Raw genomic sequence first — 243,793 nt, forward strand, 5'->3', positions numbered from 1 at the left:
TGTCTCAGAAGACAGGCCTGCTTCTGTGCTTCTGAAAGGTCAGAGCAGTAATCCGTTACATGATGAAAATGGTGTGGTACATTTGGAAATTGGCTCAAGCACGTCTGAAAAGTCACAAGTTACCCAAAAGGCAGCCCAGATCCCCATGTTACTTTCTACTCTTGTACAAATACCTCTCCCTCGGCTCATATCTATGGCTTCTGGGGGTTCCCTACAACCAGCTGATGGAGAAGGAAAAAAAAAACCAAGCCTGTTACACAGAATGGTTAGCTCATTATGTTAATTTGGTCTGAAAATAGACTGTTGCTGCACAAGATCTTCAACAGTAACCCCAAATGACAGTGGATTTTCCCTTGAAAATCCTCACAGTGAGCAGAGCTTTGAGCAGAACAGCTGATCAATGTGGTGTGGAGGGAAAAATGACCTGAGGTAAGGATACACACACATTCCTGGGCAGTGGTGAATGCTTAGCTGGTTGGTCAGGAACCAAAGGCACATGATTGAAAGGTGGGAGACAAGGTATGGGGAAGAGACATGTGGATGGACCTATGGAGTGTCTCACATCAATGCCCACCAGAAAGTATCCACCACAGAGGAGACACTGAACTGCTAGGTGGACAGACAACTCATTTAGTGGACACCAACCTCTGTTCTCAGCCATCTTAGTGCTTGTACAATGGGCCCACAAATGGAGTAGTCATGATGCCAGGGATAGAGGCTGTGTATGGCCAGTAGTGTGGGCTCATTCTCACTAAAACTGATCTAGTACTGCTGCTGCTGAATGACTATTTAGAATCTGCAGTAGACTGATGCTAAACCCTCAATATAGTACCAAACCTTGAGATTAATCACCCTGGCACCCCGGAAGGAACAATTTGTCCTTACTGGGATAGATATGTATTTGAGGTATAGTTTTTCCTTGGAGAGCACCACTCTCCAAAGGCTCAGTTTCTGATTTATTGGCATGGGATCATACATATCCCCCAGGACCAAGGGGCCCACTGACAGCAAAGGAGGAAAAACAGTGAGCACATGACCATAAGATTCAGTAGTCTTATCCTACTAGGTATACCACCTAGAGGAGCTGACCTAGGAGAATGTTGGATGACCTCTTACTGGTGCAGTTAAGGTACCAGCAACCTTCAGAGTTAATACCCTTCAGAGCTGGGGTGCTGTCTTTCATATGTGGTATATATTCTGAACTAATGCCATGATACCATGTTGTATCCCCAGGTCTCGAAACTGAAGAAGTATGATTGGCCCTTCTCACCATCATTTCCAATGATTCAGTTGGGAAAATTGTTTATCCTTGCAACTTTAGGATCTGTTTTTTTTTAGGACTAGTCCTGGTTTCTGGGGAAGATGAAGAATGTTACTGGAATTCTGCTAAAGCTGCTACCTAGTCATTTTCAGCTTCTCGCGTGAGCAGACCAGGAGGTGAGGAAAGGAGTAGATACACAAGTAGAAATAACTGAGCCTGATGATAATGAGAGCCATGGTTCCTGCTGCCACATAATGGGAGGAAGGGAGGAATTAGTTTGGAATTCAGGGTATTTATTGATGGGCATTTGAGTGCTTCCTCTCCCCAAGACAAGGGACCAGGCAACTGCAGCAACCATGACTAACAAAGGCACAGTAACCAGAGGCTCACTTCTTCAGGGATGAAGGTCTGAGTTACCTTCTCGGAGAAGCAACCTAGACCAGCAGAAGTGTTGGCTGAGAGTAATGGGGGAGATGATGATTATGAACCATGGTGTTGGGTCAACTGCAGCAGCAGGGATTGAGGTTTGTCCCACTCTCCCTCTAGTCCTTTTTTTTTTTTAAATAGTGATTAGCCATTATTTTGAATAACCAGTGACAGGACAGACTGACCTTAATGCTGGGCACAAGTGGATCCGAGTGTTGGAAGGGATCCAGTTGCCACTGAGGTGATTCTGACTCATGGTGACCGCATGTATGTCAGAGTAGAACTGTGCTCCACAGGGTTTTCAATGGCTGATTTTTCAGTAGATCATCAAGCCTTTCCTTCCGAGGTGCCTCTGGGTGATCTTGAACTGCCCATTTCTCAGTTAGTAGCCGAGTGCATTAACCATTTGCACCAGCCAGGGACCCCACTGAAAGGGACAGACTACAGCAAATGTTGTTAATGCCCTGTCCATATTCCCTCAGCAATCACTGTTCCTGTGCACACCAGCAGGGCAGGGAGTTGACAACCCTGGGGACAGCTCTTAACCAATGACGAGTGGACGATAAATACTCTAGCTTCTATCTCCTTGGTGTCACAGATGTCACGGCACAACTGAGCCTGTTACCTAATGGGAATCTGCTCACTGACCTTGAACTGGCTTTCTCACATTCCCAGTTTCACTTTTCCATGCCCCAGTTGGTACTTTGTGGTGGTGGTGTTAGTTGCTGACAAGTCTATTCCGACTCAACCACTTACACTCAAATACAAATCTGGATTCTGCTTTCGGGGGGACCCGGTCTAAGACAGTAATATGCTCATTTTCCTGTTCCTGGATTTTCAGGTTTTCAGTTTTGCGCTATTACAAATGAGCTGCAACATTCTTCTACAAATCTCCCAGTACACATGTAGTTTTTCTCTTAGTATTTGTCCAGGAGTGGAACAACTAGGTTGAAGGGTATGTGCATCTTCAATCTTATTAAGTATTGCCAAAAATTTAAAAGTTTGGTAATGTCAAGTATTGGTGTGATATGGTACATCACTGGGGTTTTAATTTATGTATCCCTAACCACTACTAGGAATATATATTTCTTCATATATTTATTGGCTAGTTGAGTGTGAAAGTTCTATAAATTCTGGATAATAATATTTCTAGTTATATTCGTGGCAGATAGCACCACTGTTTTCTTGTGGTTTGTAAATCCTATGCAATCCATTGATTCCTATTTTCTTGTGTGACTTGCTTTTTTCCCCACCTCTATAGGAGATTTTAGGAAAGTACTCTTCACTCCTGATGTTCTGCATCCTAATTTTATGGCTGACATAAGGGCCCAGTTTATTATCTTAAATAATTTTTTTCCATAAAAATAAATATATAGCTTCATAAATGCTAATCATAATAAAAACACCCAGTGAGGAAAATAACATCTCCAACACCAATACTGTCAACCACTACTGCACATTTTTTCTACACATATTAATATTTATTAAAAATTCTGGGCACTGTACACAATTTGCTTCTTTCACTTAGCAGTCTTTGGCATTTTTCTGTCAGTATCTCATTCTTTTTAACTGCTGCAGAATATTAAATTTTAAAGATACAATGATTGATCATTTCTTTACTGATTAACATGTTGGGCTATTTCCAAGTTTTAAAAAATGCTTCAGTAAATATTCTTGAGCCCATCTCTTTGTTCAAAATTGATTTTTAGAAGTGGAATTTCTGGGTTCAAAACCAGAACATTTGAATTTTGATATTGTTAATTTATACTTTAAAATGGTTGTAACAATTTACAATACAGAAAAAAGCTATTTCTTTGGATATCATAATAATTAACCTTTGCCAACACAATGGGTGAAAAATAATTTTCATTTCGTGAAGTTTACTTTCTAACTTACTAATTCTGGTTTCAAGCAATATCTATTCTTAACTCATTACTCATTATGCTTGCTATTAGATTCCTTTTTTTTTTTTTTTGGAAAAGAGCAGACTATTCTTGTTCTATCATTGCAACATCCCATGGAATTTCACCAAAGATCAAAAACAGAATTTTTAAAGGTCTCAGACCTTTTTTCTCTTTTTATCATCAAAAAGTTAGCCTCCTACCTGCTGTTTTACTGTCCCTACTGAATATACTGGAGTTCTCAACTCACTGATACCCTGTCTAAGTGAACAGAACTTTAATCAGAAGTATGATTTACTCAGAATAATTCACAGTCCCTATTTTAATACAACTTTTGTTTAAAATCTGAGTTGCGGCTCTTCTATTTGTAATGGATTTCCACCATTTAATCTGTCTAGCTCCGATCTCTATGGGCCCTGATTTCAATTCATGCTACCAGGGGACTCTCTCACTTTTGGCTGTCTCGGGTATAGACCCAATTCTGGCCCTTGAGGGATTTAACTACATTTAGTAGTTATAACAAGACATATGTCATAAATGGTATCTGATATGGCCTGTTTAGGAGCAATGGAGGAAAAAACAAACAATGAACAAAAAAATGCTGCTTAGAAACAATCATCCATAGATCTAAAGTCAATGAAGTCTTTTTTCTCTAATGTTACAATACATATTTTTTGGAGAGGAAGAGAGCAACTTGAAATAAATCAACAAATGCCTTCATATTAATCTTTTTTTTCATATACTTCAAATTTGTACTTAATGCCTTTCTCTTCCTGGACATCAGAAAGAACACCTGGGTATCTGTAAAAGAAAATTGTACATCATTAATTCCATCATTGAAAAATACAGCTTTCCTGACTCTCAGCCAAAAGGCATCAAGTGTACAAAGTAAAAAAAAGTTTTCCTTTCCTCTTTTTTCTTCACCACGGTAAGCCACTGTTAAGTTGGGTGAATATTGTGCAAATGTACTACATATAAAAATTGTAAGAAAAATTTCAAACTTTATAGAAGATTAGAAAATAAAAAGTGTAATTTCTCCTTTTCCTCTAACTCCTAATTCTTTCCCCTCAAACAAACAAACCACTGTTAGCAGCTTCTCTTGTGTCTTCCACTCTATCATCCAGCTAATGTGAAATTCCTTAAGAACTTTTCTAAGTTCTTGGTATGAAATTTCTCATGTGGGAAAAGAAAAATAAAATACAATCCTTGCCTGTTTATGTGGCTTATTGAATTCTTTTGTTAAAATCTCAGAAATTTTCTACTCCCTAACTTAGGTCTGTGTTCCCTCCAGCTTCTGAATCAAAACTCAGGTCCTCCACTGGAGGCTGTTTTGACAACTCTACTCTACAAACCTTCCCACCTGGCTTCTCCTCTTGGTGTTCTTACTCTGTATGGTTCAGTCTGCATTTCAGTACATTTGGGTGGTGGTTAGGGACACCTGTTTCAGTCAGACTAGTGTTTGGTTCTGCTGTGTGATTGGCTCTGCTGTGTGACACTGTCTCTCAGCCTGCTTATCAATAAACAGTCTTCATCCTTGCAAAGCATTTAGCATTGTGCCTGATACATGAAGTGCTCCACAACTGTTACCCACTGGTGTCATTAGTTTGTTTTGTCCCCCTGTTTTCTAAACTCTTTGTAGGCCACGGGTCATACAGGAAAAAAATTTAAATCACAGGATCTCCAACATAATCCTGAGTTGACTATTTGGAGATTATGCCATTTTGATTAAGAAAAAAACAAAATTAGAGACATGAAGTAATAATAGCACAGAAATGTGTAAGGAAAAGATGTTTTCTCTGGAAAGACTTGTATTTCAGAGGAAGAAGCTATGTTTCTATACACCAAACATTTTCTAAGCTGTTTGTGGTCCACTGTTTCATTAGTAGTATATCCTCCTTCCCCAGACGCCCACCTTTTTAAAGAAATGATTTTACTAGGCTAAGTTCACATCATAATTTTAATTTCTTTGGAATGAGTCACAAAAAGCGACATTTACATTTTCCCTCCAAATTCTCAGAAGTGTCAAGACCGTCAGTTAATAAGACAAAAGCAAAATATCAAAAGGTTATTTCTGAAACCATGAATAATAACAACTTAGAGATGACTGTGCTATTGGCATGGTATTTGTTTAAGTTGTCAAGGATCCTAAAGGGTGACAGCTGTGGAAACCAATTAAGAGCAAATAGGATTTGGAAGGGTATTTAATATGAAGCTGGTTCACACAATAATCTACTCTTCTTGTTAGAAGCAAAGAGAAAGATAAATATGGGACAATCTACTCTTCTTGTTAGGAGCAAAGAGAAAGATAAATATGGGACAATGGAGATCAATATTCACACAATGTGAGAATCATCACTCTAAGCAGTAGGAGAGAAAATATATAAAAGTGTGACAAAGTAACACAACTGATTTCTACATAAATGTAGGCAATTATATCAACATAAGTATGATTTTTGCAAGTAGTCACTTTTGGAGACTAAAAACAAAAACCTGCATTTTAGCAGTTTAGAATCTTCTAAGGGTTCTTATACTTTCCAATTTTCTTTAGGATTAGTTAAGAGCTAAAGAAAATCAGTCACATATTTCATTTGATTAAAGTCTATTACTTTAACGCCTGGCCATGCGTTTATTCAGACTTGGTTCTGACTGTTCCTTCAGAGTGGCTTCCAGGCTCTGGGAACGTGCCAAGCTTGTTCCCGTACTTAGGCCTCTGCACTAGCTATTTCCTGAGCCTAGAATGCTCTTCCCTGCTCTTTGCATGACTGGCTTCTTGCTATTCAGATCTCAATGTAGACTTCAGTCTGTCTTCAGAGGACTTCTCAAACTGCGCAGTATCTACCACATTGCAATATTCCAATTCTCGGCACAGTACCTTTTTTGATATTTCTCTGTTGTTCGTTACCTTCCCCTTCTACTAGAATGAATGTAAGCTCCTGGGAAGCAGGGACATCACCTATCTTGGTAATCACTGCTTCCCCAGTGCCTAGAACAGTGTCAGATGCTGAAAACAAATCTTGTAGAATGAATTAATGACTATTCTAGATTTCAGTAAAATCATTAAAATCTGAACATTCCCAAATCTATTACAGCGGTTTTCCAAAAATTCCTATACTAGTTGTCTATAAGATATATTGCTACTCTGAGCTCAATCTCAAAAACCACGATCCTTTCCATGCACCTACTCCTCACTTATTGACTGTCTCATTATCCAACATTTTGCATTTATGACAATAGCAAAAAAATCTACTATCTGACCACTCTGTACATTAATGATGTACGTGTGGCCATAATGAACACCGAGGTGTAAGACAGGAGGAACTGGCTGTGATGGTTACGGTAAAGTGTCACTTTGGCTGGGTCGTGATTCTCAGTGACTTGGCAATTATGTAATGATACGTAATGGTGTTGTGTAATGATGTTGCATCCTCCACTTGTGATTTTATGCGGGTGGTCATTTTTGCATAATGCCGATTTCTGCGTAATGACCTGGTCTTTGGAACCTAGCCATGTCGGAATACAAAGAAGTGCTTCAGATTCATTAATAACATCTACTTACTCTGAAAGACGTTTATATTTCTCCAAATCAATTTCTGGAAAAAACGTGTCACTTTCAAATTCCTGCATGATCCTTGTCACGAACAGTCTCAGGTGGCCTGGCTGGTTCATGGCTTCCTTTGAAATAAGACAAAAGGTATCAGTTTCCTTATTTAATCTGTGTCAAAAGACATAGGAACTGTATTTGTTTTTTAAATTAGATATTTAAGTTTGTACTAGGTATTAAAAGACATGCTACCTAACTTGTTATCTTCAAAGCATGCTGTATATAGATCCCGTTGTTTAGTTTGGGGTCCCGAAAAGTGTGTCTTAATTATGTTGAAAATAGCACTAATCACTATGAATAATTATGAGACTGAATTTAAATATATACTGGCCTCTAGTTTGCTTATAAGAACTCCTTTTTAACTTAAGCATTCATTTCCCCCTCCCCCTCTTTGGTTGTTGTTTTAAGAATTAAGAACCTGAAATTATCTAGTTACTCTCCATAGAAAAATTTACATATGTGTATATGGATAAGGAGCCCTGGTGGCACTGTGGTTAAGAGCTTGGCTGCTAACCAAAAGGTTGGCAGTTTGAATCCACCAGGAACTCCTTGGAAACCCTATGGGGCAGTTCTACTCTGTCCTACAGGGTTGCTATGAGTTGGAGTCAACTCGACGGCAATTTTTTTTTTTAATATGGATAAGATAGTACGATTTCATGAGATTTTGACCATGGGCATACTTAGTACATTTACATAAAATTTAGTAATGCTTCCATTTTCAGGAAAGAGTTACAATGTTAGTGGGTAAGTTATTCTGCCTCTTGTTGCTAATGATTGTACTTGACCTTGTTAATGACTGTTGTAACTACAGCCTAAAGTACTGCTGATAGTTTCTACACAAAAAAAAACTGCCTTGGGACAAATATCTTAAAATTCTAATAAAAAGTCATGAGTCCTAACTGTAGGTCTAAGAAAGCAATAACTCTTGATCTTTAAACAGCTTAGAGGGGAAAAAAATATTTTCAGGTGTTCATTATCCATAAAATCCAAATAAGGACCTAGAGCAAGTTTTATTTTTAATAGTACAGCTTAAATTATTCTCTTGCCCCAATCAAATAAATATTCTACAATTTCTTACAGCAACAAAAATTACAAAAACTGAATAGGACTAAACATAGCAGTATTCAAAGTTCTGTATCAAAGTTGATAATATAAGGCAAAGGAAGGTAAACTTGTTATGTAAATGTCCAGGTGGTAAATATTTTAGGCTTTGTGGGCCATACAGTTTCTTATCTTTGTAGGCAGGAGCAACCATAACTGAAAAACCAAACCTATTGCCATCCAATTGATTCTGACTCACAGGGACCCTATGAGACAGAACTACCCCATAGGGTTTTCAAGGCTGTAAATCTTTATGGAAGCAGACCACCACATCTTTCTCCCACAGAGCGGCTGGTGGGTTCGAACTGCCAACCTTTCAGTTGGCAGCTGAGTGCTTAACCACTGCACCACCAGGGCTCAAAAGCACCACCCATAAAACCCGTTGCCATCGAGTCAATTCTGACTTATGGTGACCCCATAGGACAGAGCGGAACTGCACCATAGAGTTTCCAAGGAGTGTCTCGTGGATTTGAACTGCCGACCGTTTGGTTAGCAGCCATAGCTCTTAACCACTACACCACCAGGGTTTTCCAAAAGCATCACAGACAATACAAAATGAATGGTTCTGGCCATATTCCAATGAAATATTGTTTACAAAGTCAGGCTGGTGTGCCCGATTTCAACCGGTAACATCAGAATGATCTACAAACTGTTGTAATGTGAGGTAGGTACGAAACTCTCATCTTCATTCTTCTTTATTATTTCTGTATATAGATACATCAAATTATATGAATGCATTTAAGTACTTAAATTGTTTAAAGAATACATTTCCAAATGAATATGATATCGAGTCATTCATTATGTGATAAATATTGAACAAAATAAAGAACTTGTTTTCTTAAGAATTCATACTTGGTTGAAAAAAATCAAAGAAAAATGTCCATTTGCCCCCATTACAAATGAGGAAAATGAAGGGTTATAGAAACAGGAAGCTAAGAAACAGAGTTGTTATAATCCCGTCTAGGGTCTTCCATCCGAAACAATTTCAGTGTGTATGCTACCACAACCCCCTAAAGGGTAGAGGCTGATTTTTATTTCTCCCCATAAATGCTAATTCTTTATTGGTGTTTTAAAAGTCAAAGGATAATATTTATAATCCTCAAAAGTATTTAAAGCTGGAAGTCATTTAATATCAAGAAAAAGGAGTATTTTCTCTCTTATATATCAATTTCTCTTATGATGGGAAATCATATGACCCTTCTGCTACAACCTCACATTATATGAAAATAGCTGAGAAAAAGTTTTCTGCTTTAACAAATTCATATACATCTTGTCAGTCCCATCCTTTTCTCAGTGAGAAGCATAATTATTCTTAAAGAAAAAGAACTCAGTGCATCTAGGGGACATTTAGGGAGTAAAAAAACAGTCTAGTGGAAGTACTATTCTCAGGGAAGGATTTAGAATGGTTTTCAAATTGGAAACATCAACTATTTTGAATTGAAAATAGACTCTTGTTGTGTGTCATCAAGTTGATTCTGACTCACAGCAACCCTATATGACAGAGTAACCTGCCCCATATAGTTTCCAAAGCTGTAAGCTTTATGGGAGCAGATCTCCAGGTCTTTTCTCCCTCAGAGCCACTGGTAGGTTCAAACCACGAGCTTTTGATTAGCAGCTGAGTGCTTAACAACTGCGTCACCAAGATTCCTTGCAAACAGATTAGTAGGGACTAATTTTTTTTTTTAAAATACTCACATTTTTATTTAGTTTGGATAAACAACAAATAATTCAAATTGATAATATGTCTAACTTACAGTAGGGATAATGTGCTTCCTTTGCTCATGGCTGAATTTTTTAAGGTTCAGACAACAGTGTATGCCCTCCCCCTTCAATGGCAGGGAAGCTGAAAGTAAAAAATATCTTTATATTTACAGAGAACTTTACTTACCTTGTAAACAGAACTGCCTCCTACTATCCAAACCATGTCTACTTTATTTCTCAGCTCTGGTTGTTCAATAAGTTTTAAGGCATCATCCAGACTTTTGGCAAGAAAATGAGCTCCTTGTGGGGGTTCTCTGAGGTTTAAAAAAAAAAAAAAAGATACACATAATTTTTGTAAAATCCATTTATTCTAGACAAGCATTCTGAATAGAAAGCAGTGATTATAAAACTAACATGACCATAAATAAGAATCTTTGCCAAAAAAAAAAAAAAAAAAAAAAGGCACTTAACACTAGTATGGCCAATAATTTAACCCCAATTTGTGTATCTATGGTTCACAATGAATGAAAAAACAGAAACACATGTAATATCTATGGTGGAAAAAAATCAGAACAGTAGCTGTCTCTGGAGGAGTGGGCTAAAGACTGACTGGGGAGGTGTGTAAGGGTGCTGTCTGAAGGTGATGGTACAGGTAATATTCTATAGCTTAGGTAGGGTTTGGGTTATGGTACCCAAAACTCAGCAAACGGACACTTCAGACTTGAGCATATCATTGTACATAATATTTATCTCAAAAGAAGAAAACTCTAAAGAACTCTAAAGAACTACTAATGTCTGTAATTCACATTGAAATGCATAAAAAGAACAACATGGATATGTGAGAAAGCAAGCATAGTAAAATGTTAATGGTAGAATCCTGGTGGGTATATAGGTGTTTACTGTAAAATTCTTCCTGTATGTTTGAAAAACTTCATGATAGAATGTTGGAAAAAGAGTGATATGTTTGAATGACTGTAGAAAAGGTTTGGAATGATATTTAAACTGTCAATTTTTATATGTGGTTAACTTTGGGGAGTAAAGAGTTTTCATACTTCAAATAATACAGAAATGGATTAAATAAAAATGAGTACGTTATTACCTTTGTTATTAAAAATCTAAAAGGAGAAAAAGCATTGGCTAGTTCAATCTCCCCCAACCTCCATTTTTTTTTGTGGCGGGGGGGAGGGTGTGCAATTCCCTTTATAAATGAGGAAACATGCAGAACTAGGCTTTAATAGTAATTAGAAGCAAAATAGAAATCAGAATTCAATGTCAAGTTCTTAGCCCTGTGCTTAAAAAAAATTACGTAATTGCCTTTCAACTACTAGTAGCTATAACAAAGTCTTGATTAATGAAGAACTAATGGGATTATTCATTTTCTTGGCTTCCTCCTCCCTCCTTTGACATATATAATTATTTTATTTATTTCACTCTTTGTCTTCTCTAAAGGAGTTAGGATAGAGCAAAGAATGTATTTTGACTCATGGCTGGAAAAAGGCATGGAAACCATGATAAAGTTAAATGAACCAAGGGATCCCCTATGGTATCAGGGCAGTTGTAGTGACTAGGTTGGATAAGACTATTCAGGGAGAGAACTGCTTCTAGAAAAAACAAGGATTTGCAGTTGGGGGAGAAGATAACCTAGTTAATAAAGTCTAAGATGGCTGAGGAGTCCCTGGTGGCACAAACAGTTAAGTACTTGGCTACTAACTAAAAGGTTGTCAGTTTGAACCTACCCAGAGGCTGCTTGTAAGAAAGACCTGGCAATCTACTTCCAAAAGATCACAGCCATTCAAAACCCTATGGAGTGCAGTTCTACCCTGAAACATTCGGGGTCGCTATGAGTTGGAATCGACTCAACAACTGGTAGGATGACTGAAACAGAGTTATTAAGGTGGTTCTCATAATCAAGAATGTTGAAGATAGATGTTGGAGTTAGGACTGGTATCAGGAGATAGGGTAGAATAGAAAATCGTGACTTAGGAACTGGTATCCTGAGGAAATCTGAAGAGGCATCTTAGAAACTGGTGGATAACAGCAATGATTTTGAGGTGGTATAAATGGTTTGTGTGGATTTTAAAGAAATGGGGCAATACTTTTGTGAAGATTATGGAACAAATGGCTTGAAAATGGCTCTGAGGACTAAGGTGAAGACTACTTCCTTACTCTTCGGTGATGAGTCTGGAAAATGAACAGATTAAGGATTTGCTTTAGATGGTAGTTACAGCAAAAAGACAGAGGAAGTGTTTCTGCAAAAAGTATTATTTAGCAGTTTAGACATAAGTTTCACAGGAAACACTGGATGCCCAGATGCGTAGAAAATAATAAGTGAGAAGTTGGGCTAGTATTTGAGTTCATTAGCACAAGTCCTAGAGAATAGCACATTAAATACTGCGATTTATTTTATCCCTAAATTTCCTTCCTGTAATTATCTCAAACCAGTCCAGATTGGAGTCCCTGACCAGGGAGAACTGGTAGTCAGGAGCACACATATTCTGTGTCAAGAAGTGTCTGGATATGCTTGATACTATTTCTAAATGAGAGTCATTTGAATTTCCTCAGAGGGCAGGCATGAGGATGAAAAGAAATGGCACACATTGTAGGCACCCCAGTGATACTTCCCATCCCTTTCCTTACAGCCCTATTCAAAGAAGGCTGCTTTCCACCTCATGGGATTATGTTAGAAAGAAAATATCTGATATTTATTGAATGGCTACTTGCTCTATTAAGTAGTGGAGTCAGACATCGTTTACATGACACATCTCATGTATTATTACCAGCAATCCTATATAGGTACTAGTATTCTTTGTATGGATGAGGAAATTGAGGCTGAAGGGTTAAGTATCTAATGGTCACACAGCTAAGAAATGGTGGAGCTAGGATTTGAACTCCAGCAGCTTGACTTTGGAGCCTGAACTGCAGCATTGTTACAAAGGTAAGAGACTCTCAACTATTGACTATGGGCTACAGATGTCAGATTCTCATCCTTTGGGTTAGGCAGGCCCCTTTTACTCGTGTTCTTTCACCTTGAGTAGCCTCATCTGATTACACTAGGGTGTCATGTAAACGTCACCCTTCTTCACCTTGTCTGATGTAAAAGAGGATGGCTTGGCAGATAGAATTCTGGCTCAATTTTCCTGGGGACTGCTGGGAAAATACTTGAAATACAAACAGAAAGCCCTAGGCAAGAATGGCATCTTAATCAGAATTTAGAAATATGTTCAATTTAAGGCCTTTTGTAATTAGCCTTTAAAAATGTGATTTCCAACGATCAGAAACTGGTTCAAGTATAGTCCATCCTCATAATGGAATACTATGTAGCCACTAAAAGTGATAAAGAAAATTTTTTTTTAATATATCAAGTGGGGAAAATCAAAGTGGTGTTATGTGGGATGATCCTATTATAAATCAAATGAATGATTATTCAGTCCATGAAAATTTCTAACCTTCTGTTTTGCTGAGGGATATAACTGATGGTGGGAATAGAGACGAAAAATCTACCCCTAAACAGATTGTGATGGCAGCCAAAGAAATATTCTAGCAGTGGCTGTAATATGTGAAAAGGACATCCAATTGGGATGTGCAGATGATGCTATAGGGGCAGAGGTGGTGCCTCCTCCGGGCAGGGTGATGAGGGTGTATTCCTTAGCTGAGAAAGCTGCGTGTAGAAGAAATGTACTCTGTGGTGAGGTTTACAATACTAAAGGGTGGGACAACAGAGCAAAGTCCCGAGGACAGAAAAAAATGGAGTCTAGAATAAAGCTGGGGGTGAGAGAGAGTTGAGTTAGATAGGATAGGATTTTTTCATCTCAAAGTTATAGGGGAAGGAAGAACAATGGGATTTGTTAGGGTGAAAACGAAAGCACTAGGATGTTTGTAGTATACTGGTCTTTGTAACTTCCACAAAATGACTGGGTGGGGCTATGCAAATAAGGTATTTATGACTCACCAAGGGGATTGGACAACCTGCTAATAATGCAAATAAGATGCATGGAACCCTAACAAGGGGACTGGTTAGTTCTGCCATCCTGTTAGGCTTAAAATGAGCCAATCTCAGAGGTTAGGAAGGGGATCTCACTACCACCAAGAAGAGGCGGGAACAGAGTGCATCCTTTGGACCTGGGGTCCCTGTGCTGAGAGCCTCTAGACCCAGGAGACGGAGAGAGCTGTAACACCATAGCTGGCAAGAAGCAGCAGCAGAGAAACGCTGGCAGCAGAACCAGGAAACCAGTGCGAGATGGTGCGGTGGGCTTCCCGGCCCATGGAGCAAGGCAGCTACAGTGGATGTATCAACCGTCGGAGTGAGAGGGCTGAGTGCTTTTGGGCAGGAGGCATGCTGGCAGCGTGGGGTGCCTCTGGGCACTTGGTGCAGCTAGGCTTGCTGACCCATGTTGCGAGAGAGCTGAGCACCTTCAGGCTAAGGCTTATTGGTGGAGTGAGGTGCCTCTGGGCACTTACTGGTAGAGCTAAAGAGCTTTGTAACACTTGCCTGAGCAGGGCAGAAGGCAGGTGGAGGACCCAAGGGGGCCAAGAGCTGAGAAAGAGGACTGCCTGTGGGCATGGCCAAGAAGCTGTCCTGACTGAAGAACTGTATCCTGGGTTGTTCCTGATACTGAACTGTAACTTGTTACTTCTCTAATAAATCCCTTGTCATGGATTGAATTGTGTCCCCCAACAACATGTGTATCAATTTGGCTAGGCTGTGATTCCTAGTATTGTGCGATTATCCACCATTTTGTCATCTGATGTGATTTTCCTACGTGTTGTAAATACTACCTCTATGATGTTTTTTTTATGATGTTAATGAGGTAGAATAGGTGGCAGTTATGTTAATGACATAACTGGATTGTGTCTTGAGCCAATCTCATTTGAGATATAAAAGAGAGACGTGAGCAGAGAGATGGGGGACCTCATACAAACAAGAAAGTAGCACCGGGAGGATAGTGCATCCTTTGGACCTAGGGTTCCTGTGCCTGAGAAGCTGCTAGACCAGAGGCATATTGGTAACAAGGACCTTCCTCCAGAGCCAACAGAGAGAAAGCCTTCCCCTGGAGCTGGGGTCCTGAATTTGCACTTGTAGCCTACTAGACTGTGAGAGAATAAACTTTTCTTTCTTAAAGCCATCTACTTGTGGTCTTTCTGTTATAGCAGCCCTAGATAACTAATACATCGCCTAACTGTGAGTATAGTCTGTGAGTTCTGTGTGGCCACTGCAACAAATTATTGAACCTAGCAAAGATGTAAAGAGTGCTGTGGAAGGGACCGCTGGTGTCATAACTGGTAAAAAAGGTTGGAGGGTAGACGTATGTCTGACCTCCACCTCATGGGAATCAGCCTTGGGCTGATGATCTTGCTTATCTCTCCTCCCCCCTTGTGAACTTAGAGGAGGTCTGATGCCACCATGCCATTTCTTAAAAAAAATTTTTATTGTACTTTAAGTGAAAGTTTACAAATCAAGTCAGTCTGTCACATATAAGCTTATATACACACCTTACTACATACTCCCATTTACTCTCCCCCTAATGAGTCAGCCTGCTCCCTCCTTCCAGTCTCTCCTTTCATGACCGTTTTGTCAGTTTCTAACCCTCTCTACCCTCCCATCTCCCCTCCAGACAGGAGATGCCAACAGTCTCAAGTGTCCACCTGGCACAAGTAGCTCACTCTTCATCAGCATCTCTCGCCAACCCATTGTCCAGTCCCTTCCATGTCTGATGAGTTGTCTTCGGGAATGGTTCCTGTCCTGGGCCAATAGAAGGTTTGGGGACCATGACCACCGGGATTCTTCTAATCTCAGTCAGACCATTAAGTATGGTCTTTTTATGAGAATTTGGGGTCTGCATCCCACTGATCTCCTGCTCCTCAGGGGTTCTCTGCTATGCTCCCTGTCAGGGCAGTCATCGGTTGTGGCCGGGCACCAACTAGTTCTTCTGGTCTCAGGATGATGTAAGTCTCTAGTTCACGTGGCCCTTTCTGTCTCTTGGGCTCATAGTTATCGTGTGACCTTGGTGTTCTTCATTCTCCTTTGATCCAGGTGGGTTGAGACCAATTGATGCATCTTAGATGGCCGCTTGTTAGCATTTAAGACGCCAGACACCACATTTCAAAGTGGGATGCAGAATGTTTTCATAATAGAATTTATTTTGCCAATTGACTTAGAAGTCCCCTTAAGCCATAGTCCCCAAACCCCCACCCTTGCTCTGCTGACCTTCGAAGCATTCAGTTTATCCCGGAAACTTCTTTGCTTATGGTCCAGTCCAGTTGAGCTGACCTTCCCTGTATTGAGTATTGTCCTTCCCTTCACCTAAAGTAGTTCTTATCTACTAACTAATCAGTGAATAACCCTCTCCCCCCTCCCCCCCCCGTTGTAACCACAAAAGAATGTGTTCTTCTCAGTTTATGCTGTTTCTCAAGATCTTATAATAGTGGTCTTATACAACATTTGTCCTTTTGCATCTCACTAATTTCACTTGGCATAATGCCTTCCAGGTTCCTCCATGTTATGAAATGTTTCACAGATTTGTCACTGTTCTTTATTGATGTGTAGTATTCCATTGTGTGAATATACCATAATTTATTTAACCATCATCCATTGATGGACACCTTGGTTGCTTCCAACCATGCCATTTTTAAAGTGCTCATTTTGATGTCATTAATATTTGCTATAAGCCATAAGGCAAGATAATTTTGCTACAATAGCAGGGGTTGAGGAGTCCCTCGGTGGTTCAAACAGTTAATGCCCTTGGCTGCTAACTGAAAGATTGGTGCTTCCAGTCTACCCAGAGCACCTTGGAAGAAAGGCCTGGTGATCTACTTCCTCAAAATCAGCCGCTGAAAACTTTTTGGAGCATAGTTTTACTCTGACACATACAGGGTCACCATGAGTTGGAACTGACCCAACAGCAACTGTTTTTTTTTTTTTAAAGCAGGGGTTGGGGGAGTAGTAAGTGGTATCTGTAGGGGACCTTCTGTGTGCCAGACGGTTTACATATAAAATTAATTCTAAAAGTCACTTCTAGAAGTAGTCATCACTAATCCCATTTAGCAAGTAAGAAAACTGAGGTTCAGAAAGGTCTGCTTGTAACCTGCCTAAAGCTAAAAAGTTAATATGTGCCACAGCAGGTATCAGGAAGCCAGGTCAGGCAGTCTTTGCTAAGCCAAGTGTGAGGGGAGGGAATTGCAACTTTAAGAAGAGGAGGAAGTCTTAATCACCATGGAGAACATGCTAGTTCAGACCGTAAAAAGTTATTATGCCATTAAATGTTAGATCATTTTTCATAGGCTGAAGATAATTTACAACATCTTATATCATATAGGCAATTTTGGGTTTTCTGAAGAGGTAGTCAAAGCTGCAGCATAGGAGTAAAACTTCCGTTTTCCCCTTGTGTTTCCAATGACTTTTTTTTTCAGCAGCTTTGTTGAGATATAAATCACATACTATATAATTCGCTCTCAAGTGCGCAGTTGGGGGGTTTTTAGTATGTTCACGGAATTGAGCAACCATTGTCACTATCTAATTTTATAGCATTTTTATGACCCCCAAAAGAAAACTTGTGCCAGTTAGCAGTCATTTCCACTTCCCCCCCAATACTCCCAGCCCCTGGCAGTCACTAATCTACTTTCTGTCTCTGTGGATTTGCCTATTCTGGACATTTTACGTAAATTCAATTGTACAGTATCTGGCCTTTTGTGTCTAGCCTCTTTCACTCAGCATGATGTTTTCAAGGACTGTCCACTATCGTAGTATATATCAGTATTTCATTTCTATTTATGGCTGAATAATGTTCCATTGTATGGATCTACCACAATTTGTTGGTCCATTCATCATTCGATAGATATTTAGGTTGTCTCCCCTCTTTGGCTGTTATGAATAATGCTGCTATGAACGCTTCTGTACATGTATTTGTATAGACATACTTTCATTTCTCTTGGGTGGAATTTCTGGGTCATATGATAACTTCATGTTTAACAATTTGAGGACATGCCTGTTTTCCAAATGAGGTTCATAACATTTCTTTTAAAGTTACAATGTAGCTATCTAGACAGCTTTTGAAAAGCATTTTACCCCCATCTTATAAAGAAAGTAAGTTATCCAAAATAAGTAGTATATGGCAGTAAATTTTGGGTTTACCTTGAAGATTCAATTTCCTCCTACATTTAGCGGGGTGATAAAAACTGGCTCTCTCTAAAAGGCTTGCATAAGTAATGGTAATTTACATGTATACACCCATGCCCTTTTATTTAGGACTAACAGTACTTGCCACACAGCAGGTGCTCAGTATGTGCGTGGAATTGGCCAGCGAGTAGGAAAGCAGAAGGAAGGACAAAAAATGAACTCTAAAATTTTTTATTAACTAGTGTATTTCTCGGCATACTTCATAATGAAGACTTTAAATTTTCTCTCTGCCTTTTTTAAAAAAGGGAAATACGCCAGTAAATGTTATATATAAACACATTAGCAACCAAACCCAATTACATACACCCCTCAGGGGGGTCATAAAGAAGAAATTAGACTCATCATTTGAGGAGAACTGCTGGCTCAACTGAATATCCCCCCTACTGAGATTTCTTTATGTTTTTTTTTAGCTCAAGCTAGCCATAAATAAACTTGAGTAGTATTCAAGAAAATGCTATTAAAGAGTCTCTGGGAATAGCAATATAGTCTGTGAATTTGGATTCTACCAAATAAAGAGATAATAGAATATCCTAGCAACCAGGAGAGAGAACAGCAGGAAGAGGCAGATGGTAAGATGCACAACATATTCACCATCGCCACAGGCCTTCAACGTAAATATCCTGGTACACTTTTCTCATAGGTTTGTACCTATGCCATTCCAGGAGGGATATGGAGAAAATCTCTTCTGTGAGCCTGAATCCCTTAGTCTATGGCTGTGGAATGTTTTTTACCTTCACAAGGTATGATGGTCTTTTTTTAAAAAAAATTATTTTATCAGTCTAGCTAAAGGTCTGTCAATTTTATTGGTCTTTGCAAAAAACCAATTTCTAGTTTCATTGGTTCTCTCTCGTTTTTCTGTTCTCTATTTCATTTATCTCTGATCTTTGTTATTCCCTTTGAGTTGGCTTCACTCTGGTTTTTCTAATTCAAATCGTAAAGTTATTGACTTGTGATCTTTTTTCCTTTTTAATCTAGGGGTTTATAGCTATATATTTTCCTCTGAGCACCACTTTTGCTGCGTTCCCGTAAGTTTTGATATATCGTACTTTCATTTTCATTCAAATTTTAAGTATTTTCCAATTTCTCTTGTGATTTCTTCCATGGCCAATTGGTTGTTTAATACTGTGTTAAGTTCCATGTTTTTTTTTTTCAGTTTTCTTTTCGTTATTCATTTCTAATTTCACCCATAATGGTCTTTTGATGTAGCTAGGCTATAGCTCCAGGTTATTCAATCAAACACTAATCTAGGTGGTTGTGACGGTATTTTGTAGATGTGATTAAAGTCCACAACGAGTTGACTTAAAGTAATGGACATTATCCTAGATAATCTGAGTGGGCCTGATTCAATCAGTTGAAAGGCCTTGAAGAGCAGAGCTGAGACTTCCTGAAGAAAAAAGTTCACTTGTGGACAACACTGTTATCCTGTGCCCAAGAGTTTCCGCCTGCTCTTCTTGATAGCTTAGCCTACAGACGTTGTCCTTGCTTAGTCTGCCCCCACTATCACATAAGCGAATTCCTTGCAATGAACCACTGGTCCTGCATCTTTGGTTGAACCCTGACTGATACATATGCTTGTTCTCAATCAAGTAGTGCCCTAGGGTGCTGCATCCCTTTTTTGTTATTAGGGTATGGAAGAACAATTAGCATGCCAATCCCAGATTTTTCCTAAAGCTCTAATTCAGTTCTACCCTCACCTCCTCCCCCCTACCAAAAAAAAAAAATCCCTGAGGTTTAGTAAATTATTTTAGTGGGTTAGCACCAACTTTTTTTTTTTTTTTTTAAAGAAACAGAACAGAAATCATCACACGTAGGGTAAATATCACAGAAGCTTTGGCCAAGGTCAAAACAATAGTGTTGACATGCCCTTAAATACCCCCATCCCACAGGGCATAGCATTTCCAGGCACCTGGAACTATCTACTCCAAGGCTAGATAGGAGGATAGGTAAATCCTAGTAGAGGCCCACTGAACACTCCCTTTGCCGAGGATCCTTAGGGCCACTTCAAAAATTGTTTTCCGTTAGACACAGGGTAGAGAACACAAGTATAATTTGAGTGCTGTGGTTAACTATGAATAATAGGGCACATAATTTTGACCAGTTTCAGTCCAGTCTAACATTTACATCTTATTGCATTTAGGGCTGGGCCCAGAGAGGGGATAACCTCTTAATTTTGACAGGTCCCTAAACAGATGTATTTTGATTTTATGTGAAACTAGAAAAAGTTATTAATTACACTATGCAATTGATACTTGAATCTACCGAATAATGGTTCAAGGAAACTTCCAATCTATTACTACAATGAGATTTAATGTTTAATGTAACTTTTCGAGGTTATGCAACCAGAATAAGTTACTGTTATGTGGCATAAATTTCTGCTCATTCATGTCCTATAATCACTTTATTGATATTAAGCAGCTTCATCAATAGCTACTTTTCACCTATTTCATTTTGTCACACACTGACCTCCTCTGTAAGAAAATGGACACAATATTCTTGCAGTAAATATATACGATGGTACTTACTTGAGTCCTCTACTGAGAACTAAATTAATTCTATCTTTCAAAGGTCTATTCTTCTCAGGAATGGAGAACCAGGTCTTCCTACCCATAATCACCAAATTCTGTTTACCTGTAAAATTAACATAAAGAATACGTATACTTTCCGGGAAAAAATATATTTGCGTATAGTATATATGTGTATGTGTACACTGAGTTGGAACTGACTCGATGGCAACAGGTCTGGTATGCATATATATACATATATACACTAAAACTTGTGAAAGCCAGGAACCTGTCAGAGAAGGAAAATTCAAGTATTTTCCACTAACACTGATAGAAAAGTTTTAAGACTGTACCCTTTTAAAGGCAGAAAACTTGTGAGACCCAGAAAAACAAGGCAGTCCCCTTAAGCTCCATCTCTTACAGGATTCACTGTATCTTAGGTGTACACACACACACAAATATATATTACATATATATAAATACATGTAATATATATTTGTTCGACTCAACGGCAGTGAATTTTTTGAGTATATATATTTATAAAAAAATTTTTTTTTTTTAATATATAAAACTGTTCTAGTGACATCTAGTGGATCTGCTTTAAAAAAATAAAAAAATTACATCTATTAGCCATTACCTAAATTTTGCTGTTCATTGCCTTTGAGTCAATTCCAACTCACGGTGACCCCATGTGACCCCACGTGTACAGAGTAGCACTGCTCTGTTGGGTTTTCAAGGCTATGACTTTTCAGAAATAGATTGCCAGGTCTGTCTTCTGAGGCACCTCTGGGGGGGTTTTAACTGCCAACCTTTTGGTTAGTAATCCAGCATTGAACCATTTGTGTCACCCAGGGATTCCCTTTTTATACACATAGCTTCCATTTTTGGTTTAATTGCATAGGAGAAAAAGACCTTGAGAGTCAGCTATCTGGATCCAAGGAACATGAATATTTCTATGATATATTCTGAGAGATCACCGAAAGCAATGCACAAGTGTGTGTCCTTAAAAAGTCACCAGCATTAGTTTTATTTTATTTGAACCAAACACTAACATTTATAAGCTTCAACTAGTAAGACTAAGCATTTTTCTACATTTTGGTTTACTATTCATAACCTAATGTTACTTCCGAATATTGGAATTTTTTTTCCTTTAAGATTTAAAACAAACAAAAAAATTCATGTGACTTCTAATTCATGTTATCTCTTATACAATATGCATTCCACTTGCTATGGCAGAGCTTTAGGTTTTGAATAAGGAGATATTAACTATGAACAAAATAGAGCCAAATGATGAGAGAAATGATAACAGACCTGGCCTAACAACTAAGGTGCAGGTACTGAGTGAAAGACATACGGAGACAGTTAAACAAACAAACAAATATATAGTTAGATACATAGATAGATAGAGAGTCAAAGAGATAGAGAAAGAAATGACACTTTTGGTACTCATTTGTTTATCTAAGAAAAACTATATTTACTGATAACCAGGAACAGATCAGGAACTGGATGCTTTCCATATTACCAGACCATATTTAGGATTCCTTAGCTTCCAGGGATTTCCGTCTTGTCTCTACCTGTGACATAAGAGCCAAATCAATGGGTCTTGTCTCTGTCCTGTTAAAGTTCTGCAGCATCTGCTCCTTTCCGAGGTACTGTTTCAGCTTACTTTATGGCTCTTGTCCCTGTTTACAGATGCCTCTCAAGTTTTAAATGGGGTCTCCTTCCATCCCCATATTCTTGTCCTTGGTCATCCTCTTTTCTCCAGTAGCTGAATTCACGTAGTTCCCTGTGTCTGACATTATCCTGGATGTCTTTTGGGCACCTCAAAACTGTCATCATCACAGTTGAACACTTTTTTTTTCCATTCCTTTATTTTCATGTCACTCAGACTCTGAAAGTGAAAACCTAGGAGTTCATCTTTGATGCCTTCCTGCGTCACCTTTGGAAACCCTAGTGGCATAGTGGTTAAGAGCTTTGGCTGCTAACCAAAGGTCAGCAGTTCGAATCTACCAGGTGCTCCTTGGAAACCCTATGGGGCAGTTCTACTCTGTCCTACAGGGTCACTTTGAGTCGGAATCGACTTGACGGCAGCGGGTTTGATTTTGTTTTTTTTTTTTTGTGTCACCTTTGTTTTAGTCATCTAGTGCTGCTATAACGGAAATACCACAAGTGGGTGGCTTTAACAAAGAGAAATTTATTGTCTCATAGTCTAGTAGGTTACAAGTCCAAATTCTGGGTGTCAGCTCTACGGGACGGCTTTCTCTCTCTGTGGGCTCTGGAGGAAGATTCCTTGTCATCAGTCTTGCCCTGGTCGAGGAGCTTCTCAGGGGCAGGGACCCCAGGTCCAAAGGATGTGCTGTGCTCCTGATGCTGCTTTCTTAGTGGTAAGAGGTCCCCAGCTCTCTGCTTACTTCCCTTTCCTTTTCTCTCTTGAGAGCTAAAAGGTGGTGCAGGGCACAACCCCAGGTAAACTCCCTTTATACTGGATCAGGGATGTAACCTGGTGTGTTACAATCCCACCCTAATCTTCTTTAACATAAAATTATAGTCACAAAATAGAGGACAACCACAGAACACCGGGAATCATGGCCTAACCAAGTTAATACACACATTTTGGAGGGGACATAATTCAATCCATGACAATCTTTAACTTCCAGATCTTAAATGGATTATTAACATGTAACAATTTCTTGGCTTTCTGTCCTCTCTCCGCTGCCCTCCTTCAGGCCTTATCATCCCTTTCAGGGCTTATTCCAAGCTCTTTATATGGTTTCCTTTCCACCCAAAAATCTCTGGTTAGAAAAGCCTCTATCCAGCTGCCAATTTTGCCCAATACCTGAATTTTATGAGCATGCCCACATATAATGTTAAAGAAAAAGGTGACATTTGACTAAATCTTGGGAACTGCACATACATCAATGGTAAGGGAAAAGGCCCCAGATTAACATGGAAAACTTCCCACATAAGTAAAATTCGCATTGGTTAACTTTGGCAAGCAAGAAGCTTGTGAACCTCAACCAGTTAAAACAACCCACCTTACCTTCCACTGAAGAGGTTGTGGTCGTGGTCATTCTTTGGAAATACTTGAATTCATTCCTACAAGTCAGAGAAACACAGCATTACTCAGAACATTACTCTGTGGGCTTAAGCTGTAATGCGCGCTACAAACAGCGCGCCTGGAGGTCTTCACGGCCGGGACTTCGCTCTAGGCCTGGCGCCGCGGGGAGTAGGCCTCGGCGCAGCAAGATTGGGACGGAAACCAACAATTTCGCCTTTCCGACTGGTCATGCAGAAGGAAGCACCGTCCCTCCTGTCGGCCTCCCGTCCTCCCCATTCCCTTTTGGCGAGTCCGTCCGCCTCGTCCCCACCCGGGTGCCCCGATCACTGGCAGCCTGCACCAGCCTCGGTTTCCCCGGCCAGGCAGGTACCTGAGCGGGGGCCAGGGTAGGTCTCCGTTCTTGCCGATGCCCATGTTCTGGGACACAGCGACAATGCAGTTTAGCGGACGAACCATGATAGCAACAGTAAACCCCTCCGAGCTGGCTCCTCACACCTGGAGTCCGGGCAAACCTTGGCGCGAAACTGTGGCCACCCCGCCCCTTCGTCCCATTTGTGCAGGCGAGGCCCCGCCCCCGAGCCCGCCTCCCGCTCCGCAACACGGCAGGGTCGCGACGTGCTCGCGCCTGCGGACGCCGGGGCGTTGTGACTGCGAGCTCGCAGTCCCGGGGAGGCCCTGTCCCTGGGCTGCCGTCCTGGCCCTGTGATGCCGCGCCGGAAGCCTGCCTCAGGTGGCGCTGGTGCCGCCGGCCCAGCCCCTGCAAGGCAGGCGGTTTTGAGCAGATTCTTCCGGTCTACGGGAGACCTGAAGTCCACGTCCTCCCGTGCGGATGCAGCCGAGAAGGCGGACCCTGACTCCGCAGCGCCCCCAGCGTCCACTTTCCCGCCTCAGTTGCCTCCTCACGTGGTGGGTTCGGTCGAGGAGGGGGCGGGGCTGTCGGCCAGAGGGGGCGGGTCAAGTTGGGGCGGAGGCGGGGCCTGAGGGACCGGGCGGGAGAGGGCGGGGACTATGCGTGAGAATCCGTGAGATGATGGAACCAGACGAGAAGGGGGCGGAGCCGGGGAAGGAGACGGTGGGAAACACAAGCAAGGCTACATCCTGGTTGTGGTTCAGAGTTTTTAGTTCCCATCTGAGTGAATAGACTTGTAGCCAAAGTCACCCAGGTTCTTAACGGCAAAGCTGAGACAGGAACTCAGGGCTCTTGACTCCCATTTTGATGAGGGTAGGGGACCTGTGGACAGGGGATACATCTTTTAATCTCCATCCTCCCTCCTTTTTTTTAATGGATTGGGGCTTGAAGAGGAGCTTTATGTCTGTTACAGTGTATGTGTTTGGGTAGGTGATTAGAAGAAAAGTAATCTGTTTTCTTCTAATCACCTACCCAAAGACATATAAATGTTAAGTTTCTAGGTTTTAAAAAAAATGTTTGGTGAAAATACACACAACAAAACATACATCGCGTCCAGAATTTCTATATGTACAATTCAGTGACATTGTTTGCACTCTGTAGGTTGAGCCATCTTTCTTAACAACCTTTTTTAAACTGTTTCACCACCTTTAGCGCAAACTCACTGCCCCTGTAAGCTTCTCATTTATGTTTTCGAATTGTTGTGAATTTGATCACATATAGATAATTTCTTAAAAGAGTGTAATGTTTAATGCAGGTGTCTTTTCTATTTAGGCTAAACTATTATTTGCTTCAAAGAGGATAGTTTCATTCAAGGTTTAAAGATGTCCTCAGGGTAATAATTTCCGGGGTCGTATGGCCTCAAAGGCTCCAGAAAGTTTCTAGATTTTGAAGTTGCAACATCATTGCTCAGTATGTAAAGTGACTACAGTTAAAAGCATTCATAATGTGTAGTCAGTTGTCCAGTGGCTACATCCCTTGTAGTTGTAAAGTCTCATATGCAGCTTGAGTGGATAAAGTTTCTTAACATGGTTGTTGTTAGGTGCCGTGGAGTTGGTTCTTACTCTTAGGGATGCTATGCACAACAAAATGAAACACTGCCCAGTTCTGCGCCATCCTCACAATTGTTGCTGTGTTTGAGCCCATTGTTGCAGCTACTGTGTCAGTCCATCTCGTTGAGGGTCTTCCTCTTTTTCACTGGCCCCCTATTTTACCAAGCATGATGTCCTTCTCTAGGGACTGATCCCTCCTGATAACATGTCCAGAGTATGTGGGATGTAGTCTCGTCATCCTTTCTTCTAAGGAGCATTCTGGTTATACTTCGTCCAAGATGGGTTTGTTCATTCTTTTGGCAGTCCATGTTATATTCAGTATTCTTTGCCAACACCACAATTCAGAGGCATTGTTTCTTCTTTAGTCTTCCTTATTCATTGTCCAGCCTTCGCATGCATATGACGTAATTGAAAACACCATGGCTTGGGTCAGGCACACTTTAGTCCTCAAGGTGACATCTTTGCTTTTCAACATTTTAAAAATGTCTTTGCAGCCGATTTGCCCAATGCAATGCATCTTTTGATTTCTTGATTGCTGCTTCCATGGGTGTTGATTGTGGATCCAAGTAAAATGAAATCCTTGACAACCTCAGTCTTTTCTCTGTTTATCATGATGTTGCTTATTGGTCCAGTTGTGAGAATTTTTGTTTTATGTTGAGGCATAATCCATACTGAAGGCTGTGGTCTTTGATCTTCATCAGTAAGTGCTTCCAGTCCTCTTCACTTTCAGCAAGCAAGGTTGTGTCATCTGCATAACAAAGGTTGATAATGAGTCTTCCCCCAATCCTGATGCCCATTCTTCTTCATATAGTCTAGCTTTTCAGATTATTTGCTCAGCATCCAGATTGAATAGGTATGGTGAAAGGATATAGCCTTTCCTGACTTACACCTTTCCTGACATTAAACCATGTAGTATCCCCTTGTTCTGTTCAAATGACTGCCTCTTGATCCATGTACAGATTCCTCATGAGCACAATTAAGTGTTCTGTAATTCCCATTTTCTGAAATGTTATCCATAATTTGTTATGATCCACACAGTCAGATGCCTTAGCATAGTCAATAAAACAAAGGTAAACATTGTTATGGTATTCTCTGTTTTTAGCCAGGATCCATCTGACATCAGGAATGATATCCCTGGGACCTTGTCCTCTCCTAAATCTGGCTTGAGTTTCTGGCAGTTCCCTGTGGATATACTGCTGTAGCTGCTTTTGAATGATCTTCAGTAAAATTTTGCCTGCATTTGATATTAATAATATTGTTTGATAATTTCCGCATTCGGTTGGATCACCTTTCTTGGGGGTAGGCGTAAATATGGATCTCTTCGAGTTGGTTGGCCAGGTAGCTCTCTTCCAAATATCTTGGCATAGACCAGTGAACACTTCCAGCTCTGCATCCGTTTGTGGAAACATTTCAATTGGCATTCCATCAATTTCTGGAGCTTTGTATTTTGCCAGTGCCTTCAGTGCAGCTTGGACTTCTTTCAGTACCATCAGTTCCTGATCATACGGTACATCCTGAAATGGCTGAACGTCAACCGGTTCTTTCTAGTATAGCGACTCTGTGTATTCCTTCCATCTTATTTTTGATTGTTCCTGTGTCGTTTAGTATTTTGGCCGTAGAATCCTTCAGTATTGCAACTCGAGGCTTGAATTTTTTCTTCAGCTTAACCTGTCCTCATAATACTTTGCCTTCTCAAACTGCCCTTTGAAATCTTCAGTTCACCTCTTTTACCTCATCATTTTTTCTTTTTGCTTTAGCTATTTGACGTTCAAGAGCAAGTTTCAGAGTGTCTTCTGACATCCTTTTAGGTCTTTTCTTTCTCCCCGTCTTTGTAATTATCAGGGCATCCTGATTACATGTTCGATCAATTTCAGACTGCAGAAGTTGGTAAAAATCTTCAATTTCTTCATCTTTCGCCTTCGTGGTTAGTGTGTAAATTTGAATAATAGTCATATTAACTGGTCTTCCTTGTAAACGTATGGATATTATCCTATCACTAACAGTGTTGTACTTCAGGATAGATCTTGAAATGTTCTTTTTGACGATGAATGCAACACCATTCCTCTTCAAGTTGTTGTTCCCGGCATAGTAGACCATATGATTGTGCAATTCAGAATGACCAGTAACTGTCCATTTCAGATCACTAATGCCTAGGATATTGATGTTTATGTGTTCCATTTCATTTTTGACGATTTCCAGTTTTCCTAGGTTCATACTTCGTACATGCAGGTTATGATTATTAATGGATGTTCACAGCTGTTTCTTCTCATTTTGAGTCATGCCACTTTAGCAGATGAAGATCTCGAAAACTTGACTCCATCCACATCATTAAGGCTGACTCTACTTTGAGGAGGCAGCTCTTCCCCAGTCATCTTTTGAGGGCTTTCTAACCTGGGGGCTCATCTTCTGGTGCTGTATCAGAGAATGTTCTGCTGCTATTTGTAAGGTTTTCACTGGCTAATTCTTTTCAGAAGTAGACTGCTGGGTCCTTCTTCCTAGTCTGTCTTGGTGTGGAAGCTCAGCTGAAACCTGTCCACCATGGGTGACCTTGCTGGTATTTGAATATCGGTGGTATAGCTTCCAGCATTACAACAACACATAAGCCCCCACAGTATGACACACTGAAAGATGCGTGGGGCCTTAACATGGTACTTTAACATGTTACAGATGCAAATCGTTAGTCATTGGGCTCTCTCTGTTGCTTGCCACCCTTTAATGGAGCTGCTTTACCCGGAACAAAGCTGAAGGTTGAGCCCTTACCCTTCAGTATTTCTTGAACCCAAGTTGTGGAAGGGGCTGATAGACTGGCTTTTAGTCACCTACCAAGGCTTAATGGGGATGACAGCTTGGCTGCTTCAAAATCTTGTTTCCTTCACTATTTTTCTTCCCTAAAGTGCTTGTTCCCCCCAATGTTTCTTTATTTGGGGTGATTTACATTTTCAGGAGTTTAACAAGATTCTCTTTGCACCCACCATGTAGAGAGTTTTGAAGGACTTAAGCCAGTTTTTGGCAGGTGTCCTGCCAACAAATATCTCATAATCTTATGGCATCTTTAGTGCTGTGCATAAACCATTTGTAAACATGAAACAGTTAAGTCATATGAATATTTCCAAAATGGGCCTTTTTTTTAATTATTATCTTTCCTTTCTAATATTGCTTTTTCTAAATAGGTATTAGTTATTTCTTAAAGGTATTTCATTTAAAATATTTGAGTAGGGTGATTTCAATTTTACAATTTGAGATAGATGAAGGCTGATTGAGTCAAGAAAGGCAGCTGCTTTAGTTCCAGTTAATTCTAGGCAGAGTTGAAGTGCTGAAGCTCCTGCCTGTCAGTCTGCATCTTGTCTTTGGTGATTGTAGAAACAGTTCACCCATAGGCTTTTCCAGAGCCAAGAGTGCATGATTCTATGAAGGGTAGATGGTAAGAACCTTGCTGTAATTCAGAAATAATGTTTAAAATACTTCAAATTGAGTGTCGAGAGTAGAGATGATAAATTATTTTATAACCTTTATTATTTTGTAACCATTATTTTCTGTGATACAGGCCACAGAAGTTGACAGAAGTGAAAAGAGAGCACTGGAGAATGATGGACCTGTTAAAAAGAGGACAAAGAAAGTCCAAAAAAAAGAAGGAGGAAGTGATTTGGTAATGCCTGGGAACTCTGGTGAGTTCTGGGGCGGTGATTCTTTATTCTTACCAGTCATGGCTCTGATATTGTTACATTCTCCAGAGAGCAGAAGAGGCTATTGGAGACGTGTATCTTCTTCCTTCATGGAGAAAGGTTCCCATTGTGCCTGAGCAGAGTTGTCCCTAGCTAAGTGGTGGTGGTGTGGGTGGGCATAGAGCTGGAGTTCTGAACTGGGCTCTCATTCTTCCAGCTCTCTTTTATTCCCTCTAGTCAATTTTTTCCTGATTTTATTAGTAAAACATTTTTGTTATAAAAATTTCAAATAATACAGAAATGTAGAAGGTAGACAATGAAAGACCTCTGTAATCCCTCCCTTCATTAATGCCTACTGTAATTTTTTGGAGCATTGTATATTCTCCCAGATTTTTTCTATTGAAACCAAAGAAAACCAAGCCTGTTGCCATCGAGTCAATTCTAACTCAAACCCTGGTGGCATAGTGGTTAAGAGCTAAGGCTGCTAATCAAAAGGTCGGCAGTTTGAATCTACCAGGTGCTCCTTGGAAACTATGGGGCAGTTCTCTGTCCTATAGGGTCGCTGTGAGTTGGAATCGACTCAGTGGCAATGGGTTTTGTATCTATATGTGCATATATGTATGTACGTATAGAAACACAAATTAATAAGTATTGATTTATTTTACAGAATAGTAACACACTACATATATACTGATTTGCAGCTATCTTTTCCCGCTTAACAGAACATTTTGAAAAATTTTCAACGTCAGGACATGTAGATCTCCCCTGTCCTTTTTTGCATGGAGCTGCCCTTCCTATATGCTAAAGGGTGTTGGATAAAAACAGCATTTTTGGGCTCCTGGATGTCTAACGGCGGTGTTGGGTACAGATGTGTTTGAGTATAGTTGGTGAGTGGATTTTCCTTGTAGTTTTTGGCCTCAGAGAATTTGTGATAAAGGAAGACAGGAAATTTTTCTTTCTTCATTTTCCCCTGGAAATTAGGTAGAGAATGAGACAAAAGCAAAGAAAAAAAAGTCTCAGTGAATTAAGTATGTGAAAAATCTATGCTTTTTCAAAAGGCAAAATTTGGACTTAATTCTGTCTTAGTCATATAGTGCCACTATAACAGAAATACCCCAAGTGGACGACTTTAACAAAGAGAAATTTATTCTCTCACAGTCCAGTAGGCTGGAAGTCCAAATTCAGGGTATCAGCTCCAGGGGAAGGCTTTCTCTCTGTCTGCTCTAAAGGAAGGTCCTTGTGATGCATCAGTCTTCCCTTGGCCTGGGAGCATCTCAGAGCAGGAACCTCAGGTCCAAAGGACATGCTCTGCTTTCTTGGTGGTATGAGGTCCCCAGCTCTCTGCTTGCTTCCCTTTCCTTTTATCTCTTGTAAGATAAAAGGTGGTACAGGCCACACCTCAGGGAAACTTCCTTCACCTTGGATCAGGGATGTGACCTGAGCAAGAGTGTTACATCCCACCCTAATCCTTTTAACCACAGGCAGAGATTATAATTTATAACACATTGGAAAATCACAAAATGGAGGACAACTACACATGGCCTGACCAAGGTGACACATATTTTTCAAGGACACAATCCAGTCCATTACAAATGTCAACTTGAAAGCCTTAGTAGAAAATAACTACAGAAGTGGAAATGTATGGCTACGGAAGAAGATTAATGCGATAATACTGCTTTCTTCCTCCTTTCTGAAGCAAGTATGAAAGGAAGAACATGGTTTGTGGACAGAATTTGCCATGTTTTAATGTTGCATTTTCTGGAACTAGCTACCTTTCTTTCCTTCATTACTCCTGGACAGACATATCTGCTTAATTTTTCAGTAAATTCTATGAGCAGTTAATGACCATCGTTATTTGCTAGTCATTGTTCTAGAGGCTTTACGTAGCTCATTTATTCTTCTCAGGAGCTGTTGTTTTCCTCGTTTTACAGAGGAAGACATGGGTGATAGATGAGGAGAACTGTGGGTTAGAACAGTAACTTAATCAAGGTCACACAGGAGAGCTGACATTGAAAGTTGTGGAAATAAGACTACAGACTTGAATTTTTGAAACAAGATCTTTGCCATTTGTTAAAAGTGGCATTCAGGAAGAACTGAGGAGAGCATCCACCAGCTAGAAGCTGGGTGAATGCTCTATTTTAGTTCCTTTTTTTTTTTTTTTAGTAACAGCTTTACTGAAATTTGGAAACCCTGGTGGCGTAGTGGTTAAGTGCTACTGCTGCTAACCAAAAGGTTGGCAGTTCGAATCCACCAGGTGCTCCTTGGAAACCCTATGGGGCAGTTCTACTCCATCCTGTAGGGTTGCTGTGAGTTGTAATCTACTGGACAGCAATGGGTTTGGTTGTTTTTGGTTTACTGAAATTTATTGATAATTCACATGTCATACAATTGACCCATTTAAAAAATGTACAATTCAGTGGTTTTTAGCATATTCACAGAGCTGTGCAGTGACCACCACAATATTAGAATGCTTCCATCACCTCCAAAGACACCCCATACCCATTAGCAGTCACTCCACACTTTCCCCCTCACCTAGGCAACTACTAATCTACTTCTTGTTTCTATGGATTTGCTTATTCTGAACATTCCATATAAATGGAATCCTACAGTATGTGGCCATTTGTGTCTGGCTTCTTTCATTTAGCTTCGTATTTTCAAAGATCATCCATGTTGTAGTATGTATCAGTGCTTCATTTCTTTTTATTGCTCAATAATATTCCATTCTATGGGTCCACCTCGTTCTTAACCCTTCAGTTTACCTGAGCTAAATTTCCTTTTCATAGCTGGGATCCGCAGGGAAGAAAGCTCTTACACTCAGAAGGAAACGTCTATACAGTTGAAAAGTGAATCAAGTATATGTTTTGAAAGCCAGAGGAATAATAATAAATAAGCTAGAAGTGCATTTTAAAAGAGATTCAAATATATGTATTTAGGATGAGAGAAGTCACAGTAAACAGAGAAGAAATTCTAATCTTCTGTTGAAGTAGAGAAGGAACAGTGACCCTTGAGCATAGAGTGAAAATCAAATTGCATTCAACAAATCTTTTTTTTAGAACCCCCTTTTACTCTATTCCCAGAGCTACTGGTGCCCTAATTCCTGAGCCCTTTGAGGATTCTGTGTTATAAATGGGATTGGTTCTTGGTTTTCTTCACTGTTCGCTCTTGCCTACTAACCTGAAGGTTGGCTGTTCGAACACATCCAGAAGCACCTAGTGATCTGCTTCTGTAAAGATTGTTGTTGTTAGGTGTCATCAAGTCAATGTTAACTCAGAGTGGCCCCATGTGACGGAGTAGAGGTTTCTTGCCCATAGCGTTTTCTTGGCTGTAATCTTTAAGGAAGTAGATTGCCAGGTCTTTCTCCTGTGGAGCTGCTGGGAGGGTTTGAATCGCCAGCCGCTTGGTTGGCAGCCACGTGCTGAAGCATATGCACCAGGAGGGCTAGAAAACCGTACGGAGCAGTTGTCCTCTGTAACACGCGGGGTCACCTTGAGTTCTGTTAAACTTGTTATTTTCCTTCTAGCTTCAAATATTTCATTTGCGGTTATCATCGGTCCTTTTCTTTCTGTTCTTACAGGTTTATGCCAAAAAAAAAAAAAAGGCAAAACCTCACTGTAGTTTCAATGGGGTTTCAGGAGCCAGTGAAATAAGATGTATGTTTCAAAATGTGATCTTTACCCTGAACCCAATGTTTCTTTATTTTTTCGTTATATCATAAGTTATTTCTTTAGTGTGAATTTCCTCCTTTAAAAATTTTTTGTTCTGCTTATGAATTGACATATTGAGACCAAAATACTACTGTTGTATTTTCTTCTGATTTGCTAACTAAGAGCCAAAGAAGTGTCTGAGGACCAGAACAGTTTCAAAGTCTCTGGAAAAATTGAAAGCCTTCTGCTGCGATTCCGCTCCTCTTCAAAATAGACCCCCGACAGAGCCTCTTCAGGAGAGATTTGCAGTTTTGCCAAAATGTACTGATTTTGATGATATCAGTCTTCTACGTGCAAAGAATGCAGCTTCTTCTGAAGATTCGAAAACACAAATTCATCAAAAGGTATGTAACTGCTATGTAGATGTTCATCTGAGCTGGCCGAGGGAGCTTTTTTTTACTTATTTTTTTAATACCTGGAGATTCTGATTCACTCTGTATTGGGGAGGGGTACACTGGAATTTGTGTTAAACCAAAATAAGAACAAAGTGAAAACCTCCCGGATGATTCTGACATACAGCTTGGATTAGGAGCCATTGGTTTGGGGAAACGGGGGATTCTTTTTTGGTAATAAAAGGAAAGTTTCTTCTTTTTTTTAATTTAATTTTTGGTGAAAGTATACAGACACACAAAAATACACCCATTCAACAATTTCTACACATACACTTCAGTGACATGAGTTACATTCTTCGTATTGTGTCACCATTCTTGCCATCTCTATCTGTACTGTTTTACCACCATTAACTTAGACTACTGGCCCCTAAACTTTTCCTCTGTGCTTTAGAGTTATTGTTGTCAATTTGATCTCATATAGACGATTCTTTAGAAGAGCTCAATGTTCAAGGCAAATGTTCTCTATTAGTTGAACAAAACTGTTGTTTAGTTTAAAGATGCCTTCAGGGGATAGTTTCAGTTCATGGTTTAACAGTTATTTCAGGGCAATAGATGTGGCAGTTCTCAGACCAGTAGTCTCAGTTGGTCCAGTAAGTCTGGTTTCCATAAGAATTTGAAACTCTGTTCCATAGTTTTTCCTCCTTTTGATCAGGATCCATCTGTTAGGAAGGATAGTTCTGTGTAGTCATTCCAGTTTCCATGATTTGTATGAAAAATCATGGTAGGCAATTTTATAGGTGTTTTTTGGTTCTCAGTTGAGAGAAGAATCCATGTAAAGTAAACCAAATGAATACTGGCTCTTTTCCGATGTCTGTTTTGTGACTCCAATTTTTTTCATTGTTTTCAAAATCAGGGACGTAGCTCTGGCTCCATCATTGAAGTCTATAGTTCAGAGTCGTGATTCTCAACTCAAGCTTTAAATTATAATCACCTGGAGAAACTTAAAAAAATTTGTTTACTGAGAATTGGGCATGGGTTTTTTTTTTTTCTTTTTGGGGGGCGTGAATTTTTTTTTAAAGCTTCCGTTTTAATCTCTAGCCATAGTTGAGAACCATTGAATTAGAGAAATTGTTCTTTATATACTTTTTGAGTCATCAAGATTCTGATGAAAGCTGTGTCATCTTTCCTTAGAAAAATGTTCTCAGATCAACAAAATTTTATATAGTTTTCAGAATTTCACGCTCCTCTTTTTTTTTTCCCCGTGAAGTCCAGATCCATGAGCTCCCCTAATTCCCCTCACCACAACCTTCAGCCAGACTAAAAGTGGGTTGACTTACTTAACCTTAGAGTATCAGGACAAAAAAAAGGTTTTTTTATTTTCTTTTGAGTATCTTTTTGACGGCACTGAGTTTTATTTATTTATTTATTTTAATACTTAGAAGCAATTCATCTGAGTGTAGTGATCATAAAGTATAAAACCTGTTGCCGTTAAGTCGATTCAGACTCCTAGCAACCCTATAGGACAGAGTAGAACTGCCCCGTAGGGTTTCCAAGGAGTGGCTGGTGGATTTGAACTGCTAACCTTTGGGTTATAGCCAAGCTCTTAACCACTGCAGTTTATTTTCTTTTTTAATTTCTTTTAATACTTAGAAGCAATTCACCTGAGTGTAGTTTTCATAAAGTATAGAGGTCATAAAGTATGTCTATTAAAGCTCACTTTACTAATTGGAGAATTTACTCCAGGGCCTCACTGTTGCTTTATAGATAAAATAACCGACTTGACATTTCTAAGTCACAGCAAACTGGAAGTAACCGGTTAGAAGGGACACCTAGAAGCAGTTCATGGACATTATTACAAAGTGATAGTTGACTGATGGCATAGAAAGAGACAGATGAATGGTAAAAACCTGTCAAATGAGTATAAAGTGCCCAGATCATTATTGAGGGGGTCAGCAACCGTACAAGTCTTGATAGGTACTGAAATTGCCATTTTATTATTGTGATCACCCTGAATTGTAAAGCAAAGTTAACAGTGAGTTCAGCCTCTCTGTGTCTGGGCATATGAAAAAATACAAAATATCTGAGAAGTATTTCCACCCGAATGTTTTTTTTTTTTTAAATATTGCTTAATATTTAAGTAGTCAGATTGACTTACTTGTTAGCATCCTATATGGATAAAACTTTTTTCTGGATGCTTTCTGTCCACCCACATATGGATGAATAAGGTATTAAGTAAAAACTTTTTTTCTAGGAAGTGTGTTTTTTTAAAGTATTGATTAAATTTTACAATATATAGTATTCCTAAATTTTTTGCAGAAGACATGAGTGCTTAATAGAAAATACATCAAAAATTAAATGCAAATGTGTTCTCAAAGCTGGTGTACTTTGACTCACGTTTCTCTGCCACAATTCTCCATGACTTACCGTCTCATTGCTGATGTTTGGAGTTTGCCAGGCTGTATATACATTGAATCTTTTAAAAAGTTAGTGCCCTTACTGACTTTTTAAGACATTTAGCAACTGCAAAGTACGTGTTCCTGGGTTTTCTCTTGGTCTAGGGCTCCCCTCCCTGGGCCATAAAGACAGTTCTCTTTCTCTCTTCCTCTGCTGGTCACTAGTCTTTTAGATCATATTTTTAGTTCCAGAGGTAGCTTGGTAAATTTTTAGATGTAGGCAGTGATACCTGTATTGGATATAGCCTATAAAGTTGGCTCATTTTACCTTTGGTCAAAGTTGAGTCTAACAATAAGCAATGTGCTTTAAGCTGTGAATTGGAATTATAGGCAGTCCCTAGGTTATTAATGAGATTAATTCCTGTGTGTTTCAGTTGAATTTGTAGGTAAGTAGGACAGATGCATCTGATTCTTACTTAGCCTTACTTTAGTGCAAGAGGAGGGCTGGTGGCATAGTGGTTAAGAGCTCGGCTGCTAACCAAAAGTCAGTAGTTCAAATCCTCCAGCCACCCCTGGAAACCCTACAGGACAGTTGTACTCTCTCCCATAGGGTCCCTAGGAGTTGGAATCAACTCAATGGCAACGGGTTTGGTTGCTGGTTTGGTTAGTGCGAGGAAAGGCTCGGAACCTTTTCAATGCTTTAAAAGTGGCACGGGCAGCAAGTGAAGGTGATTGCGATGAAGAATTTGTTGTGAGTGGGAGTTGTTTCAGTCTTTTCCAAGTCAGGGCAAATTTACATAACGTTAAAGGGCAAGTGTGAGTTGTCCTTAAGTTTGTAACCCGGGTACTGCCTGTAATTTCGGTTTTCATCACATAAACGTAAGGATAGTAGGAATACTAATGTTGAAAATGGAACCTTGTCCTTTATGCTTTCCAGGAGCTCTTTCCGTTGTCTCTTTACCAGAACAACCGAGGTTCTTTACTGGAATCAAGATTTCTAGAATATACTATCTTTTAGCATGTGTTTGGAAAAATAAAACATTAAATGTGTAGTTGTAGCTGCCGGGATGCTTGATGAAAGCAGCTCTGCCTTCCTGCTGAGAGAGAGGCAGATTCGTTGGCTTTTTGTGAATTACACACCTGAGAATAAATGATACAAAGAAATGATAATAACTTTACTGTTATTTATTTAACAAAATCAAAATATGAAAGTATATAAAACATTAAAATGTTCAGATTTTAAAAATTTGCTTAGTTACATGATAGTTTAGTGTGGGTCATACTTTTTTTTATGGATTGAATTGTGTCCCCCCAAAAAATGTGTTGTGAATCCTAAACCCTGGTTATAATCCTTGTTGGGAATGGGGTTTCTTTGTTATGTTAATAGGTAGTATTACTATAGGGTATGTCTTAAGTCAATTTCTTTTGAGATATAAAAGAGCAGATTAAGCAAGCCAACACAAATGGAGGGGAAGATACATGCCACATTCTTACCCAGACACCTAGGAATGAACAGAAACTGAAAAGAGACTAGGACCCTTCCCCAGAGTGGACAGAGAGAAAACCTTCCCCTAGAGCCAGCGCCCTGAGTTCACACTTCTAGCCTTCTAAACTGTGAGAAAATAAATTGCTGTCCATTAAATCCACACGATTGTGGCATTTCTGTTACAGCAGCACTAGATAACTAAGATGCTTTTTTTTTTAGTCTTTCGTTGTTGTTGTCAGGTGTTGGGTTGGTTTTGACTCATAGTAACCCTTTGTACAACAAAACGAAACACCGCCTGATCCTGTACCATCCTCAGAATCATTGTTATGTTTGCGCCCATTGTCGCAGCCCCTATGTCAGTCCATCTTGTTGAGGGTGTTCCTCTTTTTAGCTGACCCTCTACTTTACCAAGCCTCATGTCCTTCTCCAGAGACTGGTCCCTCCTGATTACATGTCCAAAGTATTTGAGACGGAGCCTCGCCATCCTTGTTTCGCGGGAGCATTCTGGTTGTACTTCTGAGACATATTTGTTCGTTTTTCTCGGAGTCCATGATATATTTGATATTCTTTGCCAACACCATAATTCAAAGGCATCAATTCTTTTTCGGTCTCCCTTATTCAATGTCCAGGTTTCCCATGCATGTGAGGCGATTGGTTTGGGTCAGATGCACCTTTCTCCTCAAAGTGATGTTTGTTTTTTAACGCTTTAAAGAGGCCTTTTACAGCAGATTTGCGTGGTGTAATACGTTGTTTGATTTCTTGACTGCTGCTTTCATGGGAGTTGCTTGTGCATCCAAGTAAAATGAAATCCTTGACAACTTCAGTATTTTCTTTGTTTGTCATGATGTTGCTCATTGGCACAGTTTTAAGGATTTTTGTTTCCTTTATGTTGAGGTGTGATCCATACTGCAGGCTGTGGTCTTTGATCTTCATCAGTAAGTGATTCAAGTTCTCTTCACTTTTAGCAAGAAGGGTTGTATCATCTGCATATCAAGGTTGTTAATTAGTTTTCTTCCAATCCTGATGCCACGTTGTTCTGATGTCTAGTTTCTTGGACTATTTGCTGAGCATACCAATTGAATAAGTATGGTGAAAGGATACACCACACCTTTTCTTATTTTAAACCATGCAGTAGCCCCTTGTTCTGTTTGAACAGCTACCTCTTTGTCTTAGTTTCACATGAGCAAAATAAAGTGTTCTGGAATCCCTGTTCTTCACAGTATTGTCAATAATTTGTTATGGTCTACACAGTTGAAAACTCTGTGGGGCAGTTCTAATCTGTCCTGTAGGGTCGCTGTGAGTCGGAATTGACTTGACGGCACTGGGTTTGGTTTTGGTTTGACACAGTTGAATGCCTGTGCATAGTCAGTAAAACACAAGTGAACATCTTTTTGGTATTCTCCACTTTCTGCTTTCAGCCAATATCTGTCTGACATCAGCAATGATATCCTTGTTCCATGTCCTCTTCTAAGTCTGGCTTGAAATTCTGGCAGTTCCCTGTCAATGTACTGCTGCAACCATTTTTTAATTGTCTTCAGCAAAAGTTTACTTATGTGTGATATTAATGATGTTGTTCAGTTATTTCCACATTCAATTGCATCACCTTTCCACAAATATGGACCTCCTTCATTCGCTTTCTGCAGGTAGCTTTCTTCCAAATTTCTTGGTATAGACAAGTGAGCACTTCCAGACTTAGATCTGTTTGTTGGCACATCTCAATTGTTATTCTTTTAATTCCTGGAGCCTTGTTTTCACCAATGCCTTCAGTGCAGCTTGGACTTCTTCCTTCACTACCATCAGTTCTTGATCATATGCTCCCTCCTGAAATGGTATGTTAACCACTTCTTTTTGGTACAGTGAGTCTGTGTATTCCTTCCATCTTCTTTTGATGCTTTCTGCATTGTTCAATATTTTGCACATAGAATCTCTCAGTATTGCAACTTGGGGCCTGAATTTTCTCTTCAGTTCTTTCAGCTTGAGAAATGCTGAACGTGTTCTTCAGTTTTGGTTTTCTAACTCCAGGTTTTTTTGCACATTTCATTATAATGCTTTACTTTGTCTTCTTGAGCCGCCTTTTGAAATCTTCTGTTCAGCTCTTTTACTTCATCATTTCTTCCATTTGTTTTAGCTGCTCGATGTTCAAGAGCAAGTTTCAGTCTTTTCTAATGTTCATTTTGGTCTTTCCTTGTCTTTTTAACGACCTTTTGCTTTCTTCAAGTATGATGTCCTTGATGTTATTCCACAACTCATCTCGTCTTAGGTCATTAGTGTTCAACGCGTCAAATCTATTTTCGAGATGGTCTCTAAATTCAGATGAGATATACTCAAGTCGTACTTTGGCTGTCATGGATTTGCTGTAATTTTCTTCAGCTTCACCTTGAATTTGCATATGAGCAATTGACGATCTGTTCTGCAGGTGGCCCCTGGCCTTGCTTTGACTGATGATACTGAGGTTTTCCATTGTCTCTTTCTATAGATGTAGTCAGTTTGATCCTGTGTAGTCCATCTGGCAAGATCCACGTGTGTAGTGCTGTTTATATTGTTGAGAAAAGGCATGTCCAATGAATAAGTCGTTTCTCTTACAAAATTCTACCATGCAATCTTTGGTGTCGTTTCTATCCCCAAGGTCATATTTTCTAACTATTGGTCCTTCTTCTTGGTTTCTACCTTTCGGATTCAAATCACCAGTAATTATTGGCGCATCTTGATTGTATGTTTGATCAATTTTAGACTGCAGAAGTTGGTAAAAATCTTCAATTTCTTCATATTTGGGAGCTAGACTTAAGGTTGGTGCCCAAATTTGAGTAATAGTCATATTAACTGATTTTCTTTGAGGGGTATGGATATTATCCTATCACTGACAATGTTGTACTTCAGGATAGATCTTAAAATTGCTTTTTCACAATGAACGCAACTCCATTCCTCTTTAATTTGTCATTCCCAGCACAGTAGAACATATGATTGTCTGATTCCAAATGGCCAATACCAGTCCGTTCCAGCTCACTAATGCCTAGGGTGTCTGATCTCAAGTGTTCCATTTCATTTTTGATGACCTCCAATTTTCCTTGATTCATACTTTGTACATGTTCCAGGTACTAATGGATGTTTGCAGCTGTTTTTTCTCAATTTGAGTCATTCCACATCAGCAGATGAAGATATCGAAAGCTTTACTCCATCTACTTCATTAAGGTCGACTATTCTGAGGAGGCAGCTCTTCTCCAGTTGCATTTTGAGAGCCTTCCAATCTGAGGGAAGCACTATTTCAGACAGTGCTCCTCTGCTATTCGTAAGGTTTTCACTGACCAATTCTCTTTGGAAGTAGATTGCCAGGTGCTTCCTCCTAGTCTGTTGTAGCCTGAAAGCTCCGTTGAAACCTGTCTACCATTGATAACCTTGCTGGTGTTTGAAATACTTGTGACATAGCCTCCAGCATCACAGCAACACTCAAGCCACTACAGTATGACAAACTGATGAGACAACTTGCCTGAATACTGCAATGTGCTACCATAAACCTTTCACCTGGATTCACCAATTGTTAGCTTTGTGCCAAATTGACATCTCTCTTTGGAAACTATTATATTATCACGGCTAGAACTTTTTAAACTATAAAACTCTTTTCGTTCACAGGACAAAACACTAACTTCTGATCCTAAGCCATCTAACAAACGGACCAAAAGCATCTACACGCCATTAGAATTACAATACATAGAAATGAAGCAGCAGCATAAAGATGTAATTTTGTTTGTGGAATGTGGATATAAGTATAGATTCTTTGGTGACGATGCAGAGGTAAGTTGTTTTTTAAAACACCGCATCATCTTTTTCTTGTCCAGCCTTAGTTACTTTTCAGTATTTTGTTTTGTTTTTAGACTTCATGAAAAGCTAATATGATTAACTATCCTTTGAAATGGTATCATTTAAAGTAAAAAACTAAAACCAAACACACTTGGTGGGAGCTAGACTTATGGGGGAGGGTATGGGATTCCCTGTTAGGATGTCAGCATTTATGCTCCATAGTGCTAGCCTGGTAACCCATCAAAAGTTTATTGGATGAATAAATTAGCAAATGAACCATAATCATGTAATTATTGATATTTCCTAATGAAGACTCTAGCAAGAAAAAAATTTGAGATGTACAGAAGTTCCTCTATTTACCCTTAATTTATGAATTTTCATAGCCAGGGACATAGGTAAGTCTCAGTGGCACCTTAACTCTGTCAGCCATCGACTGGATCTCTTTTATGTCAGTCTTCTTGCTATCCGCTAGTCTAAGTTTATTTGTACTTAGTTTTGAGGTATTTGCTACAGGATTATGTTGATTCAGGAGAAGGTTAGAAGTAAGTTTGAGCATTTAATGGGCAAACTGAGGAAGAGTATGGCTGATGACGTGTTTATTGGGAGTCATGGGTGATGGTCATGATTACAGAGGTCTCAGCCCTGGTTGGAGCTACACAACAGCAGAGAGAGTGATGAGGAGGCAGCTCTGATGCCTGATAGGATGGCAAGTGAAGACTCGCCCAAATTTTTTTATTCAAGTTTGCTAAACCATGTGGTGGCCGGAAAGTGGTGTTCTCTAGGTCAGATGCATCATGCTGTTTTCTGCCTTATGAAATTAGACACCAAAACAGAGTCAGCATATTTCCTGAGGACAGGAACTAGCACTTGGTAGGCATCCTTTAAATGAATGGGTAAAAGAACATGTTGTTTCTCTTATCCTCTCTAGATTGAAAGGTAGGTTCAACCCTGACCACAGTAAAGGCTGATGTTTTACTGTGCTATGGTGAGGGACGAATAGATTTTGGAGATGGGTGGGGCAGGGGAAGGAGAGTGCTGGAATGAGAAGTCATGGTTCCAGTGGGAATATCGAAGCCCTGGTGCTTTCTGAAAGAAAGTAGGGGGTCAGAGGTATTCTGACCGTGCATGCATCATTGACTAGCTAACCAGAGGAGGGGGTTCTCTTCTCACTTCTTCAAAGGTATTCTCTGTTTAAGTGGGTTCCTGATTTAGGTATGTTGTGGTTAGTTGCTGTCAAGTTGATTCCAACTCATGGTGACCCCGTGTGTTCAGATTAGAACTGCTCCATAATGTTTTCAAACCTGTCATCTTTCAGAGGCAGATTGCCAGGCCTGTCTTCCAAGGCACCTCTGAGTAGGTTTGAACCACCAGCCCCTTGGGTTGTTGTCGAGTGCTTAACTGATTGCGCCACCCAGGAAAGAAGTAATTTAGGGATATTCTGTAGTATCTCCTAATTGCCATTTGTTTGCATGCACCCTGTAGGAAATTCTACTCTATTACAATCTCATGCTTTCTATATTAAGTAATCTTTGGGTAGAGAAAGTTCATCACTTTAAGGTTTTGTTAGATCTAAATACTTGGAAGACCCATCAAGTTTTTCTGAGAAGTTTGTGGATAAAGATTTTTTCCCTGAGGTAAGGCCATAGAAACTGCCTAAAATACAGTAAATCCTAACCTTTCACACAGAGATTGTCTTTTAAACTTTTTACTGGTACACCACACATGCAGAGAAGTGCACAAATCCTAAGAATGTGCCTTGATGAATTTTCACAATGAAGCGAACAGACCCCACAGAGGGAATTGTGAAATAGAAATTTAGCGATAATTTCTTTTCAAAATTTTTTTAGATTGCAGCCCGGGAACTCAATATTTATTGCCATTTGGATCACAACTTCATGACAGCAAGTATACCTACTCATAGACTGTTCGTTCATGTGCGCCGCCTTGTGGCAAAAGGATATAAGGTCAGCTTTGGCTTTAACTTGTGGGAAAGAGTTGGGATTCTCTTCCAGAGAGTGAAAACGTTTACGTGATAGGCTTTAATTGGCTTTGGAATTTGGAGAAATTAAAGCGTATAATAATTATTAGCATTGTATTTTCTTGAGTTTTGAACATATTTTTAGATTTTTAAGGTAATTTTTTTTTTTTTTTTTTTTTAACTCTGCAGTAGAATGTTTCTGAGTAACTTGGCCATGTTTGTAAGCTCCCTGTGGTGTTATTATTTAAGACCTTAATTTGAAGATTGTGGGATAATTTGTTTATTTAAAATGTTTCAGAATTAACCTTTTAAAATTAAAAAAAAATTTTTTTAAAATAAATTTCCATCAATTTCACATTTAATATTTCTTATTTTGTTGAAGGTGGGAGTTGTGAAGCAAACTGAAACTGCAGCATTAAAAGCCATTGGGGACAACAGAAGTACAGTCTTTTCACGGAAATTGACTGCTCTTTATACGAAATCTACCCTTATTGGAGAAGATATCCTTTTTGAATAGAATTTTCCTCTTAAATGTCGCAAGGGATTTGCTTGAGGATAACAGTTGTTTTTTTTTTTTTTTAGATTTTTAACAGTTTTTTAAGTGGATATATTTTTGATCAGATGAGATGATGTCGTTACTTAAACCTTTGATTATGTGTACTATTGAAGGGGGAAGGGCTGATAATGGCTAGAAATAAGCATTTTTCAAATACTGTGGTAAAAGCAGAATTTATCATCCTTAAGAGTAAGGAAAGTTAGCTGAACACAGATAACCTGATAAAAGATGATGGCAGGTTAGCAACTGGTTTGAAATCACATCTCACCTAGGCCACTTGTAGGCAGTGGCTAGGTTCTTAAGACCTACAGACTTTTCAAGATCTAAGTAAATGGGATCTAAAAAGGAACTTACTAGCTTCAGATATGAAAAGAAAACTACAAAATCAAGGTGAACACTGTTAAAGGCTGTCTTCATTAAATTTTAATTACCTTCATGAAAATTTACTTTTGAAAATGCGTTGTAAGTGAAGTTTTTCTCACTTTGCAAGAATCTTCTGTGTGCTGCACAATGATTACCCTCAAATTTATAGTCATTTATAAGTTACATTAGTTGAAGCAAAATAATTTCAAAAGCAAAGTCATAAAATACTGTTAAATTTTTTTAAACAAATAATTATATGTAAGATGATATAAGGGTACATTTTAAAATGCTTACTATGAAGTGGAGTCAGAATGTGGAGATAAGAAGATCTTAAGTGATATCACGTGAAAATAATATTTCTTTTCTGTTGTTTATTACGTATCTGCTCATTTAGAGACCTGCTTAGCTTTCTACCCAAATTCTGAGAACTGTTTTATTCTGTTAATATCATAAATCCCTACTATAAATGCCTGTCATTTATACATGGCATTATACAACTAGACCAGTAAGAACTGTGTTGCTCTAAGCTGATAAGTCTATAAACCAAAACCAAACCCATTACCACTGAGTTGATTCTGACTTGTAGTGACCCTATAAACAGAGTAGAACTGGTACATAATGTTTCCAAGGCTGTTAATCTTTAGGAAACCAGATTGCCACAGCTTTCTCCTCAGAGTATCTGGTGGGTTTGAATCACCGATCTCTCAGTTAGTAGCTGAGCCCTTAACCACTGCGCCACCAAAACCAAACCCGATTCTGACTCATAGTGACACTATAGGACAGAGTAGAACTGTCCCATAGGGTTTCCAAGGCTGTAAATCTTTACAGAAGCAGACTGCCCAATGAGTGGCTGGTGGGCTTGAACTGCCGACATTTTGGTTAGCAGCTAAGTGCTTTAACTGTTGTGCCACTAGGGCTCCTTACTGTGCCACCAGGGCTTGATAATTTTACTTTTTCTTTTGCTTAAGCCTGAGTCTTTCATTCAAAGCCTCCTAAAATAGGATCCCTTCCTGCTGCTTCTTTGCTGCTGTATCTCGTATCTGCTGAAAAATCAGAACTTTACCCAAACTGGCTATGCTCAAACTAACATTTGTCACTCCTGGGAATTTAATTAATTAACTTCTATATATACATATATATACATATACACATACAAGGAGCCCTGATGGCACAGATGTTAAATGCTTGGCTGCTAACCAAAAGGTCAGTGGTTCAAACCCACCAGCTGCTCTGGGGGAGAAAGATGTGGCAGTCTGTCCCTGTAAAGACTATAGCCTTAGAATCCCTGTGGGGCAGCTCTACTCTGTCCTGTAGTGTCGCTATGAGTTGTAATCGACTCCACAGCAGTGAGTTTGGTTTTGGGTATATATACATATATGTGTGTGTGGGTGCATGCGTGCGTGTGTGCGTGCGTGCGTATGTATAAATTATATATATTTACGTATACATTTATGTAAAGAGATATGTATGTTATGTAGATACAAATATGTATACACCCACTCCTCACTTAAGAACTACCTTGTTGTCTGACATTTTGCATTTATGACAATAGTGAAAAATCTACCATCAGACTGTCTTGTGCGTTAATGATTTACTTCTGGCAGTAACAAATGTTGAGATGAGAGTAACACTGGCTGTGATGGTAAAGGTTATGTGTCAGCTTGACTGGGTCATGATTCTCAGTGATTTGGCAGTTATGTGATGATGTAATTTGCCAGTTATGTAATGATGTAGTCATCCTCCATTTTGTGATCTGATGTGGTCATCCTTCATTTTCACATAACCCAGATTATCGCTTATGACCTGGTCTTTGGGGCCTAACCATGTTGATAAGTGAGGAGTGAGTGTATATATCTGTTTTCTTTTTCATTTCTCATGTTTTTTTTTTTTAAAAAAAAAACTTCTGCTGTTTCCTGGAGCTATTAGGCACTTTAATAAAACACTAAGCCAGCAAATGCGTGGATAACAAAGCATGGCAATTTTACAAATTATCACCAGGAGTTTGAAATTAAATATGAATGATTATGGGGTTATTACATGTAGATTTGGAGGAAGCAATAGTTAAGGGGAAATAGCTGGCAGCTCTTAGTTATTAGGTGTTTTGACTTATGGAATTAAAATATCATGGGATTACTAAGGATTTACATTAAGTCTTAACATCACTCAAGAAGAGTGTTAATATTTGGGTGTCCACAGTGTCTGATGTATTCTGCCAGGTGCTTTGAAAGTGGAGAGTAACAGCCATCTGTCCTCATCAGCCTTATAACTTAAGGTAGATAAGGCATGAAGCTATGATCAGAATAAATGAATACTATATGGAAGGTCTAACATATACTCTAAGTACCTGGCAAAATGAACCACTATTTTAAAGGAGAAAACAGTTAATATTAATGTAAATGTAGCGTATATTTTTCTTTAATAGTTATTACATGTGAATCCCCTAATCAAGCTGGATGATGCTGTAAATGTCGATGAGATAATAACCGATACTTATACCAACTATCTGCTGTGTATCTGTGAAAATAGAGACACTGTTAAGGACAAAAAAAAGGGGACCATTTCTATTGGCATCGTGGTAAGTACTTTGTAGGTAAAGAAGAAATGAGATTGTCATGGTGTCTCTAGATATGAGATATTATTTATAGTTTATGATGAGGATATATGATGAAGTGTCCCCTCAAGTAATGGTACTATAAAAACATTTTCCTCATACTACTATACGTTAAATCATTGGCTAAAATTTTCTCATATGGCCGTTGTTGTTAAGTGCTCTCAAGTCAGTTCCAACTTACAGTGACCCTATGTACAACAGAACAAAATGCTGCCCAGTCCTGCGCCATCCTCACAATCATTGCTATGTTTGAGCCCATTGTTGTGAGTCCACTGTGTCAGTCCTTTTCGTTGAGTGCCTTCTTCTTTTTCTGCTGATCCTCTGCTTTACCAAGGTCGATGTCCTTTTCCAAGGATTGGTTCCTCCTGATAGCAAGTTCAAAGTATGCGAGATGAAGTCTCGCCATCCTTATTTCTAAGGAGCCTCCTGGTTGTACTGCTTCCAAGACAGATTTGTTCGTTCTTCTGGCAGTCTGTGATATATCCAATATTCTTTGCCAACTATACCATAATTCAAAGGCATCAGTAATTCTTTGGTCTTCCTCGTTCATTGTCCAGCTTTTGAATGCATATGAGGTGATTGAAAATACCATGGCTTGGGTCAGGCACCCCTTGGTTCTCAAAGTGACATCTTTGCTTTTTAACACTTTAAAGAGGCTTTTTACAGCAGATTTACCCAATGCAATACGTCATTTGACTTCTTAACTACTGCTTCCGTGGGCATCGATTGTGGATCCAAGTAAAATGAAATCCTTGACAATTTCAGTGTTTTCTCCATGTATCATGATGTTCCTTATCGGTCCAGTTGTGAGGATTTTTGTTTTCTCTATGTTGAGGTATAATCCACACCGAAGACTGTAGTTTTTGACCTTCATCATTAAGTGCTTCAAATCCTCTTGACTTGCAGCAAACAAGGTTGCTGCATATCACAGGTTGTTAATGAGTCATATTGCTACTTGTCGGTATATGCTATGGAGAGATCCAGATAGTTTCAGATCTTTCCGTAGTTTTAGGGTTGAAGGCAGCTACAGTGACAGACATGCATGTGGACAGTATACAGGTAGCAGAATAAAACACTAAGCCAACACATGCATGAGGAGCAAAGGGTTTTACAGACTTCCTCCAGGGGTGGGAAATTAAACATGAATGATTGTAGGATTATTGTATCTAGATTTGAAAAAATCTAGATTTGAAGGCAGGGATAATTAAGAGGAAATGATGAGGGGCCAATACAAAACTTCATACTAAATTAGTATTAGGAATTTTTACAAGCAGTCTTCCAGGTAAATATAATTTGTGAATCATAGTGATTTTGCTGCATTCTGGCAATATATGTGTAATTTGCTCATTTACCGATCCACCTGGGTGCCTCTCAAAATCATACCCTTTGTTGCCCTTTAGAGCTGCTGGATTCCCTTGTTTTATAAGTTATGCAAAAGTAGGACTGCTTGCCTAAGTAGTAACCTAATTCTAGCTATTGTTGCAGATTTTTAACTTTTGCAATCAGCAACAATAGCAACACAAATTTTTACAACCTCAGTGTCTCCAATGTACCTTTTAATACCTTATTCTGGCCGTGTGATCTCTGTGTTAACTTGTCATTTACTTAACCAACAAGTCCTTCCCTTTGTGAGTTAGCATTACTGTTGGTATTGGACAGCTTTAAATGATTTTTTATCCTTGAGAAGCAACTTTTTGTCTAGCCACAGGTAGTTGGCCCTATCTACAAATAGTAAGGTTATTTGCTTTTAAGCTTTAATATATATAATGTGCTATTTTAGATTTACCCAAAACTTCTTCTAAAGAGCATGATTGATAGTGTATACCTCCTGTTTACTGCTTTTGCAAATACTCTCTGGTCCACTGCCCAGGTTAACCAAAGTTAATGTGAACTTGGGCAGGAAAAAATGAGAAGTGATAGTTTGCCTCTGCAGTGTTTTTTAGGGTCCTATTCTTTTTTTTTTAAATAATATTTTATTGTGTTTTAGGTGAAGGTTTACACAGCAGTTTAGGTTCTTATTCAATAATTTCTACATGAGTTGTTTAGTGATATTGGCTACATTCTTCACAGTGCATAAACATTCTCACTGTTTTCTTTCTGGCTGTTCCATTTCCATTAATCTCGTTTCCCTGTCCTCTTACACTCTCATTTTTTTTTTTAACGCAGGGCTTTGAACTGGTTCTTCCTGGTTCAACCATGGCCAAGGAAGCGAAACTGGAACAGAACCAAATTTTTAAAATTTGAGTGAACTGGAATGATGACTGGTATGGGAAAAATTATAGGTTGAATCCCTGCTGGAAACCTAATTTGCCCTCTTAAAAAACAAGGGCAGCGTTCACATTGCATAGCAACCAAATCTCAAGCCTGTTGGATTTTGAGCAGAGTTGGAAACAGTGGTGTCCCGCTCAAAGGTGGGGGCCGACCACACTGCTTTGAATGTGTGTCGTGCTCCACAGTCCTGCCAATAATCCAGTCTCACCCAACAGGTTCCTCAAAGGGCTCACTACACATCTTCTGAGTCTCCCATTCTAGGGCTTCAGCCTGTAATTTTTTTATATTCTGGTTATCGTTCTGGATCACCCACATTGTTAAGTCATAAAAATTTGGGCCTGTTGTTTTTGCTTTGTTGCCTATGACTAGACTGGTTGGAATTGGTTAGAAGCCCTGTTTTAAAGTAATTGTTGATCATTTGGTCTCATACAGGTGATTTTTTAAAGGAGCACAGTACTTACGAATGATTTTCGTTATTTTTGAGCCAATTTGTTATTTAGCTACAAGATGATCTAAGGGGTTACTTTCTGTTCAAGGTTTGAAGAGTATTTCAGGGCAATAGTCTTGGAGAGTTCACCACCCTCGAATTTGAGGTTCTGTTCCTCCTTTTTCTCCCATCCTTTCAGAGTCCATCTGTTGTGGCCCTGATTAGAATGGTTGGTAGTGGTAGCCAAACACCATCTAGTTCTTCTAGTCTCAGGATAGATGAAGCTATGGCTTGGGTCGTATTACTGACCTCACTGACCACTTTTGGGCTGATGATGCACAGAGCTCTAGGTTTAGGCTAGACCTATCTCCTGACTTCTAGGCTCTCTATTGGATAAGGGACTTCAGAATTTTCCTGGCTCCTCAAAGTCAATATGGCTGAAATGGATCTCTTCATCCTTTACTCTCAATATTGTTCTCCTTGGGTTTTCCTCTGCTTTGGTGAGTGTCACACATTCTCCAGTCACTACCTGGAAGTCATCTTTTGGGTACTGGTAGTTAGTCTGAACTCACAGGTCTTACTGGTGTAGTACCACTGTAATCAGGCCCTCTGCTTTCAGTTGGGCAATGCACATTTTGTGCGGACTGGCTTCAGGTTTTTCAATGTTATATATCACACAGAACGATAGATGTTGTAGGTATTACACTATAGACCATTTCTCTGTTTAAAGGAAAGGGGAATTTTTCTGATAAATGTATTATTTGAACTTTTGTAAATGCATGGTTTGTATTTGGGAGATAAACATGTATGTATATTTATGTACTTATAGTCCAGCTATCTGTGCCTTAGAGAAGGCCTCTGGTCTAGGATTAAAGAAGTTCCTTGAGCTAAAAATGAGGGACTTAAAAAACTTATAAAATATTCGAATAGAAAAATGCATAAAACAAAAATTTACTGTGTAATAAAACTGTGACTTGTGAGGCAGCCACCCAGGTAAGGAAGTATATTGCCTCCAACTCACAAAAGGAACCCTGGTGACTCAATGGTTAAGTGCTCAGCTGAACCGAAAGATTGGTGGTTCAAACCTACCCAGTTGCTCTGAGGGGAAAAGACTTGGTGGTCTCCTCCTGCGAAGATTACAGCCTAGAAAACCGTTCAGAGCAGGTCTGCTTTGTCACATGGGACCACTGTGAGTTGAAATTGACTTGGTGGCACCCAGCAGCAACAACTCACAGGGCTTCTGTGAGGTAACCATAATCTAGACTTTCACGATAATAACTTCCTTGCCTTTAATTCTAGTTTTACCACCTTAGACTTTATATGTGTACGTAAACATGTTGTATGTGCTTTGGGGCTTGCTTTCATTTACCGTTGTATATGTGAGGTTTATCTACATGTGCTGCGGCAGTTCTTTCACTGCCATTGGTATGTGTACTATCCCATTTTATGATCTGTAGTTTATTCCTTTTTTTGTTGATGGACATGTGAGTTCCTTCAGTTTTTGGCTGTACAAAGAATGTTGCTATAAACGTTTTTGTATATGCCTTCTGGCATACATGTGTCTGAGTTTCTCAAGAATATGTCCCATTGGAGGAATTGTTGAGTTACAGAGTAGGGGTATTTTCAGCTTTCTTAAGTAATGCCAGGCTGTTTTCCAAAGTGATTGTGTCAGTTTACTTTCCACTTGCAGTGTGTGAGTGTAGGGATTGATTGTTTTTCTGCCTCATAGCTAATGCAGTCTGTAACTACCCATTGATACCCATTACTATCGAGTCGATTCTGAACCGTAGTGACCCTGTACGACAGACTAGAACTGTCCCAGAGGAATTCCAAGGAGCAGCTGGTGGATTTGAACTGCCAACCTTTTGGTTAGCAGCGAAGCTCCTAACCAGTGTGCCACCAGGGCTCCAATCTGTAACTAGCCCCATGCATTTCATAAGTATCAGTAGTAGATGAGAGTGTGGCCTGTGATTCAGACGACATGAGTTTGAACCCTGGGTTCTGGCACTTCATAGCTGTGGGACCTTGGGTAGGTTACTTCACAACTTTCTCATCTCTTCCAAACCGTGATCTTCCAGTTTTTCTTTGTTGTTATTGGCTTGGGTGATAAGAAGTAGGTTTACGTCATTGTAGTTATTTCACTGGATAGATGATCTCCTTGAGGTCTGTTCAGAGTTTGTTATTTTTTTTTCCCAAAAAAATAATATTTTTTATACATTAGTTTTATATGAGGAAGTAGTAATTTACTACTACTTTGATGGTGAGTTTATTAGGAGCCTGTTTCATTACTTTTAATTTTGATAGCTGCTATTCATGCAGTGCTTTATAATTTACAAGGAGTGCTGGTGGTGCAGTGGTTAAGAGCTCGGCTGCTAACCAAAAGGTCAGCAGTTCAAATCTACCAGCTGCTCCTTGGAAACCCTATGGGGCAGTTCTGCTCTGTCTCTACTGTGTCCTATAGAGTCGCTATGAGTCAGAATCAACTCATTGGCAAAAGATTTGTTTTTTTGGCTTTATGGTTTACAAGGCATTTACATGTTTGTTTTCTGATTTGTTCCTTACAAAAATTGAGTGAAGGAAGTAGGCTGGTTTATTCCCATTTACAGAGGAGGAAACTGAGGCTCAGGAGGCTTTGTTGACATCACAGCCACTCAACTAGATGTGTTAGATCCAGACCTTGTACTCAGGCTGTCTCTCCAAAATCCCATCAAGCATAGGTTAGATATTGGTGACTCTGACTTCTTCTTTTGGACACTTTAGAAATGGAGTAGATGCTAATGAGTGTATCATCTTTACTACTTCCAGATTTATTTGTATTGGGTCATAGATATAATTAGGAAAAAGTATGTATTTTCTGTGACATTCTGTTTTTGTTTGTTGCTAGGGAGTACAGCCTGCTACAGGTGAAGTTGTGTTTGATAGTTTCCAGGACTCTGCTTCTCGTTCAGAACTAGAAACTCGGATACTGTGCCTGCAGCCAGTGGAGCTGCTGCTGCCATCAGGTTTGTCAGAGCAAACGGCGACGCTCATCCGCAGAGTGACCGCTGCTAGGTAAGTTGGCACGTGCTGGAAACTCACGCTTGATTCTAAAACTTAGACTCCATTCCAAAGCTGATTGATATTTATGAAAGTTACTGAAAATATTTACTCATAAAATTATATTTCAGCAATAGTAGAGGACATTTTTAAAAAGAAAAATGAAATTATCCATGATATCACTTCAGAGGTGACCTCTTTAAAGGGGTTCATGATATTATTATCAATGATATTAATTGTTCATTAATCTTCAGTATCTGGAGGCAATTTAGAGTTCATTTCTTAGAAAGTTTATTTAATTTTGAAAATGCTTTATCTGTGCTGCAAGTTTGAATTCACGTCCAGTAGCTTTATCTACTAAGGCACCGTGGTGGTGCTGTGGTTAAACACTCAGCTGCTAACCGAAAGGTCGGCAGTTTGAACCCACCGAGCTGCCCTGTGGGAGAAAGCTGTGGTAGTATGCTTCCGTAAAAGTTACAGCCTTTGAATCCCTGTGGGGCAGTTCTACTCTGTCCTGTAGGGTCACTATGAGTCGGAATCGACTCTACGGCAACAGGTTAGCTTTATTTAGTAGATCTAAGACCACACTTCTTATTTATGAGTCAGTGTCTCAGGCATGGTGGCATACAAAGGAAGAAGACGTGGTTGTGTTACATGTCTGTCAGAGTTTATAATCTAGTAGGGGAGGCAGATGTGTGCATACCTAGCTGGATTCGTAAGGCATGTTGTATTAAGTTCCAAGTATAAAGGTGCCTGCTTGGGAAGATTCTTTCCTGCCACTTGGACAAGTATGGTGGGAGAAGAGACTGGAAAGGCAGGCTGGGGCTAGAGTGAAGAGGACTTTATATACAGGTCACGGCCAGATTAAGGCATGCCCTAAGCACTGATAATCTGTGGTGCCTCCTTTCTGCTTACTCATGCATTCTAACAGGATATATGAGTTATATATATACCTCATGTATTAGCATACATGGAGTAGTATCAAACACTGTGTCCTGCACAGCAGACAATAAAAAATGAAACTCATTTGGTATATAAATTAAAACTTTATGTGCTAGATAAATATTTATATTTCTAGTATTTTTTGGATGTTTGCTATGTTAGTATTTTATTGTTACCTGTGTTAGTATTATATTAAATGTGTGCTAGATTGCATCCACGTGTATGTCAGACATATTTTAAAGTTAAAGTTATAAATATTATTGTTTATAAAACTTAGGACATAACTCTGTACATAAGTGCTATACAGTTAAAAAGTAACTTGGTTGAATTCATTGTCATGGTCTACTTATTTGAGTTCCCTCACCTTCGCACGCCATCTGGGACTGGAGTTCTCATTGGTTGTTTACCAGGACATGCGCAAGAGCATACCCTTGTGTTTGTATCGTGGCAAAGAGCATTGATGGCGTTTCTAGTCAGAGCTGCTGGATCAGCAGACATGGATGTACAAGACAGTTCTCTCAAAATGGATAAGGGAGCTGTTATCTATTAATGTAATCCATCATTGCCCAATATATTGCTCATGTTGGATCCAGTTGCATAGTGGGTGAATGTAGCAAGGCTTAGACTCAATAGCCCACCCCGACTTCTTGTTTATTAGAAAGAAATAGTATATTCCCAAGAGACCCACCGAGATACGGTGGTTCAGTTACATGGGAGGGGACTGTAGGAGTCAGAGGTCAGTGAAGGTGTTGAAATGGTAGTGGCCTCATAGCTACAACAGTCTTGTGGGTGGGCGCCCTCATGACCATGCGTGAACTTAATTTCTAGCCAGCACATTTTCATGAGCTGGAGCTGGTATCAGTATCATTTAGTGCCCTGCCAGTTCCCTTCCACTGTGGGGCTTGCTTTTCCTTGTGTCCTGTCTGCTGGCACCTTTGGGTCTTGTTTTGAACAACTGGTGGTCCTGTTTTGTTGATGCTTATTGGGTAATCCGTCCCTGATACAGGTAGTCCCCTACTTACCATAGACCTCTGTTCCAACGACTCTGTTTTAAGTTGGTTCTGATGTAAGTCAAATACCTCATGTTTTTTGTTTTTGTTTTCATTATTATTGCCTATTATTATCAGTTTGACGGCACTGGGTGTTTTTTATTATTTTCAGTAGCTTTATAAATCCAATCTTTGTCTTTAGGGGTTGGAAACATTGCGTATAAACTAGCAGATATATCTTGATACATGCATAGATACATAAAAAAACACACACACACACAAATAAAAAATTTACTCTGACAATACAGAAGAGTTGGACAATGTTGGCATTTTGTCAGTTGCTGTAATAACTCCGCTTGTGGAAGGTTCTGGACCATCTGGATTGTCCTTGGGAATTGGGATGGCATTTCTAGGTGGGAAATTACTGAGAGTTGTCTGTATGGGCCTTTTCTTTTTTTCTTTGTATATTTTGTGGTAACATCTCACTGGTTCCCAAATCTGCCTATTAACTTCAGCAAATTGATTAGCATTTGGGACCATGTTTTCAAGCAACTGAAGCTCCTGATTTAGCTTAGAAAACTAAATCTAAATGGCAGTGTTTTGAACAGTAAGTCATAAAATTGAACATCTGGGGGTGAACATTTAAGATTGATAATATCAGCAAATTATATGCTGCAACATGTATATAGTAAAACATATTACTAATGATTAGAAGATGTACAAAAAAAAAAAGACCGTCCTAAGTACGATTTGTCATAACTCGAATATGCCATAAGTCGAGGACTGCCTGTATTGAGGAATTTGGACTTTGGAATATTTTCAGTTAATAAGTTGAAAAATTTATTAGAAAATCAAGCTAATTGATTAAAGTTCCATATGTTTCTTTGTCCTTAGGATTAAGAGTGTTATTGTTTTTATTCATTTAAACCTAACTTCGTTCAAAGTAGCTTTCCTAATTTATTTTTCTGATTATAACACTAATACATATTCATTTAGAAGAAATTTGGAAGTTATAGAAAAAAAAGATAAAGATATTAAGTCAAATCTCATAACCTAGAGATCATTACTGTTATAAACAATAAGACTTTAACAATTAAAGAGACTAGCTATTAATTTACAGAAAGAGATGTTTGCAAACAGGCAGTCAATTCTAGAGAAAGTGTTGTGGCTGCTGCAAAGTGTTTTTTTGCTTATATGCTTTATACAGCCTTGTGATAAAAGGAAGAATGTACCATTGGCTCTTTGAAGGTTATACAGTAGTGCAGAAAAACAAGTCACATGGGATTATAGAAAATCGTAGAGATACAGGTCTCGGGAAAAAGAAACTTTTAGGTTAAACATCTACTGTTATTTCAGAGTGAGCAAGGTCCTTGGGAAAATAAGCAGGGGCATTTTTGGGAGACAAATGAGGTTGATTTGCAGGGGTATTTTTAATGATAAAAAACAAATTCTAAACTCGTTGCTGTCGAGTCGATTCCGACTCATAGTGACCCTATAGGACAGAGTAGAACTGCCTGATAGAGTTTCCGAGGAGCGCCTGGTGGATTCTAACTGCCGACCTTTTGGTCAGCAGCCATAGCTCTTAACCATAGTGCCACCAGAGCTCTACATTTAATGATAAGACACCCAGAAATCTTTGAACATTGTTCAGGCTTCTGGGGAGCTGTTTAATTTTAACATAACTATTAAATATTTTGGTGTATTTTCTGTGTACATATGCTCTGTCACCCTTTTTTCAGTTATAAACTTGGCTTCAAGTTGCAAAATCAGTTTGGATCCTGATTTTTTACTTACAATTTCCCATTTATATTTTTTAATTTTATTATGGAAAATTTCACATACACAAAATTATATAGAATAGTGTGGTGAACCCCCACAAATCCGTCTACCAGCTTCAATATTTATCAGCTCAGAGCCAGCCTCATTTCATTCATACCTCCACTCACTGTCTCCTTGTATCATTCAGAAGCTAGATAATATCATGTCATCTGCTAATATTTCAGTAGGTACTACTGAAAACAAAACTACTATGTAACACGCAATCATATAAATTATCATAGTTTATTTACCCATTCCCGTTTTGTCATGTTGTAGTCATTTTTTTCCTCAGTATTACAAATATTGCTGGAATCTTTGAGTCCATGCATAGGAATCTTTGAGTACATTTCTGATTATTTCATCAAAATAAATCCTGAAAGTGGAATTACTGGATCACAGGGTATAAACATTGATATAGTTATCAATTGCTTGCTAGAATGTAGTCATATAGGAGGGCTTGTTTGAACTCTTGCCAATATTGAGGATGGTTAGTTAAATAATCTCTGCCACTTGGATAGATGAAAAATTCTGCATCAAATTCACAGATTTTTGTTCTTAATTTGACAGTGTATTCAAAACTTAAATAACTAAAAGACAAACAGTATACTGATAAGGGGTGCCATTCTTGGCATATGTTTTTTATTTTAAAAAATTATTTTAAAATCTCCAAAAATGTTATTTAAAGATAGTTTTCTAAAACTGTTTTTTAATATTTCATGTCATCTTTGGTTTTGTTCATTTTCTTCACAAATGAGCGTATGTTCGATTAGTTTAGATATAATTGAGGCTATATTTGGTAACTTTTATCAACACTTTAATTTTATTGTTTTCCATGTGCTTTTTATAAAATAATAAAGGTAAAATAAAATAAAATAAAAAATCATCCACAATAACAGATATTGCCAAAGCTAAACTTATGCCTGGTGATATTTTTAAATATTCATTCATTAAATGAGATTCAAAAGCCTTTGGCATACCAAAGACAGTTTTGGATGTCATATGAGAATTTTTCAGATTTGATGAGTACCTTCGTCTTGTTTTAATTTTTATTTCTTTGGTTAGCATTGAGAGAATGTAATTTTTACTGGGGTTAATAACTACATGTAAATTTTCAGGCTTTGTATATTTCCAGCCTTTCTTTTTGGGGTTGTCTTTTGAAAATTGACATGTAGGAGATTTTTTACATGTTAAAGGTATGTATTTGTTGCAGTCCTTTTTCCCAGTTTTCTGTTTCATTTTCAAATTTTTGTTTATTACTTTTTTTTTTGTGATATCTTTCAAATAAAAAAAGCCTCTTTACTAAAGTCTTCTTAAAACCAAACAAAAGTTTAGCTTAACTATTAAAAAATGTCTGCCTCAAGTGTTATGCTCTTTTAAGATCTATCTATATAGGATCAAATTGACAACAGGAACTCAAAAGATAGGAAACTTAGAGGGGAATAGTTTATGTTAATGAAGGAGGAACAATTTAGGAAAAGGAAGGTGAGAATTGTTGCACAATTCGAAGAGCATAATCAGTGTCATTGAATTGTACATGTAGAAATTGTTGAATTGGTATATGTTCTGTGTGTATTAACATCAACAAAAGTAAAATTACTTTTTTAAAAAAAGCTTCTAATTTCTATTCCTGGTATTGGTCTTTACGTTTCTTACTAGAATTCTGAAATGCTCTGTCTTTTAACAACGGCAAAGGTAACCTCTTTACTTTTGTTGTGATTGTTTTATGCTTTACTACTATGTCTTTTCTTTGCTTTTTTTCCTCTTTTCCTGCCATCTCATGAATGAGTCAAGATTTCTTTATTCTCCTCTTTTCGTTTTTCATTCTTTTGATGGTTAAGCTTGGATATTTAACAGGCATATTTGATGAAACAAAATCAAAAATTAATTCATATATCTAAGGCTGACTTATATCTGTGGACAGAATGATATAGTGGAGATTCAAAAGTCAGTGGTCAAACAGTATGGGCCCTGATGGCATAGAGCTTGGGTTGGAAGTGACTGGTTAAATTACTTAGAAAAGGGATAATGAGTGCTTACATAGTAGAGTTGTTGTGAAGATTGAGTAAATTAGTTTTGGTAAAGTACTTAAAACAATGCCTGGCCTAGGAAACTCTTACAAGTAACAGCTATTCTCATTTTGATGCTTAGTATTCCTAGGCAATGCAAGGATTTAAGAATACTTTAATCCTACCTTCTTGTCTTCCCTATTATTGATACCTGGTATTTTACTTGTATCTTGATATTCAGTCTCTACAAAACTAGTCATCATTATTATTTTATGCATTGCATATATTTAAGAGTATGTAAATTTGCTTACTATAGCTACTTGTATTCTACACCTTCCTTTGGATTCAGTGTCCATCTTGCTGAAATACATCCTTTAGTAGCTATTTTATCATGGGTCACTGAGTGGTAAAGTCTTATTTGTTTTGGACTGAGGATGTCTTCATTTTATCCTTGCTCTTGAATGATCTGGATATGAGCTTCTAAGTTGAGAGTAATTTTCCTTAGCACTTTGAAGTTATTTTACTGGCTTCTAGAATCTGTTGTGACTGATAAGACTCCTCTCTTTCCACTGTTGCTCCTTTGTGTATAATCTGTCTCCTTTCTCTTTTTTTGCTAATATTTTTCTCTTTTTTCAATAGTCTGTAGTTTGATTATAGCATATCTAGGTTTGGGTTTATTTTTATCTTTCTTGTGATTGATTACACTATTTTAGATTGAAGATTCATGTTTTTCTTCAATGTCGGAAAATTCTTACCCATTATCTATTTTTGATACTACTTTACCCGTATTGTTTTTTTTTTTCTTTTCTAGAACTCCTGTCAGAAGTATGTTGAACCTTCTCATTCTACTCTCTGTGTCTCTTACATTTGTTTTTACATGTTCCATTTCTCTGTCTGAAATGGAACACGTAAAGATCGATATCATAGGCATTATTGAACTGAAATTGACTGGTACTGGCCATTTTGAATCAGTTGGACAATCATATGGTCTACTATGCCAGGAAAGACAATTTGGAGAGGAATGGCATTGCATACATTTAAAAAAAAAAAAATTTCAAGATCTGTCATGAAGTGCAGTGGTGTCAGTGATAGGATAATCCATAGGCTTACAAGAAAGGCCAGTTAATATGACTATTCAAGTTTATGAACCAACCACTAATGCCAAAGATGAAGAAACTGAAGATTTTTACCAACTTCTAAAGTCTGAAATTGATCAAACATGCAGTCAAGGTGATTGGAATGTGCAAATTGGAAACAAAGAAGGAAGGATGGTTGGAAATTATTACCTTGGTGGTAGAAATGATGCTGGAGATCACATGATGGACTTTTGCAAAAAAAAAAAATTTTTTTCTTTTTTTTGCAAGAGCAGTGACTTATTCATTGCAAATATGTTTTTCAACAACATTATCAGCGACTATACACATGGACCTCGCTGATGGAATATACAGGATCAAGTTGACTACATCCGTGGAAAGAAACGATGGAGAAGCTGAATATCATCAGTCAGAACAAGGCCAGGGGCCGACTGTGGAACAGACCATCAATTGCTCATATGCAAGTTCAAGTGGAAGCAGGAGAAAAGTAAAACAAATCCATGAGAACCAAAATATGATCTTGGGTATATCCCACCTGGATAGAGCCCACCTCAAGAATAGATTTAACCCATTGACCACTCTCACAGATGAGTTATGGGATGATATCAAGGACATCATACATGAAGAAAGCAAAAGGTCATTAAAAAGACAGAAAAGAAAGAAAAGACCAAAATGGATGTCAGAAGAGACTCTGAAACTTGCTCTTGAACATAGAGTAAGATGAGTAGAAGAAATGATGAAGTAAAAGAGCTGAACAGAAGATATCAAAGGGCAGCTTAAGAAGACAAAGTAAAGTATTATAATGAAATGTTAGAAAACCAAAAGGAAAGAACATGCTCAGCATTTCTCAAGCTGAAAGAACTGAAGAAAAAATTCTAGCCTCCAGTTGCAATATCGTAGGAGTCTGTGGGCAAAATATTGAACAACACAGGACGCATCAAAAGAAGATGGAAGGAATACAAAGCAAATTGTTCAATGTTCAGCCATTTCAGGAGGTAGCTTATGATCAAGAACCAATGGTATTCAGGAAAGAAGCCCAAGCTGCTTTGAAAGCATTGGTTAAAGACAAGGCTGCAGAAATTGATGGAATACCAATTGAGATGTTTCAGCAAACAGATGTGACACTGAAAGCACTCACTTATCTGTGCCAAGAAACTTGGAAGACACCTGCCTGTGTGTCCATCCAAAAAAAGGTGACCCAACAGAATGCAGAAATTATCGAACAATATCATTAATATTGCATGCAAGCAAAATTTTGCTGAAGATCATTGAAAAGTGGTGGCAGCAGTATATTGACAGAGAACTGCCAGAAATTCAAGCCAGATTAACAAGAGAGCATGGAATGAGGGATATCATTGCTGGTGTCAGATAGATTTTGGCTGAAAGCAGAGAATACCAGAAAGATACTTACCTGTGTTTTATTGACTATGCAAAGGCATTTGGCTGTGTGGATCATAAGAAATTATGGATAACATTGCAAAGAATGGGAATTCCAGAAGACTTAATTGTGCTCATGTGGAACCTGTGTATAGACCAAGAGGCAGTCCTTCAAACAAAGCAAGGGAATACTATGTGGTTTAAAATCAGGAAGGATGTACATCAGGGTTATATCCTTTCACCATACTTATTCAGTCTATATGCTGAGCAAATAATCAAAGAAGTTGGACCATATGAAGAATGGAGCATTGGGATTGGAGGAATATTCGTTAACAACCTGTGATATGCAGATGACAACCTTGCTTGCTGAAAGTGAAGAGGACTTGAAGCACTTACTGATGAAGGTCAAAGACTATGGTCTTCAGTATGGATTACACCTCAACATAAAGGAAACAAAAATTCTTACAACTGGACCAATAAGCAACATTATGTGATAAACAGAGAAAATACTGAAGTTGTCAAGAGTTTCATTTTACTTGGAACCTCAGTCAACACCTATGGAAGCAGCAGTCAGGAAATCAAATGACGTATTGCTTGGGTAAATGTGCTGTGAAAGACCTCTTTAAAGTGTTTAAAAGCAAAGATGTCACTCTGAGGACTAAGCTGTGCCTTCCCCAAGCCGTGGTATTTTCAGCTGCCTCATATGCATGCAGAGCCCTGGTGGTGCAGTGGTTAAGAGCTGTGGCTGCTAACCAGAAGGTTGGCAGTTTCCATCCACTAGCCACTCCTTGGAAATCCTATGGGTAGTTGTCCGTTTTGCAGGGTTGCTGGGACTCCACGGCGACAGGTCATCGCATGGGAAAGTTGGACAGTGAACGAGGAAGACCAGAAAAGAATTGATGCATTTGAATTATGGTGTTGGTGAAGAATATTGGATATACCATGGACTGCCGGAAGAACAAGCAAATCTGTCTTGGAAGGAGTACAGCCAAATGCTCCTTAGAAGCGAGAATGGTGGGATTTTGTCTCAGGTACTTGGATGTATTATCAGGAGGGACCAATCTCTGGAGAAGGACATTACACTTGACAAAGTAGAGGGTCAGTGAAAAAGAGGAAGAACCTCAAGGACATGGGTTGACACAGTGGCTGCAGCAATGGGTCAAACATAGCAACAATGATGAGGATGGCGCAGGACCAGGCAGTGTTTCATTTCGTTGTTCATAGGGTTGCTGTGAGTTGGAACCAACTTGATGGTACCTAACAACGACATCTTTGTCTCAACTTTTTTCCCTCCATCTGTGTTGAATATGCACTTTTGTTATTTATTGGAGTTGCCCCTGGGTGGTACAAATAGTTAAGTGCTTGACTACTAGCCCAATGTTCGGCAGTTTGAACCCAGCCACAGGTGCCTTGGAAGATAGGCCTGGTGATCTGCTTCTGAAAGGATACAGCTTTGAAAACTCTGTGGAGATTGTGCTCTGCGCACAATCCCGACGGAATTGACTCGATGGCAGCCGTCACTACCACCACCGCATCTACTGTGTGTTTAATTTCACTGGCTGTATTTTTATTTCTAGAAGTTCTTTTTGATACTTTTTCAGGTTTCCGTGTTTTTTAAAAATATATATTGTCATATTCTTTACGGTATCTAGTCCTTATGTCTCTTTAATCGTGTATACTTACTTTGTATTTTCTTTCAGGTTATTCTGTCCTTTACAGTTCTGTAGAGTCCTATCCTTTAACATACACTTCTTTTGTTGGCTCCCTGTGCTGACTCTCATGTGTTTTGAAATTTGTTGTGCACTCATTTTCAGCAGTTGTTGTTTTTCAGTGGAAGCTGCACTTGCCATGAATGGTTGCAATGTGCTAATTTTGCCTTTGCTTCTGGTTTTCAGTGGTCTTAGTTTGGTTATTTATTAGTTTCTCAACTTTTGTCATTGCTATACCACATTTGCAATAAAAATTTAAGCTTCTCTTTGTGCTTAACACCTGGGTTTTTGATGTATTATGTTGTTGTATGCTGTGAGTCAGTTCTGACTACCCAGTGTCCCAAAGCATGTCAGGATTCCTTGTTGCTTCCCTGGGCTGATGAGCAGTTTTTTTAGTCCCGTGTTTTTCAGTGAAGCAGCACGTTGATGCTCAAGGCCTTGTATAGGAGGCTCAGCTCAGGTCCCTTACAGGTCAAAGGTGCATCTTCTGTTTATGGCTTAAATGTGGATATAAAATGCCCGTGACTCTTTATGGTGCCATTTCCCACCTGTACCTTTTTTTTTTTTTTCCCGGCACATGGTGATTTCTTTCCTTTTTATTTTTTTAGCTGTTTGCCTCTCTCTAAAGAACATTCTTAATTATGTTTTCATTGACTACTTCTATGTGTTTTTAGTAGTCTGAACTAGTTAAGTCCTCCATGCTTTGGGAAGCATCCTTTTTTTTTTTTTTTTTTAATACTTACAAGGATCTTTCCCCGTACTGAAAGCATTTCAGTATTCATCTATATTTTATGTTAGTTGATTTATTTTTTTGTCTTGTATTTAGTTTAATTTTTAGCATTTAACTCTTTAGTTCATTTTTCTTTACTGTGTTAGATATGGACGTAATTTAATTTTTTGCCTAAATGCTAGTGGTTCCATTTTAACATCCATAAAACTTGTCTTTTATTAACTTGAGAAACAGCTCCTGGCCATATTGAAAAAGAAAAGAAAAGGAAAAAAAAAAAAAAAAGCTTAACAAGGGGCATAAGGAATGATTTTAATTCTGTATAAAGAAAATAACTTGTCAAAATTATTTTCCATATTTACTACCAGTAAACAATACAGTATTGAATTTTTAAGTAGACTGTTTTGTTTTGCTCTTGGCAGCACCTTCTTGTTTGTTCTAAAGATAAAAAGTGATAGATAATTTCTTGTGTCTTAAAGACCACTCTTATTCTTCTGCAGTAAATCTGGTAAAAAGAGCTTACAGTTTTTGTCAGTTACTGTTTGATGTTTGAAGTTGGATAAATAATATGTTAAAGTACATGAAAAAGTAAAAGAATGGCTTGGAATAATATTTATATCTCCATCTTAAAATATTAGGATATTTTTGTAGTATTTGTTTTGACCACTAGAGGTCTCCAAAGGATTTTATATTATGTGAATTATAATTTCAAAACTAGATTATCTACAGTCTTTTATTTATTTTTATATCTCAAGGTACAAACTTATTTATTTTGTATCATAGGGCAACCTAAAATAAATATTAGTCAAAAAATGGTAGTAAGCTAAAATTATTATTTCAGAGTACTGATAAACTTAATTTTTCTTAGGTTAATTATCTTATATAGGGTCGCTATGAGTTGGAATTGACTCGATGGCAACGAGTTCTTTTTTTTTTTAAATGTAACATGTGTTTATAAGATTTCAATCTGTGTCTTAGGGAATCAGCCTTACTATATTAATTGTTTCCCTTCCATTTGCTATAAGAATATAGATAAAGAAATGGAAAACAAAGATTTTTTTTCCCATTTTTTTTATTATTAACTTTTATTGAGCTTCAAGTGAACGTTTACAAATCAAGTCAGTCTGTCACATATAAGTTAATATACATCTTACTCCTTACTCTCACTTACTGTCCCCCTAATGAGTCAGCCCTTCCAGTCTCTCCTTTTATGAAAACTTTGCCAGCCTCCAACTCTCTCTATCCTCCCATCCCCCCTCCAGACAGGAGATGCCAACACAGTCTCAAGTGTCCACCTGATATAGTTACCTCACTCTTCATTAGCATCTCTCTCCCACCCACTGTCCAGTCCCTTTCATGTCTGATGAATTGTCTTCGGGGATGGTTCCCGTCCTGTGCCAACAGAAGGTTTGGGGATCATGACCGCCGGGATTCCTCTAGTCACAGCCAGACCATTAAGTATGGTCTTTTTATGAGAATTTGGGGTCTGCATCCCACTGATCTCCTGCTCCCTCAGGGGTTCTCTGTTATGCTCCCTAAAACAATGATTTTAAGCACTTGTATTAACTGCAGTTAAGATTGCTTAAAAGGTTAACCTTTGATTTAGAGATGTTATGTGTTTATAAAACACCACTGAAGGAAAAGCTACTGAAAGCAGTAGACAGGTTTTAGTTAATATTTACTGAGACCACTCGGATGAACATACTAGAAGATAACTCCATTTTGTGTTCAGAGACATGAGAGCTTACTTGGCACTGGTATCATCAAGGAAGACTTTGTGGAGGAGGTGGGCTTGGATGGGGATATTTGTAGGAGGCAGAGGCCTTGAATTAGTAGTGGGGAGGAGTGAAGGGTATGTGTTGTGTGTGTGGAAACAATGTGAGTTCTGAGGCACACAGGCTAGAAATATTAGAGAAGGTATAGTAATGGGGCGGGGTTGGGGGGGACTTTCATGTTGAGAAATTAGGGAAGAAAGGGTTGAGGACTGTAAAACCCAGGCAAAGGGGTATTGACTCATAATGGAAGGCAGTAAGGTTTATTGTTTTGGGCAAAGGAATGACATGACAGAAGATTAGGTGGGAGCCCACAGGGTGAGTCTGTTGTCTGGATGGGACAGTTGATTTAAGAAAATGAACTCTTCCCTTAACGGGAAAAAAAAGAGTGCACAGAGAAAATAATTAATACCAAGGAGTTTGGAAAATGCCAATTGTTGGGAATAGGAAGAAGAACAGAAAGAAATAGAAAAGGAGGGGATAGATAGGGAAATAGGACAAGGTGGAGAGCCCTGGCGGTGCAGTGGTTAAGTGCTCAGCTGTTAACTGAAAGGTTGACAGTTCGAACCCACCCAGCAGCTGTGTGAGAAAAAGACCTGGTGATCTGCTTGCGTAAAGGTTACAGCTAAGAAACCCTGTGGGGCAGTTCTAACCTGTCACACGAGGTTTCTCTGAGTCAGAATTGACTTGATGGCACCCAACAGCAACAATGGGAATGTGTGTAGTTACAAGTGTCCTGTTGTACATGATGTGATCATGGAATAATTTACTGAAACCTTTGTATAATGTGCCCATGTAAATAATGTGCACACACACATATAATGCACAAGTCGCACATAGGGAAATAGCGAGCAAGGGGGTCGTGCTGTTTGCAAAAAATGTAGGATGCATGCATTATTTGTGTAAAAATAAGGTACATGACATTCAGAAAGATATTTGGTTAAAAACAGATCCTAACTAGTTGACATAGCTTATATCTGTAAAAGAATTTCCTGCAGTACTAGAGTGACTTTAGTGATCTGACCTTCGAAATAAATGCTTTACTATATCAGCATTTACCCAAAGACAGATATGTATGCTGCAGATTTAAAGACAAAATTGAAATCTTCGTATTGGGGAATGAAAATAAAAAAATAGTTGCTGTCAAGTTGATTCTGACTCCTGGTAATCCCTTGTGTGTTAAGAGTAGAACTGTGCTCCATTGGGTTATCGATGACGAATTTTTTGGAAGAAGATTGCCAGGCCTTTCTTATGAGGTATCTCTGGGTGGACTGGAACCACTAACCTTTCAGTTAGCAGCTAGTGAATTAATCGTTTGCATCACTCAGGGACTAAGGTGTGTTCCCCCTTGCTGTCGAGTCTCTTCCAGTAGAACTGCCCCATAGGTTTTCCAGAGCCATAATTTTTATAGAAGTAGATTGCCATATCTTCTCACTCACCTCATATGCATGCAAAAGATGGATGATGAGTAAGAAAAACTAAAGAAGACCCATGAATAAGGAAGGCCTTTGAATTGTGATACTGACAAAGAATATTGAATATACCATGGACTGCCAAAAGAGGGAACAAATGTGTCTTGGAAGAAGTACAAACAGAATGCTCCTTAGAGGCAAGGATGGCAAGACTATGTCTCACATACTTTGTTATCAGGAGGGACCAGTCCCTGGAGAAGGACATCATGCTTAGTAAAGTAAAGGGTCAGTGAAAAAGAGGAAGACCCTCAGTAAGATGGATTGACACAATGGCTGCAACAAGGGGCTCAAGCATAACAACGATTGTGAGGATGGTGCAGGACTGGGCAATGTTTTGTTCTGTTGCATGTGGGGTCACTATGAGTTGGAACTGACTCAATGGCATGTAACAAAACAACACCATTTAAGCATGTTAGAATATTGTTAAAAACACAACCCCATTCTTCGATAAATTAACAACCTAAGCACAAAAAAGTAATAGCGAGGTGTTTGCCAACTCTTCATCAGAATGCTCTCGTGATGACTAGGCCATAATACCTTCTTTAAAAGTTTCTTTCTTCCTAGAAAAAAAATATTGAAGTTAAAAACCAAAAGTACTTGAAGGAAACTTAGTACCAAGTGAGTTCAGAGAGCCCAGAGAAAGGCATAAATCGTGTGAGGAGCCCTAGGACGAAGGAGGAGTGGCCATGGAGTAGGGAGGGTGGACTTGGGTCCTGCATGGCATCGGACACAACAGACTGGGCAGAGCCTCACCTGGTGTACTTACCTGAACTAATTTTATGTGGTTCACAAATAACCATTTTCTACTTTTACAGTTAAATATTTACCTAAGGTGTATTGAAAACGTGTAGTGAATCAAACCTGTGATTTCATAAATTTCTATGGCATAGAAAGAGTCTTAAATTGGTATTTGAGTTAAAAAAACATGTGAGTTGATTTAACAGAAACTTCTCAGGTTGCAGTAGTGTAGCAGTGAGCTTGCAGATGTGTCACAATCGCAAGTTGGACGGGGAATGGCTGGAGTTATCCCTGGAGCACATCATGGGGCGATATTTGCCCCGTTATCTCTGTGTTCTTAGTTAGGTGCTGTTTATTTGTTTGAGGCAAATCCAAAATCAATGGGAACATTGCCTTGAATGGAAAAAAGAAAAATAGACTATCCAAAGCCAGAAATTTAGAGAAATATAGATGATGAATTTGAGGGCCAGAAAGGGCATCTGTGTTCCCTGAAGATGGGCCACCCTCCATTTTCCACAGTAGCTGACTTCTTTATTAAGGTATTTTATTCCACCTTTAGATTTATTTCGGGAAACTCTGGTGGTGTAGTGGTTAAGCATTGGGCTGCTAACCAAAATGGTCAGCAGTTCGAATCCATCAGGCACTTCTTGGAAACCCTATGGGCAGTTCTACTCTGTCCTATAGGGTCGCTATCAGTTGGAATCGACTTGATGGCAGCAGGTTTTTAATAGGTTTTAGGTTTATTTATTAATTTAGAGAGCTTGTTGATTCTGAATTCTAGTTAGCTGTCCTTTTAATCACCTGTCTACAAAATCTCGTATTTGATAAGACATTTTCAATAGATCCTCAACTTACTAATATATCCTCTGAGTTGTACGTTATTCTTTCATTCATTCATTCTTAAAAACATTTATTGGGTGCCTGCTGTGTGCCAGGTTCTTTATTAGGTGGTCAGGAACAAAAATGAATTAAGGTCCCTTCCTTCCATGTTCTTACAGTCCAGTGGGGAGATAGATATGGAAATAAACAATTGAAATGAAGTTGCTGATAATCGAGGTCCTTAGAAACCCCATGGGGCATCTCTGTCCTGTCCTACAGGGTCATTATGAGTTAGAATCGACTTGATGGTAGTGGGTTTTTTTTAATGGAGTCACCAGTAGCATGGGAGTATCAGCTTTGCCCAAAGGAGTCAGGCAGAGCTTCCCAGAAGAGTAATTCTTCTGGAACTGAGACTTGAAGACTGACATCGAGGCACGTGGAGATGTGCGAGAGCATGGTTTTCTCAGGGAGCAGAAACTGGTTTGGTGGTGCTGCTCTACCAGGTGAACATGGCAGACTGAGGCAGGACAGATGCAGGCTCTGGAGAAAAAGAGTGAGTAGACCTGGAAGTGAAAGAGGATCAGAATGAAACAGTGGAGAGAAAGCAGTACTAAGGAGGGGTTGAATAAAGGGTTTTCTGTGAAAGAGACCAAGAAAGGGTGGCCAATGACAGGAGCTGTATCGTAATGACCTTTTGTTTCCCAGCACTTGTTATAGCAGCTAGAATATACCAACAACATATACTTACAACAACAACAGGAAACACATACCAAAAACCAAACTTGTTGCTGTTGAGTTGATTCTGACTCATAGCAACCCTTTCAGACAGAGTAGGACTGCCCCATAGGGTTTCCAAGGCTGTACTCTTTACAGAAGCAGACTGGCACATCTTTCTCTCTCAGAGCTACTGACCTTTCTGTTAGCAGCTGAGTGCATAACCACTGTGCCACCAGGGCTCCTTAGCTAGCATGTTTTTGTTGTTAGGTGCAGTCGAGTCAGTTCAGACTCATAGTGACCCTATGTGCAACAGAACAAAACACTGCCCAGTTCTGTACCGTCCTCACAATCATTGCTGTTTGAACCCATTGTTGCAAGCCACTGTGTCATTCCATTTCATCAAGGGCCGTCTTCTTTTTTGTTGGCCCTCTACTTTACCAAGTATGATATCCTTCTCTAGTAGGTACTAAATAAATGTTTGATGAATAATCAGATTGGTGACTTTCGAAATAAGAGAATGATGGGTTTCTCCTAGTTTTTTTTTCCCTGAAGACAAATAACTTGGGTTTCGTGAACATAGAGGGATTATTATAGTAGCTGAAAATTATATGATGAAAGAAGCCCTGGTGGTGCAGCGGTTAAAGCTCCCAGCTGCTAACCAGAAGGTGGTCGGTTTGAACACACAAAGCCGCTGTGCAGGAGAAGGATGTGTCAGTCAGCTTCAGTAAAGACATACAGCCTTGGAGACCCAATGGCGCAGTTCTCCTCTGTCATATAGGGTCACTATTAGTTGGAATCAACTTGATGGCAGTGGGTAGACATGATGAAAAATGTATTTTTAAATGGTCAGATATAACTAGCTCGTTTACATCTTTTGGCAAGATTGTATTAATTTGCTATAATTTTCTTTCCATTGTTTTTATTCTTTTAAAATAAAAAGGTCACTTTAAATTAGTTTATTTAAACATCCTGATATTTCTGTGGACATTCTTTTATAATAAATATTAATGAAATCTACATGGTTAAGTTATTCAGGCAAGGAACTATTTTATATTAGTAGTAACTAGGTCCCAGATTCATCTCTGGCACTTGAAACCTTTTTCGTTGTGGTGCTCTTAGGAAATCTTCTTTTTCTTCTCCTCTTTTCCCTTTTTTATTCCTCCTTCTCTTCCTCATTACTCATCTCTAGAGCAGACGATAAATGTAAAGTTGACTTCTTTGTCATCCTATTTCATTATTTCCAGTAGAAAATTTCATTTAAGTATTTTGAAAACTCAGAATTAGAAAATTGTGGTAGTAGAGATGGTAATGGAAACCCTGGTGGCATAGTGGTTAAGCGCTACAACTGCTAACCAAGAGGTCGGCAATTCAAATCCGCCAGGCGCTCCTTGGGAACTCTATGGGGCAGTTCTACTCTGTCCTATAGGGTCGCTATGAGTTGGAATTGACTCGACGGCAGTGGGTTTTTGGTTAGAGACGGTAATGGATGGAATAGCAGAAATAAATCAATTTCATACACAGTAGTAAAATGTTTGTCTCTAAGAAAACATTTGAAGAGGGAGTGTTAAAATGCCTGATTTACATTTATTTTAAAAAATTACAATGGCTAAGTGGTCAGCTGCTAACTGAAAGGTCAGTGGTTCAACCCCCCCCCCCCCCCCGAGAAAAGACCTCTTGATCTGTTACCGTAAAGATTAGAGCCTAGGAATCCCTGTGGGGCAGTTCTATTCTGTCATTTAGGGTTGCAATGAGTGAACAATGATACTTCCTCCCTTGTTAGAAATTCAGTTGTATTTTCAGTAGTTTTCTTGACACAGATAGCTGTTTGTATACCTAGCTGTCACTTTTAATGAGTGTGCTTAATCCATATATACGAAAATCCAGATTTAAAAAAAATGATAAGTTAATAGGCGATAGGTATGGGTTTTTACTGGGTATTCCTCAAGAGTGTTTGCTGTAGGGTTTACCTAATAATGAGCTTCTTTGTGTAACTCTTTGGGAATATATCTATTTGAAAAAGAATAATGGGGCATACATACAATAAGTTTATTGCTTACAATTAAATAGGAAGAAACAGCACTGAGGAGCCAAAATGATGACCTTACTAATTACTGAGAACTTCCAAGGCGAGGCCAGGCTACTTCAGTAGAAAGCTTGGAAGCAATTGTATGAGGTGTGCAGCATTTGTTTTACTAATCCTACTTGATTTTTGTAAATACCCCTGTTCATTTGAGGTTGAGAATTTAATTACATTAAGTCTCCTAATTAACTAAAGCACTTTGTTCCTCATGGTTTCTCTTAGAGGTTTGTGTTGTAAATGTTAATATCCTAAAAATGTCTGCCCCCCAATTGTACTGTGTCTTATTCATATTCGGTATGCAAAAATAATTTTTAAAATTAGTCATTTTTCAGGATTAGTGCTTTTAAATTATTTATTATTAATATCTTTTAAAAAAACTTACACTAAATATCGAAGTAGTACTTATTTTAGGTGAAATCAAAGGGAAACTACAAATTGCAAGGTGGGGGCTGAAGGGGAAGGAAGAAAGAGGAGATATAGAAACAAAGCGAAGTAGGATGAGTACCTGTCTTGTTTCAGGCACATTGTTCATGGTTCCAAAACCCTTACAGGGTACTCTGAAGAAAGCATAGTTATCCTCATTTTACAGTGAGGGGGCAGAGGCACACGCTGAAGCATAACACATACACACACACACACAGAGATATGCACGCATGCACGCTCAACTCTCCCAGAGTTACAAGATTACCTATGTAGTTAGCGGTAAAGCCCATTAGGTACCCAGTCTGTCTGAGGCTGGTAAGTCCACGTTCCGCTATTATTAGGGTACAACTTTATAGCAACATAAGGAGCCCTGGTGGTACAGTGGTTAAAGTGATTGACTGCTAACAAAAGGCCGGCAGTTCAAAATCACCAGGGGCTGTGCGGGAGAAGAATGTGGCAGTCTGCTTCTGTAGAGATTTACAGCCTTGGAAGCCCGGTGGGGTTGCTATGAGTTGGCAGTGGGTTTGGTTTTTTGGTTATAGCAACATAACCCACTGCCATAGAGTCAATTCCGACTCATAGCGACTCTATAGCACAGAGTAGAACTCCCCCATAGAGTTTTCAAGGAGCACCTGGCGGATTCGAACTACCGACATTTGGTTAGCAGCCGTAGCACTTAACCACTACGCCACCAGGGTTTCTGTATAGCAACATAAAATATAAAAATCTCCTTTTGAACTCTTAATGCAGTTAGCCATTTGTCCTCAAGATCTCTTTTGATATTTTTTCTTTTCTTTCCCTCTTCATAGTTCAAAGAGAGATTCCTTTCACTATCTTACCATCTTTTCCCCAACTACCTTAAGTCAGAAACGTGAGGCTAGCTGGCTCAGAGCCTCTCTTGGGTTTGCTTATCTCCAGGCCTTCATGAATTTAGATTTATCCATTAGTCTTTTCAGCGATTCCTTCCTGTCAAATTGTTCTGCTTGCTGGGAGATTTCTTGTTACTTTCCATTGTTTTTCCTGATTACTGTAAGATTGTTCTCTTATCTCTTGTTTTCAGGTCAGGGATTTCCTCCCCCTCCCATCTTCTTTTTGTGACTTCTTTTTAGCCATTAGCCTAACTCTTGATTCCCAGAGCAGTAAAAGTTTATGAAGTCCTGGTATGTTGTTCTTTCTACATTTTTCCTTCCTCTTCTTGCTCGCTCCCCTTCCCTCTCCCCTCCTTTAGGAATACCTGTCTGGTATTTGATTTAATGTATATAAATTGACTTAATATACAGCTGATTCTTATCATTCATGGATTCTGTATTTGTGAATTTGCCTGCTTGCTGAAATTTATTTGTAACCCGAGGTCAATACTTGCAGCACTTTCCTAGTCATTTGCAGAGTGACGAAGATTTGAATTGCTGGATGTGCACATTCTCAGCTCAGGTCAAACAGACAACACTTCTTGTTTCAGCTTTTATACTGTAGACAAGTGTCTTGTTCAGTTTTATTTTAATTCCATGTTCTTTGCATTTTTCTTGGTGATTTTGCTGTTTTAAGTGGTCCCCAAGCACAGTGCCGAAGTGCTGTCTGGTGTTCCTAAGCTCAAGAAGTCTGCGATGTGCCTTATGGAGAAGATGTGTGTTAGATAAGCTTTGTTCAGACATCGATTATAGTGCTGTTGGCAGTGAGTTCAGTGTTCATGAATCAATAATATATATTAAAGTGTCTTTAAACAGAAACACACATAAAATAAAGTTACGTATTGGTTGCTTGACTAAAATATTGTGACCAGAGGCTCACGGGAACCTAACCTTATGTTTCCCCTAGGGACACTGATTTAGTATTCACTAATTCAGGGTTTATGGTGATTTTATAGAACATAAAAAAAGCTCAAAACCAAACCTGTTGCTATTGAGTTGTTTCCGACTCATAGTGACCCCATAGTACAGGGTAGAACTGCCCCGTAGGATCTCCAAGGAGTAGTTGGTGGATTCAAACTACTGACCTTCAGGTTGGCAACCAAGCTCTTAACTACTATGCCACCAGGGCTCCAAAGAACATATAAAAACGAAACCAAACCCATTGTTGTCGAGTTCAGTCTGACTCATATAGAACATAAAGCAAAAAAAACCAAACTTATTGCCATTCAGTTGATTCTGACTCATAGCGACCCTGTAGGACAGAGTAAAACTACCCCGTAGTGTTTCCAAGGAGTGCCTGTGGATTTGAACTGCTTACCTTTTGGTTAGCAGGCATAGCTCTTAACCACTATGCCACCAGGGTTTCCCATGTAGAACGTAACTACCATGAATAATGAGAATCAACTGTATATAATACTGAGGTTGAGGACCTTTTTCCAGGTTTTCTTGGGAGTTCGTCACCCCACAGCAGTCCACAAAACTCCGTAATTAGCTCCTAGGATTTTTTCCTTCAATGCCATGATCAACTCCCTTACTTTGTACCTGCAGCTCTGGCCACCTCTTCTTGGCCAGTTCCCGCTGGACCCTGCACCTCATAGAGTGGATGTGGACCCGGGACACACTGTCTGGGCCTAGTAGTCTGCCTTCAGATCTAATATGACGGCTGGCTGAGGGAAGAATAAGTGATGAGTAAATCTGTACACCTCCCTGATGGCCACCTGAACAGGACAGAGAGAGGCCCTGCCATTACAGAGTGTGTTTTCTAATTGGGAAAACTCTTGGTTTGATCCTGATTGATACACATTCCGTTAGTCTTTATCTGGCCACACCACAGGGTTAGTGCTTCTCTGGGAAGGGCTGTTGAGAGCAGATATCAAATACCATCTTAAGAATGGATCGTGGTTCAGCCAGGAGGACATGTACATGTTCCCTCAAGGCAGTGCTTTTTGGGGTCACAAGTCAGTAGTGGATTATGAAATCAGTTTTATAGGTTGCAATTAGCACTTTAAAAAATGAAATGGAATAAAGTAGAAGATAACATTATTGCTTAATGAAACTGTTCATTCCTTATTTGCTTTATATGGTAGTCCTGGCTGTTTCAAAGAGCAACAAATGGACTACTGGGCATCCCTGTTAACAATAAACAATGTATACAAATAGCACATTAGCTGAATGATGTTTCCCTCTCAGCTCAGCGTCACAAACATTTATTGTACAATTACCATGGATGTTACTGAAATCCAAAGGCTCATGGTCCTTTCCCATTAATGGCTCCCAGTCTATCTGGAGAGCCAGCATGTACACAGATCTCTCCAATACAGAGCAGACTGAGTGAGTGCTACGATAAGGAAGCCAGGGAGAGAATGATTCTGTCCAGAGCACTGGTGCTCAGTAGGAATATAATGTGATCCACAAATGTGAGCCATATACATAATTTAAAATTCTTTAGGAGCTACATTTAAAAAAGTAAAATGAAACAGGTGAAATTAATTTTAACAATATATTTTATTTAACCCAGCGTATCTAAAATATTTTAACATGTTGTCAGCATAAAAATTATTGAGGTATTTTATATTCTCTTTATACTAAGTGTGTAAAAGTCATTTTTTTTTTTTTAAGTCATGTAGTGCTGCTGTAACAGATATACCACAAGTGGATTGCTTTAACAAAGAGAAATTTATTTTCTCATAGTCTAGCAGGCTAGAAGTCCAAATCCAGGATGTCAGCTCTAGGGGAAGGCTTTCTCTGTTGGCTCTGGAGGAAGGTCCTTCTCCTCAATCTTTCCGTGGTCTAGGAGCTTTGCCGCCAGGAACCTCGGGTCCAAAAGGATGCACTGTGCTCCCAGCGCTGCTTTCTTGGTGGTATAAGGTCCCTCCGTCTTCTCTACTCACTTTTCTCTTTTATATCTCAAAAGAGATTGGCTTAAGACACTACCTAATCTTGTAGATCTCATCAGTATAACCCCCCCGCCAAAAAAAAAAGCTGCCACTAATCCTTCTCATCTTCCTTCAGTACCATTGGTTCCTGATCATATGCCACCTCTTGAAATGGTTGAATATCAACTAATTCTTTTTGGTATAATGACTCTGTGTATTCCTTCCATCTTCTTTTGATGCTTCCTGCATCGTTTAATATTTTCCCCGTGGAATCCTTCACTGTTGCAACTCGAGGCTTGAATTTTTCCCTCAGTTCTTTCAGCTTGAGAAACGCCGAGCTTGTTCTTCCCTTTTGATTTTCCATCTGCGGCTCTTTGCACATGTCATTATAATACTTTACTTTGCCTTCTCGAGAGGCCCTTTGAAATCTTCTGTTGAGTTCTTTTACTTCTCAATTCTTCCTTTTGCTTTAGTTGCTTGACGCTCAAGAGCAAGTTTCAGAGTCTCCTCTGACATCCATCTTGGTCTTTTCTTTCTTTTCAGTGACCTCTTGCTTTCTTCCTGGATGATGTCCTTGATGTCATTACACAACTCATCTGGTCTTCGGTCACTAGTGTTTAATGCATCAAATCTATTCTTGAGATGGTCTCTAAATTCAGGTGGGATATACTCAAGGTCATATTTTGGCTCTCGTGGACTTGCTCTGATTTTCTTCAGTTTCAGCTTGAACTTGCCTATGAGCAATTGATGGTCTATTCCACAGTTGGCCCCTGGCCTTGTTCTGACTGATGATATTCAGCTTTTCCATCATCTCTTTCCACAGATGTAGTCAGTTTGATTTCTGTGTGTCCCATCTGGCAAGGTCCATGTGTGTAGTCACTATTTATGTTGGTGAAGGAAGGTGTTTGCAATGAAGAAGTCGTAGGTCTTGCAAAATTCTATCATTCGATCTCTAGCATTGTTTCTATCACCAAGGCCATATTTTCCAACTACAGATCCCTCTTCTTTGTTTCCAACTTTCGCATTCTAATCCCCAGTAATTATCAATGCATCTTGATTGCGTGTTGGATCAATTTCAGACTGCAACAGCTGATAAAAATCTTCTATTTCTTCATCTTTGGCCCTAGTGGTTGGTGTGTAAATTTGAATAATAGTCATATTAACTGGTCTTCCTTGTAGGTGTGTGAATATCACCCTATCACTGACAGCGTTGTACTTCAGGATAGATCTTGAAGATAGATCTTGAAGGAAGAAGTCCAAGCTGCTCTGAAGGCATTGGTGAAAAACAAGGCTGCAGGAATTGATGGAATATCAATTGAGATGTTTCAACAAACAGATGCAGCAATGGAGGTGCTCACTTGTCTATGCCAAGAAATATGGAAGACAGCTTCCTGGCCAACTGACTGGAAGAGATCCATATTTATGCCTATTCCCAAGAAAGGTGATCCAGCCGAATGTGGAAATTATAAAACAATATCATTAATATCACACACAAGCAAAATTTTGCTGAAGATCATTCAAAAACGGCTGCAGCAGTATATCGACAGGGAACTGTCAGAAATTCAGGCTGGTTTCAGAGGAGGACGTGGAACCAGGGATATCATTGCTGATGTCAGATGGATCCTGGCTGAAAGCAGAGAATACCAGAAGGATGTTTACCTGTGTTTTATTGACTATGCAAAGGCATTCGACTCTGTGGATCATAACAAACTATGGATAGCACTGCGAAGAATGGGAATTCCAGAACACTTAATTGTGCTCATGAGGAACCTTTACATAGATCAAGATGTGGTTGTTTGGACAGAACAAGGGGATACTGATTGGTTTAGAGTCAGGAAAGGCGTGTGTCAGGGTTATATTCTTTCATCATACCTATTTAATCTGTATGCTAAACAAATAATCCAAGAAGCTGGACTATATGAAGAAGAATGGGGCATCAGGATTGGAGGAAGACTCATTAACAACCTGCATTATGCAGATGACACAACCTTGCTTGCTGAAAGTGAAGAGGACTTGAAGCACTACTAATGAAGATCAAAGACCACAGCCTTCAGTATAGATTACACCTCAACATAAAGAAAACAAAAATCCTCACAACTGGACCAGTGAGCAACATCATGATAAATGGAGAAAAGATTGAGGTTGTCAAGGATTTCATTTTACTTGGATCCACAATCAACACCCATGGAAGCAGCAGTCATGAAATCAAAAGACGCATTGCATTGGGCAGATCTGCTGCAAAGGACCTCGTCAAAGTGTTGAAGAGCAAAGACTGAAGACTAAGGTGCGCCTGACCCAAGGCATGGTATTTTCAATAGCATCATATGCATGTGAAAGCTGGGCAGTGAATAAGGAAGACCGAAGAAGAGTTGAATCCTTTGAATTGTAGTGTTGGCAAAGAATATTGAATATACCATGGACTGCCAAAAGAATGAACAAATCTGTCTTGGAAGAAGTGTGGCCAGAATGTTCCTTAAAGGCAAGGATGGCGAGACTGCGTCTTCCATACTTTGGACATGTTGTCAGGCAGGATCAGTCCCTGGAGAAAGACATCATGGTTGGCAGAGTACAGGGTCAGTGGAAAAGAGGAAGACCCTCAACGAGGTGGATTGACACAGTGGCAGCAACAATGAGCTCAAGCACAACAACGATTGTAAGGATGGCAGAGGACCAGGCAGTGTTTCGTTCTGTTGTGCATAGAGTCGCTATGAGTCGGAACCGACTCGACGGCACCTAACAACAACAACAGTCCACCTCATTACATCATGGTGATAGAATTTGCAACACATAAATCACATCAGATGACAAAATGGTAGACAGTTATACAATACTGGGAATCATGACCTAGCCAAGTTGACAGATATTTTTTGTAGATACAATTCAATCCATGACACTTACCAAACACATAGAAACCAAACCCCTTGCTGTCGAGTTGATTCTGACTCATGTCGACCTTATGGCCCTGGTAACACAGTGGTTAAAGCTCTTGGCTGTAAACCAAAAGGTCGGTGGTTCAAACCCACCAGCCACTTGGCAGGAGAAAGATGTGACAGTCTGCTTCTGTAAAGATTTACAGCCTAGGAAACCTTACGGGATAGTTCTACTCTCTCCTATAGAGTCGCTATGAGTATGAGTTTACACTTACAGCGTATCTCAGTTCTGTCTGTCCACGTTTCACGCACTCGGTAGCTGCATGTGCTTAATGGCTACTGAGTTAGATGGCTCGGTTTTAGAGAATGCAGGGCAGCTTTGTGCAAGAGATGGGCCTGGACGGGTAGGTAACCCTTGACTGAACAGATGTTCGGGAAAATACATTTCTTAATGAGACAAAAGTTTTTTTTTTTTAAAGAGCTTACAAATAAGAATTTGTGGGGGAAAAAAAGCTAGTGAAGCTTTTACTGTGTACCAGGTATGTTCTATGACCGTTACTTATATTAATCTATATTGTAATCTCAACAACCATTTGAGGTAATTTTTTTTTATTATATAGGCAAAGATGAAGTAACATTATCTATTTATATGTGATAGGCAGAATAATTGCCCCTAAAGGCATCCAGCCTCAGGAATCTGTGAATATGTTAGGTTACATGGCATAGGGGAAGCAAGATTGCAGGTAGAATTAAAGTTGTTGATCATCTGACCTTAAAATATGAAGACTGCCTGGATTATTCAGGTGAGCCCAGTGTTTCACAGGACCTCTTTAAATGTGGAAGAGGGAGGCAAAAGAGGTCAGAGTGATGTGATGTGATGTGATGTGATGATGTGAGAAGACTCAACCTGCCATCACTGGCTTTGAAGCTGGAGAAAGGGAACCATGAGCTGAGGAATGCAAGCCGCTGGAAAAGGCAAGAAAATGGATTCTTGCCTAGAGCCTCCAGAAAGCAGCACAGCCCTGCCTGTGCCGTGATTTTAGCCCAGCGAGACCGCTGTTGGACCTCTGATGTACAGAAATATAATACAGTGTGTGTTATTGTAAGGCAGTAAGTTTGTGGTAATTTCTTACAGCAGCAATAGAAAACTAATACACTCTCAGTATATGTGGGTACTGGATCATGATGTAAAATGTGTTTCTTAATGTACATCAAGGCTTTAAAGAATCTTTTGTCAATAGGTGGCCACTTGCTGTACTTGAATTGGGCCACTGCCTCTCTTCCTTGGGTGCCCAGCTTCTTCTGCCTCATTTTTCAAACTAGCTGAAAAATGAGAAGTGTTTAATACTTTTAAATAGACGTAACTTTTGCAAATAGGAATGTAAATATTAGTTGTGGTTCTGACTGAATTCCCAGGCAATTTGGAAGTACTTGATAAAGTGGTTCCTGTCTTTTAAGTCTGAGCAGTTTCTACTTGCTAAATCTGGGTGCCATGTAGGTATGAATTACCTTGTAGGTAAGTATACTTTGCACTCTTTTATGTAACTCTTAACTATCCACCCCCAGATATCACCAAGTTTACTTGTGGGTGATTAAATTGAGTAAGACAGAGATTGCCCACCCATACTGAATAAAATCCCATTTCTCTTGTCTTTCAGAGAACAGTGGGAACAGCCTGGCCTGTAGGTTGATTGTCATATTCTGCCTCCCTCCCACCTACTTATTCCTATAGAAAGATGCATAGCTTAGCCTCTCACCGCTTTTTTTTCTTGGGGTTGCAGAGGAAGGGGCTGGCTAAGATTCATTCCAAGCTCTGTGCACATTGAAACTTCTGCTTCTAGGAGGAGGGAAGCTTCTAACCTGCTTTCTGGTTGCATATTTCCTTCCACTTCATCTTTCCATCTGTACCAACTGTGCAGAGATTTTACTTCAGGGATGTGCCTTTTATTCACTCTTGCCGTTATCCTATATACTAAAATAGCGCCTTTGTCAAAGTGCTGATACATGACAATGCTCTGCAGACACATGGGTATAAAGAATGATTTTTTAAAAGATTCCAGAGTTAAATACTTTTAGGATTTCCCAAATGTAGGAAACAACCCTGGAATTGAGTGGTCACCCCGACAGGGTCACATGGGGATGTGAAGTGTTCGTGGATGTCTTTATTCTAGCCTCAAAAGTGGAAAAGTTATGCTTTTGTTTTGCCTGTTGGTGCTGTCTCTACTCCAGGTGCTTAGTGAGTACAGCCTCATCTTCCAGAATTATCTCTGTGGCTTAAGGAATCTGATTTCCCGGCTTTCACCCTCAGAGGCTCTAGGCCATGCTATCTCTCCTGAGTGATTAGAGGTGCTTTTTGCCTGGTAAGCAGTTCCCAATATATATAAATGAGGATTTAGACACAGAGTAAGGGTGCTCAGCTGTTAACAGAAATGGTGGAGGTTTGAGTCCACCCAGAGGCACCTCAGATAAAAGGCCTGGTGATCTACTTCTGAAAAACCAACAGTTGAAAACCCTGTAGAGCACAGGTCTGCTCTGACACAAGGTCTCCATGTGTCAGAATTAACTCAATGGCAACTAGTTTCCTTTTAAGTAAAGAGGTGGTGATTGTGTTTTACAGAGATATTTTCACTTGCAGACTTTCAGGTATTTTCAAATTCTAATTTAATCTGGTGCATTTGAATAGCAAGTTATATGAAAAAGTTAAAATGATCCATTTTACAAAAGTTTGATTTTTCAAACCCATTGCTTGTGTAAAGTAGCATATACCTGAGGCCAGAAGTATGGTGCACTTTCACCCACCTAGTCCCGTGCCCTTTCTCTGGGCTCTAGCTACACCAGACTCAGTGCTGTGTTCTAAGCAATTCCTGTACAGTGAGTGACAGCATAGAACAGTGGCCTGAGTACACAGCCTGGGGCCAGCAGTCTTTTCTTTGCATCCTAGCTTCCACACTCACTAGCTGTAGATCTTAGAAAGGTTATTTAACTTCTCTGTGACTCAATTCCTTTATCTAAAAATAAATGTATAATAACTATTTCATAGGGTTGTAGTCAGGATTAAATTAGTTAATACATGTAATGAGTTTAGAACAGTATGTGGAACATAGTAAGTGCTCAGTAAGTGTTATTCATTCATTCATTTATTTTTCTACCATTCTTCAGCTATTCTCATGTTGTGCAATGTCTTTTAAAATACTACATATGGCACCAAACAACAACAGTCTTATTACTTCCTGTATGTACCCTAGCCTTTCTAGCTGTGATTCTAACCTTGGCTGTATGTTGGAATCACCTGGGGAAATTGAAGAATACAGATGCCCTTAGAGGTTGTGATTTTCTGGTCTTTGTTGAAGCTAGTTTGTAGTGGCTTGTGAGAGTTGATTGTTAGATTTACAGAATTTTGTAAGTAGCTTGTTAAAGCATTGATAGATGAAAATTGGCCTTGGTGGGAATATTTACACTCTGGAAATTGGCCAATACTCTTGCAGCACTCTTCTTAATCTGCTTGGTATTTTAATGATTTGTTTATAAGCCTGTCTCAATAGATTTTCAAACGTTTTAGTAGAATGTATTAGTTTCCTAGGGTTGCCGAAAGGAAAAATCACAAAGTGGGTGCCTTTTAACAACATAAATTCATTGTCTTAAGGTTGGAGGATAGTAGTCCAAATTCCAAGTGTTGGCAGGGTCATGTTTCACCAGAGGCGCTAGGGGAAGATCCTTTCTTGTCTTTCTCAACTTCTGGTAGCCCCAGGTGTCCTTGGCACATAGGTGCTCCTCACAGGGCCGTTTTTCCTCTGTCTGTCTCTGTCTCTTTTCCCATTTTATAAGGAGCTACTCAGATTGAATTAGGAGCACTGTACTCCAGTATGACCTCATGTTAATGGATAACATCTTCAAAGACCATCTTTCCAAACAAGGTCATATTCGGATTTAACAGGGGTTAGGACTTTGTCGTACCTTTTTGGGGAACACAATTCAGTCCATAACAAAGGGCAAGGATCTTTTTTTATTTTTGTTTGACCCTTTTGTCCCTATTTTTGTTTCACCCTTTTGTGGTACTTGCACAGTAAAGGTTTGTTGACTTGAGTTGAAAAGGAAACACCATTTAGCTGATGTGTTATTTGTATGCCTTTTTTTTTTTTTTTTTTCCATTGCGTTATGAATCCAGATAGTCTGTTGATTTTGAAGCAGTTCTTTCTTGGGATAATGTCAGAGTTAGTATTTATAGAGAAACTCTAGTTTAGGAAGATTTGTTATCTCAGGCTGTCTGAGATAGGCATGAGCTTGTTAACAAGCTTGTGGATTCAAAAGGTATCTGATCTCAGTGAAATGGCCTTGATTTTGTGTCTGTTATTGAGAAAGTGCTTTTGATCATACAAGAGAAGAATTTCTACTGTTTTTTTTTAATGTTGATAGTCCTATTCAGGATTATCTAAGACTATAGAGATCTCAGGAAAGTATGATTTCTTTTGCTTCTTCTCAAAGAGAAATATGATATCAGGTAATGATTTTACAGAATCTTTTTTTTTATATTGAAAAAGTTTTTTTGAATCACTGGAAGCATAAATTATTTTTTAAAATTCACCATGTGTTAGAATGATTGTATTTTTAATCAACCTTTTTCAGGTGTAAAATTATATACCTGCATATACACATGTAATATATATGCAGTAAAATTTTATACATGAGATAAAATTTTCACATTTTAAGTTTATGGATCAATCAGTTTTGACAAATGTATACACCAATATTATGTACTGGTATACCAACCACCTTAATTATGAAATAGAAATTTTCCACCTTCCTAGAAAGTTCCCTCGCGCCTCTTTGCAGTCATTTTCTCTCCATCTTGACCTTGCAGTCCAAGTGACTACTAATCTGATTTCTGCCACTATAGAAGAGCTTAGACTGTTTTAGAATTTCATATAAATAGAATCATTATGGTATATATCTTTTTGTGTCCTGACCCTTTTGCTCAGCATGATGCCTGTGAGAGTCATCCATGTTATTGAGTGTATCAGCAGTTTGTTCTATGTTATTGTTTAGTACTATTAAATTATATGAATATACCAAAATTTGTTTATCCATTCACTTACAGAACATTTGAGTTGGCTCTTTCCAGCAAAACTGCTCTGGACAGTATACTAATTTTTTTATGGACATGTGTTTTCATTTCTTTTGGGTAAATACTTAGGAGTGGAATTGTTGAGTCGTATGGATAAGTATATGTTTAACTTCACAAGAAATGATTAAATTATTTTTCAAAGTAGTTCCATAATTGCCCATTCCCACCAGCAGCGTCTAAGAGCTGTAGTTGTTCAACTTCCTCTTGGTATTGCCAGTCTTTTTAATTTTAACCATTCTAGAGGGCTTGAAGTAGTGTCTCATTGTGGTTTTAAGTTGTTTTTCTTGATGACCAGTGATGTTGAGCATTTTTTCATGTGCTCATTGACCATTCATTTATATTCTTTAAAACCCGTTGCTGTCAAGTTGATTCTGACTCACAGCGACCCTGTAGGACAGAGTAGAACTGCCCCATAGGGTTTCCAAGGAGCAGCTGGTGGATTCAAACTGCTGACCTTTTGGTTAGCAGCCATAGCTTGCCATAGCTCTTAATCACTGGGCGACCAGGGACCCTTATTTTCTTTAAACCATTTAAAAAATTGGGTTGTTCGTCTTATTATTTAACTGTAAGAATTCTTTATACATTCTGAATAATAGTCTTTTGCCAGACATATATATACGTACATGTGAATATATACATATATATACATATTATGTGTGTGTGTATATATATGTATATAGTCTACACATTGTGAATATTTTTCTCCTAGTCTGTTGTTGCCTTTTCATATTCTTCAACATGAACAGAAGAACAGAAGGTTTAATTTTGATGAAGCCTGATTTATCTTCTTTTTTTATGGTTAATGCTTTTTGCGGCCTAAGAAATCTTCGTGCCAAGATTGTGAAGATTTTCTATGTTTTCTTCTGGAAGGCTTGTAATTTGGCATTTACCTTTAGATCTGTTATTTATTTTGAATTAATTTGGGGCATAGTATGAGGTAGGAGTTGAGGTTCATTTTTCTACATACAGGTATCCTTTTATTTTCCTTTAAAAAGACTGTTCTAGCCACATTAAATTATGTTGGTACCAAAGGCTTTATTTTGAATTTGGCTTTGAAAAGTGGCGTAGAGCTTTATCTTCCTACAGTGAGTATTTTAGACGTTGATTTTTTTAGGCTGTCATTTAAAATAGTTTTTTTTGGTTTGAAGTTATTTGCCACATATTAGAAACTTGGGTGGGATGGGAGTTCTGGAAACCTTCCACGCTAGCTTCTCTCTAATAGACCCAATTAGAGATGGGTATAGAATAGATGACTGTGTGTGCGTGTGTGTGGAACTGAGCAAGTGGAACTGTGGAATCATTCAGGAAATATTGCACAATTAGTTCATTCTGAAGTAATCGATTTTAGAGTTTAACAGCCTTTGTTGTTAATGTTTCTTATGTTTGAAATAATCAGTATAAATAAGCATTTCTATACCTTTTGTTTTCATATATTTGGAGACTGCTATTCGAGTGGCCTTTTCATTTAGGCCTTTTATTTCTACTTATGAAGTGAAAGACTTTTGCCTATTTTAAGGATTTCAAGTATCAGAAGTCGGGGAGGTACTATTTGGTAGGTGGAGCCAGGGACAGCAGTTTCCAAAATCATGCATTAGCAGCTTCTGCTGGCCTCCATCTTCTTTTCCCCTGGAGTAAAGAAAATGCTGTTAGAGACCAAATCTTGGTAGCTCCTGAGAATGTTCCTTACTGCTGACGTCTTTATGCCTCCCTGCCCACTTAGGTCTATTCTAAAGCTTTCTTCCTTCTTTTCCTTCTCCTTTGAGCACATGACTTGGTACAGCTATCTTTCATTCTTAAATAGTGATAATAGTGTTAATAATAGTGTCAGTAGCTAACACTGTGTATTAGATACTGTTCTAAGAGCTTTACATTTATTTTTATTGATTTATTTAGTCCTCAGAACCACCCTGTGAGTAACTATTATTTTAATATAGATTTTATAGATGAGGAAACTGAGGCACAGAGATTTTAGGCAGCTTGTCTGGGGATAAAGAACTAATAAGTGGAGACTGAAACTTGATCCCAAGGCTCTAGAGTTATACTACACCATGTTAAATGGGCTCTTAGGAGAATACACAAGGGAACAACCATTTGCTTTCTTCATATCTGCTCCAAACTGCTAAAGGAGAATATTTTATAGCACAATTGACATTATTTTGGTTAATATTTTATGAAATTGTCTTTCCCCTGTAATGCATATTACAGTTTGTATTTCTACCTCTGGCATTAAAATTTCTGATAAAAAACATTATGTGCTGAAAAGAAAATAGCTTTATTTCTAAAGGTATTACCTTACACACCACAGTCCTGTGTGTCCAGTAGAACGTACAGGCAGTCTTAGCTTGTGGTTACTCGTCTGGGAAAGTGTCTTGGAGGAGATGAGACTTGACTGACTTGTTAACCAAGAAAGTGTGCACAGGGCTGAGGGTATGGTATGTGCAGAAGGGTGGTAAAAAGGCCAGGAACCCTGGTGGGTTGAGAGATGAGGAAAAAATGGAGGTCTAAAATACGGCTGCAAAAGAATTGTACTTTATAGAAGATTCCCAGGAACAAGGAAGAAGAGCTGGGAGGTTATGACTCTGGCAGAAATGAATGGTTTCTCTAGATCCTGGGCTTTATGCCTCCATTCTTCCCCTGTTCAAGTTTTTCTTTTCCATTGTCTCCAGGAATGAGCCCTGGTGGCACAGTGGTTAAAGTACTTGTGTGGCAGCCTGCTTCCCTAAAGATTAACAGCCTTAGAAACCCTCTGGGACAGTTCTACCCTGTCTGATAGGGTCCCTGTGAGTCAGAATCCACTTGATGGCAATGATTTGGGTTTTTCTTTCTTTTTTTTTTTTTTTGGTCTCCCAAGTTTGAGCACGCAAATCCTTAGTTTTTTTTTGACCTCATTGCAAATAGAATACTTTGCTGTGGGGTTTGCTAAGAGAGAAGTTTTTTGATGGACCTTTACTTACAAGGAAAACAAATAAAAAACAACAAACAAGTAACAAACACTATGAAACAAGCGAAAAGTAAAATCAAAGGTTAGATGTGGATTTACCTAGTACAGATTTCTTAGGTTAGGACAGCACCTCCCATCTTTTTGTGGTCTTTTGATTGGCACAGCTCCCAGGGGTGCTCCCCTCGATTACTTCCTGGGCTTTAGGCATAATACTGATGTTCTCAATTCTCCCTGGAGTCTCCCAGTGGGCCTTTCTTCTGGTGGTAGGACCTGGTGTGTTTCCTACCTCAGCTCTCTCTAACCCTTTAGGGGCCTTGGTCCTAAATCAGCTTTTAGTTTTGGTCCCCTGTGGCAACTTGGCTGAGGTTCTTTCACTTCTATCTGGTGGAGAGGGTGGTCCTCCTGGTCTCCAGAATCTTTGACACGTGCTCTGTCTCCTTGTTGATTTGGTCTGATGTCCAGTTGGACATCAAATGGAGTCTTCCTTGCCTTGCTTTACTGTGACCATATGGACTTAAGCAGTGATTGCCATGTGTCCCCTCCCATCTATGGACAGGAGAAGAATCCTTTTTTTTTTTTTTTTAAAGCCCCACACTTTCTAGTGTGTTACAATCGAATTTTTTAAGTCAAAAATGAATTTATTGGCTCACGTAAACGAAAAATTTGAAGGTAGGCTGGAATCAGATGTGGGACTTAGGGGCTCTTCTTTGTCTCTTGGGTTGTGTCTGCTGTCCTCTTTATATTTGCGTTCTTCTTGTGTTCCATAAGGTGGCAGGATGACTCCAGCCACCCTGGCCTCCTAGCCTCTTAAGTTTGAGTCCAAGAAATTGGAGAACATCTCTTACATAAGGCCTGTAATCCATTCTTTCTCTCTCTCTTTTTTAATAAACAAAATTTAAAATTTTATGTTTTGAATAAGTAGTATATTCCAGTTGTTCAAAACTCTAAAAGTATAGAATGGTATGAAGTGAAAATTTTCTCTTCTATCCTTCCCCCTCATTTATCCAGTTTCTTTCCCATAGGTACCCACTGTTACTAGTTTCTTGCTTAGCTTTCAAGTGATATTTGATGCATATATAAGCAAAAGCAAACACATATTTTTTCTCCTTTTTTCAAAAGGACAACTGATAGCATTCTGTATGCATTGTTCTTCTTGCTTTTTTCCTTCAAAAATTATTTCAGAGGTCTTTCCATACTAAATATAAAAGCTTCCTCGCCCCATTATATGGGCGTAATGTAAGTTGTTTAACGGATTCCTATTGATGGAAATTTAAGTTGTTGCGTTACCACATAGATGCCACTAATACATAGCTTTGTACCTATATTATAGGTATGTTATAGGTACAAATATAGCTTTGTGCCTGTGTTATTTCCTATATTACCTATATTACCTTTGTACCTATGTTATTACCTGTATTTCCTGTATTACCCCCTAGTGTGAAACTGTTTAATAGTATTTTTTTCTTTTTTTTTAAAGTTTGGTAGAATTCCCCTGTGAAAGTGTCTGAGGTTGAGGCTTTTGATTTTTGCTTGTTTAGAGGAATAGTAAGTTTGGTTTTTTTTTTAAATAAATCTTTTTTTCTTTTTAAAGGGAAATTATATTTTCTGTTTCTTCTAATGTCAGTTTTTTAAAATTATTTTTTCTAGAATGTATTTTATATCATCAGGTTTTATATTGACCTTTAATGATTATTTTAGTTTATTATTTTACTTTTTTTTTATGAATTTCATTTTTATTTCTTATTTTGTATACTTACATGTTCTGCACCTTCCTCATTTAGGTTAGTTAATAGTGCATGCTCAAGTTCTTTCTCTTGCTCTTTCTATGAGGCATTTCTCGAATGTATTTACTGCTTTTTTTTTTTTTCTGTTTTGTTTTGGGGGGGTGTTAATATCTGCTTTTAGCTTTAATGTCTACTCCTTTGCTTTATTTTACTGTACTTTCTATGCAATTCATTTATTTCAATTTTTTGTTGATACAGGCATTCAAGGTTATAGTATTTTTCCCTGAGCACTGTTTTTAGTGGTAATACATAGGTCCTGGATATTTGTTATTCTCATTATCACACTTTCACAGATTTTTTTTAGTTTTATTTCCTCTTTGACCCAAGAGTTGTTTAAGAAGAGTTTTAACACTTCCAGTTGGTTAAGAGCTTTTTTATTTTCTTTTGTTATCAGTTTTTAGGTTAATCGTATGATGATCAAGGAATATGATATAAATTATTTCTCCTTTTTGGAATAAATGTTTTTTGTGGCTTAATCTGTGGTCAGGCTTTTTGTGTGTGTGTGTGTGTGTGTGTGTGTGTGTTTTCATGAAAAGGTTTTGCTCTCTTCAGAGGACAGAATGTATGATATATATACTGGATATATTTTATTAATTGCTATTTAAGTCTTCCATGTCTTTACTTGTATTCTATGATCTGTCCTGTCCTAAGTGAAATAAAATCTATTTATCCTTATATCTCCAGTAGGTTTTGCTTGATTGATGTTAGTAACTGTGTGCACAGAGATTTATAATTGTCCTGTCCTCACTATGAATTGCGTCTTTTATCACTATCCCAGAAACCCAGTGCCGTTGAGTCGATTCCGACTCATAGATGCCTTTTTGTCTTGTTCAGTGCTTTTGACTTGAATTCTATCTTTCTTGATATTAAGATCTTGACCATGCTTCCTTTTTAAAATAAGTATTTATTTTATTTTGTTGTTGTTGAGAATATATACAGCAAAACATAGATACCCATTCAGTCATTTCTACATGTACAATTCAGTGACATTGATTACAATTCTTTGAGTTTTGCAACTGTTCTTACCCTCCTTTTCTGAGTTGTTCCTCCCACCCCATTTACGTACACTCACTGCCCCCTAAGCTTCCTATCTAATCTTTTGAGATGTTGTTGTCACTTTGATTCCGTATAGATAGTTCTTGAAAGACCATAATGTTCAGGGCAGTTTTTTACTCATTAAGGTAAACTATTGTTTGGTTTTAAGAAGATGTCAAGGGATATTTTTCATTTAAGGTTTAAAGATTATCTCAGGGCAGTAAGTTTCAGGGGTTCATCCAGCCTCCATAGCTCTAGAAAGTCTGGAGTCCATGAGAATTTCAAATTCCATTCTGCCTTTTCCCCCTTTTGATCAGGATTCTTCTATAGAATCTTTGATCAAAATATTCAGCAATGGTAGCTGTTATGGATTGAATTGTATCCCCCCAAAATGTATGTCAACCTGGCTAGGCCATGATACCCAATATTGTGTAGTTGTCCTCCATTTTGCGATCTGATGTAATTTCCCTGTGTGTTATAAATCCTAACATCTATGATGTTAGTGAGGCAGGATTGGAGGCAGCTTTGTTAATGAGGCAGGACACAATCTATAGGATTAGGTTGAGATATAAAAGAGAGAAGCAAGCAGAGAGGAGAGGGACCTCATTATCACCAAGCAAGTAGAGCCAGGGGTAGGGTGTGTCCGTTGGACCTGGGGTCCCTGCTCTGAGAAGTTCCTAGACCAGAAGAGGATTGATGACAAGGACCTTCCCCCAGAGGGAACGGAGAGAGAAATCCTTCCCCTGGATCTAGCACCACGAATTTGGACTTTAGCATCCTAAACTGTGAGAGAATAAATTTCAGTTTGTTAAAGGCATCCACTTACGGTATTTCTGTTATAGCAACACTAGATAACTAGGACAGTAGCCTTGCACCATCCAGTTCTTCTGGTCTCATGGCAAAGGAGGCAGTTGTTCATGGAGGCAATTAGCCACACATTCCATATCCTCCTCCTATTCCTGACTCTCCTTCCTCTGTTGCTCCAGGTGAATCGAGACCGATTGTTGTGCCTTGGATGATTGCTTGCAAGCTTTTAAGACCCCAGGTACTACATAATGAGCTAGGAGGTAGAACAGAAGCCTAAATGTTATTAGGCCAGTTAACTAGGGTGTCCCATGAAACCATGACCCTAAACCTCTAAATCAAGGAACCAAATCCCTTGAGGTTTTGGTTGTACATAAGTAGCCTTAGCAGCTATTCTTTTTTTTTGGTCATTGTTGTAAATATATCACACAACTTTTGCCAATTCAAGTTTTTATAGGTATACAACTTATTGACAGCAGTTACAATAATTAGCTGTGTAATCCTGCCCTTAATCAGTGCAATAATTCCATTACCGTTACTAGCCCCCTTTTGTCCCCTCCTTCTTGCCCCTGATAGCCACTAATAAACTTTGTTCTGTATACATTTCCCTTTTCTTTTTTTATAAGTGTGGTCATACAGTATCTGTCCTTTTGTGATTGACTTATTTCGCTTCAAGTTCCATCCATATTGTGACATGTATCAAGATTTCATTTTCTGCTGGCTGAGTAGTATTCTCTTGTATGTATGTGCTGCGTTTTGTTTATTCATTCATCTGTTAATGGGCACTTACGTTGTTTTCACCTTTTGGCTGTTATGAATAGTGCTGCAGTGAACATTGATGTACAACTCACTGTTTGAGTTCAGCTTTCAAATTTTGTGGGTATACACCTAGGAGTGGAATTTCTCGGTTATGTGGTAGTTCTATTTTTTAGTTTTTTTAGAAAATACCACACAGTTTTCCGCAATAGTTGTACCATTTAGCATTCCCACCAACAATGGGTAAGGGTTCCACGTGTTTCTTTTTTAGTTCATCTGCCTGGTGTATTCATCTAGGCAGTTTTTTTCAGCCATCCTTTTATCTTCATTTCTGAATTACATTTTTAAAAGTTATGTCTTCAGTTTATAGCATAGTGCTTTTTGTTTTGCTTTGTAATCCAATCTGAAATTAATTTTCTTTTAATAGGGGAGTTCGGCCATTTGCATTTGTTAATATGTTAGATATGTTTTATCTTGGCTTGGTCATATTATTTTGTTTTATATTTTCTGTTTGTGTATCTTTAGAACAATCTTTTTTTATGTAGTCTGTTTCCTTTGCTATTTTTCTGTGGTTATTCTGATGTTTCGTACTAGTGATTTTCTTTATAATATTATATAATGCCCATAGTCTTCTATGAGAATTGCAATAGTTTCCTACAATGAGCAGTGATAAAATCTATAATTTCATACTAATTTTAATATAGAGACATTGTAACTGTGTCACATTCCCTATCTAATTCAATGTAGAATTCTATTAAATTCTGTCTCCAGAGGAGAGAATTAATCACTCAGCTAGAAAGGTTGGAACTCAATCAATATTATGTTTATCAGTATGTGTGCTGTCAGGAGAGACGAGACCCTGCGAGTTTTCCAAATAGATGTTCAGCTTTTAACAAGGCTCTTTTAGTCTATGCAAATTACAGTTTCCAAAGTCATCACAGATCATAAAATTGGTAAATTGACATTTGTTTGTTCATAATTGAACATTAGTTCAGAATCTCTGTAGATGGTCTATTATTTAACACCAGGGACTCACCAATTTTATGTCCAAATTGAACTAAAAGATATTATTGGGTCTAAAGTTCCCTTGTTTTAGTGTGGGCTTCCCTGAACTTGAGAGGGAGTTTTATTGCCATTTAATTCTTCAGAAACAATGTATTTGGCAACAGGGAAACATATTACTTATGAAAAAGATTTTTTTTTATTAGAAATTTTAATTTAAAACAACCCAGCTTAGCATACCATATTTAATGATCGAGACCTGTATCCTGATGTTAGACCTCCCATCAAGCGTAGAATGGAAGTTGCTACCCTAAGCCCAGGGAAGAGGACAGCCTCTCTGTTCAGCCTCTGTAGAGGGTGGTAAAGGGAATATGTTTTCACAATTTTTTAGACCCAGGTCAATTACATGTAGATACTTCCTTAATTTTTTTTTTTTGGTGAAAAGGCATTTACTGCTCGCTTCTAAGAGCAGCTAAAATATATAGACTTACCATTGGATGCATGTCTTCAGAGAAGATTTACATTTCTACTTTGTATGCTGGTCCTATGGCTGCCAGAATTATTCATGTAGACCAGTGTTTTCAGTCTGCAGTTTACCTGTGAATCACTCTGGGAAATTTGTTACAAAATGGAGATATCCTCCCTCCCAACTCTACACATTTGGGGTGTGGAATTTGTGCTTTTATTGTATAGTGCTTGTGATTCTGATGGAGGTATTCCAGACTACAGTGTGAGGAAATCAAGTGTCTTAGTTATTTCATGCTGCTATTAAAGAAATACCACAACTGGGTGACTTTAATAAACAGAAATTTATTCTCTCACAGTTTGTTAGTTGTTGTTGTTAGGTGCCATCGAGTTGGTTCTGACTCATAGCGACCCTATACACAACAGAACGAAACACTGCCTGGTCCTGTGCCATCCTTACTATCATTGTTCTGCTTGAGCTCACTGTTGCAGCCACTGTGTCAGTCCATCTCATTGAGGGTCTTCCTCTTTTCCGCTGCCCTGTACTTTGCCAAGCATGATGTCCTTGTCCAGGAATTGATCCCTCCTGACAACATGTGCAAAGTACGTAAGACGCAGTCTCGCCATCCTTGCTTCTAAGGAGCGTTCTGGTTGTACTTCTTGCAAGATGGATTTGTTCCTTCTTTTGGTAGTCCATGGTATAGTCAATATTCTTCACAAACAACACAATTCAAAGGTGTCAATTCTTCTTCGGTCTTCCTTATTCATTGTCCAGCTTTCGCATGCATATGGTGTGATTGAAAATACCATGGCTTGGGTCAGGTGCACCTTAGTCTTCAAGGTGACATCTTTGTTTTTCAACACTTTAAAGAGGTCCTTTGCAGCAGATTTTCCCAAAGCAATGTATCATTTGATTTCTTGACTGCTGCTTCCATGGTTGTTGATTGTGGATCCAAGTAAAATGAAATCCTTGACAACTTCAGTCTTTTCTCCATTTATCATGATGTTACTTATTGGTCCAGTTGTGAGGATTTTTGTTTCTTATATTGAGGTGCAGTCCATACTGAAGGCTGTGGTCTTTGATCTTCATTAGTAAGTGCTTCAAGTCCTTTTCACTTTCAGAAAGCAAGGTTGTGTCATCTGCATAATGCAGGTTGTTAATGAGTCTTCCTCCAATCCTGATGCCCCATTCTTCTTCATAGTCCAGCTTCTTGTATTATTTGCTCAGCATACAGATTGAATAGGTATGGTGAAAGGATACAACCCTGACGCACACCCTTCCTGACTTTAAACCACACAGTATCCACTTGTTCTGTTCGAACAACTGCCTCTTGATCTATGTACAGTTTCCCCTGAGCACAATTAAGTTCTGGAATTCCCGTTCTTTGCGATGTTATCCATAATTTGTTATGATCCACACAGTTGAATGCCTTTGCATACTCAATAAAACACAGGTAAACATCCTTCTGGTATTCTCTGCCTTCAACCAGGATCCATCTGACATCAGCAATGATATCCCTGGTTCCACGTTCCTCTTCTGAAACCGGCCTGAATTTCTGGCAGTTCCCTGTCGATATACTGCTATAGCCATTTTTGAATGATCTTCAGCAAAATTTTGCTTGTGTGTGATATTAATGATATTGTTCTGTAATTTCCACATTCAGTTGGATCACCCTTCTTGGGAATAGGCATAAATATGGATCTCTTCCAGTCAGCTGGCCAGGAAGCTCTTTTCCATATTTCTTGGCATAGATGAGTGAGCACCTCCAGCGCTGCATCTGTTTGTTGAAACATCTCAATTGATATTCCATCAATTCCTGGAGCCTTGTTTTTCACCAATGCCTTCAGAGCAGCTTGGACTTCTTCCTTCAGTACCATCGGTTCCTGATCATATGCTGCTTCTTGAAATGGTTGGACATAGACTAATTCTTTTTGGTATAATGACTGTGTGTATTCCTTCCATCTTCTTTTGATGTTTCCTGCGTTGTTTAATATTTTCCCCATAGAATCCTTCACTGTTGCAACTCGAGGCTTGAATTTTTTCTTCAGTTCTTTCAGCTTGAGAAACGCTGAGCATGCTCTTCCCTTTTGGTTTTCCATCTCCAGCTCTTGGCACGTGTCATTATAATACTTTGTCTTCTCAAGCCACCTTTTGAAATCTTCTGTTCAGTTCTTTTACTTCATCATTTTTTCCTTTTGCTTTAGCTGCTCTATGTTCGTGAGCAAGTTTCAGAGTCTCCTCTGAAATCCGTCTTGGTCTTTTCTCTCCTGTCTTTTCAATGACCCCTTGCTTTCTTCATGTATGATGTCCTGGATGTCATTCCACAACTCATCTGGTCTGTGGTCACTAGTGTTCAGTGTGTCAAATCTATCCTTCAGATGGTCTCTAAATTCAGGTGGTATATACTCAAGGTTGTATTTTGGCTTTCATGGACTTGCTGTGATTTTCTTCAGTTTCAGCTTGAACTTTCATATGAGTAATTGATGGTCTGTTCCACAGTTGGCCCCTGGCCTTGTTCTGACTGATGATATTGAGCTTTTCCATTGTCTCCACAGATGAAGTCAGTTTGATTCCTGTGTGTTCCATCTGGCAAGGTCCATGTGTCTAGTTGCCGTTCATGTTGGTGAAAGAAGGTATTTGCAGTGGAGAAGTCGTTGGTCTTACAGAATTCTATCATTTGATCTCCGGCATTGTTTCTATCACCAAGGCCATATTTTCCAACTACCAATCCTTCCTTATTTCCAGCTTTCACATTCCAATCACTAATAATTATCAACGCGTACTGATTGTGTGTCCTCACAGTTTAGGAAGCCGGAAATCCAAATCCAAATTCAGGGAACCAGGGAACCAGCTCTAGGGAAAGGCTTTCTCTCTCTGTTGGCTCTGGGGAAAGGTCCTTGTCTCTTTTCAGCTTCTTTTCCTCAGTTCTGGGTTTCTTGATGATCTTCATGTGGTGTGGTGTCTGTCTTCCCCCATCTCTATGACTCCTTTGTGCCTAATCAGCTCATTTTATATCTCAAATGTGGTTGGTTTAAGACACACCATACAGGGATATGGCCTCATTAACATAATAAGGATAACCCTGTTCCCAAATGGGATTACTTCCACAAGTATAGGAAGTAGGATTTACAACACATTTTGGGGGGCCGCAGTTCAATCCATAACATCAAGATTGACAGTTCTGTGTTTAAAGCAGAAATTACTAAAACCTAGTTTGACAAAATTCCCCTTGGATGCTGCTTGTTATGTCTACAGTTTTACAAGTAGACTTTTGTTTCAAAGATACATGGATTTGAATTTACCGTATAGACTTTCTTTAATTACGAATTCCAGGAAAACGCAGATCGGAGATTTTATAACTAACTAGTTTGTGAAGAAAATGTTTGCATGAGGGTGTTTAATATACAAATTGCAGGATGATGAATTGAACACTCTTGTAATGCCTCTAAGAAAGCCTCAAAGATAACTGGCAAGTCTATTTTTATCAAATTTAATGGGTTTCTAAATCCTTACCTGCTTATCAAACAAAACATGAATTAAAATAGTAATTGAGTAACCAGCCATCTCTTGTGTTCACTCTAGGAGCTTGTGCAAAAACATTGTGGTTTTCATGTAAGGTCATTCATTGCCTTTTGAGTTGCTAAAAAATAACTTTACTGCTGGCTTCTCAAAATCCAGGTATTAAGGGAGTCTACAGGGAGATAAAAATCTGTAATAGATTTGCAGTAATTAGTCTGATACTCTCTCTCCAGTGGATTAAGGTCTAAAAATCCTTTCAGCATCACAGACAAAACAAAATCCTCCTTCTTAGATTTCTTCCTGAATCAGTTTATGCCTCTGCAATCTCGTAATAGAAAAAATAAAACCTTTGAAGCTAGGTACACTGGGTTTGAATATCAATTAACCCATTATGTCTCTCAAAGCTCAATTTACTAATTTTTAAAGTAGGGATAATACTATCTACCTGAAGAGGATTGGGTCCAGCAGGAATAAAACTGACAAAAGCCCCTGCCCTCGTGAATCTTATATACTAGTGAGGAAAGCTGTCTTAACATGGGTGATCAGAGAATGTCTCAAAAAAGGTGACTTCTGAATGAAGACCTGAAGGAAGTGAGGGCACAAGCCGTATGGATTAGTAAGGAAGAGTGTTTAGGGCAGAGGAAAAGTAAATACAAAGGTATTGAGATGAGGCCTTACTTGTGGTGTTTGAGAAATGGCATAAAGACCAGTGTAGCTACAGTAGAAGGAGTGAAGGTGAGAGCATTAGGCAGTAAGTTTAGAGAAGTAACAGGGGCTAGGCTGCCACCTTAAAGGGAAAAATGGGGAGTATGTTGTTTGTAATTAACCTTGCCCAAAGAATTTGGTCTTTGTCCTTGATTCCTGAGATATAAGTCTAAAACCTTGGTATCGCCCCAGTATTTGGAGTCTTTGTTATTCATGGAGAGACTTCAGACCACACCTACTTTATAGCTTATGCCAATGAGCTGACTCTTACGTTAGGGCTGGCCAAGTCAGAAAAACCCACCTTATGGGGCTGGAAGTTGAGTTCAGCTATGTGGTAAGTGATTCAATCAATCATGCCTACGTATCAAGATCTCAATATAAAAACTCTGGACACATGAAAGTTCCATGAACTTCTGATTGGCGAAAGACATCCATGATCAGGAGGGTGACACACTCTTTTTGGGATATGAAAGCTCCATATTGAGGACCCTCCCAAACCTCACCCTATGTATCCCTATGCTGGTCGTGATTTGTATCCTTTTTGCTATAATAAAACCGTAATTGTAAGCCTAGTGCTTTTTTCAGTTCTGTGAATCATTCTAGTGACTTATCAACAAGGGGTTGGGATCCCCAAATTTATCACTAGCAGATCAGAAATGAGAAGAGTCCTGAGGATCCTGAACGTGTGGCTGGCACCCTGAGGGGCAGTGGGATACCCCAGATTCATAGCTAAAAGTGAGGTTGTCTTTGGGGCATCCAAGCTTGTGGCAGACATCTGAAGTCTTGCATAAACTTGGCAGCCTGGGAGACTGTGTCCTTTAACTTGTGACATCTGACCTGGCTTTGGTGGCTAAGGTCAGAGGAAGAAGTACTGTTTTTGTAGTTGGTTTTTATCAGAACTGAATTGAACTGATTCACTCAGGGAGTTATTGTTTATCGTGGATTGAATTGTGTCCCCCAAAAGTATCCGTCAACTTGGCTAGGTCATGATTCCCTGTATGATTGTCTACCATTTTATTTTCTGATGTGATATCTGTATGTGTTGTAAATCCTATCACTATGATGTAATAAGATGGGTTAGTGGCAGTTATATTGATGAGGTCTACAAGATTAGATAGTGCCTGGAGCCAGTCTCTTTCGAAATATAAAAAAGAGAAGCGAGCAGAGAGATATGGGACCTCATACCATCAAGAAAGCAGTGCTGGGAGCAGAGTGCATCCTTTGGACCTGAGGTTCCTGCGCTGAGATGCTCCCAGATCAACGGAAGATTGATGACAAGAACCTTCCTTCAGAGCTGACAGAGAGAAGAAGCCTTCCCCTGGAGCTAATGACCTGAATTTGGACTTATAGCCTACTAGACAGTAAGAGAATAATTTCTCTTTGTTAAAGCTGTCCACCTGTGGTATTTCTGTTATAGCAGCACTAGATGACTTAAGACATTGCTAAGGGGTACTGAGTTTCTGTTTTGGGTGATGAAAAACTTTTGAAAATAGTGGTGATGGTTGCACACAATGGTGAATGTAATTAATGTCACTGAATTGTAACTTTAAAAATGGAGGAAATTGAAATTTTTTTGTTATGTATATTGAACCAAAATAAATTTCAAAAAATTACTAGGAAATAACAGAATATTTAACAGTGGTTAAAGTAACAATAAGAGGTATACTGTTATGTATGTATCATAGAAATATAACATTGAGGAGGCGGGGCCAAGGTGGCAGAATAGCCAGATGCTTCTGGCAATCCCTCTTAAAACAAAGTCCTAAAAAACAAGTGAAACGATTATGTTTATGACAAGCTAGGAGCCCTGAACATCAAAGGCAAAGTTAGGAAATGGACTGAGTAACAGGGGGAGAGACAGTTCAGAAGTGGAGAGGAGTTGCCAGACCTGAATCATTGGGATCTCTCAGGCACCATTCCTGGGAGTGGCTGCAGTGGGCTAGTAGTAGCGTTCGGCTGCAGTTTCCTCAGGGAGAAGCAGCCAGCCGCATAGCCTACTCATACCTCCGGAACCAGAAAAGAATGGCACTTTCAGCAAAAGGTAAGTACTTGTGTGTATTTTACCATGCTCCCCACCCCCAAGCCGGCTTCAGTGGCTATTGATTTCCCTGGGCCTGAGATAGGTCCTGTTGAGTGCCTGGAGCCATTCTCCCGGCCTTGGAGAAGGAATTAATTCGCAGTTAGGGGAAAAGATAATTTGCCAGCTCCACTTATGTGGGGAGCTCCAGACAGAAGCAGCTTCTATCCAGGCATAAGTGATTTGTGGACTTTGAATACCTTTCCCCCCTGCATGGACCTGTGTGGGCCTATTTCATGAGAATAGGCTCTTTTGGCAGATTCCAACTGTTTCAGCTGTGTGGTGGAGAGGTAGATGTTTGATGATTGACACCACCTTGCCTATTAAACAGGGTCCTCGCCTACCCACATCAGGGGCCTAAGGACTGGTGGCTCCACTGAGGTTGCCTAGCCATCTGCAACAGGGGTCCAAGGATAACTGGTACCTCCCAGTCCTTAACCAAAAGTATTGGGTGCCCATGGTCTGGCTGCAGAACCCACTCACCTGTACGCTGTAGGGAAGAGGGGTGCGCTTCCCTCAGTCACCTGGGGGTGATTCTCAGCCCCCTGCCTTGTTCAAAGCATGACCCCCTGCTGCAATCAGATACCTACACCAATCACCCCTGTCCCTCTAAGACTGTAGGACAGAGCCTGTACCACACACTTGATGACCAGCTACCTGGACACCTGAGCTGAATCCATACAAGAAAAATGAATGGATTCCTAGACTGATATACCTGATAACAGCTCTAACCATCTGGTGACAGGAAGTTGGACGAAAATAATCAAGCTAGTTCACTCAAGCAAACTATTTGGGCATATCAAAACAAAACAAAGCAAGAAGCTAGGATACAGTAAACAGACATAAAATAAACTAACACAATAACTTGTAGATGGCTCAGATACAATAGTCAGTAACAAACTCCATAAAGAAACGGACCATGATTGCTTCAACAAGCTCTCGAAACAAAGTATCAAGGGATCTTCTAGATGAAAGTGCTGTTCTGGAATTACCAGATGCAGAATACAAAAGATTAATATACAGAGCCCTTCAAGACATCAGGAAGGAAATGAGGCAATACACACAACAATCCAAGGAACACAAGGTAAAACAGTTGAAGATATTAAAAAGGTTATTCAAGAACATAATGAAAAATTTAATAAGCTGCAAGAATCCATAGAGAGACAGCAATCAGAAATTCGTAAGATTAACAATAAAATTATAGAATTAGAAAATTCAGTAGAAATAGGAGCAGAATTGAGCAAGTGGAAGGCAGAATTGGTGAGCTTGAAGATAAAGCACTTGACACCACTATATTTGAAGATAAACCATATAAAGGAATTAAAAAAAATGAAGAAAGCTTAAGAATCATGTGGGACTCTATCAAGAGAAATAACCTATGAGTGATGGGAATACCAGAATAGGGAGGGATAACAGAAAATGCAGAGAGAATTGTTGAAGATTTGTTGGCAGAAAACTTCCCTGATATCATGAAGGATGAGAAGATATCTATCCAAGATGCTCATCGAACTCCACATAAGGTAGATTTTAAAAGAGAGTTACCAAGACATAATCAAACTTGCCAAAACCAAAGCTAAAGAGAGAATTTTAAGAGCAGCTAGGGATAAACGAAAAGTCACCTACAAAGGAGCATCAGTAAGAATAAGCTTGGACTATTCGGCAGAAACCATGCAGGCAAGAAGGCAATGAGATGACTTATGTAAGGCATTGAAGGAAGAAAATTGCCAGCCAAGAATTATGTATCTAGCAAAACTGTCTCTCAAATATGAAGGTGAAATTAGGATATTTCCAGATAAACAGAAGTTTAGGGAATTCGTAAAAACCAAACCAAAACTACAAGAAACACTAAAGGGAGTACTTGGGTTAGAAAATCAATAATATCAGGTATCAACCCAAGACTAGAATACTGGACAGAGCAATCAGAGGTCATCCCAGACAAGGAAATCACAAAAATAAATCAAGATAAAAAAACGCTTAAAACAGGGAAACAGCAATGTTATTATGTAAAAGAAGACAACATTAAAACAAGAAATGTAGTCATAGATCTTTCAAATGGAGAGGAAGACAAGGTGATATAAAGAAATAAAAGTTAGGTTTAAACTTGGAAAAACAGGGGTAAATATTAAGGTAACCACAAAGGAGACTATCCTACTCATCAAAATAAAATACAAGAAAAAAATAGAGACTCAGCAGAAACAAAATCAACAACAATGAATAAGAGGAAAAGACAATATATAAACTACTCAGCACAAAAAATTCAGTGGGAAAAAGAAACTGTCAAAAACACACAAAAAAAGACATCAAAATGACAGCACTAAACTCATACCTGTCCAAAATTACGCTTCATGTAAATGGAGTAAATGCACCAATAAAGAGACAGAGTGGCAAAATGGATTAAAAAAACAGTCTGTCTATATGGTGCCTTTAAGAGACACACTTCAGACTTAGAGACATAAACAAACTAAAACTCAAAGGATGGAAAAAATATATCAAGGAAACAACAATCAAAAAAGAACAAGAGTGGCAATATTAATTTCTGACAAAATAGACTTTAAAGTTAAATCTACCACAAAGGATAAAGAAGGACACTATATAATGATTAAAGGTACAGTATATCAGGAGGATATAACCATATTAAATATTTATGCACCCAGTGACAGGGCTGCAAGACACATAAAACAAAAACTCTAACAGCGTTGAAAAATGAGATAGCTCCACAATTATAGTAGGAGACTTCAACACACCACTTTTGGTGAAAGACAGGACATCCAGAAAGAAGCTCAATAAAGACATGGAAGATCTAAATGCCACAATCAACCAACTTGACTTTATAGACATATACAGAAATGTTCCACCAAACAGCAGCCAAGTATGCTTTCTTTTCTAGTACACGTATTAGGCCATAACTCAAGCCTTAGCAGAATCCAAAACATTAAAATATTGCAAAGCATATCCTCTGACCATAAGGCCATAAAAGTAGAAATCAATAACAGAAAAAGCAGGGAAAAGAAATCAGACACTTGGAAACTGAACAATACCCTGCTCAAAAAAGACTGGATTATAGAAGACATTAAGGATGGAATAAAGAAATTCATAGAATCCAATGAGAATGAAAACTCTTCCTATCAGAACCTTTAGGACACAGCGAAAGCAGTGCTCAGAGGTCAGTTTGTATCAATAAATGCATCCAAAAAGAAGAAAGGGCCAAAATCAAAGAATTATCCCTACAACTTGAACAAATAGAGAGCAACAAAAGAAACCCTCAGGCACCAGAAGAAAGCAAGTAAGAAAAATTAGAGCAGAATTAAATGAAATAGATAACAGAAAAACAAATGAAAGAATTAACAAGCCTAAAAGCTGGTTCTTTGAAAACGTTAACAAAATTGATAAACCATTGGCCAAACTGACAAAAGAAAAACAGGAGAGGAAGCAAATAACCCGAAAAAGAAATGAGATGGGTGATATTACAACGGACCCAACTGAAATGAAAAGAAACATATCAGATTACTATGAAAAATTGTACTCTAACAAATTTGAAAATCTGGAAGAAACAGGTGAATTCCTAGACACACACTCCCTACCTAAACTAACACAGAGGTAGGACAACTAAATAGACCCATATAACAAAAGAAGAGATCGAAAAGGTAATCAAAAAACTCCCGACAACAACAAAAAGCCCTGGCCCAGACGGCTTCACTACAGAGTTCTACCAGAGAAGAGTTAACACCACTACTGCTAAAGGTATTTCAGATCATAGAAAAGGACGGAATACTACCCAACTCATTCTATGAATCCACCATATCCCTGATACCAAAACCAGGTAAAGACTCCACACACACACATACACACACAAAAACACACACCTATATCCCTCATGAACTTAGATGTAAAAATCCTCAACAGAATTCTAGCTGATAGAATTCAGCAACATATCAAAAAAATAATTCACCATGACTTAGCGGGATTCATACCAGGTATGCAGGGATGGTTCAACATTAGAAAAACAGTTAATGTAATCCATCATATAAACAAAACACAAGCATCACATGTTTTTATCAATTGGTACACAAAAGGCATGTGACAAAGTTCAACACCCATTCATGAAGAAACTCTCAGCAAAATAGGAATAGAAAGAAAATTCCTCAACATAATAAAGGGCATTTATTCAAAGCCAACAGCCAGCATTATCCTAAATGGAGACAGCCTGAAAGCATTCCCCTTTGAGATCAGGAATGAGACAAGGATGCCATTTATCACCACTCTTATTCAACATTGTGCTGGAGGTCCTAGCCAGATCAATTAGGCTAGATAAAGAAATAAAGGGCTTCCAGATTGGTAAGGACGAAGTAAAAGTATCTCTGTTTGCAGATGACATGATCTTATACACAGAAAACCCTAAAGAATCCTCCAGAAAACTACTGAAGCTAATAGAAGAGTTCAGCAGACTATCAGGATACAAGATAAACATACAAAAATCAGTTGGATTCCTCTACAGCAACAAAAAGAACATCGAAGAGGAAATCACCAAATCAATACTATTTACAGTAGCCCCCAAGAAGATAAAATACTTAGGAATAAATCTTACCAGAGATGTAAAAGACCTGTACAAAGAAAACTACAAGACACCAAAAGAGACCTACATAAGTGGAAAAACATACTTGCTCATGGATAGGAGACTTAAATGTAAAATGTAAAAATGCGTTTTCTACCAAAACCCATCTATAGCTACAATGCAATTCCAATCTAAATTCCATTGACATTTTTTAATGAGATGGAGAAACAAATCACCAACTTCATATATAAGGGAAAGAGGCCCTGGATATGTAAAGCATTACTGAAAACGAAGAACAAAGCGAGAGGCCTCACTCTACCTGATTTTAGAACCCATTATATCGCCACAGTAGTCAAAACAGCCTGGTACTGGTACAACAACAGATACGTAGACCAATGGAACAGAATTGAGAATCCAGACATAAATCCACCCACATATGAACAGCTGATATTTCACAAAGGCCCCAAAACAGTTAAATGGGGAAAAGACAGTCTTTAACAAATGGTACTGGCATAACTGGAGATCCATCTGCAAAAAAATGAAACAAGACCCATACCTCACTCCATGCACAAAAACTAACTCAAAATGGATCAAAGACCTAAATCTAAAATGATAAAGATCGTGGAAGAAAAAACAGGGACAACGCTAGGAGCCCTAATACATGGTATAAATAGTATTCAAAACATTACTAACAATGCAGATGAAAAACTAGGTAACTGGGAGCTCCTAAAAATCAAACACCTATGCTCATCCAAAGATTTCACCAAAAGAGTTAAAGATTACCTATAGACTGGGAAAAAGTTTTTAGCTATGACATTTTGGATCAGTGCCTGCTCTCTAAAATCTACGTGATACTGCAAAAACTCAACTACAAAAAGACAAATGACCCAATTAAAAAATGGGCAAAAGTCATGAAGACGCCCTTCACTAAAGAAGACATTCAGTTGGTGAACAGATACATGAGGAAATGCTCACGATCATTAGGCATTAGAGAAATGCAAATCAAAATTACAATGAGATTCCACCTCACTCCAACAAGGCTGGTATTAAGCCAGAAAACACAAAATAATAAATGTTGGAGAGGCTATGGAGAGACTGGAACACTTATACACTGCCGGTGGGAACGTAAAATGGTACAACCACTTTGGAAATCGATTTGGCGCTTCCTTAAAAAGCTAGAAATGGAACTACCATACAATCCAGCAATCTTACTCCTTGGAATATATCCTAGAGAAATAAGAGCCTTTACATGAACGGATATGTGCACACCCATATTCATTGCAGCACTGTTTACAATAGCAAAAAGATGGAAGCAACCAAGGTGCCCATCAACAGATGAATGGATAAATAAATTATGGAATATTCACTCAATGGAATACCGTGCATAGATGAAGAACAATGATGAATCCATGACACATTTCATAACAATGGAGGAATCTGGAAGGCATTATGCTGAGTGAAATTAGTCAGTTGCAAAAGGACAAATATTGTATAAGACCACTATTATAAGAACTTGAGAAATAGTTTAAACTGAGAAGAACACATTCTGTTGTGGTTACGAGAAGGGGGAGGGAGGGAGCATGGAAGAGAAGTATTTACTAATTAGATACCCAACCCACCCAGTGCCTTCGAAGTAGATAAGAACTACTTTAGGTGAAGGGAAGGACATCACTCAATACAGGGGAGGTCAGCACAACCGGACTAAACCAAAAGCAAAGAAGTTTCCTGAGTAAACTGAATGCTTCGAAGGCCAGTGTAGCTGGGGCAAGGGTTTGGAGACCATGGTTTCAGGGGATAGCTAAGTTAATTGGCATCATAAAATCTATTAAGAAAACATTCTGCATCCCACTTTGAAGAGTGGCGTTTGGGTCTTAAACCCTAGCAAGCGGCCATCTCAGATGCATCAATGAGTCTCAACCCACCTGGATCAAAGGAGAATGAAGAACACCAAGGACACAAGGTAATTACAAGCCCAAGAGAAGAAAGGGCCACATGAACCAGCGACTACATCATCCTGAGACCAGAAGAACTAGATGGTGCCTTGCCACAACCGATAACTGCCCTGACAGGGAACACAACAGAGAACCTCTGAGGGAGCGGGAGAACAGTGGGATGCAGACCCCAAATTCTCCTAAAAAGACCAGACTTAATGGTCTGACTGAGACTAGAAGGACCCCAGTGGTCATGGCCCCCAGACCGTCTGTTGGCCCAGGACAGGAACCGTTCCTGAAGCCAACTTGTCAAACATAGATTGGACTGGACAATGGGTTGGAGAGGGATGCTGGTGAGAAGTGAGCTTCTTGTATCAGGTGGATACTTGAGACTATGTTGGCATCTCCCGCCTGGAGGGGAGATGAGAGGGTAGAGGGGGTTGGAGGATGTTGAAATGGATACGAAAAGAGGGAGTGGAAGGAGGGAGCGGGCTGTCTCATTGGGGGAGATTAATTGGGAATATGTAGCAAGGTGTAAATAAGTTTATATGTGAGAGACTGACTTGATTTGTAAACTTCCACTTAAAGCACAATAAAAAGTATTAAAAAAAAAACTCGAGAAGTGTTTTAAACAGAGAATATTCTTTGGTGGTTACAAGAGGGAGGAGGCAGGGAGGGAGGGAAAGGAGTTTTCACTAATTAGATAGTAGATAAGATTAGGTGAAGGGAAAGACAATACACAACACAGGAGAGGTCAGCACAACTGGACTAAACCAAAAGCAGTCTCCTGAATGAACTGAATGCTTCGAAGGCCAGCGTAGCAGGGACGGAGGCTGGGGGAGTATGGTTTCAGGGGACATCTAAGACAGTTGGCATAATAACATCTATTAAGATAACATTTTACATCCCACTCTGGAAAGTGGCGTCTGGGGTCTTAAACTTTAGCAAGTGGCCATCTAAGGTGCATCAATTGGTTTTAACCCACCTGGGGCAAAGGAGAGTGAAGAACACTAAAGACACAAGGTAATTATAAGCCCAAGAGACAGAAAGGGGCACATAAATTACAGATTACATCAGCCTGAGACCAGAAGAACTAGATGGTGCCCGGCTTCAACTGATGACTGCTCTGACAGGGAACACAACAGAGAACCCCTGGGGGAGCAGCGGGATGCAGACCCCAGATTCTCATAAAAAGACCAGACTTAATGGTCTGAGTGAGGCTAGAAGGACCCTAGATGTCATGGTCCCCAGACCTTCTGTTAGCCCAAGACAGGAACCATTCCCAATGCTAACTCTTCAGACAGGGATTGGACTGGACCCTGGGATAGAAAATAGATACTATTGAAGAGTGAACTACTTGGGTCAAGTAGACATATTAGACTATGTTGGTATCTCTTGTCTGGACTGGAGATGGGTGGGTGGAGGGGGTCGGAAGCTGGTTGAATGGACATGAAAAGAGAGTGGAGGGAAGAAGTGTGCTGTGTCACTAGGGGGAGAAAAATTAGGAGTATATAGCAAGGTGTGTATAAATTTTTGTGTGAGAGACTGACTTGATTTGTAAACTTTCACTAAAAGCACAATAAAAATTAAAAAAAAAAAGAAATGTAACATTGAGTGAGAAAGGCAAGTAGTAGAATGATAGGTATAATAAAGTCCCACTTAGAGAAAATTAAATACATAAAATAATACAATATATTGTGTCAATATATTGTGTTAAGATTCATATTGTGTAAAGTATAAAAAGCATTGTTGTTAGTTGCCATCAAGTAGACTCCGACTCGTGGCTACCCACGGGTGCAGAGTAGAACTACTCTGTAGGGCTTTCAAGGCTTTGACCTTTCGGAAGCAGATCGCCAGGTCTGTCTTTCGAGGTGCCTCTGGGTGGGTTTGAATTGCCACCCTTTTGGCTAATAGTTGAGTGCTTAACCATTTGTGCTAACCGGGGACCCTTTACAAAACAAAAACAAAAACCCGTGGTGGTAATATACACCGAGTTCAAGATAGCGTTTACGTATGAGAGTGGTAGAGAGATGAATGTGATTGGGGAGAGATGTGTGCAGGCTGTCATTGTATCTGTGATGTTTTATTTAGTAAATTTTATTTTTTTAATTAAAATGTTCTAGCACAACATATGACAAAATGGTAAGACTTAAAAAAGCTGGGTGGTGAGTACTTAGACTTTTGGTATGTTTCTCCATATTTCCTGCATGCTTCCAACATTTTGATAATTGTTCAAAACATACATTATAGTTCAGAGCTTCTTAACCAAGATAATAAACCTCTAAACCTGCTACCACAGAGTTGATTCTGAGTGGAGTAGAACTGTCCCATAGGGTTTCCAAGGCTGTAAATCTTTATGAAAGCAGAGTGCCACATCTTTTTCCCACAGAGCAGCTGATGGGTTTGAACTGAAAATGAAAGCACTGGTATGTGAAGATATATTTACACCTAAAAAAAAAATTTTTTTACACCTACTCCTCACTTATTGACTTTCTTGTTATCTGACATTTCACATTCATGACAATAGTAAAAAATCTACTATTTGACTATTTTCCACATTAACGATTAACTATTTTGCATATTATGTCTCGCAGAAACGAACACTGAGGTGTGAGGTGAGAGTAACGCTGGCTGTGATGATTAAGGTTATGTGTCAACTTGGCTAGGCAATTGTCTTAGCTGTCTAGTGCTGCTATAACAGAAATAACACAAATGGATTGCTTTAACAAAGAAAAGTTTATTCTCTCACATTTTAGGAAGCTAGAAGTCCAAATTCAGGGTGCCAGTTCCCAGGCGAGGCTTTCTCTCTTTGTTGGCTTTGGGGGAAGATCCTTGTCATCAATCTTCGCCTTGTCTAGGAGGTTTTCAGTGCAGAGACCCCGGGTCCAAAGGATATGCTCTGCTCCCGCACTTCTTTCGTGGTGGCATGAGGTCCCTCTCCTCTCTGCTCCCTTCTCTCTTTTATATCTCAAAAGAGATTGACTCAAGATATGACTGAATCCTGTAGATTGTGTCCTAACTCATTAACACAACTGCCTCTAATCCTGTCTCATTAACATCATAGAGGTTAGGATCTAAACACATAGGAAAATTACACCGGATCACAAAATGGAAGGCAACCACACAATACTGGGAATCGTGGGCTAGCCAAATTGACACACAGTTTTGGGGAACACAGCCATGTCTGTAGCAGCCATGATTCTTAGTGGTTTGTCAGTTATGTAATGATGTAATTGGCAGCTATGTAATGATGTAGTCATCTTCCATTTTGTGATCTGATGTGGTCATCCTCTATTTTTACATAAGGCTGATTTTCATATAATGACCTCATCTTTGGAACCTAACCATGTTGATAAGTGAGGAGGGGTGTATTAGATAGTTAATTGCAATTTTGTTTGTAGAACCTGGAAACCAAATGATTTCCAACAATAAAGAAATGGTTGAATAACTTATGGCATTTATAGCCTGTGGCCTATTTTTCAGCCATTGAAAAGACTGAGTCACTTTATATGGAGGAATTTCCAAGAGTTATTGCTTAGGGAAGAAAATAGTATGCAGAAAAATTTTTATGAAGTCATCTATTTTAATAAAATGGTGACAGTCTCTCAAAGGCATGTATGAGTATGCATGTATGTGATATATACTGGTATATGATCACATGAGCATGAAAATATACAGAAGATTTCATGATAGGCTGTTAACATGAGTCGGTGATAATGAAAGGGGGACTGGGGATACAAGCAAAGCGGAAGATGCAAAAGAAAATGCACTATTCAGCATGAAAAATAATGGTTTTGTTTATGTGTTAAGGTAACTTTCTATGTTGCTTTTGTTAGGTGCCCTGAATCGGTTTCTACCCATGGTGACCCTGTGTACAACAGAACAAAATGCTGCCCGGTCCTGTGCCATCCTCACAGTCATTGCTATGTTTGAGCCCATTGTTGAAGCCACTGTGTCAATCCATCTCATTGAGGGTCTTCTTGTCACTGAACCTCTATGACCAAACATGATGTCCTTCTCCAGGGAATGCTGCCTCCTGATAACATGTCCAAAGTATGTGGATGAAATCTTGCCATCCACACTTCTAAGGAGCATTCTGGCTATACTTTTTCCAAGACAGATTTGTGTTATTGTTAGGCACCGTTGAGTTCTGACTCATAGCAACCCCATGTACAACAAAGGAGATACTGCCTGGTCCTGCACCATCCTCACAATCATCGTTATGCGTAAGCAATTGTTGCAGCCAACGTGTCGGTCCATCTTATTAAGGGTCTTCCTCTTTTTCGCTGCCCCTCTGCTTTACCAAGCGTGGTGTTCTTCTCCAGGGACTGATCCCTCCTGATGATATGTCCAGAGTATGTGAGATATAGTCTCGCCATCCTTGCTTCTAAGGAACATTTTGGTTGTACTTTTTCCAAGACAGATTTGTTCATTCTTTTGGCAGTCCATGGTATATTCAACATTCTTCTCCAACACCACAATTCAAGGGTGTCAATTCTTCTTCTGTTTTCCTTATTCATTGCCCAGCTTTCACATGCATATGAGGTGATTGAAAACATCATGGCTTGGGTCAGGCGCATCTTAGTCCTCAAGGTGACATCTTTGCTTTTCAACACTTTAAAGAGGTCTTTTGCAGCCGATTTGTCCAATGCAATGCGTCTTTTGATTTCTTGACTGCTGCTTCCATGGGTGTTGATTGTAAATCCAAGTAAAATGAAATTCTTGACAACATCAGTTTTTTCTGTGTTCATCATGAGGTTGCTTATTGGTCCAGTTGTGAGGATCTTTGTTTTCTTTATGTTGCGGTGCAATCCATACTGAAGGCTGTGGTCTTTGATCATCATCAGTAAGTGCTTCAAGTCCTTTTCACTTGCAGCAAGCAAGGTTGTGTCATCAGCATAACACAGGTTGTTAATGAGTCTTCCTCCAATCGTGATGCCCCATTCTTCATAGAGTCCAGCTTCTCAGATAATTTGCTCAGCATACAGATTAAATAGGTATGGTGAAAGAATACAACCCTGATGCATACCTTTCCTGACTTTAAACCAGTCAGTATCCCCTTGTTCTGTCCAAACAACTACCTCTTGATCTATGTACAGACTCCTCATGAATACAATTAAGGGTTCTGGAATTCCTGTTCTTTGCAATGTTAGCCATATGTTGTTATGATCCACACAGTTGAATGCCTTTGCATAGATGATAAAACACAAGTAAACATCTTACTGGTATTCTCTGCTTTCATCCAGGATTGATCTGACATCAGCTATGATATCTCTGGTTCCACATCCTCTTTTGATCCCGGCTTCAATTTCTGGCAGTTCCCTGTTGATACACTGCTACAGCCGCTATTAACTAGTGATTGACCCTACTTTTTTCTTCTTGAAAAGATATTTATAAAGTACTGAGTGATACCGACCTCCACTTGTCTGTCAGTTTGTTGTACTGTGGTGGCATCTGTATTGCTATGATGCTGGAAGCTATGCCATAGATATTTCAAATACCAGCAGTTTTCCCCATGGTGGGCAAGTTTCGGTGGAGCTTCCAGACCAAGACAGACTAGGAAGAAGGACCTGGCAGTCTGCTTCTAAAAGAAAATTATACAGTGAAAACCTTACGGATAGTAGTGGAATGTTGTCCAACGTGGTGCTGGAAGATGAACCCCTGAGCTTGGAAGGCACTCAAAGTCAAACATAGCAATAATTGTGAGAATGGTGCAGGACCGGGCAGTGTTTGTTCTGTTGTACATAGCATTGCTATGAGTCAGAATTGACACAATGGCAAATAACAACAACAAAAGTGATATAGAATGCCAGTAGGAAAAATTAATGGTTTTACTATTTTATGAAATGGGGCTTTTTATCAGGAAAACTTTAAATCTCTTTGTTGTTTTTTTTTTTTTTTCCATCTTGGAGAGAATGAGGAATGCACCTATTTTCTTTTGGTCAAAGCAAGGCCTAAATGTGGATAGTTCAAGATTATGGATAATAACGTTTAAAATTTTCATGTTCCTCTTTCAGTGTCCGGGATGACAGAATTCGAGTTGAAAGAATGGATAACATTTACTTTGAATACAGCTGTGCTTTCCAGACGGTTATAGATTTTTATGCATACGATATAGTTGATGCCAAAGGTAAATATTTTATACATGTTATCCATATGACCTCAAATTTAACTGAGTTAGATTTGGATAAAGGTGTGGGTTTGACTTTCAGTCTAATAAAAACTAGACTGTTTGGTTGTTACTGAAGGTTGGTTCAGTGGTAGAATCTTGCTTTCCATGTGGGAGGCCTGGGTTCGATTCCTAGCCAGTGCACCTCATTTGCAGTTACCACTTGTCTGTCAGTGGAAGTTTGTGGGTTGCCGTGATGCTGAACAGCTTTCAGTGGTGTTTCCAGAATAAGACGGACTAGGAAGGAAGGCTGGAGGTCTACTTCTGAATATCAGCCAGTGAAAATCTTATGCATCACAACAGAGGATCCACAACCGATCATGAGAATGGTGCAGGATCGGGCAGCATTTCATTCCATTGTGCGTGGGCTCCACGGCAGCTGTCAACAACAGGTCATTACCAATAAATAACTGCAGGAGGTAGAAGGAAGAGTTCACTGTTTTTGCACTCATCGCTAACATCAGTGAAGCTTCTTCCTTTGTAATTGTGATCTTTTAGCAACTTGACAGTGTTGACATCTTTAATGGAGTGTAAGGACGAGTCAGTTATTCACCACCTTTCCTTTTTGCTTCTCTTAAAGATGGCTCGTTACTATTCTCACAGTTTTATAGAATGCTTGGACAAACCTTCTTCTGAAGGCCAGTGTTTTGAAAGGTTGGTTGCCAGAAATAAAATACCGCGACGTTAGTGCCAGAGTTTAACTAGGTAACTGTTATTTGTCTAACTCACATTCCCTCCACCATGCATCAATACTTGATTTGGCCCAAGTTTCTCATTCCTCCCAGCCCAGCTAATGTTAAGACAATAAAAGGAATAAGTTATACAGTGTGTTAGAAGGTGATAAGTGCTGTGAAAGGGGTTGCAGTTTTAAATAGGGTGATGAATAAAGGCCTCACTGAAAAATGGCCATGATCAAAGGTTTGAAGGAGTTAAAGGGAGAAGCCATATAGACATGTGGAGGAACAGCGTTTCAGGCAGAGAGATGGTAAGTACAGTCTCTTATTTAAGAGTGTGCCTGGCATATTCAAGGAACAGCAAGGACACTGTGTGCTGGAGCAGAGTGACTGAGGGGGAGAATATTACGGGTGAGGTCAGAGGTAAAAAGGAGATGGGAGGCAGATAGCATAGGTCCTTATAGTCCACTGTAAGGACTTTGGCCTCTACCCTCAGTGAATTGGGGATTTTGGAGAATTTTGAGCAGAGGAGTGATGTGATCTGATGTACATTTTTAAAAGGGTAGTTATGACTGCTCTGTTAAGAATATTCTATTACAAAGATTAGACAGGACTATAAAACATAGAATAATACTCATTAAGAGTGTGTTTCTTAGTTTAAGTAGATATACAAGACTAAATGGGCAGCTCCTGTCTGGAGGCAGGATGAGAAGGCAGAAAAGGACACAAGCTGGTTGAAGGGACAGGGGAAACCAGGGTGGAAAAGGGGAGTGTGATCTCACATTATAGGACTTGCAACTGGGGTCACTTAACAATATATGTATAAATTTTTGTATGAGAAATTAACCTGAGCTGTAAAATTCCACCTAAAGCACAATTAAAAAAAAAAAAGGAATATTCTATGGGGGGCAAGGGTGAAGCAGGGAGAAAAGATGGAAAGCTATTGCAGTATTCCCAGGGAGAAATGAGAATGGATTTCCTCAAGCAGCAACGTCTGTGCATAGGTTTCTGTATCAGCACTGATAGCGGTAAGTCATTCCTTTCAGTAGCTGCGTTGTAATCTGGATTTACTAAATTTTTTAAAACTATTATCGTATTGATGCTCATTTTTGCCATCTCTAGTTTTGTACTAGATTTTTCTAATAAGAAATCTTTGCAAAAAATTTTTCAACTTAACTCCTTATATACATGTCTCTGACATGCATGTTGGGGTATTTCTGCATTAAAGAGGATGAACATTTAAATTTTGAAAGTTGGCTGTATTGCTGTCCAAAGTGATTCATTTCACCATCAGACGATGCCCTTTTTCACATGTCCTAGGTATTCTTACACATTTTCCCACAGGGCAATTTTAGGAGGCGTTTTCTAAATTATTATTTGAATAACCATAAAATAAATTTTACTCAACTTGTATTTGTTTTAATGAAGGTATACTCTTTTTTAGGTTCTCAAAATTTTTCTGGCATCATGAACCTGGAGAAGCCTGTGATTTGCTCTTTGGCCGCCATAATAAGATACCTCAAAGAATTTAACCTGGAAAAGATGCTCTCCAAGCCCAAGTAAGGGATTTCTCAAAAAAAGAAAAAAAGGGGGGGAGGGGAGGAGGGTTATGTTAATAATATTTCTTCAATTGAGTTTGGTTACTACTATACTCAGAAAAGTACCTGCTGTTGATAGAATACCTTATTGGGGGCAAGGATGAACCAAGTGGTATTGTTGCTAAGGGATATTAAAAATATTGATTGATGTAATAATATTGATAGAATCCTTAAGAATCCTGTCGCATAATTTGTATTCGTGATGACTATTTGATGTATTATATCTTTGACTGCAGTACTGTGCTTATACTAACTGGATTAAGAAGTATTAAAAAAATTTATAAGATTTCATCACCTTTTTTATTTTTGGTTTCAGTTCTTATTTCATAGACAAAGAAATTGGAGGTAAAGGAACCACCTGCTAATGCAGACAGCTTTTTAAAAGAGTGATTAGCTTCGTAGATATTCTAAGGTTTAAAGGCAGACAGTGGACATACTAGAAAAATACTAGTTTCATAATAAGTAGAATAAAAAAAAGGACAGCAGGTAATTTTCTTGCCCTTTTTAATTTTACCTTCCCAGCCTCTTGTCATTGGCTCTGTAAAGAATTACCTTTCATTATATTGATTTTAAGGAGCCCCGGTGGTACAACGGTTAAGCACTCAGCTACTAACCAAAAGGTTGGCAGTTCAAACCCTCCAAACGACTCCACAGGAGAAAGACCTGATAATCTGCTTCCGTAAAGATTACAGCCAAGAAAATCCTACGGGGCAGTTCTACTCTGTCATATGGGGTTACTGTGAGTCGAAATTGACTCTGTGGCACCTGATAACAACAACGTATTGATTCTCGATAAGTAAGCTACTTCCCATTCTGCAGAAGGAGGGAGACAGATAGTAGCTGGCTCAGTTAAATGGCAGAATATGAATCGGGGAGCAAAGAGATGTTGCTGGGCCGAGCTTGTTGAGGAGAATCAAAGAAAGGCAGACACTTGGGAATCTTTTTGTAATGTCATTTTGGTGAGTGTTCTACTGTGTGATATTTAGGATATAACAGAATATCATCTCTCCGCAAATAGTTTTGTCCTTTTAAAAAGCACTGGAAATGTTCTTTAACATGAGTGAATTCACTGTGTTATATTCACACCATGAAATGTTATATAAGAATGAACATGAATGAACTAGAACTGCACCTATCAATATTAAAAATTTTATTTACAACATATTGAGCCAAAAATAAAGTTTCTAAAGAACATACCGTTTTATGTACATACACAGTACATATATTATACGGAGTTAGAAATATGTAAAACAGTGCTATGCATTTGTTAAAAATACATACATACATAGGGATAGTATAAAGATGTGCATGGGAATGACAAATACCAAATTCAGAGGAATAGCTTCTCCTCTCCAGTGGTAAAGGAGGGGAAGCAGTAGAGGTTAGTAGGGGAATGACAGGGGAATTTAGTTCTTAACCTGGGCACTACAGTAATCTATATATGTTTTAATATGTCTGAAATATTTTCTCAGAAAAATTGTGACCTGGTGTTGTAGCTCACCAAATGGTACCTTAAGCTCCATTAGCAGGAGACTTATTACAGAGATGGGTCTGTATGATTGATTGTGTTGGATCCTCACAAAGGAAGGAGTCTACCTACCTATCATTTGACTGTTTATGACAAGAAGCCTTTAACTCAGCGAGCTGGAATTAGTGAATAATAGCTTGCCCATTAAAACTTATGTTTTCTGCCTGCCTCTACCCCACCGATCAAAGAAGTATTAGTAGTTGACTAAGCAATTAACTTTTTTTTTTTTAAATCAAGACTCTGATGTTTTTAGAGGTAGATGAATTTGGCCCTCAAAAGATGATTGTGTCTTTTTCTTATTAATTCAAAGTAAAAATAATACTAAATAGTAAAACCAGTATATATATGTGTGTATATATGTATGTGTATATATATATACACCACACACACACGTACATATATATTGAAATTTATAGCTTGATTTTAAATTACCTGGAGGCAAACTTCTCAATAAGTTAATTGAAGGTGAACTTTTCCCTCTTGTGTTTGGTGGTGGTGTTGGCAGCTTCTAAGGGAACTGACTCTGCTGGGCCTTCTTATGTGTCTGATCTGCCTGCAGGGTAATCCCTTCCCCATTCCAAAGAACTTCTGCCCTAGCTTCAGGTCCTCAGGTTTTATATATTTTCATTACCCAGCATATGCCCAGCACTTAGTAGGCAGTCAGTTAATACAGGAAAAATGACCGAAAAAAGGAATTCTTCATCCTGTAAGGTGGACTTGATTTTTTTTTTTTTAAAGTTGCCAAAATGTCATTGGGAGCCAAAGTTAGTGAATAAAGATGGTGATCTAACCGGTACTATTGCTTTGCTTAAAGTTGAAATGTGAGTGATGATGTTTTTATGGGTAGCATGTAAATAGACCCTGAAGATCATTCCGAAAGAGTAATTCCACACTTCTTATATTTGGAAAAAGAGTGTAACACCCCAAGGTAATTACTTTGGAAAATGTGAACAAGTTCTCCTGTGTTTGTTGAACATTCAGTTGGATTAGTTTATAATCATATGCTGCTAAACTTTTGAACTTTTACTTCCAGAACTGTGTTATCAGGGGAAGAAAAGTATGCTTAACTTGAGTTGTCTTGTCTAGGAAATGTTTTTACAAAAGTTATTGTATACTCTGTGTAAGTCTTGATGTGCATTTATTTAAAGGTCTTTTTGCCTTTATAGTAGAATTTTATGTTGTTTTAGAAGATAACACCATTTCAGGAATTGTTCTTAAGGATGGGTTAAGTGAGATTTTGTTAAATAAGGCAAACTTTGAGGTTCCAAGTTTGTTCTGAGAATTTGAATAGGTTAGTTCCAGACCAAAATAGTATCATAGAATGTGAGGAACAGTAAAAAAGTTATTATTACAGAAGTAGCCTAATTCCTAAGTTCATGAAATTCTAAAGGAACTGGCTTTTTTGGTTGTTGTTGGAAATGAGTACTTTTGCCATTTTGCCTTTTATTAAGATTGGTGTGGTCAGAACTTCAAATAGGCTTTGGAAATTTTGGGAAATAATGAGAAAATCTGCCAAAGGTGAACTACAAAATCCTTTCCTTAGAAGACCTCTTATGATAACAGATCATGAACATGTGGTGATTACTTTTATTAGTGGAAGTAAATTTAATATGTATGCTATTGTAAGGGCTTTCAGCAATTTCTAAAACAATCAAGTCCACCGTCATACGATGAAAGCTTCCTCGCTCCCTTCACTCTTCCCTTCTTTTCCTCCTCTAAGAAATGGTAAAGAATTGAGGACTTGGACTTTGGTGAATGGTGTCTGGGGTCTTAAAAGCTAATGAGTGGCCATCTAAGATGCAACAATTGGTCCCAACCCACCTGGAGCAAAGGAGTATGAAGAACACCAAAGACACAAGGAAAATATTAGCCCAAGAGACAGAAAGAGCCACATAAACCAGAGACTCCATCAGCCTGAGACCAGAAGAACTAGATGGTGCCAGGCTACCACCAATGACTGCCCTGACAGGGAACACAGCAGAGAGTCCCTGAAGGAGCAGAAGAAAAGTGGGGTGCAGAACTCAAATTCTAATAAAAAGACCAGACTTAATGGTCTGACAGAGACTGGAGGGACCCCAGAAGGTATGGGTCTGGACTCTCTGTTAGCCCAGAACTGAAACCATTCCCAAAGCCAACTCTTCAGACAAAGATTAGCCTGGATCACCCAAAATCAAATATAAGACATAAAATGATACTGGTGAAGAGTATACTTCTTAGTTCAAGTAGATACAAGAGACTTAAATGGGCAGCTCCTATCTGGAGGCGAAATGAGAAGGCAGAAAGGGATAGGAGCTGGTTGAATGGACACGAGAAATCCAGGGTGGAAAGGAGGAGTGTACTGTCGCATTATAGAGAGAGCAACTAGGGTCACATAACAATGTTTGTATAAATTTTTGTCTGAGAAACTAGCTTGCGCTGTAAACTTCACTTAAAGTACAATTTAAAAAAAAAGAATTAGGAAGTAGGGTTGAAATTATGACTTCTTAATTGGATTACTGTATATCATGGAAAACAATTATTATGTATAAAACAAATTACTGATTTCACAAACAAGGTAGCAGAAATATACTGTTTTTCTTACCATAAGAGTACAGAGGATTTATGGTGATTATGGAACCTGTGTATTAGAAAAAAGAAACATGACAAAAATCAGGACTTGGAAAAATATAAATTAGAATTGGAAAGCAAGACCAGGTGAATAAAGTAATACGTGGGTATACCATTCAGGAGTCTTACAGAGTTGCCAAAAGTGCAATGAGAATCTTGCTCTGGATTTCATTCATTGCAGATTTATTGACTGTCTACTATATACCAAGCACTGTTACAGGCACTGGGGATACATTGGTGAAAAAAACAGAAAAAATTACATCTCTCATGGAACTTATGTTTCAGTGGGGCTGTATAGATAATAAACTACTAGATAAATAATGAAACATGTTAGAAGGTGATAACTACTGTGGAGAAGAACAAAGCCAGGAAGGGGATAGGAAAGATCAGGTGAAGTCGGTGAGTTGTAGTTTTAAATAGAGAGGGCAGGGAGAATTTCACTGAGAAAGTGACACTTGTTTGAAAAATGTTGCATTGGCAAATGTTGTGTTATATATATTCTTACAAAAAAAAAAAACCCACAAGATACAGGCAGAGCAAATCCTATGATATGTAAAAGGATTATGATCAAGTAGTAGTTACGCCAGGAATATAGGTTTGGTTTAACAATCTAACAATCAATTAATGTAGTATACTATATTAGTAAAATAAAGGACTAGATTACATGACCATATCAATAGACAGGAAAAACATTTGACAAAATTCAACACCCCGTCGTGATAAAAACACTGAACAAACTAGAAGGAAACTTCCTCAACCTGATAAAGAAAGTCTATTTTTTTTTTTTTTTATGAAAACCTCACAGCTAACATCATAGTTAATGCCGAGGACTGAATGCTTACCTCCCAAGATTAGAAACAAGACAAGAATGTCTTCTCTTGCCACTTCTATGCAACGTTGTACTCTCAGTTCTACTTTGGGCAATTAGGCAAGAAAATGAAATAGAAGACATTCAGATCAGAAAGGAAGAAGTAAAAACTTTCTTCACAAATGACATGATCTTGCATCCAAGTCAAATCCCATACAAAATTATTATAAGAAAAAAAATAAGGAGCAGAATAATGTCCTTACAGATGAGTGCATGCCAGAAAGACATGACCACAAATGAAATAAAAACTATAACCTACTATTTCAAAATGAGCTAAAAGACATTAAGAAAATGGTACTAGATATGAAAGAACAACATAAATGAGAAGTAGAAAAACTCTGAAATGAAGTGATAGGATTTAAGAAAGAATTAAAAACTAAAGAAGAAGATCATTTTAGGAATGAAGATTAGAAGGAACACAAAAATGAATAAATATAACACATAATACTTTAAGAGAAATAGACTTTGAAAAGGGAGATGTACAGAAAAGAATTAACACAGCCAGCCCAAGACTGCTTTCCTTAGAAAGGCCTGCTTGCAAGGTTGGCACTTGGCTGACATCTGGAAATTTGGATTTTGGGAGCGCTCCTACCATACCCCCTAAGGATGGCTCTCTGTCAAAATTTTTTGTGCAAACAGTATAGTTTATGCTAAACACCTGCCTTCTTTCTGAGAGCTGGAGTTTTGGTACATGCTTATGGGACTAGCCCCCAATAAAACCACGGGCACTGAGTCTGTAATGAGCTTTCCTAGTGGATGACATTTCACACATGTTGACACATCTTGTTGCTAGGGTTGGAAGGTTTTGCCTGGGTTCCTGTAGACTTTGCCACATGCATTTTCCCTTTTCTAGTTCTGCTTTGTATCCTTTCACTGTAGTAAATTAGAGCCATGAATAAAACTGTATGCTGAGTTCTAGCAAATCATCGAACTTATAGGTGATCTTGAGGTCCCCTGGCATACTTATGTTTTCCTCTTTAATGCTATTGACAGTGTTTAAAATGTAAAGAAAGAAGTGTCTTTAAGAGATATATCTTTTTCATGTTTTTATAGGCTCCTTGAAAATTCTTAAGAATGTGTCTAGTATGCAGTCATATATGTTTTATTCAATAATCAATTAGAAGTGAAATCTACAACAAAACTGAAGCTTTGTGGTATAATACATTTTATAATTCATAAATAAAATTAATCTCCAGAAAGTTGGACAAATGGTGAATGTTTGATCAATGAAAACTGTATGTAGGGAAAACTATTTTCAGCTATAGATATTGCGTGTAATGTGGTAGATTTTTTGAATGTTTCTTTCAATTTTTAAATAATATTAATAATATTTAAATAAGATCTTTATAATGGGTTGATCTTTCAGGTAAGGCCTGTACATCTATTACCTTTGTCTAAATCAACAAGATTGGTTGTTCCTTTTTCTTTTTTTTTTTTTAAAGTAGGGTAAGAATGATACAGAGTCTTAAATTTCTCTGACAAGCTTTCAGCAAGGACATTTTCCTCTCATTATAGAGCTTGAAAAAAAGGCACCCTTTGTATTTTCAGTGTCTGAAATATTAATGAGGTATTTTCCCTTGTCACTTCTAAGATCTCTTTCCAGGTTCACACAACATGTATTCTAGCCAGGCATTGTTTACGAGGTTCATTTGGAAGCACATAAAATTTGGCTTCTTCCACAAGGGTAAATAATTTAGAATTGCCTGAGTATTTTGGGTTAGTGAACATATGCTGTTGAATACGTCTGAATGCTGGCAGGTGCAACCTTTAGTTGAGAAATGTATATAATTCCTAATGTAAATAGGCATTGACGGAAGAAATTTTTTTTTTTTTTTTTGTATTTGGAAGGGAGAATCCAACTGTAGAGTATATTATCAGCAAAATATAATATGAGAAATTCAAAAGCATAGTTAGTCCTTCTTATAGTTTCTTGATAAATAGTGTTCCATAGGAATCAATCCAGTTTTAGATTGCCCACTGGTTGGTTTATCTTAATGCAATCAATGCAGATATCAGTTTAAAGAAACTCCTTGCTTCTCACTGCATCTAATTTGAGATTTAGATAGCTTGTTCAGTAATGGCAAAACAAACAAGCAAAAAACAACACATTATTAATACTGCCAATTATAATTAAGAAAAGAATTTACACTTTTTTTCTATAAAAATCTGATGTGAGCTAGTTTCAGATCCTTTAGACATTCCCAGTTATTGCATTCTATTTGGTAGATAGTGGGAGTCTCCAGTAATTTATAGGTAGATGAGTACTCTGGGCCTCTTCTTTCGCCTCCTCTGAGTCCTGGTGGTGCAGTGGTTAAAGCACTAGACTGCTAACTGAAGGGTCGGTGGCTCAAAACCACCAGTGGCTGACAGGTGTGGCATTCTGCTTCTATAGAGATTTACAGCCTTGAAAACCTTACGGGGTTGCTGTGATTTGAAATCGACTCGATGGCAGTGAGTTTCTTTTTTTTTTTTTTTAATACCAGGTAGATATTAGTCCAAAGCATATTATGCCAACATTTAGCAAGCGGGCACAGAGACAGTGATGTAAAGTCCATGAAATTCCCACTCTCTGTCTTTTTGGTGTTCCCACAGTGGCTTGCTTCAAAGGTGCGTGTGAGGTACATGTGACAGTGTGTTAGGAGCAGGATTCCACTTTCAGCTGGAGTCGGGTGACGAAACCCTCAGATAATTGTTAGAACAGGGGATGCTTTCAGAATCCTAAACCTAAGGGCCCATTCTCAGGGTTTACATTCCTATTGGGTTTACAAGATTATTATACCCTGTTCATGTGAGAGTGTAGGCAACTGAACATATTTCTGTATAGTCCAGAGATCTTCAATGCTGCTTATTTCACTAGTGAAAAATGATTTCTTATATCTCTGGTATTGATGGGAGATAAAGGCAGCTAGCTGAGATAATTTTAGGAGAGGCCTCTAAAGTATAGTTTTTTTATTTGTCTTTCTGATGCTCCCTCCATAAACACCCCTCAAGGGTCTATCTGACTAGGGTACTTAACTAACTACCCCAAAAGTGTAAATTAAACCTAACTTTCAGGCACATGGGTAGTAAAAGACTGATATCTAAACACACAGGTAACTGATTAGATATTGATTCAGAGTCTAGAATATCAACCTGTTATAGATTGAATTGTGTCCCCCCAAAATATGTGTTGGAATTCCACCTTATACCCAAACGGGAATAGGTTTTTGTTTGTTATGTTCATGAGGCCATATCAGTGTAGGGTGTGTCTTTTAATAACTTTGGAGATATAAAAACAGCAGCAGAGATACAAGACAGGTAAGCACGGTGGGGGAAGGAGAGATGCCACAGGGAGATCTCAGGCAATGCCAAGAAGAACTAGAGAAGCTGAGACAAGGATTTTCCCCAAGAGTGGATAGGAAGAGACCTCCTCTAGAGCGAGTTCCCTAAATTTGGACGTCTGGCCTCCAAAACTGTGAGAAAATGTTCCTGGAGAGCTGAAATGGCTAAGCACTTGGCTACTTCACTGAAAGGTTGGAGGCTCAAACCCACTCAGAGACACCTCGGAAGAAAGGCCTGGCGATTTCCTTCCTAAAGGTCACAGCCTTGACATTCCTATGGAGTGCAGTTCTACTCAGCACACTAGGGGTTGCCAGGAATAGGAATTGACTCAATGGCAACTGACAACAACAAAAAAACTCAAAGTAAATTTCTGTTCTTTAAAACCACACACGTATGGTATTTCTGTTATAGCAGCACTAGGAAACTAAGACACAGCCTTTCCGACTTGGATCTTTGACCATGAATCTTTGTGAACACCTGCCAGCTACAGACAATCACTGCCTGATTTTTACTTCTTGAAAATAATGTTTTACATTTTATAACCATAGCTGGGTATTTCACAGACATCTCCTGGGCTTTATGACTCAAAGGAAAAAAAACAAACAAAAAAATTGTTGGCTCCCCACAGGAAGATGGCAGGCGTTTGTTGAGCACTGAATTTCTGCTAGGCCCCGAAGGTGCTGCAAGATTAGCAAGATTTAAATAACCCTTGTCTTCAAGGAACTTAAATCAATTAAGAAGGGTAGAAGAAGAACATAAATTCCTGTAATTCAAGGCAAATTAAATGCTATAAGAGGGATAGAATGGGCCACAGACACCTGCTATCACTCTGTGTTCTAGTTGCTTCCCTCTGAAAATCTTTAACAAGTTATCTTTCTTTGGAAGCCAGGTCAAACCTGTCACAAATGAATTACAACTGCTAAAGGACAGTGTTTGGTTACTAGGCAACATTTCTAATACACAGTAAGTTATTTCTTTTTTTCAGGGCTCCAGGCTTTAGTTAGGGGAAGCCATCTAAATGTAGAAGGATCTCTCAGTGAGGACTAGCTTGTTGGGCTCTGATTTTAGGGCCTCTAGACTCCTGCATGAGTGCTTGTTTTTATAATTGCCTTGAGAAATTGGATTTTACTTAAATCTTATTACAACTGTGAGAAATGCGGTTAGGTTTATAACCCAGACACTCACGATTTCCTTCCAAATAGCTTAGTGACCTGCCATAATTTTTCTTGCCTTTAAAAGTAAGCCATGAAGTCTGTAAGCGCTGTTGACAGAAACGTCCAAGGACTGGCTTATAAAGGGAGTTGAATTATTTTATTAGTAATGCATTGACTGACATACTTCTTAACATGAGAGATAATAAGATCAAAATTGGAATTGTGTGTATGTTTATTAGTCACATTGCAATCTCAATTCTCAGGTCTATTAAAAATTACTGAACTTTATATCTAGTTTGGGGTAGTTGCGGGAGCATAAAGAGAATGTGAATTCTTTAACGGAGCTTAAGGAAATCATTTCTGCTATTTTTTTCAGTTTTATACTCTCCTAAACACCTTAATGGAAAACCTGGTGGCATAGTGGTTAAGAACTCAGCTGTTATCCAAAAGATCGGTAGTTTGAATCCACCAGGTGCTCCTTGGAAACCCTATGGGGCAGTTCTACTCTGTCCTATAGGGTCACTGTGAATTGGAATCAACTCAATGGCAATGCGTTTGGTTTTTTTTTGGGGGGGGAGGTTTAAGTACCTTAATGTGCATTGTTAATTATAGAGTAAATAGCATTTATTGCCCATATCAGAATATTGAATAAAAGCTTTTAAGGTGCTTATCAAGATGATGTCATGCTAAAGAATGAGGAGGACAGTTATAAGTCTCTTGGCATATTTTTGCAGCAAATTGCATAGCTTTTTCCTGAAGATGCCACCCCATGCTTTGCCAGTGAGACTATGTTTGGTTCTATTCCTGGAAATATTTTTAAAATGTTGGTATTATTTTTTCCCCTCCTTGTTCTTTTTCTTGGTGCAGGAATAACTCTCATATTAATCTGTTTAACAACCCCAGAGTCAATGGAAGACAGTGCCCCAATGAATTTTCCTTTTGTTCTGTGGGTTTGATTTCCTGTTAATGAGCTAACTTTTGTCATAATGTTATTGGAATGTTTCTAGTGCCTAAATTAGTTTTTTTTATTTCTGCACTTACATCATGGGCGATTATATTTCATTTTTTTTTTTTGCAGGAATTTTAAACAGTTGTCAAGTGAAATGGAATTTATGACAATTAATGGAACAACATTAAGGAATCTGGAAATCCTACAGAATCAGGTCAGGCAAACTTAAGGGCTAATTGATTCAAAATGATTTTGAAAATAACGGAGTAAGGTAGCAGTCTGTTCTGAGGAGTCAGATGAAAATAACAATAAGCGTTGTCTTCAGCTGACGACTCTGCCTGTCATCTGTTACTTGATAACTGCGGCATGCAGTTTTTGGAGAATGAAATATACTGAAATACTTTTCTGGGTGTTTCTTTGGTAGCTATAGAGCTGTCTTTTTGAATGATTGAAGGACATGGCCATCTAACAATTTCTGTATCATCAAAGGAATTTTCTTTGAAAAGACATCTTTGAGAATTAAAATGGAGTTTTTTTTTTGTCTGTTTGATTATATTTTCTCTACATTTCACTTTTTGTTGAAATATCTGCAGTCTTATTTCATTATCCAGCATATAAAGCAAGTTACTGTGATACACAATTTTTGACTGTAAGATGCATAATATTTAACTTCACAAACTTTTATCAATGTTCATCTGCTCTTTATTGGTGAATTTGGAAGATCATGGAGACATTAAAAATTATTGCTTCCATTTATTAAATTATCACTTGAAAATGTGAGATAGTGTATTATTGAACTGGTGTTACTGTAACACAAAGCCATAGGAATAAAAAGCAATTCCAAGTCATTTGATTAAGTAGTCATTTGATCTGCCTTAAATGATTTAAAGCTCTTCAGAAATATTTCCTACTATTTCAAATTAAAGTAAATGCTGAATTTATTCTCCTGGCTCCTGAATCTGTGTATTATCAACTGGTTTTCCTCACTTAGTTTCTTCCTCTTCCATTCCATCCTTATATACTCGAGTCAGATTACTTTTGTTCAGTAACATTTTTGTCTCGTCATTCCATTACTCAGACGCTGAGAATCTTTCCTGCAGGTCTCTCTAATCAAGTCTGTGTACATTCCCGAGGTAGGAAACAAGTAGTAGGAATAAAAGGACATTTTTTGGATGAAGAATAGTTCACAGTCAGAACCTACAGTCAGAACCTGCAGCCACAGCCCTGGCATTGTAGGCTTTCCTTCCTTCTGCCATATCTTCCCTTTTCAAGTCCTACTACAGTGGAGTCAGTTCGGAAATCAAATTCCTAAGGCAAAAATCATGTATAATCAAAATACCCTTTGAAATCCCTTACATCTTTAGGACTTGGACGCTTGTAGAAACAGAAGCTGGGAATTAACATCATTGGTTTGTCTTTGTACTTCAGCTTTGGCCTCCCTTTTCATGTATCAGTGGAAAAGGATGATGGGGAGGGGGTTGGGTACGAGGGAGCAAAGTTATGTTAGGACATGGGTTGTGTCTGAGAAATGAGTTATCCAGTATCTCTCCCACTTCTTCCCTTGTCTGAGCCTGCTTCTTGAACTCAGGAGAATGATTCCCCTTCACTATCCTTCTTGTCCTCCTTAACCACTGGTGGTGCAGTGGTTAAGCACTCAACTGCTAACTGAAAGGTTGGTGGTTTGAACCCACCGGCCACTCTGCAGGAGGGAGATGTGGCAGTCTGCTTCCATAAAGGTTTACAGCCTTGGAAACCCTATGGGGCAGTTCTCCTCTGTCCTATAGGGTCGCTATGAGTTGGAATCGACTCGATGGAAGTGGGTTTGGTTTTGGTTTGATCCTCCTCATGGACCCTTTACAGTCAGGCCAGTTGGGCTCTTGCCCCAACCACACGTGGTGCCATTGTTGATGGTCTTCCGTCATCAGTAGGCTCTGCCTGTCCATCCTCATAGGAGGCCCTCTGATCACTGTTGATTCTATGTGTGCTCTGCTTTGAGCTCTTAAGGCTAGGGGAGCTTATGCCACATGTTTGATAGCTGATTCCTGCCAGTTGATGAGTCTAATTATGAGTCTTTTCTCTCAAAGTTGGATACAAGTCCCCTGAGGGCAGGGACTAACATACCTTGGCATACTTAACATACCTTTGTCTGTTCCAGCACTGAGCACATAGAAAGTTTCTGTAAGTCCCTGCTCATTGATTTGAAGGAAAAGGAAAAAGTTCAAAACAAAACAAAAATCACAACTTGGATGGAAACTGCTATTTTGTGTATCAAAATAACATTCGAGTACATCAGTAGGTTTCCTGTAATATACGGAAACCTTGGTTAAAATTAACTGTAATCTCTAATTGTAGATTTTTTTTAGAGAGTTCAACTTTTAAGTTGAGTATAGGTAGGTAAACTTTTACTAGGGATTTAATAAAACAGACTAAGATAAAACACTTCTAGGGTGAATTCCTAGAGTGCAGTGTGGTTGTTCACCTCTCTTTCTAGTACCTTCTGCCTATTCAGTGTTGTTGTGAGAGCATCGGTCTTTAAAATGGTAGCTCTGACGTAGTAGAAGGTCTGAATTGCCAAAGAAAAATTAAATAATCTTTACCACCCTGTGCTTTTCAAGACAGGAAAGTATACAATTACACATTTTTTAGATGCTTAGAACAACCATGTATTTCAAAAGAGGCTTATGAATAATTTCTTCATTGTTAACCAAAAATCTACATAGAGTATCCTTGTATGTGTAGAACGTCAACACCTTATTGTGTGTATATTTGTATTCATTCTTCATGCATTAAATGAACACCTATTATGAGCCACACTTTAAGCTAAGCATTTATAACACATTTAAATTGGTGTATATGGAATAATTAGGGCACATAAACAACTAGCCATTTGGGTACAAATAAAATTGTGTAGTTAATGAAACTTTTTTCTGATCTTTCTAGGCTAATATGAAAACCCACGGAAGTTTACTTTGGGTTTTGGACCATACTAAAACTTCATTTGGGAGGCGGAAGTTAAAGAAATGGGTGACCCAGCCACTCCTTAAATTAAGGTAAAAGGAATTACTTTTCTTTTCTTTTTTTAATTAAAATTTTTTATTTTGGTGAAAATATACATAATCATACACACTTTCAACAATTTCTGCTTGTTGAACTCATTGACGTTGATTACTTTCTTCAAGTTGTGCAGACATTCTCGCCATCCTTGTCTGAATTATTCTACCACCACTGGCTTAGACTCATGCTCCCCAAGCTTTTCATCTATCCTTTTGAGTTGCTGTTGTCAACTTGATCTCACATAGATAATTCTTTAAAAGAGCACAATGTTCAAGGTAGATGTACATTACCCTTAAGATAAGCTATTGTTTTGTTCAAAGAAGACTTCAGGGGATAGTTTTGGTTTAAGGTTTAAAGATTATCTAAGGGTGATAGTTTTGAGGGTTTATGTAGCCTCAATGGCTCCAGAAAGTGTGGCTTTCATTGAGAATTTGAAATTCTGTTCCACATTCTTCCCCCTTTTGGTCAGGATTCTTCTATAGAATCTTTGATCAAAATGGTCGGTAGTGGTAGTTGGGTACCATCCAGTTCTTGTCTCATGGCAAAGGAGGCAGTTATTCATGGAGGTAAACAGACAGCAATCTGTTTCCTCTTGTAATTCCTGACTCTCGTTTTTCCTCTGTTGCTCAAGGTGAATGGAGATTGTTTGTTGTACCTTGGATGGCCACTTACTAGCTTTTAAGACCCCAGGCACCACCTTATGAACTAGGAAGTAGAACAGGAGTATTAAGAAACTGTATTAGGCCAACTGATTGGGATGTCCCTTAAAACTGTGACCCTGAACCTCCAAACCAAGAAAACAAAGCCTGTGAGGTATTTGGTTGTATCTAAGCGACCTCAACAGCTGTATTCTCTCTCTGTCTTTTTTTTCTTTGGTAAAAATGTATCTGTCACAACATTTGCCAATTCAGTCTTTTTCAGGTATACTGCCTAGTGATATCAGTTACACTAATTGGTTGTACAGCCATTGTACTTGTTGTTTTGTGCCATTGAGTTGGTTCCAACTCATAGTGACCCTATAGGACAGAGTAGAAATGCCCCCGTAGAGTTTCTAAGGAGCTGCTGGTGGATTCAATCTGCCGACCTTGTGGTTAGCAGCCCAGCTCTTAACCATTGCACCACCAGGGCTTCCCGTTACCCCTAATTAATGCCAAATTACAAGGAGTTACTTTTTGTGTGTTTAAGCTGAAAATTATACAAAACTGTGAAATTAAATTATGCCAGCCTCCTTAAGGAACTACATTCCTCCTCAAGGCTACCATGGTTTATAGGAACACAATTTTAAATTGGGGAAAATTTTATTATGTATCTGATGATAGAATATCTAGAGTTCTGAGAATTTTTTCTTTGTCCCCAAGAATGAGCCTGCTTGCAGATCAGAAGACATGGATTGTGTGAGAAAATGAGTAACCCTGTTAGTTTGGAGTATAAGGGAGTAGGGAAGAGAGGGACTAGAGAGATAGGTCAAGGTCTTTTGTAGATGGATCAGGGCCTTGAAGGTTAGATTGAGGAATTGGCAGTCAGAGGAAGTTAATTCAATGGTTCTGAGTATGGCAGTGATATGATCAGAGCTGGGCTTGTGTGTAGGAGGGGCCAAGCAGTTGGGGGACACATAAACAAGTTACTGGAGAGCTGCTGAGGACCTGAGCCAAAGGCCTTAACAGTAAGACCCTGAATGAGGTTTCAGGTATGAGACTTAGGAAAGTAGACTCAGTAAACCGGGAACTCCTTGAAGGAAGGTAGCTGAGTCTAGACCCTAAAATACAGTGGTTTCCAATCTTGTCTGCATATTGGAATCCCCTGGGAGCTTCACAAACTACTGATGCCTTTGTCCAGCTCCCAGAGGTGGTGGTGTAACTGGTCTGGACTGTGGCCTGGGCTTTGGAATTTTTAAAACTCCTCAACTAATTCTGGCGTGCAGGCAGGTTTGGGGACTCTGACTTAGAACAATGCCTAGTACTTAGTAGGAGCTCAATTAATGTTTTCTGAATGAACAAATGCTGTTATTATTGAGCTCTACTATGCACCAGTACTTAAGTACAAAATACAGGCAGTTCTGGGCTATGAACATCCGACTTACAAACAACTTGTACTTACCCTTTAATGTTACGTAAATTTGCCCTCACTTTGAAACGATTGAACCAACTGCAAGCCCTACTCGCAACAAATTCTTCATCACAATCACCTTCACTTGCTGCACGTGCAGCTTTTAAATCATTGAAAGGCTTGGGGCCTGTTCTTGCACTGAAGTAAGGCTGAATAAGAACCATATGCACCTGTTCAGACTTCCCTACAAATTCAACTTAAAAATACAGTTAGGAACTAATCTCCTTTGTAACCTGGAGACTGCCTGAAACCCTCTGAGGTAGGTCCTTGAGATAAGGAAACAGATTCTGAGAGCTTTAAATAACTTTCTCAGTGTTTCACAGTAGAGGTAGAGCCCAGGTTTAAAACCAGCGTGGACTCTGGAGCCCAAGTGAGCACTTAACCTTTGTTCTGATCGGCCACCCATGGATAGACCAGAGAGTATGGTGTGGTGCTAAAGAGAAATACTGCATGTCCGCTCTGTCACCTGAGTGAGTCATTCACGGTAAGCCCCGGTATTCGCACCTTTGAAATTCCTCCTAACAGGGTTGCTGTCAGGAATAAAATGAGACAATAATACTAACTACCACTTTTGCTACATACCAGGCACTATACTGGGTGCTTTACATGCATTGTCTCTCCTAAACCACATGCCAGCCATACTAAGTAAGTAGATGCTTTTATTAGCTTCTGGGTGGCACAAATGGTTAAGCCTTTGGCTACTAACCAAAAGGTTGGTGGTTCGAATCTACTCAGAGGCACCTTGGAAGAAAGACCTGGCAATCTACTTCCAAAAAATCATGAAAATAAAAACCAAACCCAGTGGCGTCGACAGTCATTGACAATCGTATGGAGTCCAGTTCTACTCTGAAACACCTGGGGTTGCCATAAGTTGGAATCGACAGCAACTGGCATATTATCAGCTCCTTTTTATTCTATGCTTAGTACTTAGTAAAAAAAAAAAAAAACTTAGTAGTAGTCAATAAATGATAGCAGAAGTTGTTAACGTTAGTAATAAGCTTTAAGACCCTGTTTTGATGAGGATTACTGAATCACTTTGGCTTGTAGCAGATCACTCCATTTTTCTTTCTTGACCATAAAGACCCTAGGATGTGGGGAACTGACCAGTTAAAGAAGAAATTCTGAAAATGGAATTATCTACTTTAGTTCAATGTTCAAATGAAATCAGCTACCTTGTGGAACAAAAGCAGACAATATAACTTTCTGCACAGTCTGTGGATCGCAAAAAGGAGTATAGCATGTGACTGATGCAAAGACATCTTCCTAAACATCTATGGCAATTCCGACCATTTATTCCTTGGTTGAAATATTCAGCAGAAACAGGCGCGTTAGTGGACTTTATCATGTAAATTTCAGTTTTCATTTCTGATGTTAAATTTCCTTTATTCTGTTTACACATGGTTAATTTGAGATAACACATGGTTAATTTGAGATAGACCATGTTATATGCATTTTGGGGGCTGAATCATGTGTCCTTGGGATGTTGTTTTACATGAAAGGTTGATAGAAAATGTACCATGCCTTACTATGCCTTGAACACTGATGCTAAGCTTTAGACCAGCTTAGCCAAAAACAAACATTTTAGCTTTACTGCTTAAACTTTTGTCTTCCTAATCCATTAAAATCCACTCCAGAATAATTTCAGTTAAATCTTAATGGCGCTTGTAGCCTATTCCAAACAAATACCGAGAAAAAAAATCTTCAGATGATTAGTCAGTAATTCAGCTATGTATTTATTGGGTTTTTTTTTTTTTACACATAAGAAGTGCCATGCTGATTGCTGATCACATCACTGGTCCATCCAGTCTGATACTCTGTCCCTGACATTCACAGCCAAAGCTTAGTTTAGGACCTGGCTTTCTTCTTTAGTGAGATCATGGAACAAGTAATGGGTGACAGGGGAATTTAATGAAATAAGGCAGATCTCCCCACGTTCTCTAAGAGCCCATTACTTGCCAGTCATCCATGAATTCTCTTAAATCCCTTAAGACCCTCTTTCTCTTTTTAACCTATTCTAGCTCTCAGGGCACTCAAAAGAGTCATATATGCAGTTCCAAAGTGCTTCAAGTTTCAGAGGATTTTCCATCTCCCACCACCTTTTATTTTATACAGTGACTCTCTGGTGCGGAATTTTACTAGTGGCTTTTAGAAAGTATGGCGTTTACCCAAGACTTATTCAGTGATTCAGTGAATTGACTTAGATTATTAAGATTGATTTTTTACTTTACTGAAACTGCTTTGCTTTGTATAAATAGGTTATGTTTTCTTATGTATTGTGACCTATGCTTATTATCAGTTCTGCTAATTTTAGGCAAGAAGATTCTTCAGTCTGTAGAACCTATGGCTTCTTATAAATGAATGTCACATTGCCAAGCCATTGGTCCTAAGGCCTTTTAAAATTAAATAAATTATATTGAATTGTCTTTATTTGAGGTTCTGTTTTTTAATTTCTTCTGCTTCTTTTAGTTGATATGGTCTTGTCAGTCTTCTATGTATACCCCATACGTACTTTATTAGTTTTGTCAAAAAGCCTAAAAATGTAGATTCTGCTTGTAAATATTGATAGAAAAAAAACCAACAGACTGTGAAAATTATGCGATACGTCTCTAGAATAGTGCTTTAGGGAAAATAATTAATTTCCAAGACAATTCAGTTGTATTAGAAGAAAGTATGCAACCCTGTGTACAACAGAATGAAACACTGACCGGTCTTGCGCCATCCTTGCTATCATTGCTGTGTTTAAGCCCATTGTTGCAGCCACTGTGTCAATCCATCTCATTGAGGGTCTTCCTCTTCTTTGCTGACCCTCTGGTTTATCAAGCATGATGTCCTTCCTTCTCCAGGGACTGGCCCCTCTTGATAACATGTCCAAAGTACGTGAGATGAAGTCCCGCCATCCTCGCCTGTAAGGAGCATCCTGACTGTACTTCTTCCGAGAGATTTGTTCGTTCTTCTGGCAGTCCATGGTATATTCAGTATTCTCCTCAAACACTATAATTAAAAGACATCAATTCTTCTTTAGTCTTCCTTATTCATTGTCGAGCTTTCGCATGCGTATGAGGTGACTGAAAGTACCATGGCTTTGTTCAGGTGCATCTTAGTGACATCTTTGCTTTTTAACATGTTAAAGAGGTCTTTTGCAGCAGACTTGAATGGTTAAGAGCTTGGCTACTAACCAAAAGGTCAGCAGCTTGAATCCACCAGCTGCTCCTTGGATACCCCATGGGGCAGTTCTGCTCTGTCCTGTAGGGTGTCTATGAGTCAGAATTGACTCATTGGCAATGGGTTTTTCCGTTTACCCAGTACAGTACATCATTTGATTTCTTGACTGTTGCTTCCATAGGTGTTGATTGTGGATCCAAGTAAAATGAAATCCTAGACAACTTCAATATTTTCAGTATTTCAAAATTCAGTAGAATGTTCTATATTTAAAAATAGTAAACAAAAAGAAATAATGAGTTTCCTTCATTGGGTACCTCTTTTTCTGCCACATCTTAAAGTTGATATGACCCAGGGTTTTCTCCTGGAGTCTCTTTTTACTTTCCACACTACTTAGGACCTCATCTGTGGCCATGGCTTCTCCTGTAACTCATATCCTGATGACTTTTTCATCATTATCTTCAGCAACTACAGACCCACACATCTGCTCGTGCATCTCTGCCTCAGGAAATGTTCCAATTTGAATGCACAAAATAGATTGGAAACGAAGAATTCCTTTCAGTGAGGTAGTGATTTCTTGGAAGCAAAATTATGTTTGCGAGTGTATATGTGTATAACCATGGAACAGCAGATTATTCACCATAAACAGAACGTGAGAAATCATTTCCTCCCCTGCTGGTGGGTAAAGTATTTTTGTCAACAATGAAAGAGTTGAATCCCTGTTGCCTTTTTGTAAAATCAGTCGGATAAAGGCTTGCTACTTATTGAGGAAACTTAGCATCTTCATGCTTCTGACCTGGCCTTTCCTTTTCTATGCTGCACTGCCCTTAGATCAGTTTGTTAAAAGTGTGTATCTGATGCTGCTCCCCACTCCTTACGGTTCTCACAACACACTGAGGTGTAACTAATTTCTGGACTTTGCATAATCTGTTCTCTTTCTCTCAGGCATCCCTTTGTCCTTTTATACCTGTTAAACTTCTCCTCATCTTTGTTTCTCTCCTACTTTGCTGGATGCTCCTTCAAAATCTCCTTTGCTAGCTGTTCATCTTCTATGTATCCTCTACATGTTGGAGTCCCTGAGACCTGAAACTTAGGAACTCAGTTCTCTCCCCTTTCTTATCCTCGCTTCCTCTTCTCTTCTTCCTTGCCTTTCCACTGTCTCCTACTCTAGCCTTAGACCTTACCTATTTCCATAACTTTAAATACTAAAATATCAATGATTCCCATATTTGTACCTCAGTCCCTACTATGTTCTCTTCTCCAGACTTATACTTGGATTCATATTCACATAGATGTATCAAAGACATCTCACATTTCCCATGTTCCACCCTATTCTTCCTTCTGGTTGCCCTGTTTAAGGAACTGGCTCCTCTACCTAATGAGTTATTTAGGCCAGACACATGGAGGTTATTCTGGATATTTCCTTTTCCACAACCACACCCAATCTAATACTGAGTCCTGTTGATTCTACCTCCAGAATATATGCTGAGTCAGTCCACATCTTGCCATCTGGTCTAAACTACCATCAGCTCTTGCTTGGGTTGCTGCAATAGCCTCCTACTTGATCTCTTTTTCCAAAATAAAAACTGAATCATGTCATTCTCCTGCTTTAAAGTTTTCCGTGGTACTTCAAATAAAGTTAAAATTCTTTAACTTGGCTCTTCTGACTGTGTCCCCTGTACTCACTGTGTTCTGTTCACCTTGGCCTTCTTCTCGTTCCTGAGTGTGCCACCCTTTTTTCTCATCTCGCGGTCTTTGCACTTGCTAGTCTGTCTACGTAGAACGTTCTTTTCTTTCTTTTCAATCTTTACATGGCTAATTCCTTATCCTTTAAGTCTCAGCTTGAAATACCACTTCTTCAAAGAGGTTTTCTCTGATCTCCTGATGTAAATTGTTTCTTCTGTCATTCCTTGACAGCATGATAGCATAACAGACTTACCATGTTTGTTATTTATCTGTGTGCGTATTTAATATGTCACACTAAACTGTATATATAGGAGTGCACCCTATACCAGCTTTAGGCATAAACCAAACCAAACCCAACCCAGTGCCATCGAGTCGATTCCGACTCCTAGCGACCCTATAGGACAGAGTAGAACTGCCCCATAGAGTTTCCAAGGAGTGCCTAGCGGATTCTAACTGCCTACCTTTTGATTAGCAGCCATAGCACTTAACCACTACGCCACCAGGGTTTCCACTTTAGTCATTTTTTTTAGCTAGTTTTAAATACTGTATAAAGGGAGTTTTAAATACTGTATAAAGGGTCTAACTCATAACTCCAAACACATCTGAGTGAGTTTATTTGCTTAGAAGTATTTGGGAGCACTGTGATTTCCCTGTGGCTCTTTAAGTTCATACCTGTAGAATTTTGTAATTGGTGATTCAGACAGGCTCAATTATTTCAAATCTTTCTCCCATTTAGCACAAGTAGATTGAATGTACCCATCTCTTGAATGGAAACAGGTGTTTTGATTGTCATTTAAATGTACTGCACATTTATTCAACATCTGAAGTGATGTTGAAAAAGACCACTGAATTTTTTAAATTGTAAGCATTCTACAGTTTCATGACTGTAGTACCTGTAATCCCAAACCTGTTACCATCAATTTGATTCTGACAGAGTAGAACTGCCCCATAGGGTTTCCAAGGCTATAATCTTTACGGAAGCAGACTGCCACATCTTTCTGCCGTGCAGCTGCTGGTGGGTTTGAACCGCCTGCCTTTTGGTTAGCAGCTGAGTGCTTAACCACTGTGCCACTGGGGCTCCTTTACCTGTAGTATCATACTCTAGAAAAATCATTCATACATCTTAGCTTTGAAACACATCTTGGACTGTACTGTCCAGGTGAGGGTATCTATGCAAAATGATATATTGATTTCAGGGATGAAAAGAAATATTTTTGTTAATTAGAAAAAGAAAAGCAGGGGAAAATATTTTGAGTAGAAAGGGGCAGAAGTCCAAATGTGAGAGTTGAGGGAAGAAAACGATGTGGAAGGAGATAAGGGCCCAAGAGGCAAAATCTGTTAGTCTACAATCATGTCTTTTGTTGGAGAAGCAGAGGACTTAAACCTCAGAAGGATCAGGGAGTAGGAAGAAAATGGCAAAGTAGAAAACTGATAACTGTGCTGCGTCAGTCTTGATCTGTATTATTACTATTCTTTCACCTATTTTCTGAAATAGCTATTACTTCTCTTTGATAGATAGAAAAACTGAGACTCAAAGAGGTTAATTATATAAGGCCACCTAACCAAACTCATAGGGGAATGTCTGAAAGCAGTTTAGGAATTAATCAGAGCTTAATTTAAGTTTTGATTCCCTTACTCGGTTATATCACTTTGGACACAGTATGCACTTTTATACACTTCAGTTTCTTCACCTATAAAAAGGGAATTGTAATACCTGCCTCCTAGTGGTGTTGTGAGGACCAGTTGACAGTGTATATAAACGATTAGCATGGTTCCTAGTATCAACTAGGTTGATGAGATGGTAGCTGTGGTCTTTATAATACCAAAATATTGGAAGCAACATAGTTATCAGTAGATGAATGGAAAAAAATTATCTAGTCATATTTGAATATTATATAGCAATTGAACTAATGATTCTAGTCTATATGTATGAACATGAATAAATTTTTTTTAAAAAAAGTAAAGAATACATAGAGCATGATACTGTTTATCTAAATTTTGTAATACACAATGAAACCCTGTATTGTTTAGGGGTTCAGACATAAGTGATGAATATATAAAAACACGAAGTAGAAAGGATAATTACTAACCTCAGGATAATGATTATGTCTGAGAAAGGGAACAGGTGAGGATAGTATTCAATGTATTTGCAATGTTTTATTTATTTTTTAAACAAATAATCATATATAAAATATAATACAAAAAAAACAAAAAACAAACCCTAAACCCGTTGCTGTCGAGTCTATTCTGACTCATGGTGACCCCATATGTTATGGAGTAGAACCGAGCTCCATAATGCGTTCTTGGCTGTAATCTTTATGGAAGAAGATTGCCAGGTCTTCCTTTCCTGGCAGTGTTGGGTGGGTTCAAAACTCCAAGCTGTTGGTTAGCAGCTGAGTGAAAACCTGTTTGCGCTACCCAGAGACCTACACACATTTTAATGATACTGTACCTTCATCACCATCATAATCAAGTGAAAATGAGATTCAAACCCAGGCATCTGTCTAAAAAGCCCTTGTTAGACTTAAGAGCCTCTGTTTTTCTACCAAATCTTGTTTTAGAAAGCCCAGAAAATAGTCCTAAGATGACTTAGCTGGAAGCTTCTAAAAGTATGAGGAGGAAAGCTATGTCCTTAGGTTATCAGTTGTCCAGGATCTGGCCTGGTCATTTCTTCTCTGAATCTGGTACTTGCCTGTAGCCACAGTCAGGACTGTAAGGAGAATTTGAAAGGACCACTGATGAGTAGGTGAGAATCTCATGTGAGTCCCCTCTCAGGATGACACAGTGGTTAACAGTTGAATCCCCTGTCATTTTATGTGGCTGGGCTTGGATCACAGCCTTTCTCTTATATTTAATGCTCTAAACTTGACCAAGTCCTGGGAACTTAGGTAACTCAACTTCCTGCTCTCATTGACTATAAGTAAATGTTAACATGTTTGATAAGAAAAATAATGCATAGGTTAGGGAGGCTAACCACTAGCAAAAAGAACCCAAAAAGTTTAAAGGTTGTAACGAGAGTAGAAGCTAATTTTTTCCTTTTTTTTTCTTTGCATGAAAAACCCATGGCCTTTCCAGGTTGGGGGTCAGTTGATTCTCATCACAGCAGCATTTAGCATCTCCACAGGCTCCTTAGTCTTAAATACACAGCTTCCAAGGTCATCCTGGGCATTGATATGCCAGCAGTGGGAGGGGAAAGAGCGGGGAGAGTGTGTGTTTTTAGCTTTTATGAGACAAGTCTTGAAATGGCACTTCTGCTCAGGTCTCATTGTCTGGAACTCATTCAGTGGTCACACCTAGCTCTAAAGGAGGCTAACAAATGTGGTCTGGCTGTTTGCCTGGGAAGAAGAAATGGGTTTAGCAAATACCTTGCAGCCTTTCCTAAATACTGTTGTTTCGACTTTTTTTTTTATACTTAGTTTAGCATTTAAAAATTTTATTTAAATTTTCAAATAGGTAATATTTTCACATGCTACAAAAATTAAAAAATATGAAAAAATATACATGAAATGTCTCTCCCTCATCCCTGCCCCCACATCTGCCCAGACTTTCCTGTACACGTACGATTTTTACTTTCTTGTGTGTCCTTCCCGAGGCTTTTTGTTTTAAAAAATAAACATGCAGATATGAACACACACACGCACACATATATATATACATATATATGTATATTTTTTTTTATATGTGAGTCAGGAGCCCTAGTGTCGCAGTGGTTAAGCACTTCGTTGTTAACTGAAAGGCCAGTGGTTTGAACCCAGCAGCTGCTCTGAGGGGGAAAGATGTGGCATCCTGCTTCTGTAAAAATTACAGCCTTGGAAACCCCCAGGGGCAGTTGTACTCTGTCCTATAGGATACCTATGAGTGAGAATCAACTGGACGGCAGTGGATTTGGTTTGTGTGTGTGTGTGTAACATATATGGATATGTGTGTGTGTGTGTATCTTATGTGGGGGCATATTATACATAGTGCCTCAGTTTTTTCACTTAATAATATAAGATAGTTTATTTTAAATTTTATATTATATAGTCTCAATAACATGGCATTGTTCTGTGTCCAAGGACTTTCTAAACTAATTTGGTCAAGGTATAATCTCTCCTAGTGAGAAGGAGATAGAAGTAGTGGGAACTTTTGTACCTAAAATAAAGCATTTACCTGTTACTCACTGTATAGCTCAACACCACAGTTAGAGCAAATGAGAAACACTTTTACAATCCAAATTAGATTGTTAGAAAATTGCTTAAGAAAGTTAAGCATTCTAAGTTTATGCTTGGGACTTAAATCACACAAATAATTAAAAGAAAGAAGAAAGAAAATTGTTGATGTTAGGAAATAGGTCCTTGACTACATTTTCATGTAATTTTCTAAAGCACTAAGTACATTTTAGTGATATTTAATTCTCTTGAATAATTAGATAGTTTTTATTTTGGCAGAGTATTAATGGTTGTATTTCTAATTCATAGCTCTGGCCTAAATGGCAAAGTAATAGACAGTTACATATTTCCTTCCATTTAACATTTCATTTATATCAACAAAACTAAATGCCATTTTTAATTCTCTGGAGCTTCTTGAAATTAACTACATTAGGAGGCTCACTTGTTTTTTATGATTTCTTATATTCCATGGGCATGACTATACAGTGTTCACTGTGGAGACTGATTTTACTGAGCCCCTGGGACACAGTACTGCTCATAAATGAAAAGGGAGGGTGCTACGTAACCAAGTGCTGATGGATTGGACCTGTGCCTCTTTACCTTTGCTGTGTGAATGAGAGCAGAAAGAGGGAGTGCTGCTGCCCAGGAAAAAAAAAAAAAAAAAAAGTCTAAAGGTCTTTTATCTAAAAAGAGGTCTGCCCTGTCAGTGGGTGTAGATTACCTGGCACTCTTTGGGTGCATATATCCACAACCCTTTAGCTTGCCTGCCGTTTGTTCTAGGTATCTGGGGATTTAGTGAATTCTAGACTGGCTCACGTGATCAATGGTACGTGACATTTTTCATTTGGGCTAAAGAGGAGGAATACAGGAAATAATAAAGAGGAAGAGATATGTATCATTTCATCCTTGGCTCTTCCAGCTTTATCATTCTCCACCGTTATGTCTTTGTGAATGGGGACTTGCAGAATACCTGCCCTCAAAATGCAACGGGAGGCCTTCATTTTCAGGCAATATGTTGCTTTAAATATCATTAAAAACAAACAAAAAAACTTCCCTATGTGGAATAACTAGATATGCCGAAGAAGTGTAACAGACAATCTTGTTAGGACCTAGCTGAGCTTGTAAAAAAAGCTCAAGGGAAAAACTTGGGGAAAAAGTCAGGTACCAAACTGAAAAGGCAGCTGGACATGGAAGTGGAATGCAGCTGCTCTCTGGGCCTTTGTAGATCTTGGAAATCAAAAGGCTTGGACTTTTATTGCCTCAGGGGAAACAGGAGACAAGTCCTTGAGTCTATTTAAGTTAGGGTCTGTAGTAATATGAGACACTCAAAGGATTGTTAACTTCAGTAAAATAGAGACAACAAAGAAATAATGTTTATCTTGGCCTAGCCTCATCAGCAGCAAAAGTTTCCAAGAATTCTTAACCGTAGGCTCACACTCACTCAGGTTTGCAATTCCAATTTATACTCTATATGGACTGGGGAAACCCTGGTGGTGTGGTGGTTAAGTGCTATGGCTGGTAGCCAAGAGTTGGGCAGTTCGAATCTGCCAGGCACTCCTTAGAAACTCTAAGGGGCAGTTCTACTCTGCTCTATAGGGTCGCTATGAGTCGGAATCTGGTTTTGGTTTTTTATGTGGACTGGCAATTTCCATGCTGTGAAATTCACTGAAAATGTTCCCATTGTGCCCCAGGGTGCCTAGCAGAAGCAAATACAATTCCTTCCTGCAGGGATACACTCTTAGTCTAGACTTCCTAGGAATCCTAAAGAGGAAACACTACTCCAAGCTCACAAATTGTAATTACAAAAGATGTGGGGAAACAAATCACCATGAGGGCAGGTCAGCAGGAATTGCAAACAGCAGGCTGAGAATCCCAAGACCTTTTAGATAATGGAATTATAAGGTCAATATCAAACTACCAAGTTAAAAGAAATGCAAAAGAGTTAAAAATATGAACATAGAACGAAAATAATATCAAAAGGGATTGGGTTAATTTAAAAGAGAACCATATACAACTTTTAGAAAAAATACAGATACAAAACAAGAATTTAAACGGTTTTTAAACAAGAATTGTACTCAATAACTGAAATGCAAGCAATACCTGAAGAAATTACCTGAAATGTAGCACAGAGAGACAATATGATACAAAATATAATAGACTGAAAGACAAATCTAGAGTTGAAATGGTCTAACATAATTTTCAGAAGAGGAAAATTAGAGTGAGAAGAGACAATATTCAAAGATAAAGGATGAAAATTTTCATAATTCATAAAAGATGTGAATTCTTAGATTTAGAAAACACAATGAATCCAAAGTGTGATTAAAACTAACAAGAAACCCACATTTAGCTAAATCATAGTAAAACTACAGTATACTGAGTTAGCGATAAAACCTTACAAATAGCCAGAGCAAAGAAAGATCACTTGTAAAACAATGAAAATTACATAACTTGTTTGCTTTCTGATTTCCCCACCTGTTCTGTGTTTCTTTTCCTTTATTTTGGTGACTTCTTTTGGATTTAATGAATATTTTTTTATCATTTTGTTTCATTCTAGTATGTCTGTTTCTGTTGTCTTTTGTTTCTGTAGGCTCTTGTTCCTCTGGTTTATTTTTGTGCTTGGTTGTCTCATATTATTTGGAAATTTATTTTTAGGAATAATAAATACGAAGGGGTGGAATGAAGGTACCTTCTTTCAGAGAGGATTTTTGTTTGCTTCTGGAGCCCTGATGACACCATGGCTAAGAGCTCGGCTGCTAACCAAAAGGTCAGCAGTTCAAATCCACCAGCTGCTCCTTGGAATCTCTATGGGGCAGTTCTGCTCTGTCCTATAAGGTCACTATCAGTCAGAATCAACTCAATGGCAACAGGTTTTCTGCCAGACTGTACCAGCCTGGGACGGTCTTAATTCAAGTTTAGTGCTTGTCATGGATTGAATAGTGTCACCCAAAAAACGTGTGTATCAATTTGGCTAAATCATGATTCCTGGTATTACGTGATTTTCCTATATGTTGTAAATCCTGCCTCTATGATGTTAATGAGGGAGGATGGGCAGCAGTTGTGTTAGTGAGGCAGGACTCAATCTACAAGATTGGATTGTGTCTTGAGGCAATCTCTTGAAATATAAAAGAGAGACTCGAGCAGAGAGACAGGGGGACCTCATACCACCAAGAAAGCAGTGCCGGGAGCAGAGCGTGTTCTTTGAACCCAGGGTTCCTGTGTGGAGAAGCTCCTAGTCCAGGAGAAGATTGATGAGAAGTACCTTACTCCAGAGCCGACAGAGAGAAAGCCTTCCCCTGGAGCTGACGCCCTGAATTTGGACTTCTAGCATATTAGATTGTGAGAAAATAAATTTCTCTTTGTTAAAGCTATCCACTTGTGGTATTTCTGTTATATCGGCATTAGATGACTAAGACAAAATTTGTAACCAAGAATGGGGTGCTGCTGTAACAGATACCTAATATGTGGAAACGGTTTTGAAACTGTGAATGGACAGAGGAACTGCAGTAGAAGAGGACCAGCAGCGGTAGAGAACCTGCAGTGGCACAGAAGTGGCAGTGGTGGAGAACCAGCACCAGCAGAACCAGAAGACCAGTGTAAGAGACGGCGCTGGAGCTGACCTACGGAGCAAGAGAGCTGAGTGCCTGTGCGCAAGAGGCTTCCTGGCAGAGTGGGGTACTTCCGGGCACTTATTGGTGGAGCTGCAGAGCTTTAGAACACTTACCCAGCAGGGCAGATGCAGGCATGAGGCCTGAGGGCCTAGAGGACACGGAGTACAGGAAGAAGAGCTGCCTCAGTCTCAAAAGGTATGGCCTCAACCTTGGGGTTTCAGATGGTGAAGCCATGGCCTCTGGTGTTTCTAAAGGTGAAGTCACCACTTAGATGGAGCGGGAGAATGGTGTGCCTAAAGCCAAGGGAGCAGAGTTGCTGTCCCAGTGGTCCTGAAAGGCGGAGCTAAAGCTCAGGGCTGAGGAGCCTCTACTCAGAATCCAGAGAGTGTGGCCAATAGGTAGAGTCTAGAGGGCAGGAGCATTGCGTAAATTAACTCAGAGAACAGAGGATTATTTTCAGAGCCCTGAGGGCTACTGTAATGTGTTCTGCTGACTTGCTTGATGCCTGTTATCCTCTATTTTCTTCCAGTTTCTCCCATTTGTGATGGGAATGTCTAGCTTGTGCCTGTTCTGCCATTGTGCCCTTGGAAGCAGATAGCTTGTATTCTAGATTTCACAGATGAAGAGGAATTTTTGGGTTTTGGGCTTGGAGTTAAAACTATTGCTATCATATGATGGGGTGAATATGTTTTGCGTGTTGCAAGGATGTGATTTTTGGGGAGGCCAAAGGGTGGAATGTCATGGATGAAATTATGTCCCCCTAAAAATGTGTGTATCAGTTTGGCTGGGCCATTTCAGTATAGTGTGATTTTCCTATATGTTGTAAGTCCTACCTCTATGATGTTAATAAGGGAGGATGGGTGGCTGTTGTGTTAGTGAGGCAGGACTCAATCTATAAGATTGCATTGTGTCTTGAGTCAATCTCTTGAGACAGAAAAGAGACAAGCAAGCAGCAGAGAGGGTGGGGGACCTCGTACCACCAAGAAAGCAGTGCCGGGATCAGGGTGCGTCCTTTGGACCCAGGGTCACTGCGCAGAGAAGCTCCAGGTCTGGGGGAAGATTGATGAGAAGGTCAACAGAGAAAGAAAGCCTTGCCCTGGAGCTGATGCCCTGAATTTGAACTTTTAGCCTACTTTTTGTGAGAAAATTAACTTCTCTTTGTTAAAGCCATCCACATGTGGTATTTCTGTTACAGCAGCACTAGGTAACTAAGGCAGTGCTTGAGGTTTTTTTTTTTTTTTTATATTTGTCTGTCCAAATGGTACTAACCTAGACTGCAAGTTTACCTTTACTCTGAGGCCAGCACATTTTCACAGCAGTTTCTTCTGGCATATCTTCTCAGGGCAAAAGTGGCTCTGACTCCTAGATTAATTCCCTAGGTTCATGCCTTTTTTAAGATTTTGGTATAGTTGTTCCTTACTATTTTGTTAGTTCTTTGATGCTTTTATGAACACACTTTTATGTGTCATCTGACCTTTACATTGTCATTAGTGGGAGGGATGATCTGAAACTACGTATTCCCACCATTACCAGAAACAAGTCATATTCATGTTCTTTCCATAGGCTCAAGTTTCTAGCCTAAGCTGATTATGGAGGGTAGCTGTAAGAAAACTACTCTATTTAACATTTGAAGGCGATGAATTGTGGTCTATTGGCAATATGTTGCTTCATTAGAATAAGAGTAATAAAAATCCTTAAAAGCCTGTCTTATGGCAGCAGGAAAACCAGGAGACCAGTGCAAGACAGCACTGGAGCCGACCTATGGAGCAAGAGAGCCAAGTACCTTCTGGTTGAAGTTTACTGGCGGAGTGGGATGTTTCCAGGCACTTAATCAGTGGAGCTAAAGAGCTTTTGGAACATTTGCTCCACTAGGGCAGATGAGGTCAGTGAGGCCCAAGGGGCCAAGGGGCCAAGGGGCCAAGAGGCCAAGGAACTAGGAAGCAGAAGGTGAAGAGATAAGGAACACAGGTAGCAGAGCTGCGTTAGTCTCAGAGCAGGGCCGTGACCTCTGGGGTCTCAAAGGGTGGAATCACCACCCAGATGGACTAGGAAAATGGGCCACCCAAATTTGAGGGAGCAGAATTGCCATTCAGTGGGCCCGAAAGACAGAAGTAAAGCCCAGGGCTGAGAGGCCCCCGCTCAGAATCCAGAAAGTGTGCCTAATACCTAGAATCTAGAGGCCAGGGCCATTGTATAAATGGCCTCAGAGAACAGAGGATTGTTTTCAAGCCTTGAGGGCTAATGTAATGTGTTATGCTGACTTGTTTGGTGCCTGTTGTCCTTTCTTTCCTTCCAATTTCTCCCATTTGCAATGGAAATGTCTAGCTTATGTCTGTTCCACCACTGTACTTTGGAAGTAGATAACTTGTATTCTAGATTTCACAGATGAAGAAGAATTTTTGGATTTTGGACTTGGAGTTGATTTAAGACTTTTGCTATATATGATGGGACAGAAGTGTTTTACAAGTGGCAAGGGCATGAATTTTGGGGAACCAAAGAGTGGAATGTTATGGTTTGACAAATGCATGTCAACTTGACTAGGCCATGATTCTCAGTATTATGTGATTGTCTACCATTTTGTCATCTGATGTGATTTTCCTACCTGTTGTAAATCTTGCATCTATGATGTTAATGGGGCAGGATTAGAGGCAGTTATGTTAATGAAGAAGGACTCAATCTACAAGATCAGGTTGTGTCTTAAGTCCGTCTCTTTGAGATATATAAGAGAGAAGCAAGCAGAGAGACATGGGGACCTCATACCACCATGAAACTAGTGCCAGGAGCAAAGTATGTTCTTTGGACCTAGGGTCCCTACACCTACAGGGTCCTAGACCAGGAGAACATTGATGACAGGGACCTTCTGCTAGAGCCAACAGAGAGAAAAAGCCTTTGACTAGAGCTGGCACCCTGAATTTGGACTTCTAGCCTCCTAAACTGTGAGAGAATAAATTTCTCTTTGTTAAAGCCATTCACTTGTGGTATTTCTGTTATAGCAGCACTAGATAACTAAGACACCCTGTTGGATGATTTAAAATTTGCAAAAATGTAAATATTCAGAATAACTCTTAATTTTATAGATAAAACTTTCTTATCATGATCTGTAAAGCTGTAAGTTTGATATTCGTGGATGGCATCTCATAGCGTATATTACTCAAGTTCCTTCTTGTTCCCTTCTTCATCTAACTGATCATAACTCCTATTAATTTTGCCTCCTTAATATCTCTTGAAGCTATGTGCTTCCTTCCATTTCTATATCCTTTTACCCAAGCTCCAGCCTTCAGCATTGTACCCCTGGATTACTGAAACAGCTTTCTAACTGGCCTTCCTGACATTGTTCTCATGCCATTCCATGAGCCATTGATTCCCATGGCTCTTAGAATAAAGAGAACAGGCTTCTGTATGGCCTGCCTTGGTCTCATGCCCGGGACCCTGCTTACTTCTCTAGCTCCTACCTTCACACCTTCATTCTCCATCTTCTGTTAGTCTTACAGGTCTGTACACAGATAATAGCTCTTCCAGGAAAATATCCCTGTTTCTCTCTTGTGTTTCCATAGCTCTAGGAACATAACCTACTTGTAATCTGGAACATTGCTGTCATTAATTCTTATTTCAAAAGTTTTAAATATCCTCTACTAGACTGTAAACTTTTCAAGGACAAGGGCTCAGAAGGTCTCTTGCTAATAAGTACAGCCTTTATATCTACCAACTTCTACAACTGATATTTTGTAAGCACTTAGTAATTATTCACTGAATGAATAAATGAATGGTGTATGTGAAAGACAAAGCTAGGTACATCCAAGTAATGATGATTAGACCCTGGGAAAGAGCCTATGTATCATATTTCTACTTGGAAGCTGTTTACATAGTCGATTTGGCCATATTGTATGACCAGTATATGTTAGTTAATATCTGAATGTAATGTACTCATTTTTTTATCATCTGGCCTTAGAACAAATCTTTCGGTAACAAATAAAACAAAGAACAACAACAAAAGTAACCTCAGCAGTTTATATTTTACCTTTTTTTTTTTTTCCTCCAAATAATCTTATGTTAGAATTATAAAGACATCTCCAACAAACAGCAGTCATCAGGTACAGACTCCATTGTAAGGACATTCCTTACAATGGCAATAGCTATAGGTCAGACGCTGTGTTTATGAGTGGCAGCCACACATAACAGATACTAGTGTCATCACCCAGCTCATCTCCAAATGTGAAGGACTGTAGTGACACCCACATTTAGTCCTTGGGTCTTTGGTGGTAAAGAAGAACCTTTATCATCCCCAGAACTTCATGTCCATTGTTTTTTGCTGTATGTAATGAAATGACACAGCTGTCTCCTTTTCATTTGTTTGGAATATATAACAACGATAGGAAAATCCATTGCCATAGAATTGATTTTGATACCGACTCATAGCGACCCTATAGGGCAGAGTAGAACTGCCCTGTAGGGTTTCGAAGGCTATAATCTTTATGGAATCAGACTTCCTCCCACGACTTTCTCTTGGGGAACAGGTGGTGGGTTTGAACTGCCAACCTTTCAGTTAGCAGCCGAGCACTTTAACCAGTGTGCCACCAGGGGTTCTTTTAGAATACATAGTGTTGTAAAATCAACTGTTAAAATCACCAAATCTCTCTCACTGATTGTACTAAAATAAGGTTCTCTATTCTGGTGGTCTGACATAATGTTTTATTACACTTATTTAGGTGGTCTTGTTACTGTTGCTAATTAAATAACCGTACTAAGGTGTGTGGATTATTTTATTTCAAAATACTTAATTAGAAGTCATTCTTATTCATTTGTATTCTAATCTACATATAGGAGATAAGAGTGGAATTACAGCTGCCCCAGTGATGGGTAATTTGCGGTAAATAGTGCCACACCGCTCTCACTCTCTCCTTGCGTGTGTTGGATATCTGTAATTGCTTATGGGATTCTTTCTTAGTGCAACCCACTAACAGTTTTAACATGTACTTCAAATCACCACTGTCAGATTTAGCATTTGAGACCCTGGGACTAGCTCTCCTTGTGTAATCCTTTCTTGTTGTACCTATTTGCATATCTGTAAATTAAGGTTTGTCAACGCATAAGTTCATTCCAAGTTTGTATTTTGAGTGTTATTTCTCCCTTCCCCATGCTGTTCTTTGTAGTATCACTAAACTAGTATTGTAAGCAAATAACTATCACCACAATGATGATGATAACCATTCATTGTGTATTTACTATGTACCAGGCACTGTACAAGTATTTAACATGTATTATATCACTGAGTTCTTCTGTCAGCTCTGTGAGTTAGAGACCATCATTATTCCCATTTTCTAGATGGAGAAACTAGGGTAGGACTAAATAGCTGGTGAATGGTAGAGATGGGATTTAAACTGAGACCACCAACTTCTGAGCCCAAACTCTTAACCTCTGAGCTGTTGCCTCCCTAACAGAGAATGGGTTAAAGTAAAAATGATTTCATGGGTGAACATGCTGGTTTTGCCTGTGCTGTTACTAGGCTAGAATAAAAGCTGCTTCTTTGTCCTTTCCAAGATTCCAAACCAACTTAACACTATTTTTTCAAAATCTCTTTCTAAGAGATTTACAGTTTTGTGTGTATTTTCAAAAAAATCTTCTGGTAGGCTTTATAAGTATGGCTTAGATTTTTATTAACTTCCTTTGCTCTTATCTTTCTGTGTTTCAGAAAACCTTTATAAATTTTGAGAGTAGCTGTCTTTGTAGGCTGTCTTATGCATTCACAGATGGCATTATTTTATCTGTCCTTATACCATCTGTAGTATCAACTTAGTGTATTTTAAATGGTATCATCTTTTACTTGTGCAGGAATGAATTATTAAAATAAAACTTTGTTTGTATAGCATTTTGGGTAAACGTTAGGGTAAAACATTGATTTATTTTATCACGACAGTCTTACGGCAAAGGAAAGCTAATTTTTTTTTTTCCACTTCATCTTGATATACTTTATATATAGTCTTTGGAATCTTCTTATTAATCAGAACCCCTAAATAAATTCATTTAAGAAATGAAAAAGGAAGTATTTATTGAGTGTCTCTAAATACCAGACACTGCATTAGAGATTGTCACCTTCAGTTCAGTTCAGCAACTATTTATCGAGCACCTGTTGTGATCCCAGAACTGTGGCGATGAAGGAATGATCACCTTCCTCACTGAGCTTACAGTCTAGCAGAAAAAGACATAGACAGCAAAGAAGTGGTACAATTAGGATTTCCACTATGGAAAGAGAATAGAGGGTGATATGGAAAAGGATGCATAGGGATTAACCCTGGTCTAAGATGCCTTTCAGAGGAAGGATGAGTAGGAGTTTGCCAAGTAGTGTGGAGCTGGTGGGTGGTGTGGAGCTGGTGGGTGGTACGGACAAGGAAACAAGTTTTCCAGGCAGAGTGGGCAGCAGTGTAAAAGCCCTGATGTCAGAGGACATGGATTGGCCAAGATACTGGTAAAAGTTCAGTCTGACTTGGAACTTAGAGTGGGAGAAGAGAGTGACAGGTCAACTGAGGCGAGACTCACGAGTTAAGCAGGCATCAGTTGCTGCAGGTCAACTGAGGATTCTGGATTTGAACCTAAAGTTAATAGCAAGTCATTGGTGAGCAGATTCAACAGGAGCTGACTTGGGTTTTAGGAAGACCACAAGGGCTGCAGTGTGGGGAATGGATTGGAAAAAGAGACAGAATTGGATGTGGGGAGGAAAGTTAGGAGGCTGTTTTGGTAGTGTTTGAGAGAAAATAATTTTGATGTAAACTAAGGTGGTGGCCATAGAAATGGAGAGAAGTGGATGGATTCAAGAGGCCACCCTGCTAAGAATGGAGGAGGTAGTCTATGTGTCTACAAAGTTCTTGCTTGCTTTACTGTGTCATGCTAAAACCAAATAAATGCCTGTTCTGCATAGGAGGGTGTGAGCCACAGAAAAATGGAACAAAAAATGAGACTGGAAGTTAGCATAGTGACTGTATTGTGAAAAGACATTGCCTCACAAGGCTGTTACAAGGATAATGAAGTAAAAATCACTCAATTCATTGTAAAGTACTCATATTTAACAGTTGTCTAAGCAGGACCCTGATGTGAGTTTTCTGTTCAAACAAACGTGTGTGATATCAATAGAACTTTGATACACAGATGTGTGTTCAGTGACTGATGTTTCCCTTTCCCCCAAAATACCACTTCATTTCTTTCATTCACTTGGCTTGTTTATTCATTCGTTCAGTCAAAATAATATTTATTCAGGGCCTCCTCTCCACCAGGCATGTTTCCTTGTCTCAGTCTAATATAACATATGGCCATTATATCTAATGTGGGCCTCATTTAGGATACATTTAGCCAGTCAGGCTTCCATTTTAAATTGACAGAACCCCACCATGTCTTCCCAATTGTAGCCATTAATAAAATCCTGCAACCCTGATCTCTTATGTCTTCTCATGTCATATTCTATGCACCTCTTTTCCCTTTCTATTCCTAGTCGCAGTCTTTGATTAGGCTCAGTGTTCCTAACCCCATTTCAGTCAAACAGTTGATTTGCAGTTCAATCCCCACCACCGCCACAACCACCAAATCTTCTATGGAAGCAGTTGGTTAACTGAATATTTTTTGACTGAGCTGATCCTTCAGAGTAGAAAATTTATTTACTCATTAGAAACCTATTATATTAGCCAAGGTAAAGCAAGCTGTTGTAGCAAATAAACCCTGAACCTCAGTGGTTTAAATACCATAGAAGTTAATTTCTTGCTAATGTAAAGTCTAGTCACTAGTGGATATGGGCATGGAGAATTTTCTCCTCTACTCATGGACCCAGGCTAATGTGGGTGACAAGGTGTGACATGATATGGCTCACAAGATCGTCCTGAGCATCAGCTGGCCAAAGGGGAAAGAGAGAATGTGAAAGATCAAACAGGAAGCTTAGGCCTGGAAGTGGCTGGCCATATCACTCCTGGCCACATATCATTGGCTAGAACTCAGGTACATGACCACATCTGTCTGTAGGGGAGACTGGGAAATGAAGTCTATCTGTTTCCCCGGGAGGAAGGGGAAACCTGATGAGCAGCTAGCCAGTCTCTACCAAACTTTCCTAATGACTTTCCTTGTACGGTACCAGCTCTCTGATTCAAATGATTATAAGGAAGGAGCAGGAAATATGGAAAACAAGTCTCCTTTTTCTTTTTCTAAGTGGCTGCATTACAGTCTTAAGCATTAGATTGGGAAATGTCTATATTCCGAATTCCTAACATATCTAATAATTGCTGTTACTCTCTTCTCACAGGGAAATAAACACACGGCTTGATGCTGTATCTGAAGTTCTTCATTCAGAATCTACTGTGTTTGGTCAAATAGAAAATCATCTACGTAAATTGCCAGACATAGAGAGAGGGCTCTGTAGCATTTATCACAAGAAAGTAAGTGTGATAGAAATCGTATCTGTTAAAGCTGGTAATATCCCTCAGCATGAGACTATAGGATGTTAAAAGGAAACTTGTCACAGCATTATTTTTATTATTATTATTAAGTTTTGCTGAATCCTCAGGAATTTTAATTGCACAAATTAAGGTCATTACAGTTTTTCCATTGTAAAAAGTAAAGTTTGCTCACTTATACTAACCTATAACCCATTGCCATTGAGTCAATTCTGGCTCATAGCGAAGCTATAGAACAGAGTAGAACTGCCCCACAGAGTTTCCAAGGAGCACCTGGTGGATCTGAACTGCTGACCTTTTTGTTAGCAGCCATAGCACTTAACCACTACACCACCAGGGTTTCCATACTAACCTATGGCCACATGTATTATAGGTCCTTCTACTGTAATACGGAAACCCTGGTGGCGTAGTGGTTAAGTGCTATGGTTGCTAACTAAAGGGTCAGCAAGTCAGATCTCCCAGGTGCTCCTTAGAAACTCTATGGGGCAGTTCTGCTCTGTCCTATAGGGTCACTATGAGTCGGAATCAACTCAACAGCACTGGGTTTGGTTTTTTGGTTTTCTAGTGTAATACAAGATAGTCTCATGTTTCATCCACTAAGTACAGACCCTCAGCAAAAAAACAAAGTTGCTTAGACTTGCTGCTTTAGAAAAGAGATGCTTTGTTTCTTTTGATCTCAGAACAACTCCTTATTTGACTTAACCAAAGAAAAAATCTACTGGTATGATATTTGTGGTGGTATTAATATGCAAACATGTATGGATGTTGCAGGTGGGTAAAAAGCATCCTTTTGATTTTCATCATTAAACTTTAGACTTTCTGTAATAAGAGTGACAAGAGGGGTTTTCCACACTTAGGGAAATAATTGATCTTCAAAATATGCCTAAAAAAATTATCAGTTAACAATGTTTATAATAATTGTTAATAAACTTTTTATAGTGTTTTACCTTTTGCAGAAGTCACTCACATACATTATACCCTTTGTTCCCTATAGAAACTCTATGAGATTGACAAGATACTATGTTTACCACCTTCTTAACTAATGGGAAGCAATGCTGAGATAGAGTTAGTAAAGTGCTAGTAAGTGTTAGAACTATTAGTATTAAACCCAGGGTCCTTGACTGCCACTTCCATGAAGTTACTAGTGGATGTATCTTTTGGACATACCATTTTGAATGTAGTTGTTTTGATTGTATTTTTTTTTCCTGGTTATCATTTTTCATAAGCAAATGGTATGTTTTGCCCAAATGTAAATCCCTGCCAATTTAATAATTTTAGTGTAGAAAAATTCTTCATACCCAGATTTTGGTTGTGACCAATTTTTTTTTTATTAGTGTTTACTTTTTTTTTTTTTTTTTGGCCTTCTTTTCTCCCCACAAAGTTTTACTAGAACAATAAGTACTGCCTTTGAGAATACTTAACAGTGCCCGAGAGGACTTATGTAATTGTTCAATATGTGTCAGCTAAATTCGAAAACAAAGTACAAGCCAGAATTGGGAATACTAGTCTGGAGGGGGAAAATGCGTGACTTCCTTATGGGATCAGTGGAGCCTATTGTACCATTATTTAGCTGGTGATTGCAGAAGCTGTGCTGTAGTCAAAAGTTTTATGCTTGTCAGTTTTTAAGGTTACAGAGTTGATGTGAAACCATTTGTTATATTGTATTCTTAGCCCAGTGACTGACAATCAGTGTGTATTATCCTTCATCAAGCAATGGATCTCCATGCACCTTGCCTTCAGTACTTGAAAGAATTCACTGACAGATGTCAGTAATTTTTGTTTTATTCAAGAGAAAATAAGAGCAAAGCTGAAATTTTTTTCAAGTCCTCCTCAAAAGAGCTGAGTCAGACTGTCCATGACATCAAGATGGTAGTCTCGTTCCATGCAGCTGTGGTTTTCTTATGCTCCGCTGCCTCTCTCTAAACTTTATTTTGATGTGTACACTTCATAAGGTTTGTGTATTTACAAAAGTATCAGAACTTTGGAAAAAGCCAGAATCTAATTCATTTTAAAAGTTTCCAATATGCAGAGCAAGAGTGACTTTCTGTCTTTCCTAAAGGGACTTAGGACTAACTCAGAAGCTGTTCCTTGTGACTGTTTTAATGTTGTCCCAAGAATGTGCTTAAAAACCAACTTTAGGAATGCTAAATGTTTTAAATCAACTTTTTATAGATTAGTTAGCTGGCTCTTGGAATACACCATCAGACACGTGTCTGTTCTTTAATATTAGCTTACTCTAAATAAACTGCAACTAGATGAGTGATGTTTTGGGTACAGACTGTGCCAGTGATGTGAACTTCATAAAATGGTTAAGGAATACTCTATTTGGATATTGTGAAAGTGGTAAGCCTAGGTCATATGCATGTGTTGAAAGTGCATGAAATATGCCAAATGTGTATTTTTATGATGATAATAGAGGATCCCAAGTGGGCTGACCCTGGTATTTTTAAAATAATTCCTTTTGATAGTAAAACTTCAGAGGTCTTACTTACCCCATTGTTTTCCAGCTTCTACTATTACTGTTGAGCAGTCCGAAGCCACTCTGATTCCTAATTCTTTGTATAACTTTTCTTTTTTCTCTTCTCTCTTCATAACCCCTCCCCTGAAAATTGGAGAATTTTCTCTCAGTTCTGAGTGTTCTGAAATTTCATGGTGATTTGCCTTGATTTGGTTCTATTTTCGTCCATTGTATCGGGTTCTTTTAATCTGGCAACTTGAATCCTGAATTATTGCTTTAGTAATTTTCTTTTCTTTTTGCAGCTTCTGTTACTCGAATTGATTGAATGAATCTCCTTGACTGGTTATCTACCTTTCTTCTGTATTGAATTTTCAATCTTTTCGCTTTACTTTCTGAGAGATTTCATCATCTTTATCTTCTACCTCTTCTATTGAATTTTTCACTTCTGCCATCATGGTTTTAGTTTCCAAGAATTTTTGTTGTTGTTTTCTGAATTTTCCTTTTTTTTTTTTATAGCATCCAATTTTGGTTTCATGATTACAGTATCATCTATTTCACTGAAGAAATTTATAATTGATTTTTAGATGTTTTCTACTATCTGTATTGTCTCTATTCTTTCCAAGTTTGTTAATTGTATGGTCTTTATGCTTCATGGTAGCATTTTTTCTTAGATGTGTGCTCATTTTTATAGGAGTGGGAGACGAAAGTGCTCATAGGAACATGTACCCAGTTGAATGTGGCTTGTAAAATATGAAGTGACTATAGAGTGAACTAACCAGGCCATTTATTGGGAGAAATCCTGCTGTGTAGTAGCTTTAGAATTTTCCTCTTGGACTTGTGAGATACCCAAAAGACTCAGCCTCTTGACTGGCTATCAGCATTCAAGGAACTATGTGGGGGCAAATGGGGAATCTTAGCATACATTTTGCAACTATTTCTTTAATCTACCTGCTTTTGGAGTTGCCTTTATCCTTCACTGTGCCTGGTGTTGGCCCAGAAACCCTCTGTCTTACCTTCTCCAGAGGATAAAACTAGTCTTATGTAGAGTGGGGGAGTGGTGATTGCCCAGTGGTTTGGAAATGAATAGGAATTGAGGAATTTAATCACTTCTTAAATGGTTTTAAACCAATCCTCTCCCTGCCAACTTCTACTTCCAGAAGCAATTTGTGCTGCCAGTTCCTGAGTCTTTTAGGATTCTTGGTAAATCAAGTTGGGTATCAGTTTTCCTCACTGCCAGCTTAAGATTCAGATACCTTAAGCCTTCTAAGTCAGCACTTGTCCATTTACTTTTTAGCTTTAAGATGTTGTTTGTTGTCTTCTCTCCTGGTTATTCTTATGGCTTTATGCTTTCTTAAACAACCTCTTAACTGTAGTTTCAAGATGGAATGAAATTAGATTCATGCTTCAGCCCACCCTCTTTACCAGAAGCTCCAATGTAAAAATAATTCATGTTCATGTTAAAAATTTTAATTGCATACAAGGGTGTAAAATAAAGAGGAAGAAGTCTTCCTCTACCATCCTTATATCCACTACCCGAAGGTAACTAGAGTAACTTACATATGTGCAATTCCATAAATTTTTTAATATTTTTATTTATATACTTGCAAACATCTTAATGCATGTCATCTAAAGAATCACAAGTATGGTTTTAATATAGAACTAGATAAATATATGTATTTATGTATGTATATGTGTATAAAGATTTGCGGTTCTAACCCACTCAGTGGCCCTGCAGAAGAAAGTCCTGGTGAACTGTTCCCGTAAAGACGATACCCCAGAAAACCCTGTGGAGTAGTTCTGCCCTCCAACACACGGGGTTGCCATAAATCAGGGACCAAGGCGATGGCAGCCAACAACAACAATATTTAATATATGTTGAAATTATGGCGTTCCAGTTCAATATGTACCTATGTCATATTTTTTAAAACTGTTTCATACTGTTACATTGTATGAGTCTTTCCTAATAAGATCCCAGTTGCTGGATATTTGCTTCTTATTATCTTTTTAAATACTGTTACAAACAATGCTACTATAAATATCCAGGTTTACACTTTTTCCCCCTACTTGTTCAAGTATATTTTTTAAACAAATTCCTAAAAGAGGAATTGCTGAGTCAAAGACATAATCATTCTTTTATTATAAATATGCCAATTTCTTCAAGACGATTACACCTCTCCTAATAGTATAGGAAAGGGTCTTTTTCTCTACACCCTGAGTGACATGGTAATTATCAAGCTTTTAAGCCTCTGACATTCTGAGAAGTAAAAAAAATGTGATCTTGTAGTTCCAAAGTGCTTGTCTTCAATTATGTGTGAGGTTAATCAATGTGCTTTTTGAACATGTTCTTTCTATGATCTGTATATTCATTAATTTCGCCATTATTCCTTTGGATTATTCATCTTGTCGATTTTTAAGAGCTCATTTATATTTGGGAGAATTTTACCTTTTATCTCTCCTATGTCTTGTAGATATTTCCCCCAGAATTGTCCTTCATATTTTGATATTATTTACTGTATTTCTTGCTATATGGTCAGTGCATCTTAAAAAAGTAATGATGAATATAGTATTGTTGGTTTTTCTAAACCTGGCTCAAATAATTTTCTTTATAGCTTTTTAAAACATTAATTTTATACAGTGTTTAAACTGTTGATTTAATATTTAGAAGGTGAGTATCGCCAATACTTTAATTAACTAATTTCTAAAATAAATTAAAACTTCTGATTCTAACTTGTAAAAGACAGCTAATTTAAGTTTTGGGTTTTTTTTGTAACATATTTTATGCTATTTAGGTAAAAAATGTTTCTATTTTCAGTGCTCTACCCAAGAGTTCTTCTTGATGGTCAAGACTCTGTATCACTTGATGTTGGAATTTCAATCATTAATACCTGCTGCTAATTCTCACATTCAGTCACAATTGCTCCAGACATTTATTTTAGAAATTCCCGAACTTCTCAGCCCAGTGGAGCATTATCTAAAGATACTTAATGAACATGCTGCCAAGTAAGTAGCAGACCCTCACTTCTTCCTTTCCGACAGTGAATGTGACCTTACACGTTAGCTGTGTAGATTCTTAAACTTCACTAGAAGTAACAGTGGAAGTTGCATGTGCACAAAAGAAATTAGAATCTTGATTGGACACTGAAGGTCTCAGTGTTCTGTATTCCAGCTGGAAGTAACACTTTGCTTCTAAGATTTAGGCAGTTCACCATCTAGAACAGATGTATTACTTCCGTAGGTATCACTGGTCATAAGATAAAGCCTAAAGCAAAGCCAAGTAGCAGTTAATTAACCCAAACATGGTGTCATATCACGTCTTATCCTCATTTGCTAACTATCTGGGGATGGATGCCTTATATTTAGAATATGCAGAAGCAGAGTTATCCGTTGAGAGGCAGTCATTTCATATTTCATCCCATAAACAGCTTTATATAAAAGAAAAATCTTTTCACAGTATTTACATTTGTGTTTGTCCTCTAAATCAGCAAACAACAAGTGCTTATTTATATCTCTTGGTTTCACCATGGCAGTCACTGAACTTGCAAGATAAGAATGACAGTAGCGCCACGTTGTCTATCCTCAGAGTAGATAGGAGATTTACCCGTAGGTAGTGGAAGAACTGGAACCCGAACCCCACTTTTCTGACTTCCAGCTCTTTCATCCTGCTACAGAAAGTAATTGGTAACTTGCCTAATTAATATGCTTCAATACATGTATTTGCATTTTTTTTCATTTTTTAGAACTGGAGATAAAACTGAATTATTCAAAGACCTTTCTAATTTCCCTTTAATAAAAAAGAGGAAGGACGAAATTCAGGAAATTACTAACAAAATCCAAATACATCTGCAAGAAATACGAAGAATACTAAAAAATCCTTCTGCACAATATGTGACAGTATCAGGACAGGAGGTAATGTCAGATAAGTTTTTGCCTTGCCTTAGTTTTCCTCAAATAGAAAAGCAATTTTAAATGTAAATAAAAATATGAGAATATCATTTTTAAAATTTTCTGTTTTCATTCCTTGGAAATATGTTGTAATACCTTCGTTTGTGAAGAATTATTTTGATAACAGTGTATGTTTTGTAATCTACGTTACTGTCTTGGTAAAATCATGCAGCAACATCACGTGTTTTAGTGTTATCTATTGGAGAGAAAAAAAAAAATTTTTTTTTTTTATTGGAAACCCTGGTGGCCTAGTGGTTAAGTGCTGCAGCTGCTAACCAAAGGGTCGGCAGTTCAGATCTGCCAGGTGCTCCTCGGAAACTCTATGGGGCAGTTCTACTCTGTCCTGTAGGGTCGCTATGAATTGGAATCGACTCAACGGCACTGGGTTTGGTTTTTCGGTTATTGAAATTGTATTATAGAAAACCTTGACTATGGTGAATAATAACTTATAGAATTCATTTACTCTAAATCTAAGAGAGAGAAGTTAGTTTTTGATCCTTGGCCTTGCAGATGATGAAATGATATAAAAAGCAACCACCTTAAGTTGATTATATCACTGTAAAATGATGGTAAGAGTGGTAGTTAATAGTAATGTCAAAACCTATCTGACTTCAGGGAGGATAAAGCTAATCAAGGTTAGCCCAAGGCAGATCCCTATGAGATAGAGGTTGGATATACCTCCACCCTCCAACCTTCTTACCAGTTCTGACACCTGTGGCTACCAGCTCTGCCACTGGACCCCTTCTGGGCCTATTGTGCTGGCCCTAGTGCTGTGCCCTTTCCAGGCTTCTCACTGTCTTCAGCGTTACAGCTCTTGACCAGTGTTAACAGTTCGTGTAGGAGGTTCCTTGCCTTATCGCTCTCTCTGCTTCTTCTTTCTGCTTTCGTCCTTCTGGTTCTCTTCTTGGCTTTTTCTGTCTGACAAACCTCTGTGTGGTTGGCTGTGTATGTACACAAACTCCTTATAAATTTCAAGGCATGGCCCTCCCACCAGGACCACGAACTGACCCTCTTGGTTGGCCACTGAGGCTTCATTTGCATAGTAGGTGTGGCTGGGCTACAACTCACCTCATTTGCTTAGTCTATTGACCAGTCCCCGCAAGGTGCATGCCAGTCACAGGGCAGGCTGCAGCCCAGGACCAGACAAAAAGTATCAAACCAAGTTGTTTACAGCTTATCCAGGAAATGTCAGTCAACCTGAACAAAAGTAACAAATCCTCTAGGGTAGAAAACTAGGGCAAAGATAACTTCTCAAGGTTTAGTGGAAAAATCTCTGGTTGTTTTTCCAAAGAACTAAGGCACAAGGCCATGTAAAAGAACTCACTTCACTACAATCACACAGTGATTAAATGGCTGATCTTCCTTTTGAAGTCAGATGTTAACCAGTTGCTGTCAAGTTGAATCAGACTCATGGGTACCCTCCCTGTGTGTCAGAGTAGAAGTGTGCTCCATAGGGTTTTCAATGGCTGATTTTTTGGATGTAGATTATAGGCCTTTCTTCTGAGGTGCCTCTGGGTAGACTCGAACCTCCAGTGTTTTGGCCGGCAGCCAGGTGCTTTAGCTGTTTGCACTACACGTGAACTACTGAGGTCAGGTGTAGAGCTGTTAAAAACAAAACACCTATAGTGAAAGCTTACATTTAATGACTATTTCATAAGATTAGGGTGCTGCTTAGAATGTGTACTTTTGTTTAAATTTTGATATTAATATCTGAGTGATACTATCTGTATGAGGACGAGAAAAAGAAGTATTCTGTTCATATGTGATTTATATCTGGCTATACCTTTTGGTTCTATTCTGAGTCTTTTGACATGCTACCTCAACATCTTAAATAAAATACACAGAACTCAACTGAAGGAATTTGAGAAATTCTACTTTATTAAAATAGTAAATTAGGGCCTTGGTGAATAATTTCTTTAGGATGAACATTTTACTCACATTTTTAAGAAATAGCTATTTTTCTAATTGAGAAAAGCTTAATTCCAAATTATAATTTTAGTATCAATGTTGACTTTTTACATTTACCCAAAAGGTTGTTGTTTATATGGTTATTTGAGATAAGAAATTCTATAGTAAATGGCAGTCTTTATTAAAAGTGTTTATTAATCTTATGCCACTGAATAAATTTAATTATTGTTAATGTTAGCCGGCCTTCAGGGCTAAACTTATTAAGATGTTATACACAGGCAACTGTACACAAAAGAAAAATGATTTGGCAATATTTACATTTGTTTATTTTCTGAACGGGCAAACATCAAATATTTAATGTTATCTCTTAGTTTCACCATCCAGTCATGAGCTTGCAAAGCAAAAGGTGACCATATGGTCACTATTCTGGCTATTTTTTGGCCATCAGATGATCAAAAGTGCTTTTACAACAATAGTAAAAGATTAAAAAAAAAAAAAAACAACAAACCAAACCACTGCTGTGGAGTCAATTCCAACTTACAGTGACCATATAGGACAGAGTAGAACTGCCCCATAGAGTTTCCAAGGAATGCCTGTGGGATTCGAACTGCCAGCCTCTTGGTTAACAGCCATAGCACTTAACCACTACACCATCGGGGTTTCTATGTAGTAAAATATATGTAGTAGAAACGTTGCTATTTGGTTTTACAGCGGGAAAAGCTAAGTGTAAAAATGCCAGTTCTGCCACTTACATGCTGGGTGACCATGGAGGTGTGGGCTCGGTACTTTAGATCCTGTACTATTCAAGTTAAGATAAGGCTTAAATCTCATAACACAGTCCTGTATTAAATTAGCAATTTTAAAGTAAAAATGACAGAAAATGACCTGGAATTCATAAGAGACAGTAGATTGGTTACTTATTATCAGTGTGATATTTGTGTTTGAGAAAAAGCAGAGCGTGGAGATTGAGTAATCGGGTCACAGATAATTAGGGAGGAAGAGAAATCATGTTACTCTTCCTCTTATCCTTCCTAGGTTAAGAGGATGAGTTGGAAGCAAGATGATTCTTAGATATTAAGAGTAGAATAGATTCTTACTGGTTTTTAGCAACCTTTTCTTGACTTTTAATAGCATATTACTACAGTTACCTTTTTTTTTTATTGTGCTTTAGGTAAAAGTTTACAGCTGAAGTTAGTTTCTCATACCAAAATTTATACACACATTGTTATGTGACCCTAGTTGCAATCCCCACAATGTGACAGCATACTCCCCCTTTCCACCCTGGGATTCCCTTGTCTGTTTAACCAGCTCCTATCCCTTTCTGCTTTCCCATCCTGCCTCTGGACAGGAGCTGCCCATTTCGTCTCATGTATCTACTTGAACTAACAAACACACTCCTCATAGGTATTATTTTAGGTTTTTTAGTCCAGTCTAATCTTGGTCTGAAGAGTTGGCTTCAGGAATGGTCTCCATTCTAGATTAATAGAGAACCTGGGGGCCATGTCTTCTGGGGTCCCCCTAGTCTCAGTCAGACCGTTAAGTCTGGCCTTTTTACCTGAATTTGAGTACTGCATCACTTTTCTCCTGCTCTGTCAAGGACTCTAATACAGAGTTACTTTTTTTTTCTTTTTTTAATTTATTTTGTTGTTATTAAGAATATACACAGAGAACATACATCAATTTAACAGTTTCTACATGTACAATTCAGTGACAGTGATTACATTCTTTGACTTGTACATCCATTTTCACCCTCCTTTTCTGAGTTGTTCCTCCCCCATTAGCATAAACTCAACTGCCTCCTAAGGTTCCTATCTGATCTTTTGGGTTGCTGTTGACCGCTTTTTCCAGATAGAGATAGATCTTATGAGAGTATAATGCTCAAGGCAGACTTTTTTTCACTAGTTAAGCTAAATTATTATTTGGTTCTAAGAAGACTTCAGGGGGTATTTTTGGTGTCAGGTATAAAGATCATCTCAGAGCAGTAGTTTCAGGGGTTCATCCAGCCTCCGTGGCTCTAGAAAGTTAGAATTACTTTAATGAAGTGTTCTGAGAATTATTGATTCTGTTCATTCAAAGACTAAGTGAATCCTCAGTACTCAGCATTGTTATAATAAAATTTTATCTGTTTAAAAAATTGTAATAAAGATGTCCAAAAATTATTTAGAGATACTTAAAAGACTAAGAACAGAAGCCATCAAATATGATTACCTCTGAGAAGTGAGGGAAGCAGGGAGGAAAACTATTTTGCTTCTTATTTTATACCATTCTCTTTTGTCTGAAATTTTATTTCTGTGTGTATGACTTTTGCAATATGATTTTTAAAAAGATGATTATAGCAGCCCAACATGGGCCATGAATCTTACTGTTATTACTAAAAATGGACGAATTTAATGTGCCAGACTGTCGACCAGTGTTTTTACAACATTCATTTTTCACCTGTTCCCAGTTTTTAATATTCTCATTAGAATAAATAGTAAGTAAATATATGCTACCTTATTGTTTTTGACTCTCACAGTATTGGTTTATAAGAAATGAATGAAAGCAGAAACTTGCCCAGTTTTTTTTTGTAGGACACTGCTTCTGTGGACAGTCTCCTAACCTGGAATCAAATATGGAATGGATGGAGAAACTTTAAATTTGGGGCAGTATTAATAAATTTTATTATTCTTAGAAAAAGCAAAGAAAAGTTGGGGGAAAATTCTTTAGAAGAAAATGTATTCACAGCATGGAGCAAATTCAAGTATCTGTTTCGTATGTTTAAAATGTGGAGAGCGTTTTCTGTTAAATCTTCTAAATAAAAAATATTTGAAAATTCTTAAGAGAGAGAGAAAAGGAGAAGGGAGTAGGAATGTATTAAATGTGGTGCTGCAGAAATCAGTCTCTGGAATGAGTCAGGAATTTAAGCAAACCCAGCAAGGTTGCCAACTTAAAGATACCACAGGCTGTAGTTTGACTAACAGTATCTGACATGTAACAAGACAGAATTGGGTCCCAAGAGAAGAATATGGGAAATTGCTGGAGCAAATCAAGGCAAACTTCTCACATCAGTGCCTATGAGACAAAGTCAGGAACTACAGAACAGGGAACACTGTTGTGAGAACTTTCCAAGATTTTTGTAAATATATGCTAACTTCCAATTTCACTTTGCTTTCTTTTCATTAGCAATACACTCCTTAAACAGAAGGACTGTATGTTGATTCTGAGAATGTGTGATAAAGGGAATAGCTTGAGAGAAAAAATCCTATTCTATAGTTAATGTAAACCAAAAAAAGCCAAACCCATTGCCATCAATTTGAGCCTGACTCATAGGCACCCTGTAGGACAGAGTAGAGCTGCCCCGGTATTGTTTACAAGGCTGAAATCTTTATGGAAGCAGATTGCCACATCTTTCTCCCACAGAACAGCTGGTGGGTTCCAACTGCTGACATTGTGGTTACCAGCCAAGCGCTTAACCACTGCACCACTGGGGGGAAAAAAGCATCTAGTTAATGATAACTCAGAGTAGAACACAGGCCAGAAACCTAAGGACCACTGAAAGATGAAAGAGGACTTACAGGACCAGCCTCTGCCTGGGGACATATCCCCAGGGGTTTAACAAGCAGGAGTCCACACTGGCTTCCCTGACACTCTATGTTCTGTCCTACATAGTTTGCACTTGACTATTATCTTTAAGATTGGTAGTTCGAATCCATCCAGGGATGCTGTGAGAGAAAAGCCTGGCAATCTGTTTTTGTAAAGACTGCAGCCAAGAAAGCCCTATGGAGCAGTTCTACTCTCTAACACATGGGATGGAGTCGGAATTGACTCAACGGCAATGAGTTTGGTGTTTTGGTTTTTATTGGCCCTATATGTGGTGATTTACTTGAGTGTTGTGGTCCCTAGAGTAGACCCTTGGTATTTACAAATTTAACAGTTATGGTCCAAACTCTTCCCCAGGTGCTCCAAGGAACTGTAATCAGCAGCTATTTGTAATGTGTATGAGGCACAGATTTGAACCAGGGCTGCCATGCTGCAGTGTGAGAATAGATCTGTTCAGTAAGTCAGCCAGACAAGCCCAGGGCCCAGCAACCACATGGAAGCAGTTTTATTGGCATCTTCTCTAAACTGCCTTCATCCCTTAGACAGTTAACCACTGGCGAGCTCTGTGTCAGTGATTGATGGTTCTGGGCATGTCCTTCTTAAATATCCAGTGATCCAGTGTGTTCATGAATTCCTCTGTTTGCCTTTGACACAGCTCTTCTCAGAGTTATTTTATAAAAATGCCAATATGTCATCTCATAGAATATTTTAAAATAGCATTTAGGTAGAATTTTTAAAGCAAAGCTTTAAAATGGTTTTACTTTCCTACTAATGACATTTATTTTGTGGGTGATGGTGGCACAGTGGTTAAAGCGCTCGGCTGCTAACTGAAAGCTCATGGGTTTGAACCCGCCAGCCACTCCATGGGAGAAAGATGTGGCAGTCTGCTCCCGTAAAGATTTGCAGCAGTGGAAGCCCTATGCGGCAGTTCTACTCCATCCTGTAGGGTTGCTGTGAGTCTGAATCTACTCGACGGCAATGGGCTTGCTTGGTTTGGATTTGGGTTCTTCAGTTACTTTTTGTAGCCAAAGGGGACTTTTTCAGACTCATTGCTCTTAATGTATGAATTCCTTGAATTTGTGCAAATGTGAATTGAAAGTGTATGAATTCCTGTATATACAAGAGGACATCATTGGTTCCAAATTTTTGTTATGGCTGAAAATGTGTAAAATTAAACATTAATTCCTATTATAATTAATATAAAAGCTACAGTGCTTCTATTAATGGAAAAACAAACTCATGAGCCAGGGTGATGCTATTAAAAATACATATCATAAATGCCTGAAATGTTATAAAGTTGATAAATGTAAAAAAAAGTTCCTGTAACCAACTCAAAATTAGTGGCAGTCACAGAGCTTCTGGGTTCCATGCTATGCAAAACAAGATTTTTTTTTTTAATTTGTTCAAATAAAACATTGAATTTCATTGTAATAATACAGAAATGAGAGCACATAAAGAAAAGATGATGTAGAACAAATGCTAAAGTGAAAAATGTGATAGAAGAACTTGACCTCACTTGCTTCCTGGCTGACTTCAGAAAGACTTGCTTGCAGAATAAATTTGCATCTATAAATATACGGTTCATATAAAGGAAAATGTAAAGAAAACACTCATATGGGAAGAGCAATCTTCCTCTCAGAGCCCTGATGGTGCAGTGGTTAAGAGCTTGTCTGCTAACCAAAAAGTCAACAGTTTGAATTCACCAGCTGCTCTTTGGAAACCCTGTGGAGCAGTTCTGTGTCCTATAGGGTCGCTATGAGTCAGAATCGACTCAACATCAAAGAATTATTTTCCTCTCTTAATAGTTGGGGAAGTGAATGTTTTCTTTATGAGCCTCAGAGGACTCAGCCTTCTTGGATAAAAACTATTACAATCTCCAATTCAGAATAGGGGAGGGACCAAATCTCAAACTGTTGTAAAATCTATTAATAGAATAATTTGAAATTGTATATGTTTAGAAATTTAATCTTATTACCTGATTCATCATTGTTTTTAGTTGTCAGTGATTCAATTCTGACTCATGGTGACCCCATGTGTACCTAGTAGAACTACTCCATAGAGTTTCCAAGACTGTGACCTTTCAGAAGCAGGTCTGCAGGCCTGTCTTCCAAGGCACCTCTGAGTGGGTTCCAGCCACCAACCTTTTGGCCAGTAGATGAGTGCTTAGCTGTTTGTGCCTCTTAGTGACTCCTTACCTGAGTAATAGAATTCTTAAATAAGTGGATATTAATAAATGAAAGCAGTCATTAAGGAAAAAAATCATCCATATTATGCATATAACAACACTATAAACATTAAAGCTCCAAATTACATCCCTTATTACAAATGTTTTGCTCATTATAAATCATATTGTGTCCCAAGTATTGAAATTCAAATTAATAATATCTGGCTGTATAGACATACAAACTCCCCCAAGAACAATAGGGGATTTTTTGAATGTTTCAAATTTATATTTACTGAACTGTTATAGGAAACCCTGGTGGCGTAGTGGTTAAGAGCTATTATAACATTAAAAAAAAAAGGAAAATGAGAACGTCAAATAGTTAATCATTGAAATATCTGTTTGTATTTATTTTAGTTTATGATTGAAGTTAAGAATTCTGCTCTATCTTGTATACCAACTGATTGGGTTAAGGTTGGAAGGTAGGTTGAAAAATACTTTTTTTTCTTATTAACATAAGTTATAATAATGTCTGTATACCTGTGTGCTACTGCACTCATAATGGTCACATTCTTGAAGTTACAAGCAGTTTATTCTTCCCTTTTAATTTTCTTACAAAATTTTTTAGCCAAAGAGATCACTGTTTTTAACTATTTTTATCATTGATTTTAAAATGTTTGTAAAAGGGTCTCTTATTTTCATATATTTGTTTTCTTGTTTTGTAAATTAGTGTTTTATTCTTAATAGCTCAGTGTACACTTCAAGCACATGAAAAAAAAAAAAGCGAGGAACCTTCGATTACAAGATTAATTTGGTTGCTTGAACTTTTTGATGAATGCTGTGCCTGACATTTCTTTTAAGAAGCTGAAATTTCATTTTCTACCTCACTGAGCTCTGGATTTCTCTATTAATGCTTTCCATGGCATGTAGTTATAATGGTTTTTTGCATCTTCTTTTTCGGAAGTTATATCATGAATTGATGAAGTGAAGTTATCAAAAACAAAATTAGAGAACCACATCGAGACTCTGTCTTTTCTCCTTGGTTAGACACTAATCCCCAAGATGGTATGAGAGAAGTATACACCCCTGTGAGTTATGCTCTTTGTGGAATATGTGTGACTACTGTTATTCATAAGTTCGAGGTGAGAATGTTAGCATTTGCCTAATGTAGAAGAAGGACTAAAGCTGGTGAAGGTGTTAAGGAACTCTGCGTTAAGGATGAAGGAAAATCTTGACATGATATATGAATGATTATTAATTTATTTTAATTTAAAAAGGAAACTATTATCCACTGCTACTAGCAAAAGATGTTGAAGGCATTAGCATGAATTTGTTTAGCTCTAATGCCATCCTTTTTTACCCCTGTGCTTCCAGAGGTATAGATACTTTAGATTTGAGTGTTACTGAATTTAGGAGATACTCTTTTCTCCGTATGCAGGCATTCTTTATTGTTCTTCTATACTACAGGTGATGAATGGAAATATGCTTTGTGAAGAGAAGTTACTAAAAATCATTTTAGTTGATCTAGAACAATAACTGAAATGTCTCACCAGATGAGTTTTGGTAAAAGAGAAAACTATGATAAATATGGTTGCATAGAAGTCTAGATGACATAATTTAAAAGCAACAAGCAAGATATAAATCAGTGCTAACATCTTTTTAACATTCAGTAATGAAAACTGAATGAACAAATAAGGTGGTTTGGAGAAGGTTCCTTGGGATTCTTGATTTGTTGTTTGGCTACCAGGACCTTGACAAGCAGCCGAATCTTGAACATGAAAGGCTCACCCCCTAATCCAGTGACTTGACATATAAAGGCAGTTGTGACGGTATATTACAGGAGTGAAGGTGCAAACAAAAGGCCAAAGTTCACTCTGTCATCACCTGCCTATCACTCAACACTGACCTTTTCCTCTTTAAGACCTCATTATAATAATGACATCAGCAAGGGTAAGAATGACTACCACAAAACAACTCCCAACATAGGTACTCCGCTAAGTACCGTCTAAGCACTGTCTGTCTTGATCCTCTCAACAGTACCTATGGCATCAATACTATTATTATCCCCATTTTATAGATGAGGAAAGGAATGTTTAGAGGTCAGTTATTTTTCCCAAGTCCCATAAATGGTAATAGTGTTGCAGAGTCAGAGCCTTTGCCCAAATTCTCTGGCTGGGGACCTACATGTTCCCCATTGTCCTCTATGACTTCTTGATGAAGAAGACAGTAGAGATGATACTGAAGCCCAGAAGAGGTGCAGGTGGTATCTCTTCCTATCCAAGGCTACTGTGAAACTACGGTTAGGTTATGACGAGCCTCTTCCTCTTTGATTGCCTCCTGAATTAATGCATTGCTGTTCATTGTAATACTTTGTATCTTTCATTTTCTAATAGAAATATTTCAATCATAAAGGCAAGTATAAAATATAAAGAATAATATGAACTTCATCAGTGTATCCACCTCCCATCTGTCAGACTTTATTTTGCCATATTCTGATCTTTTTTTTTTTAAAGCATTTTCATTTAGTGTAATTTAAAGAAAAAAAACTTCCTGCTTATGAAGTAAAAATTCTAAACTCTGACTTTGCCATGTGGATATTATTTGAAATGCGTTTACAAAGCTTTCTGAACAAAGTCATATGAGCTACAAGTATTTTATTTACGGCAAAGATCTTTAGAATCAATAGAATTCTGGACCATAATTAAAGAATGGTCTCTATTTACAGGTATTTATTTTCAAGGTTCTTCAGAGAATAATAAATAAATAATTTTCTAAAGTGATGGCATTACTGATTTCTTAGTAACCTTGACTTCCTATTTCTGTTTTTCCCCTTCTTCTAGCACAAAAGCTGTGAGCCGCTTTCACTCTCCTTTTATTGTAGAAAACTACCGACACCTGAATCAGCTCCGGGAGCAACTAGTCCTTGACTGCAGCACTGAATGGCTAGGTTTTCTAGAGTGAGTTGACAATGAAAAATATAATCTGACTTTTTTGCTATGAGAATTAGACCAGAAAATCTTTCCATCAAAAAGAAGAGATTACTGCTTGCAACCTGCTATAACATAGTTGAGTACATGTGCTCTCTGATTTTATTTTTAATCCAGTGAAATGTAAGCTCACCTTAGTCTTTGGTGAGAGATCAAATATGCTTTATTGTTACTATCCTAGTGTTTTGTTGCTAAGGATGTTTAAGTAGACTCACTTCTTGAAATTTCACCCTGGCGTTTTGTTTTGTTTCTTATCCAGAGGCTTAACATCTCTTTGAGATGCAGACAAGTATGGATTAGTTGTTTTGTTTTTATTATCTCCATTTAAATTTTTTCTTCTTATTTTTATATCCTGGGTATTTTTCCCCTAACTTTTTATTTTGAAAAATTTTCAGTTTTTGGGAAAGTTGAAATGAATACCCATACACTCCTCACCTAGATTTATTGAGCATTTCTACATTTGTTCTCTCTCTTTCATATACTTTTGTTTTCCTGAAGCTTTTTAAAGTAAGTTTTAGACATCATGATACTTCACCCCTAAATACTTAAGCATACCTCTTCTAAAGATAAGGACATTCTACTCCTTAATCTTTTTATCATTATCACACCTAAGAAAAGTTAGTTTAAGAATAAATTTCCTCAAATGCCTTCGCCCCATTTTTTAACTCAGAGGTCTTATCAAGTTTCATGCATTGTATTTGGTTATTATGTTTCCTTAGCCTACTTGAATCTAGAGTAGCCCTCCCACATTTTTTGTTATTATAACATGGGAAATGGTTTTTTTTTTTTTTTGAAAGGCTTTGCTGTCACCTCAAAGAATGTCTCAAGTTCTGGATCTGTTAATAGGCATGTGTTCATATTGACAGGTTTCTGCTAGAGGAATGAAGACTAATCATTTGAATAATGCCTATAATAATCACATCATGAACACTAGTAGTAACAATTGTAAACATTTTGAACTCATACTGTGGTCTAAGTCAGTGATGTGCTGGTAAGTGGCTAACAACCAGCTTTCTGGGAAAACCATAGTGTTTGCTGATTTCTGTCGCCAATTTTCAGCTTCTAACATGTCACTAAGGAGCTTGGTGACACAGTGGTTAAAACGCTGTTTTAACCTAAAGGTCAGCAGTTCAAACCTACCAGGCGCCCCATGGGAGACAGATGTGGCAATCTGCTTCCATAAAGGTTTACAGCCTTGGAAACGTATGGAGCAGTTCTACTGTAGGGTCGCCATGAGTCGGAGTCAATTCGTTGGCAATGGATTTGGTTTTTGATTTAACATGTCGCTGAACTGGAATTGGGAAGAGATGTATGTACACGGTTGACTTCAGTAAGTCTGTTGGAGCCTGCTCCGGCCTACCACTGGTCCAAGTACTTTATATATATGTATATGAACTCATTATTCCTCTCAAGAGCCCTGTGAGACAAGTATTATTATCCCCAATTTGCAAATGAATAAAGTGAGATGCAAAAACATGAAATACGTTGTCCATGAGAAGGATAAGGAATGAGCCAAGATTCAATCCAGGCCATCTGGTGGTGGGTTGTGTGCCCAAGATGAGTCCCTAGGCATCATTCTACACAGAAATCTCACTGTTAGTCTCTGTCTTTAACAACTTAACAGTAAATATTCAGTGAAGTCTTCAGGAAACTTTAGTTCCATTTCAAGTAAACAACCTAACAATTAAAAACAAGAAAAAAAATAGATACTATGTGGGAGTTTTAAAAGGTAGTAAACCAAAACCAGACCTGTTGCTGTCAAGTTGATTCCAACTCATAGCGATATAGGACAGGGTAAAACTGCCCCATAGGATTTCCAAGGAGTGGCTGGTGGATTTAAACTGCCAGTCTTTTGCTAAGCAGCAGAGCTTATAACCGCTGTGCTACCAGGGCTCCAAAAGGTAGTAAGTAGGTACCAATCTCTTCTTGTCCAGGAAGTATTGAGTTATAGGATCAGAAACAGATTTCAACTTACTTACCCTAAATCTTTTCAAATAATCCTGACTCAGACTCCTGAATCAAGAATTGGAAGTTGGCTGTATTCTGTTCCTTTTCTAACTCAGTTTCCATTTGTGATTATAAAGGTGTTCAGGGTCCTTGTGTCTCTCAGTTCTCCTGGCTTCTTCCTTAGTAATATGACTGAGAACATGAAAATTGGACCAAAATTACTCCTTTTAACCTTCAAGGGCCACATTCTAGAGTCTTGGGTTTTGATGAGGTTATTCCACGTTCACTCTTTTCATAACATTCACGATTTTGTAGATTTGGGTTATGTTCTCTCTCTCTTATTTTTAGACAAAAGAAAGCTCTAGTCTCCCAGTCTAAAATCCTTGGCATTATCCTTGATTCTTTCTTCCCTTTTGTCGTTTTGTCTATCTCTAAATTCCTGATTTTCTTTTTTGTCTTTGATTTTTTTTTTGCCCATTCTCTTTTTCTCTTCAAGTATCCACTTTTTCCAGCAATTACCATTCTTTCTGCATCAGCCTTCTAACTGGGCCCAACTACCAAATTAATCCAGTGGTACTCTGCTTTCATCATATCATCTCTTTGCTGTATTTGAGAGTTGGTAAGAGTTTTTTTTTTAAGAGTTAGCTGGATGGGGCAGGACCGGTCAGCATTTTATTCTGTTATGCATAGGATTGCTGTTTGTCGGGGCTGACTCCACAGTACCTAACTACAACAATCTAACAAGAGTTAGCTAACATTAAAAATGACATTGCCCAAGAATGTGATACTCATGATATATTGCTAGGTAAAGGATGTAAAAAATATTAAAATATGATAAAATTTTGTGTATTCTTATACCCACATACATGCAGGCATACAACTTTTATATTTTTAATGATTGTATATACTTATATATCATTAGTGTAATTACTGGCCATTTCTGTATCTTTAGAGAAATGTCTATTCAGATATGTATTCATTATATGTATATCTGCCCTTGCCTCTCTGGATATGAGTGTCAAAGCACTTTTGGCACTAACAAATGGTCAGTTTTTCTTACTCTCATTCCGTCCTTCTCAGCTCCCATCCAGGCCACCAACACCCTAATTTGTCTTTTTTTTTTTTTTTAGTAGTGTGGGGTTGGAGGTAATTTACCCTCCTGATTCTATAATTTCTGGCATGATAATGAGAAGCGTTGCTCTCAGTGGTTCCCATTTCAGTTAAAAAAAAAAAAAAAAAAGCAGGGAGGGATAAGTAATTATTTTTTATGGGCAGCAATGTCCTTCCTCCTGTCAATGATACAAATAAGACATGCAAATTAAAGGAGAAATTTTATCATAAACCATAAGCATCATCACAACTCTTAAAGAAGCTTGTTTGACCTCTTGGTGATTGTCCGCTTACTTTACCTTGCCGAATTTCCAAAAGATATCCATTCCTGGAAAAATGATAAGCTGACAAATGGATAACACAGGTAATGATCTGATGATGTTGTTGCTACGTGCTGTTGAGTTGATTTTGACTCACAGCAACCACATATGTCAGAGTAGAACTGCCCCATAGAGTTTTCTAGGCTCTAATCTTTACGTCAACAGGAAACTGCCAGAAATCCAAGCTGGATTCAGAAGACGTGAAATGAGGGATATCATTTCTAGTGTAAGATGAATCTTGGCTCTAAGCCAAGAACACCAGGAAGATGTTTACCTGTGTTTTATTGGCTATGCAAAGGCATTCAACTGTGTGGATCATAACAAATTTTGAATAACATTGTGAAGAATGGGAATTCCAGAACACTTAATTGTCCTCGTTAGGAACCTGTACATAGACCAAGAGGTAGTTGCTCAAACAGAACAAGGGGATACCCCAAAACCCAAACCAAGCCCATTGCCATCAAGTCGATTCCACCTCATAGTGACTCCATAGGGTTTCCAAGGCTGTAAATCTCTACAGAAGAAGACTGCATATCTTTCTCCCACAAAGCCGTTGATGGTTTCGAACCACTGACCTTTTGGCTAGTAGTAGATCACTTTAACCATTGCATCACCAGAGCTCCTTAAGGGAATACCATGTGGTTTAAAATCAGGAAAGGTGTCTGTCAGGGTTGTATCTTTTCACTGTACTTGTTCACTCTGTTTCTGAGCAATTAATCCTAGAAGGTGGATTACATGAAGAACACGTTAACGGGATTAGAGGAAGACTAGTTAGCAACCTGTGATATGCAGATAACACAACCTTGCTTGCTGAAAGTGAAGAGGACTTGAAGCACTTACTCATGAAGATCAAAGACTACAGTCTTCAGTAGTCTCAACACAAGAAAACGAAGATCCTCACAACTGGATCAATAAGCAACATCATGATAAATGGAGAAAATATTGAAGTTGTCAAGAATTTCATTTTACTTGGATCCACAATCAACGCCCATGGAAGCAGAAGTCAAGAAATCAAATGATATATTGCATTGGGCAGATTTTTTGCAAAGGACCTCTTTAAAGTATTCGAAAGCAAAGATGTCACTTTGAGGACTAAGGCATGCCTGACACAAGACTTGGTATTTTCAGTCACCTCATATGCATGGAAAAGCTGGACAATGATTAAGGAACACTAAAGAAGAATCGATGCGTTTGATTTGTGGTATTGGTGAAGAATATTAAATATACCATGGACTGTCATAAAAACGAACAAATATGTCTTGGAAGAGGTACAGCCAGAATGCTCCTTAAAAGTGTGGGTGACGAGACTTCATCTTACATACTTTGGATATGTTATCCGGAGGGACCAGTCCCGGGAGAAGGACATCATGCTTGCTAGAGTAGAGGGTCAGCAAAAGAGAAGACCTTCAACAAGAGAGATTGATACGGTGGCTGCAGCAGTGGGCTCAAGCATAACAATGATTGTGTGGATGGCACAGGACCAGGCAATTTTTCATTCTGTCGTACATAAGGTCACTATGAGTCGGAACTGATTTGGCAGTACCTAACAACAACAACAATAGTCTTTACGGGAGTGGATCTCCCACAGAGCAGCTGGGTAGCTTTAAACCTCCAACCTTTTGGTTAACAGCCAAGTGCTTAACCATTGCAGCCAGGATTATATCATAACAACATACAACTTTATCACTAAACCACCAGTCAATTTGAGGATGAAATCTAAGCACTATAATTTAATCTCTGGCCAAAAGATATTACCGGGTCCATGGAAGCAGATTAAGACACTTGGTTCTAAAACTATTAGGATCGTCAGCAAAGTTACCATTAAAAAAAAAAAAAAATTATGCTGCTAAATGAAGTTAATGAAGAAAAATTACTTTTCATTTGAGAATCCGTTTCTGAAATAGTTGAACCACACTTTTAATAGAGATATTATAATTCAGTTTTTGAAGAATTTGCAATGGAGAAAATTATTCAATATTCATTCAGAGCCCCTCTTCTAGAACACAAAAGAAATGACATGTTTTTTGAGAAGGGTTTCCATTCACAGAGCTTTTACAGCCTTAATTTCTTGCAACATTTTGATCAAAAATAATATGACTAATGCACAACAGCAGGTACCTCAGTAAGAGATAAATACACTTATGTGGCTGGTATTCAGTCTTCTGATGTTGAGTTCATTGAGGTGAATCATTTTTTAAAATGACATCATATTCACACCATCTGGCACTTTAATAAATAGTATGCATAACAGTCAATGCTGTTCTCAAGTGGGGGCTCTAACTACAAAATCTCTAGCAAAATTGTAGCCAGTATATATATATTTTTAAAATAAAAACTTCTAATATATTTTTCTTATAATAAAAATAATATATGGACATTATAGAAACTTTTGAAATGATGTATTAACAAAGTAAAAGAAACTAAATCACCAGTAATCTCACCGTCTAGAAATAATTAACATTTTGAGTCTCTCTCCATATATGTGTGTATGCATACACACACTAACACATATGTACTTACCACAATAAAACAACAACAATAACAAAAAATACCTAGGAAGCATTTTTAAGGTGGCAACTGTAGGCCCATCTCCTTTGTGTTTATGGTTTTCCACAGATTTTAATTCTGTTATTAGCATTCATGTTATTTGTTTTGATGAACTTCAATTAAATGAGAAATAAGTCAATTATATTCATTGTGCTCTCAACTCAAAGTAGTATAAAATGTACTCTGAATATATTTTTTAATTCACAGATATTTAACATGAAATAAAGCTGGGTACTTAAAGTGTTAAGTTTCAGGTATCTGAAAAAGTTATTTGCATAATACCTTATTTTAATAATACTAGGTAAAGCAGAAATTGCAGTTTTTAAAAAACCAAAAACAGTGACAATGTAGAAATGATTGATTGTCACAGTAGCTTAATCTCGATATCCGTTTTTAGGTTAGTAAACCCTTCAAACATTTGGATTTAAGAAGTGAACAGACTAAATCTAGAAGTTTCTGAAACCCATATTATAATAAATATTTTTTGAGAGGCATTCAGTGTGACACCTCTTGTCTCTTTATTTGGATCTTCTTAACAAGGACGCCTGAGCTACAAGATGATTTTAAGCAAAAAACAATCAATTTGTTTTATTTCTATGTAGGTACAGAAATAAGATGTCAGTAGGAGTCCATAAAATTGCAGTGTGAGGCAGGCTGATATAAAGAGCATAGTTTGAATCCAGGCTTTGCTGTTTAATAGCTGTGTGACCTTATGCTAATTTCTTTATCTCTCTAAATTTATTTTTAATACTTAGGTAATGAAGACCTACCTTGAAGGTGGTTTTAAAGAAATAATATAGGTGCCTTTTTCATAGTCTTTGGTTAGTGTTTGTTTCTCCTTCAGCTTTTCTCTTGTTCTTATTTACATTTAAATTAGTTGTAAATAAATTTTCCAGTCTTTGAAGAATTTATAAGTTATCACCACCTACATTTTCTTAAAATGTTTCAAAATGAAATTGAACAAACCATCTTCAAATTACTGAAAGGATTTTGGCTCAGTTACATATTTTCTCTTTTCCTAAAATGATAATATTGGGAATTTTTTAGAATTATATCGTGTATCCTTTTTTGTATTTTTTTGTTTGGGGTTGGGTTATCCTTTTTTGTATTATGTTGTTGTTAGGTGTCATTGAGTCGGTTCCTACTCGTATTGACCCTACGTATAACAGAACGAAACATTGCTTGGTCCTGCATTATCTTCATAATCGTTGCTTTGCTTGAGTCCATTGTTGCAGCCACTGTGTCAATCCATCTCCTTGAGGGTCTTCTTTTTTGCTAACCTTGTGCTTTATGAAGCATGGTGTCCTTCTCCAGGGACTTGTCCTTCCTGATAACATGTCCACAGTACCTGAGATGAAGTCTCACCATCCTCATGTCTAAGGAGCATCTGACTGCTTCTTCCAAGACAGATTTGTTTGTTCTTCTGGCAGTCCATGGTATATTCAGTATTCTTTGCCAACACCATAATTCAAATGCATCAATTCTTCTTTGATCTTCCTTGTTCATTGCCCAGCTTTCCCATGCACATGAGGTGATTGAAAATACCATGGCTTGGGTCAGGTGCACTTTAGTCTTCAAAGTGACATCTTTGCTTTTTAATACTTTAAAGAGGTCTTTTGCAGCGGATTTACCCAATGCAGTAAACATTCAAAAAGAATGTTTCAAGATCTATCCTGAAGTACAGCGCTGTCAGTGATAGGATAATATCCATATGCCTACAAGGAAGACCAGTTAATACAACTATTATTCAAGTTTATGCACCAACCACTAGGGCCAGAGATGAAGAAATAGAAGATTTTTATCAGCCGCTGCAGTCTGAAATTGATCGAACATACAATCAAGATGCATTGATAATTACTGGCGATTGAAATGTGAAAGTTGGAAACAAAGAAGAAGGATCGGTAGTTGGAAATTATGGCCTTGGTGATAGAAACAATGCCAGAGATTGAATGATAGAATTTTGCAAGACTGATGACTTCTTCATTGCAAATACCTTCTTTCACCAACATAAACGGTGACTAGACATGTGGACCTCGCCAGATGGAAAACACAGAAATCAAATTGACTACATTTGTGGAAGGATGATGGAAAAGCTCAATATTATCAGTCACAACAAGGCCAGGGGCCAACTGTGGAACAGACCATCAATTGCTCATATGCAAGTTCAAGCTGAAACTGAAGAAAATCAGAGCAAGTCCACAAGAGCGAAAATATAACCTTGAGTATATCCCACCTGAAGTCAGAGACCATCTGAAGAATAGATTTGATGCATTGAACACTAGTGACCAAAGACCAGATGAGTTGTGGATTGACATCAAGGACATCATACACAAAGAAAGCAAGAGGTCACTGAAAAGACAAGAAAGAAAGAAAAGACCAAGATGGATGTCAGAGGAGACTCTGAAACTTGCTCTTGAGCATCGAGCAGCTAAAGCAAAAGGAAGAATTGATGAAGTAAAAGAACTGAAGATTTCAAAGGGTGTCTCAAGAAGACAAAGTAAAGTATTATAATGACATGTGCAAAGAGCTGGAGATGGGAAACCAAAGGGAAAGAACACACTCGGTGTTTCTCAGTCTGAAAGAACTGAAGAAAAAATTTAAGCCTCAAATTGCAGTAGTGAAGGATTCCATGGAGAAAATATTAAACGACACAGGAAGCATCAAAAGAAGATGGAAGGAATACACAGAATCATTATACCAAAAAGAATTAGTCAATGTTCAACCATTTCAAGAGGTAGCATATGACCAGGAACCCATGGTACTGAAGGAAGAAGTCCAAGCTGCTCTGAAGGCATTGGCGAAAAACAAGGCTCCAGGAATTGATGGAATATCAATTGAGACGTTTCAACAAACAGATGCAGTGCTGGAGATGCTCACTCATCTATGCTAAGAAATACAGAAGACAGCTTCCTGGCCAGCTGACTGGAAGAGATCCATATTTATGCCTATTCCCAAGAAAGGTAATCCAACCAAATGTGGAAATTATGGAACAATATCATTAATATCACACACAAGCAAAATTTTGCTGAAGATTATTCAAAAACAGCTGCAGCAGTGTATCAACAGGGAACTGCCAGAAATTCAGGCCAGTTTCAGAAGAGGACATGAAACCAGGGATATCATTGCTGATGTCAGATGGATCCTGGCTGAAGGCAGAGAATACCAGAAGGATGTTTACTTGTGTTTTATTGACTATGCAGAGGCATTCGACTGTGTGGATCATAACAAACTATGGATAACATTGCAAAGAATGGGAATTCCAGAACACTTAATTGTGCTCATGAGAAACCTTTACATAGATCAAGAGGTGGTTGTTCGGACAGAATAAGGGGGCACTGATTGGTTTAAAGTCAGGAAAGGTGTGCGTCAGGGTTGTATTCTTTCACCATACCTATTTAATCTGTATGCTGAACAACTAATACGAGAAGCTGGACTATATGAAGAAGAATGGGGCATCAGGATTGGAGGAAGACTCATGAACAACCTATGTTATGCAGATGACACGACCTTGCTTGCTGAAAGTGAGGACGGCTTGAAGCACTTACTAATGAAGATCAAAGAACACAGATTTCAGTGTGGATTGTGCCTCAACGTAAAGAAAACAAAAATCCTCACAACTGGACCAATGAGCAACAGCATGATAAACGGAGAAAAGACTGAAGTTGTGAAGGATTTCATTTTATTGGATCCACAATCAACAGCCATGGAAGCAGCAGTCAAGAAATCAAAAGACGCATTGCATTGGGTAAATCTGCTTCAAAGGACCTCTTCAAAGTGTTGAAGAGCAAAGATGTCACCCTGAAGACTAAGGTGCGCCTGACCCAAGCCATGGTATTTTCAGTTGCATCATGTGCATGTGAAAGCTGGACAATGAATAAGGAAGACCAAAGAAGAATTGACACCTTTGAATTGTGGTGTTGGCGAAGAGTATTGAATATACCGTGGACTGCCAAAAGAATGAACAAATATGTCTTGGAGGAAGTGCAACCAGAATGCTCCTTAGAGGCAAGGATGGTGAGACTGTGTCTTACATACTTTGGACATGTTGTCAGGAAGGATCAGTCCCTTAAAAAGGACATCATGCTTGGCAGAGTACAGGGTCAGCGGAAAGGAGGAAGACCCTCAACGAGGTGGATTGACAGTGGCTGCAACAATGAGCTCAAGCATAACAACGATTGTAAGGATGGCGCAGGACCAGGCAGTGTTTTGTTCTGTAGTGCATAGGGTTGCTATAAGTCGGAACTGACTCGATGGCACCTAACAACAACAACAACAACAGTAAATGATTTGATTTCTTGACTGCTGCTTCCATGGGCATTGATTGTGGATCCAAGTAAAATGCAGTCCTTGACAACTTCAGTCTTTCTGCATTTATCATGATGTTGCTTCTTCGTTCAGTTGTGAGGATTTTTGTTTTCTTTATGTTGAGGTGTAATTCCAACTGAAGGCTGCAGTATTTGATCTTCGTCAGTAAATGCTTCAATTCGTCTTTACTTTCAGCAAGCAGGGTCATGTCATCAGCATATTAAAGACTGTTAATGAATCTTCCTCAAATTCTGATGCCTGGTAGTATAATTATGTACATTTCAAACACCCACCATTGGTTTCTGTATACAGATGTCAACAGTTTATACAGTATTTATACACATTACAATAAAATGCTATGATATGAAATAATGGGATAACTTTTGCAAGAAAACAAAAAGAAGTAGAAAAGAAAAGGAAAAACATCTGAATGCATTCCTATATTTTCCCTGATTGTCTTTTAATAAAGAGTCTTTTAAGCTTTTAGATCATGAACTATTATAGTTTTAATTAGAGAAAGATTTTAGGCAATAATCACTATCTTTTTTAAAGGAAATCTAAAATTTAATTTCTATCCATATTATTAATAAGATAAGGAAAGTAGGAAAAATGCCTTTTTCTTGTTTGTGTTCAACAAATATTTATTACAGTATCTACCCTATGCCAAGGTTTGGGGCTAGATGCTAGTGTTACAGTGGTTGGTAAATCACACAGACATTGACTCTGCCTTCGAGAAGCTTCCAGTTCAGTGGGAGAGAAAGATATTGAAACTGGTATTCCAGGTATGGATGATGCCATGAAGGAAAGCGTGAAGAGAAGCTGACCCATCAGAGCAGGTCATGATGTTCTTTAAGTTAAATAAAAATTATTGCTACATTGGTGTTATGTCTAAATTGAAATGTTATGCTGAGGTGAAATGTGTATGTAATATGGTAACAATAGTAGACATCTTTGTATAGGAGCTGTTTTAAATATATATAGTTCTACCTCAAACAAAATAAAAAGAAGGCTCAGTAATCAAGTTATTAAAAAGAAAGGAAGTTCAATATAATTTCTATCTCCCTTAACTGGTAGGTGTGCCTAATTATTTTATGTTTTATATTAGCTCATAAAGTGATTATTTGTTTTATAGCCTTTATAGGTCTAAAAAATCAATTTCATCACCTATGTGTTGTTGTTCTTACTTCTGTAGGAATTTCAATGAACACTATCACTCCTTGTGTAATGCAGTTTATCACCTAGCAACTATTGACTGCATTTTCTCACTGGCCAACGTTGCTAAGCAAGGGAATTACTGCAGGTAATGTATTTTTTTATTTCCCTCATTTTTCAGTCATTTAGATCATATGGCATTATTCCATTAATTTTTGTGTTTTCATTGTAAAAATTATGCAAATGCATTGGGCTCTTGGTAAAGCTCAATGTTATGTAAAGATAGCTTAATTTAAAAATAAATGAATTCTTTCTCACATGCTCTATCACTTAGCACAGTGAAAGAAGATGTTTAGTGTAACTCTGGAGGTGAATGCTATATATTTCAATTTTAAATTTATGTGGTGACATTTTTATAAAGTTTAAGCAGTGCTTTCATTTGTTAGATTTCACTGGAACACTTTTAACATGTTTAACTTCATAATTATAAAAGTTTGATTAGACAAGAAAGGACTGGGAGGAGGGAAGCATATTCTGGGATCTTTTCTGTTCCTGTTATTGGGAGCCCAGATACATCCTACTGTTCTTTGTTGGCCTGTGAACATGTTTACTCTTCTTTTCGTAAAGGATGGCAGTATCAAACAGACCTAACTTTAAACCTTAGCTCTAACTTTTGGAGAAGTCGTTTGTCTTCCCAAAGCCTCAGTTTTATCATATGCTTAAAAAAAAAGTAAGAGAATATTTAGCTCACTGGCTTATTATGAAAACTAAAATGACAATATATAAGTGAAATTGCCTATCACTGCCTATGGCACATGGAGTCCATTAGTAGATATGTTTTGTTCCTATGATGGTTTCCTCTCTAGTTTGTGCTAAATATTCTTCATGCTTGAATGTCCTCTGTATGAAGCAGAGTACTTAGTAGTTGTTATTGTTGTGTGCCATCAAGTTGATTCTAACTAATAGAGACCCTATAGGATAGAGTAGAACTGCCCCATAGGGTTTCCTAGGCTGTAATCTTTACAGGAACAGACCACTAGGCCGTTTCCTCCCTGGAGCCACAGGAGAATTTGAACCACTGACCTTTCAGTTAGCAGCCAAGCCCTTTAACCACTGCTCCACCAGGCTCCTTACAGTAGATCGTGGATGCTAATAAAGAAGTTTGTTTAATGTTAAGCATTGATTTATTTGTGGGAAGAGAGTTGGAGGAGTTGACTGTGCCAATAATGGGCCCTTAAACAGTTCACTGTTTCATTTTGCTTTGTTGTCCGTTTATGTGTTGAGTGTACCTACGGTGTCAGACATAACAGTTGTGTTTAAAATAGGTTTTTCACATTTTCATTTATTGTTCAGTTTCTTTTAATACCAGAGGGATTTGAATATAGATTTGCATAATTTGTTAATTAACTGTAGGCATTTTAGAGGTAAAACTTTACAGTGCAGTAAATGGAAAAAAGTCATATCCTCTTTCATATATAAAAATGAGGTATATAAATTTACTCTGGTTCAGTCAAGTTCTGGAAGACTGAGAATCTATCTTCAGTTGATTTGACTTCTCCCTTATGTATGTGCAGTCTTACTAGGAGCTTTTTCTGGATACGCAGAGTTTATGAAACAAACTTTTCCTAATGAGTTCTGTTTTGGAATTAAGCAGGGAATTGGTTACAGCCTGTGCATTTAGTGTGTGCTCAGATAGAGCTCTTCCTACTGAAAAATACTTATGCCTAATTTTCCCCGCTTACACTTCTTTGGGAAACTCTGGTGGCGTAGTGGTTAAGTGCTACAGCTGCTAACCAAAAGGTCGGCAGTTTGAATCTACTGGGTGCTTTTTGGGCACTCTGTGGGGCGGCTCTGCTCTGTCCTATAGGGTTGCTATGAGTCAGAATTAGTGGAAGCGAGTTTGGTTTTTTTTGGTATACTTCTTTGACTCAGTGGCACACAACAACATACTTCTTCAGGTGGCCTCCTGTCATTTGGTACTGCTGCTGTTAGTGAAAAAAAGACATGTATATGGATATGTGGTTTCCTCCATTACAACAAATTGAAATTTTCATATCTATATGTGTACTATATCCATATATACTAACATAATGTGTCATTTAATATATAATTTTCAGTTTGGTGTAATGATCAGATTGTGGCTTTAATGTCAGAAGTCCTGGTTCCAGTCTGTGCTCTGCCACTAACTAGCTTTGTACCCTTATTTAAGTTTCAGATAGTCATATGTAAAATTGTGAGTATTAAAGTCATGAATTGATAAATGGAATAAATTTTCAAGTTGTAGTAATTTCTTTTTACTGAGATGTAGTTTTGGCAAAAAGTCTTTATCTGAAGAGAAAAAAATATATCTCTCATTTGTTGTTGTTAACTGCCACTGAGACTACTGTGACTCATAGTTAACCATTGTATTACAGAATGAAATGTTGCCTGGCCCTGTGCTGTCTTTATGATCATTGGTATTTTTAAGTCCATTGTTGTGACTGTTGTATCAGTTCATCTGAGTTTCCCTCATTTGATTGGCGCTCTTCTAAGTATATCTTTTTCTAATGATTGATCTTTCCTGAGGATGTGTCCAACATAAGTGAGTCAAAGTCTCATCATCCTCACTTCTGAGGAACATTCTGGTTGTTTTTCTTCTGAGACTGATTTGTTCTTTTTGGTAATCCACAGTATATTCAGTATTCTTCACCAACACCGTAGTCTCTCATTACATCTGTCTCTCATTACATGAACAAACATTTTTAGAGCAACTGCTATATGCAAATTCCGTCCTAAATTTTTCAGTCTGGGACTTCTTGTTCTTTTGATGTTTTATTAATGTGTATGTGTTATTCACAGATGCTTAACTACTTAAAAATCAGAAGGAATTAAGCATTATATAATTTATCTTTAGTAAAAATACCTGAACTTAAGGGTTGTTAGTACTCATCATACCCGTATTATTTTACTCTTTTTTAAAAAATAATTTTAGTTTTGTGTCAATTCTCAATCTTGCCTTCTGTCTCTTTGGGTGTGGTAATGATAGTTATTTTAAAGACTGTGTCTGACAATTCAAACATATGGAGTCCCTGTGAGTCTGTTTCTATTGTCTATTGTTTCTGCTGATTTTCATTCTTATAGTACTATCTCCTTGAATGCCTGATTATTTTTGATTATCTTCTGGGCATTATACTTGCAGAAGCACTTGAAGAAATAATCTGATATTTTGTTCCTTCTGAAATAGTTACATTTGCTTCTGGCAGGCATCTCAGGACACTAACAATCTGGCATTACTTCAATCCAATTTCAGGGGTTGAGATGGTTGAAAGATGAGCTACAGTTCTTACTTCCAGTGCACTCTCATGCCTGGTGTGCATCCCTTTGATGTCTCAATCCAGAACAAAGCTGTTAGCCGTACTCAGCATTAGCTGTTGCCTCAAAATTCAGCAAATACCTCCAGGTGAAAATTGGTCCTGCCGTATTTGAGACCCTGGCCTGGTAACTCCTTGCTGTTTTGTTAGTTATTGGATGCCTTCAAGCAGCTGTTTTCTATACTTTGTCCAACTTTTCTATTTGTCCTTACTAGGACAAGATTTTATTCTAAGACACTACGATTTGATTCTCTTAAAAACAACAGTAGTAATAATAACAGCTACACTGACCACTTGTTTTTCTATCTATCAGTAAGACAATGTTAGGAATTATTTCACACGTTAAAAAGCTTGCTAAATGGGATGCCATATATCTTATAATAAGAAAAATTCATCTGAAAACAATTTAAGTCAAAGATCATGCCATAGCCTTTTAGTAATGTAATCAATATTTTTTTTCTTTTTGCAAAAATTAAATCAAGTGAAAATAGGCATGAAATAGGAAATGTCTATCTAAAATATATTTTAAGCCAGCATTTAAAATATCTGAAATTTACACATTTTTCTTATATTTCCAGCTCATTTAAAGACTTTAGTACATTTGAGCTCTTGTAGTTAGTTCACATTGATTATTTGGCTTCATAATTGCTATCTTTCTAAATACTATTAAGATTCTTTTATTGACTATAGTCTAAACTTTTAGGCAAAAGTTCCTATTCTGCATCTTTTTATTCAATTTGTATTCTGGATATTACACTGTTTTACTAATGTCAATTATTTTCTGGTTCTCTGGGTCAGTTAAAGAAGAAAGATGTGATTTAAAAAATATAGAGTAAAATAAATAAATTTGTTCATGTTCCAATATTTCATTCTTTCTAGGCAGCATCCAGATTTTCTCAGTTCTGTCTCCTTCATTTCCATAAGATATCATCGACCCGATCCTTTTTGTTATAAGTTTCCTAATCCCAGTATCTTATTCCAGCTCTGTGAATTATCATTTACTTATTACTCCACCAGGAAGTGTTTTGTCATTGTGTAATTATGAGGGCAACAGAGTAAGTCAGTGTAGATTTTAGAACAGAACAAATCACTCAAAAATTTGTTCTAAACTGAATACCTTCCTGGGAAGTCATATCAATGTCACGAATATGATAGATTTATTTCACTTGGCAGAGCACCTAGAATTTTATTTTAAATTTGATAACAGTCACAGATGCTTCCATTTTTTTCTTTCATGGTACATTTCATAACCCACTTAGATAAAAATCTTGTCTTTAGAATTAATACTTTAAAATTCAAAAACTGTCCTTTTTTTGGTAATTTTAAATATCTCTCTCTAAAGGATGATTTCAGATTGTTTACTCAGAAGATACGCTAGCTACTGTCTTTGGAAAATGTGAGTGTACATTCTTCGGGTTTGTTAGCCAAATATATTCAAGAAGAATGAGTTGAGTATTAAGGGAGTAGTATTTTTGGTATTCTGAGTTTAGAAAAATGTTTATATGCAAAAGTTCTGGATCAAAGAGCTTAAGGAGGTCACTAATAGGATAGAAACTATGACAAAAAAGACCAACAAGTGACCAAGCAACTGATGAAAAGGTACTCAACCTGAGTAATCCAAACCAAAACCAAACCCATTGCTGCTGAGTCGATTCTGACTCATAGCAACCCTACAGGGCAGAGTAGAACTGCCCCATAGGGTTTCCAAGCAGCGGCTGGTAGATTTGTACTGTGGACCTTTTGGTTAGCAGCTGAGCTCTTAACCACTGCGCCGCCAGGGTTCCCTAGTACTCAGTAAGTATAAATTAAAACGAGATAACACAGTTGACCCATCAGATTATCAGAAATTAGAAAGTTTGATAACAGCAATTATTTATGTTGTTGTTTGCAGTTGAGTCTACTCTGACTCATGGTGACCTTATGTATGACAGAATAAAAGATTGCCCAGCCCCTGCTCCATCTTCATGATCTTTGGTATGTTGGAGTCCATTATTGTGGCTATCATGTCAGTCCATTTCACTGAGGGTTTACTGTATTTTCACTGACCCTCTACCAAACATGATGTCCTTTTCTAGCAGTTGGTCTTTCCTGATGACGTGTCCAAAGCAAGCAATTTATCCTTGTTTCTAAGGAGCATTCTGGTTGTATTTTTTAAAAGACCGATTTGTTTCTTCTGGCAATCCATGGTATATTCGTTACTCTTCACCAACACCAAAGTTTGAAAGAATCAATTCTTCTTTTCTTCCTTTTTAATTTTCCAGCTTTCACATACATATGAGGTGATGGGAAGACCATGCCTTCGGTCAGGCTCCACTTAGTCATTAAAATGACATGTTTACTTTTTAAAACTTTACATGAGAGTATGAAAAAACAAATCAACTTTCATTTCCTGCTGATGGGAATGCAAATTGGCCCAGCTAGTCTTAATTATTAAAATAGAAAATGTGTATACTGTATGACATTATGACTTAAAAATTTTACTCCAGGAATTTATTCTGCCTTAGAGAAACACTTAGATATGTGCGCATGGAACATGTCTAGAGTTGTTGTTACAGCATTGTTTATAGCAGTGAAAATTTGGACACTGTCTAAATGTCTAACAATAGGAGGTAAATCAGCTCTACAGCAATTTAAAAAGAATGATGCAGATCTGACAAGGAATGATCCTTAATCTTTAGTATGTCATACCATCAGGGCCCACTGGACCTAACTTAAGTTTTTGAGTTTGAGTGTTCCAAAGAACAAAGAGAAAATTTACTTTTTTAAAAATAGAATAAAGCTCATTCTGTCTTACATTTACCATATGGGTCCACTGGGCTCTTTTCTAAATCTAAGATATATTTAAGAATCTTTAGTCATCTAATTTTTCCTACATCTTGAAATATTTTGCTATTTCATCATCCTAGGATTTATTTTATCACTATTTACCAATTATTCCCACTGTGCTGTAAAAGTCTAAAGTTAGGAAACTAAAGACTGATGATGTAAAAGTGAGAGAAAAGTCACTATTACATCATTTTACAGTGTTCTCTTACTGTATTACCCGAAGTATTGCATCATGTTTCAAGAAGGTATAAAAGAAGACTGAAGATGTCACCTTTGTAGTCTGCTTCCAGCTTCCTATGATCACAGTTGAGAATTCCAATTTTTTCATTTTCATCTCCATCTAGCTTTCTATGATTACAGTTGAGAATTCCAGTTTTTTCATTTTCATCCATAATAGCAAAGAGGAAAAAAAATGACAAGACATTTCACAACTATTATTCAGGTGATGAGGGTGAAGAGAACGATAGGAGTGCTCTAGACTCTAATGATAGTGGTGAAATTTCTCATATAAACAAAATCTCAGATTATGAGTTTTCAAATGACAGTATCCTAGGTGAATTTTTTCAGACTCAAAAATCAATGCATGCACATTATATTTCTAAGGATAAAATTAAGTGTTCTTATCCATTTAGTCACCCCATCGGAAGCCCTCATCTTGCAATGTTTTGTAATAATAATCTGGACCATCCTGTTTTGCTAAAAGGGCATATGACTATTCTTTCATCTCATATGTTGTTTGTGCTCTAAAATTTTCCTGATACAGCTCACAGGTAGATGCTAAAGGCAGGTGATTAAAGGTAGATGATGTAGAAATGGAAATATTCATTTGATTGATTATTCTTGTCTGTATTTATAAATCTAAAAGTGAAAATGTTTTGCAGTTAGCATTTGAGCAAGTAAGATAGTCATCCTCTTTGACAAAATAATGATCTTTAAAACATTTCAAAAAATTCTTCCACTACCGCATTTTTTGTCAATGTAAGTATGAGAATAATAACCAGAAGTAATGACGATCTACAGCCTGTTAGAGATGTGTTAAAATCAGGAATCAGTTATTTATAAAATGAATATGTTCCAGGGTCATGCATGACAGCCAATGAGCAGTTAATTACATTAATTGTCTATTGCCCATTCAGATATATATACTTTCAAAACCAGGAAAATGTGGGGTAAAAATTTGGAATTTTCTATGTTTAAAATCTTAGTAAAATTTATCATGAAGTTGCTTTTTTACTACCCCTTATTCTTGGTTGGAAAATTATTTGTAAAATAACTGAAACATATTAAGAAAAAACATATTAAGAGTAAATTAAAAAAAAATTGTCTATTGGGCCCAGAGAGTAAATGGTAAAGTCATTTTTTTTATGTGTACTTAGGGTTGAGTGAAAAATCACAAAGAAAAAACAGGTACATAATATATTATGAGGTATGGTCCCGTTCGCTTTTTAAGAAAATCAGCGAACATGATGAATATAAAGATGTAAATGCAGAGAAGCAGTTTGGGAGGGATAGAAACAAGACAACCCATCGGTCACCTGTGGGGAGGAGACTGAGAGTAGAGCAATGCTTAAGGGAATGTTGATAAACAGATGAAACTATAGGTAAAACCAAACCAAAACCAAACCAAACCCAGTGCCATCGAGTCGATTCCGACTCCTATAGGTAAAACCAAACCAAACCCAGTGCCATCGAGTCGATTCCGACTCCTATAGGTAAAACCAAACCAAAACCAAACCAAACCCAGTGCCATCGAGTCGATTCCGACTCATAGCGACCCTATAGGACTGAGTAGAACTGCCCCAAAGCGTTTCCAAGCAGCACCTGGCGGAATCAAACTGCCTACCCTTTGGTTACCAGCCGTAGCACTTAAGCATTACGCCACCAGGGTTTCCAGGTAAAAACAGAGAACTATAAAAGTCTTAAGAAGACAGAGAATGAGACCAGCAAGGCAAAAAAATAATTTCTGTATCAAAAAAGTGAAAAATTCCAAAGACCGTGGAGATGTTTCAATTAAACAGAATATGCGAATTTTGGGTCATTCTATTTCCAAGTCCAGCATATCATATAATTTATATTAATGTAATAATTAAATCTAGAAATAATTTTATATGATTTCCTTTATTTTGCTGATTATTGAAAATAATCTTTAGTATACTGTCATCTTTACTAATAAAAATATTGGTTTGAGCTTAGAAAGTAATAGAAAAATAAAAATCAAAAGGATCTTGTAAAAATAGACTTCTGTAGTGGAGCCATAGTAAGACCCTTGAGTCACAACAAGACCCTGTTAGAGTTCATGCTTCAGCGTACTGTTGTAATTGTTTTCCCAATTCTTACTCTGTATTTAAAATACAACTTTTATACTCAGGGCCTTATTCTTGACATATGTGCTGAAAGTCTATGTTTTATTGTCTGTCTTGCAGTCTGGCTACTGAAATTTTTCATGATATCTTAGGAAAAAAAAAATTAAGGCTATTTCCATGACTAGTAAATTGAAACATACTTCTTTTTACAGACCAACTCTACAAGAAGGAAGGAAAATTATAATAAAAAATGGCCGGCACCCTGTGATTGACGTGTTGTTGGGAGAACAGTATGTTCCCAATAATACAAATCTATCAGTGAGTACCATATTATGCTAGAAAATATAAGTAAAAGATGATAATGTTGATCCCAGACATTTAAATACCAAATAAATGCTTTTATTATTCTCCCTGGTTTTAACTTTGACTGTAAACGAACTAACCCTGTATTACACTTTCATATTTATCAAGCATGTAACAGTGCTTTTTCTGATGCAAGAATACCCATACAAGGAAAGGTTTACAAATAAAGGATTAGTGGTTTTTTTTTTTTTTTTAGCTTTTTAAAATTTTTATTTATCATGCTATAATTTACAAACAATAAAATGCAGGATTAGTCTTGATTAGTTATCCTTGGTAGTCCAGTGAAAGTATTTTACATTTGTAAATGCCCACATATGTTAATGGAGTTAGAATCATACTATGGTTTTGCCAGTTCCTATTGACGTGTGGTGTTACCTGCTTTGCTCTGTGTTCCACTATTTTCAAATGTCTTGTGGAAGAATCAGAGGCATCTAAGCTGATTCAGTGATGAGAATTTTTCACACATGAACTAGGGCTCTTTTGTAGAACATTAATATAGGTTGTAATGTATAGGTTCAATAAATACATATTCATTCAGCCTGTACTTTCTGAGTGCCTGTTAAGCCCCAGGTAGCAAAGTGACAGTGGTAAGCAAGAGAGACATATTTCTTGCCTTCAAAGAGCTTGTGGTCTAGTACAGAAGATAGACAGCAGTTAAACAGTACAGTTGGGTAAATGCAGTGACACAGGAAATCAAGGTGTCCTGGGAGGGTTGATCTTTCCCAGTGTAGGGGGAGCGTCAAGGACAGTGTCCCAGGAATATGATATTAACTGACAAATGAGTAGGCTCAAGCTACAAGGCAGTGAAGGGGGTATTCCAGGTAGAGGAACCAGCATGGCAAAAGCTTGACACAAGACAGAGCAGGATAAATTCAAGGAATTGAAAGATGCTGAGTAAGGTTGAAGCATAGAGTATAAAGAAAGAAGTATTCAGAGATAAGGAAGAGGCCAGTTCACTTACATGCCACGTTAGGAAACTTAGATTTTATCCTACAGGATTGAGAATACTAGCAAGAGAATGATTTAAGCTGGGGGAAACAGTGAACCTGGATGTGTGTGTGGGTGGGTGGGGGAGTGCTACATAGATAGATTAATATGTGGCTATAAGATCAAATAATTAATATGTAGGGAGTTAGTATGTATCAGAGAATGAGATGCCTGAATTTAAGTTTCAGAGGTGGAGCTATTCTAGGTGATGGCAGGATTGCGGGTACGGCCATAGAAGTGGATAGAAGTAGAGAAGGTCTTTGGAGATGAGGACATCAAGGAACAGAGTTTTGGAGAATCGCTGTGTGAATGTTGAGATCATCTAAGATAACAGCAGGATTTGTGGTGGAAATGATGACAGTAATCAGGTGTCAGAGATTCCGAGGAATAGGTCCTGGTACCTGGAGATCTGTAGATGGATGCAGTGAGAGTAAGTATAGGTGGTATTTGGAACACCACCTAAAGAAGCAGGTGAGAGAGAACCTTGGAAGCATGGGGTGCATGGGAGAGGGTGTAGCAAAGAGCTCAGCTGCGGGGGAAGTAGTAGACAGCCAGGTTTTGGTGTGTGAAGGAAATGTCAAAGCAAGGAGGTTAGAAGGACTGGAAGATTTCCCTGAGGACAGTGGAAAGGATTGAGATGTAGAGGAGAGGGTGGAGATTAGATCAGAGAAAGGAAACTCAGAATAGCAAGGGAGTTGGGAAGATTACAGAGTTCCATCTTGGGCTAAGAGCAAGGATGACAGATGTGTGACATGGTGAATTTGGCTGGCCCCAAGGGTGGTAAGTGAAAGTAACTGCTTTGGATTACCTCTAGTTTGGAGTTACATGTCAATATCATACAAATGCTTGTTGGTATTATATAACCTGATACCCAATGTCTATAAACTTATAATTCTTATTAGGAAATTTATATATTACTTAATATGGCAAAATGAGTTAATAAGCACTAATACTTTTATTGTCTTTAGAAAGAGAACTATGTGGACATAAGAATTTCTTTTTTCAGTTTCCATACCAGTGGGGTGTACCTTTTCTTGAGAAAGTAATATAATTGGAACATTTAATAGCTTAGTTTATACTTTGCTTATACATCACTTAAACATCATTTTCTGTTACTGTTCCCATCCTCTACCATGCCTGCCAACTTGATACTAAATATGTTGTTATTGGCATTTTTTAATTTCTTTTTCCTTCTTTCATGCTTTCTTTTATTAAATGTATTATACTGTTTAGTAAAGCAAGCTTTGAGAAACTAAAATAGCCTTCTGCTAATTACAAGAACATTTTAAAGAAACATTGAACTCTTCTGTTTTGAATTTTCAAAAAACCAACAGAGTGATTTATTACAGCAGGCACCTCAGCATATTCCAGAATATTCGTTTCTTTTACACATGCTTTTTCTAACTTGAGTAGGAGTTGATATAGAACTGTTGCTATGGTGAAGTACGTTCTATTTTGTAGGGTATAAATTTGTATATAGGGATAGTGTTGAGACAAAGCTTACTATGTAAAACTCAATTTAAAATATTTTATGGGTGTTAATTATAAAATATACCCTGAAAATAATTTCCTCAAAGTCAGTTGCATTATTGCTTTTGATAATCATGTGAGAAATGGTCTTTTTACATGTAATTATGAGTATACTTTTCTGGATTCTGTATTCTCTGAACATGTTATAGTGCTTTTGAGCAAGCCAACTTTCTGCCCTCTTCTCCTCTCCCAATTTTAAGAATAGTCTTTCAAGTCCTCTTTTTTTGTTCCCTTCCATAATTCACCACACAATTCACAGTATTTGCAGACTTGGCAATCATTGGGTCTTACCACCTCCATCTTGCCCCTCTCTAATTCCTTCCCCACTCTCCAGCCAGAGGGCTTTTTCTGAAGTGCAAATCTAACCTGTCATGTCACTCTCCCATTTGCATTCATGTCTTACATTCCAGCCGTATTGGGACTTCTTACAGCTCCCAAGTTACTGTGCCTCTGGGACTTGGCAGATGGTATTCCCTCTGCCTAGAATGTCATCTTTCCCCCACCACCCACTCCCACCTCACACATGCCCACAACCCACCCCATCCTGCTCTCCGTTCCTGCTTGTTCTCTAAGTCTTTTCTTGGCTGTCACCTCTTCATTAAGCTTTCCCTAATCAAGACTGTGATGGGGTGGGCCCTGATTAAGTAGCCACAGCACTTATATTTTCTCTATTATAGTACTTTATTCCACTAAATTGTAATTACGTGGTTTTTTTTGCTTTTAGTTGTGTTTTCCAGTGGACTATAAGCTTCAAGTGAATAAGGGATAAGTCTCTTGTTTGGTTGTAATTCCAGTGTCAGTTAAATTTCACTGGCACATAACAGGCACCCAATCAGATTTGTTAAATAAAGATTAGCTAGAAGCCTTCTGAAATCCCACGTCTCACTTTAAATTTTTGCCATTTTTTTTTCCTTTAACAAAATTTTATTTTTTAGGATAGTAAACCCTGGTGGTGTAGTGGTTAAGTGCTATGGCTGCTAACCAAAAGGTCAGCAGTTTGAATCTACCAGGTGCTCCTTGGAAGCTCTATGGGGCAGTTCTGCTCTGTTCTATAGGGTAGCTATGAGTTGGAATCAACTCTACTGCAACGGGTTTTTGGATTTCAGTATGTGACAGTTTGACAACTTATACAATCATTACACTGTAGAACTAGAAGAGAAATTAGAGCTCTTGTATTGTAACCGCCTCTTCATTCTTGTGAGTAAACTAAGATCAGAAAGGAAAGTGATTTGCAAGAGGTTATCCCAACTGGGTAATCTTGAACTGTTTTCCAAAATATAGAAGTATTTTAAGGGAACCCGGTGCTTCTTGACCTTTTATGCTTTGTCATACATGTAGAAAATGATAATATTTTGAAAGTAAAATAAAAGAAGGAGAAGATTGCTCAGAGTTGAAAGAGGCTGGCCCAGGCGTTTTGGCTGCCCAGTCCCACCCTGCCATCTTAAGGGCTAGGGGGCAACATCTTGGCACACTTGGAAACCTTGAGAAGCAGGCCAAGACATACTGTGCCATACTGCTTGGGACACTCCCCTGTCACTGCAGTCTTAACTCTCCCAGGATTATTTACTTATTAAACCAAATGACTTTCTAGTGGATAGGTTTTTGACAGCAATTAAAGCAGGAGGTTTTAATTTGCTTGCAGGTTTTTTGTTTTAATATAAATAATATAAACTTTTTGGAGAGGGAAGGAACAAGTGTGGTTTACAACTTCTCAGGTTATGAAGGGCAAGACAGTGAGTCAAATGTGCAGAGCTACTCAGGAAATGCTTGAACACTGTGGGTCTCTATAAACCAAAAAAACCAAACCCACTGCTGTTGAGTCGATTCTGACTCATAGCACCCTGTCGGACAGAGTAGAACTGCCCCATAGAGTTTCCAAGGAGCACCTGGTGGATTTGAACTGCCGCTGACCTCTTGGTTAGCAGCTGTAGCACTTAACCACTATGCCACCAGTGTTTCTGTGGGTCTCTATAGGCCAAGGGAAATCCATAGCCTAGGTGTTCTAGAACTGGGACAGGGTGGATGCCAGAATCCTGGTCATGATCTCTTCTCCTGAGATCGAGAAGAGGGCTTGGGTGCTCCCTAGCCCTGTGCGTGGCACATAGTAGGTACTTGCAGGTTTGTTGTGTGAATAAATGTTTGAAATTGATGACGATGAGGGAATATGGGAAGAAGCCAAAGACCACAAGCTTCCTTCTTTATTCTCCCAGGTCAAATACTTCTAGCTGACCTTAAAAATGCTTACTTTGACTATAGGAAAGTAAGGCTAATTACAGTAATATTCAAAAGCTGTTGACTGTATCTAATTTGCAAGCAAAACAACAATAATGCATACTATAAAATAACATGAGTTTTAGGCTTACTTCAAATCCATGACTAGATTGTTTTCATAGAGTCTCCTTTAAATGTATTGCTCACATAGTGTGATCACTGGATCATGTTAAAAATTGGAGGAAATATTAATGGTGATGAATGTTGTTTTCTGCCACTTCTCTCTTCTGGTGCCCCTCTCTTCCTACCTCTGACACACTGAGCTAAAGAGGGACATTTGTGTGATAAATGATCATTTCTTACAGTGTCATTACCTGTGCTGCTGTCTCTCTCCCCAGAATATTCCTCTTTTCTTCTTGTCCCTCACTCACTCCATTGATTGAACTCCTACTCATCATTCAGGACCCAAAAAGATACTACCTTGTCTTTAAAGCCTTCTCTTATCACTCCAGACAAACAGTTTGTCTATTCCAGCACTTTCTTTGTTCATTTTTAAAGTTTTTGTCACGTACTACTTTTTGGTACATAGGTATAACAGGAAAACGCATTGAGGTGATAGAAGATGTAAATTCAAAACTTATTCTGCTATTATTTACTGTCATCTTGGGTAGGTCAGTGTATTTTCCAGGCCTTGGTTTCTTCATCTATAAAATGAGGCTTTCACACTCAGTGAAATGTGAATTGGGTAGCATGGTCTCAGAAGGATTTGGACCCTTACACCTGCATCTACATATATGGTTTTTGTTCTTCCCCAGCCTCACTCTCTCCTTTCTAGTTCGCTTTAGGTTAAAAGTACAAAGATTTGGCTGAGAGCTTCTCTGGACGAAGCTTTCACTATGGAGTCTCTTACTGTAACCTGCCATTTTCGAGGAAACTTTTTCAGCACTCTGCAGCTATTATAAAAATAGCTACTATGGTTCCATTTTAAAGATAGATGTCAACATCTGTACCTGTCAAGGAAGAAGGAGTTTTGTGCAGAAAATTAGTCCATGCCTCTTATTGTTGTTAGGTGCCTTTGAGTCGGTTCCGACTCATAACAACCCCATGTACTACAGAACGAAACACTGCCTGGCCCTGTGCCATGCTCACAATCGTTATGCTTGAGCCCATTGTTGCAGCCACTGTGTCAATCCATCTTGTTGACGTTCTTCCTCTTTTTTGCTGACCCTATACTTTACCAAGCATGATGTCCTTGTCCAGGGACTGATCACTTCTGATAACATGTCCAGAGTATGTAAGACGTAGCCTCTCCATTCTTGCATCTAAGGAGCATTCTGTTTGTACTTCTTCCAAGACAGACTTGTTCATTCTTTTGGTAGTCCATGGTATATTCAATATTTTTCACCAACACCACAATTCAAAGGCACCAGTTCTTCCATCTTCCGTATTCATTGTCCAGCTTTCACATGCATATGATGCAGTTGAAAATACCATGGCTTGGGTCAGGTGCACCTTAGTCTTCAAGGTGACATCTTTGCTTTTCAACACTTGAAAGAGTTCTTTCATAGCAGATTTGCCCAACGCAATGCGTTTCTTGATTTCTTGTTGGCTGCATCCGTGGGCGTTGATTGTGGATCCAAATAAAATGAAACCCTTGACAACTTCAATCTTTTCTCTGTTTATCATGATGTTGCTTATTGGTCCCGTTGTGAGGATTTTTGTTTTCTTTATGTTGAGGTGTAATCTATACTGAAGGCTCTGGTCTTTGATCTTTATCAGTAAGTGCTTCAAGTTCTCTTCACTTTCAGCAAGCAACATTGTATCATGAGTCTTCTTCCAATTCTGATGCCCTGTTCTTTTTCACATAGTCCAGCTTCTCAGATTATTTGCTCAGCATACAGATTGGATAAGTATGGTTAAAGGATACAACCCCGATGCACACCTTTCCTGACTTTAAACCACACAGTATCCCCTTGTTCTGTTCGAACAACTGCCTCTTGATCAATGTACAGGTTCCTCATGAACACAATTAAGTGTTCTGAAATTCCCATTCTTGGAATGTTATCCATAATTTGTTATGATCCACACAATTGAATGCCTTTGCATAGTCAATAGAACACAGGTAAACATCTTTCTGGTATTCTCTGCTTTCAGCCAGGATCCATCTGACATGAGCAATGATATCGCTGGTTCCATGCCCTCTTCTAAATCCAGCTTAAGTTTCTGGCAGTTTCTTGTCGATATACTGCTGCAGCCACTTTTGAATGAACTTCAGCAAAATTTTACTTGCGTGTGATATTAATGATTGTTGAATAATTTCTGCTTTCGGTTGGATTACCTTTCTTGGGAATAGGCATAAATATGGATCACTTCCAGTCAGTCTAGATCTTGGAAATTGGCATATGATAATACACGCTTGTTTATCCGTAGAATAATGGACCCAAGGATGCTGGTTCTGAGCTAGGGCAGCTCTTTTCTTATCTAGTAGTGACTGTAGTTTCCTATCACATCATTGAGCAAGAGTCCCCTCTGAGGCATCTATTAGAGGATTAACTTTTACTTGCCACCCTAGTTCTGCCGCTTGCTAGTTCTGTATTACTAAGCAAGGTGTTTAGCTTCTCCAAGCTTCTGTTTCCTCACCTATAAAATGGGAATATACTACAACTAGTGTTACCTTCATGAAACTGTTGAGAGAACTAAACAAGATGATGCATATAAAGTCATTGGAAACCCTGGTGGTGTAGTGGTTAAGAGCTACGACTGTTAACCAAAAGGTCGGCAGTTTGAATGTACCAGGCATTCCTTGGAAACCCTACGGAGCAGTTCTACTCTGTCCTGTAGGGTCGCTACGAGTCAGAATCGACTTGACGGCAGCAGATTTTTATAGTCTTTAGCACAGCACCTGGCACTTGTTATCTGTGATGTTCTTATGATACTTTAAAAACCTGTTACTTTTTCATCCTCACTTTTCTTTTTTCACAGGAGATGGCATTAAATGTGAAGCTGCTTAGTTATCCTAAAACTTGCCTGTTTAGATTTAATGTTTTGACTGTTGATAAACAATACTAATATGGACCTTATTGGCCAATGCTGTCCAGACATTGCCAACCCTAAAGAATGAACTTATAGCCTCTAGGTTCCTTTAGGCAGTACTCTTAAGGTGCCATCGAGAAGCATAGTCCCCTTGGTGCAATGATACCAGTTTTTGTTTATCATTCCTTCTTTATCTGTGGTTCTTGAGAACTTGATCTGTGCATGGATGGCCTCTTGCAGGGCATCAAGGCACAGGTTTGGGTACTGTCTGGGCCAGTTCAGTCTGATACGTTCTCAGTAACTTCAGTCGTACCCAGAGTAGGTAAGGAGGTGGTTTTCTGGCAACTTCCAGCTTCTGGCTATTAGAACATTCACTCATTCTAGCTGGTCTTCGAGTTGAATTTAATGTATCTTTCGCAGAGCCTTTGATATGCGGTGACTCAAATACATATATGATTCTTGCTAAAACACGGGTGAGCAAAATTTCTTGATCATTTCTGTAAAAACATTATGGAGGTGGTGTCTGACCTCCTCTACCCCACAAGGTGAAATGAGAACCAAGATCAACAGCACAAGGCTGGCTTTCATGAGATGGACGCCAAACAAGCCTGCTCTCTTAGCCATCTCTACCAATTCTGACACCAACTGTTCCTCCCACAGCACTCTAGTGCAATGGCTACACAGAACTCACAGACCATACTCACAATTACGGGGTTTATTAGGGAAGCAACAGTTATAATTCAGGCTCAAGAACACTGAGGGTACAGTTCTTCCATCAGGATAGCCTCTTCCCAGTCATGCTCATAGGCACACCTTTCCATGGCCCTCAGTCTACCCAAAGGCACCCAGCTTTCTCTCTCTGTGGACTGGGAAGCCCATCGTGCTGTCTCCTGCTGCCAGTTTCTGCTGCTGGGTCTCTCCTTCCTTGTGGTGGTGGGCTCTTCCTCTCTTCTCTGGAGTTGGCTCTCTTTTATGGCAAAACCAACCAATCTTCTTGGTAGGCCACAATTACCTTATCACACAGTCCTGCCCAGTCACCTGGGTGGGAGTTACAAGACCAGGGCTAGAAAGGCCACACACAAAAGTAACTAATTACACAGCGGTTTCCTTAGTATTTATGTCATTTTGTAAACTGTGGAGGAAAGGGAGTAATATTTTCCTGGCTAATTTTTTTAACAGAAAATGTACATGATTTTTTGAAATGTACAGATGGTGGATATCTCTCTTGTGGTCCCTTTCACATATGAAACTCATTCATTCAGCCAATATTTATTATGTTTTTTCATTCCATACCTTGTTCTATGCACTGGGGATGAGAAACATGACATGGTTCCCCCTCTCATGGGAACTTACATTCTAATAATAGAAATGGTACATGAGCAGGCAAAAGTTAGGGAAAAGTGGCTTAAGTAGGTTGCGTGGTCAGAGAATATCTTTCCTGGGAGTTGATGTTTGAGCTTGTACTTGAATGACAAAAGGGACCCAGTCACAGGAAAGAGCATCCTAGGCACAGAGACCAGCTGTAGAAAGGCCTTAAGCCAGTAATGAGCATGTTGTCATCTGCCAAATCGAGGAACAGCAGAAATCAAGTCTGGCTAGCACTGGGTGAATATGGTGGATGGTGATAGGAGATTAGGTAAGATACCCAGGCAGGGGTCTGATTATATAGGGTCTTTAAACCATAGTGAGGATTTGGGCATTATTATAAGTGCTTTGGAGATCCAGTGAGGACTTTTAGCAGTAGACAAGTTCTGTTTTGTTTTTGAAGATAGTCACTCTGGCGGCCATATGGAGAACAGACCATGGGCACAGGAGAAGCAGGAGGTTCAGTCAGGAGGCATTGCAGGAGCCCACTAGGTGGTGGTGTGGAGATGGAAGCAGGAGGCATTTATGCGTCTCAAAATACCTCCCCATTCTTTACAATCTCATATCTTTTTTCTTGTTAGAGTTTACTAGATTGCCTGCAATGCAATTTATCTACTATACCCACTGCCAGATCTAAATACTGGAACTCACTGGGAGAGCAACCATTTGTCACCTACAAATAGTTGGATTTAGTGAGTTGGAAAACATTTAGCTCATTAAAGTTTTATCTGAAATCCTCAAATCCTGGGTAAAAAACCCAGTTACCTTCAAGTCAACCTAACTTATAATGACCCCATGTGTGCCAGAGTAGAACTGTGCTCCATAGGGTTTTCAGTGGCTGATTTTTCAGAAGTAGATTGCCAAGCCTTTCTTTCAAGGTGCCTCTGAGTGGACTCAAACCTCCAACCTTTCAATTAGCAGCTGAGCGTGTTAACCATTTGCACCACCCAGGGACTCCTTGAACCAACCATTCAAGGACCCTGAAATTCTGAGTAGAACTGGAAATTCCACCATACTGATTCCAAGTCTGACTGGGTAGTCAGTACTCCACTTTCCCCAAGTACCTCGGACAAGTGAACTCTATAACTTCCAGGCAACTCTCTAGTGCCAATTTAGTCTTTGGAGCCCTGGTGGCATAGTGGTTAAGAACTCGGCTGCTAACCAAAAGGTTGGCAGTTTGAATTCACCAGTCAGTCCTTGGAAACCTTATGTGGCAATTGTACTCTGTCCTGTAGGCTAATTTGGTGTTTGGTTCCACCAAGGCTGCATATCCATATGATATACCTGAGTTTGAACTTTTTTTTTTTTTCAGAGAATAGTAGAATTTGAAGGTGAGAGATCATTTAATTCAACTCCCTTATTTTACAGAGAAGAAAACTGAGCTCTGCAGAATTGGATTGACTTGCAAAGCTCTGGACCTTTCATGACCCTTGGGCCAATTCTCTACTCATAGTCGTTCTCTCATTTACCCATTCTGTCTTTTCTTTGTCAGTGTTCTTCTAGAAATTGATACCACAGTGAAAGTTTCTCCAAACTTCTTTTGCATAATATCAACATACTATATATATGTGTGTGTGTGTGTGTGTGTGTGTGTGTGTGTGTGTGTGTGCGCATATATATATATATATGTAGCAAATAGTTGTCAGTACCTCTCCTTGGGCAGAACCCAGTTAAAAATAAATTATGGATTGAGATGTGGGATATAAAGAAAGGAAGAAAGAAGGGGAGGAAATTGCCCCTTAATTTCAAAAACAAATGCTTTTGACATTTTGGTGGGTTTCCTTTATCTTTTCTTTATATATTTTCTAACATATTCATGATTATGTCATATGAATATTTTTATATCCTGCTTTTTTCGTTTAATATTATAAGATATTTTTCAAAATTAAAATGTCCTCCATAATATAATTTTAATGGCTTCATAATATTTGATAATATGGATGTACCATAATTTTCTTTAAAAATCCTCTGTGTTCATTTGTTGGTATTATAAATAATTCCATTTTTCGGCTAAGATTAAGTGAATTTGCCTAAGAAGTGAAATTGCTAATTTAAAACACAGTAGAAAATTCGGAAAAGTATTGAAAACTATAGAGAAAATAGATAATTCCATATCCAGAGATAATTATCAATAATTTGAGTTTTTCCCTTTCAGTCATTAAGGGGCTTGGTGTCTCAATAAGTAAGTAGTCATTGGAATATTGTGTTTTATTAAATCAAGTCTGATCTTCCAGGCAAGACAGGGTTCAGCAGAGCATATTGGTTAAGAGTATGGGCTCTCAGTTAAGTTTTAAATAATCCATGTTATAGTTTTCTTATCTACAAAATGATGATAATGATGAATATGTCTTTAGAATGGTGTCTGGCACAGAGCAAACTGTATAAGTGGTTTTGTTGTTGTTAAGTACCATCAAGTCCATTTTCAACTCACAGCAACCCCATGTGTTAAAGAGTAGAACTTCCCAATAGGGTTTTCTAGGCTGGCACGGTGGTTAAGAGCTGGGCTGCTAACCAGAAAGTTGGAGTTCAAATCCACCCGTTGCTCCTTGAAAACCCTGTGGAGCAGTTCTCCATCCTGTAGGGTCACTATGAGTTGGAATCGACTTGACAGCAACAGGTTTGGGGTTTTTTTGGTAATCTTTACAAGAAGTAGATTGCTAGATCCTTTCCCCCAGGGGGCCACTGGGTAGGTTCAAACTGCCAACCTTTTGGTTACTAGCCGAGCTCCTATTTGCATTACCAGAGCTCCTTATATAAGTGGTAGCTGTCATTTCCATTAAAAAAAAAAACAGAAAAAAGTTGATGTTAGTAGCCATGGCAGGCAGGTTTTCCATGAGTTTTTAAGTAGAGATGGGAAGGAGACCTGTCCCCCACATATACCCATCCTTCTCTCAGGTGCAGCCTGTTCTTCCCCCAGCCTCTCTCCTGTCCCAGGAAGGCTCAGCTGGTGCCTGTGGTGGTTCCTGTTGCTTCCCATCCACTTATTCTCTGAGGCTTTCCCAGCTGTCTCAGAGCTCAAGTCCTTTGGAGGCTATAATTTCTACAGAAGGAAACTGTGGGAAGGGGCATCAGGCTGCCACAGCTTTGGGGACCTGGCTGGGCACCAGAAATGTGCTCTGCAGCCTGCCAACCCCACACTAGGGGTACCTAGGCCCACTCTGGCCAGGGGGCTGTGTGGGAATAGGAGCACTTGGGAGCTGCAGTGCATGGGCTGGAAGGTATCAGAGAAGAACCCTGTGGTGCCCATCGGGTCTGAGAAGAAAGCATAGATGGGACATGGGCTGGTCTTCCAGTATCCCAAGGGGATCAGTGGCAGTTCCCAGAAGTTAGGACTTTTGGTAGACTGACTGTCACAGGCATCAGTCAACCAGAACTCAGGCTGTAATTCTGAGGCAGGATCCAGAAGACTGCTGTTTTCAGGCATTAACCCTTAAATTACTAAGTTGTAAGAGGGTGTTGAGTAGGGTTTGCCAGATTTAGCAAATAAAAATACAGGACCCACAGTTAAACTTGAGTGTCAGAGAGACAATGAATAATTTTTTGCTATAAAAATATATCCTGTGCAATATTTGGGACATACTTATACTAAAAAATTGTTATTTTCCTGACATTCAGATTTTACCGTGTGTCCTGTATTTTATCTGGCAACTCCTATCTAGACGGACTTTTTAGGGGTCCAGGATGACAAGGGTACATTTATTTGATTCTGGGCTGCAGCTATTTAATTGGTATTTTGAAATTTAACAACCAGTTTGGCTGTACAGGTGCATACCAGCCAAATGTCAGCCCAGGTCACATTCACAATTACAGTCATGTTTTGTTCACTGAAATGATTTGAAGAATTTAATGAATTTCAACCAGTATTATAAAGTCTGGAGGTGACAGTGGGTTTGGTTTTTTGTTTTATGGGCTATTGCAGTTTACATCCCCCCAGCAGCAACCAGCCACATCTGGGAGGAAGGTAATTTACTTGACCTTGATGGTAAGGGTCACTTCAGGTTACACATCTTTCAGTTTGTGAGATTTTTTACTCCTTATACTCTTTAAAGTTATTGGTGTGTTTTTTTTTTTTTTCACTCTGTCGTTGGTGACTTGTTTTCCTGTCTGGGGCCCCATTAAATAGATGGTTAGGCAGTCCTGGGTTTTTGGTTAGCCCTCAGCCACAGGGATCTTTTTGAACACTGTCACTGGAGTGAAGACAGAATAGCTTAGTAATATTTGTTTTCTGATGCCTTGGGCTAAAAGATCCATACCCATCGTCTTCACTGAGTGTAGTTTTTATTCAGAGTTTATTTTTCAGTCCAACCGTTTCCATTATGTTTCATATTTTAATAGGAGATGAAAGCCAAGCACTGAGAGTGTCCTAGGTTTCTGTTGCTTCCTTCAGTGGTGTCCATGGCTCTTAGAGTTGTAACATTGGTGCCTAACCTCAGACCGAAACAGCCAAGAGGAGTTTGAAGCTGATGTTTGGATCTGGGAACAAGCATGGTAGGCAGGCAGGCCAGTTGAGAAGAGATCGTGGGAATAAACCTCTGTGTACTCTTAAGTCCTTTTAATATTATTTTCAGCTTTCTAGGCATTTATATTTTTCCTAAAGCACTCAACTGAACACTAGAAACAGACATTAAAATTTATTTACTAGAAAATTTGAGATCTTCTACACTTTTCTGTCATGTTGTTGTTAGTTGCTGTTGAGTCAATTCCGACTCATGGTGACCTCACGTGTGCAGAATAGAGCTGCACCCCATAGCGTTTTCAAGGCTGTGACCTTTCGGCAGTAGATTGCAAGGCTTTACTTATGCATTGCCTCTCGGGGTGGGAGGGGGGTTTGAACCTCCAGCCTTTCAGTTAGTAGTCCAATACTTAGTCACTTGAGCCACCAAACTTTTAAATGACAAAAAATCTAATACTTAAAGGAGCTCATGGAGTAATTTTTATGTCTTTACTTTCAATATGATGTCTTTCAGGACCAGTAAGTCTTATTTTAATGAAGTTGAATGTATCAGTCTTTTTGTGCCTTATTTGAGAAATTGCTCTCTATTCCCCAGGTCATAAAGATACCCACCTATAACTTTTTAAACATTTTAAAATTTTACATTTTAGATTTAGATCTTTAATCAGTCTGCCCAGAATTTATTTTTATATATGGTATGGCATAGGATTCCAGTCTCGTATCTTTCTATATCAATAATCAGATGTCCTGCACCATTTTTCAAATAATCCTTTTCTCATTAATGTGCATAATTATCTCTGTCACATATTAAGTTTCCATAGTTTCTTAAGACTGTTTTGGACTCTTTCTTTCACTGGTCGGTTTTTCTGTTCCTAAGCCAAAATCACACAGTCTTATTCTTCTAATAGAATTCTTGACTTTTCTTTGGCATTTGCACCTCCATTTAATTTTAGAATCAACTTACTCAGTTTTTGAAAAAAAAAAAAAAAGCCCATTGAGGTTTTTATTAGAATTGCATTGACCTTATAGACCAATTTGTGGAGAAATTGACAACTTTATGATATTGATATGACATATGAATATATCTCTCTATGAATGTAATATACTTTTTTTAATTGTGGTAAATATATATGTAATAAAACATTGGCCATTTCAACAGTCTTCACATATCTAATTCAGTGACATTGTGTTCACCATGTTGTTTAATCATCATCTTATAACTGTTCCCAAATTTTTTCCATCAAATGTAATATACTTTTATTTAGATTTCCTTTCATATCCTCTCAATAAAGTTTTTAAAATTTCTTCATAAATTTTTTTAAACATATTTTCATACGTTTATTGCTGAGTACCTTTTCTTGCTGTTGTAGGTCATGCCTATTTTACAATTATGTTTTTCAATTATTTGTTGTTCTTATATAAAGATACAGTTGATTTTGCATCTTTATCTTAAATCTAACCACCTTGCTAAACTCTTTCATTAATTATAATACAGTAAGACCTGTGATAACCGTATCTCGAGGCGACTGCCTTGTTTTTCTGGGTCTCACAAGTTTTCCACCTTTGAAAAGGTGCAGTCTTCCCATTTTTCTATCACTTGTTTTGTTGAAAATATTTGAGTTTTCCTTCTCGACAGGTTTCTGCGGTATACAGGTTCCAACTTTGGCAGGTTTCACTGTAATTTGTCCAGGGATTTTTTGGGGGGTTTATTTTGTACACTGTAATGTGATCTGTGTAAAATGACAGTTTTGTTTTGTCCTGTTTAATCCTTAAACTTTTTATTTTGTCATGTCCTGCCTGGGACCTCCGGGGCAATATTGAGTAAAAGCGGTAATAGTGGGCATCCTGTCTTGACTGATACCCTCTATCTGGTTAAGGAAGTCTTCTTAGGTTTGCTTTGTCATTCATTCATCACTTATTGGTGTATAGTGTCAGGGAGAGACCTATTTCCCAGCTAAATAAACATTGTTGAAATATTATAACTAAATTTCTTTTTTTCCAAGAGGGATATCCTTTTGACCCAGCACCAGTTATTAAAAAGACCATATTTCTGTCACCTCACTGCATTATCACCTTTGTCATAAAGCAAGTGATTACATACGTGACATTCTGTTTCTGAACTCTGTTCTGTTCCACTGTCTAGTTGTATGCCCTTGTGCCATAATGACCCTAGTTTACTTAAATTGTAGTGTTGCAATATTGTAGGTTAATGTAAATGTCCATGAACATGGTGTAGTCCCTCATTTAAGTCTTTTAATTTCTTTCAGTAATATTTTGTAGTTTTATGTGTTATATTTATTCATAGGTTTTTTTAAAATTATTTTTCTATGGTAAATTGTATTATTTAAAGGTTTTATTTTCCAGCTACTTATAGAAATAAGATTGACTTTTGAATACTGCTGAGTCATAAATGACTCGACAGCAGTGGGTTTGGTTTTGAATATTGAACTTGTAGCCAGAGATCTTGCTAAATTCATTTATTGATTGTAATAACTTTTTGTAGATTTCATTAGACTTTCTTGGAATATAATTATGACATGTATGAATAATGATATTTTCATTATTTTCTCTCCAACCTGTTAATCTTTTCCTGCCTTTTTTTTTGTTTGTTTGTTTTTAGGGATGAATATTGAACTTTATCAGATGTTTTCTCTGAGTCATTTGAGGTTACTTTATGATTTCACTTCTTTATTCTGTTAATGTGCAGAACTGCATTGTTTGGCTTTTGAATATTAAACCAATACAAGTATTCCTCAAAAGTCTGAAATGGCTTATATACCCTTGGTTTGGTTTGTCAATAGTTGTTAAGGAGTTCTAGATGCATGCTTATGGATGAGATTGGTCTGTAATTTTTCTGTCATAATGTTCTTGTCAGGTTTTGGTATCAAGGTTATGTTGGTCTTCTGAAATTATTTGGGAAGAGTTCCTTCTTGTTCTAGTCACTATAAGAGTTTTTGTAAGATTGGTGCTATTTCTTTTTTACATGCTTACAGGTGTACAACAGGGAAGTTATCTGAGCTTGGAGTTTTTCTTGTGGGATGGTTTTTAATTACAAATTTAATTTCTTTAATACATATAGAGTTTTTAAGATTTTATATTTTTGTATCATTTTTGCCATTTTAAGGAATTTATTTAAATTTTCAAAATATTTGGTTATGCCAAATATTCGGTTGTTTATAATAGGCTTTTTTAAATTTTTTTAATTTCTTTAGGAAATTTAATTTTATTTTGATCATTAGTTTCATCATTCTCCTTGTAACACTCTTTTCCTGCTATTACTGCTTTGGCCTCTTTCTTTTTCAAGAAACACAGATTCCCTCAAGTTCCTTTGAGGAATGGAGATTCATTAGGCTTATTATAAAGTCATGTAACAATAAGAGAGAATAATCACAGAGGAAGACAGGGTCCCTGACCTAGCTGCAGGGAGTGACAAATTGAGGAGGAATGGCTTTGCATTTATCGTTAAAAATAACATTTCAAGATCTACCCCAGTGTACAGAGCTGTCAGTGATAGGATAACATCCATACACCTACAAGGAAGACCAGTTAATATGACTTTATTCAAATCTATGCATCAAGCACTAAGGCCAAAGATGAAGAAATTGAAGATTTTTACCAACTTCTGCAGTCTGAAATTGATCGAATATGCAATCAGGATGCATTGATAATCACTGGGGATTAGAATGAGAAGGTTGGAAACAAACAAGAATTGGTAGTTGGGTAATATGGCCTAGGCGATAGAAATGATCCCAGAGATTGCATGATAGAATTTTGCAAGACCAACAACTTCTTCATTGCAAATATCTTTTTTCGCCAATACTAACAGCAGCTATACACGAGGACCTCACCAAATGGAATACGTAGGAATCAAATCAACTATATCTGTGGAAAGAGACGATGGAAAAGCTCAATATGAGTCAGAACAAGGCCAGGGGCTGACCGCAGAACAGACCATCAATTGCACATATATAAGTTCAAGTTGGAACTGAAGAAAATTAGAACAGGTCCATGAGAGCCAAAATACGACTTTGAGTATATCCCACCTGAATTTCGAGACCATCCCAAGAATAGATTTGATGCATTGAACACTAGTAACCGAAGACCAGAGAAGTTTTCAGTGACATCAAGGACATCATACTTGAAGAAAGCAAGCGGTCATTAAAAAGACATAAAAGAAAGAAAAGATCAAAGTGGATATCAAAAGAGACTCTGAAACTTGCTCTTGAACATCGAGTAGCTAAAGGGAAAGGAAGAAATGATGAAGTAGAAGAGCTGAACAGAAGATTTCAAAGGGCAGCTTGAGAAGACAAAGTAAAATACTACAATGACATATGCAAAAACCAGGAGCTAGAACTCCAAAAGGGAAAAATATGCTCTGCATTTCTCAAGCTGACAAAACTGAAGAAAAAATTCAAGCCTTGAGTTGCGGTATTGAAGGATTCTATGGGCAAAATATTGACTGACACAGGAAGCACTAAAAGAAGATGGAAGGAAAACACAGAGTCGCTATACCAAAAAGAAATGGGCAATGTTCAGCCATTTTAGGAGGCAGCATATGATCAAGAACCAATGGTACTAAAGAAGTCCAGGCTACACTGAAGGCATTGGTGAAAAACAAGGCTCCAGAGATTGATGGAATACCAACTGAGATGTTTCAACAAACAGAATCAATGCTGAAAGTGCTCACTCATCTATGCCAAGAAATTTGGAAAACAGCTACACAGCCAGCCGACTAGAAGAGATCCATATTTCTGCCTATTCTCAAGAAAGGTGACCCAACTGAATGTGGAAATTATCCGATATCACACGCAAGTAAAAATTTGCTGAAGATCATTCAAAAGTGTCTACAGCAGTGTATCAACAGGGAACTGCCAGAAATTCAAGCCAAATTCAGAAGAGGACATGGAACCAGGGATATCATTGCTGATGTCCAGTGGATCTTGGCTGAAAATAGAGAACACCAGAAAGATGTTACCTGTGCTTTACTGACTATGCAAAGACATTCGACTGTGTGGATCATAACAAATTATGGATAATATTGTGAAGAAGGGAAATTCCAGAACACTTAATTGTGCTCATGAGGAACCTTTACATAGATCAAGAGGCAGATGTTAGAACAGTACAAGGGGATACTGAATGTTTTAAAGTCAGGAAAGGTGTGTATCAGCATTGTATCCTTTCACCATACGTATTCAATCTGTATGCTGAGCAAATAATCTGAGAGGCTGGACTCTGCAGAAGAATGGGGCATCAGGATTGGAGGAAGACTCATTAACAACCTGCTTTATGCAAATGACACAACCTTTTTTGCAGACCGAAGAAGAATTGATGCCTTTGGATTGTGGTGTTGGTGAAGAATATTGAATGGACTACCAAAAAAACGAGCAGATCTATCTTGGAAGAAGTACAACCAGGATGCTCCTTGAAAGCAAGGGTGATGAGATTACATCTCACATTCTTTGGACATGTTATCAGGAGGAATCAGCCACTGCTTGGTAAAGTAGAGGGTCATTGAAAAAGAGGACGACCCTCAATGAGATGGATTGATAGAGTGGCTGTGACAGTGGGCTCAAACATAGCAACAATTGTGAGGAGGGCGCAGGACCGGGGAAGTGTTTTGCTTTGTTGTACAGTGAGTCGCTGTGAGTCAAAACCGACTCAGTGGCACCTAACAACACCTCGGCTAGGCTTTAGGGAGATTGGTAATAATGTACTATATGGTTGATTAGGATATAAAAAAACTTTAGAGATGGGACAAATTTTCTTTTTATGGCCTCAATAGGAAGACTTTACAAGTATGTACTCTAATATTCCATTATTTTGGTGAAGTTTCTCAACTCTGCTCTTGGCTCTTTTTTGTCTTTTCTTCCTCTTCTTTACTTAGTACCCTCTTTACATCTTCTCTGTATAACTTTTCTTCATACTTTGTTTCCTCGTAACATCTTACTCATGGCCTCCAGTGCCTTGTGGCCCCATTCTGGGTTTCTTTTCAACTTTCCTCCATTATCAATTGATCAAACCTCTCTCTGATTCTCTGTTTAAACCCCCAGGAGATTATTTGATTGGTCTAGTTTGAGAAGAGCTTTTTATGCTAGGCCACCTCAGAGGCTACTGGTCAGTTATTGATTGGCTACTCTTAGCCAGGCAGGTATTGCCAAGGATACTGGGTTCAGATAACACAGAACAGGAATGCCTTGGGTAACACCTCCACAGGGGGCTACAGTTGGACAGTTTACCTTAGAAGGGATCTATCCATACCAAGTACTATAACTGATCAATATACAGTCATCACAAGAGTTGTAAGAGCTTTAACTTTTCTGCTTCGTTCCCAAGTTCTGGTGAAATGCCAGAAGAAAACGATAATAAAACTGATGTCTAGGATTTGGTATTATAAATCTTTTTCAGTAGGCATTCATCTATAATTGAAAAAATTCATGGGCTGCCAACCCAAAATAGGGCCTTGGATGATTAGATGTACAATACCTGCTAAGGGCCCCAAGGAAACCCTGGTGGCGTAGTAGTTAAGAGTTTCAGCTGCTAAACAAAAGGTCGGCAGTTCGAATCCACCAGATGCTCCTTGGAAACCCTGTGGGGCAGTTCTAGTCTGTCCTATAGGGTCACTATGAGTCGGAATCAACTTGATGGCAACGGGTTTTTTTTTTTTTTAAGGGCCCTGGGAAAACCCTGGTGGCGTAGTGGTTAAGAATTTGGCTGCTAACCAAAAGGCCAGCAGTTCAAATCCACCAGGCACAACTTGGAAACCCTATGGGGCAGTTCTACTCTGTCCTGTAGGGTTGCTATGAGTCAGAATTGACTTGTTTTTGTTTTGGAAGGAGCCCTGGTGATGCAGTGGTTAAGTGCTCAGCTGCTAACCATGAAGTTGGTGATTTAAACTCATCTATTTTTTTTTAGTGGCTCCATGGGAGAAAGAACTGGTAATCTGCTTCTGTAAAAATTACAACCTAAAAAATCCTATGGAGTAGTTCTACTGTGTCACGTGGGGTTGCTCTGAGTTGAAATTGACTCAATGTCACCTAATAAAAACAATAAATGTTAAGATGGACAGTGGAAATTGATAGACTTTAAATGAAGCAATATTAAACACATACACACAGGCAAATGAATGAATATTTAACACGAAAGCTCTAATAGTTATCCAGTGCTAGTTACTTCTTGTTATTTCATTTTTATCCCCAACAGCTGTGTGCTGCCAAGAATCCACTTTTCTGCAATAGCAGTTTTCAGATATAAGACAAGGAGAGGCTCTTTTCTTTTGTGATACTTATTGCTAGCATATTGAAGTAAAGGCCCCCCCAGTACAATATGTGAAACTGCTGTTTAATTTTCCAGGGGGATTCAGAGAGAGTAATGATAATTACGGGACCGAACATGGGTGGAAAGAGCTCCTACATAAAACAAGTTGCGTTGATTACTATCATGGCTCAGATTGGCTCCTACGTTCCTGCAGAGGAAGCAACAGTTGGGATTGTGGATGGCATTTTCACAAGGTAAAAACATTAGTTCCATTTGAATATATTTCTGAAAATAAATCAAACCCACATTGTTATGTGGATTTTCTTTTTACATATATATTTAGAAGAACAGATATACTCTAAAATATTTGAAGCATAGAAGCTTAAAAGAAATCATTTCATCACGGATAGTAATGCTAGAAGAGACCTGATGATCATCTTACTCAGTTGTTTTCAAGTAATATTGAGTTACAGAGTTCTTACTTTAAACAAAACCTTATGTGGAAGATCAATATTTAAAGAAATAAAAGCAAAGCTGCTTTGCCTGAATCAGGAATGGTGGAGGGCTTGGAGGTTTGGCTGCTAAGCTCTACAGAGCATAGTCTGAAAACTAGTCCACCGTCTCCACTTTGTAGGTGAGGAACTGAGGCCAGCCTGAAAAAGGGACTGGCTCAAGAGAATTTATTTCAGCTTTTTTTTTTTTTTTTTAGCTCTAAGACAATTACATGCAACTCTCTAGGTTCTGAATCTCGATATATAAACCTGTATTTTATGCCATATTAGGAATATGGGTGAAATATCCTGGTCTCACTAACTGGAACTCACAGTTTAATCTCTTCGAAGCCTTTGGATTTATCAGTTCTTAACGTATTACTTATACCTCTTGAATGTACATTTTTTAAAAAGGAAATATAGCCTATATTTGTAGAATCAAGCTGTGTGTGTAGAGTGCCTGATATGTTTTCCAGCTTCATATTTATATAATACTTGCTGCATGCTAATATTGATATATGTTGGTAGACATTAAAATACTTTACTTCTAAAGCTTGGTTTTTCATCTGTGAGTGAACAAAATAAAGCAATCTGAAATCCGCTTGATGCTCTGTCACCAAATAGATGTTATTCTGATGGCCATATATATTTTTTTATAAGAATATAAGAAATTTCAAGCATTTTTCTTTAATTAAAAGTAGTTGATTTTCTGTTTTGTAAGATAAATATAGTAGGTACTTTATTTTGGTTAAATAATTAGGGAGAGTGACAAATTGACTAAAGAAGAAAGGAAAAGAAACAAAAAAGAAAGAACAAAAACTATCTTGGGCAATGTAAAATGATTTGTTTGGAAGAGACTCATGTAATTGAGCAAAGTATCAGTTAAGAATGTTTTTAGATACAAATACTGTATTTTTTTGCAAATGCACCCACATAAATATCACATCCACATGTGTAATGAAAATAGCGCGTTTGGGAAAATAACACGTGGGGGGGTTGTACAGTTGGCAAAAAACATATAAAGCATGTGTTGCGTAAAAATAGGGTAATAGAAAATAAAGCAAGGGTTTATTTTTTTTGTATAACAGGAAGTCTTGAGATAGGCAGCCGGTTCTGACATTGAGTGGCACTACGGTATCATTGGACTTGCCCTCAGAGTTGCAAGATGGTTGTCGGAACTCTAGCCATCACATTCATATTACATGAGGGAAACGGGGAAGGTAACTGCTATAGCTCCCCTCCCACCTTTATTTAAAGAAATCTATAGTTTTTCAGAAGCCTCCCAGAAAACTGTTTATATGTCAGTGGTCAGAACTATGTCTTACAGACAGTTGTACTTGCAGGGGTAACAGAAAATCAGAATTTAGTTTTGTCCAGCTACTATAATGAACTTAGGCAAGGGACAAGGGTGGTCGGGAATAGATCCAGAAGTAATCAAAAAACAGTTTCTGCCACAAGGAATGAATTCAGTAATAATAATAACAATAATAATAGTAGCAGGTAACCTTTCCGTTGTTGTTGTTGTTAGGTGCCGTCAAGTCAGTTCCGACTCATAGTGACCCTGTAGGACAGAGTAGAACGGCCCATAGGATTTCCAAGGAGCAGCTGGTGGATTTGAACCCTTGACCTTTTGGTTAGCAGCTGCACTCTTAACCACTACACCACCAGGGCTCCAAAAAATATTAGTAATAAGAATATTATGTTATCAATTTATAGACATTGTTCTGTACCCTTTGTATAAAGTACATATAATGAGTACAAGTCTAAGCCTTCTGGAAATGGATGAGCCACACTAATTTCAGGCAAGTTAGGTATTTATCCATTTCTTTTCATTTATTCATTCATCTAACATATGCTAGTGGAGCATTTAACATATGACAGCCTTTAGAAGGCTTCCTTTAGTAAGTGACTCTTGAGCTCCTATCTGAAGATGAGTTAACTGGTTAAAGAAGAAAGGAAGAACATTTCAGACAGAGGGAGCAGCGTGTTCAAAGGTCCTTTAGCAAAAAGAACCATTGTGAGATGAGGAGTTCAGGGTAGCTCACTGGGGAAGCAGGATTCTAGATGAAGCTGGAGAATAGGAAGGAGAAACATAGAGCATAGGCCATGTTAGGAGTTTATCATAAGATTCACGAGAAACTATTGAAGGATTTTAAGCAGGACTTGACATGATCATGTGTCTGCATTGGCTGTAACGCAGAGAATGGAGAAAGACAGAGTAGATTGTTGTTAGGTGTAGTGGAGTTGATTTCGACTCATAGCAACCCCATGTGACAGAACAGGGCTGCCATTACAACAAATTATTGAAGGCAGCAGAGAGGTAGAGTGCCATGGGAAGGACAGCTGGTATCAGAAATGGTGAAGAATTCGGAGAGTAGCGGTATGTTTGACCTCTACCTCATGGGAATCCACTTTGCGCTGATGGTGATTCTTATCCCTAAGGAAGCTAGATGAGTTCTGATGTTACTACAACACAACCGCCAACTCCTCGGTAGCAGCCAAGCGCTTAACTGTTCCACCACTAGGGCGTAGACTTAATTTGCCCGATCTGTAGGCTCTTGCAGTGGTCTTGGCAAGAGATATCAGTACTTTGGACTAGGTTTGTGGTGCTAGTTTAAATGGAAAAGAGTCATATTTGAATGATATTCAGGAAATAAAATCAGCAGGATTTGGGGATAGATGATTGCTGAGATAAATGCAGTTGTCAGAAATGACTATGAATGCTAGCATTCGCTGGAAGAGAGTGTTTTTTTTCATAGATTCTGACTTAATCTTCATACAATTAAGTAGAATTACTTAATCACATTCAAGGGGAGCTGCCACATAAGTAGTTGGATATAAAGTTTAGAATTCAGAGGGAGAGATCAAGATCATCTTTATGTAAGTGGTCATTGAAGTCCCAGATGTGGATATGATCGTCTTGGACAAGAGTAAAGGAATGTTCCAAGACTGAGCCTTAGAACTGCCAGCATTTCATAGCCGAGTAAGAAGATAAGTGTGAAAAACCAACAGAGGAGGAGTAACCAGCGAGGTAGGAGAGAAGCCAGCAAATTTCAGTGTCGTAGAAGCAAGAGGAAAGAGTTCTTCAAGAAGTCAGAAAGTGGTCAACAGTACTGCAAAGTTAAGTGAGATAAAAGGTCTTAGCAAAATAGGTGTCACTGGTGACGTTAGCAAGACTGATTAAGTGGAGCAGTGGAGTCAGCTAAGTGGGGGGGAGGGGGGGTTAAGGAGTGAGCGATAGTGCCAGCACAGGTGACATCAGGGAAGACTGAGGAGGAGAGAGATCCAGTGAGAGATTTTTAGCTTTTGTTTGGTTTTGTTTTCTGAATGGTAGACTTGAATATGTTTAAGTGGCATATCCAGTGGGATATGTTATACCCATGAATTTACTAATTATTCTAAAAAATTTAAAAAATGTATTGACTACTTTTGGAGGATGGTAGAATGAGTTCTTAATGATCTTTAAAACAGACAAACAAATCATTAGTCACTTTAGTGGATGAAAACTGAAAAATAAAGAGAAAAAAAATCAAGCAACTATCTAGCCTTTTCAAATAGTTGCTGAGGGGAAGTTTCTCTTTATAGAAGTGTTCCAGCTAATAAATATAGAAGGAATGGTACAATTACAAGATCACTATTTTGCAACCCCTGATGAAATACTAGGTCTAGGCAATAATCATAAATGTCTGCTAATGTCACCAGAAGAGAGACAACCAGTCATGAAGTAGAAGTTTATGGCACAACCTATGAAGTCATCTGGCCAAAAAATCAAACCTGAATCTCTGTCTAAATTTATCTGCCAATTTATAAGGCAAAGAAGGACATGGGGATGTAAATAACACCACGGGATGCTGTCAGCAAAATCTGAATTGGGAAATTGCAGGACAAATCACTGGTTACAGAGTGAGAGACCACTTTCCCACCTGTCTTTTCACTTTATACTATTTCTTGTGCCAGAAATGCCCCTCCACCTGCTTTGTAAATCCCACCTATTGCTCAAGAGCTAGCTCAGGTGTTGCCTCCTTCATGAAGACGTCCTTGATTGCCCCAGCCAAAATTTACCTCATCTCTGTGCTTTCATAATACATTTATTTTTCTCTCCTAAAGTTCTTACCTCTTTTAGTTTTATCATTTTTTTGTGTGTGTACCCACTCACTACTACTGTGTGTCCGTTCCAAAAAGATGAGTTTCATATTTTGTACATCTTTTTTCTCCCTCCCTTTATCAACAGCTTTGCTTTGTTCATTTTGCTTTGTTCGTACATATACAGACACTCAAGAACAGGGTTATTGAATTGAATTGACCCTTAAGTCAAGATCAGGCAAAAAAACAAACCAAACCTGTTGCCATCCAGTTGATTCTGACCCATTGCGACCCCACAAGACAGGGTAGAACTGCCCAATAAGGTTTCCAAGGAGCGGCTGGTGGATTTGAACTGCTGACCATTTGGTTAGCAACCATAGCTCTTAACCACTGCGCCACCAGGGCTCCCAAGATCAGGCAATTGGAAACTAATGACATAGGCAATGGGGAGTCCTTGGAGATTTATGAGTAGGGAAGTGATATGATCAGAGCTACAATTTAGGTTTGAGGAAGATTAATCTGGCAGAACTGTGAAAGACAGACTCTGTGAAGGGATGATGTAATTCAGTGGTTCTGGGGAGAGACCCTGAGCATCTTGATAAGACTGGTGGAAGTAGACAGGGGACAGAGGAGAGATGTAGGGTTAGAATTGACAGGCCTTGGCAACTAGAATGAGTCAAGAAAAATAGATGAAGAACTAGAGAAAAAGATTTAAGACATTGAGCCACAGGTGACCAAGAAAATAGAACACTGGTGCTTATTAGTAACATTGAGAAATTCAGGAGGAGGATCAGATTTGAGAAGTAATCTTACATGTGGCGTATGAGGAATGGTACATGATAATAAGGTAGCCATTACATTTCTATGTCATAGAAACTATAGTGGTATATTAGGAAACCTTAGCATTGTCCCAATGATGAGATCAAAACCCTGTTCTGCTGAAAGCATCTTTTATTAAACCCATGTAGTATGCCAAGGTTTTATGCTGTGTTAGGGATACAAAGCTAAATAAGACACTTAAGATGCTCTCAACTCTAGTAAGTGAGATAAAGAAACAAATCATTACAGTTTAGTGAGATCATGAAATACCAGAGAAGTATGTATATGCATGTGTTTATTTGCTCATTCATTCATTCATTCATATTTATCCTGTTGCCATCTTCTAGAAAGGAATTAAAGCAGTGTACATACAGAATATTCAAGCAAAATAGTATAAAGATAAGGATGAGGGCTTAAAATGGAGCCAGAAAGGAGGCTTAAAATATTTGTCCCATAATGACCAACACTGCTGTGAATAAGCCACAAATCTGGCTCAAATGTTTCCCCAAAGGTAACCAACCAGTTGCTGTTGAAACAGTTCCTTCTCATGGTGACCCCATGTGTGTCAGATTAGAACTATGCTTCACAGGGTTTTTAATGTCTTTTAAAAACTTTTTATTGTGTTGGATGGTTTTTAATAAGACCAGATAGACGAGTTTTTAGGGGGTCCATTTGGTTAGATTTCAGAAAACAAACATTGATGTTCTTCTTGGACCACGAGCTCTGCTGAGACAGATTGTGCTTATCTGCACACCTTTGTATCCCCTATGCCCGGTATGTAGTTAAGTGTGCAGTAAATTATGTTGAAAGACTGACATAGAATTTTTAATATAAATAGAAAATAAGTATTAGTATGTTTCTTAGTCTAGATTTTTGAAACCTGGCTGAAAAATCCCCTCGGATTAAAATGCCATCTAAAATAGGACATTGTAGCTTAACTAGGTTTTTCCACAGAACTGAAAAAGTTATCAAATCTTTATGTAAGATTTGATCTTATTGGGAAAACATTTACGTCTAGGTATAGACAGAATAATCCTGTTGCCATTGAATCGATTCCAACTCATCGCACCCTATAGGGCAGAGTAGAACTGCCCCATAGGGTTTCCAAGGAGTGGCTGGTGGATTCAAACTGCCGACCTTTTGGTTAGCAGCTGAGTTCTTAACCAGCAGGTTGTTCATTGTCACTTGAACCTTTTCCTGGAAAAGAAGCAGATTTAGTTATTTTTAAGTAACGTTTTGGCAAACATGTAAATCTGGCTGTAAATGATATATCAGTATATCATGATAGGTATTGACGAAACATTTCTAGACACATATTTCCAAGGATCATTAACTTCTTTGAGTGCATCACTGAGATAAGATCTGTTGTATATTACCCTGACAAATGCAAACTTAAATCTCTTTCAACCTTTTAGACTCAGTTAATTAAGTTTTAGAAAAGCAATGAATTATTAAGTCTGGTTAGAAAATAGCTTGAAAGAAAGCAAAAGCAATTGGTCTCTTCTCTCAGAGTAATTTTTTCTGCTTATGTCAATTAAATGTTGGTAGATGGGATTATTTACATTAAATGGCCCCCGCTTAATCATTTTCATGCCATGCTACCCATGGAGACTCCGTCTTACGGCACCCGCTTCGGGGAATGCTGTGTACTCAGAACAGCGCCACTATGTTCATTTCGAAATAGAATTGGAAGGTAATAAGCATACAACCGCTTAAATTATTTTAAATGTTTGCTTTTGACCATGTGGATAACTGATTTGTTTGCTCCATTTAGTTCAGTTTAATTCAGCAAAGATTTATCGAACAACCACTGTGGTATATTTATAGTCTGTAATAAAATATATTCCTCATGGACAGAAAGAATCTTGAATCTATCAAATATGCATCTTCCAACTGGTAGTAAATACCAGCATTAAAAACCGCATGGTAAGTGGCATTTTGCTGAATGAGTACGTTGTTAGGATTTTGTTGGCGTCAGAAGTGTTGCCTTATAAATGTCTCTGTGGTTTATTTAGCTCCTACAGTGCCCTAGTGGTGCAGTGGTTAGGCATATGGCTGCTAACCAAAAGGTTGGCAGTTCAAACCCACCAGCTGCTCCACAGGAGAGAGATGGGGCAATCCGCTTGCATAAAGATTTCAGCCTTGGAAACCCTATGGGGCAGTTTTACTCTGCCCTATAGGGCCGCTATGAGTCAGAATTGACTCTGTGACAATGTTTTATTTTTTTTGGTATAGCCATGTCTAGCAGAAACAAGAGATCTCATTTCATCATTTTGATTGGAAGTAGTTGTATGAATTTAATACCTGAGAGTTTATTTGGTTTGAATTTGAATATAGGTCCCAGGCCTTGCCTTTTAGGTACTGTGTTAGTAGGTGTGATAAAAGGGACCCAGGAGCTCTGTTTTTAGAGCATTGCCATGGGACTCTGAAGCATGTCCAGAGTTAAGAACCCTTGTTTCAAGTTCAACTCCTGATACTTTATAAAAAGAATTGAGTATCAGAGATGTTCTGAGGTTGTAGTATTTATTCAGTGATCAAGGATGTATGAGTTTCCCTCCATAGCTGAACAATTTTATTTTTCCTTTGATGACCTGATGGCTGATTAATCTTATCTGTCTTTTGATAATTATTTATGTTGTTCACAGATATAATTAAGATTGAGAAAGAGCATTTGCTCCATTAATTATTTTCCTTTGAAATTCTTGGGACTTTCCCAGCAGAGTGGACTACTTGGTGTGTTAGAGAATGATGCGCCAGTCAGCTCATGGAGGGTTACTTTGATAGGAAAACACCATGTCCTTCATACGTAACCTGCAGGTGCTTTGTAGACCGCTCCAGTGAACATTGTTTCATGTGAGCCAGTACAAGTTTAGCATTTTCCTAGATTCCTGTCTTGATTTTTAGCAATGTTTCCATTGAAATTGAAAGATTGCCGCAGTAGTTTTTGTTTGATTATATTTTGCAGTTCAGTGTTATAATTTATACATTGACTTTAAATACTGCAGTGTGATCTGAATGCAGTCATTATTAGAAAGGATTACACTAAAGAAAGAGCCATGTTTCTTATCTATTAAAATAATTTCATTGAAGCTAGTGAAGTACTTTGATTCTCCCTTTGGTAGAAGAAAGCTTGTTTAACCTGGTAATTACCATCATTTATGATACAATATTGTGTAGTGTACTTAAATGCATGATTTGCAGCTTAAGAAAAAGTTTGTTTTTCTAATTACACAAGTAATGCTTGTTCATTGTTCAAAATTTTAAAACTGTAGAAAATCTCAAAAAAGAAAAATTTTTAAATCACCTGTAATTCTACCGTCTGGATATGATTGTTGTTTAGATAGATGGCCTTCCGGGCTTTTTTTTCTTTTTCTTTTTTTTTTTTATGCACACATATAGAGGTAAATCATTTATGTTTTCATTCTGAGTTAATTATTATGTTTAAATGGAACACAGCTTCACTACTTAAGAGTTTTTACGGCTTTTAAATACCATGTGGTATCTACATGTCGTTTAATAATTGGTGTTTTTTGCAGGTTTTTCCTCTTCTTAGATTTTAAAATTTCTTGTTTATGTCTTTCTTCCTTTTACTCATCTGAATTATCAAAAACCTAAATGCTTAGAGAAACACCAAAAATTAATGTAACCCAATATATTTATTAAGAGTAGATATGATTTGAATTGGGCGGCATCACCCAGACATACCAGGAAGGCGCTTTGAAGAGAGGACAGTGAAAGCCCGTTATATTGGTCATTGTTATGTTAATTTATCAGAAGATGACATCAAAGCATGAGCAGGGTTTAAGGATCTGTCAGTTACAGAAACAAAATCACCAAGGACAGGCCATACATCCTAAAACACAGCCTCTAGTCAGACCCTGGAGTTCCTGTTTCCAAAGCTGGCTGCACTGGCTGCAGGTAGATAATTTTCCAAGAGAACGCAATGCCTAAGGCAAAATGCTCCAGCTAAGCTGCTTACTAAGCTACTGTTTGACCTGAAGGTGACTCCAGGGAACCAGTTCCTTTAAGGTTCAAAAGGACACGTAAGAGTGGACGGCCTGGGTGGGTCACCCCAATTCCGTGAACCCAGAAATCTGTCCAGGAGAAAACAATTTCATCAGTCTCAAGAGTACTTTGTTACTTAGGAAAGTATTTTCCTTTTGTAAAATTTATGTAATATGCCAAAAAAACAAGATGCCTAGGCACCCATTCTAGACCGAGTTCTATAAACTTTCTAGCAAAATGAGGTGATGGGATCACTTTTAGTTAAAGAAAAAAGCCAAATTAGCTAACATAAAAATCCTCCTATGAAAACTGTAGAGTATGTGAAAGAATTCTAATGCAATACAAATAATCAATGCTTCTGTTTTAACAATTTTAATATACTCTGTGTATCACCCAATATGAAAAAAATCCCCTTTTCTTCCATTAATTGCAGCATTTCTCCCCCATCCAGCATTTTCTTTACATAAGGCCCAGAGATTGTGATTCAAAACATCAGAGATCCACCCCATTTGCTATAATTATGAAATATCTAGAATGTTATCTCAAAATATCAAGATCCCATAAAAACAAACACTTGTTCAAATTTTCATGACACTGTTATCGACTTTAGAAACTGGCTCAAAAAGTAGTAATTTTTTTCCTCCACCTAATAATGCTTTATTAAGCTTTGTTGACCTATATAAAGGTTATAGGGAAGGAGGGAGAAGGGGGATTAGAAAGATTAGTCTGCCACCACTCCTAAAAATATCAGAGTGATTTTTTTTTTCTTAATCACATAACTGTAACCTTTTGTCTACTCAGAGCAAACTAACATTAAGATGAAGTCTAAAGAATACATTCTTTATTTTCTACTACATTCGAATATACATGAAGACAGAATGATAATACACAGGTGTTAGAATTCTTTCAATCTCTGAAACATTTCAACGTTTGGAAAATTTCAAAAACATTGTCCAGTAGTATGTCTTGTAAATGCTTATTGACTTAATAAAAAAATGCATGAACAATTTTTGTTGTTTATTTATACTCTGCCTTGCTGCAAAAATTTATTTTAGGCGGTTTACTGGGACAGACAATATAGCAGGATAATAAGAGAGGAAGATGGTATCTAAAGACGTTAGGGCAAAGAGAAAACAGAAACATAAGATAAAGTCACGGTTACTGTTTGGTGTTAGAAAGCCCAATTTACTTGTTTTCTAGTAGCCAAAGTGAAAAAAAAAAGTGTTTATAAAATTCTGTGTCACAAGCATGCTATAAAAGTCACTGTATTGCTGGAATTTGTTGGAAAAAATATACAGACTCCACATTTTTGAAAAGAAGTCAACAGAGAAAATTTTTATTAATAAAGAGTTCCCACAGTTAGAACACATACTTGCCCAGTAGCCTCCTGACTGGTTGATAAGTCAGAATTTCACAAATGTCAACTGGGCACATTGATACTCTGTGTTACAGAAAAATAGTGCATGGGCTGCCACCATACTGGCTTTCCAAGTGTCCTATAGTACACTTAAGTTCATAGAACCCCTCTAGATGGGGAGAAAGGCCTGTTTGTGCTGGCTTCTTGACCAGAGCATCGTTCCTCTATCTCATCTCCACAGTGAGTTTCCTTGTAAAATTTCATTTGAATGAAGGATTTAACAACTAGAAAGATATCTGCAAACCACTGGCTTAGTGGTAGCATTAGGACCATTGCAAAATTAAAAATATATCCATGTACCTCTGAAATTTGGCCTGGCTGTAAATAGCCCAATAATATAACGAGACATGTTGGGTGATGCAAAAATTCCCAGGCCAGGAGTCAGAAGACCTGAGTACTTGTCCCTTCTCTGCCACAAATTAGCCCTGTGACCTTGGAAAAGTATTTTGATCTCTGAAACTTACTACTTCTTTTGTAAAATGAGAGTATGATTACCAAGACCTCTCCCAGCACCAAGACATTCTTTCATGTCAAGCTCCTCCCTTGTCAAAGGAGAGGGAACAGTTGGGAGATGTGACAATTCTCTGTAGAGAACTTGAGCATGGAAAAAATTTTTAGAGGAAGGGTAATTAGTTGCTCTGTCTAGAATAATTATATTTTGCTGTCAATAGTTCGTCTAGGTTGGACAGCAGGAAATGTTTGCTGGCAGCACAGGCTTTTTGGTAAAAGGTGACTGAAGGGTTGTCTGGGCTTTTATGCTGACATCATCAGAAGTGAGTGGTCAGCAGTGACACGATCTGAAAGAGAGCATGATGGAGAATCTGTTAGTCTTCTCAGTGAGGAGGACCTTGGGGGCATTAGCAAGGACAGTTTGGAAACACAGAAAGTTAAAAAAAAAAAAAAAGTAGCATTTTCAAAATTATAATTCATTAGCATAGGTTTGACTTCACCACTAACAACTTAGCATTAGAAAGGCATTTTTACATTAAATAAGTCATTGTGAAAAAATAAAAATTGGAATTACTTTTTAAATGCAACTTTTTTCAACTGAGTGGAAAATACAAATGAATATTATTGAGATTGTATGCAGAATTTTTTGTTGAACCAAACCTATTGCCATCAAGTCAATTCCAACTCATAGCAATCATGCAGAACAGAGTAGAACTCCCCTTAGGGTTTCCAAGGCTCTAATCTTTACAGAAGCATAATGCCACATCTTTCTCCCACAGAGTGGCTGGTGGGTTCGAACAGCCCACCTTTCGGTTAGCAGCCGAGTTCTTAACTACTACATCACCAGGGGTCCTAATTTTCTTCCTTTTTTTTAGTTACCAGGTAACATATTATTATAATAATCAGCTCACCATGAAAACATTAAAAGTTAATTTTGAGATCCCATTAAAAAATTTAGATTGTCTCCGTTTTCTTAGAATTATGTTTTTTTAATTTATGTTTTTTAGAATAAACTGAGCAACAGCCTGTAAGTACAATTTATATGTAAGCACAAAAGAAAACACAAATTTATATCCTTTTGCGCCTGGTAACTTTTCCCACAAATTTTCCGTCAATTCTTTTTTTGGTTAACTTTTAATTCAGGACATTCACGATATTGTTTTTTCTTGAGAGATTTGAGTTGGGTAAGTTATATTACAACCCTGGAAAGAAATAATTCATTTCAACCTGTACTGAACATTTTATGTACAAGACACCCTGCTTGACATTTGAGGGTAATACAAAGGTAAATCAATGAGGCCTGCTCTCAGCTAGCATTTACTTCTAGGAAGAAGACAAAGAAGAATCACTTCTGGCAGATTCTAAGTGAGGGATCAGGGACAGCTATGCAGAAATAGCTTCAAGGAAGACAGGGCTTTTAGTCAGCAGGAAGAGAGGCATGAAGATTATTCTAGAAAAATGAGGAAAAGCACAAAGGGATAGAAGTATGTGCCATCAACTAAATATATGAAGGCCACTGAATTATATACACTTTAAAAGGATGGATTTTATGGTATGTGAATTATATCTCAATAAAGCTGTTTATAATCTATGTGGCATTTGTGGCAGAAACATATGATCCCTGGGGCAGTACAGAAGGAGATGAGATTGGAGAGAGGTTTGGGGCCAAAACACACAGAAGGTCTTGAATTGGGGGTTTTGTTCTCCAGGCATTAGGAAACCTTTTTAAGCATGAGGGTCAGTATGACTTTGTTGATTTTAATATATGAGTCTGCTGGCAAGCTGAAAGATGCATTAGCTGTTAGAGAAAGTGAGAGTAGAGAGAAAAGTTAGGCTATTGGAATAACTCAGACCAAAGAGTTTAAACTAGCGAAGCAGCAGTGGGGTTGAAAATAGAGTGTTAAAATGGCTGGATATTCAAGATTAAGGGAGCAAGAAGAATCCAAGAAAACCCCCAAATTTCTCATCTTTCTTATGTATAGAACAAGGGAATTGTATTCATTTTCTGTGCTGCATAACAAATTACCACAAACTTAGCAACTTAAGGCAACACACATTTATTATTTCAAATTTTCTATGGGTCTCTGGAAACCTATGGAACTCTAGTCCAGATACAGCTTAGCTGGGTCCTGTGCAAGGCTGCAGTCCAGTTTTTGGCCAGACCAGGTTCTCATCTGGAGGTGAACTGGGCCCGGTTTCAGGTCATTGGCAGAATCTGTCACCTGGCTGTAGGACTGAGGTCCCCAACTTCTTGCTGACTGCCAGCTGGGGGCCACTCTCAGGTCTTAGAGGCTGCTCACAGATCCGTGCTCACTGACAGATGGAAAATCACATTTTACTCTTGTTCGAATTTGTACATTAATGAGATTGAATATTTGGATGAGTTCATTGCTTTTGTGATTTAGCTTTTTTACCTATCTTTATGTTGAAATAGTCACCATTTTGCTTTGCAGTGTGAGCCACTGTATTTTCTGTATATTGAAACCTCTTGTCATGTGTTGGAAATATTTTCCTCAGTTTGCAGTTTGTCTTTTGACTTTTCCATGATATGTTTTTGCTATACAAAGGTTGAGAATTTTAAGTAGTTAAATCCATTTAAACTGTTTCCAGTTTCCATTTTCAGTGTCAGGTATGTAAAGCAATCCAACTAATGCCCATAGATTAAATTTCACCTATACCTCCTGGTATGTTTATGGTTTCTATGATTACACTGAATTTTCATTCCATATGTTAGGTGCTGTCATTGGTCACAACTCACAGTGACCTTTTGTACAACAGAACGATACGCTGCCTGGTCCTGCTCAGAATTGTTGCTATGTTTGAGCCTGTTGTTGCAGCCACTGTGTCAGTCCATCTCATCGAAGGTCTTCCTCTTTTCACTGAGCCTGTACTGTACCAACCATCATGTCCTTTTCCAGGGACTGGTCCCCCCCGATAACATGTCCAAAGTACATGAGACAGAGTCTCTCCATCCTCACTTCTAAGGAGAATTCTGGCTTCTTACTTCTTCTAAGACAGGTTTGTTTGTTCTTCTGGCAGCCCACGGTATATTCAGTATTCTTCACCAACACCATAATTGAAAGGCATTAATTCTTTGGTCTTCTTTATTCATTGTCCTATTTCACATGCATATAAGGTGATTGAAAATACCATAGCATGGTTCAGGCGTACCTTAGTCCTCAAAATGACATCTTTGCTTTTTAACACTTTAAAGAAGTCTTTTGCAACAGATTTATTTGCCCAGTGCAGTGGTCATTGATTTCTTGACTACTGTTTCCATTGGAAACCGTGGTGACATAGTGGTTAAGAACTACGGCTGCTAACCAAAAGACTGGTGGTTCAAATCCACCAGGCGCTCCTGGGAAACACTATGGGGCAGTTCTGCTCTGTCCTTTAGGGTCACTATGGGTCGGAATTGACTCGAGGATGAGGTTTGGTTTTGGTTTTGGGTTTCCATGGGCGTTGATTGTGGATCCAAGTAAAATGAAATCTTCAACAACTTTAATCTTTTCTTTTATCATGATGTTGGTTATTGGTCTGGTTATGAGGATTTTTGCTTCCTTTATGTTGAGGTATAATCCATACTGAAGGCTATAGTCTTTCATCTTCACTGGTAAGTGCTTCAGGTCGTCTTCGTTTACAGTAGGCAAGGTTGTGTCATCTGCATATCCCAGGTTGATAATGAGCCTTCCTCCAATCCTGACACCACGTTCTTCTTCATATAGTCCAGCTTCTCAGATTGTTTGCTCAGCACATAGATTGAATAAGTGTGGTAAAAGGATACAACCTTGATGCATACCCTTTCTGATTTTAAACCACGCAGGAATAGGGATACATCTTTATTTTTTCTGAAATAACGAATTAGCTAGCATCTTTTGTTGATTAATCATTCATCCATTTCCTCCTGATTTGAAATCTCATTTTTGTCATATGCTAAATGTTTATATGTGTATGTGTGTATTTGCCTAAAAATATCTGCCCCAGGAGCATCCCAAGCCAAACCCACTGCCGTTGGGTGGATTCCTACTCATAGCTACCCCATAGGGTTTCCAAGACTAAATCTGTATGGAAGCAGACTGCCACATCTTTTTCCTGTGGAGCTGCTGGTGGTTTCAAACTGCCAACCTTTTGGTTAGCAGTGGATTAATTTAACCACTGCGCCAGCAGGGTTCCAGGAGAATCCTATGATTCCTGAAATTTCTAGCAAGAACATTCCATTAACTTACTGTTTATAGAATGCTCTCAAGTATAATACTTAAACATACTGTTGCATAAAAAGCTTATCCAACGCTTGTTTGTTACTTTAATGCTTGAGAACTAAAGATTCCTCCATCTATTTGCCTTATCAGAGAATTTTCATTATCAGCCAAAGATTTCTTTTTTATGTCAGCTCACAACCTGCCAGGGTTAAAGGCAAATAGTGTTCAGGAGGTCAGACATGGTCATGCTAAAGAATTCAAAGTGGTTTAGAGATACAAAACCCAGTGCTGTCAAGTCGATTCCAACTCATAGCGACCCTATAGGACAGGGTAGAACTGCCCCATAGAGTTTCCAAGGAGCGCCTGGCAGATTCGAACTGCTGACTCTTCGGTTTAGGGTCTTCTTCTTGCTTTATAGTCTGGAAAATATTAGTAAATATTGCAAATTGAGATAAATAATAGTATTTGAGCTTTGAAAAGGTAGCCAGAATGCTTCCAAGTTAACATTTTAGAAATTGTTTTATAATTATTGATTTAAAAATAGATAAAATTGACAGCTTTGAGTAAAGCTATTAGCTCCATCATAAATGTAGTTTATTGCAGTTTCTAAATGCCACCAGATACTGGAACAGTTTTCACAAAGCTCTATCAGTCCTTGGGGAAAACATCACATGCAGCCTGCCCTGACCATTAGAGGGCTGCAGCCACAGAACTTGCTAAGGCCTAATTTCACTGAGTTTCTCTTGTACTAAAAGGTGTGTTATGCTGCTGTAGGTCAAGTGTGAAGGTGTTATGGTCTACTTTGTGTATTATTATAGTAAACCTAAATCGATGAAAGTATTTTTTTCTCAGAATATAGTTACTAGCAATCATAAAGCTGGCTAGTGGGTCAAAAACCTGAATTCTAGATTTTGCTATTAAGTTAGTAGCATGACTTTTTGAGTATTACCTAGTTATTCCTTTTCTTTTCTTTTTGGTTACCTTTTGTACTAAATCAGCATTTTCCCCAAATGTGTTCTGTAGATTATTGCCATAAGGTGCTCAAGGAGAAAAGGGTCATGCTCCACGGCAACATGAGTTAGGAAAGTGTTGTGTTCTAGATCCCGCACTAAGAAATGCACAGTGTGTAGTAGGATATTGTCATGGATTGAACTGTGTCCCCCTAAAATGCGTATCAGCTTGGCTAGTCCATGATTCCCAGTATTGTGCGATTGTCCATCATTTTGTCATCTGATGTGATTTTCCTGTGTGTTGTAAATCCTACCTCTATGATGTTGAGGTGGGATTAGAGGCACTTATGTTAATAAGGCAGGACTCAATCTATAAGATAAGACTGTGTCTTAAGCCAATCTCTTTTGAGATATAAAAGAGAGAAGAACAGAGAGACAGGGGGACCCCATACCACCAAGAAACAAGAGCCAGGCGTATATCGAGTCCCTTGGGCCCAGGTTCCCTGCGCTGAGAAGCTCCTCAACCAAGGAAGATTGATGATGACAACCTTTCCCCAGAGCTGACAGAAAAAGAAAGCCTTCCCCTGGAGCTGGCACCCTGAATTCAGACTTCTGGCCTCCTAGACTGTGAGAGAATAAAATTCTCTTTGTTAAAGCCGTCAACTTGTGGTATTGCTGTTATAGCAGCAGAAGATAACTAAGACAGATACTAATGCCTTTAAGAATACTTAAGAAGGGGCCTGGGTGGTGTAAGCAGTTTGCGATTGGCTACTAGCCTAAAAGTTGGCAGTTCAAACCCACCCAGTGGCTCCATGGAAGAAAGGCCTGGCAAACTGCTCCCGCAAAGATTACAGCCAAGAATACCCTATGGAGCAGCTCTGCTCTGTAACACATGAGGTTGCCTTGAGTTGGGGGCCAATTTGACGGCAGCTAACAACAACAAGAACACTTTCAGATGAGAAATCCAATAAAATCTTTTGGATGCATTTCTTGGCATTGACAGAAACTTGTGTTCAATGAAGTCCACTTTGTGAACCTATATTAGCTGCTATATGAGTCATTAAACATCTATAATTCTAGTCCTAATAAAAAGTTTTGTAAGTGAATTATTTCATATGTGCTTCTTCAGTGTACTTCATTGTCAGTGTAGAATATTCTTAAGGAAACACTGGAAAACCTTTAATTGTACAGTATCCTAGTTAGTGCTCATGGATTTGTAGACACAGCGACACTTGTTTTGCCCTATGTGTAACAAAAGTTTGATTCGGAATGGTCAGAAAAAGCAGGACTAAGGATTCCCCTCAAGCCCTGGTGTTGAAGTAGTTAGCAGCTTGGCTGCTATCCAAAAGGTCAGCAGTTTGAAACCTCCACCCACTCCTTGGAAACCCTATGGGCAGTTCTACCCCATCCCATAGGATCGCTATGAGTTGGAATTGACTCGACAGCAGTGGGCAATGGGTAAGGGTTTCCCTACTCTGCAGTAACTCTGTCCAATACCGCAGGCTCTCTACAAGATACAGTTTGTTGCTAGGCACTCATTTCTTCCAACATATATTTTTTCTGTTTAATTTAAGCTGTTATTGGGTCAAAATATATGGACCTCTTGGGGGGTCTTTTATATTTATCGTTCATAAAATGATGCTTGGCTTTCTAATAAGGAAGTTCAGAGGAAAAATCAAGGTATCTTCATCTTATTTGTAGGATGGGAGCTGCAGACAACATATGTAAAGGACAGAGTACATTTATGGAAGAACTGACAGAGACAGCAGAAATAATAAGAAAAGCAACGTCACAGTCCTTGGTTATCTTGGATGAGTTGGGAAGAGGGACAAGCACCCATGATGGAATCGCCATTGCTTATGCTACACTTGAGCATTTTATTAGAGATGTAAGTATCCTGCATACCTTTTGTATGTTGGTGGTACATACTACACAAATAGTTTTCCTGACTTGAGTATCTAAATATTCAAAATTATTTTTAATTGTTAAGATTGACCCTGTCCACATAATTGATCATTATTACCCTATACACTGAGCTGAGATAGATTAGTCCTAAGTAATGTTTGTAAATCTTTGATGTGTCTTCCTTTCTTTGCCGAAGCACAATAAACCTGGTCTGCAGGAGAAAGGTCTCCATGGCAATATATTCACCCAAGACTCTTACCTAATTATCCTTGGCAAGCTCTAAATCAAGAGAAGGTACAATCTATTTGCAGTCCAATCCCTGAGGAAAGAACAAAAAGGAGATGATGTCAGTTTACCCTGTGGAATCTGTTTTAGCTGTATCCTAAAAAATCTGAATATAAGGCCTTTGATCTCTTTTGTATCTGTTTGCTACATCACTCTTTGGTACCTAAGCCTTTTCGTCAGAGTGTGTATCTAAGCATCTCAGTATGAAATATTTTTGTGTCAAAGTTTACATCTCTATATTTCCTTCAGACTCTCTCCTCTTATTTACTCCATCTGTCCAATTTGGTCTTTCAGCCCCTAAGTCTTGTCTGTACATCGGCCTTTCTTTTTCTTTGTTTTTTTTTTCATTTTATTCCTTTTTGTGTCTTCCTTTCTCTGCATTCCTCCCCCTCAGTTTTGTTACTCTAAACATTTATTTAATTACATACCTTAATTATGACATGTTCCCTACTTTAAAGTGTATACTTTTTCGTCTTTTAAAAGGAATTTATATTCATTTGCAAAAAGATGTAGCTCAGTGACTTTTCTTTAATTATTATAGAAACTACATGTTAAGGAAATTGGAGTAAAGTAACATCAGTATGTGTCTGTCAGCTTGTCTATTGTGGTGGCTTGTGTGTTGCTATGATACTGGAGGCTTTTCTACCAGTATTTCAAATACCAGCTGGGTCATCCTTGGTGGACAGGTGTCAGAGGAGTTTCCACACTAAGGCAAACTAGGTAGAAGGACCTGGAAGTCTACTTTAGAAAAAATTGGCCAGTGAAAACCTTATGAATATCAGAGGAACATTATCTGATTATAGTGCCAGAAGATGAGCCCCCAGGTTGGAAGACACTCAAAAGATGACTGGGGAAGAGCTGCCTCCTCAAAGTAGAGTCAACCTTAATGATGTAGATGGAGTCAAGTTTTTGGTACCTTCACTTGCTGATGTGGCATGAGTTAAAATGAGAAGAAACAGCTGCAAACATTCATCAATAATCGGTATGTGGAATGTACAAAGTATGAATCTAGGAAAATTGGAAGTTCTAAAAAATGAAATGGAATGCATAAACATCAGTAAACTAGGCATTAGTGAGCTGAAATGGACTGGTGTTGGCCACTTTGAATCAGACAATCATAGGGTCTACTATGCCGAGAATGACAACTTGAAGAGGAATGGTGTTGCATTCATCAGCAAGAAGAACATTTCAAGATCTATCCTGAAATACTATGCTGTCAGTGATAGGATAATACCCATACACCTACAAGACAGATGAGTTAATACGAGTGTTACTCAAATTTACACACCAACTGCTAAGGCCAAAAGGAAAAAATTAAAGATTTTTACCAGCTTCTGCAGTCTGAAATTGATCAAACATGCAATCAAGATGCATTGATAATTACCGGTGATTGGAATGTGAAAGTTGGAAACGAAGAATTGGTAATTGGAAAATACGGTCATGGAGATAGAAATGACGCCAGAGATGGTATGGTAGAATTTTGCAAGACCAACAACTTCTTCGTTGCAAATACCTTTTTTCAACAACACAAACAGCTACTATACACATGGACCTCGCTGGATGGAATACACAGGAATCAAATCTACTCCATCTGTGGAAAGACACAATGGCAAAGCTCAATATCATTGGTCAGAATGAGGCCAGGGGCCAACCGCACAACAGACCATCAATTGCTCATATGCAAGTTCAAGTTGAACCTGAAGAAAATTAGAACAAGTCCATGAGACCCAAAGTACAACTTGAATATATCCCACCTGAATTTAGAAACGGTCTCAAGAATAGATTTGACACGTTGAATGCTAATGACCAAAGACCAGACTAGTGGTGGAATGACATTAAGGACATCATACATGAAGAACTCAAGAGGTCATTAAAAAGACAGGAAAGAAAGAAAAGACCAAAATGGATGTCAGAAGAGACTCTGAAACTTGCTCTTGAATGTTGAGTAGCTAAAGTGAAAGGAAGAAATGATGAAGTAAAAGAGCTAAACAGAAGATTCCAAAGGGTGGCTTGAAGACAAAATAAGGCATTATAATGATATGTGGAAAGACCTGGGGTTAGAAAACCAGAAGGGAAGAACACACTCAGCATTTCTCAAGCTGAAAGAAATGAAGAAAGAATTCAGGCCTCAAGTTGCAATAGTGAAGGATTCTATGGGGAAAATATTAAACGACACAGGAAGCATCAAAAGAAGATGGAAGGAATACACAGAGTCACTATACCAAAAAGAATTGATCAATGTTCAGTCATTTCAGGAGACAGCATATGATCAGGAACCAGTGGTACTGAAGGAAGAAGTCCAAGCTGCACTGAAGGTAGGAACTGGTAGAATACCAATTGAGATGTTTCAACAAATACATGCAGCACTGGAAGTGCTTATTCATCTATGCCAAGAAATTTGGAAGACAGCTACCTGGCCAACTGACTGGAAGAGAGCCACATTTATGCCTGTTCCCAAGAAAGGTGATCCAACTAAATGCGGAAATTATTGAACAATATCATTAATATCACACGCAAGTACAATTTTGCTGAAGAACATTCAAAAGCAGCTACAACAGTACATTGGCAGGAACCTGTCAGTAATTCAAGCTGGATTCAGCAGAGGGTGGTGCAATGAGGGGTATCATTGCTGATGTCAGATGGTTTCTGGCTGAAAGCAGAGAGTACCAGAAAGATGTTGACCTGTGTTTTATTGGCTATGCAAAGGCATTGGACTGTGTGGATCATAACAAATTATGGATAACATTGCAAAGAATGGGAATTCCAGAACACTTAATTTTGCTCATGAGGAGCCTGTACATAGATCAAGAGCAGTCGTTTGAACAGAACAAAGGGATGCTGCATGGTTTAAAGTCAGGAAAGGTGTGGTCAGGGTTGTATCTTTTCACTATACTTATTCAATCTGAATGCTGAGGAAATAATCCGAGGAGCCGGACTATATGAAGAACAGGGCATCAGGATTGGAGGAAGACTAATCATCAACCTGCGTTTTGCAGATGACACAACCTTCCTTGTTGAGAGTGAAGAAGACTTGAAGCACTTACTGAAGAAGATGAAAGACTGTAGCCTTCCGTATGAATTATACCTCAATATAAAGAAAACAAAAATCTACACAACTGGACCAATAAGCAACATCATGATAAACAGAGAAAAGACTGAGGTTGTCAAGGATTTCATTTTATTTGGATCCATGATCAATAGCCATGGAAGCAGCAGTCAAGAAATCAAACGATGCATTGAATTGGGCAAATCTGCTGCAAAAGATCTCTTTAAAGTGTTAAAAAGTAAAGATGTCACCTTGTAGACTAAAGTGTGTCTGACCTAAGCCTATGCATGCAGAAACTGGACGATGAATACAGAAGACGGAAGAAGAATCAATGCCTTTGAATTATAGTGTTGGTGAAGCACATCGAATATACCATGAACTGCCAAAAAAAATGAACGGATCTGTCTTAGAAGAAGTACAACCTGAATGCTCCTTAGAAGCAAGGATGACAAGACTTTGTCTCACATACTATCAGGAGAGATCAGTCCATGGAGAAGGACATCATGCTTGGCAAAGTAGAGGGTCATCAAAAAAGAGGAAGACCCTCAATGAGACGGATTGACACAGTGGCTGCATCAGTGGGCTCAGGCATGGTAACGATTGTAATTATGGTGCAGGACCAGACAGTGTTTCGTTCTCTTGTACATAGGGTTGTTATGAGTTGAAACCAACTTGCTGGCACCTGACAACAATAGCAATAACACTTAAGCCAAGTAATTAAACCTAGCATCACCATTACTGGGTCAAATTGACGTCACATGCTTCCTAATGGAAAGTACTGAGAAGGGTATGTCACCTACATAGATATGTAATAATCCTGGAAAAAATGTCTGATCTGAATCTAACCATGAGGAGATAATCAGACGAATCCAAATTGAGGGATATTATACAAAACAATTGTCCTGAACACTGTAAAAATATTAACATCATAGAAGACAAGCAAAGGCTTAGGGAACTCTTCTAGATTAATGGACTAAGTATAATGCATGATCCTTGATTTTTTTTAAAATGCTATAAAGAACATCATTGGATCAGTTGAGGAAATTTAGATATGGACTCTATTAGGTGATAGTAATAATGATATCAATGTTAAATGTCTTGAGTAATAATTTTATTCTGATTAGCTAGGATAATACTTTTGTTCTTAGAAGACTGAAGCTTAAGTATCTAGGTGTGAAGTGTGAGTGTATGTGTGTGTAGAGATGGGAGGGAGGGAGGAATAGAGAAGATGGCAAAATATTAATGAATTTTCCAAATAAAGAGTGTATGGATGTTCATTGTACTATTCTTGAAATTTTTGTGAATTTTTGAATTCTTTCAAAATAGAAAAGTTTTAAATAAAATAAAATTTAAAAATAAATTCATATTTACTGTATGTTTTATTGCTTTAGGTGAAATCCTTAACCCTGTTTGTCACTCATTATCCACCAGTTTGTGAACTAGAAAAAAGTTACTCACAACAGGTGGGGAACTATCACATGGGATTCTTGGTCAATGAAGATGAAAGCAAAGACGATCCAGGTATGAAATATTCCTGCAAAAGTATAGTTAGAATGCTGCTGGTTTTCGTGTTTGACAATTTAAAGTTTATAGGTACAAGCACTTATTGCTTGTAAATAATACAAGCTGTGAATGTCAGTTATAATGTTTGTCTAAATGCATTTTTGTCTTGAAAGTAGTACAACCATCCTTAGAAGCAAGGATGGTGAGACTATGTCTCACATACTTTGGATATGTTATCTGGAGGGATCAGTCCCTGGAGAAGGACATCATGCTTGAAAGAGTGGAGGGTCAGTGAAAAAGAGAAAGACCCTCAACGAGATGGATGGACACAGTGGCTTCAGGAATGGACTTAAGCGTAACCATTTTGAGGATGGTGCAAGACCGGGCAGTGTTTCATTCTGTTGTGCGTAGGGTCGCTACAAATTGGAATAGACTTGATGGCACCTAACAACAACAGCAAATGCATTTTCTCTAAGCTTAAAAAAAAGCTTAGGAACTTGCATTTATCCTTGCCGCTTTGAGTCCTTCTGTAGTCTTCCTTATCCACGTGGAATGACAACCCTTTTTCTACAAGAGGAGAATGAAGGGGGCACTTAAGTTTTTCTCCATGCCTTACGTTCTTTTTTTTTTTTTAACTTTAATCACAAGATGTTCTTTTATTTATTTATTTATTAATAATTTTTGTTGTGCTTTAATTGAAAGTTTACAAATCAAGTCAGTCTCTCACACAAAAACCCATACACAACTTGCTAGGTACTCCCAATTACTACCCCCCCCCATGAGACAGCCTGCTCCCTCCTTCCACTCTATCCTTTTGTGATCATTTTGCCAGCTTTTAAGCCCCTCTACCCTTGCATCTCCCCTCCAGGCAGGAGATGCCAACATTGTCTCAAGTGTCCACCTGAACCAAGTAGCTCACACCTCACCAGCATTCCCTCTCCAACCCATTGTCCAGTCCAACCCATGTCTGACGAGCTGGCCTTGGGGATGGTTCCTGGAGTGGGCCAACAGAAGGTCTGGGGGCCATGATCACCGGGGTCCTTCCAGTCTCAGTCAGACCATTAAGTCTGGTCTTTTTATGAGCCTTACATTCTCACATGATATATCTCAGGAAAGATGCCCTGTCGAGTGCAGAGTGTTATTAGTCATCTTTTTAGTTGTTCAATTTATTTCCCATAATATCGTTAAACATTACTAACTATTAAGGGTCATTGGAAATCCTGGTGGTATAGTGGTTAAAAGCTACAGCTGCTAACCAAAAGGTCGGCAGTTTGAATCCACCAGGCGCTCCTTGGAAACTCTGGGAGCGGTTCTTCTCTGTCCTGTAGGGTCGCTTTGAGTCGGAATCAACTCAATGGCAATGGGTTTGGGTTTTTTTTGGTTTATTAAGGGCTGTAGAGGAGCCCTGGTGGTACAATGGTTAAGCACTCAGCTGCTAACCAAAAGGGTGGTTTGAACCCACCAGGTGCTCCATGGGAGAAAAACCTGGCAACCTGCTCCCATAAAGATTACAGCTTAGGAAACCCTCTCGGGGAGTTCTGCTCTGGCATAGGGGGTTGCTATATGTAATACTCATATATCGACTCCACGGCATACAATAACAAAGGCCATGTACTCTGCTGGAAACTTTATGTGTTTTATCTTAATTTCACAAGAAAACGGTCTCAGAGAGGTAAAGTGGTATGTGGGGTCAACGATATCTTTTCTAGCCTTTCCAGTTATTACTAGTGTCACAGAAATGAGACAGTTCATGAAAAAGAATGCCATCAGCCAGTAGAAGTAAGTTCAAGTGCCGCACGCAACATAGGAGGCTTTAGCATAATTTTTTCCTTGTTCAGCAGTAATTTTTTTAAGCTACCAGTCATGGGCCAGTGACAGTTTGCACAACTGGTGAGCTACCGTGGAAAACCCATTATCCAAGACACTCCAGAGTCCACCTTTTATTTTGGAAAAGTAATAAGAACAGACATGAAAAAGAAATCAGGCAAGTGTCCCAAAGAAAACAAAGCACTGGACCTCAGATAAAGTTAATGTTAGGCAATTCCTGCCTTTCACCACCATGCAGTCTCAAAAAAACACATCATAAATTCTCTCATAGGATCAGCTCTGTATCTACGAATCTGTATCCAAAATGGCAGGAGAAGTCTTAGAAACTGAAACCCAGTGGGATAAACAGAACAGAGTTCACCAACAGGGGATGGAAGATGTCAGTGCTACTAGGCATTTGATGTGAGCTGACTACTCACCCAGAGCATTATATCTTTCCCTTAAGTTTTCTGGCATTTTATTTTATTGACTTAAATTTTTATCCATAAACATAATTTTAAAGACAAAATGATGCTAAGAGACTTGTGTTAACAAGCAGCAGCCCTCTGCTTCCTTTCCTCCACTCCATGCCCGTTCCCCATTCCAATCCCGAGGCAACTACTTTAACTCTTTAATCTGTTTCTCCCATATTTCTAAATAATAGGCATATTCTCCTGTTTCTTGACCCATCAAATTGAGACATTATTGTTTAACTTCTCATTAAATTAGCAGGGAGTCTTCAGCCTCTCACATACCTCTTGGCTTCCTCTGTCTTCACAGTGTAATCATTTCACATTTTTTCTGTTTTATTCTTTTTCATTGTTTTCACTATTATTACCTTGTAAATATTGCTTACTGAAGAGCCAAGTATTAAGACAGTGCATTTTCTTTCTTTTACAATGTTTTCTGTTTTCTTGAAGGTAATAATTGCCCTGTTTTTTCCCATTTCTTTCTGTCTGTAGTTGAATCCTCCTGTGCCCTTCTGTATCTTTGTAAAACACCTCTCTAGATAGATATTTTCCCACATGATTGGACCAGTGTTTCCACTTTTTTTACCCACTGGGGGTCATTCCTCCTTGGAGTCCTCTGTCCTTCTGCTCCTCTGAACTTGGCTACTGCCTGGGCATGCTGCACAGCTCTTGTCCAGGGACCTGCTTTGCCATCATCTTAGGATGTCTTTTACCCTCTTTCTGTGCATTTGATTGCAAATAACAAAACACTTACACTCACATTGGCTCAAACAGTAACGGTATTTATTTATGTATCTATACATATATAAAATCTCACATTATAAGACCCTTAGAGGAAGAGTGGGCTACAGCTCCTCCTCTTTGCAATTGTCCAGGCTCTGCCTTCCTGCCCTGCTGGCTTCATCATCAGGCTGGTGGCAAGATAGCTCTTTCAAACATCATATCCAGAAATGACAATGTCCAAAGGAAGAAAAGGGACCAGCATTTCCTGTGACTCTAACTTAAAGGAGCAAGGAAGGCTTTCTCAGATGCTGCTGAGCATTTTATTGGTCCATCTCATTGTCAGAATTGAATCATATGCTCCTCCTTAAACCAATCCCTAGAAGCAGGGATGGCAGGAATGACCTTGATTGGCCTGAGTTAATCAGGACCTGCTTTTGTAGTTGTATATGAGAACACTACTCCACGAGTTAAATGGTGAGGGATTTGATTCCTTACAAAATCAGGGTTTCCTTAGGGGCAGAACAGATTTTGCATAAGCTACTAATAATGTCAACTAAAAGGAGGTGAATATTTTGAGGCTTCGCATGAATAAAAATGTCTTTATCATCCCTTCATACTTGATTGACAATTCAGCTAGGGCTAGAATTTTAGGTTAAAATCATTTTCACTCAGAATTTTAAGGCATGGCTTATTGTCTACTCTTCTAGTATCATTCCTGGCTATGTTTAGATATTTAGGTTCCACCCATTATCTTTAACCTACCCCTTTCTCTTCATAACAACTGCCTAGTGAAGTTAGGTTTTAAAATAGGATTTTCCTAGTTTCCCTGTAATCAATAGAAACATGAATTATAACTTTCACTGACTTTAAGTAGTACCAGATAAACTTTTCAATAAAATCCATTTAAGAAGCAGTCATAGTTTATAAGTAGTTAAGTTCTAAGAACTTTTGTTGTGAGGCTGTAGAGAAACAAGTTTTTTTTTTTTTTTTTTTAATTTTCTCTGGCCCTCTTTGGTTCCACATTTTATTGCTTAACACACACACACACACACACTCTCTCTCACTGTCTCTCACTCAGGTATGTACTACAGAGAAGGATAAAAGATAAACTTGAGGCAGAAAATAACCACGAAAGAGCTCCCACAGGTGATTATGGTGTGAGAAGTACCAAAATTAGTATTAGTGTAGAGACTAGCTTTTGATGGCAAATTCAGCAACAGTTTGTACTGAGGTCTGTTAACAACTTGTTCAGGGCAATATAATATTTTATATAATTTAGCGATACATAAATACATTTTCAAAAGAAAAAAAAGCTATCAACCAAGCAGTTTTTAAGCAAGGGAGTTACATTTTTTGTAGCATTTAGTAGGCTCTCAGAAAATGCTCTCTGGACGGATGGACGGACAAATCATTTTTTAGAAAGACCAGCATGGAGGATAGATTACAGTGGAGAGGCTGGAGGCAGGGAGATCAGCTAGGACTAAAACCTGTTGAAGTGATAAAGTCCATTTTTCTGTCTTAACAATTAAAAGAGTTTGCTTTTTTGATTGCCTACTGCTGCTTCTTTCCCTCTTGGTCTTGTGAGCATCGAAGAGTAACAAAAAATTATCTAGTTGTCAGGCACTGGTGTCTGTATTCCTTTTCCCTAGTCTGTTCCCACCTACTTCTTCACCTGCTCTTTGTGTTCCTTAGGTTTTATTTGAAGGCAAAGGTATTCGTAGTACTTTGTAATGGAGTGTTTTAGTCTGTGTATTCCTAAGAGTGTCAGCATTCTCTTCACCTCCCACTTCTGGCACCCACCCTTAAAAAAAAAGAAGGGTATTATTTCCCTGTTGCTGAATTCTTAGAGAAGGAGGTTAAGTAAAATTCCATTATCCTTGTTCTCTATTGTATTCTGTCTTTTGGCTTGTTAGCTGATAAAAGAACAAAAGCGCACACATTTATCAAGTGAAATAATGTATGAGAAAAACCTTTGATAAACTTAAAATAAATTTACTAGGATCTTAGAAATCATTGTAAATCTGGTTCATCTTGAATATTTTTTGCACCACAGTATAATTATATTGAATTTCATGATAAAGCTACGTAAAAACTGCAGGATCTTGAGGTGCTTTTGATTTATCAAAGATTAAACTGTATGTAGTATTTTCATATTATCACACTTCATTATATTCTGACTGTTTGCTGTTGTTGTGTGCTGTCGGGTAGATTGCAACTCATAGTGACTCTATAGGACAGAGTAGAACTGGTACATAGGGTTTCCTAGGCTGTAATCTTTACTGGTGAGGAACCATCATGGCACGGTGGTTAAGCGCTCAGCTGTTAATCAAGAGGTCAGCAGTTTGACCCCACTATCCACTCTGCAGGAGAAAGATGTGTCAGTCTGCTTCGGTAAAGATCTCAGTGTTGGAAACCCTATGGGGCAGTTCTACTCTGTCCTATAGGTTAGCAATGAGTCAGAATCAGCTCGATGGCAATGTGTTTGGGGTTTTTTTAAATTTATCTTTACTGGAGCAGATTACCAGGTCTTTTCTCCTGCGGAGCAGCTGGTAGTTTCTAACCACTGACCTTTCAGTTAGTAGCTGAGCACTTAGCCGTTGTGACACCAGGGATCCTTTCTAATTCTTTAAAAGGTCTTAATTCATATGCTTGTATATGTGTCACAGGCTGAGTTCCCCAGGAAGTAGACTCTCAGGGTTACATGTGTGAGGTTTATTGGATACTGTTCTGGAGGTCAACACCTGAGGGCAGGACTGGCCAGAGGAAGAAGTTGGACTGTGTTGCAGTCATTACAAGGCTTCAGCCAACCCTATATAGAGGTCTGAGGATGGGATTCAAAGTTGCTTCAGTTTGGGGTGAGAGGGCCTAGTTGTCTATTGCTGCATAACCACCTGAAACCTAGCAGCTTAAAACAACCTTTATTATCTCATAGTTCCTGTCAGTTAGGAATACAAGGCAGCTTAGCTGGACACCTCTAGCTCAGGATCTCTCACAGGCTGCAGTCAAGGTGCTGGTCAGGGCAACAGTGTCTTCAAGGCTCAACTGGGGCGATCCACTTCCAAATCTGTTCACATGGTTATTGGCGAGCTTCAGAATATCCACTTCCAAGCTTACTCACGTGGCTGTTGGCCCGCCTCAGGCCCTGCTGACTATTAGCCAGAGTTATCAGTTTCTTTCCAGGTAAATGTCTTCAGACGACAGTCCACGCAACATGGTAATTTGCTTCCCTCAGAGCAAGGAAGCAAGGAAGTGAGAGTGCTCAAGACAGAGACCACAGTCTTTTTGTAACCTAATCTTAGATGGGACATCCCATCACTTTCATTTTGTTTGTCAGAAGCAAGTGCCCAGCCCATATTCCAGGGTAGGGGATTTTACAAAAGTATAAATACCCAGAGGTGGGGTCTTTGGCAGCCATCTTAGAGGCTGTTTACCAACCCCATGGTAACCAGTTATTGGATGCAGGCTGCCCCAAGAAGGGAGCATGACCTTGGATGAACCAGTTCTCTTCAGCTGAGGCAATTCCCAAAGAGGGCATACAGCTGAAGACTGTGGGCTATCACCCTTCCAGCAATAATAACCCACAGTCCTCAGCTGTAGGCATAAACCCTTCAGTCCTAAAGGGGGATCTGGGTGGTAGTGAACAGTATCTACTTCAATATGTGTAACTCTCAGTTAACCAGAGTATTTAATAAACCAGAATTTCCCAATCTTGTTATTTACAATGGGCATTAGGTAATATTTCCTTATCTGTTTTTAAAGGAGGCATTATATAATTGTACCACAAATCAGAATCTTTTTGATGTAGAAGTTTAGTTCAAATTTTTCTGCAAGCTGTATAAGACAAAATACTTTTTCAGCTTGTTATTGTTAAAAAAATTTTTTGAAATTTTTTTTTTTTTTTTTGTAGGCAAAGAAGAACAAATCCCCTCCTCTGTCACTTTTCTTTATCAAATAACCAGAGGAATTGCAGGAAGGAGCTATGGACTCAATGTGGCTAAACTAGCAGATGTTCCTGGAGAAATTTTAAAGACAGCAGCTCGCAAATCAAAAGATCTTGAAGGATTAGTGAATATGAAAAGGTCAGAATGATTGTGCTTCATTGTTTGCTTTATGATTCAGTCTTCCCATGGTCCAAGAAAGGGGGGTTGTCCTGTAAATGAACATCAGATAGACCTGTAAATGAATGTCAGATAGACCTCGACAGATATTCTGGAACATCTAATTGTGATAAAACGAAAACCGTTCTTGGCAAAGCTCATGTGAATTCAGTCCATCTTCCCTATTCAGATCTTTAGGTGATAAGTTGGTAAATTGGTTTTTTAGTCTCAAGAATTAAGTTAGTTCCTTAATGTGTACCAACACGTAGTTGCTTCGAACATTAAATTATACAAAAAATTGTTGAAAGAAACCTCAGTATTTAGAACCTACAGAGTACTCATATGCATGCAAAAGCTGGACGATGAATAAGGAAGACCAAACAAGAATTGACACCTTTGAATTGTGATGTTGGTGAAGAATATTGTATATACCATGGGCTGCCTAAAGAACAAACAGGTCTGTCTTGGAAGAAGTACAACCAGAGGCAAGGATGGCAAGACTATGTCTCACATACTTTGGACGTGTTATTGGGAGGGATCAGTCCCTGGAGAAGGACATAATGCATGGTAAAGTAGAGGGCCAGTGAAAAAGAGAAAAACCCTCAATGAGATGGATTGACACAGTGGCTGCAACAATGGACTCAAGCATAACAAGAATTGAGAGGATAGTGCAGGACCGGGCAGTGTTTCATTCTGTTGTACGTAGGGTTGCTATGAGTTGGAACCTACTCGACAGCACCTAACAACGACAGAGTACTTGTAATCATATATTGCATTCACATATGCAGTGATTGTATTCAGAAATGAAGAATTCTGTCAGGACATGAATGAAAATAGTAATATTATATACCACGTAATCATAGCATCCATATGCCACTGATTTTGTTGATTGGGACAGATTTTTCATTCTAAACTGGATTCTCTCTGTCACCTAGAATGTGTATGTGAACACATTCCATCTTTTATCCTTGACATCCAGTCAGTATGTAGTCAATATATAAGCTAGTTCTAATGTAAACCTGAGATATACCTCAGAAGAAAGGTATACCTAGGAAAATAACATGTTAATAATAAATTACAGGCTTTTGTTTCCCAAATGTGAAATTATACTTTTCACCTTTGCACAGTCCCTTACAGCCTGGAGAGTCTGACCTGCCTGGGGCAGGACGTTACTGCGCTGGTTATAACCGTGTGATAATGAGTGAACAGACTGTGATCAAATAGAAAAGCTTGACACCAGTGGTCTCTGAGTTGTACTGTAACAATTGTATTTAGTTCTGGAAATCATTACCAAAAACCTGTTGCTGTCGAGTCAATTCTGAGTCATAGCAATCCTGCAGGACAGAGTAGAACTGCTCCTTAGGGTTTCCTGGGCTATAATCTTTATGGAGGCGAATTGCCAGGCCTTTTCTCCTATAGAGCAATGGGTGGATTTGAACCACCGACCTTTTAGTTAGCAGCTGAGCACTTAACTATTGTGCCAACATGGTTCAAAAAAAAAAAAAAAACTTCTCTGCAAAGCCCAGAGACAAATTTTAATCCTCTTTTGTTGTTGTCTTATTATTTTTCTTTTTTCCCTGAAGAAACTAGAATAAAACCTTACTACAAAGGATAAGATGGCAATAAAATATAATAGTTTATACTTGTTGCTGTTATATAGCCTATAAAGCAACAGTAATAATATTCAGATTACTTATAAATATTTTAACTTCTCCAATTAGTATTGACATTTTGGAATCTATAGTTAATCTTGAAAGACAGGAGAATTGTTGGAAGTAGTTATTATGAGATCGAATACGATAATTTACTGCAACACTATGTTTGCTGTTTTAACCTTTTCACTAAAAGTACGTATCACGTCAGTTCCATTGACCAGATCAAAGAAACCAAATCAAATCGTGTGCCTTCCATTCTAATAGCTAACATACATTGAGTGCTTACTGTGTGCCATAACAGACCTGACCAGTCATTTGCAGCAGCCCAGACAGTGTGCCTTTTCCTGTTCTAATTGGGTTCTGTGCACTAACTCACTTGATCCTTATGACAGCCTTGTAAGGTTGGGACTGTTATTAACTCCATGTTATAGTTGGGGAACATGAGGCCAAGCAAGGGTAGGAAACTGACCCAGGATCACACAGCTTGTTCACTGGCAAAGCAGTAATTGGGACTCCAGACCCTGAATACTTAATGGGCTTGTACTTCTGAAGAAAAAAGTAGGTCTGTGTTATACTGGCATTTTGCTTTTTCACTAACTGGCTTTTTTTTATTAAATCAGTTTTTTTATCCTGCCGCACTCATCAGGAGCTTTTGTCTTTGCATGCCCAGACGGCCTCTGTATGAGTTAGAGGGGGAGGAAGCAGTGTTCCCCCTCCCTGGAGGCAGCAGTTGTGGTGACCAGCAACTTTGGCCCCTGACTCTAGCAGGAGCACTGCAAACTCCATTCACCAGAAGGGTAACACTGACGGAGCTTCCTATCAACAGTGTCCTCTCTGGTATTCTAGTGTCATATGCATTTTCATAGCTTTCAATGAGTTGTATTATCCCCCAACAATTTCATTTGTAAAGTAAGTAGTATTTTATTTTCTCTCCAGGAAAAGGCTAAAACATTTTGCAAAGTTATGGACAGTAAATAATGCAAAAGACCTTCAAAAGTGGACAGACGAGTTTGCAGTAGAAGAAATTACAGACCTGTCTTCCTGATTAAAATGAAGACTACGTTTTTGAACAAAAAGATGGAGAATTAAAAATATCACCTACACAAAACAACTCTTCAGGAACAACCCATCTTCATGTGACATGTGAGCACCACAAAAATGTGACCATTGGAATGTCCCCGTCGGGATAGTGCCGTTGGAAACAGGGAGACCTTTGTGTAGAAAGCCTGTTTCAGGTTCCTGTCTTCCGACTTTTAAAAGCATAAACTCTCAAATGTGAAGACTTCTGCTATGCAATTAGAAAATTTAACGGACAGTAAGCTTCATATAAAATCAAAACCCCTAAGTAAAACCTGAAGTGATAGAATACAATTCATGAACTTTTAGAGTGATACAGAAACTTTAATTTGTGTATTTTTATTTGTTTGAGTTCAGATAATTTGCAGCTAGGTGAAATGTTTGGCAAGAATCTACACTTTCATTTTAACCAAAATAATTGTATAAAGCCACTGGTTTATTCACCATGAACATAAGGATTTTGGATAAGAAATAGAATTATCAAGCTTTTAGAAACTAGAGCACGGAAGGAATAAGGCCATATGAAATTTGAAAATCTAAATAAATATTGTTATAATTTTAAGCATTTAAAGTTAGATGAAATTATTTGTCATTCATTCAATTAATAAACAGTTAATGAATGTTGTTGGGTTCTCTCAAGTCTATTCTGACTTATAGTGACCCCATGTGACAGAGTAGAACTACCCCATAGAGTTTTTTAGGCTAAAAAAAAAAAAATTTTTCTTTTTTTTTGGCTTTAACAAAGAGCTTATTTCCTCACAGTAAAGTAGGCTAAAAGTCTAAATGCAGGTCTTCAGCTCCAGGGAAAGGCTTTCTCTCTCTCGGCCTTCTCATCAGTCTTTCCCAGACTAGGAGCTTCTCTGCACAGGGACCCTGGGTCTAAAGGATGCGCTCTGCTCCCAGCACTGCTTTCTTGATGGCATGAGGTCCCCCCAGGCTAAAATCTTTACTGAGGCAGATCACCTGCCAGATCTTTCTCCCACAAAGCCGCTGTATGAGCTCAAAACTCCAACCTTTCATTTAGCAGCCAAGCATTTAACCCTTTGCACCACCAAACCAAAACCCATTGCCGCCAAGTCAATTCCAGCCAGCTCATAGCAACCCTATAGGACAGAGTCAAACTGCACCATAGGGTTTCCAAGGAGCGACTGGTGGATTCGAACTGCCAACCTTTTGGTTAGCAGCCGAAGACTTAACCACTGTGCCACCAGGGCTATTTGTGCCACCAGAGCTCTTTAATTAGTAAATACCTGTTTAAAATTATGGTATGTTCTGTTGAATTTTTGAAGTTTTCAAATATCTGACAATTGTCATATTTTTAGCTTTAATTATGGAACCAAGGTTGTTGCACCTACCATACCAATATACAGAACTGAATTTACTAATTTTAGACCTTTGTATTAATTCACGTAACAAATTTATGATTTCCCCAGCTTTGAAGATTCCAAACAGCGCTCCCTCCCTGCATGTTTTGGGTGAGCACATGCTCAACTGTATCCCCTGAGTTTTTTACAGTACTTGAACACCTGACTTCTCATATCTGTGTGTTCTTTTTGTTTCTGAGTATATGATCTTACACAAAAGCTGTCCATCTAGTTTCCCATCCTCTTGTTATTCCCGCTCAGTTAACTGTCTTCCCCACATTTGATGAGCGTTTTTTTAATTCCTTCTTCCAGATCATTACCCACAGTGGCCCTACCAGTGATGCCTGGAATCAGTACATTCTCCCCTAGTTGGTGATGAGTGGTTGGTTACTACACTTTTGAGTCATTCACCTTAGCCATCTGATTCCTACTTAGGGTATGATGTACTGTGATTGATTCCACCGTCATTCCCGAAATATTAAGGTATGGGGGAATTCTCAAAAATTTCTCAAGATAGACTCAGTTGAAATATACTGTTTAAATTTTAAAAAAAGAATAAAATGGTATGATTGTGTTTTATATTCTTTCTAACAAAATTTCAAAGGTAATCCCACTCCTAGGTATATTACCTAGTGATCTAATAAAAGAGACATAGACAGACACATACACGTCTATATTCACTGCAGCACTATTCACAATAGCAAAAATATGGAAACAGCCTAAATTCCCATCAGTGGATGAATGGATAAACAAAATGTGGTACATACATAAAATGAAATGCTACACAGCCATCAAGAATAAGGATGAGCCCTTAAAACATCTTACAGCTTCGACGAATCTGTAGGACATTATGCTGAGTGAAATAAAGGACAGGTTTTATGTGATTGTACTTTTATAAGAAGACAAGAATAGATACATATACAAAAACCAATGCTCATAGGCGATCACCAGGGATGGGTATGGGTGGGAGTGGGAAGAACACACTTGAGATAGTAGACACTTGTTATTTTTGGTGATAGAAAAGGAAGCAGCAAATGTGGGAGAAGTGCACACAGCTTGACCAAAGTAAATGGTGTCACTAAGAAGTGCACAAGAGAAAAGGACTTTTTTGGTAAAGGATATGGCAAATACAATTTTGCGACAACAACCAAAAAATATGTCTGTGGTTACACAAATATGATATAGGCATATATGTGTATGGGTATGAATATGTGGGTACATATGTATGCACAGATAGATGTATCTGTAGGTATATGTACATACAGGTATGTGTGTGCATGCATGTATATCCATATATATAACAAACCACACAGGGGTCACAGATACGTATACTTCCTAGACATAGCCAAACACCTCACAAGATTGGTTTTCTGGGTTTGAAGGCTGAAGATCATAGTCTTATGGGATAACTCAGTCAGTTGGCATAATATAGTTCATAAAGTTTATGTTCTGCATTCTAATCTGGTGAGTAGTGTCTGGGGTCTTAAAAACTTGCGAGTGGCCATCTAACATATAACCCTAACCCTAACCCTAACCCTAACCCTAACCCTAACCCTAACCCTAACCCTAACCCTAACCCTAACCCTAACCCATTGGTCTCTACTCGTCCAGAACAAAAGAGAAAGAAGGAAACCGAAGACTCAGAGAAGAAGGTAGTCTCCAGGACTAATAGTCTACAGGAACCATGGCCTTATCTATCCAGAGACCTGAAGAACTAGATAGTGCCTGGCTACCACTACCAACCGTTCTGATTAGGGCCACACAGATGGTTCCTGATAGAATGGGAGAAAAATGTGGAACAGAACCCAAATTCTTAAAAAGTTCAGACTTACTGGACTAGTTGAGACTAGAGGACTCTCAAAGACTTCTTGCCCTGAGATACGCTTTAAACCTTGAACCAAAACTATCCCTTGAGGTAACCTTTTAGCTAAATAACAGATTGGCTCATAAAATTAAGACTATCAACTATGAG

General features: G+C 38.4%; 2 protein-coding genes across 4 annotated transcripts; one reads left to right on the plus strand and one right to left on the minus strand.

The window, feature by feature from the left end:
* Positions 1-3,566: 3,566 nt before the first annotated feature.
* DHFR (dihydrofolate reductase) lies at positions 3,567-24,322 on the minus strand. Its single transcript, XM_049866890.1, has 6 exons — positions 24,094-24,322; positions 23,706-23,761; positions 20,687-20,792; positions 10,179-10,305; positions 7,145-7,260; positions 3,567-4,389 (listed from the first exon to the last, which is right to left on the minus strand). The coding sequence occupies exons 1-6, from the start codon at positions 24,177-24,179 to the stop codon at positions 4,311-4,313; spliced, it is 570 nt and encodes a 189-aa protein (XP_049722847.1). The 5' UTR covers positions 24,180-24,322; the 3' UTR covers positions 3,567-4,310.
* A 106-nt stretch (positions 24,323-24,428) lies between these two features.
* Positions 24,429-242,327, plus strand: MSH3 (mutS homolog 3). 3 transcript variants are annotated; one of them, XR_007514976.1, is made up of 25 exons: positions 24,429-24,629; positions 29,227-29,347; positions 33,172-33,392; positions 40,887-41,048; positions 42,902-43,018; positions 43,415-43,532; positions 46,381-46,526; positions 52,145-52,311; positions 110,345-110,457; positions 112,615-112,729; positions 123,325-123,409; positions 126,136-126,245; positions 149,235-149,367; positions 154,656-154,843; positions 155,581-155,749; positions 163,851-163,915; positions 166,274-166,390; positions 177,842-177,949; positions 186,493-186,598; positions 207,573-207,730; positions 225,592-225,778; positions 230,518-230,647; positions 237,536-237,707; positions 240,317-240,523; positions 242,134-242,327. XR_007514976.1 is itself a non-coding variant. In XM_049866709.1 (25 exons), exons 1-25 carry the CDS (start codon positions 24,429-24,431, stop codon positions 240,325-240,327), a joined length of 3,387 nt encoding a protein of 1,128 aa, XP_049722666.1. In that variant the 3' UTR covers positions 240,328-240,410. The 3 variants fall into 3 exon arrangements, 2 of the variants coding, with proteins under 2 accessions (XP_049722666.1, XP_049722674.1); XM_049866709.1 differs by lacking the exon at positions 242,134-242,327 and adding an exon at positions 240,051-240,217 and having other exon boundaries at positions 240,317-240,410; XM_049866717.1 differs by lacking the exon at positions 242,134-242,327 and having other exon boundaries at positions 240,317-241,707.
* Positions 242,328-243,793: the final 1,466 nt, after the last annotated feature.

Source organism: Elephas maximus, chromosome 2 (assembly GCF_024166365.1).
Source record: "Elephas maximus indicus isolate mEleMax1 chromosome 2, mEleMax1 primary haplotype, whole genome shotgun sequence".
Lineage (NCBI taxonomy): Eukaryota > Metazoa > Chordata > Mammalia > Proboscidea > Elephantidae > Elephas > Elephas maximus.

What these genes read in the sequence shown, in the direction of transcription:
- DHFR (XM_049866890.1), bottom strand. Translation starts at nt 24,179, where the DNA reads ATGGTTCGTCCGCTAAACTGCATTGTCGCTGTGTCCCAGAACATGGGC. An exon ending in CACAACCTCTTCAGTGGAAG is followed by an intron (nt 20,793 to 23,705) that starts GTAAGGTGGGTT and finishes TTAATTTTACAG; the next exon opens with GTAAACAGAATTTGGTGATT. An exon ending in AAATATAAACGTCTTTCAGA is followed by an intron (nt 4,390 to 7,144) that starts GTAAGTAGATGT and finishes TTTCTTTTACAG; the next exon opens with ATACCCAGGTGTTCTTTCTG.
- MSH3 (XM_049866709.1), top strand. Translation starts at nt 24,429, where the DNA reads ATGCCGCGCCGGAAGCCTGCCTCAGGTGGCGCTGGTGCCGCCGGCCCA. An exon ending in GGTAATGCCTGGGAACTCTG is followed by an intron (nt 29,348 to 33,171) that starts GTGAGTTCTGGG and finishes TTGCTAACTAAG; the next exon opens with AGCCAAAGAAGTGTCTGAGG. An exon ending in TCTTTGGTGACGATGCAGAG is followed by an intron (nt 41,049 to 42,901) that starts GTAAGTTGTTTT and finishes AAATTTTTTTAG; the next exon opens with ATTGCAGCCCGGGAACTCAA.